Source organism: Bubalus kerabau, chromosome 5, assembly GCF_029407905.1.
Source record: "Bubalus kerabau isolate K-KA32 ecotype Philippines breed swamp buffalo chromosome 5, PCC_UOA_SB_1v2, whole genome shotgun sequence".
Taxonomy (NCBI): domain Eukaryota; kingdom Metazoa; phylum Chordata; class Mammalia; order Artiodactyla; family Bovidae; genus Bubalus; species Bubalus kerabau.
The window spans coordinates 104,096,504-104,340,296 of record NC_073628.1 but is presented as its reverse complement, the minus strand read 5'-3'; the positions used below and the strand labels follow the sequence as shown (position 1 = coordinate 104,340,296).

At 59.5% G+C, this 243,793-nt stretch overlaps 5 protein-coding genes and 1 long non-coding RNA gene across 13 annotated transcripts; 3 read left to right on the top strand and 3 right to left on the bottom strand.

Moving 5' to 3' along the window:
- The first annotated feature begins 2,948 nt into the window (after positions 1–2,948).
- Positions 2,949–27,067, top strand: ARHGEF16 (Rho guanine nucleotide exchange factor 16). Of its 2 annotated transcripts, XM_055583613.1 has the most exons (15): positions 2,956–3,360; positions 11,316–11,919; positions 13,713–13,758; positions 14,730–14,899; positions 16,482–16,538; positions 16,941–17,101; positions 19,556–19,708; positions 19,854–19,983; positions 20,756–20,830; positions 21,159–21,251; positions 23,156–23,307; positions 23,489–23,677; positions 24,575–24,648; positions 25,177–25,278; positions 26,388–27,067. In XM_055583613.1, the coding sequence occupies exons 2-15, from the start codon at positions 11,335–11,337 to the stop codon at positions 26,525–26,527; spliced, it is 2,127 nt and encodes a 708-aa protein (XP_055439588.1). In that variant the 5' UTR covers positions 2,956–3,360; positions 11,316–11,334; the 3' UTR covers positions 26,528–27,067. The 2 variants fall into 2 exon arrangements, with proteins under 2 accessions (XP_055439587.1, XP_055439588.1); XM_055583612.1 differs by lacking the exons at positions 25,177–25,278; positions 26,388–27,067 and having other exon boundaries at positions 2,949–3,360; positions 24,575–25,106.
- A 2,190-nt stretch (positions 27,068–29,257) lies between these two features.
- MEGF6 (multiple EGF like domains 6) lies at positions 29,258–72,210 on the bottom strand. Of its 3 annotated transcripts, XM_055582475.1 has the most exons (35): positions 71,950–72,210; positions 66,248–66,370; positions 56,451–56,576; positions 55,418–55,540; positions 53,664–53,786; positions 53,189–53,326; positions 52,358–52,477; positions 51,876–51,998; positions 51,173–51,343; positions 50,708–50,839; positions 49,858–49,986; positions 47,526–47,654; positions 46,707–46,841; positions 46,413–46,547; positions 43,551–43,676; positions 42,890–43,021; positions 42,668–42,796; positions 42,445–42,576; positions 41,795–41,923; positions 41,569–41,697; positions 41,267–41,395; positions 40,749–40,877; positions 40,367–40,495; positions 40,027–40,155; positions 39,779–39,907; positions 39,496–39,627; positions 39,262–39,390; positions 38,575–38,703; positions 37,369–37,497; positions 37,000–37,128; positions 36,644–36,772; positions 36,425–36,553; positions 35,689–35,817; positions 34,115–34,162; positions 29,258–33,830 (listed from the first exon to the last, which is right to left on the bottom strand). In XM_055582475.1, exons 1-35 carry the CDS (start codon positions 72,116–72,118, stop codon positions 33,697–33,699), a joined length of 4,515 nt encoding a protein of 1,504 aa, XP_055438450.1. In that variant the 5' UTR covers positions 72,119–72,210; the 3' UTR covers positions 29,258–33,696. The 3 variants fall into 3 exon arrangements, with proteins under 3 accessions (XP_055438450.1, XP_055438451.1, XP_055438452.1); XM_055582476.1 differs by lacking the exon at positions 66,248–66,370; XM_055582477.1 differs by lacking the exons at positions 29,258–33,830; positions 34,115–34,162; positions 35,689–35,817; positions 36,425–36,553; positions 36,644–36,772 and having other exon boundaries at positions 37,078–37,155.
- A 21,262-nt stretch (positions 72,211–93,472) lies between these two features.
- On the bottom strand, positions 93,473–127,921 carry LOC129653131 (uncharacterized). The gene is made up of 5 exons (XR_008714962.1): positions 127,809–127,921; positions 123,558–123,667; positions 113,446–113,641; positions 111,867–111,971; positions 93,473–93,607 (listed from the first exon to the last, which is right to left on the bottom strand). It is a non-coding gene; the product is annotated as an uncharacterized LOC129653131 (long non-coding RNA).
- Positions 127,922–145,886: 17,965 nt separating this feature from the next.
- On the top strand, positions 145,887–149,774 carry TPRG1L (tumor protein p63 regulated 1 like). Of its 3 annotated transcripts, XR_008714961.1 has the most exons (6): positions 145,887–146,212; positions 146,338–146,429; positions 146,507–146,683; positions 147,547–147,700; positions 148,336–149,471; positions 149,562–149,774. XR_008714961.1 is itself a non-coding variant. In XM_055582473.1 (5 exons), exons 1-5 carry the CDS (start codon positions 146,003–146,005, stop codon positions 148,528–148,530), a joined length of 828 nt encoding a protein of 275 aa, XP_055438448.1. In that variant the 5' UTR covers positions 145,887–146,002; the 3' UTR covers positions 148,531–149,774. The 3 variants fall into 3 exon arrangements, 2 of the variants coding, with proteins under 2 accessions (XP_055438448.1, XP_055438449.1); XM_055582473.1 differs by having other exon boundaries at positions 148,336–149,774; XM_055582474.1 differs by having other exon boundaries at positions 145,888–146,074; positions 148,336–149,774.
- A 625-nt stretch (positions 149,775–150,399) lies between these two features.
- On the bottom strand, positions 150,400–162,733 carry WRAP73 (WD repeat containing, antisense to TP73). 3 transcript variants are annotated; one of them, XM_055582470.1, is made up of 12 exons: positions 162,566–162,733; positions 158,685–158,837; positions 158,079–158,195; positions 155,926–155,998; positions 154,585–154,688; positions 153,837–153,923; positions 153,397–153,531; positions 153,232–153,321; positions 152,190–152,289; positions 151,408–151,533; positions 150,875–151,066; positions 150,400–150,730 (listed from the first exon to the last, which is right to left on the bottom strand). In XM_055582470.1, the coding sequence occupies exons 1-12, from the start codon at positions 162,632–162,634 to the stop codon at positions 150,588–150,590; spliced, it is 1,389 nt and encodes a 462-aa protein (XP_055438445.1). In that variant the 5' UTR covers positions 162,635–162,733; the 3' UTR covers positions 150,400–150,587. The 3 variants fall into 3 exon arrangements, with proteins under 3 accessions (XP_055438445.1, XP_055438446.1, XP_055438447.1); XM_055582471.1 differs by having other exon boundaries at positions 153,244–153,321; positions 162,566–162,732; XM_055582472.1 differs by lacking the exon at positions 153,837–153,923.
- Positions 162,734–164,998: 2,265 nt separating this feature from the next.
- TP73 (tumor protein p73) lies at positions 164,999–239,090 on the top strand. The gene is made up of 14 exons (XM_055582469.1): positions 164,999–165,248; positions 190,958–191,054; positions 191,400–191,520; positions 217,843–218,085; positions 231,342–231,528; positions 231,794–231,909; positions 233,275–233,384; positions 233,710–233,852; positions 234,191–234,279; positions 235,061–235,185; positions 235,612–235,763; positions 236,019–236,157; positions 236,525–236,618; positions 238,069–239,090. The coding sequence occupies exons 2-14, from the start codon at positions 190,987–190,989 to the stop codon at positions 238,405–238,407; spliced, it is 1,926 nt and encodes a 641-aa protein (XP_055438444.1). The 5' UTR covers positions 164,999–165,248; positions 190,958–190,986; the 3' UTR covers positions 238,408–239,090.
- Positions 239,091–243,793: the final 4,703 nt, after the last annotated feature.

The following is a 243,793-nucleotide window of genomic DNA, read 5'->3' as shown; positions in this document are numbered from 1 at the left end:
CACCTTAGGGAGTTTCTGTAAGAATTCCAGAAGGTGATGCAGGAAGCCTGGTACACAGTAGGTATTTAATAGGAGGTAACAACCATTTGCCCAGTTGTTAGCTGGGCCACAAGATGGAGTGACTGTGTGCTCTCTGAACTGAGCCTCCTGCTCAGCAAGGCCACCCCCATGGGCCAGAGAGGCAGCCAGGCCCCACCCAGCAGCCTGGCCCCCACGCCACCCCTGTGTCCATCTGTGGACCCCACCCAGCCTGGGCCTCCAGTCACCCAACACAGAAGAGCCTCTGTCTTCAGGCCCACTCACAGCTGCCCCATCACCCAAGGTCAACAAGACCTTTCCCAGCTGCCCGCGGGTTGGACCAGGCACCCAAGGGGAGGGACCCTGCAGTGAGTGGTGGGTCAGCTGGATGCCAGGCCCAGAGAAGAAAGGAGACCTGCTGTACCCTATCCTCCAACCCCCACCTTCCCTGAGGTTAGGGAGGTAGGGGGAGAGCGGGCACTGCCCTTTTTGCCCTTAGCACCCATGATGGTCAAACCAAAAGGCCTCCTGGGGGACTGCTGGCCTCAGGACACTGCCTCTCTGGGCTGCGGCCCTGCAACTGAGCCAAAAGTTTGGAAGACTTGAGCAAGACCTCTTGGAGCACAGGATACCCTGGAGCCACAGGAAAGGGGCTCCGTCAGGCAGCAGGTGTCAACTTTTTTGTAGGAAATCCCGAAAGCCATGGGGTTGATGATCCCAGATGTTCGGGAAACCCCTCATTTTGTGAGTGCTGGGCAAGCCGGGCATGCAGCTGACCCACATCTTACCTTCCAGGGGTGACCATCAGTGTGCAGGTTCCACCCCCAGGACACTGGCATGGAGCTAAGGCCCTGAGCCTGTGACAGCCAGTGGTGTCCCCTCTAAGGTTCTCACAGGGGACAGGGAGGGAGAAGACCCCGGGGCCACACAAGAGCCACCTTCACAAGGCCTCTTCCTCTCAATTCTCAAGGCTTAAAATGTCCCCAGGCTGGTGAGGCCCATACATGTGGGGTGAGCTCCGTCTAATCCGTGCTGCCCCATCTCCTCCTGGCCTGCTGAACGGTGCCCCAAGGCCAGGCACAGAGGCACCCCGACACACAGGAGCGGGGTGCAGGCTGCCCTCTCTGTGTAGACCACCCCCCATCCCGTGAAGCCTGCATTCCAGTGGGAAGACAGAAACAGGTCAGCCAAGTAGGATGCTTGTCAGAGGCAGAGACGAGATGGGAGAGGCCGGTCATCTTCCTGGGCCACCACAATGAATGACCACAAAACAACGGAGACACGTCCTCTCCCAGCTCTGAGCGGGATGTCTGAGATCAAAGTGAGGGCAGTCTCTAGCGGGGGATCCTTCCCGCCTCTTCCACCTTCTCAGCATCCTTGACCCACAGACACATGACTCCAATCTATGTCTTCATCCACACCGGACCCCTCCCTTCTGTCTGGGTGTCCAGCTCTCCTCTTCTTATCGGATTTGGGGCCTAATCAGGTAGGTTCCTGTCTCAATTACACCTTCAAAGACCCATTTTTCAAATAGGGGTACATCAATGCTGCATTCAGCTCTCAGGGTGGGGAACAGCTGGCCTGGAAGCCCGGGGTGGGAAGGAAGCCTGGGCGCTGCTGAAAGGACCACCCCGGCCCCGCACACCCTGGGTGTGACCCGGCCCCGTACACCCTGGGTCCCAGCCACAGGGTGGGAGAGTTCCAGAGACTCACCCCCACCGGCAGATGAGCGGAGGAAGAGGGCTGTGCAGTCAGCCCCAGGTCCTTCTCCCCACGCCTGTCACAGGACCCTCAGCTGTTCCCTTCCAGCTATCAGCCCTGGGCCTGGATTCCAGGTTATTTCATGTGCCAGCATCTAATCTCTGCTTTACAGCTGAGACAGCAAAGGCCCAGACAGGCCAAACCATGTGCTCCTGGTCCCCGGGCCCCAACCACACGCTCAGCCAGCCAGAGGCCAGCCTCAGGTGGGAGGATGAACCACGAAATGACCAAGCTGGATTCTGAAAGACGGTTTTAAAGGAAAGCATCGCGTAGGGGTCAGGAACCCTCCCAGCCTGTGTCTCCCCATCCTCCAAGACGCTCCACAACTCCCCCAACCGCTCACTCCTGCCTTCTGGGCCTTGTGGTGTAGTACCCAAAATGACCTCTGGAGGGAAGCACGTGCCCAACTTTCCCAAGAGCTGCCTGGAAGCAGTCTGTCCACCCAGGTGGTCGCAGGGCGAAGGACTCTGCCCACAGGGGTCAGCCATTAGCCCTCACCCAACACACACAGATAGGAGGAAGCCACAGGCAGTCTCTGAGTATGCTGAGAGCGGGCTCTGCTATTGCCGCCCTGGGTTGGTGTGAAGCTGGGGTTTTGGGGTGGTGGGTGACACAGGGCAGGTAGAATGGAGTGGGGGAGGTGCAGGCCCTGCCTGGCAGACCAGTAGGTCAGTCCAAGCTCTGTCCCGGCACACCTGTCCCAGCCCCCCACACCTCCTGCAGCACCAGGAAGCCGGATTCCTGAAACTCCATCTAAGGGACTGTTGCAGCCTCTGCCCACCTAAACAAGGCCTGGAAAGGTCGGGCTTGGAACCCAGACTGAGCTTCGTGCAGGCTAACAAGGCCTGACTTTCCAGGCTTCAGCGATCTGATCTGTCAGGTGGGGATGATGCCAATGAATGCCGTGAAGGCGAAGGGAATGCTCTGAACGCTCCAGGGCCGCCCTCTGGCCGCCATTCTGCAAAGAATCCAGAAGGTGGGGTCATTTCTTCAGGGGAGGCCTTGCAAACCTTAGATTTCCCCACAGAGCTGGTCGGGTTCCAGGAGGGCTTCCTGGAGGAGGGGGCAGCCCAGCCGGAAATTCAGAGTCGCACTGGGGGAAGCCGCGTAGCCCTGGCCGCACCCAGGCAGGCGAAGCCCAGCACGAGGGAGTGGGCGTGGGGGCGCGGCGTTGGGGGCGGTCCCGGAGCGGCGCTGGCCTCTGGCAGGAGACTCCAGACTGGACTCAGAGGCGCGAGCCGCTCGGCTGCGAGTCACGTGGGCTCCCGCCGGCAAGGCGGGGACAGCGACGCAGGCAGCGCGGCCAGGTACCTGGGGCGCACCCTGCCGGCCCCTCCCACCGCCGGCACTCGGTGCCGGAGCCGCCGGGCGCGCGCCCCGCCCCACCTGGCCACCCACCTGGCGGGGCCGGAGCGCCGCCGCCTCCCGCTGGGCCGCACAGGAAGTGTGGGGGCGGGGACGGGGAGGGACCGAGCGGCCAGACAGAGCGCCGGGCCGGGAACTGTTGCCCGCTGGGGCGCGGAGCCTGGAGGCTGTACCGGCTGACGCGCTCGTAGCTCCGTCCTCCGCCCCGCAGCGCAGGTAAGCCTGCGGGACAGATGAGAGGGGGAAACGAGTGAGCCTGGGGGACAGGCGAGCCGGGGAAGGGACGGGTGAGCGAGGTGGAGGCAGGGGGTGAGCCTTTGGGAGGGGGCTGGCCCCTTTCCTCACCTTCGCTTTTCCAGAAAGCCCCGCCCCGGGGGCCGCGACACTTTGCGGCTCCCTCCCTCCGCAGTGGCTGCCCAGCGAAGGCAGCGGGAGGGGACAAAGCCTGGCTGGACCTAGAGCTCCTGACCCCACTCCCGGGCTTCAAGCGTCCCAGCTGCCCGCTGCCTTTTCTCCTCTAAGCCTTAGGGGACACTCCTCGCCGTGGAGGGGAACTCTGCAGCCCACTGGGGCATCAGGGCTGAGAGATCCGTAGGAAGACCCTGGGACCTTTGAAAGCAGGTGGAGGGAGGGAGCAAACGACCCTCCCAACAACTCTGGAGAATCTGTTGCCCAAACCCACTTTGGTACCAAGTGTAGCAGCCCCAAGAATGAGGACTCCTCCTCACCCTGGTGGGCAGACGGAGGGGATCTGCTCATTCTTGGCTAAGGAGGGTGAGCTTAGGCTCCTGAAGCTGTGGGTCCGACTGATCCCAAGACCCCTGTCCTAGCTGCCCAACCTCCATTTCTGCATCCCGGAAACAAGAATCTGTTTTGAGATTCAGCTGAACCTCAGCTCAACAGGGGCCACTTTGGTGGTGGGAGTAACTCCGCATCCGACCTGGGGGTGAACAGTCTGCACGTCTTGGTGTGGGGCCTCAGAGGGTGCTTGTCAGGCCAACCTGTCTACCCTGCAGCCCCATTGACTAGTGCTTGGACGTGAGGGCTCCAGGTCCAAATCCTAGCTCTGGGTCTCCTAAGTTACTTAAGCCCTCTGGCCTCAGTTTACTGTCTGTGAAAGGGGAGCAGTTAGGTGCTGACTCAGCCGAAGCTGGCTCCTCTTTTGGTCGCTGCCCTGACAATGCCCACAGGCTGTAGAAGCCGGCATCACATCTTGAGCACTACCCTGGGCTTGAGGGCTTCCCCGGGTCCTCCCTGGCACTTGCAGGGGGGAATGGCAAGCTGGCAGAGGCCCCTCCCCCATCCCCTCTTACCTGGGCACCTAGAAGAGAGGAACCTGTGGGAGAAGGGAGCATGCCAGTTCCCCAAGGGCTCTGATTCCCCGCGGGCTCAGGGAGAGGGGGGATTGTCTCTGACCCTGCACGGAGATTCTCTTCACCTACACGGGAGGAAACCAGGTGCAGAGGTGAGGTGGCATGACATGGCTTGCCCCTGAGACGCCTGTCTGTGCGTGACCTGTTGGGCATGGCACTCACCATGTCCGGGTCCCGGAATTTTAGTTTCAGTTTCTGAAAGGATCTCAGCTGCTTGTCTCCTTTGCCTGTGGCAGTTGTCTTGCCCAAAGCCACTGACCACCTGTATCAGCGTCTTTATTTCCAGGGAGAGTCGCTGCTCACCCAGGCATCCCATTGGGGCAGCGAGGATCTAGGTCAGGACGGGGCCTGGCTCCTTGCCCAGCTCTCCGCTAACTGGCAGCCTGACCCCAGCAGGTCACATTCCCTCTGCACCTGGTTTCCTTGCCTGGCAGAGCAGGGAAATATCCGCCTTCCAGAAGATCAGTGAGGGGCAAGACACAGGGGGCGTGGAGTATTTGGAGGACGCCTGAGGTCACCTGTCCAGGCTGTCTGTCCAAGTCAGGGCTCTGATTTCTTATCCGGGGCAGCTCGGGAAACAGCGTCTGTGCCAGCCAAGCCTGGCACAGGGACCGGGTTTTCGGGGTGGCTGTGTTGAGAGACAGGATGGGAGCCATTGGCCAACCGAGCCAGGAGTGTGGTTTCCGTGATGCCTGTGGTGCCCCAGAGGTGTCAGGGGTGCACGAGGCTCACCACCCACCTCCCGCTGCCAGGCCAAGGGCAGCCAGAAGGGTCTCCCAGCCCCCATGGAGGCGGGTGAATCTCCAGTTAGCTGAGACAAGGTTTCTCCGCCTCATCACTGCGGACAGTTTTTCCAGATGATTCCTTGTCGTGGGTGGTCCTGTGCCCTGTAGGGTGTTGAGCAGCATCCCTGGGGCTCTACCTGCAAGAGCCCCCAGCTGTTCCAGCCACCTTTCAGACAGACCTGTGTGCTGTGTGGTTTATGAAGCCCAGTCCTGCCCCGGATTCCGTGTGACTCCCGGTCTCCAGCCTGGCCAGGCAGAATTACCTGAGCACGAGGCCATCATGGTGGGTCAAGTTTGCCTGAGCAAAGACGGGGTCATGTGAACGGTGCCGGGGAGGCTGAGCCCCGCCCCCCCGCCAGGCAGGGTCTCATCAGCCAGACCTAGAGGAAGAGATGCCCCATGGATGGAGGTGCCGTGGTGGCCTCACCTGAGGAGTGGCAGGTCCCATAGTCGGTGCTGTGTGGATCCTGGTGACTGTGAGAGCTCGGTGATCAGAGCCCCAGGCCAGGCAGGAAGGCTGTGCTTCTTCAGGGCAGCCCACAGAACGGTGCTGAGCCTCCTGGGGTCCAGGAAGCCCATCTTTCGGGAAGAACACAGGCTCAGGGGTGCTGGGCTGCAAGGGCCCCTGGGCCAGGCCAGCCTGAAAGGCAGAGTCAGGTCAGGGCCAAGTGTAGCTTAGGACTGGACAGGCTGAGTCAGGTCACCTGCAGCTGCCGGGGACGTCCCCACCTCCATCTTCAGCACCCCAGCCCCCTCCTCCTGACCGAGCCCCACGTGCCCCTTACCCAGCTCTGCATGTGCACTGGGGACACAGGGAGGCTGTGAAATAAAAGTACTAGTCGCCTAGTCATGCCCAACTCTTTGCAATCACATGGATTGTAGCCTGCCAGGCTCCTTTGTCCATGGGATGCCCCAGGCAAGAATACTAGAGTGGGTTGCCATTTCCTTCTCCAGGGGATCTTCCCAACCGAGGTTTCGAACCCAGGTCTCCTGCATCACAGGCAGATTCTTTACAGTCTGAGCCACCAGGGAAGGCTCTTACCCACCCACCCCTGCACGTGCACCGGGGACACTCAGAGGCTGCTTAGTGGCACAGGGGGAAGCTAATGCTGTGGTTCCCAGGACCCAACTGTGGGGGCCTCCCCAAGCCCCCTCTGAGTTGAAGCCAGCAGGGCATCACCCGGGAGGGGGCACAGGTGGGTCTGGAGCCTCTGATGGTGCTGCCCTGGCGGATTCTGCTTTCTTGAAGCAAAGTACCAAGCGGGCTAGTTCTCCGTCCAGCTCACCAGGGCCTCTTCGGGGAGACGGGGTCCCAGGAGAGGAACAGGAGAGGTGCCCACGACACTAGCATTCACGTGTCAGCTTGGGAATTGAGCCCAGCTGTTTGTGGGGACGTGGACAGGAAGTCATCCCTGCTCCTGAAGGATGCACAGGCTCCATGGGGGAACAGAGGGACAGATGGATCACACACAGCCCCCGCCGCCATGGACACCGGTTGGGGAGCTTTCCAGGGATGCCTTTGCTGGGGAGCAGACTTGCCTCTGTGGCTCAAGTGGTCGCTGCAGGGTGTCTGGCCCCTCTCAGCGACATTGTTGCCCAGAGAACATGGCTGGCATTGAGTCTGTGCTCTGGGCCCTCCCCTGTGCTGGCTGCAGGACACCAGGCAAAGGCCAGTATCCAGTGAGAGTGATGAAAGAGAGGCTCTTAGAGCCAGTTGGTTGGAGGAGAAATCCCGAGACACAAACCCAGTAGGGAATCCCAAAGAGCCTGCCAGGCAGAAGCGTGTGCTTGAGTATATGTGCTCATGGGTGTGTGCCCACAGGGCACACAGGTCTCCCACCAGCACTTGCCTGTCTCTTAAATAGAAGCCAATGGGGATGTTGAAACAGCATATGGAATCCTTGAAATGAGAATAGGCTTCTCTGCATCAAGAGCAGGAAAGAACTCTTGGTGGGACCATGAAAAAAAACATTTGGTGGAAGGCAGGAATCTCCTGCAAAAGAGGATGAAAGGCAAAGGAGAGACCAGGTCTGAAATGAGGAGGAGGTCTCAGCAACAGCTATTCCAGAAAGAGACCAAAGCATCAGAGTTGGGAGAAATGATTAAAAAAAAAAAAAACAAACAGCACCAGAAAACGTGCGGACCTAAAAGAACACGTGAGCCCGTGGCTCAGCGAGTGAACGCGTATCGATGGCTGCGTCCGTCCTGCGAGCAGTAAAGCAAGGGCCCCACACCATCAGTGACCAGGGCCGGGGAGCCTCTGGTCATGACGAGGAGGTGAAGTCAGACCAGTGTCAGTGTCTCACTGGCAGTGGAAGCTGGAGGCCAAGGGGAGAAGGCTTCTCTATTCCTGAATAAAATCATCTCCAGTGGGACTCTCCAGGCACAAAGACGACATTTTCAAAGGTCTACTCCCATGACCCTGCCTTGGGAAGGTGCCAGGGGGTGGGCCATAGCTCAGTGAGGAGGGAAGGAGGAATGGGGAGGACCAGGCTGCAGGGTAGGGGCCAGAGTGCCCAGCTCCTGCCCTAAAAGCAGGCAGAGGTCAGCCTAGCAAGGGTGATCTGATGCCTGGATCCCGTGAGCACAGCATCCAGATGCCTGGGGCAGGGGCACTGGAGTGCATGGAGAAAATTAACAGGAGGAAAACCAGCCAGTAAACAAGAGGGAATTATTAATGGGAGGGAGGCTGGGCAGGCCAGGCTAAGACAAACACCCACAGGGTATGGCCGAGCTGGGGCTGGAGCTTCATCCGCTGGGCTGGAAACAGTGGGTGATGCCCAGAGGTAGGAGATGGAGAAACAGCAACTGAGCCTTATTTGAAATTGGGAGAAAACTGAGAAGCTGGGAATGGTGCTTTGTGGCAGGCAGGGTGGGGGTGGGGCATGAGGAGAGGATGCCTGTCTAGGATGATCAGCCTCTCAGTGCTGTTGGACTTTTGAACCTACACCCAGGTATCTCTGATCAGCTAAACCCAGGGAGGAAGAAGACGGGCCCTGCGACAGCTGCAGCCCCAGGAGCCAGCTCCAGCCGGGCCCAGGCTCTGGGGCTTGTGCAGAGCGGGATTGCAGCCCACACGCCTGGCACAGTGCCCCCCTCCTTCAGGCCTGGGTTCCGGGCTGGTGGCACCCCAGGCCTGTGGGTGCGGCCGCCGTGATTAGAACCCAGGTCACGCCCAGCAGGGGCTGGCCTGACCGGCTCCATCTGGTACCTTCCAGCTCCAGAAGAGACTTTGTCCTCTCCTGGGAGAGGCCGTGCCACTGGCCAGGTCTGGGCCAGGGCTTCAAGGAGGGGTCAGGCTTGGAGCCCGAGATGGGGAGGAGTGGGGGAAGAAGGAAGAATGGGGGCCAGGGCGGGGGGTCCATGGGCACCACAGTGTTGGTGCAGGCCTCTCAGTGCCCGCTGCGAGTTTTTATAACAGTGTAGCTGCCCTGCAGTAAATACACCGTGGCTAGAAAAAAGGACTCAGGGCGTCTCCTGGATACCCACTCGGGTGCATCTGCTTCGTGTATGTGTGTGTACACACGCTCGTATGCGTGTGTGCTCAGTCGTGTCCGACTCAAGGACTGTAGCCTGCCTGGCTCCTCTGTCCATGGAATTTTCTAGGCAAGAATACTGGCGTGTGTTGCCATTTCCTAGTCTAACCTGCTTCGTGTGCATAGATGGAAACCTGCATTTCTCAACCAGTCCTGGGTACCGTGCAGCCAAGTTAACAGGGGAGGCTGACCGGGGGAGGTATGGACCCGCCCACGGCTGCCAGTGCCCAGGGAGGCCTAGGGTGGCTGCCCTCCTCAGCCTGGTGACTCAGAATGTCCCCAGGAATGCGTGGGCCGTCGCCCTGCTGTGGGGGTGGCCAAGGCTCCAGGGCCAGCCCTTCCCTGCAGGCCCGGAAGTCTGAGCCACACACGCCTTCCTGGGATGATGTTAGTGGAGAACCTGTGAGCTGGGGCAGAGAGAGGGGCAAGAGCCGGGCCTCCAAGGGACGGGGTCCAGTTGTTCCAGCTGCCCCTGTAGGTGGGAGAGGGCAGGAGCTGCTGGGTGAACCCCAGGGTCAGTGTCCTCCCCAGACCCGCAGGGAAAGTGGCAAGGGACACCGTGGCGAAGCTCTGAGCCGAGGCCACCCACCAGCAGGGCCATCTGGGCCGGCGACCTGGATCCTTAGTTCTCCATCTGAAACACAGGCTCCCACCCTTGACTGCCCTTTGTAACTTTAACGTTCAGAAGTTCTACATACATTAATATGAGAAGCGGATGAATTGTGGCTATCTTTGTTTCCCTTAAAAGTAAACAGGAAAGAATGAAAGGAGCACGTTCCTCCGTGTGAGGTTGTAAACCACAAGCTGATCCTCTTGAGGCTCATAGATGACCTTCTCTTCAGCACTAGTGATCCCCCCAGCTGTTCGGTGGCCGGGCCCCCATTCAAGCGCTACATGTACACGCTCCCCGCCCCTCCCAGCAACCTCAGGAAGCAGGGGTGGGGTGATTACTATTGGGCCCACTTTACAGATTTTGAAACCGAGGCACAGGGATCCGCAGGGGGAGGTGACAGTGGCAATGGGAGAGAAGATCCTCAGGATGGATTGGTCAGTGGCCCGAGGCTGGTGCCCAAGAGGCCCAGGGTGTGGCAGATGGCGTGACCCAGCCACGCTGGCTAAGTGATGTGCTCCCAGCCAGGATGAGCCAGTCGGTGCTGCAGCAACAAGTAGCTCCATCAAGTGCTTAGATACGCGGGGTCCGGGGGCCCTGCTCACCCCAGGCCCGTGGGCTCCATCCCCGCACACGTGCCCGCCGTCCTTGCTGCAGGGGAAGGCATGGTGGGAATCCTGCGGCGGTTTCTGAAGTTTTCTGCCAGGAGGGACATACATCCTTCGGCTTAGGCCTGGCCATGCTGGGAGGAGGGAAGCCAGTGTACTGGTGGACAGACAGTACAGAGGGCTGCCTGTTGGGGAGGGGGCGGGCCGCCAGGCCAGCCGAGGGCTGGAGGATGTGGGAGGGCTGGAGGATGTGGGTGGGTGGGGACGGAGAGGATGAAAGGGCCAAGGTGGGGCAGGCTGCTGGGAGGGACGGGCTAGACCATCCGAGGGGATGCGGGCAGAGCCAGCTGTCCTCGGATGCATCCAACACAGGCCACAGCGATGCCCACGGAGCAGCAGTGTGTGCTGGGGCTGAGGGCTCAGGGTCAGAGCTCTGCAAATGTCCCCTCCCTTCTGGGTTCCCGTGTACATGATGACCGTGCCTGGCAAGACTGGAGATGGATTGTCGGCCCGGTTCTAAGTTCAGAAGCCTGGGAAAGGGTGAGCGTGTCTCGGAGCCCAGGGAAACGTGTAGGTGACGGCCACGGTGGCTTCGCTGTGTGTGGGGCGGAGAGTCAGGGCAGTCAGACAGGCCTGAGTTCAGATCCTGGATCCGTCACTTCCTGCCCTGTGTCCCGGGTGGGACTGGCCCCGGCCTCTCTGCCCAGTGAGAATGGAGACGTGGTGCCCCTTGGGCTGGATGAGACCTCACACCTACACCAGCCCCTCAGCCCGGCCTTGAGTACCCCAGGGGATGTAGCCATGCTGTCTGATGCAGGCCTCGGGAAAGCCCAGCAGGCAACACTGTTCATCCTTCTCTTGTTGACCGTGGGAAATGGTGCCCGGAGGCCAAGTGGCTCTTCCAATCCGAGTCTTTGGGGTCCCAGGCCACAGACCTGCACTGCCACGAGCTTACGCCCCACAGGGGGAGCACAGAGGCCCCACCAGGCCACCCTCTGCGGTCTGTCTACCTGGTCCCCAAAGCGCAGAGAGCCTGTCGTCCACCTGGGTCCCTGCAGGTCTGTGCTGTCCCGAGCTTCCCCAGGTGCCTCTGGCCAGCTGTGTACTGACTTCCCTGGGGACTCCTGGAGACTGTGGACCATGTGACAGCCAGCTCGGCTTCAGGTGGCAAGACCAGCCTTTGAGCACTGGATCCTGGTTGACTGTACCCTGGGCTCCGGCTGGATCGGGGCTGCCCTCACCTCCATCCTTTCCCCCAGGGTCCTGCGGCCACTCAGCATGTCCCAGCGGTACTCAGACAGCTCCGTGGAGGAGAAGCTCCTGGAATACTGCTTCCACTCAGAGCTGCGGCTAGATGCCAAGGGGAACCCAGCATCTGGGCTCCCAGTGGTCCGCAGCTCCCTGCACAGCAGGAGCAATGCCGCCTTCCAGCCCGACACCCCGGCGCCCCCAGAGCCGGCCCCTGAGTCCCAGGAGCCCAGGACCGTCATCCTGAGCACGCAGAGCCCAGCAGCCCTGAAGATGGGCACACAGCAGCTTATCCCTCGGAGCCTGGCTGTGTCCAGCAAGGCTAAGACTCCGGCGCGCCACCAGAGCTTCGGGGCAGCCATGCTCAGCAAGGAGGCTGCCCGGCGGAACCCCCAGCTCCTCTCAGCCCCCAGCTTCTCCCTGGATGACATGGACTTGGACATGGGTCCCGGGGGAATGCTGAAACGAAACCTGAGGAACCAGTCCTACCGGGCAGCCATGAAGGGTCTGGGGACTCCATGCGGCGAAGGGGGCCCCGTCCAGCTCACCCCCAAGCTCCAGGCTCTGGCTGAGGAGCCTAGCCAGTCTCCTGCTCGGCCTGCAGCCAAAAATAAGGTAGGAGGCCCGTCTCTCTGGTCAGTGGTGGTTGGGGGGAGGTGGGAGGGGGTCTGATCACACCTTCACATCATCATGCAGGTGCCCACTTGCACAGGCTCCTGGGGGGATTCATTCCTGTTAGCCTGATAGCCACTCTATGAACAGAGCATGTATGTCCCCATTTTATAGATGAGGAAGCAGAGGCTTAGCTCAGGAAGTTGAAGTCATCCCTTCTCTCAGCCACAGCGGGGAGCACTGAATGGGGAGGGCCCTCTGAGCCCCAGGAGGGAGCCAGCCTGTCTGGAGGATGGGTTTCAGTGGTGGCTTTGCTGCATCAGCTGGCCTGAGATCTGTCTGCCCAGGGCTTCCCATCGGGGATTCGGGGGAGCTGCTGACAGGTCCAAAGTTGGACGCTGCCCTGCATGCTGTCCCTTGCTGCCCTGCCCAACAGCCAGCTCAGGGCTCCCCATGCCCAGGTTACCTCCTGGCTACCTCCTCCACCATGGACTCCTGTCCAGACTATGAACACTGGCCCTGATCTGGGAGAAGCCCAGACAATCTGTCAGAACGCTGGTGACCCTGCAGGCAGAGAGGGGAGGACCTGAGCCCTTGTCCTCAGGCTAGAGACACCCCTGGCCTGGTGGGGGAGGCACCCCTGTCATCCCTGCATGAGAGCCTGGACTGCGATTCTCCATACCCGCCTAGGGCCAGGCCTGCGGGGTCTTCCTCATTCATGCTGGCTTCATGCCTCCAGCCGACACTTCCTGAGCCCTCAGCCACTGGGTCGACAGGCCCTGGGAGAGCTCCCGGGATGGTGGGGCACAGTGTTATAGGGGCATCCTAGCACAGAGCAGAGGGGTCCCCAGGAGCTCAGGGCCCAGTGGGGAGAGGGGTCCAGAAGAAAAAGGATTAAAGCAGAACCATAGACACAGGGTGGGGGCAGGTAGAGGAGGGGCCAAGGCAACAGCAGGCACCCAGACCTGGAGGCGGAAGGCATGGGGGTGCCAGGTGGGGGTGGGGTGCAGGGTAGCGGGACAGCAGCCAAGTGTGGCTGGGAACACCACGGCCCTGACCAGCGTGGAGTTTCAGGCCCCAACTTGTTTCAAGAAACCAGCTGCCTCTTTCCTGGAATCCAGGGACCTGCGAGGTCAGGGGAAAAGGATCCTGGACAAGGAGGCGGGCTCAGAGCAGCAGCTGGAGGGTCCAAGCTGTGTGGCCCCAAGACCCCTGCCCACCCCCAGTCATCCCTGCAGACCCATGCCCCATCATCTGCAGGGACCCCAGCCTTTGCTGGGACTGGATGCTCACATGCCAGCCCTGCTCCTCCTGCCTCCCGAGGTCCCAGATCCGTGGGGCACGCGTGCAGCCCCAGCTCCCCACCCAGCGCCCCTCACAGTCATCTCCTAGCCACAGCTGTACTGCCCAGCCTCCCTCCAGGCCTGGTCATGACGCCCCATTTTCCTGGTCATCCCCCATGTCTACATGCCTCCACCTCCAGGCAGCCCTCCTGGACCTGCCCTGCCCACTCTGAGCCCCTGTCCCATACTGTCCTGCCTGCCCAGCCCTCGGTAACCTGCCCTGCCCACTCTGAGCCCCTGTCCCATACTGTTCTGCCTGCCCTGGCCGCTGCTTGGTGGCCCCGCATCCCTTGTGGAGCCGACGTTTATTGAGCATCTTCTGCATGCCCAGCAGAGCACCTCCCATTGGGGGTGGTGTCATGCTTGGAGCGTGCAGTGGTCTCTGGGGGAGGGAAAGCTGTGACCCCCACCCACCCCTCCTTCCACTGACCACCTGTGTGTCTCTCTGCACAGAAGACGCTGGGGCGGAAACGTGCACACAAGGGCTCCTTCAAAGACGGTGAGTGCGGCCACGAGGCCCCCTTGGACAGCACTGCAGCCGGACTGGGCCGGGGGCTGGTCTCACTGGGGCGTCCAGGGAGGTGGTGAAAGTGTTGGGTGGGATCCCTCCAGGGCCTGGTGGTCCTTCTGGCCCTGCAGCTCTGATAAGCCTAGAAAGTTCCCTTGGACCCTGCCATGTCAGGGGTGGGGCAAGGGCAGACAGAGGCCCCACGCTCACTCGCAGGAGCTGCCTGTCGAGCACACTGGGTGCACCAGGCCCTGCCAGTGAGACCAAGGCCTGGGCAGCAGTCACACCGTCCACAGGACCCCAGTGTTGGAGGCTTGGGGCCATGGGTGATGGCTGGGCATGGCAGGGCCCAGAGCAGTGCATTCACCCTGGGTGGGCTGCCTCCGGGACCCCCTGGGAGTTGGAAGGGTAGGTGCCCTCCCAGCCAGGACGTAGCCACTTGTGGGTATGAGAGCCTCCAGCTGGACAGGCCCCTCCTCAAGCCCTAGCCTCTGTGGACAGCACAGGCCTGGGCTTGGGAAGGCGTCAGGATCAGACCCCAGGAGAGCAGCAGCAATGCCCTAGGTCTCAGGGCCATATGGGAGGGAGAGGCTTGTCTCAGCCACTACGAGCCGGGCACCTGCCCGGTGGGGCTGCCCTGTACAGCCACTGTGGAGCACTCTCGGCCCCATCCAGTCCCATGCGCCCCCCCAACCCGGCCCCCCGGCCCAGGCCATGCAGTTTGGCCCCTGACCGCTCTGATTTGTCCGCTCAGCCCTGGTCCAAAGGTGTTTGGCACAGGGACACCCTGGGCTTCCAGCACCACCATGGGAGCCAGCCGGCCCAAGGGGAACCCGCTCTGAGGGGCCCTGCACCACCTGACGCTCTCAGGGCCTCCTCGGGGGGACTCGACCTGCAGGTCTCTGAGGGGATCAGACCGCTCAGAGCCCCCAGGCCTATAGATGATGCGCCTCTGTCCCCAGACCCCCGGTTGTACCAGGAAATCAGGGAGCGAGGCCTGAACACCAGCCACGAATCCGACGATGACTTGCTTGATGAGCCCCCCAGCCCCGAGGGAACCCGGAAAGTGGATGCCCCCATCGTGGTCAAGAGCTACCGGCCCCCCCAGATCACCTGGAGCCAGCTCCCAGAGGTAGGGGCTGCAATGGCAGGGAGAGGCCATGGGTGGTTCTCCCAGTGAGGGGGGAGCTGCCCAGAAGCACCGCATCTGTGCTCCCTTTTCAGGGTCATCTTGCTGGCGCCTCAGAGCTGGTCTGCCCCACGGGGCACCTTCAGGGGGCTACTGGGGGAGGTTAGGGGCAGATGTCATCTGTGTATGTGTGACAGGCATCCCACAGGTGAGCTTCATGCCCTCTGCTCCCTGCTCAGGCTGACCTGTAGGGAGCTGTGGGCACAGGGCACCCCTTCCCAGGGCGCTGACCCTGAAATGTGCCTGGAGGGGCCGAGTGAGGAGGCAGGAAGGGAGGGGAAAGGCCAGGCTGAAGCCACGTGCCACTACCAGGCCCCCCACCACCTTCCACATCTGAAATCGGGGTTGGTCCCCTCAAAGCAGGGCGGTGGGGTCTCGGTGGAGAGTGTAGCTGAGACAGAGGCCCCAGGCTCCAAGCGGAGAGTCAACTCTCGATCCCCAGGAAGGTGCAGCTGGCCTGGGGCACACAGGCTGCTGCCCCATCCCCTGGGAGCCAAGGAACGGAGCTGCAGGGCAGGCTGTAGGCGCAGTGGGCAGTGGGGTGAGGGCCCCTGGCTGTGGTACAAGTTTCCTCATCCACACCCCACAGGGCACGAGGCAGGCTGAGGCACCCCAACCACTTACCGAGCTCCACGACACTGCCTGCCGTGGGGTCACTGGCCAGGGAGGGCCCAGGAGGGGGTGGGGTGAGGGCAGACAGCTGAAAAGGGCTGGAAATGAATGTGTGTTCCCACCTGCCCGGGTCCAGCTGCCTGTGTGGATGTGACCTCCAGGGTCAGAGCTGGGTCAGGATGCTGCACCCTAGAAGGCCATCTGAGGTTCTGCTCTCAATCACCTGAGCTCGGGGCGTCTCAACCCAGCCTCTGGGCTGAGGAGGGAACTTGGGACTTACCTTCCCAGCCCAAGCGCTGCTGGCAGCCTCTTCCCAGGCTGGTGGGGAGGAGAGAAGGATCGGGTGGCTCTAGTCCTGTAGTGGGCTCTCCCAACGGTCTGCAGGGACACAGTGGGCATGCTGTGATCGAGCGGGCCACACTCTAGCCAGGGCAGCTACGGGCCAGGGGGCCTGACGGGTGGAGAACAGGGCAGTGCTCCTTGCTGGAACACTGTTAACCCTATCTCCCAGGTGGGGTGCTGACTCTCCTGGCCCAGGTGTGCCTGAGTCGTGGCCCTGCCCCCAGCACACCCCTCAGCTTTCCCAGGGCTCTTTGCCTCTCCACCACCACCACCTCCCACCTGCCACCCCAGGCAGCTCTGTAGGACAGAGCCCCCTCCCTACTTCCAGTGCCTGCTGGCCTTTCCCTCTGGACACCCATGCTCTCTCTTGGCTGCCCCTGGGCACTTCCCAGGGGAGGTTTCCACGAAGAGGAGAGATGTGGGTGACGGGACTGAGCAGGGACAGGCCAGCCCAGCAGTCCCACTGTGCCGAGCCATGAAGGGCGGCTCTGCCATCCACGCTGGCTCTGGTCCGACGAGAGGATGAGCATCTGGGAGGTACATCCCGTGATTCAAGCCTTGCTGTCTGCAGGTGGTGGAGTCGGGCATCCTGGACCAGCTTCCGGCCGAGGAGCGCAAGAGGCAGGAGGTACGGGGTGGGCAGGGGCACCTGCTTCTGACAGCCCAGGCGGAAGCAGGGACAGCAGCCATGGTGATGTCACCTGCTCACTCATTGCCCGCCTCCTGGTACCAATGATGGCTGATGCCCTGGGCATGGTGAGGGTTGGGAGTGACTACCATTACCCACTTTCCACACAAAGGTGGGAGTCCACCCAGGAGAGCGGCTCAGCACCTGCCCCCGCCCCGACAGCTGTGCTGGCAGCCCCACCCAGGTCCTGTGCAGGGGCCCAAGTCCTGCGCCCTCATCATATCCCCACAGCCTGAGTGCTTGTCAGCAACACACCCTGGGCCAGGCCCCCTGTGTGGTGGGGTGGCTCCGGGCAGGGCCAGGGGGCACGGATGCCCCACGTCCGCTCTGCTCTCACCCCAGGCCATCTTCGAGATCCTTACGTCCGAGTTCTCGTACCAGCACAGCCTCGGCATCCTGGTGGCCGAGTTCCTGCAGTCCCGGGAGCTGCGGGCGACCATGACCCAGATGGAGCACCACCACCTCTTCTCCAACATCACAGACGTCCTGAGTGCCAGCCAGAGGTGAGGCCCGGCCCGGCACCCCGGCAGCGGCCCAGGCTCTCAGGAGGGTGGGAAGGCCAGGACTCCGAGTGACCCTGGTCTGCAGTGTGGATGGACCTACCATCTGGTCTGGAGCTACCTTGCAGGGGCAGGAAGCACAAGAACCTCAAGGGCCCTGCGGCCACCAGGAGCTGGCCCCAGGGCACACAGACGTAGAGGGCCAATGACGAGGCATGAGGTGCCTGCAGAGTGGAGCAGGCCAGGGCAGCTTTGAGTTGCAGCCCCGGGTCATATTCCACAAGGAGGCGTCTGGGCCCGGCCCAGGGCTCTGGTTGCAGGGCCGGGAGGTGGAGGAGGGGCCGGCTGTGCAGCTGCAGGCCTGCCTGGGCCTGTGTGTATGTGCGTGTGTGGCAGCAAGTCTGTGTGTCTGTGTGTGTTTACTTCTGTGGAGGGTGAGGTCCAGTCAGCACCCATGTGGTCCAGCCCCACACTGCCCTGCATCCTAGGCAACCCCATCACACCCTCTGTAGTCTCCCTGAGCTCAGCGTCCTCTCCCTAACCTAAGGGGTGGGTCCCACACCTGCCCCCTTGCAGACAGGGGCGAAGTGTGGGAAATGATCAGGTGCTGGACCCACCTCACTGAGCACCCCAGTCTGCTGCCCCAGGGCCCCCATGGAATCTAGGGCCGTCTCATCCCTGGGATGGCACTTCCGCAGGACTCCAGTGACCGGCCATGGGAAGTCTGAAGCCCCTGACTCAGTGGGGGCTTGGCGTGGGCTGCCCCCTTCTGCAGCTCTGACCTTTGTCCTGTGTTCCTGAGCATGGCAGGGCTGAACACATGGACCCTGCTCTCTCTGCCCTCCACAGACCCCAGGCTCCATCCCTGCCCCCTAGTGGGGTGTCCCGGCCTCCCTGACCCCCTGACCTGGCCCTGGTAGCTCTTAGCTACCAGTGGCCTCCCCAGAAACTGGCTGTTTGGGGTCAGCTGCTAAGGCCCAGCTCTCCCAGACTTTTCTCGGTGTCACCTGTGAGAGGTGCTGACCAGTGTGGGCTGCCTGCGCACACACATGTGTGTGTGGTCCTGCATCCAGGCAGCCAGGCCTCCCTCTCGGGGCAGGATCTAGGGGTGGGGGTCCCCATCTGCCCCAAGCGGGGATTCTCAGAATGCTCCCACTTACAGGAAGGGCAGCCCCTTCATGAGCAGAGGAGCAGGCTGGGGCCCAGTGAGTGGGGGCCTGAGGACCCCTGCCCACCTCCAAGCCAGGCCTCATTCCCCCTCCCTGAGACCCTCACCAGGCTTACCAAGGATAATAAGAGTCCAGGGCCCCAGGGCAGGGGGCCACAGATTGGTGCGGTTTCCTATCCTTCTCTGGGGTGGACAGACCTGTCACAGGTCCTGGGTGGGGCTGCTGGGGGCTCCTTGGTGTCCTCAGCTCCTTGGGGGCTCCTGAGCCCTCCTCCCTACCCTCTCCCTGCTTCCCCCACTCACCCCAGAAGGATGGTAAGGACCCTGCTGGACTGGTTGCCTGGGCCTGGTGGCTCCCCACAGGGGTGTGGGCCAGCCAGCGTCCCCGTGTAGGGCAGGTCTTGGCTCAGGACTCGGCTCTCTGCCCTCAAAGGTCAGCTGGCTGTCTTATCTCCCAGACGCCGCCCCAGCTGGTCCCGGCAGCCGTGCTCAGCAGGCTCTAGGAGTCAATTGTGGGTAGAGAAGCTCATAGCTTGGAGCCTGGGGTTGGTCCGAGCAACTGGCATGGGAAGGGGCCTTGGAACAAAGAGCTTTGCTCAGGGGCAGAGCTCTTGGGGGTGGGAGGCCCCTAGCTGCCTTGGCCAGGATCTGGTCGTGTGATGAGGCCTTGGGGTCCAGTACCTTCTGGCTGTGCAGAGTGCACCCAAGGCTCCAGCCAGCGGCTGACACCCCCAGTGACCCAACGCGGGTCCAGCCAGACCCAGCCACGAGGCAATGGCTGCCTGTGGGAGCGAAACCCTAGGCAGCCCTGGGTCAGCACCAGCCAAACTCATTTATCTTCACCTCCCTCCCCAAGTCCTGGGTTACGGATGAGCCTCAGCAGGGACCCCAGCAGGAATTGGGGGTTTGCAATCACCTGCAAGGAGCAGAACCCCTGCCCCAGCCCTGAGCTGGGCAGAGGGGGCCAGGCCTCCAGGCAGATGTGGGCAGTTCTGACCCAAGTCCCAGGGAATCAAGTCAAAGCAACAATTCTTGATCATACCTGTCTGCATCCCATGATGCCAATTAGAATCTGTGCCAGAATCTCGCAGGGAGTGGCCTTGGATTTGGCCATGGGTATATGCCCAGTTATTTCAGGTTTCAGGAGCAGATCTGGGGTTTTCCCAGGAGCGCCTTGGGCAGCCAGCCCACCCGGAGCGCACTGCGGTGCCCCTGTGTGCATGTGTGTGCTCGCGCGCATGGCCGTGGACAGACCAGCAGCTCCTGGCCCCCCACCCCCACCCCCGCAGATTCTTCGAGGACCTGGAGCGGCGGCACAAGGCACAGGTGTGCGTGGAGGACATCAGCGACATCCTGGAGGAGCACGCGGAGCATCACTTCCACCCCTACATTTCCTACTGCTCCAACGAGGTCTACCAGCAGCGTGCCCTGCAGCGGCTGACGTGAGCCGGCCCCGGGTCCACAGGGTGGGAGGGGGCCCCGGGAGGAGCAGGCCCCTTGCCTCCAGCTTCTGCGACTTCCCTCCGATTCCCGTTTCTGGACCAGCCACGCCACCCACTGCAGCTGAGACCCCGTTATCTGTTGCAGAAACAGCAACGCCACCTTCCGGGAGGCCCTGCGGGCAATTGAGCAGCGGCCAGCATGTGGGGGTCTGCCAATGATTTCCTTCCTGATCCTGCCCATGCAGAGGGTCACCCGGCTGCCCCTCCTGACCGACGTGAGTGCACAGCCCTGGCCCCAGCCTGGCATCCCTCCTCCTGACCTCGCTGAGTGTCTGTTACATATGATTATGAAGACGATTATAAGATGACTTTAACTGCCACGGTGACCATGGCTGCCCACAGAGCTCTCTCTGCTGGGAGCTGCTCCAGCACTTGGCGGGTTTTGGTCACTTCCTTGGTGGGTCACGGGGTGCCTTCACGTCCTGAGTTTGATTTGGTGTCCCCCAGACCCCTGTTGAGCGTCAGTCCAGGGTTGTGGCTGCCTCCTACCCAGAGCCCCTCGGTCAGTTGTCTTGTGTGGACCTGGGGTGACCCAGACACCGTCACCATCCCCAGGGGCTCCCTGGAGTGGCTCATGCTCTGAGATGCCAGCTCATGGGACAGAGGGGTTCGTGGGGGTGAAAGCTACACAGGCATACCCAGGTACACAGGTGTACACTCACGGCAGGCGCAATGTGCATGCACACGTGCACACAAGAGCCCAGCTGAACTCTGAGAGGCAGCCTGAGGCCCGTGCTCCGTGGGTCAGCGTCCCAGGCAGACGGGATATCAGACCCTCCGGGGCCCTCTGGGACATGGAGAAATAGAGGCTTCAGGCCCTCCCTGCTGGATGAGGACAGCCAAGGACTGAAGGGGTGGGGCCTGGCAGCAGCCCTCTGAGTGTCCCCAAGGTCTGGCACCGGTAGGGGAGCCCCTGCCCCAGGGAGGCCGCTGAGCCAGGGTACAGGAGGCTGCTCGTGGCTTCTCATGGATGGTGTCTTCCTGCAGACACTCTGTCTCAAGACGCAGGGCCACCCTGAGAGGTACAAGGCAGCCAGCCGTGCGCTCAAGGCCATCAGCAAGGTGAGGAGGGCCCAGGGGTGGGGATGGGGGGTGGTATATGAGGTGGGGGCCCAGCCCAGCCTGATGGCAGAGACCCTGAGGGTGGGGCAGGGAGGGTTTCCAGGTGGTCCCTCCCAAGCTTCTTGAGTGCTGGTGGGGGAAACTGAGGCCCAGAGAGAGTGGAGCTTACACAGTCAGTGGGCCTGGGCAGGACGGGGACTAGGGCAGCCATGAGGGCCAGCACCGTGGGCAGCCAGGCCAGGCTGGATGGGGGTGGGAGTGGGGTGCCAGGCCATGGCAGCCCATGGCAGCGGCCCGCGGCAGCCGCTCTCCCCTGCACACCCTGCAGCTGGTGAAGCAGTGCAACGAGGGCGCCCACAAGATGGAGCGCACGGAGCAGATGTACACGCTGCACACACAGCTGGACTTCAGCAAGGTCAAGGTAGGTGCGCCCAGTCCCGCCCCGGCCCAGGCCCTGCTCTGAGGTCAGGGGTCACCGTCCCCAGCCTGCAGGCTGGAGACAGGCTTCTGGGGGTGACCCCCACCCCTACTGTGAGGCCTAGGACTGAGCTCTGCCTCTGCCTCTCCAGCCCCTTCCCCACCTGAGAGCAGCCCCCTTGGCCACAGGGTCCAGCTCCAACTCTCCTGCCTGAGGCTGGCTGGGCAGGCGGGTCTCTCTCCAGCCTGTGCCCCCACCCCCAGGGCTGCAGGAGCAGAGGGCAGACCCAGCGGCTGAGTCGGGGGAGCTGGCAGGCCCAGTTGCAGGGCTCACCCTGGGCCAGGGCTCCTTGTCAGCTGCGCTGGAAGCCAGGGCTGGATGACCTCAGAGCCGCTCAGGCTTCCCTGTCCCTGGTGGGTCTGGAGGTCTGGTGGTGGAGATCTCAGCAGCCTACAGTGCCTCCCAAGCAGGCAGAGCTCAGACCTCTGCCCCCACAGCTCCCCCACCAGCCCACAGACTAGCCTGTCCTTGTGTGGTCCAGGGGCTGCCCTAACTGCTGCCTATGGCAGTGGGAACTGCTGGCTGGAATCATGGCCTGAAGGCAGCCTCTGCCTGCCACCGCCCCCCCCACCACCTTACCCCCACCCCCACCCCCCCTCCCCCGGCATACTGACCTTGCTGCTCTACCCCAGCCTGTCTGTCCGCAGCAGAGCCCTGCGGGCAAGGTGGGGTGGGCAGAAGACTCAGAGGGAGCCTGGGGCAGCTCTGTGGGTGGGGCCTTGGCTTATCATCAAGCAGACTGAGCTGCTGACCTCCAGTCTGCAGAGGCAGCCAGGTAGGCTGGAGCCGGATGGGAACCCACCATGGGCAGGCAGGAGGACTGCGGAGCCATGGAGGGGGAACACGGAGGCTCAGACAAGGGCAGCAGACTCCTTGAGGGTGGGTTAGGGTGGGCTTCACAGAGGAGGCATTTGAACCTTTGGCTGAGGTCCTGATTCTCTCCACGGCCGGGCAGCAGAGATCATGTTTGAAGTGAATATGTTCCCGACCAGAGCAAAGGCCCAGACTCAGGCCAGGCTGACCCCTGAGCGGGGCTCTTACCCTCTACCACCATCTCTCAAAACTGGAGGGCTTGGGGGCAGGGGAGCCACGAGCCCAGGTTGGGGCGAGGGGGCTCAGAGCCCCTGGAGGGGTGGGGTGTGGGGTGGGGCATGTCTGGGTAGCAGAGGCTGGTGGGCATGCCCCCCTCACATGTCCCCCTTAGCCCAGCCTGTTCTCTAGGCCATGGAGGGGGAGGAACTTCATTTACAGGAAAGGCCCCTGGACACCAGATGTGGTCCTGCACATCAGGGGCTCCTTGCAGTCTGCATAGGTGCGGCCAAGCCTCCTGGTTCAGGGGGGCCTCCGGCAGGTGCCCAGTGGGCCCCTAGGCCTGGCTGGAGGCACGGCAGGCCTATCCTGGGTTGCTGGGTAGGATCTGGATCCTGGCCTGGCACAGAGCTGCTGCCCCATGGGGCTCCTGTCCGCAGACTGAATGGCCCTTTGTTTGAGGCCTAGATATTTGCTCTCCCTTCCTCAATCCAGCCCCAGGGAGGCCTGGTCACACTGTTCTCAGAGGCAGGGCTTTGTCCCCTCAGCTGCATATCCCTGCCCCCCAGGACTCATCCCAGGAGCCCCTGTGAGACTCGCCCCAATTCTGCATTGCCCCCTAGTCCCTTCCTGCCCCCCAGGACTCACCCCATCTCTGCCCTGCCCCCAGTCCTTTCCTGCCCTGCCTCAGGACTCACTTCAACTCCGCTCTGCCCCCTAGTCCCTCCCTGCCCCCCCAGGACTCACCCCATCTCTGCCCCGTCCCCAGTCCCTCCCTGCCCCCCCAGGACTCACCCCATCTCCACTCTGGCCCCCAGTCCCTCCCGCTGATCTCTGCCTCCCGATGGCTGCTGAAGCGCGGGGAGCTCTTCGTGGTGGAGGAAACCGGGCTGTTCCGGAAACTCGCCAGCCGGCCCACATGCTACCTGTTCCTATTCAATGACGTCCTGGTGGTCACCAAGAGGAAGAGGTGGGCCCCACCCCTGGGTGCCAGGCTGCATGGTCCTGGGATGGGGAGCAGTTAGCAGCTGTGGCCTTGGAGCCAGGGAGGTGGGCTGGGGCCAGCCCTTGGGAGCATCCTTCCAACTGCCTGGCCCTCAGGCTGCCCACAGACCCTTGCAGCATCTGGCCAGCTACCTGTCTCCCTACAGTGAGGATAGCTTCGTGGTCCAAGACTATGCCCAGGTGGACCACATCCAAGTCCAGAAGATGGAGCCCTCGGAGGCCTCTCTGCCGGGGGGCGGCAACCGCAGCTCCTCTGTTCCGCACCCCTTCCAGCTGATCCTCCTGCACAATAGCGAGGGCCGCCAGGAGAAGATCCTGCTGTCCTGCGACTCAGCGTAAGACGGGAGGGCTTCCTGGAGGCGGGGGTGGCCCTGAGCGCTCCGTGGGGATGGAATACCTGATCCAGGGCTCCCGGGTGCTGCACTGTGCCAGGGGCAGCCCAGTTTTCATGTAGTTCACTCTCCTGGGGTTGGGGAGGAGATGCCAGGTGCAAAATGTACGAGTGAACAGTCCTTTGTGTCCAAGGGGGTGAGGACTAAGGGGAAACAGGGAAGGTGGGGTGCCCGGTGGGGGCCCTGGGGAAGGAGCTCCAGCAGACCCAGGAGCACAGCAGGGCTGCAGCAAGGGTGGGGGCCGTGGGGGGCAATGAGGTCAGAACAGTGTGGGGACCAGCGCACAGAGAGGTACCGGCCATGTCTCCACACCTCCACCAGCAGGGCCCCTTCCCAGGAGGGAAGCCGAGGCTCTATTTCCAACAGCAGACTGATGGGGTGGCAGGGCGTTCCAGACTAGTGCCAGGAAACAGGGTAGCCTGGGTTGTGGGGGTGCATCCGCTGCCCAAGTCTGTGGCCATAGGCAACTGAGCTGGAGTGGACTGGCCCGTAAAGCTGTTTCCCAGCCCCGGCCCTGCCTGGCCCCAAGTCAGCCTGCCCGGGGGAGGCCTGCATGCCGCTCCTTCCTGAGTCTGACTTCCTGCAGCTTGGCCCCACCCCAGCGCAGTGGGTCAGACTGACCAGGGGGGCCACCCACTTACACCTCCCACTCAGGATTGGTTCACCAAAGGGCGCCCGGGCAGCATAAACCTTCATCCCACTGCCTTCACCCCTCGAAGGCTGTGGGGGCTCAGGGACCCCCATCTTCCCACCATGTCACACTGGCTGGAGGGCGTGAAACAGAGGTGATCAGCTGGTGGAATCGGCCTCGGGCCTCACTCATGGGCCCTCTCCCCCCAGGAGTGACCGTGCGCGGTGGATCACGGCGCTCACGCAACGGGAGAGGCAGGCGCGGGGACCCCCAAACAAAGGAGGTGAGAGCCTGCCCCTGCAACCAGCAGGGCTCACAGCCCCTTCCCTGCCCAGGGGCAGGGGTCAGCCTGCAGTGAAGAGGTGCTGTCCAGCCCCCAGTCCACCCCGCAGCCTGCCCCAGGGTGATCTGCCAGGTAGGGGCCCTACTCCAGGTACATGTGTGTCCATCTGGGCACACAGACCCAGCACTGGCTCAGGACCTCATTCTCCCGGCTGCCAAGTGACCAGGGAAACGGAGGCCACGGAGCTGGAGTGGACTGGCCCATAGAGCTGTTTCACAGCCCCGGCCCTGCCTGGCCCCTGAGAAGCCTGGAGTGCCCTCTGCTGGTGATGAAAGCAAGAGCAGCAGGTCCCGCAGCCTCAGGAGGGGTCCTGGCTTTAGCGGAGGAAAGCTGCCCGGTGACCATGCGCTGGGACACCTGGGGGCCCCCGGGCTCCACCGAGACCAGGCCACAGGGGGTGCGTTGGTACAGGAACCCTGCCCACCCCCTCCCTGGAACAGTCCTGCCGCTGATGCCTGCCTTCCCCAGACCTACTCCAGGTGGAGATCACTAAGGCCTACCTGGCCAAGCAGGTGGACGAGATCACACTGCAGCAGGCGGACGTGGTCTTGATCCTGGAGCAGGAAGATGGTGAGCACAGGGTGATGGGCCTAGGGGGTCTTGGGGGGGTACACGGGGTGGGGGAGATGGGCCTGGGGGGTGCACAGGGGGGTGATGGACCTACGGGGGGGTGCATGGGGGGTGATGGATCTGGGGGGTGCACGGGGGGGGGCGATGGATCTGGGGGGGTTCATGGCAGGGGGTGATGGGTCTGGGGGGTGCACGGGGGGGGCAATGGACCTGGGGGATGCATGGGGGATGATGGGCCTGGGAGGGTGCACAGAGGGGGGAGATGGACCTTGGGGGTGCACGGTGTGGGGGAGATGGGCCTGGGGGTGCACGGGGGGACAGTGGGCCTGGGGGGATGCATGGGGGGCAATGGGCCTGGGGCTGTACATGGGGCAGGAGAGCAATGGGCCTGAGGGGGTGCATGAGGGGCAATGCAATGGGCCTGGGGGGGTGCATGGGGGGCGATGGGCCTGGGGGCTTTACATGGGGAGGGGGAGCAATGGGCCTGAGGGCGTTCATGGGGGGCAGTGCAATGGGCCTGGGGGGGTGCATGGGGTGTGATGGGCCTGGGGCCTGTACACGGGGTGGGTGATGAGCCTGGAGGGTGCACGGGTCGGAGACAGTGGGCCTGGGGTTTGCATGGGGCGGGCAGAGAGGAGGGGCCGGCAGGCTGGTGCTGAGTGCAAGTCTGAGAACCCTGCCCACAGTCCAGAGCACACTGGTGTGGGCAGCTGCCCCAAGACCCCTAGAGAAGCAAGCACTTCATGGGCTCACACTGGGCCCAGGGACCCCTTCAACAGCCTCCCTCAAGGATGTCTTCACATGAACCAGACTCGGGCTCGGAAGTGGGTTCCTGGTCACTCTGTGTTCTAAGCAGGAGATTAGCCCCTGCGAGCAGCTGCTCAGGACGGGCCAGGTTAGTTGGAGCGAGCTCAGCCCCTGAGGCCAGTGTTGGGGCCGAGCACCTGCTGGAAGACCAGCTGTCTGCGTGACCTTGAGCAAGGCCACTGATTTGGGGCAGGGTCAGCTCCAAGGGATGCCTGACCCTGGCATCTTCTGGGACGGTAGCTCTGAGGGCTGAGGACCCGACTTAGGGGCCCCGCCCTCACCTGCCTGGTGTCTGGATCCAGGATGGCTCTATGGCGAGAGGCTGCGGGATGGAGAGACGGGCTGGTTCCCCGAGGACTTCGCCCGGAGCATCACCAGCCGTGTGGCCGTGGAGGGCAATGTGCGCAGGATGGAGCGGCTGCGTGTGGAGACGGACGTGTAGCTGGGTCTGCCGGCACCTCGCCAGGCCGGGCTGCGGCCGTGCAGCGTCAGTCCACACTCCATCAAGCGGCCCCGCCTGTTCCTGGGGAGTGCAGTGGGCTGGCCCCTGGGGCCTGAAAGGCCCAAGGCCCTGTAGGCTGCAGCATGGGCTCTGGACACTTCCAAGGAGGATGGTCACACGTCCTCGGGGGAGCTTCCTCCAGGCGAGCTCAGGAGCCATGCCAGCCCTGGCCCCAGACTGTGTCCCCGGGAGGAGCCCTGCCTGACCTGCTCACTGGCCTCACCCTCCCCCAGCTCCTGGCTGCCCCGTCCTGTCCCCCATGCACCCAGGGGGCAGTGAGGCAGTGGGTGTGTGATCAAGGCAGATGGCCCTGAGAAGAGTGGGAATCACCTGGAGGGATCTCCCTCCCATACCTGTCCTGCTCCAGCCCAAGCGCCCGGGGCTGCCCCGTGTTCCCAGAGGTGGGCCAACTGGAGGAGGTGACTCTGCGGTGCCAGCACTGAAGTTGTGACTTTGAGGCATTAAAGTATTTCTTTAACATCTGGATTTGCACATTTGTGAGCCCCAGCAAAGGCTACAGCAGTCCCTGCAAAATTCCCATGGGCCGGAACCAGGCCCCCTGTGTGTGGTCACCTGTGCTGGGCCCCGGGAGCTTGTCTGGGACCACATTCATGGTCACCCTGTGCCAGTCCTTGGCCCTGCCCATCTGTCCACCTGGAGTGTCGTAGGCAGGGCCATTCCCATGAAGCCCCTTGAAGCTGAGCCTATTCAGTGGGTCTGGGGACTCGGGGACATAGCAGAACCTGTGGCAGAGCCCCACTAGGGTGTCCCCCCATCCCTCACCTCCCTTAATGGCCCCACTTCCCAGCCAGTCTGCTCGCCAAGGACCCCCTGGTACTTGTAGGTGGGTAGAGGTGTGCTGGCGTGGCCTCAGGGCAGGGGAAGAAGTGTCCTGCTTCCCAGGAGAGGGTGATGGCCAGCTGGTGGCAGGGTGCTGCTGGGCTAGGTGCGAGAAGGATAGGTCCACTCTCCTGGGAAGCCCCCTGCCAGCCCTCCCAGTTCCCAGCCCATGCCCAGTGCCTCTCTGGGTCCTGGCAGTGCTGTCTTTGGGGTGGGGGCTCCCAGTGTTCTGACGATCTACCAGAGCCCTGCTGGGGCCCTGTTGTCCTTATGAGAGCTGGGGTGTGGATCCCTGCCGTGACCAGAAGAGGGTGACTGGGGGAGACCCGCCCTCTGTCCCTTCCATCCATCCCTGGGGCTGGCTGCAGGAGGAAGGCTGGCTGCAGGAGGAAGGCTGGCAGTGGCCTGAGCAGGGTGGAGCTCATCCAGGCCCCGCCCACTGAACCTCGTGGTGGGGGTGTTCCACACCAGGAGGGAGGGGCAGCTCCTTCCTTTAACCTCCAAGGTGACCTACACGGCCTGCGGCCTCCGGCAGCTGGAAGGGGCAGCTGGAAGGGCCGTCCTGAGCAGGGCATCTGCAGGATGGTGCGGGGCCAGGCTCAGTGTGAGAGGCATGATCATGGGGTGAGGGGTCACCAGAAATCAGGCCCAGCTCCTCCCCCTTGGACAGGTGGGAATCTAGGGGCTCCATTTTCCTACCTGTGAGCTAACTCCCTACTGTTTTCTTGAAGCTGCTGGGGGGGCAATCTGGTGACCAGGGTGAAGAGCAAGGGTGTGTGTGTGTGCACACGCACGTGTGCACCCTTGGCAGAAGTGGGTGGACAGCGCCGCTGTGTAAGCCCTGCAGCACCCCTGCCCCTTCTCTTCCCAACTCAGGTGGGCAGGCCAGCCCCCGCCCATCCTCTTCCAGGCATGTTTTTGGTACGATGGAAAAGCTCTGAGGCACGTCCTCGGTCACCGACCTGGGGCCTGCAACCTCAGCTGGTTTTCTTCTGTGAAGTGGATGCAGGTCCTGACATGGGACCCCTGTCTGTGCCACACACCCCACCCACTCCCACAGTTGCCACCCATCCTCCCAGTCACTGGAACCCAGTGGACTTGAAGGCTGACCCCGAGATCTTCTGAAGCTGTGAAGGGCTTCACATCTCTTCACCAGATAAATTCTGGTATTTCTGGGGCCTGTTGCCAAGTCAAGTGGAATATTATGTTGTATTCTGTTTACTAGTGGCATTGAAGAACTATATATTTTTACAGCTTTTTTGTGTCTCCTATAGGCTATGGTTTTTCCTGTGGTCATGTATGGATATGAGAGTTGGACTGTGAAGAAGGATGAGCGCCGAAGAATTGATGCTTTTGAACTGTGGTGTTGGAGAAGACTCTTGAGAGTCCCTTGGACTGCAAGGAGATCCAACCAGTCCATTCTGAAGGAGATCAGCCCTGGGATTTCTTTGGAAGGAATGATGCTAAAGCTGAAACTCCAGTCCTTTGGCCACCTCATGCGAAGAGTTGACTCATTGGAAAAGACTCTGATGCTGGGAGAGATTGGGGGCAAGAGAAGGGGACGACAGAGGATGAGATGGCTGGATGGCATCACTGACTCGATGGACGTGAGTCTGAGTGAACTCTGGGAGTTGGTGATGGACAGGGAGGCCTGGCGTGCTGCGATTCATGGGGTCGCAAAGAGTCGGACACGACTGAGCGAATGATCTGATCTGATCATCTCTATGATTTCACAGCCCACTTTGCCAAAGTCTTAAATCCTGCTCATCTGCCTCCTGCTCTCCCCCTTTCCCCACAGGCCCAACACCTCTTACTTTTTTGTCTAAGCCAGGGCCGTGTCCTGGGGTCTCCCAGGCTCTGCTGGAGTCAGGAGGAGTGAGTGATGATCTGATTCTCCACCTTTGAGGGAATATCTTCATTCTTCCCACAAGGGTTATTGGGCCTGACCCAAGTCCTGTTTGAGTGGCCCAGCATGACTCAAGCCAAGCCTCCGCCCCCAGTCCTGGGAAGGAAACAGGCTGTCACTTCAGGGCTGTGGAGACCAGTAATGGGGGAGGGGAGGCAGGAGCCCAGAGAGGGGACAAGGAGCCCCAGGCGGCCTCCTGGGAATCCATCGCCTGCGCAGCTGGACTCGAAGAAGATTCTTGGCACGAAGCCATCATCGAGAAAGCGCCTCTGTATCTGTTTTCTAGGAACTTTCATCAGAAAGCTGCGGAGGGATGGGATGGGGAGGGAGGCGGGAGGGGTGTTCAGGATGGGGGACACACGTGCACCCATGGCTGATTCATGTCAATGTATGGGAAAAAACACTACAATATTGTAAAGTAATTAGCCTCCAATTAAACTAATTAATTTTTTTCAAAAAAGAAAGGGGTGCCAAGCTCTATCAAATGCTGTTTCTGCTTCTATCCAGACTCATGACTCATCTCACCCAAACACCTGGGCACATTTTCTGATGTTAAAGTCCTTGTGTGGCTTTTTTCTATTTGCTCTAGATAAATGCATGTATTTATTTTGGCTGTGCTCTGCGGCACATGGGATGTCAGTTCCCCGACTGGGGTCCCCTGCCGTGGGAGCACGGAGTCCTAACCCCTGGGCCACCAGGGCAGTCCCCACCTTGTGTTTCCATCAAGTCCCAGTCCCTTTGGATCAAGTGGATGTTATTCTTTTAATATTTTTGAGTAGCTAGTGTTTTACTTAGCCTTTCTGCATACACGTCTGTACATTTCTTTTCTTGTACTGCCCTCAGCTGTTGAAGAAGCCGGTTGGGACTGGCCTCCTGAAATGAGTTGAGTTTCCTCTACTTAGTATTTCTGGGACAACTCAATCAGACAAGTTCCTGTCTCAGGGGTCCGGCCCAGCCCCTCCACCAACTTATGATCCAGCCCTCCTGGGGCGGTGACGGCACCTAGTTGTCCATAATATTCCCTTTTATATCTGACTCTGTGTGTCTGTAGTTAACTTTCCCACCCTCTGTATTTTTTTCTTGCTTAATGTTTTAAAAAAATTATCAACCATGTTAAATTTTCTTCTTTATTACTGTTCAAAGAAGAAATTTTTGTTAAATGTTCCATTATTTTCTGTTGGTTGAGTATGAAGTTTATAGACCTAAATATAGATGTGTATATGTACAAATATAAATAAATGAATATAGGCATATATATATATATCATGTGTATAAAGGTAATTAAAATGTTATCATTGCTGTGTCTTGCTTTTATATTGGCTTTTGTATTAATAAATAGCACATTGAAAATCACCAGTTTAATTATTTCCATCTGGTAAACCCACCACTGCTTTGTGAGTCTCTGAGCCTCTGTGTTTCACGCATGCATATGAAGATATTTACATACAGTCACATACTATGCTTTGCACACACAGTTCTAAAATATCAAAACTCATCGTCCAGCTTTTGGTTTCCTTTGGATGTTTATATTTCTGTCCTTCCAGGTACGTGTTTTATCAATAAAATGTTGAAGAATGTTTAATGCAGTCTTGGGGCCTGATTTTGACCATCTGTAACCATTTTAATTAGGCTTTCACCTACTTTCTTATTCTGCTTGACTCTTCCTCCTTCCCTGCCTTCCATTAGAGAGATGACATTTCCTCCAGTTTAAAAGTTAAACCTCCTATTAGTACTTCTGTGGAAGTCACAGTATCTTATCGAGTCCAGTCTACATGAGGGTTTGGCTGCCTCTGACCAGAGAAAAAGCTGGCTTAAAACTCAACATTCAGAAAACTAATATCATGGCATCTGGTCCCAACACTTCATGGCAAATAGATGGGGAAAAAATGAAAACAGTGGCAGACTTTATTTTCTTGGGTTCCAACATCACTGTGGATGGTGACTGCAGGCATGAAATTAAAAAACACTTGCTCCTTGGAAGAAAAGCTATGACAAACCTAGACAGCATATTAAAAAGCAAAGGCATCACTTTCCTGACAAAGGTCCATCTAGTCAAAGCTATGGTTTTTCCAGTAGTCATGTATAGATGTGAGAATTGCATCATAAGAAGGCTGAGTGCCAAAGAACTGATACTTTCAAGCTATAATGCTGGAGAAGACGCTTAAGAGTCCCTTGGACAGCAAGATAAACTAGTCAATCCTAAAGGAAATCAACCCCAAATATTCACGGGAAGGACTGATGCTGAAGCTGAAGCACCAATACTTTGGCCACCAGATGCGAAGAGACAACTCATTGGAAAAGACCCTGATCCTGGGAAAGATTGAAGACAAAAGGAGAAGGGGGTAGCAGAGGATGAAATGGTTGGATAGCATCACCAACTCAATGGACATGAATTTGAGCAAACTCCTGGAAATAGTGAAGGACAGGGAAAGAAGCATGGCATGCTGCAGTCCATGGGGTGGCAAAGAATCAGACACAACTTAGCGAGTGAACAACAACAAGACCAGAGTCTCTCCCTTCCTCTGCTCCACCTCACCTGGCTTCCTGGTGCCTGTTTTCACTCTCTTCATCTCTAGGTAGGGGGCCGGTTGCAAAAAGCGTTGGACACAATTTAGCGACTAAACAACAAATCACTAGGTCATATGAGAAACATAATGATTATCTCATGCTTTTCATTCTTAATGGAAAACTTCCTCTGAATGTAATTTCAAGTGTGGTTCTCACATGGTGCCCACTGAGGCTGTGGACACCCAGGAATAATGTCCACTTTTCTCCTCAAGGACAGTTTAGCAGGACACACGATTGAAGGCCATGAAATTCAAGTTTGAGAGTCTTGTCTTCGACAGCCTGAAACTGACATCACCGCCTTCTCGCTTCAGGGTTTCCGCTGGAGTATCTGCTGTCACTCCGACTCCTGTTTGCTTTTTCTGGGCATTTTAGAGTCTCTCTTTGTTACTAGTATTCTTTAAAGTCCTTAGACAATGGCTTTAAAATGTTTTAAATTTTATTTCCAGTATGAGCACTTTCGATCTGAGATCATCCAACTTGGACCTGAGAGCTTGGTGCTTTGTGTGAATGGTTTTTCCCTTCTTTTTGTAGGGCCTCAGAAGTGCTAACACTTCCCTCATCCTTTTCCACTAATCTTTTGTTTGTATCTTTTCTCTCTCTGCCTCCCTGATGCCTCCTGGGAGGGTCCTGAGCTGTAAAACCTGGTATTTGGCTAGATTCCTGCCACCCTCCCCACCCCCTACCCCTCAGCAACTCCAGCCTCCACACGCTCCACGCCCAGTCCTGACGATGGTTCTTCTTGACCTGCATCCCATTATCCCTGCACGGTCCCTGACACTTTCTGGGATATGGATTCTATTTATATACCTCAAAGTCTTAAAACAGTGGCCCATTAACTCAGTTTCATCTGCTACTGCTTGTCCACTCGCTGTCCATCTAAGGGGACAGGGTTTACGAGAACCCACCCTGCTTTGCCCCATCAGATTCTTTGCGCCTGGAGCAATCAGCTACCTGGGCTCATGCTGGAGGGGAGAGGGGGCTCCAGCTCAGACCTAAGTGTCCCGTGTGACAATCTGGGTCCAACCATCTCCCCTGGTTCTACCCTGAAGACAGGGCAGGGGGAGGAGTGGGGGACACCCAAGCTGCCCTTAGCAGCACCCTGCTCTCCTCCCCTGGGGACCACACGTCCCATACACAGGCTGTTGCCAGCACTTGGAGGGTTTCTGGGGTCCATGCCCTCAAGAGCACTGGGAACCAGGATAAACCCTGACTGCTTGTGTGGCACCCAGGGAGGCCCAGGGGCCTCACGGGCCTCTCTGGTCAGGTCATTCATGCCAGTGGTCCCCGGAGGCCACCACATGGAGCCTGTACAAAGCAGCAAGCACACAGGCCTCGAAGAAGTAGCTGCTCCTTTCTTAACTTACTGGGTTTCACAGGGTACCGAAGCCCCACCCAGAGGCCTGAGTCAAGGCCTCCCAGGTGGGGCAGCAGGCAGGCAGTCCTCCAGTGCCCATGGTCTGGCTGCCTATAAGTACCTTTCATAAATATGGCCCGGCCTAGCACCAGCATCTGTTTCCAGGTAAACAGACTGAACTGCAGCAGTCCAAGGCCTAGCACCAGAAGAACTTGCTCCAAGGAAGGGCCCCATGCCCGCACCTGCTCCCGCATCTGCCTGCAGTCTCACCCCGGGGGCATGGCAAGTGGGGCTTCCTCCACACTATGATCCTCAGCGCAGGCCAGGCAGGGCCTCCACCCTCGTGGTGAGAGGATCCTTGCGGAGCGGAAGGCTGCACCACTGTCCACAGGCCTCGGAGACCAGGGTGGGGCCGGAGTCCTGGGCCCCGCACGTCCCTCCTCAGTGGACACCAAAGCCCCCAGGTCCCCTCAGTGGCCCCTGGGAGCCAAGCCTCAGAGGGGGCTGCCCCTGAGCTAGTGCTTCTCTAGGCTGCTGCTGAACCCGGGTCTGGTGGGAAGCTGGTTGTAGGGCCGCTGCAGGGGAAGGAAAGAAGCAGGTCAGCCCTGGGGTGGGCAGAAATTCTCCAAGGCCTTTGAGTCCTGGGCTCAGGCTTCCTGCCGCCCCTTCTGTCCTTCCAGCTCCAGCCTTGACTCAGCTCTGAGGTCTAGGTTTTAGAACCTCCGCCACCCTGGGGGCCCAGATTACATGCAAGTGCTGGATCCCCCTCCCTCCTCTGGCCTTAGTCTGCAGGTAAGGGGCTGTAACACCAGCAAGGGCCACCCTCCTGGCAACACAGGGATGCCCCCGGCCCGCCTACCTGGGCCCAGGGCTGGAGACAGGCTCTCCGGGAGCTGGGAGGGTCCACCTGCAGGCAGACAGACACGCTGGTGCCCCTCCCTTGGGTGGGCAGCAGTCATGGAGCAGCGAGGCTGCAGGGACCCCCACTCTCCCTGCACAGCATCCCCCCACCAATGTACAGGGTGGGGAGGCAGGACTTAGGACTGGATGAAGAGGGGCTTCACTGCAGGCCCTGTGGGGTCCACTCCAGGGCAGGAGCAGTGAGGCCCTTCCTGTCCTCCTTCCCAGCAGGGCTCAGGCAGGGGCAGCCCCAGTTCCTGACGCCCCCCCCCACCCCCACCCCAGGGTAAACGGCAAGGCCGCCTAGAATGCCTCTGGTGAAGTACCAAATTTAACCACCAGGTGCCGCTGTGGGCATCATTCGTCCCAGCACCAGCCCAAGTTTCTGTCTCCACCTGCTCAACCCCCTCCTCTTGGGGAGGTGGGATCCCTCCCCTAAAGGCGCTTAGGGACCAGGGCTGCCTTGGGGAGGCTCAACAAGATGCACTCACAATATCAAGACCATGTCTGGGGTCCCCAGGTCAAGGATCCCAGCCTGAAATCTCCACTCGCAGCCTTGCTTCCCCCATCACCCCATCTCAAGGCCTGCCTGGCACAGGCCCCAAGCCGGTCTCCGGTCTCCCCTGGCAGACACAATGCTTCCCAGGAACAGGCTGGGCCTGGGCGAGGTGACCAGGGCACACCAGAGGGGCACAGGTGGCCAGAGGAGCAGGGGCACCCCAAGCTCTGCCTGCAGAAAGCAGGCTCCCCCAGTGCTTCGGGGGCTGAGGGGTCACGGTGCCATCACCACCCCAGACCCTGCCCGTGGGTGTGCACAGGCACACGTATGCATGTGAGCACAGGCAAGCAGTGAAGTGCAAGCAGTGAAGTGCCCATGTGCACAGAAGCACACACACACACACACACACACACGTTGGGAGACACAGGTGCCAGCATGAAGACAGGAGCACGTGCTGCGTGCTCGGTCACTAAATCATGTCTGACTCTTCATGACCCCAGGGACTTCAGCTCGCCAGGATCCTCTGTCCATGGGATTCTCCAGGCAGGAATACTGGAGTGTGTTGCCATGTCGTCCTCCAGGGGATCTTCCCAACCCAGGGACTGAACCTGCTTTTTTTATGTCTCCTGCATTGGCAGATGGGTTCTTCACCACTAGCGCCAGCTGGGAAGACTGGAGCACACACCTGTGCCACTGCACACACGCACCCTTGGATAGGTACACTGTCATGCCCTGGTTCTCACATGCAGGGTGAGGAAGGGGTGGCGGGGGGCTGTGTGAGCGCCCACCCACACTGGATCACCCAGCCCTGCCCAAGGGGTCTCCACCCTTTGCAGTTTGAGCCCATGCCTGCCGCTCTTGGGTTGGCTGTACGCTGAGTCCCACCCACGGTCCAGGGGCTGGAAGGTCCACACTTTGTCCAGCAGAGGCCAGGCAGACACCACGGGCATCGCGCTCAGATGGTGACATTCGTGCCACTCGCCTGACCCCATGAGCACCCTGTCCCCCTCTTGCCCCCCTAGAGCCCGACTCACCCTGCCGGCACGTGGGCCCTGTGTAGCCGTCCACGCAGAGGCACTGCCCGCTGACAGGGTCGCAGTCGGCTCCACCCCCACAGGAGCAATGCAGGGCACAGCCCGGCCCGAAGAAGCCCCTCCTGCAGCCTGTGGGTGGGGTGGGGGTGGTGGGAGGGACAGGCCTGAATGCCACTCCAGTCCACCCGGGGCTGGGACCGCAGGCCTCAGGATACCCCCAGGGAGCATGCAAGAGCAAAGACCTCAAGCCTTAGATTTGTCCTGTGTGAGCCCTCACGTGGGAAAGTGCTGGGCGCCGGGCACTGGCCCAGAATCTCTTCCCCATGTTCCCACCAGCCCCCAGGCCAGCGAAGGGGAGCTGGCGGTCAGGGAGGCTCCCTAGGGGCAAGACGGCCAAGAGCCCTGAGGACACACAGAGCCCGCGCAGGCCAGCTGGCCCATCTGGGAAGTTTCCTTCCCACCTCACCAGGGGCCCATCCCCAGGACCAAGGCCCCCCACCCCAGGGAGAGGCCCCCTCAGGGACTCAGGGGAAAGCCGTAAAGCAGGATGGGCCTCGATAACCCCGAGCAGGAACCCTGGTGCTGGGCCCCTGTGAGCCACTGCGCCAGCAGAGGGACGGGGCAGGAGGACGCAGTGCCCAGGCCAGGACGTGACACAGGTGGGCTCCAGAAACACAGTCGATTCCACCAACAGAGACCCACACCCCTGCCCCCACCAAGCGGTACCCCGACTCACCCAGGTCACAGGTGGTCCCCGTGCGCCCAGGGGGGCACAGGCAGTGGCCGGTGACGGGGTCACAGGGCACCCCAAGCTCGCAGTCACACTGCTGGCCGCAGCCCTCTCCGAACGAGCCCAGCTCACACCCTGGAAGGGGCACTGGCTCAGCATCCTCTGTCCTGAGCCCAGGGCGGGGGGACCGACCGGGTGGGAGTGAGTGGGGGTGCAGACACTTACCCCGCTCGCAGAACTGGCCATGGAGGCCAGCAGGGCAGAGGCACTGGCCGCCGACGGGGTCGCAGGGGGCGCCATGCTGACACTGGCATGTCTGCTGGCAGCCAGCCCCATGGAAGCCGGGGGGACAGGCTGAGGGAGACCCGGGTCGGAGCCCCTGACTCAGTTTGCCCAGAGAGAGCAAAGGATGGGCTCGGGGCTGGCACCCGCTTCCTCCCACCCAGGTCCAGTGCCTGCCCCTTGTGGCCCTCTGCCCCGAGGCTGGGTCAGGCCTCGTCGCATCGGGCCGCCACAAGGAGTGACGCGGAAAGCAGAGGAGTGCGCGCCCGGGGGTGCGGTGGCCCGACCCTACAACTCACGGTGCTCGCAGGCCTGGCCGTAGAAGCCGGGGCCGCAGCGGCAGGCCCCCGACGTGGGCTCACAGGCCCCGTGGTTGTGGCAGGAGCACTCGAGGCTGCAGGCGGCACCGTAGCGCCCGGCGGGGCAGGCTGGGGAGGGGCCGGGGGGTCAGCCTCCTGCCGCGGGACAGCAGGGGCACTGGCCTCACCCAGGTGGCCCCGGGAGCCACTCCCGGCCCTCCGGCACCCGGCTGCCTCCCCACAATCGCCCCTAAGCTATGGCCCTCCTCCCCCAGCCAGCCCCTGCCACACCGGGCACGGCCTCACCCGCTACGGGCGGCGACTCTCCAGCTCACACACACCGCCGCCCCCAGGCTGGCCCGGACTCACCCAGCTCGCAGTGTGGCCCCGTCCAGCCCAGGCCACAGGAACAGCTGCCGTTGGTGGCGTGACACAGGCCCCCATTCCTGCAGGAGCACGCATGCTCACAGTTCACACCAAACTGATTCTGGGGGCAGCCTAGGGACGAAGTGGGTGTGCTCAGAGCTCTGGTCCAGAGCCAGACACGCTCCAGGACACTCCCACGTGATCCGACAGTCATTCAACAAACACTTCCTCCTCCCCCCGCCCCCAAGGCATACATGTGCCAGGAAGCAGCACCAACCACATCCTGCCAGTTCATCCATCTTCCTCAGAGGCCAGAACTGAGCCAGCGCTGAGAGTTACACAGGAGGAAAGGGACCAGGGCCCTCCAGGGGATGGGAGTGCCTGTCCAGCAGGCGGGAGGGGTCAGGGAAGTCTTCCTGGGGAGGAGGCACCCTCCAGGTTCGGAGGAGGCTGGGTAGCCCCACACTCCAGGTGGTGCTTTCAGACTCTGACCCCTAGCTGCTGTTCTCCCCTGGAGGTGAGGAGTGGCCTGGCTGGAGTCACGACTCAGGACCTGGGGGAGTGTGACCGGCCCCTTGAAGAGGACCAGAGGGTGCAGAGGGCTCAGACCTACCAGCGTGTGAGGTCAGACCAAGCAGTGTGGGCAAGGCCTGAGGACCTGCTTACCATCATGAGCACAAACCCCACGACCGTCCCAGGGGCCACTCCGGTTGCCCCACCATCACCTGTGCTCCCGGCCTCCATCTCTGTGGGTTCCCAGCTGCTGGGCCCAGGAGGAAGGGCCAGCAGGACCCCGTTCCAGGAGGACATCAGCCAAGAGGCTGGCTCCATCCTCAAGACGGAGCAGTCGTCTGACCCCTCCTGCTGGGCGGTGGGGGCTGGCTCTGGGAAAGAAGTTATTCATCCCCCACTGGCCACAGGGAACTGGAGAGGTCAACTGATGGCCTGAGTCCTGGGGTCACAGGTCAAGGCAAGATATGGGGTGCTATTGGATGATCCGAGTGGGCATTGCGGTCAACATGAGTAAGCCCTCACTTATATCCTCAGGGCACCTTGGGGATTAACAGAAGGGACCCCGCTCTCCCATGACCCGTATTTATCACTCTATCACCACCTTCACTTCTATCTTCGCTCTATCACCAATGGCCCCCACGGCTAATGTAGCGATGAATGCGAAGTGCCTGAGGCAGCAGGCAAGTGGGTTCTCACCGTGCTCGCAGTGGATGCCGGTCCTCCCAGGCGGACAGGAGCAGCTGCCGGTCACGGGGTCACAGGCCGCCCCCTGCCCACACCCGCACACGTGGGCACAGCCAGGGCCAAAGCGGCCGTGTGGACAGGCTGCCGGGAGGAAAGGCGAGGGTGGCCACTCCTGGCTCGATCTCCCTGCCTCTGCTCTGTCAACCCGGATGGGACGGGACTGGGCCAGGGCAGGCTGGGTGGGGAGACTCCCGCCCTGTCTGCCCAGACAGGGCAGGGCCACCTGCCGCTGAGCCCCCGCCTGCCCTGGAGTCTCTCTCGGCTGCAGGCTCTACGGGGGGCCGGGCCCACACTACAGTGAGTGACTCACGATGCCCCCACCCACCTCCACCAGCTCCAGCCCCAGATGGTCGGAAAGTCCCCACGTGACTCAGGGAGAGGCCCTTCTCTCGGCAGGACACCAGCTGGCTTCTGCAGGGCTCCTGGTGGACACAGCCCGGGTCGGGGGCACAGCACCCAGCCAGGCAGAGCAGGCCGAGGAGACGTTTTGGCCACATCGATCCCCCAGCTTAGCCTGGTCTGCAGCCAGTCCCAGCGAGGGACCCAAGGAGTGGCACGGTCAGGGGCTGTCTGCCCTGCAGGCCGGATGGTGTGGCCCTGCCTGTCGAGGTGCAGGGAGAAGACACCCCAGCCACTCACCGAGGCTGCAGTCAGTCCCAAGGAATCCAGCGGGGCAGCGGCAGGTCCCAGTGACCACGTCACAAGAGCCCCCGTTGAGACACCCACACAGCAGCTCACAGCCAGGCCCAAACCGCCCTGGTGGGCACCCTGCGGAGGGAGGGGCCAGCTGCCAGGGGTGGGGGGCTCCTGAAGCCCCTCCCCCTTCCCCACCATCACTCCAGTGGGCCGGCGGGCGGCCAAGGCAGCACTCACGTTGCTGGCAGCCGGCGCCGTGGTAGCCAGGGGCACACGCGCAGGTCCCCGAGGCTGGGTGGCAGGCCTGGTTCTCGCCGGGGCAGTGGCACTGCTGCCCACAGCGCTCCCCAAAGGTGCCAGGTGGGCAGGCTGGGGGAGGCGGCAGGGGTCAGTCCTGGCCCGGCCCGGAGAAGGCACCCTCCCTCACACTGGGCCCCTCTTGGGGGCAGAGCTCTGGGGCCCAGTCCAGGAGCGCATGTGGCCTGAACTGCCCCCAGGCCTGCCCACATCCGGCACCCACCTTGCTCACAGCTGGGCCCCGTGAGGCCCGGGGGACAGTGACACTCCCCGGTGACGTGGTGGCAGGCGGCGCCCGGGGGGCACTGGCAGCGCTGGGCACAGGCCTCTCCAAACCAGCCGGGTGGGCAGGCTGCAGGGAGGCGCGGGTGGAGGTGGTGGGGAGCCCTGGGGTTGGGGGGCGGGGGCCCGAGGGGTCACCATGTGGAGGACCCGCCCCCACCCTGGGCACCAGCAGAGCTGAGGGCTCACCGCTCTCACACCGCGAGCCCCTCCACCCCGGGGGACAGAGGCAGGCCCCGGTGACGGCGTGGCAGGCGGCCCCCCACCGGCAGGCGCAGCGCTCCTCGCAGCGGACCCCGAAGGTGCCCTCGGGACAGGCTGTGGAGAAAGGGGCAGGTGGGCTGAGTCCGGCTCGGGGCGGCTCCCCGGACAGAGGCAGTAGGCCTGGGGAGCTCGGACCGCAGCCCTGCCCTCTCCTACCCACTGCCCACCCTGCTGAAGCCCCACACTCTGGCACGATGGAGGCCACCCCAGAGGGGCCCGAGGGGCCTCCTGGCCTCCCCCATGGGTCCCCAAGCCACCCACTCACAGCTCTGGCACTTGTCCCCGGTCCAGCCGGCTGGGCAGAGGCAGTGGACAGTGTGCGGATCACAGAGGCCACCGTTGAGGCACCCGCAGCTGTGCGGGCAGCCAGCTTCAAAGACCCCCGGGAGGCACTCTGCAGAGACGGGACAGGTGATGCCTGGGGGCCCAGGACACCTGCCCTGCCCATGCTTCCTGCACCCTGAGCCTCGGATCCTGGGTCCTTGGGAAGGATAGGCGCCCGGGGGTGGTGACACCACAGGGCACACCCAGGGCCCTGCCCCTCAACACCAGGCAGCCGTCTTGGACCTCAGAGGGAGGGGACCAGGGCAGTGGCCTTGGGTACCCCCAGACCCCCAGGGCCTCTCCTCCACCAGCCTGACACTCACCCTTCTCACAGGCCAGGCCGGCCCAGCCCTCTGGGCAGGTGCAGTGTCCTGAGACAGGGTCGCAGCTGCCCCCATTCCGGCACAGGCAGGAGTGCTGACAGTCCTCACCATAGAGGCCCTCTGGGCAGGCTGAGGCCAGAAAGGAGCAACCTGTGGTTTCCCCGCCAGCCAGGCCAGAGGCCTGAACCCCTGGAAGGCCAGCCCACCGGACCTGCAGGCTCGTCCCAAAGCCCGACACCGAACTTTAGGGGCGGGAACTGGGGCCGTCTCTAGGACGAGCTGCCCAGGGCTCCCCAGGCCCGCCGGCCAGTCTCTGGGGGCTCAGCGCTGAAGGGTGTGGTCCCTTAGGAGTCCTAAGGCCTCCCTCCCTCCTCAGGTGCCCCATAGCAGGGAGACGGACTCCCACCCTCCCTGCCCAGAGAGGTTTAGATCCCCCTCAAGTCCCACCCATGTCACCCTGCACGGCCCAGGGAGGGACAAGTATGACAGCTGGCTCCAGACTCCCGATCAGGGCTTACCCTGCAGGCAGGTGGGCCCCGTCCAGCCAGGGCCACAGCGGCACTGCCCGTGGACAGGGTCACAGGAGGCCCCATTAAAGCAGGAGCAGGCCTGGCTGCAATTGTGGCCGAACATGTGGGCTGGGCAGGCTGCAGGAGAGAGGGGGTCAGGGGCCGGGGGTGATGGACCCCAGGAGGGGCTGCAGCAGATGGCCCCAGGCTGCTGAGGTCTAGCGCCCCTCCTGCTGACCTGGGTGGCCACACACAAAGACGGACCCTAACCCTAAGGGGCAGCGCCCAGGGCTGACGGGGGCCTCACGCACTCTGGGCACAGCGGGGGCCCTGGCGGCCGGCAGGACAGAGGCAGGAGCCGCTCACGGGATCACAGGGGGCTCCGGCGCTGCAGCCGCAGGCATGGCCGCAGTCCACTCCAAAGAAGCCGGCTGGGCAGGCTGCGGGCGGGGCGGTGACAGGAGGCCGCCGGGCTCACGAGACCCGCCGCACGCCGGCCACCCCTCCCACACCCCTCCGGCCCGCGCCCTGGCTCACCTCGCTCACAGAAGGTGCCCCTCCAGCCGGCTGGGCAGGTGCAGGCCCCGCTGACATGGTCACAGGCCGCCCCGTGCTCGCACTGGCACCGCCGCCCACAGCCCGGCCCGAAGTAGCCCTGGGGACACCCTGAGACACCGGACTCTCAGCTGGGGGTACAGTGAGCCTGCCCCAGTCCTGCCCAGGGCCTGGGCCGTGGGGCAGGGGAAGCCCCTCCCTTACTCAAGGCCTCTGCATCCCTCCCAGCTAGGAACCAAGCCCCCAGCTCACCCAGGCCCACTGGCCCGGGCCGGGTGGGGGTCGACACTGAAGCGCAGAGCCCTTGGTCCTTAGCAGACACTCTCCTCCCCTCCCACAGGTGGCAGGTGCCCCCTGGGGTGCCACTGACCCATCTCTCGCTGCCTTTGCTCCACGTGGGCCACCTCTTGAGCCCAGGCAGGTAGGAGGGTGGTGGGTGGCGGGGGAGCCAGATGGGGGAGGTTGGGGGTAGGCTTAGACGAGGAGACTTGGTGCTTGTCTGGGGACAGGGAGCAGGGCTGGGTCCCCCTGACACTTGTACGTGTGTGTGTACGTATGTGTGCACGTGTGTGTGTGTGTACGCACATGAGCACGCATGTGCACATGCGTGTGCGGGCCAGGCGGGGACTCACGCTGCTCACACCGCGGGCCCACGGAGCCGGCTTCACACACACACAGGCCGCTGACGGCGTCGCAGCCCCCGTGGCCTGCACTGCAGTTGCAGGCGAAGCTGCAGTCGGGGCCCCAGTGGCCGGGGTCACAGGCTGCAACAGAGCAGCAAAGGCTGGGCACCCTACGCAGGTGACCACAGTCGGATCAGGGGTGGGGAGGGATGCTTGGACACCAGGCCGCTACCTCTCTGGCAGCTGAGGCCGGTCCACCCAGGGGCGCAGCTGCACCGGCCGGTCACTGGGTGGCAGAGCCCATCGTTGGCACAGGAGCACCGCGTCTGGCAGCCAGGTCCAAACCAGCCAGCAGGGCAGGCTGTGGGCAGAGACAGGCTGAGCGTAGCTGGGGCCGGACATGGGGCCGGCTGGGATTGCGGGCAGGGCTGAGGTGGGGGCAGCGGGCACTCACCATCCTGACAGTGGCTGCCCATGAAGCCGGGGCGGCACAGGCAGGTTCCAGTCTCCGGCACACAGGTGGCACCGTGCTCACATGGCGGGCAGATCTCCTGGCAGCCAAGCCCCCAGCGGCCCTCAGGACAATCTAGCACCCCCCCACACACACACACACAGAGGTAGTCAGTCTCTCCAGGCCTTGCTGGGCCCACTGGGGAGCAGGGATATCTCTTCCCAACTGAGTCATCCCAGAGGAGGGAGGGGGCAGGTCATGGGAACCCCTAGTCCACTCACAGGCTGTAGACTTGGGGCATTCACCCCAGGGGGAGACCCCCTGCCCCAGGACGCTCAACAAGCAAAAGGGGGGCCCCAGAAGAACCGGGAGACCCACATGCAATGAACAGGAGCTTAGAGGACCCACCACAGGCTGGGGAGGGCGGGGGGCTGCTGGCCAAGCTGTCCCCGTGGCTGACAGTTCCCAGTGTCCCCTCTGCAGGCTCGGCCACGGGGCAGCCACAGATGCCCACATCCAGACCCAAGGCTGGTGGTGTGAGCTCTCGTAGCTGCTGTGGACGGGCCTGGGGTCTGCAGGGCTCCAGGGTTGGGGTCTGCAAACGCGGCCAGGCATTGTGTAGCAGAGGGAGCTGAGGTGACCCTGGGCCATGGCTGCCACTCACCTGCCCCACAGTCGTCCCCGGTCCTCCCCGGCGGGCACAGGCATTGCCCTGTGACCCGGTCGCAGGGGGCGCCCCCACAGGAGCAGGAGCCTGAGCAGTTCTGGCCGAACGTCCCGGCTGGGCACTCTAGGGGCGGGGAGCGGAGAGCCTCAGGGCCCCACTCAGAGTGGCCCTCCTCCCCTGACCTCCACCCCACCCCGCACCTGTCCCTCCACCTGTTCCCCCACCTGCCACCCTTGGCACCTGTCACACTCTCACCTGCCCCCCACACCTGCCCCCCCACCTGCCTCCCTGGAACCTGTCCCCCCTCATCTGCCCCCCACACCTTCCCTCCTCACCTGTCCCTCCACCTGCCCCCCTCACCTGCCTCCCACACCTGCTCCCTCACCTGCACCCCACCTGCCCCCTGCACCTGCCCTCCTCTCCTCCCCCCTGCACCTGCACCCCCACCTGCCCCCTGCACCTGCCCTCCCCTCCTCCCCCCTGCACCTGCCCCCTCACCTGCACCCACACCTGCCCCCTGCACCTGCCCTCCTCTCCTCCACCCTGCACCTGCCCCCCTCACCTGCATCCCCAACTGCCCCCTGCTCCTGCCCCCCTCACCTGCCCCACAGGGTTGCTGGACACAGCCCGGGTCCCCAGGGTGATGAGGGCAGTCACAGGAGTGAACAGGAGATGGGGACATGGGGCAGGGAAAGGCTCATGTAGGAGAGCCGTGGTGAGGGGTGGCCTGGAGGCCGCAGATGGCAGGGCCTATGGGGGATGAGTCAGGACCCTGGAGAGCGGTGGCAGGCCTGCTCCGTCTGCCTTCCTCCCACTGTGGTCCACCATGGGGACCCCATGTGGTCACCACGTGTTCAGGAGTGAGAAAAGCCTGGGGAGGAGGGGCCAGCCGCTCCGGGCCCAAAGCAGAGCTTCAGAAAAGAACACTGGGATCATGGAGCCTGACCCCACCCATGTGGGCTGCAGTGGTGGGTCCAGTGGCCTGGCAGGGCCCCCTGTCCCCCCCATACCTGCTTGACTAGGGCGGTAACCCAGATGATGAGAAGGCCCTGCTGGCCCCAGCACCATGTGGCCGCTGCGATGCTGCTATAAGGAAAGTTCTAGGCCCTGGAAGGCCAGCCAGGCACCTGGAGTGGGCAGGCTGGGGTCCACACTCCACACCAAAGAATCAGAAAACCCCTCTCTCCTACCACAACACTCAGTGGGACTGAGAATTGAGGATGCGCCCTGCCTGGGTGGGGGATGTCAGCAGGAATGGCGTGGGGTCCCAGGCCTGGGGTCTCTCCGGCCCCGGGAGGCTCTGGACAAAGGACACACCCCTTGAACCCTTGCCCTGAGGGCCCACACCTACAGGCACCTGCTCGCCCACAGGACCCCAGGTGGCACACACACTGGGCGCACATGCAGGCACCCAGGCAGCGTGGACAGGGGCAGGGAGGCCCAGCAGGGCACATGGAGCTGTCCCGCCATCTGGGGGGTCCCCGCTCCACTGATGGGCAGACGTGTTTGGGGTACTGATGCTTTCCAGACCTGACAACGGCAGGGAGCCCATCACTGCCGTAAAGATGTGTGCCATGTCCCGCCACCCATCCCTGGAGCCCTGGATACTTTTGAAGAAAAAAGGGAAAGGAAGACAAAGAAGACCAGCAGGGAAGGATGGGGGTTAAGGCCCTTCAAGTCTCAGCACTCAGGCCTCCTTGGAGGGCACTGCTGGACAGCGGCCGCCGGCAGGAGTGGAGGAAGGGGAGGGCGCAGAGAGAAGTCAGGGGAGTCACGGAGCCTGAGCCCACACCAGGTAGGCGAGGTCCACCGGCTCCCACGCTGGTTCACAGATGGGATGACGTGCCTGGCTCCTGAAGGCCCTCGAGACCACAGAGGCCCCCCCGAGTGTAGGTTGGGCTTGTGGGGATACTTGGTTTCCAAGCTGGGTTCTAAGCCATACACACAGCCCTCCTGCACCAAGGGAATCTGAGAGCCCAGATCGTCCTGGGGGTCTCCAGGACCACCACTGAGAGGGAGGGTCCGGGCCTGGGTGTAGAGGGAGACTGACTCCTCGGGTTGGGGTGGGCAGTGGCCCCCAGGCCCTCCTTGTCCCTGAGGGGGACTCGGACCACTGCCTCCAGTGGGAGTCACGCCAGTCACACTGCAGGCCCCCTCTCCACTCCCACCTGCCTTGGCTGACGGGTGAGGACAGTGTACCCTGCGCTGAGGGAGGTCCCGACCTGCCCACACTCCGTTGGCAGCCACGGCAGTGCTGATGTTCACAATCAAGGGCTCCCCCATATAAACGAGGACCTCCTGCCTCCAGCCTCTCCCTGCTTGGCACCCATTCACACTGTCCTAGCCTCGGCATCCACACGGAGGGCCTACAGTCATCACCCACACCCCACGCTGGCACCTCCAGCCCAGGCCTCTCGAGACACCACCCCTGGGAGCAACTGCCTCTGTCCTGCCTGCTCAGACCCACCAGGGAGGAGCCCCCGGCTGTCTTCCAGCACAAAGCGCACTCAGTCTGTCCCATGATGGAGGGAGTGAACGAGCAAGGGAGGGGATGATCTGGGAGTGGTACCAACCCTGCCAGCAGCCCTGCACATCCACACGCACACACACACACACACACACAGTGTACATGCGTGTATACACACACACACACATGCGCTCCTGCCCTCTTGGGTGCACAGGGACAGGCAGACCTGTGGCTGAGTCACCACTGCATGACCAGGGTGGGGACACAGCAGTCAAGGTGCTGCCAGAGCCAGGCTTTAGGGCTGACGCGGTACCCAGCTCCAGCACTTCTGGTGCCTGGCGCCCTGCACGGCCAGATACCCTGCACCCTACCTGGGCACTGGGGCCACTCACCTTGGCCGCAGTCCTCCCCGTGGTAGCCAGCGGGACACTGCTTCCCACACTCGCCGCTGACAGGGTCGCAGGCCACGCCCGGGGGGCAGGTGCACGCCTGCCGGCACCCTGGCCCAAAGAAGCCCCGCTGGCACTCTGCAGGGGGAGAGGGGAGAGGCATCTGCAAGGTTCCAAGGGCCCTGGAGCCTGTCCCTCTCCCCTGGGGCCTGTCCCTCTCCCGTGGGACCTGCCCGCCCTCCCCTGGCCTGTCCGCCTCCCCTGGGGCCCTCCTCCTCCCCCCAGCCCTGTACTCACCGTCCTGGCACCACTCGCCCCTGAAGCCCGCCTTGCAGGCACAGCTGCCATCCCTCTTATCGCACGCACGCGTATTCTGCTGCTCACACTTGCACTCCTCCGAGCAGCCTGGCCCAAAGGCCCACGGCGGGCAGGCTGCACCCCAGAATGCAGTGTGAGGGGGGCCTGCCCACTGCCAGCGCCCACTCCAGCCAAGATCTCTGGCCCCGTCCACCTAGTTGTATCTGGGACCCCACACAGAGTCGCTGGTGCCCAGAGAACCAGGCACACTGCCCACTTTGCAGACGAGAAACAGGCTCATAGAGAGGCACTTCCCAGCCAGGGAATACCTGGGACCCTCACTGCCTCCCTCTGAACAATCCTCCTACAAGAGCTGCTGGGGTGAGGCCCGCTGGCTTTTCTCGAGCAGCCCACCGCCTCTCCCTGCACCATCCTGGGTGTCTGCGGACCCAGGGAAGGGGGGCGTGACCCCAATGGGGGCTCAGGACTTGCTCCCAGGAAGTTCCAAAAGCCAAGACAAGCTCTGTGCCCTGGAGCTTCCGAGGGTGGGGGGACCTGCCCCCACCCAGGCCTGCAAGCCACCCACCAGCCTGACTGGGGCGAGGGCCGCCCACCCAGATGCTCTGGCAGCCAGCACAGTCCAAATGACTTTGAGTCTGCAGGCCCCTTACCCCAGCTGGGGACCTCATTGAGCCCCCGTGTCCTTATCTGTGAAGACTGATGGTTGAACACAAGCTGGACCCAGGCAGGAAGAACCCAGCCCACTGTGTGGCCCCGCCCCCCCTCAGATCCAAGCACCCAGTGGTCAGTGGGACTCACCCAGGTGGCAGAAGCGGCCGTAGAGCCCCGGGTCACAGAGGCAGGCCCCATAGAGGCGGTGGCAGCGGCCCTGGTTGGCACAGTGGCACTTCTTACGGCAGTGCTTGCCATAGAAGCCTTTGGGGCAGCCTGGGGGAACGGGGGCCTCTTGATTGCCCACCCAGACATGGCCTCCCACCCAAGGAAATGCTCCGAGAGGGGACATTAGCACCCAATACAGGAGCCTGGAGAGGCCTGGGCCACCAGAGTACAGCCATAGGGCTTCAGGGCCACCAGAAGCCCAAGGACCCTGTGCCCAGACAGAGAGGGTCCCTGGGGGCTGGCGAGGGCATCCAAGGGCAGGGCAGGATGAGGTGAGCCCCATGAATGTGGCCATCTGCCCCTGCGGGCCTGTGCCCCCAGGGTCTGTGGCCCCGGACGGTGGCCAGACCGGAGGCCATCACATCTTCACCACATGCAGGAGTGAGTCCGAGAGCCCACGCTCTCCATCTGACTGGCACTGACAGCATCCTGATGCCTGTCCCTCAGTGGTCATCGAGCCTGGCCTCCGGAACTCAGAGAGGGAAGGACACAGGCCCAAGTTCAAGGGGCCCAGGGCCAGGGTGGGGTTGTGGCCCTCCTCCCCAAATGCTTCACTCTGACTCAGCTCTGCCCCTGACCCGCCTTCTGAAGGGCTTCAGGGGACTGCATGGTGACCCCAAGGAAAGTCCACATCCTGACATCAAGATCTCCTGGTGGGACCGTCCTGGACTGTCCCAGCGAGCCTAACCCAACAAGTGTCCCTAGAAGGGAAAGGAGAGGGAGGCTAGACACAAAAAGAGGAGGCCATGGGGAGACGGAGGCAGAGGCTAGAGGGACAGTCATGAGCCCGGGGCACCTGGAGTCTAGGAAACTCGTAGGGGGCCCCTGAGAGCTGGGACGAACCTTCTCCAGCTCACCTGCACAGGTGCACTTTACTCACAGGACCCCGACTGAGACCTAGTCTCTGGGAAGCCACACCATGTCACCAAGGGAAGTATTGAGATGCAGGCCCTTTATCTGCCAGGAGTCCCATGGGTCCATCGAGGACCCATCACATATACATGAATTTAAAAGACGCTTGCTCCTTGGAAGGAAAGGTATGACCAACCTAGATGCACATTATTAAAAAGCAGAGACATCAATTTGCTGACAAAGGTCCATATAGTCAAAGCTATGGTTTTTCCAGTAGTCATGTATGGATGTGAGATTTGGACCATAAAGAAGGCTGAACACCAAAGAACTGATGCTTTCAAACTGTGGAGTTGGAGAAGACTCTTGAGAATCCCTTGGACAGCAAGGAGATCAAACCAGTCAATCCTAAGCGAAATCAACCCTGAATATTCACTGGAAGCACTGATGCTGAAGCTGAAGCTCCAATCCTTTTGCCACCTGAAGCGAGGAGCCAACTCATTGGAAAAGATTCTCATGATGGGGAAGATTGAGAGCAGGAGGAGAAAGGGCGCAGAGGATGAGATGGTTGGATGGCATCACCGACTCGACAGACACGAGTCTGAGCAAACTCTGGGAGCTAGTGAAGGACAGAGGCGCCTGGTGTGCTGCAGTCCACAGGGTCACAAGTCGGACACAACTTAGCAACTGAACAACACACACACAGCTTCCAATAGGCAGGGTGCTTTCAGCTCTCACTCAGAGTAGGGATGGCAGATCGCAGGAAAAGAAACAGGGATGCGACCGAGCTGAGAAGGTGACCGGAGGGAGGAAGCAGAAAGACCTGCCCTGCCACCGCACACAGGCCGCCTGGGCACTGGGAACGGTCCACCAATTGTTGCCATCGCTGCTAATACAGGAAGTCCTTGATATACTAGCTATATTTGCCAGCAAAAGTAGCAGAAATGTAAAGGTCTGTAGATTTTAAAATGAAGCATCAGGCACCTGGGAAATTTCTGTGGACTCCAGTTCCTCCAAAAATGTTGCAACTTCAGAGTTGGAAAGGATGTTAGTGTCATCCCAAGAAGCCACAGCCCAGGCATGCTCCCTTCTGCAAACTCCACCCAGCCATCACATAGCTCTCCTTGAATGCATCCAGGAACAGGGAGTTCACTACTTCTCAGGGGACCCAGTTACAAAAGTGCTATTCTTCCCACAAGTCCCCACCGCCTGCATTAGTCAGGCCCTGTGAAGAATAGCCAATAATAACCCAGTGCTTCTTGCACTAAAGGGCTTCCTCTATGCCATACCGTCACTTTCCCCACCCCTGCAGGAGAAAGGGAACTAGGAGCCAAGAGGTGGTGCCTGCCCCTCACCTCCACCCCAAGGATGAACCCAGAGGTCAAGGAGGGGCTGCACCCACCGTCCTCACAGTGGGCTCCGCTGACGCCTGGGGGGCAGCGGCAGGCCCCCGTCACAGGGTCACAGGTCCCGCCGTTCTGACAGCTGCAAGAGAAGCTGCAGTTCTTCCCGAAGGTGTCCGGAGGACAAGCTGCAAGGGGGACAGAGGAGCTCAGGGTCGTCGGCCCGCAAAAGGACCCTGCACTCAGAAACCCCTCCAGAGATACAGACACCCTCCTGGGGGTCGAGCCTCCAGTTCAGAAGGAACTTCCCAGAGCAGCACCCAAGGACACTTGTGCCCCGGGACCCCGCCCACATGTATGGCAGACATCACTCATCAATCCTGCATCCTCTCCCTCTGAACTCCAACAGGTCCACCTTCTCAACCAACACTTTCAGTCACTATGGCCTCTGAGACTAGAGGGCCGCTGGGCAGGGAGTGGACATGCCCTGGACAGAGGGTGGGAGAGAGCAGTGTTCAAATGTGCTTCAGCTGCCCACTTGCTGTGTGGCCTGCGGAAGTCACCTGTCCCCCCAGAGACTCTAGCATGACTGGCCTGCCCACCCACTGCTCTTCATCAGACCCCTTTTTGTCTCAGTTAGTTGCTGGCTTGCTTGTGGCTGGACCCTCATCGACTGTGACATCTCTGAGGGGCAGACACCAAGCTCTGTGAGCCCCCAGGGTCTCACAGCACCTAGAAGAGGACCTGGCATGGAGAAGGCAGCTGGGAGACCCTGAAGGAATGAGTGAATGGAAGGACCCGGGAAGCCCCTGCCCAGGATGGTAGGAGGAGTGGACTGCCCGTGCCATGCAGGTCCTAGGGCTCCTGGGCCCTGTCCCCCATGCAGCCCCGCCCCCATAGCAGCCTCACTCTCGTTGCAGACGAGCCCAGTCCAGCCGTCGGGGCAGTCACAGCTGTCCAGGCTGGGGAGGCAGGTTCCCCCATTCCTGCAGTCATCACAGGTCAAGCTGCAGTCTGAGCCAAAGGTGTTGTCCAGGCAGACTGGGGGATGGATTGAGAGAGGAGCCTCAGAGCCTGGCCCCTGGCCCTGGACCCTACCCAGAGAAGGGGACACAGGGCATCCTCGGGCCAAGCAGGCCCCACGCGGGTGAATGGAGACAAGGGAGCCACACAGGAGCCAGAAAGGGCCTTAAGTGGGCAGCCAGGCTCAGCCCTGGACACACTGGGCAGACTGAGCAAGTCTCTTGGCCTCCTGAGCCTTGGTCAAACGAGGCGCTCACAGGAAGACTTCCTCATGCCCAGGACCGGAGGCTGGGCAGCAGCCGGGCCCAGGGGGTGCTGGCACGGAAGCCCGGGGACGGGCCCGTCTCTCACCATACTTTTCCTGCACTGTGTGTTCGCCCCGTGCCTCGGCCTCTTCCTCCTCAGCCCCGACGTAGTCGTCTTGGAAGAGGTGGGGCAGCTCGTCCTGGAGCACCGCGACGTGCAGAGGGGGGCGCCCGAGGGGCAGGTGGCCATCCAGGACCAGCTCGGGCAGCTCCAGGGCTGGGCAGAGCACGAAGGCCCCTGAGCCCCTGCCGCTCACCTGTCCTCCTCAGGATTGACTCCCCTGCCCCTTGGTGCCACCCCAGGACCCCCACCTACAGACTCCACCGTGCCCCTCCTCACCCTGGTCACCAGGAGTGAGCCTACTTCTCAGGACGGAGGAGGATCCAGGTCCTGAGGACCTGACTCTCGCCACGTCCACCCCAGCTGTCCCGGCTCCCGCACTAGCCCGAGGGACCCTGAGTGTGGAGAGGGCGCGGGGACAGGAGAGCTCTCTGCTCTGGACGTGGTCCTCAGTCCCTGAATGAAGTCCCTCCTCTCATCTGGGAGGGGCTGAAGCTGGACCACTGGGACCCCTGAGTAACACCTTGCCTGGGGGCCCCTGTCTGTCCAGCCCCTCCCACCCACCCATCCCTAGCCCATCCCAGAGTGGGAGGCTGGTCTGAGGTGAGGTCCATCCAGCTGGGAAGCAGGGAGTGGGGCTCCGGTGCTGCAGGAAGACGGGGTCCCATGGGGCCAGGCGGAGACTCACAGGTGCAACCCCTGCGGTCCTCATCCAGCTGGTAGCCGGCCTCACAGGAGCACTGGAAGGAGCCGGCCAGGTTGGCGCAGTGGTGCTCGCAGCCACCACGGCTGGAGGCGCACTCGTCCACATCTGCGGGCAAACCCAGGGACACTGGCGCCCGTCCTCCAGGGGTCGGGGCCTTGGGGCGGTCCTCCCACCCCACCCCTCCCCATGGGATGGGGACCTGCTGGGTGACACCCACGCCACAGCCAACCTCCTGGCCTCCTGCTCGAGAAAGGGCAGGCCGGGGGCAGTTGGGGGTGCACGCCCAGCCCAGAGAGAAAGACAGTGACCACACAGGGGAGGAAACAGGAAGGCCTCCACAAGCCTGCAGACGGCAGGCATTAAACCAACACCCAGAGACAGAGTGCTGGGCGGGGGCCAGAGCCCACCCCGTGTCATCCTTAGGACGGCCCTCTCCCCAGCCACCCCAGCCGCCCGCCACTCACCCTCACACCGGCAGCCGTCCGCACTGAGCCGGTAGCCAGCATAGCAGCTGCACTCGTAGCCACCGGGGCTGTTGGTGCAAACCTGCTGGCAGCAGGGGGAGGCGGCACAGTCGTCGACGTCTGCAGGGCACACACCACAACCCAGCTGGCACCAGTGCCACCCACGTGCACTCCTTCCACAGCACGGTAGTGTGCACACACCTGCACACAGCCACACGCACACCTCACAAACACACCTACACACCACGTGCACACCTGCACACAACTACCTGCATACAACCACACGCACACGTGTGCACAAAAACCTGCACACAACCACAGGCACACTGACGCACAACTACCTGCAGGCAACCACATGCACACACACACTTGCACATGATTGTATCACACCTGCATGTGAGTTGCACATACTCGCCCACAATCACATAGGCACCCAGGTACGTCCCCGGCCCTGCACACACGACACACCAGGACGCAGGTGGCAGCCCAGGGCCACCCCGCCTGCTGTGGGAACAGGGTAGGGAGTGGCAGGTGCTAGGAAGTGCCCGCTGATGCAGAGGGGATGCTCACATGCCACAGCACGTGGGTGTTGACCCAGCGGCTGAGCAGAGCTGCAGGTGGACATGGGGCGGTGGGTGCTCGGCGGGGTTGCGATGCTGCCTCTCACCAGGCCCCCTTGTACCACCCCCACCCCTTCCCGGGGCTGAGGGAACAGGACTGGGGGCAACAGGAGGGAGGTTCCCATTCACGGCATCAAACCCGGGCACTGCCCCAGGGCAGCAGCGAGCCTCTGGCTTGGGGGACGGCAGTCGGGAAGGAGGTGGCTCGCACCAATACACGTCCTCTGGTCCTCGTCCAGCTCGTAGCCATGGGGGCAGGTGCAGACGGGGCCCGCGCTGCTGTGGCTGCAGCCGTGGGAGCAGCCGCCGTTGTCTGCCTCACAGCTGTTCACAATCTCCATCTCGATCCCTGCGGCCAGAGCCACCGGGGACGTGGGATCAGTGCTGGGGGGACGCCCCGAGGTGGCACAATCCTCCCGCCCTAGCTGCTGCCAGTCCACTGGGAAACAGGCTGCACGGAGCTCCTGGGCCCGGTGGACCCTGGAACCCTGTCCTCCTGGGGTCCCTCTGTCCTCCCCCATCCTCCCAGGGCCCACAGTCAGCCCCCAGGCCCAACGCCGCCCTCGACTGACAAGGAAGTTCTGCCCCTCAGCCAAAGCGAGCCGACAGTTGTGGGGGCCTGGGGAGCCATGTGGCATCTCCACGCCCGGTTGTGCTGTCGCCCACTGTCCACTCTGTCCACTCACGGTAGCACTGCCGGCCATCAGCACCCAGCTCGTAGCCCGCATTGCACACACACTTGAAGGAGCCGTGCGTGTTGAGGCAGCCATGTGCACACTGGGCCAGGCCCGTGGCACATTCATCCACATCTGATGGGAGACATTGGGGGTGAAGGGCACTTTGGGCCACTGGCCGGGGAGGCTCAGCCCCCAGAGGTGGTCTTCACCAAGGGGTCAGGGCCCAGGCACCCCGTGCCAGGAGAGGCCCCCGGTGCCCTCTCCTGCTTCCCTCTGAGCACCTTTGCTTTCATCAACACACTCCAGGTGCAGAGCTGTGATCCGTCCCAGGGCAAGGAGGGCACGGCTGGAAGTCTGGGTTCAGGCCCCACCAGCAGCAGAGGGCGCTGTTCCGCCTCTCTGAGCCCACGGTCCCTGAGATGTGTGTGTGTCTGCTCTTGCCAAGCACCCCCCATCCAGGCCAGGCACAGAAGGGGCCTTAAGCCACCAGCCTCCGGGGGCCAGTGGAAAGCGCACTCTGTCATCCACGGTCAAGCTACAGCTTCTTCCCTGTGGCCACGTGGCACTGGCCTCGGGACCTAGCATCCCTGATGACTGCCTCAGTCCTGCTGCCTGAGAGTCCCTGGAATGAAGCTGACCCTCAGCCTCATTTCCCACTGGGTTCTCTGAAGCCACTGCATTCGGAATGCGAGGACATGTCCATCACATTGGCAGTGAGACCTAGAACACTTTCCTGATAGTGACATGGAACAAGCTTCTACACCCACAGACCTGTCTCTCTGATGGCCGTAGGGCAGGACTCCTGGGGAAATGACCACTGCATGCCCTGGAGGCACCACATCACTTCAGAGACTCACCCCAAGAGTTAGGGGGACAGGCCCAGGCTGCTCATCCAGAACCACATGTAACAGGGAGGAGCAGGGACACCCAAGTCCTGAGGTGGGGCAACCAACACTGCACAGTGGACGCCCGTGCAGCCATGAGGTTGGAGCATGTTCTAAGAAGCTGTGCCCACCACGCTCTGGGGTGATGCTGTATGCCCACCACACTCATGCTCTATGCACCCATTAACCAACAAGCCTAGAGCCATGAGGTCAGAGCATGTTCTAAGAAGCTGTGCCCACCACTCTCTGGGGTGATGCTCTATGCACCCATTAACCAACGAGCCTAGAGTCAACCTGGAAACTGGCTCGGGGATGTCACTCGGGTCACAGTGATGACCCTTTCTCTAATAAGCAGGTTGTTGTTTAGTCGCTAAGTAATGTCTGACTCTTGCGACCCCATGGACTGTAGCCCTCCAGGCTCCTCTGTCCATGGGATTCTCCAGGCAAGAATACTGGAGTGGACTGAATTTCCTTCTCCAGGGGATCTTCCCAACTCAGTGATCAAACCTGCATCTTCTGCTTGGCAGGTGAGTTCTTCACCACTGAGCCACCAGGGAAGCCCTAACAAGCAGGTACTGGTTAGCTAACACCTAAGAGAGAAATTTAAAACTAATAAGGCACCCTGAGAACTGTCTTCCTGCAGACACGAGACTCTACTTGGGAGCAGTTCCTTGAGCTCCCGCCCCTCCTCTCCATCTCCCACCCTCCACCCCGCCACCGGCAACCCCAGTCCTAGACATGACCCTGCATCATCCCAGGTCAGCCGAGAGTGACAACACGGGAACTGGCCCCGCACACACAGGCCCTTGAGGGGGATGCAGGGAGCTGACCCCGGCACGGCTGACCTGGACTGGCCCTAGCACAGGGAGGGCTTCTTACCTTCGCAGGCCTTGCGGTCCACTGCCAGCTGGTAGCCCGCATGGCACTCGCAGTGGGCAAGGCCCCGGAGTGCCCGGCACCTGTGCATGCAGCCGCCATTCCTGTCTGCGCATGGGTTTTTCCCTGCGGTCACGGCCAGGAGGAACGGGGGCAGAGGGCAGGCGTGGAGGATCCAGCAGGTTTGGGGTCCCCACCCCAGGGCCTCTGGTGAGCCCCCACCTAGAGATCTCACCCCTCCTGCTCTGTCCTGACAGGCTGGGACATGGACTAGGGGTCAGGGGAGCCCCAGGCACTCCCAGACAACTCCAGAGAAGACAGAGGGCAGTGGACGCATGGCCAGCTCCCCCACCTCTCTTCTTGTCGGAGCCCCAGCCCTGTGAACTCATGCCACCCTGCCCCACAGCTGGCCCACACTCAGTCCTGACCCCCAGGGACCTGGAAGGCCAGGTAGGGTGGGAAGGACTCCCTCAGCACCAGCCCTGCACCCATCCCTTCCCACTTCTCAGGGGTCTCCTGGGCCTGCTCCACCTTCTCCATCAGCAGAGGCCCCCTTCCGTGACCCACAGCCCTGGGATCCCAGGGCAAGGAGCCATACAGGGCCTGGCCAGTCTCCTCTGCCTGAGGGCCAGGGCTGGGGCCTGCATGCCCACGCCAAGGCCAGGGCAGGCCTCAGAACTGAGACAACACAGGATGCCCTTCCTCTTCATGCCGGTACCCCCATCCTAAGCTTCCTGCCCCCAAAGATGTGAGATCCCAGAGCACAGCCTGACGGGCTTCCTCCCCAGGGCCCAGGGGGGCTGGATGATGCCCCATCACTCTCCACAGCCAAGGAGCCCCCGGTGTGATCACAGGTCAACCAAAGGCGACGACATAGATCGGACCCCTCAGACCCTCCTGCAATACCAGTGGCCAAGCAGGGAGGGACTTGGCTGCATGATCCCTGGGGAAGGTCTGAAGGAGCATGGAGAACGGGCAGGGGGTCCCGGTGGAAGGCCCAGCCCTGATCCCCTGCCTTCACCCCTGGGACACTCACGGACGCAGCGCCTGCCATCCTCCTGGAGCTGGAACTCGGGCCGGCATTGGCAGCGGTGCTGGGTCACTGTGAGCTGGACGCAGTTGTGCTGGCAGCCACCATTGCCCACGGTGCAGGAGTTGATGGCTGGGGACCCGAGAGGAGTCAGGTTACCCCAGGAGGACGGCCCAGCCGAAGGGCTCCACCCCAGGTAGGCTCAGAGCACCTCCTGCAGGAAGCTTCTGGCACCTCCGAGCCCCTCCGTCCTTCCTGTCCGCGTCCCAGAAGCAGGGGCTTTGAGAGGGCAACACAGCTCCCGTCCAGGTCGCAGGCCTGGCTTTGTTTCTCGGCCCACACATGGGACACACAGGGCCATGATCCGAATCTGGGTCCTCTGGTCCAGCCTGCCCCAGGACTGGATGTAAGGAGGCACTGCATAGCACCCCAATGTAAGCCCAGCCCCCGCCCCGCAACCCCGGGCACAGAGCACAAAACACCAGGCCCTACTGAGGGTCAGAGCATCCAGGGCTCAGGGTCCAGCAGGCTGGGAGCCTCCCTGGAGGAGCAGGAGGCCAGCAGGGGCTGGGGAAGACCCGGACACTCCACTGTTGGTCATCAGGCCAGGGCAGAGGGGCAGGCATGGGCCTCCGTGAACAGCCATCATGACCTACGGGCCTAGCCACCAGCTCGTCGGACCACTGCAGCACCCGCCCACCCCAGGTGGGGCCTCACCTGCACCTGACCTCACCCAGACCCCACTCCTCTCACCAGCTGTGGGGACAGCACTTGGTGAGGCCAGAGCCAGGGACCCCCATCCCAGTCCTAGGATGCCAGGGGTCCAGGTGTTCCCGCTCAGGCCCACCTAGAGCAAGGCTCTTATGGGTCAGGCTAGCCAAGTGGATGCCTATGTCCTGTGTGGATGTGTTGAGGCTGTGCCCAGGAAGAGGGCACTGGGCGAGACTAGGCATCCAGGGAGGACACCTGGCCTCTGGTAGCTCCACCAAGTCGCTGGTAGAGGCCTTGTGGTTAGGGAGGGACAGGTCCCCAGCTCTGCAGTGAAGCTTCAAGAATGCACCGCAGCGAGGCGCAGATCACTGCCCAGCGGGCCTGGGCCAGAGCAAGCCCGAGTGCTGGTACTAAACACAGCGACCGCCGGGGGGCAGGGACTCATCCCCAGACTCCACCTGTGCTGTCATCACAGACTTCAGGGGGCTTCAGGGCCTGAGTCTGGAGAGGCCATTCACTGTCAGTGGGTCTGGGGGCCACGAGCGATCCACCCCACCACTGAGGCCTCTGGAGCCAGGAGCAGCCATGTCTGCACGCAGAGCAAGCGAACAGCCTCAAGGCTCAGAGTGGCCAGGCCCACAGTGTCTGCCAAGAACAAGGCTTCCTTCAAAGCAAGTATGCCCCCCAAAAGCCAAAACCCAGCGCTCGCCATCCTGCTGGTTCCCCACGAGGAGTGTGTGGGGGAGGAACTAGAGCTGAGGGTACCCCCAGGGCCGAGCCAGCCCTGCTCTTGGGGTGGAGTGAACACCCAGGGCGCAGTGCGGGCTGTCTCCCGGCCACATCTGCCTCTGCCACGTGTCAAGGGGGAGCAGCAGAGACCCGAGATCCAGTTCGGACAGAGGCAAGCAGGATGGCCATGTCTCCGGTCGCAGACAGCCTCTAGGCCCCCTCTGCAGCCACCCACTCCCAATTCTGCGCTGACCCCTAAAGCCCCACATTCCTCCCCCAAGACAGCTCTGCTTAACCCACTGCCATCAACTCCAGAGGCTTCCAAGTATGGCCTGAGCCAGCCCATTCCTGGGGCCCTGTCTGTGTTTACAGCACCAACTGCATCACTGCTCAGAGCTCATAACAAGAACCAGAAGCCCCTCTTGGCAGCGCCGGGCAGGCACACACAGAGAGGGCCAGGGGAACGGCTGGGCAGACACTGCGGCTGCAAGGACGTCCCACAGAGCTATGGCAGGACCCCCGAGACGGGTCCAGGGGCGACCTGGTACTGGGCCCACAGGAGCCCACCGGGGGAGAAATTCCACGGAGGTGTCCAGCTCCCCATGCAGCCTTGAGCCTCCCCAATACCAGCCCGAGTCTCTTGCTCTGCTGCACAAGTCCTAAAGTTCCAGATGCCCCCAAGCTGTGCTACACACGAGGAAGCCAAGTCCCATATCATCATCTCACACATCCTGTGCCCAGGATGCCTGGAAAGCTGAGCAAGGTAGTTTTTCTCAGGCGCTGGGCTGTACAGCTCAGGGGAGGGCCAGCCTCTGCATGCCCAGTACCTAGAGCTGGGGATAAAGCTTCCAGGCCCTCAGGTCACTGTGAGTCATAGCCATGGAGTCCACATACCATTGCCCCATGCCTGAATGGACCAGGCTCAGAGCTGAAGCTGCGAGCTTCAGGAGCGAGGGGGTTCCACAGCCCCTAAGGGGACCAATGTTTGTGTACCCCTGCAATTCACATGTGCACTTCTAAAATTCAACCATCAATGTGCCCATATGTGGAAGTGAAATAATGAATTGTGGTGCTGGAGAAGACTCTTAAAAGTCTTGGACTGCAAGGAGATCAAACCAGTCAATCCTAAAGGAAATCAACTCTACTTTGGCAACAAAGGTCCGTCTAGTCAAGGCTATGGTTTTTCCTGTGGTCATGTATGGATGTGAGAGTTAGACTGTGAAGAAGGCTGAGAGCCAAAGAATTGATGCTTTTGAACTGTGGTGTTGGAGAAGACTCTTGAGAGTCCCCTGGACTGCAAGGAGATCCAACCAGTCCATTCTGAAGGAGATCAGCCCTGGGATTTCTTTGGAAGGAATGATGCTAAAGCTGAAACTCCAGTACTTTGGCCACCTCATGCGAAGAGTTGACTCATTGGAAAAGACTCTGATGCTGGGAGGGATTGGGGGCAGGAGGAGAAGGGGATGACAGAGGATGAGATGGCTGGACGGCATCACTGACTCGATGGATGTGAGTCTGGGTGAACTCTGGGAGTTGGTGATGGACAGGGAGGCGTGGCGTGCTGCAATTCATGGGGTCACCAAGAGTCGGACATGACTGAGCGACTGAACTGAACTGAACTGAACTGAATGCTGAAGCTGAAGCTCCAATACTTTGACCACCTGATGAGAAGAGACAACTCATTGGAAAAGACCTTGATGCTGGGAAAGACTGAGGGCAGGAGAAGCAGGTGGCAAAGGATGAGATGGTTGGATGGCATCAGTGACTCAATGGACACAAATCTGAGCAAACTCAGGGAGACAGTGAAGGACAGGGAAGCCTGGCATGCTGCAGTCCATTGGTCGGACATGACTCAGTGACTGGACAACAACAATTCAGGTTAAATGAGGTCATAAGGGTGGGGCCCTGATCCAACAGAATTTGTGTCTTTAAAGAAAAGATATAAGGACTTCCCTGGTGGTCCAGTGATTAAGACTCCAGGCATCCAATTCAGGGGACATGGGTTTGATCCTGATCGGGGAACTAAGATCCCACATGCCTTGCAGCACGAAAAATTAAACTAAAAATATTGTTTGGCTTCTCTGGTGGCTCATACAGTAAAGAATCTCCCTGCAATGCAGGAGACCTAAGTTTGATCCCAAGATTGGGAAAATTCCCTGGAGTAGAAAATGGCAAACCACCCCAGTATTGTTGCAGCCAAAAAAATAAAAGTATTTGTTAACAATAAAGACCTCCCTTTCTCTAATATGGGAAGGAGCTTAAAAAAAAAAAAAAAACAGAAAAGACATAAAGTCTCTCTCTGTCTCTGTCCCCATGGCCACACGAGGAGACAGCAGGAAGAATGTTCTCATCAGGGACTGGATTGGCTGGGACCATGAGTGAGAACTGTCAGCCTGCAGAACAGTGAGAAGATAAACTTCTCTGTCTAAGCCGCCCAGTCGGTGCGTTGGTTAGGGCAGCCTGAGCCGACTACTGTACCTTCACTTCCCAGTTTGCAAGCACCAGAACCAGGGGACTCGCAGGTTCTAACAGAAACGAAAGTGAAAGCGTTAGTCATTCAGTCGCATCTGACTCTTTTGTGACCCCATGGACTGTAGCCCACCAGGCTCCTCCATCCATCGGATTCTCCAGTCAAGAATGCCTCCAAGGGATTTTTGAGACCAAGGGATCAAACCCATGTCTCCACCAGGGAAGCCCCGGGTTCTAATAGTGCAGGCTACAACTCCGTCTTTCGCCGGCAGGGGTCGCTCCAGCCCAGAGCCAGGTGTGAGGGAACTGGATCTTCTAGATGTCCTACAGGGAGGAGGATCTGCTCCATCCATGCTGGTTGACTAGCCACTGCTGGAGATGCAGGTGGTACCACCTGGAGCCCAGCATTAGGTGTGTGTGAGTGCCATGGAGGTGCAGGTAGGGCTCTGCACAGTTGACCTGCAAGGCAGCTCCGCTGGCGAGGCCCTGGCCTGGGACACCAGCACGGTGGCCCGCCCGAGCTGGTCATTCAAGGTGCTGTGCCTGGCAGGCTGCTGGCGTTAGGACAAGCCTGTTGGCAGCGTGTTGAGCCCACCAGCCCACTCTGCTCCAGCCTCCAACCCCAGCCAGTGGATCAAAAGCAGGCTGGATGGCAGCTTCGTGGGTTTGTAATGACTGCCCTCAGACTGGCTTGGCTTCCAGGTCCCAAGAGCCTCACACCACGTGTGGTCAGCAGCCACGTACAGCCCATACTTCTAGGAAGCCCTCTGTTGGCCACAGGGCTGGGATGGCGGGACTGGAAAGGGGTGGTCCGCTGGCTCAGCCAGTGGGGGAGACTCATGTGGGCTTGGCCTGCCGGGTACTCCTTGGCAGCTCACGGTTTGCCTACAGCCTGGCCTTATGCATCCTGCCCCATCCCCGACCCTCTGCTGGGGCCTCCATACTGCCCAGGGTGGCACAGTTCCCCTGCAGCATGGATTCAGCCGCTCCCACCCACAGGCCACGCTCCCTCCCACCCACCGGCACCCACATCACAGACCGCACCACGCAGCACCCACACTCTCCAGGCTCGGCCAGAGAAAGCAGCAAAGCTTGGACCCAGGCCCTGCGGCTGCCCTGCCCAGTGCCTGCCCACCTCAGGACATGCACTCGCAGGTGAGGACCCGGGCTCTGCAGCCCCTGGTACACATTCCAAGGTCATCCGCATTCTCACACCTCTCCCCACTCCCACGCTGTGCTCCCTGCTAGGTTCTGCCCTCATAAACTCTCTGACTCTAACCCCCCACCTCCTGAGGCCCCAGTCTGCCCCTGCTTCCCCACAGGGTCTCTGCATCCAGCCCAAGGGTCTGTGGCCACTGCCCCAGCTTCCCCAGGTCAGGGTGCAACCCTCCCGTCCTCCCTGGGCACTGGCAGCCTGCCGATACAGGGTCTGGTCTCGGGCACAGCGGTGACCTCCCAGGATGGCCTCGGGCAGGGTGGCCCTTCCTGCTCCCTGTTCAGACTCAGCGGCCCCTTGGGGCTGGGAAGGCACTTTCAGAAACTGCAGCCTGGTTCAGGCCTGGAGGTGACTTGAAAACGTGGCCAAAACTGTGTCTGTGGTTTGCAGGGATGAGCTCTGCCAAAGAGCCTAGCAATCTCCACCCCTCTGCTGCCTGTGGCTTTGCCAACGAAGCCTTCAGGGGCCCTGGCGGCCTCCCCGCCAAGGAGTTGGGGGACAGCAGGCTGTGGGGCCTGTGCAGACACCTTGCTATCCCCTCGCCGGGGAGACCCAGGCCTGGGGAAGCGTCTGCCCTGAGGCCACTTGGCACACCTGAGAGAGAACCCCAAAGGCAGGTGGGGTGCAGGAAGAGCTTCCCGTACTGTGGGCACTGTGTGTGCACTCAGTTGCTCAGTCGTATCCGACTCTTTGCAGCCCCTTGGACTGTAGCCTTTCAGGGCCTCTGTCCATGGGACTCTCCAAACAAGAATGCTGAGGTGGGTTCCCTTTTCCTCCTCCAGGGGCTCTTGCAGTGGGGCTCATCTGACTCCAGACCACCAAGGGTGCAGGCTGACAGCAGAATCCTCCCCACAGTGTCCATCCAAAAGACTCAACAGGCCTGAGGCCAAGGGGAGGAGGAGGGGACCTGCCTCTCCCCAGGGGCTGGCCCTGGGGTGTCACAGGGGCCCCTCTGCTCGTTGACAGTGACATCATGGCCCCTCGGACGGGGTGTGCTGCTCACCATGGGGGACATTCAAGGCCAGGATCCAGGAGGGACCTCTGGGCAGGAGTCACCCTAGCCCAGAGGAGGAGGGTTTCCCAAAGACCGGGAGTGGGTCTCCGTGGGTCTGCCTGGGTGCACTGCATGGCACAGAAAAGAACAGGCACCCCCAGGCTCTCCGCCCAGCACAGCTCTCTGCAGCTCCGTTTCCCACAGTCTGGGGAAGGACAGGGCCCAGCTCCTCATCCCTGAGGGTGAGAAGCAGGCTGGACCAGCCCTCGGCCTCTCTGCCCACCTCTTCCCACCCCAGAGCCTGCTGGGGCGGGGGTGGGGACAAACCCAGGGGGCTCCCTGGAGGTGGAGCACCCAGGACACCAGGCTGCTTCTGCTTCTTTCTCTTGGGGCCAGGCTGGACAAGAGCAGCCAAGGTCAGACGTGAGGCACTCAGGGGCTTTGAGGCTGACAGTAAGATCCTTCCTGCAAATCTTCACTTTAAAAATGGAAACTTTTTCCTCGTTATTTGCAAAGGGCCTTTTACAAGGGAGGGGCGCAGGAAGACTGTGCTTTCTGTCTTCTCCCTGCCTCTAAAGCACCTTGAAAGAGTGTTTCAAGTTTCCCCTTGTCTGTTTCAAGCCCCCCCCCCCCCACCTCCTTAAGCAAAACCACCTTTGAAGACTTCCCAGATCCCTGGGTGCCATGATGCGGCACCAACCTGAGAGCTCCCAGCACGCAGGGCCCCACCGTGTATGGAGGAAGAGCTGTCACATCCCTGTGGGCACCTTCTTTACTCTCACCCTCTAGCATTTCCATAACCCTCATTCCAAGCTGCTGAAGGGAGGGGTGCCCAGACCTGTCCCCTGCCTCCCCTGCCAGTCCCAGGAGAGCTCAGAGCACCCCTCTCCTTGCCCAGAGGATCCCAGCAGGCCCCAGGGAGGGGGTCCAGGGCAGCTGTGCTCCAGCTGTGCAGCCCGCCTGCAGCTGGCCTGCGTGGGGGAGGGGACAACTGGGGAGGGGCCCAGTCCTACGCTGATCTTCCCATCAATGTCTGCTGAGACCCTAGGGTGGGCTGGACCCAGAGGGTGCCCCCATTGTGAACCTCAGACAAGGCCACCAGCTCCTCCCCACACCCTGCGGTCTGGGAGTCCTGGAGGAGAAACGGGGAGGGCCCACACCTCTCACAAAGCAGCAGGGACTTCCAGCAGCCTGGCAGGGGCCAGGCAGTGCCCTTCACCAGGCCCCACCTGGAGCCCCTCATCTGGTGCTCGGCCGCCCTACCCATCCCAGGGCCGTAGGTCAGGTGCTCTGCTGCTGGGGAGGGTCCCTCCACAACCCAAAGGGGTCCTTCAGGGAGAAGGGAGGGTGCCCCTAGAGCAACTGCTTCCTGCTCTGCCTGGGAGAAAGTCCCCAGGAGACCCCTATCTGCTCTGGAAACTTTTCAGCAAAGCCCGGGATCCCCACAAGGAAGGCAGCCCCCAACAGACCGGGCTGACAAACCCACATCACTCCCAGGAGACCTGGGGGTTGGCCTGCAGGTGTCAGCTCCCAGGAATTTCAGATACTTGGAATCTGCCCACAGGTGTGCGTGAGAGTGAGTGAGTGTGTGCAGGGGACGCAGCGTGTATTTCCCGCTGGGACTGGAAGTCGCGGAATGTGGGTGTTTCACCTGCCCCCTTTGATGGGAGCAGACAGGAGGTGGGTGGCCAGGAGGTGAGCACAAGCACCCAAGAGAGCTGCAGACCCCCTGAGGTCCTGGGGACCATACAGTCTGGGGGTACAGAGTTGACGGTGGTAGGCAGAGGGGGTGGTAAGGTCCCAGCAGCCTCATACCAGGCTGTGCAGACCACACTGGGGGTCCTGGCATCAGATCTTTAGAAGACTCTGTGTTGTTACTGCTTTTCAGTCTCTCAATCGTGTCTGACTCTTTGCAACCCCAGCAACTGCAGCACACCAGGCTTCCCCGTCCTTCACCCTCTCCTGGAGTTTGTTCAAACTCATGTCCTTTGAGTCGATGATGTAAGCAAATGCCACAGATGGAGACTTCGGGAGCCTCGAGCCCAGGCGTCTCCCAGGGAAGGGCTCCAGCATGGTGATGGGCTGGGCTGGGCTGGGCTAGGCTTTCCTCCTGGGCTGCCCGAAGGAGGCTATCCCCCTCCAGAAGCGGGGTATTCCTCCTGGGCTGCCCGAAGCCAGCAGCTCAAGGCACTGTTAGAGATTGCCACAATCCTCCCAAAGCCCTGACAGGCACCCTCCTCTTTGCGTGCTGTTTACCCATTCTGGCAGCTCAGTGAAGACCACTATCTGGTGGACTAGGGGAATCCAGGGAGACAGGAGGGTGTCCTAGCCAAGCCCACCCTGGACCAGCCCCCAGGGATGCCCTTCTCTGAGAAGAACCTGCCCCAGAGGAAGGGAGAATACAGGGGACCCGGGGACCAGCAGCCAGGCTGCACCCCATTGCATTTGTCCTGAAGCACATCACAACATTCCTGCATCTGTTTCCACTTTCCAGCTCTGAAACTTTACAGGGCAGCGGCCTCGCTCCCTGAGCGGCGGCCCGGACATGTGAGCGTGTCTGCTGGGGAGGGCCCCCCAGGGCTGGCGGGCCGCCCTGCCACATAGCAGCGAGGCGTGCAGGAGGGAGGCTGCTCAGAGCCTGCCTGGGCCCACTCCGGGTCTCCAGGGTGGAAAGAAGGGGCTCCCTGCCACAGCCAGGGAAGGTGACCACCAGCCCAGCCCCCAGAGAACAACCCCCACGCAGCCTGCCAGACAAAGCGGCCAGCAGGGAGGGGCAGCCATGCCTGCGACACCTGTGTCCAGAGCAGCCGGGATCGGGGGGGTGGGTGAGGGCAGTGGATGGCCACCATTCACTGCCAGATTCCTGGACTCCAGCCCTCTACCCTCTGCCCAGTGGGCACCCACGCGCCCCTTCTCTCCCTGGAGGCAACTGTGCTGGTAGGGGCAACTGTTACTGGCCCCAGGCACCCCCATCAAGCCCATTCCCCACAGTAAAAAGACCCCACAGAGGAAGTGAGGGCTAATACCCTGCCTCTTGGTTACCACATCCCTGCCTGTCACACCCCCACCCCCAGGCTCTCCAAGACAGATGGGGGCCCTGAGCCAGGAAACCCAGCTCTGCAGACCAAGAGCAACCCTGCACTGCCCCTGCCCCAGGCAGGGCACCCCCCACCACCACCCGGCAGGCACCAAGTCTCCCCATTTGGGGCAGCACAGCCAGACCTGTGTCCCTGGAGACGGACGTCCGCAGCCTCTGCGGCAGAGGGCCCTGGAGGGGATGGTGGCCCAGGGCTCCTCCCCACTGTGGGAGTCCCCTGGGAAGTGGGCTTGGCATCCCGGCCGGACTCAGCTGTGACCACTGAGGGTGCTCAGCCCAGGTCACAGTGCCCAGGGGCCCAGGGGCCAGCCTCAGCGTAGAGCCCCGGGCCCAGGACACGTTCTTTCACCACCTGAGCGCTGGTGACCTCACGGGAGTGGTGCTGGCAAGGGCCCATGATGGGTGGCGAGGGCCCCTTGGCACCCACGCTCGGCAGGACAGAGGCCACTGTAACGTGGCTGCACTGAGCAGGCAGGCTCCCTGGGGCCCATCAGTGCAGGAGTGCAGGGACCCCCTAAACCTGGGCACACCCAGAAGGGTGGGGTGACGGCTGAGGTTAGGAGCGCTGGGCCCAGGAGACTGCTTACCCAGGCAGGTCCTGCCGTCCGCATGGAGACGGAAGCCGGGCTTGCACTCGCAGAAGTAGGAACCTGGGGTGTTCATACACCGGTGCTGGCAGCCGCCGTTATGCACCTGGCACTCGTCCACATCTGGGGGAGGGGGAGGACACGGGGCTGGGGTTAACAGAACCCACACGGTGGCCTTGCGCTGCGCTGGCCCCAGGGAGCAGGTCCGGCCCCCTTCTCTCAGGACACCGCCCCTGCCCGGGTGTCGGGACCCCTCCTTCTCAGGCCACACTGTCCACCACAGTCCCGAGTCCCTCACCCACGCTTGCTGGAGCAGAGCGGAGAGAAGGCAGGCCAGTGTCCAACACCTGGGGCCCACCTGGGAGGAAGAGCCACCTCTAATTCCGCTTAATAACCCGCCGGGTCCACGCTACACATTGTGACTGCACCCTCCAGCTCTCACCCATCATCCCCGTGAAAACACCCACCTTTGAGGCGCCCCTCCTAAAGCCTCAGCCACCCGAGCACACCTCTGCAGGGTGTCAAAGGCACAGGGGCAGGGCTTCTCCTGGGGAGTCCCCAGAGCCTGCCCACCAGGTCATGCCTCCCATGGACAGAAACCCTGACTCCATCCATGCGCATGTCCCTCCAGGAACAGAGACGACCCTAGGAGGCCTGGCCTCTGCTCCATGCACAAGCCACAACCACCCCAGGAAGAACCCCAGGGTGTCCCTCAAGCCCCAGGGCTGTTCAGAGAGGAGATGAGACCAAGAGAACTCCTCCTTGGAAATATGGTGACCTGGGGAGCCCTCCTTGGAATGATACCAGAATGATCAGCAGGTGGAAGATTGAAGGTAAAGTGTTTTCAGCCCCCAGTGGAGCCCCAAGGAGTCTCAGGGGCCAGAGGACCCAGAGCACAGTGGGAGGTCTCAGGACCCAGGGTCCTCCAGTGGGGGAGTCAGCTGAGTGGTGATGGGAGTGGGGACCGTGGGCTGACCCACACCCGCTGGGCAAGGCAGGGTGGGCAGCCGCCACCCAAGGGGTTCAGAAAGGAGACCTCATCCCCTCTGAGCTCAGATTCCTCTCTCTGCGACCCCTTCAAGGTCCCCGAAAAGTAAAGCGACTGGCGAACAGCACTGCGCATAAGGTAAGGGCTCAGCAAAGCCTGGGGGAAGAGGCGCCCCACGTGCGCTGTCCGAGAGGGCGGGTGGACTGACTGTGTCTCAGTGTGTCTCAGTGGCCTCACCGGGCAGGACAGAAGGACAGAGGGGCTGTCATTTCCAGACATGGGCCCAGCGGCAGGTGCGCAGCAGACCGACCAACAGGGACCCTGGCTTCCCAAACCACCTCTCAGCTGGTCACCTCAGATGCTGGCCTTGGGGAGTGGCTGAACCATAGTGGCACTGTACTCTCGAGCCCTCAGGCACCTGGCTAGCGGGGGAGAGCCCACACAAGGGGCCCTGTCCTCGAGGGGATGTGCAGGGAGCCAGCAGCCCGGGGCCCACAAAGACACCAAACTGATGGGCAGTCTGGGACAGCAGGTGGGGGAGGTGGGGCAGGTAAGCCCGTCATCAGCAGGGCTCCTTCAGGGGCAGCGCTGACGGCCGGGCCCCCCACCCACATGATCACACTCTCAACGCCCTCCTGTGGCAAGGACAGACATTTAGACTTGAGAGGTGTCCCCAGGCTCCTGCCTAAATCCTGCCAGACCAGCCCCTTGGCACCCGGGAGCCCTTCCCGCCTCCAAAGCTGTCCTGCCCGCGACAGTGACCGTGATCAGCGGCACAGGCAGGGGGCCATGAGGCCCGGCCAGGCTTCCCAGTGCCCATGGTTTGCTGTCAGCCTGTCCAGATTACCTGGGCCCAGCGGCACAGCTCAAGGCCTCCCCCTCCACCTCCCGGCTTACGGGTAGGCGGGCACTCCTGCTGGGGTCCCTCCAGCTCTGAGATCGAGGCCCCTCTATTGAAACAGCTTACTCAGATAGCAAGGCAGGACCGAGTGACCGAAACCTAGCTGGCCCCACTCCCAGGCGGGCCACGTGGTGGGAGGTCAGGGCTGCCCTCAGCCACCGCCCATGACCTGGAGCCGCCGACCCAGTGACGACCTTGTGACGGCGACTGCAGTCATGCTGTGACCCGAGGAGCCCAGGCTCAGTTCTTAAGGAGGGTGTGGTCAGCTGAATAACGGGCCCCCCAACCCCGCAAAGCGGATAAGAGCATCGTAATCCTGGAGCCTTACACAACAAAAAGGACTTTGCAGGTGAGATGAGAGATTATCCTGGAGCTTCCAGGCGAGTCCAAAGTCATCACACAGGCCTTACAAGTAAGAGAGGGAGGAGGGCTCCATACAGTGGAATCCTACTCAGCCAAAAATAAATAAATAAATAAAAGGAAACAATGCCATTCGCAGCAACGTGGATGGACCTAGAAGTGATCATACTAAGTGAAGTAAGTCAGATAGAGAAAGACAAATAACATCTGATATCACTTATACGTGGAATCTGAAAAAAAAAAACCGTCTGAACTTCTTTACAAAACAGAAACAGACTCACAGACACAAAAACAAACTCATGGAGACCAAATGGGAAAGGGTGGGAGAGATAAACTAGGAGTTTGGAATTAACATACACATTCGCGCACAGAAAACAGATACCAAGGACCCTTTGTATAGCACGGGGAACAATACTCAATATCTCGTAACAACCTATAGTAGAAAAGAATCTCAAAAAGAGTACATATGTGTATACGTGTTCAGTAGCTAAATTGTGTCCAACTCTTTGTAACCTCATGGACTGCAGCCCGTCAGGCTCCTCTGTCCATGGGATTTTTCAGGCAAAGAATACTGGAGTGGGGTGCCATGTCCTACTCCAGAGGATTTTTTCCACCCAAGGATTGAACCCACATCTCCTGTGTCTACTGCATTAGCAGGCAGATTCTTTACCAGTGAGCCACTGGGAAGCCACGTGTGTGTGTGTGTGTGTGTGTGTGTGTGTGTGTGTGTGTAACCAAACCCCTGGTGAAAGGAATGGCAATCTACTCCAGTATTCTAGCCTGGGAAATCCCATGGACAGAAGAGCCAGGCAGGCTATAGTCCAGGGAGTCGCAAAGAGTCAGACACGACTGAGCACACGCATTACTTTGCTGTACACCTGAACATTGTAAATCAACTATACTTCCATAAAAAAAATAAATATCTAAAACAAGAACAAAAAAAGATGCTGCGCTGCTGGCTTTGAAGGCGGAGGAGGGGCCACAGCCAAGGAGTCCAGGTGCCTCTAGAACCTGGACATGTGGGAAAGCAAATGCTCCCCCAGAGCCTCCAGGAGGGACCAGCCCTGCCAGTGCCTTCATGTTAGCCCTTCTCAGACTTCCAACCTCAGAAGTGTAAGGTACCAGAGACCTGGGTGGTTTTCAGCCATCAGCTTGGGATAACATGTCCCACAAGCCACAATAACTGAACACAGAGGGAATAACCATCTAGCAGCCTCTCCAGTGTCACAGAGGCTCAGACAACCCGACCTGGAAATCCAGGTTCCCAAAAGACCACTCTGGCCAGCCCGGCCTCCTGACGCCGGAGGAGAGAGCCGCTGTGGTCTTGGCGGGGATGGGGGGAGGGAAGGGGGCTGGGGGCACTCCCCTGGGTCCCACGCTGCAGGCTGCCCTCATCTCCATGCCACACACTGCCTCCACCTGGTGACCCCGGCTGAGCACTGGCCCCGTGGACCCTGAAACTACCACAAGTCACCTGTTCTCCTGAGAGACATGGGCCTTGCTCAGTCGTCCTCCGGGCCAGTCTGTGCTGCTCTCCACGCCAGAGGGCACACGGACAGCCCACCCAGACAGCATGGAGGGGGCCCAGTCCCCACGGCAGTGTAGCACCCCCAGCTGAAAAGGAGCTTGGAGGCTTCCTCCTCTGCCATCCTCCCCTCAGAGCATCAGGGGATGAAGTCTGCTCCTTCCAGACAAGCAGGCAGAGCCGCTCCCACCCGCAACAAGGGCTCCAAAGCCTCAGGACAGCCCCAGGCTGCAGCCATCTGGTCGCTGGGAGCAGGCAGGTTGGGGTTCAGCAGGACAGTCTCTGGGGTCTCACTGCTCCCCTCAACTGAGACGTGTGAGTAGGGAAGCGGCAGCCTGGGGATGGGTCACACGCTGGCACTCGGGGACACTTCCCTGTACAGACACGGGGCCGTTCCCCTGAGAGCCTATGGGACTTGCTGGGCGATGGTGCCTCTGAGGGCCCATCGCCACACTGATGGGAACCCAGGAGCACACAGCCCCTGCAGAAACCACCCCAGATGAGCCCGTTCTGAAAGCTCAGCCACACTTACAGGAAAACCTGAGCCCCTGGGATCCCACCAGAAAGGTCCGCTCAGCACAGACCAACTTTGTTATCCTGCTTCCCCCAAACATGACGCAGGGTCCTCGCCCCGGACAGTCCATCCCATCACCCACAGGCCCTCTCTTGGCCCCCTTCACATGCCCATCAGTTCTCAGAACAGAGGGGGCACACCTGACTCCCTAAGCCCAGCCCTGCCCGCCCCTGCTCAGCCCCAGGCCCTTGGATGCTACGGGCCCTCAGCATTTAGTGCCACCGGTGGTGGAACGACAGTGCCGGCCTCACCGAGTCACCCAGGGGGAGGGCTGCTTACCCTGTGGGGATGGGGTCTAGCCCCAGAGGGCAAGTGACAAAGCCAGGGGAGACAGCGGACCTTGTCACAGCCCAGCCCTGCTGCTCAGAGATCTGTGTGTCCTCTGGTGGAGAGCAGCAGGGACTGGCCCGGAGGACAGCTGAGCACAGAGATCAGATGCCCTGCACAGAGCCACACTCAGGGGCCTGGGAGGCCGTGGAGGGGAGCTCAATCCTGGCCATGCTTTAACAGCCCTGCTCTGGACCTGCCTGCTCCTGCCGGACAGACAGCTGCAGCCCAGGGGCAGTACCGCGGGCAGCAACTGCACCAGGGGCTTCAGGGTCCTTGGTGCGGGGAGACGCAGCCTTGCCCCACGCCGGGTGTCCAAGTATCACAGGCGATGACTCATGGCACGCCACACCCCTCGTCACATTCCTGAGGTTGCCAGACTCCAAACTCCAAACTCCATAGAACCCACGATGCTCAGGAGCTTCCTGCAGGAGGCTGGCCCAGCATGGGTACCAGCGTGGGAGAGGCAGGACGGACCCGGGACAGGGCTGCTGGGGTCCTCCCAGCTGACCCTGCCGCTCACTGGGCTGACCACAGTCCCCAGTCTTTGGGGGGGGGCGGTGACAGGACAGCACCTGCCACATCCACACACAGCCCCCAAGGGGCCAAGGCTCTGGGGACCCTGGAAAGGGAAACTCTACTCCAAGACCCCAAGGGCCTCTCTCTTGGGCCTGCCCCACCCCTCCTGTTTAACCCCCAGAGCTGCTGGTGCTGCAGGGGAAGTGCAGCCCTGGTGCCCACCAGCAAACACAGTTGCTGTAAGTTTCTCCTCCCTCTGGTCGAGGGGCTGAAATGCTGTCAGCAGCCCACGCAGCCAGGCCAGAGACGGGTCAGGAATGTCCGACGACTCAGGGCACACGGGACCTGTCCCAGAGGCAGCGGCTGCCTCCGCATCTGCCCAAACCCCGCTCCCTCCAACCATGGCATCAGCCTCCCGCGGTGCAAACTGTGAAGGAGGAAACAAAGGCAGCGCACGCGGGACGGAGCGCATCCAGCCCGCCCCCCGCGCAGAGCCCGCCGCTCCCACCTGGCCTCGGGTCGCCGGAGCTCACGGGGTAGCCGGCTTGGCCCAGGTGGCACGGGTAGCAGCCCCTCCACAGGTAGCGGTAGTGCATGCCCGTAACGCGCGCCAGGCTCCCCAGCAGCCCGAGGTACCAGAGAGCCGCCAGCCCGCCGCGCCTCCACGGCGCCTCCATGGCCCATCCGCTCCCTCCTGGCTCCGGGCAGCGCGCACCCGGGTCTCCCCGCTCCGCTCCGCTCGCCGCCGCTGGAGCGGCTCTGGTGGGGCGCGCCCCGCCTCTCGCCTTTCTGTTCTCCGCTTTCCCTCCGCCCCCCGCAGGTAAGGGCCAAATCCCCGCCGCAGTCACGCCCCGCCCCGCCCGGCCCCGCCCCCGACTCTCAGAAAGAGCACGGGCCCCCCTGCGCGCCGCCCGCCCACCCGCTCCGCACATTCCTACGCGCGCGCTCACGCAGCCGGCACACACCCAGACCCACAAGAGCAAGCACCTCCACGCAGACACGTGCACAAGCAGACCCACGTGTGCAAGACGTACACAAGACACCCAGAGTCCTGCACGGACCTGCATGGGCACATCGATATACACGGGCGCTGGCACAGGCGGGATCCCTGAGCCAACAAGTTAAAGAAAACACGCAATACAGAGGTGGATGGAGGCCACCCTGGCAAGGCCCCAGGGCTCCGCAGAGGCAGCTCGACGGAGGTTGCGGAGAGTGGGGAACCGGCGCACTTCGAGGCCACACCGCGGTAGTGGATGTCTTGGGGGTGAAGTCCTCCCCAGGCCCCCAGCCCGGTGTCCCTCATCTCTCCACTGGTCCAGGGCCAGTACCTGCGGGAGCCTGGTAAGGCACCACTGCACCTCTATAGCAGATGGGGGAGGGTCCGAGCCTGCAGGGACAGTGAGCCCCAGGGGTGAGGCTGCCGAATCATGGACATTCCTCCAACCCCAGACTGCTGGGTACAGCCGGTGGTCCCAGATGTGTCAGGCAGCCCTCCTCAGAGGTGGTGGGGTCACACTGGCTGTGCACTCGAGAGACCTGTGCATTCAGGCCTGACGAAGGCTGGGCCCCCAGCCCCCCATCTCGTGTAGGCTTATGTTGATCCCCAATGGCTCACCCATGGCACCCTGCCTGACCCAGCCCTATCCAGAAACTCCTGGCTGTCATTCTTCACAGCCCACCTGTGGGCAGGGTTCAAAGGGGGCAGCCTCAAGCTTGTGGAGAAAGGCACTGTCTCGCCTTGTCCGGTCCTGTCTGCAGCCCAGAAGCCAACTCATACCACTGTCTGCCCCCACCACCCGCCTGCCAGGTGCCAGGCAGTGCAGAACAGGCCTGCCTGCCTGTCTGCCCCAGCCTTGGGGCTAAGCTTCTCCCCACCTCCCCCGGGGTAGCACCGCAGCCTGTGGGTCCCAGCCTGTCAATGTAGGGAGCCCCCACATATCTCCCAGGTGGATACTTGAACAGTGTCCCATGGCCATTTGAACAGTGCTTCCCACAATGCGCCAACTCTGTTTATCACTGCAACGTGTATCTCATTCGCTCCCAACAACATTAACAAAAACCTGAGGGTCCCTGTGCAGCCACCAGTCAGGCTGCAGGGAGCAGGGGGGTGCTGGACACAGGTGCGGGGCCTCAGACACTCTGCTCCAGATACTGCCAAGCATCACGCTGCTCAGCCTGGCAGGGGGTCTGGCATGCAGGCCTGGTCACTGAACTCCTTTTTTAATTATAAAGCATTTGTGGTTGGGCTGGATCTTCATTGCAGTGCGAGGGCGTCTCCCTGCAGTGTCTTCTCTTGTTGCAGAGCGCAGGCTCTAGGCACGCGGGCTTCAGTAGCTGTGGCATCCAGGCTTAGTTGCTCCGCAGCATGCCACCGACTCGTGACTTCCAGCGGAGCTCTTTCCTGTCTCATGGTGCCCTTTTGAAGCAGGTCTGTGCCTCCCAGACGCACCTATAACTAAACCTTCATTCTGCCCAGGAGGGAATCCTCCAGCCAGGTGCCCACCTAGGCCCTGCCCTTTGCACACAGGGTCCCAGACGTTCTTGTACAGTCTTTATCCAGGGGATAAATGACCTACCCAGGGTCACACAGGACAAAGGGGACCACCGACAGGGATCAGGTCTGACCTAAATCCTGCCTTCATTGGGCACCCTCCTCCAGGTTCCTGGAGACATGGCCTCTGCAGGTACCCAGAGGCTCTGTCGGGGGTGCCCAGTGGGTTCTGAGTGGGGGGGTGGGCAAAAGCCCAGCAGGAGGCAGTGCACCTGTGCTTCTCCTGCTCTCTCTCTGCCCCCACCACAGGGCCCCGGACTGTCGGCCAGAACCCAGTGCTGGGCTCCCTCAACCCAGGCCACCAAAGGGCTCTCCACGTGGACCCTGGGCACAGCACTTCCAGGAGGCGCTGGCTCCAGGCCCTGGCTCTTCCATCCCTCATGGGTGGCCTGGCCTTCCCAGCACCCCAGCTTCCACAGCAGCCAAGATGCCCACTCTTCCTCCGACCCGCAAACAGCGAGCTCCTACGCATCTGTTGAGTGCCAATCCCAAGGGCCCTTCTCTGCAAAGTTCCCCAGCCCGCTCCCCCCAGAGCCACGACTGCCAACTCTGCTTCCCCTGAAGCTGGCCTGTCCCTCCTTCCCTTCAACCCTCACTCCCTTGCTCCTTTCCCTCAGCGAGGACCTGAGTGCCCGCTCTGGGCAGAACCCAGTTCTAGGAGGCAGAGCTGTCTCCCCCGCAGCCCAGCTGAGCCCGAGACAACTCGTGACATGATGAGCTCAGGCAGCACCTCCCTAAGGACCCGGGGTGGGGGTTCCATGGCTCTGGGCCTCCATCCCCACTAGGCTGGGCACAGCGTGATGGCAGCCAGCCACCGCAGCCCAGGCAGGGCCCACTGGCCTCCCTGGGGCCACCAAGCACACCCAGGCGCACGGCTGTGGTCTGGAAGCTGTTTGGGAAATGCTTTCCCGATGCGGAGACTGGGCTGGTGTCTCTGCCCAGTGGAATGTCTATGTGTCAGCAGAAGGAGCGGACCACCCCCCGCCAACCCATCAGGCCGGCTCCAGCTTTCCTCTCCAAGCTAGGCAGCCACCGAGCTCCTCTGCCAGGACCCAGGCTGGAGAGAGGGCCCCATGCTGCCCCTGCAAAGCTACAGCTCCCCCTTAGTGCTGGGCCCGTCCCACCCTAGACCCCTGAACTGGGGCTTCAGGGCCAGGATTGCCATGTTCCTGGGGTCAGCAGGAAGCAGAACAAGGCGCATTTCCTCCCCACACTTGTGGTATCTGTCCCTTGGTGCTATGGACACTTCCTCCAGGAAGCCCTCCAGGAGGCCTCTCGAGGTCCCAGGTCGCCCTGTGGCATTCTGCCAACCTGCTGAAAGGGAGGTCATCTTGGCCTCTGGTTGTAGAGCAGGTGCTGGGGGAGCCTGGCTGGGCTTCGGAGCACTCGATGCCTGCAGGGGTTGAGGGGTGGCCTTGTGTCTCCCACCCAAGTTCCTAGGGACACAGGACAAGGAGGCCCTCCAGTGGGACACGAAGAGACCAAGCCCCACCCCAGGCCAGGAGGGAGTCCCTGACCCTTCCTGTCTGGCTGGGGGGTGGGGAGAAACTGAACTTCTCAGGAGGAACTAAATCCTCTAGAGGCAGGTGGGGTTGTGTGTGTGACAGAGAGGAGAGACTCTCAGAGAGGCCCCAGAGGTCACCGCCCTGACGCCAAGGTGCCCTTCTTCGAGGGTGACAGTCCACGGGCACAGTGGATGCTGGATGGGGTAGCTGTCACTGGCCACCCACTGACCACCTACATCGCCCTCTGTACCAGGCACTTTACGGGCTTGGCACCAGACTGTGCCTTCTCACAGGTAGACAGGCAGACCCAGAATGAAGCCACACAAGCTGGTGGGGAGTAGGGGAACTACAGGTCAGGGCCCTGCCTCCACCAGCACCTCCTGCTGAAGTCAAGTCTCACGTGACAGACTGCGAGGCTGGGGGCGCTGGGCAGAGGCTGGGTTGGAGGACCCTGATGGCCAAGAAAGCAGTGTGGGAGCCATCAGGGGGCTGTGAGGGGCACGGGGGCCATGAAAGGGACTGGCCGGTGATCAGATGGCCCCCTGAGAGGACCCCAGCTGCAGGGGAGAGGGCCAGGAAGGTGCTGGAAGGAGGCCTCCCTTTCAGGTTTCTTCAATCTGCCTTTGGGGACTCAAGGCCTCTCAGCCCAAAAGTCCCCCTCTCCACCTCCCGGTTCCCCAAGGGGACAAATGTCCTGCCTGGTTGCTTCCAACCTAGATGGCCAGAGCCCAGCGCAGCCCAGGAGGGAAGTTTTTAGCTGGGGTCCACTGTGGCCCCACGCAGGCCCAGGAGAACCACCCCCAGAATGTCCCTCCCATCCCTGTCCCAGGGCTGCCCCTGCAGTGTTATTTTGGGAGCGGAGGCCGGGCCTGGCCTCCAAGAGTCGTCCGGGCGTCAGCCTCATGGTAAACTCATTACCCACCCTGGGCCCTCACTGAGCCAAAGGAAGGAAAATGGAAACCACGGTTGTTTCCGAGAGCCCAGCTGCCGCTCCTGGCTGCATCTGCCCTGGGCTGGGGCCAGGCGCCCTCTACACACACACACGCACGCACGCACGCACGCACGCCCCGGGAGAGCCCAGGACAGAGCAGTCACTGCCACACATACCCTCCTCCAGAGACAAGATGGCTGAGGGCGAGGGCAGACCCTGCCCTGTGCCAGGGAACCAAGGCCTGGTTACCCCACTGAGGCACCCACAGTGGGCCAGACACGAGCCTCACTGGAGGCCCCCGCATATGTGTGCATGTGTGTGCACGCATGACGAGGCCCTCTCTGTGGCTCTCTGCTGCCTCCACACAGTGGCCTGAGCCCTGTGAAGGTCAGGGTAAGGGCAGGTCTGACCCTGGGGGCACCTGAGCCCTGCAACACTGACAGCCCCACCACGGGCACAGCCCCTGAGGCCTGACTCTCATGGGGGACACTGAGCTGCCCGGGAGCAATGACGACAGCCCCGGGGCTCAGACTGTACTCGGCGGAAGAGAGTCCCTGAAAGCAGTGACGAGGCTTCCTGGAGGAGGTGGCCTTCGGACACGTGCAGGGCGGGACGTAAAGATGGTTTTTTGGAGGGCTTTGGGGGCAGGTGCAGGGCTGCTGGTTCAGAGGCAGGAAAGGCCCAAGAGGGTGAGTGCCAGATAAGGGGTCCGGCCAAAGCTGTGGGCCTGGGCCTGGCCTACAGCGAGCACCCAGGAGGTCTGAACACACCAGCAAATGGATGGCCCACTTCCGGCCCCCACGGTCACTCCTCCACTGCCCCTGTCCCATCCAAAAGCCAAACCTATTCACAGAACACCAGGGTTGTGGAGGCAGCAGCCAGGTCCGGCCAGGTACCCAGGTTAGCCAGCACTCGCCACCTCCCAAGGTGCCCAGGCTGCAGCCGCCACGGCTGCCACAGCTGCTCCTGCCTCTGAGGCCCCGACAGCACCCCCGAGTCCCCGGGGCCACTGCTGCACAAACAGAGGTCCAAGCCAGCCGCCGTCCACATCAAGTGCAGAGTGCACTTTCTAACCCACGGGACCAGACCTCCCATCCCCACTCTGAGCACCCACGCCCACGCCCCACACAAAACCTTTACACCAGGGTTGAACCATCCCCTCACGTCTCATCATTACAAGCATCTCGCAGGATCTTTTTTACTGTTTCCTCACCAGACAGAAGGAACACCCTCCCCTCTGCGTTCTGGGGCAGGTTCCCCGCCTGGCCCCACCCAGAGCTGCTCTGGCCAGACCCCGGGGAGCGATGGGATTTGACCATGGGATTTGGGGGGTTGGATGAGGATTCTGTGGGGTCAGGAGTCCAGCTGCCCAGCGGGGTGTGGAGCAGAGAGGAGATGAGAAGATGGAGGTGGAGGCCTAGACCAGGTCAACAACCTCGCAGAGTTGGGGTGGGGAAGCTGGAAAAGATAAAGGGTGTGGCCAGGAAGGTCCAGCCTCATTACCGCTGAGAGAGACAGAGACAGGCAGCCAAGAGACACAGACAGCAAGAGAATCTAATTAGAAGGCCAGACGCCGAGGGAAGAGGGCTTGTTGGGACCAGTGGTGATGGACGAGAACTTTCCCACCCACCAGACAGAGGCAGGGCAGGGGCCCGCCTTCCCCGGAGCCAGGCAATGAGGGCCTGAACCACCCCTCCCCATTCATCCTGCCTGCCCCGCTCCAGCCCAGCCATGAGGGGCTGCTTCCACTCTCAAGAGTCACAGAGATGGCGAAGTACCTGCTTTCCTGAGGCTGCAGGCCCCCTGTGAGCTCCGAGTCCCCTGAATTGCCCCCATTTCTCAGCGGCAGCCCCTGGACCACTGGGAGCAGAGCTGGGACCCCTGGGATACAGGGAGACAGGGGCTGCTGGAGCCTCCGTTTCCCTAGCCCAGGGGCCCCCCAATCCGGCTAACTCCTCTGCTGGGGCCCCTCCAGCCCATCTTCTCTGCTGGTCCTCCTCATGGCAGCCGCCCCAGCCAAAGGGTCCTGGGCACTGTGGGGTTCACTCTTAGGATGTGTCTGCCTCCTCCCACTGAGCCCCAAGTCTGAGGACTGTGGCCTCTGGGGGTCACACCTGTTCTAGGTCACAGCCCAGGGAGAGAATCGGCTTTTCTGCTCCCATGTCCAGTCCTGCAGGCAGCCATGGCCACCCAGATGTTGACCACGCAGATGCCTGCAGACTGCCCATCCTGGGGCCTCCGCCTGGGCTTCGGGGATCCAGGCAGGCCCCAGGGGGTGGGCCTCTCTCCTGTCACCGGCTGGCTCTGACGGCTGATGTTGAGGGCTGTTGTCTCCTGCCTTGGCCTTAACCAGAGACATACCTGCCAGAATCAGCTCATGAGAGGGATGAGTGAGCCAGAGTTGGGAAAAGACAGCTTTCAACCTCTCACCACCTCTGACAGCGGAGGCCCTGGGACAGCTGCCTCTTCGGAAACGCTGCCATCCTGCCTGGAGGGACCGCGGCTGGGGCCAGGCTCCTCACTCGTGTCCAGAGCACAGCCAGCCAGACAGCCTGGCCTGGAAAGGCCCAGATCCCAGGCCTCGCAGGAATAAGGCCAGGGCTTTGCACGCTGAAGGCTCAAGTTGACTCACGCTGGGCTGCTCGGCCCACATGAGTGCCATGAGCCGGCGTCCCACCTCGGTCTCGTCTGGAAGGGGCAGGTCACTCAGTAGGTATTTGTGGATGCCCACTCTGCACTGGACGCTGCTAGTGCAGGCCATGTGGAATGGGCAGGCAGCCCCTCCAGTTCCTCCAGCTCCCGAGAGGCTGGCAGCCACCCCTAGACGGGGCCTGAGCACTGGCTTCGGTGGGACCTGGGGCCAGGGAAGCCCATGATGTCACTCTGGGCTTCATCTGCTGCACCCAGCTGTGTGACCTGAATGCACTCTTACCCCCTCTGAGCCTCTTGCTCCTCTGCACAAAATGAGGACCACTGGACGCTGTGAGCGCTGAGCAGACCAGGGAACACAGGGCGCTGTGAGCACTGAGCAGATGGGGACCACAGGGTGCTGTGAGCACTGAGCAGATGGGGACCACGGGGCCATGTGAGCCCTGAGCAGACTGGGGACCACAGGGCCTGTGAGCACTGAGCAGACGGGGACCACGGGGCACTGTGAGTGCTGAGCAGATGGGGACCAACGGGGCCATGTGAGCACTGGGCAGACCCGGGACCACGGGGCCATGTGAACACTGAGCAGACTGGTGTGTGGGGCTACAACCAGAACCTGGCGTGGAGTGCAGGTTGGGCAGGCCAGGCACCTCTTCACATCCCCACAAGAGTCTTGCCGCCCTCCCCACTCTCCTGACTCAAGCAGCTGGGTCCCCAGGAAGTGAAAAGTCCTCCTAGCACTAAAGGCTCTGAAACCCCCTGTGAGGAGGCATTGCCATCTAGGGTTGCCACAGCAGGAGATTCAGAGAAAGCCCCCACAAAGGGCCAAGGGAAGTGCAGGTGGACTCCGCCCAGGGCACCAGTATGAGAGTCCGTAGCAGCTCCCCTTGCCCCCACCCCATGGCCTCAGGACAGTACAGCTGGCTCAGGTCAGCCCACGGCCCTCCCAGCCCAGGCCCAGAGCCCCAGGGGCTTCCTAATCAGGACACGTCACTTCCCACATTCCTGACTCTCCCTGGGGACAGACAGGACCTGGCAGCAGCCAGCCGGAGCGAGTGTGAGAGAGGATCCCCGGCGGGTCGGACGAGGCTCAACTGCATTCCCACCCGGACCCAGGCTGGACGAGCCCGTGGCAACAGCCGAGTCAGACAGGGTGAGGAGCGCAGCCCGCACCGTCCTGAGTGCAAGGCCTTGAAGCAGACCCTTTACCTCTTGAGAAGGGTCAGTCCCATGGTGGGGACCACGCGGATGCCAAAGCCTGGGCTGGGGGGCTGGAGTACAGGGCACTTCTACTTTCTCAAAGCCTTGACCCCTCCATGAGCTTCTCACAGACACCCCATTAGAGACCCTAACTCTGCACTGGACGCCCCATAGCCAAGGAGTAGCGGGGATTGGGGACATGCTGGGCCCCCAGGCCAGAGCCAACCATTTTCATGTTGGACTGAGGACTCCTGCTCAGCCCCCCACCCCTACCCCCACCCTACCCGGAGAATCACCTGCTGCCAGTTTCCCAGCCCTTCCTGACCTCCTGGAGGGAGGGAGCAGCGGAGGGGTGGGAACCATGGAACTGGCTCAGGAAGAATTCCACCCCCAGCACCGAGAGAAGGCTGGCCCTCAGGCCTGGACCTGGGAAGCGCCCCCCCAACCCCTGGAGTCTATCCCAGGGAGACACCCTGATTTTCTCCAACAGACAAGATTAATTTCCCCCTCACAATGGAACCGAAAACCCCTCCCCACAGCAAGGTCCCTGAGACCTTCAGGCCACACCACCCAGCCTGATGGAAGGACCCACCTCACTGAGGGACTCAGCATCCACCCAGCCAGCATGGCCGGAGGGAGTGAGGAGGGGGAAGGTGCCTTGGGGAGGGCAAGGACCTGCCAGGGTCCCTTGGGGGTTCCGATTCCCATCATGGCCCTAGATGTGGGTCCTGGTCCCCTCCCAGATCTCCAGGCTAGTCCCTGCAGACCTTGCTCAAGAGGAGGCAGTGAGGCTGGGGTGAAGGGCTCATGGCCTCAGGCCAGGGTGAGGAGGGTTCGGCTCAGGTTGCGGCCCCCCTTATCTCCCTGCCTCGTGCCCCCCAGCAGTCCCTGAGGTGTAGGGAGCCTGCTGCCGGCGCTGAGTCCTCTCAGGGGTCCTAGGAGCCAAGGGTGTCAGCACCACTTTCCAGAGGAACAGGCTGAAGTTGAGAGTGCCCCAAGGTGCTGAGCTGAGGCTGACACCGGAGTCTGGCCCTGGAGGGGGCCTCCCCAGAGGGGCCGACATGGAAAGCCTGGTGGTGCTGGTAGGAGCTCAGGGCCCCGGCAGCTGGGACGGGAGCTGGACAGTGGGGTCCACGTTTCTCCCCAAGACCCACCTCCTCCATAAAGCACAGGTTTGAGCACACCTGCCCGTGGGTCTGGGGGGAGGGTGGGCACCGGTCAGAGGCCGCACCCTACGAGGACACTGCAGGAGCAGCAATGGGCTACAGCCTCACCTGGCAATGCGCCCTTCCCAGCACCTGTGCCCCGCCAGGAGAAGGGAGCAGGGCTCCTGCCATCGATGCCCCCCCAGAACACGACAGACACACTGGCCTGGCGCTGCCCCCCGGGCAGGGGCCAAGGCCACCCCCGGGGCAGGGCCTGTGCCAGCACTTGGTGTTTCATGGCGTCAATCAATCACTGGGGCGGTTTCCAGGCTCACCCCACCGGCAACTCGGCGCGCAGCCCTGTGTGTGAGCAGCCAGGGCTGGCCTGTCCTCCACAGTAACATCTTGATTTCCTGTCCGCTCTGCTCACATTCGGCCGGCTGGCCGCCCCCAGAGGCCCGCTCACTGGCCGGAGCTGAGATTTCAGGGGCGGCGGGGGCTGGCTGAGGGACAGAGAAAACAGCAGGCGCTTGGCTCTCGGCAGAGCGCTCTCAGCCACGCGGTGACTCGGAGCCTCAGCCATCCCAAACACGCGAGCCGGTCAGCGAGCTCCCGGGGGGCCGGGGAGGGGCCGGGAAGGAGGAAAGGGTGGGCACGCCAGGGTGAGGGCAGCCCCCTGACTGGCCCCCTCCTGGTCCTCTCAGTATCCCCGCCTTCAGCCAACTGTCAGGTGGCGACCACCTCGCCCACCTGTTCTCGAGACCTTCTAAATCAAGGAGTTCCAGGGAAGGCATCGTGACTGGGCCTGCTGACCCTGAGCTGGGCTCCAGCCAGTGGCCAAGCTGTGCACGTGTGTTCCAGGACTGCTCCTGGCCACTGGGCCCCAGGTCAGCACGGAGCGGCCTGGAGCACATGTCAGAAGACGCCCAGCCCTGGGGCAGCCCCAACATGCCCCTCAGGCCCTGGCCTGGAGCTTCCTGGGCACTGACAAAGGGCTGGGTTGCACACCCGCAGACTCTGGGGACTGAGGGCCAGAAGGGTCAGGGACGGGAAACCCATGGGCCAGTCCAGCCCTATCTGTAGGCCACAGAGTGGAAATGCTCAGAGAGGCTGCGAGGTGGCAGAGCACCAGCGGCAGTGGTGGGCAGGAGCAGAGCCCTCACCCTGGGGCACCTGCAGTGGGTGGAAGGTCAGGAGACCCCGTGCAGGAGCACATGTTGGGGGGCTGCTCTGTCTTGTGTGCCGGCATCCCTGGGGCTCATGGAGACCAGGAGGCTGGGAGTGGGTGAAGGGGGCTGAGGCTCCTGGAGAGACTGCCCCGGGCCTGGCAGGTTTTAGGCCCCTGATGCCTTCCCGACATCAGGGCAGCCACCCCCACTTCAGGGGGCACTGGCAGGAGAGTGGACACGGGGCCAGGAAGGGGCACTCCTTCCCACCCCCAACTCCACCTGCACTCAGTGTGCCCTGGGGTGGGACTGGGGCCGGGGAGGGTCCTGCCAGCCCAGCGGGGCTCCGTTCACAGAAGAGGAAACCGGGACACAGGTGGGTGACATGGTCTGGTTCTGTCTGGTACTGGTTCTGTCTGTGACAGGTCTGTGCTCCTGTCACCCAACAAGCACAAAGTCCCCGGGTCCTGGGCTGTGAGTGACAGGTCAGCCACCTCTCTGCTGCCTCCACCCTTCTCCCCTCCAGTGAAGACATGCTGGAAACCAGAACAGTTTGCAGAACACCCCAGCCAGGGCAGACTCCCCCTGGCTCCCAGATCCCCAGTCCAGTGGGCTGTGATCCTGCCACCACCCCTACCCTGAGGGATGGCTCACAGCTGGTCTCTGGCAGAACAAAAGACAGCGTTCTGGTCGGGAAAAGAAGTTCGGAGAGATGGGGGATGACAGCGGCTGCCTGACATGATTCAGGGGAGGGAACACAGATGCCCGCCAGCCCCTACCCTGTATGGACTCAGGGGTCAAGCTGCCAACCGGGTCCTGGGGTCAGGGGCCTGGTGGGGGAGCACAGGTGTGGGAGCGTGGGGGACAAGGAGGGACAGCATGTCCTCCACCCCATCCCTTGCCTTCTCCCAGCCTCAATGCTAAGCTAATCTGTTCCTCTCTCTCTCCCCAAATCCAGGAAATTTCCTTCTGTCTGTTCTTGGTTTTGCTGACAGCCTGCCAGCGATGGCAGAGCTGTGACAGGCCCAGAGCTGGTGACCACTTCCAGACTGGGCTCAGCAAGCCCTTGCAGGGGTAGGGTGCCCCCCAGCGTCCCCATGCCGCCCAGGCACACAGCCTGCCCTCTGACCCTCTCGGGGGCCATGCAGCTATACTCGGGCCTGAGAACTGCCCACCCACCCTCCCCAGCTGCATCTCCGACCCACCACCTGCCTCTCCCCACCCGCGAGCAGAGCAATCTCCCTCCCCAACCTGGCACCCAGAGTGCCCTCCACCCACATCAGGCTCTCTGACCCACCGAGGCTCGTTTTGGGGGAAACGTGGGTTCCTGAAAGGTGCAGGGAGCAGTCGGGCAGGGAGGACCCCAGGGAGCCGGGCGCCACTCCAGGACCCTCAGCAGAGCAGCCCAGGGGTGGGGAGGAGGCAGCCTGGGAGCAGCCAGGGCAGGGATGCTGAGGCCACGCCCGGGCGGGGGCGCGGGACCGGGCCGGGGACCTACCTCGGCAGGTCTTGCCGTCTCCCTGCAGCTGGCGGCCGGGCGGGCAGCGGCAGTAGAAGCCCCCCACGGTGTTGCGACACTCGCCCTCACAGCCCGCGTTGCCAGCGGCACACTCGTTCACGTCTGCGAGGGGGAGATGCGGGTGAGCCCAGCACAGGGGCAGGAGGAAGCTCAGGACCCCACGACACAGGAGGACGAGGCCCGGCAGAGACGGGCAAACCTCACCCCTCCAGACAGGCCTCACGAGAGAGGGACCCGCCGAGTCAATCCAGCAGCTGGGGGGCCTCCCCGCCAACCAGGTCCCTCCCCGCGCCCAGCACCGGTGGTCCTGTGGTATCCCGGTGTGACCTGGCAGGAATGTCCCTTGGGGACAGCTCGGCACAGGATGGGCCCTGCTCCCTAAGGAGCCATCCTCGCTTGCCTGCGTCCCCCCGTGAATGGCCCCTGTGTTCTGTCCAGCTGTGGGTTTGCCAGAGAAACCAGGCCTCCCCCAGCATGGACGCCAGGAAGAGGCCCCCACTCTCACCCCACAGCTGCTTGAGACCTGGCAGTGGGCTTCATGCACCCCTGTCCTGGCCTAGGTCTCGCCCACTCTGGTCTGCTGGGACCCTGTGGCATGTGAGTCAGGCCTGGGGAGTTGGGGGACACCACTGGGCTCTGGCATGGAGGGCAGAACAGGCAGGAGACCCCACCGACGAGGCCACGCTGCCCACAGCTCCCCTGTCCTCTGCTCAGCCTTTGTGGGCGCAGAACAGTAGCACCCCCCCTGCCACAAGGAATGTGGCCGGGGGTGCCCAGGATGCCCACGAGGGGCTGGTGGCACCATGGCCCCACAGACCCAGCCGGGGCCCAGGGGACTCGGGTGCCTCGTTTTCCAGAACACCTCTTGGGCATGGGGTGACAAAGGGCTCAGGCCCTTCTGCCTGCCCCCAGCCCCCTGCTGTGCGGCAAGCCCAAGGTCTGAGGGGGCCCAGCTCTGTCCTCCCAGTATCCCAGTGTCAAAGGCAGGGGGACCCCCAATCTCATGGGGAATGTGACCCAGAGGCAAGCGGAGACCTCCCAGGAGCCACAAGCCACGGATGGCCAGGTGCCAGGACAGCCCACCAAGCGCAGTTGCTGGAAATGCCACCCCCGCCTGGAGGCTCAAGGCTCAGACCAGCCTGGGCTGCAGTCCCCAAGCCCAAGCCACCAACGTCTTCAGCTCCCCTCTCCACTGGCATGTCCTTGGGAGGGTCCCTGGGAGATCCCGAGCCGAGTTCAGGCTGCAGGGGCGGCCAAGGTCCCATGGGAAAGGCGGCACCGGAAAGTCACCCTGAGCCCCAGCCTGCGGGGTTAACACTGGGAATTTTCTGGGAATTCCTGGAGAGTTACGCAGGGCCAGTCCACGCTCAGCCCAGCCTGGGGGTCAGAGCTTGGGTGCCCAGGGTCTCTGCACCACACTAGCCTGGGGAGATGGCACAGCGGCCAGGCCCTCCGGTGGGCAGCAGCCAGGTGCAAGACTCCCCCCAACCCAGGGCCCACCCTGATACTCGGGCTGTGTGGCTGGGCAGCTAGCAAGGCAGGAGGCCAGCCAGGCGGGGCTGCAAACAGAGGGCAGACGCCCTCTGGCAGCTGCTGACATGGCAGGGTCCCCAGGGCCTGGGCACCGCCGCCAGGGTGGGGTCAGCCTTATAGCTGCCTTCCTGCGCCCTGCCCCAACCCTGTGGATGCTGGTGACCGGGCCAACGTGACCTGGAGCCTCCAGGACTCCCACACCCACGGAAAGGGCCTGTGTGCTGACGCTCAGGGTCTGGAACTCACAATGGTACCTGCTGTGTCCCTCCATCTGCATCTGGATGCCATCCTACAGGTGCCCAACCATGTCTGCATGGCCCTTACTGCCCCCTGCCCCCAGCATCTCCCTGCCAAGCACCTCAGCTCAGCTGAGCATCCACCTCCACCGCCTCACCGAGCTGAGCCCCTTGTGTCTCTGCACTGGGAAGGCTGCTCAGCCCCTGAATCTGCTTGCAGCTGGACCGTGCCGGCCTCAGTGTGGGGGCTGGGCCCCCTAGAGTCGGGGTTCCAGGGCCCAGCCAAGGCTGGCAGGAAGGGGGCCACAGGATGCCTTGTGACTACCGCGCAGGCATCACCCCAGGGCCCCGGGGAGAAGCAGAGCAAGCAGGGGCTGGCCCTCCCTGTGCCCGGTCCCCAGGCAATGGCAATGCGGACTGAGAGGGAGCTGACCCTGCCCAGGGCCAGGGAGGGGCTGGGCAGGTTCAGCAGGCTCCCCTCTGCTAAGCACCTGCCCTGTACACGGCTGGAACTGGGGAGAGGGGGAGATACAGAGGTAAGGGACCCACCAGTCAGGGCAGGGGAGAGCTTGGAGGACCACCCAGACTGCACATCAGGTTCAAGTCCCTGCTGGGGTGGTGGGGGTGGGGGAGAGGAATGGGGACTTGTTTGACACCCCCAGCAGCTACAGGCCATGCTTTTAGTTCACAGCATCCATGGACCAGCACCGCTGTACCCTCAGCCCCTCGGGACCCATGCCTCAAGGGCATGGTGCCTTGACCTTGTTGGCTCCTTGCTATAACTCCAGCATCTAGCCCACACAGCAGTGGAATGAACTTGTAAAGATAGGTGCCCCCCACCTCCTGTGCCTCCTGGGTACCTGGGGGGAAGGGGTTGCTTTGTTGTTCAGCCACTAAGTCACGTCCAATTCTGCCATCCCATGGACTGCAGCATGCCAGGCTTCCCTGTCCTTCACTATCTCCCAGAGTTTGCTGAAACTCATGTCCACTGAATCGGTGATGCCATCCAAAGATCTCACCCTCTGTTACTCTCTTCTCCTCCTGCCCTCAATCTTTTCCAGCATTAGGGTCTTTTCCAATTAGTTGGCTCCTTGCTTCAGGTGGCCAAAGTATTGGAGCTTCAGCTTCAGCATCAGTCCTTCCAATGAATATTCATGGTTGATTTCTTTTAGGATAGACTGGTTTGAACTCTGTGCTGTCCAAGGGACTCTCAAGTCTTCTCCAGCACCACAGTTTGAAAGCATCGATTCTTCGGTGCTCAGCCTTCTTTGTTGTTCGACTTTCACATTCATACGTGGCTACCGGAAAAACCATACCTTTGACTAGACGAACCTTTGTCAGCAAAGTGATGTCTCTGCTTTTTAATATGATGTTTTGATTTGTAATAGCTTTTCTTCAAGGAGCAAGCGTCTTTTAATTTCATGGATGCAGTCACTGTCCACAGTGATTTTGGAGCCCAAGAAAATAAACTCTGTCATTGTTTCTACTTTTTCCCCATCTATTTGCCATGCAGTGATGAGTCTGGATGTCAGCATCTTAGTTTTTTGAATGCTGAGGGGTTTTTTTCACTTTTTAAAATAAATTTATTTTTAATTGAAGGATGTTGAGTTTTAAGCCAGCTTTTTCACTCTCCTCTTTTACTCTCAAGAGGCTCTTTGGTTCCTCTTCACTTTCTGCCATTAGAGTGGTATCATCTGCATATCTGAGGTTGTTGATATTTCTACCGGCAATCTTGATTCCAGCTTGTGAGTCGTCCAGCCTGGTATTTCGCACGAGGTACTCTGCATATAAGTTAAATAACCAGAGTAACAATATATAGTCTTGATGTACTCCTTACTCAATTTTGAACCAGTCCATTGTTCTATGTCCAGTTCTAACTATCTCTTCTTTACCCACATACAGGTTTCTCAGGAGACAGGTAAGGTGGTCTGGTATCCCCATCTCTTTAAGAATTTTCCATTGTTTGTTGTGATCCGCACGGTCAAAGGCATTAGTGTAGTCAATGAAGGAGAAGCATATTTTTTTCCTGAAATTCCCTTGCTTTTTCTATGATCCAACAGATGTTGGCAATTTGATCTCTGGTTCCTCTGCCTTTTCTAAATCCAGCTTGTACATCTAGAAGTTCTTGATTCACGTACTGCTCAAGCCTAGCTTGAAGGATTTTGAGCATTACTTTGCTAGCATGTGAAATGAGCACAATTGTACGGTAGTTTGAACATTTTGGGGGGCTTCCCTGGTGGCTCAGACGGTAACAAATCTGCCTGCAGTGCAGGAGACCTGGGTTTGATCCCTGGGTTGGGAAGATCCCCTGAAGGAGGGCATGGCAACCCACTCCAGTATTCTTGCCTGGAGAATCCCTGTGGACAGAGGAGCCTGATGGGCTGCAGTCCATGGGGCTGGAAAGAGTTGGACATGACTAGCACATTCATACTTTGAATATTCTTTGAGTGAGAATTCCTAAATCCTGTGTGAATCAGTATGGATGATTCAGAAACCAAAATAAATAGCAGATCTTTCAGGTTGGGGGCAGTCCAGGGTTGTGGGGGCAGCTGTGGGTCCTGTGGGTACCCCAGGACAGTCAGTAGCCCTGCCAAGGGAGGGCCAGCAATGACCCCCACACCGGCCAGTCTCCAGGTTGGGGTGGGGAACTTCAGCAGGCCAGCAGCTGGGCCTCAGCTGAAACCCTGGGGAGGCAAGCAGCAGAGGGGGCCGGGAAGGAGAGACAGAGAGGCACCCCACCCCACCTTTCCTTCCTGACCCCAAGACTGGGGCGCGTGGGGTTCCAGGCCTCGGTGTGGAGGCTGGGGCTGCCTGGGATTTCTGGGAGCTGACCCTGGGGAGTCCTGGCCCAGGTCAGCTGCAGCACAATCCTCCTGCTTCCAGAATGATCTATCAGCTTGCAGGGCATTGTTGTTGTTGTTCAGTCACTAACTCATGTCCGACTCTACCACCCCATGGACTGCAGCACGCCATGGTTCCTTATCCTTCACTATCTCCCAAAGTGTGCTCAAACTCATGTCATCCAACCATCTCATCCTCTGTAGCCCCCTTCTCTTCCTGCCTTCAATCTTTCCCAGCATCAGGGTCTTTTCCAATGAGTTAGTTCTTCGCATCAGGTGACCAAAGAATTGGAGTTTCAGCTTCAATATCAGTCCTTCCAATTAATATTAAAGACTCATTTCCTTTAGGATTGAACTGGCTTGACCTCCTTGCTGTCCAAGGGACTCTCTAGAGTCTTCTCCAACACCACTGTTGTGAAACAGATTCCAACAGCTACTCCCTGCAGCCCCCACCCTCCCTGAAAGTGACTCAGCTGGCCAGCCCATCCCAGCTCCCAGCTGTCAAACACAGACTGGAATGGTACAGGGGTGATGACAGAGCCCAGAAAACCACCAGGGACCGACCACCCTTCTTGCTCACAAAGCCAGTCTGGGGGTGGGGTGTGCCCTGAAAGCCCAGTGGCCTGGTCACCTGATAGGCTGATGCTCCAGCTTGTCGAAGGGGTGGATTGAGCCCAGGCAAGTCAGGAGGTCGAAGGTCAAGCCCTGGCCTGGAGCTGTGGCCAGGGCCCATCTGGTCACTGGCAGAGGGCGTTCTGCTCCAGGAAGTGTCAGTAAGTGCTTAGGAGGCAGGCGCCCTGAAACCCTGGCTTCTTAGATGATCAGCCCAGGAGCACCCCCAACCCAAGGGAGGGGGTGTGGGGTCCAGGGAGACTGAGTTTCCTCCCATTTCTGGAGCAAGGCAGCAGCTCAGAGAGGCCTCTGGCCCCCACACCAGGCCTCTGGTGAGCGTGGGGTGTGGACGCTGACACCCAAAGCTGGCTCTCGATTCTTCTCACCTCCCCGTCCACAGGGCAATGCAGGAGGCAGCAGCACAGCACTGTGAGTGTGCTCGATGACACTGACCTGCATGCTGCAAAGGGGTCGATCTTGTGTTACACAGATTTCACCCCAAAAAACGCTCCTCGAACCGGCCCCCACGCCGCACACACATCTCCAGGGATTTGCTACAGCAGGAACGGGGGCCCAGGCCCCAGGCCCTGGACAGCGCTGGCCCCAGCACAGGGCCCTCCCTCCGGCAGCAGCAACTCTACAAAGCCCCTAAGTCGCAGCAGCCACCCAGGCTGGACGAGGGCTCGGAAGCTATTGACCTTTCAGCAGACCTGGTGACCAAGGGATGCAGATTGAGGAGCACAGGCCCCAATCTCCCAGGGGAACGAGAGCCCCCCCAACTCCGAGAGAGATGCCCTCCACACACCCTCGCCCATCCGCCAGCAGCCTGAGTGCAGGACTGGGGCTCTCCAGGTGGGGCAAAGTAAAGATGAAGTGAACTCAAACAGCCACCTGGCAGTCTCTTTCCCAGGAGCCAGGAACCCAGGAGGGAACGTGGTCCCTTCTGGGACAAACCTGGCCTGGTCTGAGGCCGATGGTGGGCCTGGGAGCCCCTCAGGTGTGAAGCAGGTCAGACAAGGCATGTGGTTCCAGGGCAGGGCATGGCCAAGGGACCCCCACCCAACCTGTGAGGATAAGGAAGTTTCACCCCGAGAAGAGAGGCCAAGACCACACAAGGGGAGGCCGCCCAGCCCACCAGGCGGGGACCTGGCCAGGCCTTGGCTCGCCGGCTCTGTGTGACAGTCGGCCCTCACCCCCACTGCCCACCCAGGCTGCAGGCTACCTGTCGGAGCCAGGATTTACAAGGCCTTGCCTGCCGAGGAGGCCAAAAAAATCCTCCCTGCCTACAGCCAGGTGTCACCAGACAGGCCAGGGCTGCTCCCAAAATCTCAGTTGGGACGAGTGATGAGAACCAGCTGGGCCAGAGTCGGCAACGTGGGGCTACAGGAACAGAGACAGAGGAGCTGGAGGTGGGGGTGGGGGGCAGCCCTGAGCTCCAAGGGGCCTGGAAAGGCAACTCCCCAGGCAGGGGTAGGCGGCTCCTTACCTTCCCGGCCCCCCTGAAGGAAGAGGAGTGTCCAGGGCATCCCCGCGACCAGCACAGATGGGCCGGCATGGGGAGCCCCCTCCTAGGGCAGGATGCACTGCCCGGACCCACCAAGTCTCTCTCCCTAAGGATGCTACCCCCCACCCCATGTCCCAGCAGCCCCTCCCCACAGGGGGCAGGGGACAAGTGGGGCTCCCTGAGCGAGCCTGCTCTGAGGCTGACATGTCTGCTCAGCACCCCGGTCTGCGCAGGTCTGGGCCTGCCTTGGAGCATGTGCACCCTGCCCCAGCACAGAGACCCTCTTCCCAGGCACCTACTCTGTATCGTGGGCAGGGGTTCTGGCTCCTGAGACAGGTGAGGCAAGACCCCTGTGGGGCTCTGAGCCAGCCTTGGGGGGCAGATGCCACAGGGGATACACGGAGCAGTGATGAACACAAGGCTGGGCTCGGCCCTCACCACCGGCCTGTGGGGGAGAAGGTGGCTCCCAGTGGTGCCAGGCTGGGAAAGCCAGGAGGGCCAAGGAGGAGGGATCCACCATGGGCTGGGGGCAGCGCTGCAGGCCGGGCCTTCGCTCTGACCCAGGGGAAGGGGAAATTCACCAGGAGCCAGGCCAGAGCCCCGGGGTGTCGGGCCACCGTCAGAGGTGCTGGCAGAGTGTCTTGGCTGCCGCGACAAAGGACCACAGAGCTTGTGGCTTAAACAACAGACATGTGTCCTCGCTTGGCTCTGGGGCCACAAGTCTGACATCAGTGTCACTGGAGCTAAAACAGGTGTCACTGGGCCCACCCTGCCTCATGAGGCCTGAGGGGTGGGTGTCCCCTTGCCTCTTCCACCAGCCAGGGTTCCGCGGGTCAGAGCCGCATCGCTCCCACACCCAGATCCAGGCCTGGACAGCAGTGCAGGAAGGGGGCCTCCCTCCACCCTCCGACCCTCTCAGTCAGAAGCTGGGTGGGCGGCACCCAGAACAGGCCGGGGATCCCCAGGACATGGTGGGGGTCTGGGCTGGCTTGGCATCTCAGCCACTGGGTGAACACGACCCACCACAAAACTCTTCTGGGCCCTGGAGTCCTCATTCCTAAAACGGGAGGACTCAAGGCCAGGGGATCCAGGGGACCCCTTTGGAGAGGACTGAGCCTCATCAGCATTTTAAATTCCATTTGGGTCAGAAATGAAAGTTCGAAGTTGCATAGTCCCAGGGCCTTGTCTGAGACCCAGGCCCGCGACAACGGAGGCTGGACTCCTGCTCGTTCTAATGGCCCCTGGGCCCTTTACAAAAATGCAGAGGCCTCAGAGGGCTGCACAGAATCCCCTCCACTTCCTCCCGCCTCCCCCAGCTCAGCACAGCTGGGCCAGGCACCCGCCTCGGCTTGTCCCAGAAGCTCCCTAACCACATTCCCTCCTGGGCTCCTGGCTCCTGGGGGAGAGACTGCCAGGTGGGGTGGGGATTCCAGCCCGCTGCCAAAACCAGAACTGCCCCTTCCCCTGGCAGAGGAAACAGTTACCACGGAGGACCTGCTTGGCACCCTTCTAACACCGTTAATGTGCAAACTGCCTGAAACAAGACCCCACCTCAAAAAGCTGTCCCGCCACTGCCCTGGGCCTCCCACTCAGAAGGACAGGACCCCAGCGGTCCAGGGAACCAGCTGGAAGTGGTCTGTGGCCAGCGGAGCCAGGTTGCCTCAGCCTGTCACAGAGGGAGCAGCCTCCCTGGTCTGGGCACCAATTTTGGCCGTGCCAACGGGCCATCCTATGAGTCCATGTTCAGTCCCCCACCCTACCAAGAGTTCCCAGTATGGGGAGCAAGGCCAGATGGCCCATTACCCTGGTCCAAAGAGGACCCCATTCCCTACCAGGAGCAACCGGGGGCAGAAAATGTCACACATGCTTTACAAGGTTGCCATGGTAACTGGGAGATCCAAAGCTGTCTCACGGGATTAAACTCACACAGTTACCTCCTCTCGGAGCAAGAGTGAGTGGGGTGGGAGAAATTCCCGCAAAGACAAGACGCCCGCTGCCTCCATCCGACACTCACACCAGGCTCCCCGGCGCTGCCCTCTCCGCAGCTCGGGGCCCGTCAGGAAGGCAGCACGTCATCCCAGCATGGATCAGCCTGCAGCCCCACAGAGGATGCTTGAGAGGACCACCTACTGCACAGGAACCTTCCCAGACCCAGACGGTCCAGAGCGGCGGCCCGTGAGAGCAGGGGAGATCCCAGTAACGATGACCCGAGGAAAGTCCACATAAACCATGCAGATGCTCCCGGGTGTGAAAACATTACAGAAGGCCCCCGGCCTGCTGCAGGTGGCTGGCAAGGCTGCCATTGTTCTTTTCTGTTTAATCTTTAGTTACTCCAGCCAATAAAATCAGGGCCCCCAAGGTGTCCACGCCCCATGTCCGGATCCCCAGAGGGCAAAGTGGAATGACGGGTGCCAATCAGCCTATCTTACAGTGGGGGAGTGTCTGCAGGATGCGGGCGGGTCCAGTGGCATCCCAGGGTCAGCATGAGTGGACGAGCAAGGCCAGAGCAAGAGTCTGGAGAGAGCTGAGGCCGTGGGAAGCAGGGGCAGGCGGGTGCCTCGTTGCTGGCCTTGAACGTGAAGGAAGGGGCCACGAGCTAAGGAACTCAGGTGCCCTCAGAGCCTCCAGGACGAACCCGCCCTGCCCAGCACTGAACTTTAGTTCAGGGACTTGTGAGCTCAGAAGAGTGAGATGATACACGTGTGTCTTACTCCCCTAAGTCTGGGCTGTCAGTCACTGCAGCAGATGAAAACTAAGTCATCGGGCACGCATCACCTTTAAAATGGAAAAAAATGAAAACCATTTTGTTAGAGAAAGTGCTTCATGCTGCTCTAGGCTGTAGCTTGCCCTTGGCCCGGGGAGGGGGCATCTCGCCCAGTTGGGCCATCCCGGGAGGTGCCCCCCAAACTGAGAGAAGCCACTCTTTAAGCAAATCCACCGCCGGGCCAGGGCCCACCTGGCCGGGTGGTTATCTCTCTCGTGTAGCTCGGAAGTCCGCCAGCCGGGGCAGCCAGAACATTCCAGTGCAATTCCCATCAGCCCCCACCCCAGCTCAGCACTCGCCAGAGGGCTGACAGGCCCCCTCATCACTCACTCCCCTCCCACAAGCATCTGCCAACGGCCAACCCTACAGGAGGACACAGCATCTCTGCTTGCAGGGCCCCGCCAGCCAGGCGGAAAGACTTCCAGGACTCAAGGAGATGGGACCTAAGCGAGCAAGCAGAAGGGAGCACAGACAGGAAAGCCTGGGAGGCTTTCTGGAAGCAGTGTCCCCAGGGCCAATGCTACTCAGGCTCCGAGGAACCGCTGGGTCTCCCCAAGGGGCACTGCTGGGGCAGATGCAGAAGACACAGAAGCCACGTACCCCCCGCTCCAGGGATAATCCCTGAGCACCAAGGCCTGTCTGCCGGCTCGTGGAGAGTCTGTCATCTAAGGAGTTCCATGGGGTCCTCTCCTGCACAGGACGGACGCTCTGCGAGGTGACTGTCCTCACCACCACCACCACCACCACGCTGCTCTGCTGCCGCTGGAGGTCCAGGATTTATTGTCTGGCTTGGCTAAAGCGAGGCTTTCTCATCTGGACGCTGTGCACGGTCTGAAGGACACACAGGTCCTGCCCACCCTCACCTGGACAGCAACCAAGCTGGTCCAGGGCCCCTCCCTGGTGGTGGCTCAGCCTTGGGGCGGGAAGCAGTGCCCTGCAACCCCCTCTCCTCCCTCTCTGTCTCTCTGGACCTGTTGCAGGGAGGAAGCCCGCGTGACTGTAAACTAAAGTACCTTCTTCAGCTCAGGGAGAGATAGTCTGTCCCTGCCCATCTGTGAGCAGAAGAGGTTAACACACCCCTTCTAGGGCTGGCCATTCCCTCGGAGATGTTTTGCAACACTGAAGACCCTTTCACTTTACTTCCCCACTGCATCTCCCTCTGTTCTGCCTTTTGACTTTAGTTCCTCATTGCTTTTTTCTCTCTGATCTATAAAAGAACCTGGCATCCAGACCCCAGTAAGATGGTTATTTTGAGGTGCTAGCCTGGCATCTCTCCCCAATTAAAGTCTCTTCTTTGCCTCAACATCTCACCTCTTGGATTCACTGGCCTATCGTTCAGCGAGCAGGGTGAGCTTGGACTCAGTAACAGACATCGCCACCCTCGCATGACTCACTGGAAAAGACCCTGATGCTGGGAAAGATTGAGAGCCAGAGGAGAAGGGGCAACAGAGAATGAGGCAACTAGATGGCATCACGGACTCAATGGACATGAGTTTGAGCAAACTCTGGGAGATAGTGAAGGACAGAGGAGCCTGGCGTGCTACAGTCCATGAGGTTGCAAAGAGTCAGATACAACTTAGCAACTGAACAAAAATTGGTAATAAACACACACATGACTCCTCAGTCTCCTTTCTCACTTCCTTCTAAAGCTGAACACCTTAGAAAACCTCTCTGTGCCTCTCACCCCATCACTGCTGCACCTGGAAGGTCTGCAATGAAACCAACTCCGTCCAAACCCAGTGCCTGGGAGCCAGCAGGTGAAGAAGGAACTCTGTGGGCTTCACACATGACCATGATGGGGACGGTCAGCAGGCCCAGCTACTTGCTCCCTAAAGGAACCTCGGTCTTGACCATCACTGTAAGGCCACTGCATTCCAGTAGGAGGTTTCTTCTAGTTTGATGGAGAAACTGGCCTTGCGACAGAAAGGGTCCCTCTTGCTCAGAGGCTTTAGATGGACAACACTGGGACCCTGGACGCTTGATCCCTCAGTTCAGCTTCCAGATGCCTGTAACAATAACACTTACAAACCAGTGGCTCTTAAGGAAAGAGGGGACCAGACAGGGAACCAGAAACCGTGGAGCCCGTCCTCAGGGGACAAAGTAAGTGAGGCTTCTGAAGGTGCGCTAAGCAATATGCCAAGAAAACCCAGATAAAGTGCAGAAAGAAATTGAGGCGCCAGCCCCACCCAGGAGAGGGGGGGCATTCTCAGGACGGGGTCAGGCAAGGCCAGTCCCCAAGGTCCAGAAAGCTGGGCTCTTTCTTCATCTTTTGTTTGGAGTTAATAGATTTTATTTCTTAGAGCAGTTTCACGTTTTTGGAAAAACTGAGCAGAAAGCACAGAGCGTTCTCTGTAATCTCGTCTCCCCGGTGCACACGACTTTATCGCTAACATCCCACGTTTGTGTCTACATTTGTTGCAGTACATGGATCCGTACCGAGATGTCATTATTAACTAACGCTGGCAGTTTGCACGAGCAGCACTCTTGCTGCTGGACGTCCTGTGGGTTTGACAGATGCATGGGGTCATGGATCCACTATGACAGCAAAGAATGGAGGAGCTTTACTGTCCTGAACGCCCTCTGTGCTCCACCTGGCCTTCCCCTCCCCCAGATCCTGGCAGCCACCCGTCTTTGTGCTGCCTCCATGGTTTTGCCTTTTCCCAAATGTCGCTGGCTGGAAGCACACAGCACGTATCCTCTTCGGACGCACTTTCTTCGCTTCAGAGCATGCGTCTGAGAACACTGAGCTGCTCACAAGTTTTTCCCAGGGGAGAGCTCCCCGAAAGTCAAGGATTCCTTCCCAGGGCCAGTCAACCCCCTCCCCATCTGTGATTTCCAGGGCAACCATGGAAACCAAGATTGGGTCGCCCAGAAACAGTCACAGGCCTCACCTGCTCTGGGGTTCAGGGTCAGCAGGTGGTCCCCTCTGGGAGAAGGTCACAGGGGCAGGTCGAGAGTGGGTGGTTGGCTTGGGCTGCCCACCACTGGGCTCCCCTCCCCCAGGCCTCTCCTGTTCTCTGCGAGGCAGGCTCAGCTCTTGGCTGCTCAGTGAGCCCCCAGTGCAGAGGTGGCTCAGAGTCAGGTGAGGCTGCCAGTTCTCACAAAGTACTTGCCTCTAGTGGGCAGGGGGTGCAGAGCAGACCCCACCCAGCAGGAGAGATGGCCTTCAGAATTGAAGACCGCTTCCTTGCCACTGGCTCCATGGAGGACGAAGGAACTTCAGGCTTTGGGGAGCTCTGGGGAACCCAGTGAAGGGAGGGGGCACAAGGGCTAAGGGGGGACTCCCACCACCGGTCCAGCCAGCCCCCCAGGCCCAAGATGGGGTTGGGGGCAGGTATCATGGGAGGTCAGGTGGAAGGTGCTCGAACAGGACCCTCACAGGCAGTCGGCACGGAGTTATCATCATTAAGGCCCTTAAGGACGTGGAGCAGCCCCGGCAGGACCAGCAGGGCTCCGTCACCCCCTGCCCTCAGCCCAGGCCCCAGGGCCCGACTTCGGACAGTTTCTCTGTTTACTCTGAAAGTTATCGGGTCTGGTCTGTTTATACAAATCAGCCTCCAAAAATGTGGGAACGGGGATATTTTTTCCATTTGTTTCCCAGAAAACAAGACAAAATGTAAAAGGCCCAGAAGGGAGCCAAGAACATTCCTTGGTTCCCCAATGTCCAGGTCTCCACTCCCCCTCCACAGCCGAGTTCCTGGGCCATTTCATGCTCTGGTGGAAGGGATGGGGCTGCAGCCGGAGGCCGGCCTCTGCCTCTGCTTCTGAGCTGCCCCACGGCAGGGGGCGAGGCTGGGGAGGGTGGTATGCGCTGAGCCTGGCACACTCTCAGCACGTGCCCTCCGCAAGTGTGTGTGCAGGAGTGGGTGCATGCATGTGCACATGTGGGTGTGTGCCTGTGTTCATGCATTGGGTGCATCTGCGTCTCTCTCTCTGTACCAAGAACTCTGATTCCTGAGCTTGTGTGAGGTCCCCCAGAGCCCCTCTAGTCCCGAGCCCAGTGGCCTGCACAGCATGGTCCTGACCATGGAGGGAGGGCCCTGACACTGGACACCTTCTGCTCTGGACGACAGAGTGCAGTGCCCTCTCTTTGCCTCTTTCTAAGTCAAGATCAGGAAGAACTGTGGTGGGGGCAGGCGGTGGGGACTGGCATTTCTCTATCATTTCCTGAAGCAGAGCTCAGAACCCTGCTGGGAACCGGGCTGGGGCCCTAGCGGAAGCCCAGTCACCCTGGGGCCAGAGTGCTCGGCTGGGCTCCAAACCCTGGTGTGAAATCCAGGGCCTGGACACTCTTAAGCCTCTGGCCAGCCAAGCCCCTGCCCTGCTGGGAGCCCCTCCACCAGACCTGCCCCTGTCCAGACAGGAGGCTGGCTCCCAAGGAGGGAGCTAGCCCCTCCTGGGCCTCATTCTCCAGCGGGCCGCTCGCTTTCCCCAAGAGCTCCGGGTCCTGGCCAGGAAGGCTCCCCAGAGGGGTCCCCTGCAGGACCTGGTGTTAAGCCCCACACTTGGTTCCAGCAGATCCCAGAGCTATGGGCTCAAACAGATGGACACATGGAGGGTTTGGGGATTTCCTGCAGGGTGGCTGCCCCGCCCCAACCCTGGGCCAGGTCCAGCTTACACGTCCCCTTCACAGCCTCCATCACACCTCTGGCAGTGGGATTTCTGACCCCCATGACCTGAAGGTCCCTGAGATCAGGCCATGTCGGCTCAGCAGCCATGGCATGGCCAACCCCCAGCTGTGCCTGGCACGTGATAAAAGTCAACAAATAAATTTGGAAGAATGCTTGCTGAGCGAAGGAACATTCAACAGTGATGATTACTTCGTCTGAGATCTGGATTTGAACGGAAGTTCTGTTTTCTGCAAAGAGCCCTCCTGCAGCTTCCAGACAGCCCCGAGGAGGAGAAGTGAGCTGATGCTTTGAGTGTTAGAATCCACGGGGCCCGAGCGGGCCAGCGAGTCCAGCCTCCACCCTGCAGATCGGCACACAGACTGGAGAGTGGCTGGCGCATCCGGCAGCCCGAGCCCTGCAGTGCCCTCCACGTCTGAGAAGGGAAGGCTGTGGCCTCTCCCAGGCACACATCCAGATGCCTGCTCCTCCCCAGGGCCTGGGGCAAAACCCCTTGTCCAGAGGACCCCTCCTGGCACAGAGGCCTAAGTAGAAGCCCCACGTTCCCACCAACTGCTCCCACCCTGGTCTCCAAGAGTTCAGAAATCGCTGCTCTCCACCCCATCTCCTGGACCAGACCTCAGGAGCCCCCTCTTTCTTTCACATGGAGCCTCTCCTCGCCTGGACACACAGGGACCTCCTCTCCCTCTGCACTGACTCCTCAGTCTCTCTGCCCTGGCCCGGGGTCACCCTGGCCACCAGCCTGGCCCCAGCACGAGCCACCATGGCTGCCTGACTTCCGGCCTCAGCACTCGGGAGCCTGCTCCCCCGTCCCGGGGCAAAGCTCTCAGCATCCTGACGGAAGCGCACGCACCACAAATGTGCAGCAAGCAAGGTCGCTGAGGGATGCCCGGTCATGCCCCAGCAGGCCTCGGTGACCCAGCCACCAGGGTTGCACTGGCCCCCGTGCACAGCTGAGTCCCTGGCATGGGGCCTGGACACAGCGGGTTCAATGACTGCTGGGGCGGATGGATGAATCAATGAATGAACCAGTGAGTGCATGACTGAGTGCAGGCCGTGCACCCAGACCGCCCCTCCACACTCGTGCCCCTGGACTCCTCGCCAAGGTCTCAGCCTCTCTCTCCCAGCTGTGTCCCTCGGCAGCCGTCACAGGTGACACCAGCATCCCCTGTGGGGATGGCAAAGGGAGTGGAGGAGCTGGCGCCCACCGTTGACCGCAAATTCCAGGCAGCCCCCTGCGCCTGTGCTGGCATGTCACTGCCACCAGGGGGCGCCAGTGCACCACCCCGAGGGGAGAGCAGGTGGGCCCCTCCTCCCTGCACCACCCCCAAGCTGGGGCAGAAGCCCTTCCAGGAGGCTCTGGGGTCCCTCACGCCTGGGCTGTTCTTTCTGGGCCTACCTGTAGCCACGGAGGCCTTGGGAGGGCAGGCAGGGCTGAGAGTCCCTGGGGGCAGCTGGCAGCCCCGGGTTGAAAGTCTGGGGGTCCACAGTGGGGGGAGAAGAGGCCCTGTGTGCTTGGGTGCCCACATTCCCAGCCAGTCCCTGGGATTCCCCCCAACTCCTCTAGGGGCTCCAAGAGCCGGGACCACCCTCAGAAGCCGGCGCCAGCTGGGAGCCAAGGCCAGTGCCTAACAGAGAAAGGTCAGGGATGCAAGGCCTGGCCCCTGTGCACGACACCTGCCTCGCACGGGGTGAAGCCCAGGTGGACACCACTCGGCGCACAGGGCCAGCTGCCCACTCTCTCATCCCACTGGGCATGTGCCCCTTGGCACACGGGTGGCATCTTCCTGGCCAGAGTCTGATCTCACCCACCCACCTTGGGTCCTCCATCACTTTCCAGTTGCCCACCCCAGTGGGTCCAGAGGAAGAGAACAAGGTGTTGGCAGGTATGCAGTGGACCTAGCCACAGATCCCCATGTTAGTTATCCACCCATCCATCCATCCATCATCCGTCCACTGGATGGATCCATCCATCCATTCAAACAGTGCAGAGGGCCCAGCAGGGACCACCTGCCCTCCCTGAGCACACACAGAGAGGGCCCCTGGGCAGAGGCGCCCCCTCTCTGTGCAACATTTAGTTTGTAAAAGGAGGGGCTTGGACTGGGCAGCATCCATTGGCCACTTCTGACCTGGGGCCTAGGTTCTCAGGCTGGAGCAGCCACCCGGAAGAAGTAGCAACCCACAGCATCAGGGGAAATCAAGTCCCCACTCCCTGGGGAAATGCCCTGCTCAGGAGTCATGCAAGGCAGCTGTCTAAGGCATGGGGCCCAGCTCTCTGTTCCATTTCGGGAGCCCTGGCCTTGGAAATGGCACAAGTTAGGCCCCTCCACACCTGCTGCTGGGAGCCAGGTGGGATGACTTTGTCTGTGAGGTGCAGCCCTTCCAACACTCCCCTCATCCCCACCTCACTGGGGGTCTGAGATGAGGAGCAATGGGCACCCATGCCATTCCTGAGGACATTCGGCCCCCACCCCAATGCCATCTGCCTGCCTTTGTCCACCCTCACCAGGAGCACATGTCTGTGACCTCTGGGGCCAGGGGAGCAGGCGTGTCTGTCACCTCTGGGGCCAGGGGAGGGCCAGCCTCCAGGCACTCCAGCAGTCCCAGGCTCCCAGGTCACAGGACACACCACCCAGGACCCTCCAAGCCAGAGCCCAGAGGCTCCCCATCTGGCCACAGTGTGTAGGAATGAGCCCCCCTACTTTCCAGGTGTCACAGCAGGTGCTTAACCACATGATGGCCAGCATTTCCCAGGCCTCCCAGGATGGCCCTCCTAGTCCCTAGGGACGTCATCGCACCCACGGGGACAGAGAGACACAGTGAAGACCACTCACCCCACCACTCAGGCTCTGTACCCTGCTGGCTGCCTGAGCCAGACACACCGTCCCACAGCCCACCAGGAAGACTGGGATGTGACGGACTGGGGCCCAAGTTCAGGTCCTCCAACCTGAAGGCCCAGGCACTCGGGGCTCTTCCTGACGGCTCTGTGTCTGTGAATCTAATAAGTACATCCTGGGGCTGGTGAGTTGGGGTGGGGCGTCCCCACCACGAGCCACAGAAAGAGTCAGAAGCCCTGACACCTTCCCTCTCCCGTGGGAACCCAGATGCTCAGCCAACATGGTATGCGCTCCTGGAGGCAGGAGGGCCGGGGGGCTGTGAGCAGAGCAGCCAGCACAGTCTGCAACCCTGCTGCGTCCACACCTGCCCCCTCTGCAGCTCAGCCAGGCAACAAGCAGGCCGCCCGGCTCAGCCTGAGCCAAGTCTCTCAGATGCAAGACGGAGCAGGAGGGCGGGCCCTTGGAAACCCTACTAGCAGAGTGGGACACGAGGGCAGACCAGCTCTGGCTGGGGTAGGGAGCTAGTTGGGTTGGAGTTTATTTATTTTTAATTATTATTATTATTATTTACTTTACAATATTGTATTGATTTTGCCATACATCAACATGCATCCACCACGGGTGTACATGCGTTCCCCATCCTGAACCCCCCTCCCCGGGTTGGAGTTTAGCTGAGAAAGTGTGAGCACCCACGGAGCTACATGCACCTGGGCACCCAGTCCTGGAGCTCTCATGGTGTCTAGAGGGTGATGACCATGCACACAGTTCCCCCACCCTGGGGTCAGGCAGGGTGAGCCCTGAATGCCCAGCCACCCTCCCAACTGGGGTGCAGGAGGAAGGCCCTGGTACAGGCTGGAGGCCTGCACTGGGCACTGGCAGCCTCGTCGGTGCCACCTCTTCCATAGGCACCTCCACCCGCCCGTGGTCCCTCAGCTCCCAGGGGGCACCCAGAGAGGCCCAGCCACAGGGAGAGCAGCTCAATCACCCTGCGAGGTGGAGGTCAGTCCTGAATCCAGCCCAGAGCTGGCCTGCCCTCGTGTCCAGCCTGCCTGCCCTCAGCCTGGAGGACGGCCCATGGGAGGGGTTGATCCAGAGGTGTGGGAGCAAGCACTTAGGCTGTAAGGTGACGTGGTCCTCGGGGGTGAGCGTGCCCCACGGGAGGGAGCAGGAAGAAGGGGCCACGCGGGAGTGCAAGGGGAGCAGACAGCTGGGACTGGGAGCTGGGGTTCTGATGCTGAACCTCCCCTACGGCCCCTCAACAAACGCAGTAACCAGTGACACCCAGAGGGAGTCCCGAGGGAGGCCTGAGCTCCCAGACCTGCTGCCCTGACCTCCAGGCGGGCAGACCCAAAGTCCAGGCACTGGAACCAGTCCCCAGGAATGGCACAAAGGCCCAGGGGATTCGAGAGTGTCATGGGACACAGGCGGGCCCCTGAGGCCCTGCCAGCACTGACAATGCCGTCTGCCCCACACTCCTCCCCAGACGCAGCTGGAGCGCAAACGTCCAGGGGCCGTGTGGCCGCACCCTTTGTGTGGGATGGCTGCCGTCAGGGACGCGCATGGACACGCTGGCCGGAGAGGAGCTCAGCCTTTCCCGGTGAATGGTCCGGTGGTCCTGGCCGAGTGTGCTGCCAACACGCCCTCCCTTTCCCTGAGCAGGAAGGGCACTGCCAGCCCTTTGGACAGGAGCCCACGGATGACAAAGGCAAAGCCAGGACATTGGCAAGCCCAGTTCATGCTGTCTGAGAGCATTCCGAAATGACGTGTGGGACCGAACTGTCCGGGTCTCCTCACCTCCAGGTTCACATACTGTGGTCTGCACACGCCATCATGCACTGTGGTTTCCTGGGGAGGGGGGAGGGTCCCCAGTCAGGGTTGGGGGGATCACACCTGTGCATGGGTGTGTGGGTCACCTGCCCCACGTCCTGCTCCAGGAACGGCTGGTGCCCACTTCTGGCCTCGCAGTCCTGTGGGACCTCAACAGCAGCAGGACAGGCAGCAGCCTGGGGCTCGGTGGGGGTGAGACCTCCTCGGTGCTGAGACCCCTGATTCCAGGGCGGGCTAGCCTCCGCGGATGGCTAACCTCGCCCTGACCCTGAATGGTGGGTGACGCCTCCCTGTGCCGCTCCTGGTTCCCAGCACAGCAGATGTTGGCTGGGAGATCGACCTGGACAGCAGCTCCTCCGCACCAGCCGCGGCTGGAGACCAGTCTAGCAGGCTGTCGGCGCCCTTGGCCGCCACCTCCTCCTCCTGCGGTTACTGCCCGTAATCAGCTGGCCAGGCTCCGTGTGATGCTGCCCAGGCCTCAGTCCGACCGGGGCTCAGAGGCCAGGCCCTGCTCTGGAATGCGGGGGGCCGCCAGAACCCGAGCCAGATTGCAGGATGCCAGCTCCTGCGCTCACAGACCCCTCATTAATTATCCTGCCAGGACACGGAGGCAGGCACGGCCCCAGGAATCCTGGAAGTGGGCAGTCGGGGTCTTTCCTGGACTTTGCACCACAGGACTCAATGGACATGAATTTGAGCAAACTCAGGGAGACAGTGAAGGACAGGGGAGCCTGGTGTGCTGCAGTCCATGGGGTCGCAAAGAGTCAGACACAAATTAGCAACTGAACGACAACAACTACAACCCTGGCGGCCAGCGCTCAGCAGGCGGCGCCGCAGGTAGAGTGGACACAGGGATGAGACGTCCGTCCAGGAGCCCAGCAAGCATCGGGGGCTCTCGGCTCTCCAGGGCCCGCTGCCTTAGAGCCCCCTGCACGAAGTCTCAGGGCACCATCGGACTGGGGGACAGGGGCGTGGTCACCCGAGCTGAGGGGTCCAACTGCTGGGGGAGGCAGCACCAGCCCCAAAACGGGCTCCTGAGCACCGGATGGACCCAGGCAGAAATTCTCCAGGAATTGAGACTAACAGCTCTGCTCTGCAGCTGCTACATTTTATTGACTTATTTAAGGTGCCAGGGCTCCAGGGTGAGCAGTGAGTGCCAACCACAGAAGCTCCCACTGTGGGGGGAGGAGCAAGCTTCTGGGTAATGAGAAGGGGGCCCGACACAGTAGGGGGCGTGAACCGTGGTCCTGGATACCCCAGGGGGTCCTTGGAAGGCGCCCCTTCAGCCAGAGCAGGACGGTGTGTCCACACGGGCCTGGAAGGTGGGCTCAGGCTTCATGCGTGAGTTCCCTTCCACACACGATTCTCAGGGAGCAGTGACCCATGGCCTGCCTGTGACAGCCTCTCCCTAGTGCCCAGGCCAAGAGCCCCCAAGTAAAGGGACCCCCATACACCACACTCCCCTCCTGGGGCCCCTCCAGCCCCCTCCACTGCCCCTGTGCCCAACCCCTGATGCACGCTGCCCTGATGCCCAGCCTTCAGCCCCTCCTGGCATGGGTGTCCCCACCTAGCCCAGCACACAGGGCCATGAGGCCTCAGCAGGGGAGGTGGGGGCAGGCCCTGGTCTTATCGAGCTCCCGCCCCTCAGCTGGGCTCCTCTGCTCCCCTCCCTTGCAGAGAAAGCCTGAGCCAGTGTGGGTGCAGGAGGACCAGCAAGAGGCGTCTGAGCAGAGAGGGGTCTCTGGGCCCCCACCCCTGCCCCACCCGGCATGGCCCAGCCATTCCTGTGTCCAGAATAGAAAGTGCCAAGCCACCCACCACAGCCAGCCAGTGGCTAGAAAATCAGACACCGCAGCCCCTTGGCAAGTGGGCAGCTGCCCGGCTTTACCAGCCCAGCAGACTACCAGAAAAGGTCAGCCAGAAGCCTGGGCACAGCCCCTCAACCCCAAACACACCCAGGGCTCCTGCACCCCAATTCTTGTCAGTCCCAAGGCAGCAACAGTCGGGGACCCACAGTGGGCACGCAGGCTGCACAGATGCCCCACAAACTCCCCAGGCTCCCTCACCCCAGCGGGACCTCCACGCGCAACCCACCCTGCCCTGCTGGGACCGAGAAGCCATCTGTCCACCCTGAGCACATCACTGACCCTGGCAACTCAGGAACTGCCAGGCTTCAGTGGTCTCATCTGTAAAATGGGACAAGCCCCCAGCCCACCCCAGGGAACGCCAAGGAAGGCCCTTGCAGCCCAGAGGGCATTTCACTGGGAGGGTCTGGGACAGTTCCCAGGAGCATGGACAAGCTCTGTGGCCGAAGCCAGGGAAAGGCAGAGGGCAGGTTCCCACGGTCCCTTCAGGAGCCCACCCAAGAGGATGGGTGGGGCTCCAGCCTGGGGCAGCCCTGGGCAAGCAAGGCTGGGAGGGCTTGTCCTTCTCTGCAGACCCAGCCTCCATCCTGCCCAGATGGTAGGTCCTGCGTGGGCAAGGGCACTTGTGCCATCCACTTACAAACACCCAGGGGGAAGGCATGGGGCGGGTGGGGGCGAGCTCACAGGCCCCTGGGGCCCCAGAAGGCCTGCCTCTTGGTGGATCCTGCTGTAATTATGTCATTAGAAGACCACCCCATCTCAGAGGCCAGCCCTGGGAGAGGCCCACAGCCCCACTGTGTGCAGAGCAGGCCTGGAGAACAGTCATCGCAAAGACAGAGGCGCCTTTGTGGGTGGTTGAGGGGGGGCAGGGGATGAACCTGGTAATTAAAGGATTCGCGGAGCGAACACGAAGCCCCTTCCCAGAGTCAGACACTTTGAAAGGAGCTGGGAGTCTGCCTGTGGGGGTCCCCGGACTGTCCTGAAGCAGGCGGTCTGTAGACCCGCTGCCCTGCAGAGACACAGACCCCCGAGTACAGGGCAGCAGCCACACCTGTCCTAGCTGACGGTCAGGCCAGCAGGGCCAGAGGGCATGGCCACAGCCACCCACCCCCTCCATTCATCCCAACGGCCACCAGCAGACGCCCAGCGCCAGCTCCCACAGGGAGTGGAAAAATCTCCCTGGAGATTTCGGGAACTGTCCTCAAAGGAGGGGTTCAGTGTAGCTAAATCGGGCGTGTGTGAGAGCCAAAGGCCACAGTGCCCACCAGGGTGGGGGCAAGGGGAGGGCAGAGCAGGGCAAGGGGCCTGGGGGAGCTGGCATCTCTGCACACCCGTCAGGCAGAGGAGAGCCAGGTCCCAGGCCTGGTCCCGGCCAGTGGCCAAGAGCAGCCCTTGGCAGTGTCTGGACCTCGGGCCAGGGGTCAGTCTCCCACCCTCGGATACAGTGGGCACCACTGAAGGGCAGCCCGGGGGCGGCTTCCTCTCCATTCATCAATTATCCCAGTTTAGAAACAAAGTCATCCTTGAGCCAAGGCCAGGGGCTCAGGACCCGTGGGCCTGCCTCTCACCCCCACGCCCTCAGGGGGAGCCGCCTGCTCCCAAGGCCTCCTGGCAGAGACCAGGGCCTCCCCCTCAAGAACCCAAAGCCACTCGGGGCCACTCCCTGGACCCCACCCGCCCACCCCCTGCTCCTGTGGGGATCGGGCTCCTTCCTTCAAAGGAGGAGGCCTGGGCCTGAGGCTCCAGGCAGGACCACGGACGCCTCTCCCTGCAGAGAGGGGGTGGGGGAGGGGCAGGCCAGCCTAGGTCCCCAGGGCTGCCCCTCCCCAGGTTCCAGGTCATTCCAGACGGCTCAGAGGGGAACCCTACGTCTCTGATTCTGTCCCCACCAGTTCCTCTGGGCCAAACCGACTACCTCCCTCCACTCTGCTCCTCTGCCCCTGCCTTGCTCCCACCTGGAAAGGCCACCCAGGTCCACCTGCACCTCCAAGCCTAACCCACAGGCCCACCTCCTTCAGGAAGCCCTCCAGACCACTCATCCTGCTGCACATTAGCACTGGTGCCCTGAGAGCTCCGTGGACCCAGGAGCAAGTCCTAGAGCTGCCTGAGAGACAGACTCAATCTGACCATTTGACAGGTGAGGAAACGGAGGCCCAGAGGGACCAGGGCCTAAGCTTCTTGAACTAAGAAGTACCTAGAGGTTACCCGGGTCTTGGACCTCAGAGTCCGCTCTCCTTCTCTGAGATCAGTAGAGACCAGGTCACAAGAAATGACCAGCGGCTATTTATGATACTGCTGCTGCTGCTGCTAAGTCGCTTCAGTCGTGTCCGACTCTGTGCGACCCCATAGACCTACCAGGCTCCCCCGTCCCTGGGATTCTGCAGGCAAGAACACTGGAGTGGGTTGCCATTTCCTTCTCCAATGCATGAAAGTGAAAAGTGAAAGGGAAGTCGCTCAGTCGTGTCCGACTCTTAGCGACCCCATGGACTGTAGCCTACCAGGCTCCTCCATCCATGGGATTCTCTAGGCAAGAGTACTGGAGTGGGATGCCATTGCCTTCTCCGATTTATGATACTAGAGAAAGATAAATTAAGACAAACCTAGACAGTGTATTAAAAAGCAGAGACATCACTTTGTAGACAAAGCTCCGTCTAGTCAAAGCTATGGTTTCTCCTGTAGTCATGTACAGATGTGAGACCTGGACCATAAAGAAGGTCAAGAGCAGAAGAATTGATGCGTTCAAATCTGAAGACTCTTGAGAGTCCCTTGGACAAGAAGGAGATGAAGCCAGTCCATCCTAAAGGAAATCAGCCCTGAATATTCATTGGAAGGACTGATGCTGAAGCTGAAACTCCAGTATTTTAGCCACCTGATTCGAAGAGCCGACTTGTTGGAAAAGACCCTGATGCTGGGAAAGATTGAAGGCAAGAGGAGAAGGGGATGAAAAAGGACGAGATGGTTGGATGCCGTCGCTGACTTAATGAACATGAATTTGAGCAAGCTCTAGGAGATAGTGAAGGACAGAGGAATCTGGCCTGCTACAGTCCAGGGGGTCGCAAAGAGTTGGACACAACTTAGTGACAGAGCAACGTTCCAAAGTGTGGTCTTTTTGCCTGTTTTTCCTGAAAGAGTCAAGGCCAGTTGGCTATGACAAGATCATCCCCAGCAGATCTGGGGGATGGGCGGGAGGGGCCTCTGCCATCATTCACTCCAAGCCGCACCCAGCTGTACTCTGGGTGCAGAGGGAGGACAAAGCTGTATTTTCAGAGGGTGGAAACTGTTCCTAGTCTCGCTGATGGAACAGATGCTATAATAGGATCATTGGAGCCCACTTAGGGTCGGGGAACCCGAAGGTGCCGGTCCTCAGGGCAAGGAGGCCGGTGGTCCTGGGGGGTGTCCTGACCTCAGGCTATCCCAAAGGAGAGGCCACATGGGCACCACTCGCCCACAGAAGCTCAGGCATCCGGTGTGCAGGGACCCCAGGACAAGGGACCATCACCACCCTATCCCCACCCCCATCATCCCTTAGGTCCCTCGATGGCCAGACCTCTGGGGAGAAAACGTCACCACCACCCTGCCAGGGCACTCTGCCCCTCCCCTGCACTGATGCCTGGGACCTGCACAAACATCCCCCTGTTCCATCCCCACCAAACAGAGAGGGGAGCTGGAGTCTGGTGCGTTACCCTGAGGCCCACAGGCACATCAGGATGACGAAATGCCCAGCCTGGACAGACAGCCGCCCTTGGGCAGACTGCACCAGGGGCCTGTGCTGCCCCAGCCTCCACCCCCAGCTCCAGGCCCTGCCAGCACAGGCTCCCTTTGTGCTCCTGAGGCTCCTGCAGAAAGTCTTCCAAGGAGCGGAGGGGGCGGCAGGCAGAGGTGGGCAGGCAGGCCCAAGGTGAGGGGAGGGGTACCAGGCGGGGGAAGGGCTCTTCCTCTCCCCCTGCTCCCCACCATCAGCAGAGTTCCTTTCTCCCTCCCCTACTCTTTTGTTCAAATGAAAGTATTTGGGAAACCAGAAAAAAAAATATGGCTTTTATTTTTGAAACTGGAATCAATTATATTTGGGGGGGCGGTGAGTAACATGCCCAACAGTGCCAGGTCTCAGGTCTGCCGGCTCCAAACTCAGCATGGATGGACGGGAAGGGGACGGAGCGGCCCTGCAGGGGGCACAGGCCTCACAGCAGGTCTGCACACACCCAGCCCTGCACACCAACCCTGCTCAAAGGCCCTGCATACCAGTCCTGCACACCCAGCCCAGTCCTGCACACCCAGCTCTGCACACCCACCTTGCACCAGGTCTGCACACCAGCCCTGTACACCCAACCCAGTTTTGCACACACAGCTCTGCACACCAACCCTGCACACCAGCTCTGTACAGCCAACTCAGTCCTGCACACCCAGCTCTGCACACCCAGCTCTGCACACCCACCCTGCACACCAGCTCTGCCCACCCAGCCCTGCACTCCAGCCCTGTACACCCAGCCCAGTCCTGCACACCCAGCTCTGCACACTCACCCTGCACCAGGTCTGCACACCAGCCCTGTACACCCAACCCAATTTTGCACACACAGCTCTGCACACCAACCCTGCACACCAGCTCTGTACAGCCAACCCAGTCCTGCACACCAGCTCTGCCCACCCAGCCCTGCACACTCAGCCCTGTACACCAAACCCTGAACACCAGGTCTGCACACCAGACCTCATCCCTGCTCTGCACACCAGACATTTCTTCCAGGAGATGGTATCCTAAGAGGAGGCCTAGGGGCCACCCTACAGCTTTGTTACTACAACTGGCCATTCTCCCAGGAAGGCCCCCGACCCTGGAGGGCCACGGGCTGTCACAGGCCAGCCCCCTCACCTCTCCCCATGCAGACGCTCCGGCCTGGGAGGTGAGCAGGGAGGGGACGTGGGGATCTGGCCCTCTCCTCCCAATCAGATGTCAACAAGGCTCTGCCCCCACCAAGGGCCAGCACCGTGACCAGAGATGGCATGGCCGGAAGGTTCAAGGTGCTCACTGGGCTGGACCAGGCCCCAGCCCCAGCTCTGCTGAGCGGCCAGCAGCAGCCAGACCTCCCTAACACCAGATTCCTCTTCCACGAAGCAGACTAGGCTAGGGCTCAAGGGAGTGACGCAGGCAGAGTGTGGGAAGGGACAGGAAGGTGCCCCCACCCCGAGAGGCCACCCGTAAGTGACCACGGGAGCAGGGCTGCTCTGGAGGCAAAGCCAAGCCTGGAGCCCAGACTCCAAGAGACCAGGGAGTGTGTGAGCCTGTGATCACGGGCCCCTCCCCACCAGGAGCACCAAGTGTGGGTCTCCAAGTCCAGCAGCTGGTATTGCCCTAGGGGGCCCCCGGCTGGCTGCAGAGCACCTGCTGGATGACGAGCCCCACACCCACCTCACCCCTGCAAGCCATGCACCCTCTGGTACCCAGGAGGCCGAGTGTCAGGTCTCACAGGAAGGGGGTGCTGCTCAGGACAAAAGGAGCACCTGTCAGTGATGTTTAGGGCTGGGCTTCGGAAAGAGCGTCAGGGCAGGAGTGGTGGGAGGACTAGTGGCCCTAGAAAGCATGGCGGAAGGGGAGGGGCCTAGAGAAAGCCTGGCCCGAGGGCAGGGGGCAGGTGTCCTGGCTGCTTCCTGAGGACGAGGCCAAGGACAGGCCACACTGCACAGTTACCTCCTCACCGCCCTCCCTGGGCAGCAGGGACTGCGGGACTGCTGACTGTCAAGGCACAGCCCAGTCCCAGGGACCACCCCACAGCAGCTCGAGGCCGGATGTCCCTCTCGCCCTGACCACACAGCCCAGCATCTTCACACCCACCCGCGGCTATCAGAAATACCCTGAGAAGAGGTGACGCATGGCAGCTAGGCCCCTGCACCCCAGCCTGGACCCCACCCTGCACTGGTGTGGGGTGGAGTCACCTCTGTCCAGCCCACAGAGGTGCTTAGGCTCTAAATCCACGTGGAGGCCTGACTGAAGCTTGGAGCCCTGATGGTCCAGGGTACGCAGCCGGGACCCCAGCGCCTGGAAGGGAGACAGTGGTCCTCACACCGTGGCCGGACAGCAGCACTCCAGCACCCAGAGCCCAGGAAGCAGGACCTTCCGCCTCACAGAGGGCATTCAATGAGCAGTCAGAGCCTGCCGACTCTTTCCAATGATGCCAGCACCCCGGGCACCATTGCCAGGCTCAGAACTCGACCAGCACCTCCCCAGGACCCCTGCTTTCAGCCCCCGCTTTGGGGGCACACACATGTGAATGCACAGGGAACAGCAAGAGCACGGGGGTCCCCCCTACAAATGGGGGCCCCAGTCCCCCACAATTTCCTGGTTTCCCTCCGGTTGCCTGCTGGCATCCAGAGCCTTAAAGCATGCACAGGATGTACGCCCCAGCATCTATGGGGAAGAGGCCCCCAGCTGCTCAGCAGAAGCAAGTTCAAAGCAGCGGAAATCATCTCAAGCGTTTCGACGGCGGCCGCAGCTCCATGCCCTGTTCCAGCAGGACCCGCGAGCTACACGGTCGGGTAAGTAACTCAAACAAAGCAGAAGACCACCAGGGAGGCTCACGCCAAGAAATTAGGAGGAGGTCTGCAGGTTCTTTGGACGACTTTTCATGTACTTATCTGTATTTCTTTATAAAGTTTCTATTGCCCTTGCCCCTCGCCCCAGCACCTGCTTTTAAGCTCATCCACACCCACAGTGTCCCCACAGGACACTGCCGGGGGGTGGATTGTCAGCGGGTCAGGATCCAGTCTGCAGGCGTGAAGGTAGGGCACCATGTCCCCCAACTTCTGACACGAAGGACACGAGAGCCCCTGGCAGGTGAGGGTACAGCTCAGGGGCCCCTGGGACGAGCCGCTTCCCAGCTGACCCAGGGACCCTGGTTCATGCCTGTTTGTCTCCATGCCCACTGTCCCCATCCACAGAGGGCGTTATTGGATGTGGTGGACTCTGATGATGGTGCAGAAGCATCCATGAGAAAGGGGGTTGCAGCATTGCCCCTCCTTTCAACACCCTCAGGGGACTGCAGGGAGTGGGGTCAGGGCACCGGAGACCCCCACCCCCAACCATCAGACACTCCCTGGCATGGAGTACCTGGAGGGTGCACCACTCACCATGCTGACAGCGAGGACCCTGGAAGCCAGGGGGACAGCGGCATGGCTGGGCTGAGCCGGACACGCAGTGGCCGCCGTTAAAGCAGAGGCCGGAGCTGCACACGGCTGTGGAGAGAGGGAGAAGGCGTGTGAGGAGGGGCAGGGGCGTGGAGGCACCCCCAGTCCACTGCCAGGACACAAGGTCCCTAAGTCTCCCCAAAAGGTGAGGCCTCAGGCCTGGACAGGACCCAGACTCTGGACAGACAGGACAGCTCCCCACACTCCCACTCCAGCCCTGGAACCATGTGGGGGCCCTGGGGAAGGGTTCCACAGCCAGGCAGGTCACTGGCCCCACTCTGCTGTCCTGGGTCACACACCGCTCCCCCTCCACCAGGGCTTGAGCCATCCCCGCCAGGTCTGGGTTCAGTGAAGCCCCTCTGGGTGAAGCAAAAAAAACCCCACTCACTTCAGTGGGACATGGAGTTCCAGGGCACTTTCTTGGGGAGGCCGGGGGGGAGGGGGTCGTGGGAGGAGGGTGGGTAGTGAGGGGCTAAGGGGGAGCAGCCCACAGTTGAAGGAGGCTGAGAGATTGGCTGAGGCCCCCTCCCTGCAAAATCTCATTGGTGGAAATGCCCAGACTGGTCCCACCCCGGAGGAGGGGCAATGCTGGCCCAGGCCTTGGGAGAGCAAGAAGAGGGTCCAGGGAAAAGGTCAGGGCTGAGAGCAGCCGGCCTCCCCTGCCTTCTCCAGAGGAGACTCCCTGCTCCCAGACCCTCTCCCCACACCCAAGCCCCAGCTGGACCCAACCGGTCACCCTGGGGGCAGCTGTGTTTACACCTAAACCCACAGCCTGGGGGTAGCCTAGGGTTACTGAGCCGCCCCCTCCAGTGCCAGGCCACTGCATGGAGGAGGCAGCGGCTGGCCCAAGAGGCAGGGGCCCTAGATGGAAGGGCAGGTCCAGTCCCAGCCCCATCACAGAAAGGACCCCACCCCAGGCTGGACCGGGTGCTTCCAGGGGCTTCAGCATGAGTTTTCTTGTCTCTGCAGCCACCCCCGGCCCACATCCACACAGGAGAGGGCAAGGCCAGGGCAGGTGGGCTCTGCTCCCATCCCCACAACCCCAACAGCCAGGCCCTGAGTCCAAAGACATTGGGGTGCTTGCTGGGTGAGTGGACACTCTGAACAGTGGCCTGGACACTCCCCAGGCACCCCAGAGCCCAGCGTGACCCACGGGTCCAGCAGAGAGAGAAGCTGGAGGGCAGGAGACCTGGAGGGTAGGGACGCCGGCTGGGTACATGAGTCTGAGCATCCCCCTGGACCAGGCGCTGCCCTTGATGAGGAGACTGGGGCTCAGAGACATGCAGCACGTGGCCCCAGGTCATGCAGCTGCTGAGCAGGGACTAGTCCACGAGGGACCATCCCAGGACAGATGAGCCCAGGGCTTTCTGACTTAGAGTCAGGAGGACTGGCTGAGGGAGACACAGGTCTTTTCAGGGAGCCTATTCTTCCTCCTCTGTTCCATATCCGGGCCTCTGTCCCAGCCCTGGAGGGATCCCTCCTTTCGAGCCACCCTGCCGGGGTCCCAGCTGGCTCTACTCACACCTGGCAAACTCCCTGAGATTTCTGAAAGGCGATGGGAGTGGGGGGCTGGGGGACAAGGCAGTGCCACAGGGGAGCAGGAGGAATCACGTGACCCTGGAACCTGCACAGGTAAGTCCGGGCGTGGGGCCAACCCAGGCCATGTGGCACCAGAGTTCCCACTGCTGAGGGCCCCAAACCTGTGGACTTGGGCGACTCTGTGGAGGAAGGGAAGCCAGTTGTGTTTACTTTTCACATCTTAAAGAAGTTTTCACCGTCCTGAAGACCTTCAGCCTCAAACCACCACGATGGGCCACCCCTCCAATCGTGGGGGAACCAAGTATCCAGGTTGGAGCTCGCCCCGGGACTCTGCCCACCCCCAGGAGCCTCTGCAGGTTCTGCCAGGTCCATGCCAGCCTGGGGGCCCCTGTGGACAGCACCTTGCCTGTGCCCCCCTCCATGGTCAGTTCCGGAGCTCAGGGGGAGACAGCACCCCACTCCCTGCTCCCACACCCCTCTCTTGACCTGGTACACAGCATCACAGCCACCAAGGGCTCAGGCCAGAAACGGGGAGCTGGCCTCACTCTCGCCCCGGGTCCCATCCAAAGCCAGCCCATCGGCTCCACCTCCAATACACCTGGAGTCCACACTTGTCTCTGTGGTCAGGCTGGAAGAAGCCACCTCTAGTATCCCCTTGGAGTCCTCTCAGCTGGTCCCACTCACCCCTGTCCTTTCTCAATGGCTCAGCCATCATGTTCCTTCATGGCAACAATCAGATCACAGGCCCCTGGCTGAAAACCCTTCTGTGGCTTTCCCATCGACCTGGCACAGAGCCCCCCAGCCACCCGTCAGACCCCGAGAGCTGTGTGCCTGGACAACAGGTCCCTTCTGCAGGGAGCCTTCCCAAAGAAAGAAAGAAAAGAAAGTGAAGTCGCTCAGTTGTGTCTGACTCTTTGAGACCCCATGGACTGCAGCCCACCAGACTCCTCTGTCCCTGGAATATTCCAGGCAAAAATACTGGAGTAGGTTGCCATTTCCTTCTCCAGGGGATCTTCCAGACCCAGGGATCGAACCTGGGCCTCCCGCCTTGCAGGCAGATGCTTTAATGTCTGAGCCACCAGGGAAGCCCCAAGCCTTCCCAAGCCACCAGGCAAATCAGCGCCCACAGCGCCCTGCAGTTTGCAAGGCTGTACCTCCCAGTGTACCAGCGCTTAAGAAAGGCGACAGCTAAGCTCCCACCCAGGCCTGGGCTCCCTGGGAGCAGGGCACAAGCCCGCCTCCAGCACCATCGCCTTCCTTGGTGCCACCAACACACCCTCACTTAGAAGGTGCTCCATAAACTTTGTTGAATGAAGAGGAAAGAGACAAAAAAATGTCAGGCCAAGTGAGATGTGAGAGTTATTTGCGGGAAGGCCCTCAGGGGAAGGCAGGCGCTAAGGATCCAGAAGGGATGTCTAGGGCAGCGCATCCTCAGACAGAAAAAAGAAAAGGCTTCACAACAAAGGTGCTCAAAGCTAAAAACAAAGGTGCTCAAAGCACCCAAACTGAGAAGGGTGCTCCTAGTGGACCCAGGCTCATAGGATGCTGGAAAGACAGGGTTACCACAGAGAGAAGCCTGGGACCGGGGGTTCTGGGTGGCATGGGGTGGCGTTGGGCACCCAGAGCAAAGGGACAGGGCAGCATGGTGGAGCACCTGTGGGTCCCCATCCCTCCACCGGGTGGGTGGTGGTCAGGGATACCTCCAGGAGCCCCCCACTTCTCCCGCTGTCACTCAACACCCCCCCAAGAGAACCCCCCATAGGTGAGGAAGACCACAGGCAACACTCACAGCTGTGGAAATGGAGCTCAGGAGCCACAGACCAAGGCTTCGTATCAGGACGTTTGCTTTCCTCTACAAGAAAGAGGAGCCATGTGTGTGAAGAGCAGGCAGGTAGGAAAACAGACCCATGGGACACGTGGAAAAGAAAAATGTAAAAGCTCCATGTGGTGGCTCGTACATGCTCACTCGTGTCTGACTCATTGCGACCCCATGGACTGTAGCCCACCAGGCTCCTCTGTCTAGGGGATTCTCCAGGCAGGAATACTGGAGTGGGTTGTCACTTCCTTCTCCAGGGGATCTTCCCAACTTCAGGATCAAACCCAGGTCTCCTGCTTCGGCAGACGGATTCATTACCTGGGAAGCCCATCAGTGGCTCAGATAGATTCATCTATTTGACTAGTGTTTGCTGAGCATCTACTACACAAAGGAAACTATTATTACTACAGACACGTGGGATACCTTAGTGAACAATTTGATGACTCTTGCTCTCACAGAGCTCAAATGCTAGCAGGCAGGGTGCATGTGTGCATGCTAAATCACTTCAGTCATATCCAACTCTTTGTGACCCTGTGGCCTGTAGCCCACCAGGCTCCTCTGTCCATGGGGTTCTCCAGGCAAGAATACTGGAGTGGGTTGCCATGTCCCCCTCCAGGGGATCTTCCTGACCCAGGGATCAAACCTGGGTCTCCTGCATTGCAAGCGGATTCGTTACTGCTGAGCCACCAGGGAGCCATGCACAGGTGTTAAATGAAAGAAGGATGGATGCTTTGGAAATGGTTTATAGATTGTTAAGTGCCAAATCTGCCTTATACTTAACATGGTTATTTAAGTCACTAAGTCGTGTTCAACTCTTTGTGACCCCATGGATTGTAGCCCGCCAGGCTCCTCTGTCTCTGGAACTCTCCAGGCAAGAATACTGGAGTGGGTTGCCATTTCCTCCTCCAGGGGATCGTTCCAACCCAGAGATCAAATCCACATCTCCTGCTTGGCAGGTGGATTCTTTACCATTGCGCCTGCCACCTGGAAAGCCCATACTTTCTAATGAATTTCATCAGCACCTACTGAGTGCCAAGGTGACAGCAGGGGGTCAGCTTGGGGACCTACCCTCGTCACTGTCAGCATGGCTGAACCCATAGGACCCTCAGGGGCCCTGGAGGAACTGTCAGAACCCACAAGTGTGAGAAACTCAAGAGCAGGTGGAGGTGAGCCGGGGGTGGGGGAGCACTGTGCCCACAGGGTCTGCAGTTGTCAGGCGGCCGCGTCTTCCAAGGCTGAAGGACGCTGTCCTTCTTCCTTGGACCCCCGCTGCCCCCCCCCACCCTGCCCAGATGCCTTCACAGGGCAAGGCAGCTTGGGCTCTGAAGACCTACATTTAAGTCCCAGCCCTGATACCCATCTGTTGGTTGGAAATGTGGGCTAAGCTCCCTGAATGTGTCAAAGGCAATATCTTCATGGACCCTTCCCACTGTCAGAGTGCTGCCCCCGCACAATCACCTGGAGCTGAAGATGCACACGGCCCCGCAGCAGCTCGGGTCCAGGGCCACCATCTGAACAGAGAGGAGGAACCACCCCCACCAGGTTACAGACGGGGAGCCACGGCCAGAGATGTTGACCAGGCCTTTGCCTTGGGGTGAAGCTGGGGTGGACTCGCCCACATTCCTAACACCAAAGGCTGGGAGGATCCTTAGGGTGTCCAGTTCCGAGGGGGATCCTGGCCAAGTCTGGGAACGGGAGGACAGATTTGGGGAGCACAGTCTGCAGGGAAGGGCACCACATCCAGGCATCATCTGTGGCATCCTGACGCCAGCCCCTTCCTCTCAATGGGACAGGCAGGGACACCCAGGCCCAGCCAGACTTCAACTCCACTGGCCGTGGCGGCCCCAGCCTCGCTGTCCCAGGATGGGCTGACCCTGGAAATGGGACTTGGCTGTTCTCTGAGGGCTTGATTTCTGCAAGTTCAGCCCCCGGACCATCATCCTGGACCTAGGCTTGGCTGAGGCTGAGCCTCCTTCCCTCTGCCCTCAGAGGGGCTAGTGGAAATCTGAGTGACCACAGGCAGGACAGGGTGACCCAACTGACACCTTTGTCTGGCCTGCCAAGCCACCCGCCCACATGCCGAGGTCACCAGAGGCAGGTCTGGAAGCCAGCCCTGCAAGTGAGGGCTCGCCTGCATCCCAGAGACCCTGCAGGGAGGCCTGGCTCAGCTCAAGGTCACGGGCAGGCAGGGTGGCTCCCGTCTTATCGCCCAGGCTGCAGGGCAGCGTTTCCTCAGCTTTACCCCAGCCGCTGATTAAGAGCTGCCCGTGTGCAGTCGGGCAGGCGTGGGAACCAGCACCCACCTCAAGTTGGCAGTGGTTCAGGAAGGGAGGCCACTTCCCTGGGAGCCCAGGGGAGAGCCGGCCTGAGCCCTCCTGCCTTGTCCCTCTGACCCTGCTCCTGCCAGCCTTCCACCCGACACTGGCCGAGGGCTCGGGGCCCAGATCCCATGCCCCACCTGACCTCTCCCACCAGGACCCTTGCTGCAGGGAGGGAGTCACCTCAGCTCCGTGCTGAGCACTCAGGCTTCAAGTGCCTGAGGAAGGGGCACGCCCTCCAGGCTGGCTCCTCAGTGTCCTGTGCCTAGATCAACAGTCCCCCACACGGGGGAGGGGGGGATACCAGAAGACAGGCAGGCAGACTCCCTCTACCCAGGGTCAGGCCCAGCTCCCAGAGCCCCCACATGAAGCCAAGCCTGGCACAAACTAGCCACAATGACTTTGGGACATTGTGTCCGGTCAACAGGAGTGAGAGGCTGAGGCACCCTGATGACAGCGAAGCCCACTGCCCCCTCCAGGCCCACCCTGGGCTGCAGGAGCCCTCAGGGCACCCCTGGCGGGGGCAGCCTCCTTCCTTGCCCCCACCATGCCCACCTTTCCGAAGGCAGTCGGTGGGGAGGGGCCGTGCACCCAGAACCTTCCAGAAACTGAACTTGGTCCCAGCTCCCCTGGGCGCAGGGAGCACTCTGGGCCCCTGGTGACAGACAGGGGCACCTCTGTGTCTCATCACCAGTGCTCCCCACCGCATCATGCCCCCGTGAGAGCATGCGTGTAGGTGTCTGGGCACCCACGGAAGTGTGAGTTCATGCACGTGACTGTGCACACACACGTGTGATCATGAGCATGGGAGCACACCTGAGTGAACAGATGTGATTGCCCATGTGAGTAGGTCACACACGTGTGAGTAAACCTAGGCACAACGTGTGTACACATGTGTGTATGTGAGGCTGCGTGGTGAGCTCCTCTGGGTGGGAGGAGTGCAGGCCCAAATGCGAGTGTGTGTGTAAATGTGTGTTGGGCACAGGGCCGGGCCAGTTAGGGTGTGATGCATGGTTTGGAGAGACCTGGGGGGGGGTGGGGGTGGGGACACAGCAGGACAACACGCCCTGCCCCCAGTACCTTGGTCCACACTAGGGACAGGAGACCCGGGGCACCAGCTCTGTAAGTTCCCCCACTGGGCGTGGGGTGGGCACAGGGCTGCCATGCTGCAGCCAGAGTGGGAAAGGACAAGTGAAGGCCAGAGACCAGAAGCTGAGGAAGCCCCCACCTCAGGGGTGGGGGCGTACTCAGGGCCGCCTTCCTGCATCTCCTTCCCTACAGCCCCAACCAGCCAGGGACCACAGAGGAGGCCGGAGGGAAGACAGGCCTGCCTGGCAGTTCGAGAGCTGGACACAGGGGTGCCAAGCCACGCTTTGCCCTGTGGCCCTGGCTGAAGGAGCTGAGGCCACAGGCACAGATCCAGACCCAGGGCTGGGCTCCCAGGGCGGGGACAACAGCTCAGCCCTGCCCAGTTCCCACCACCTCGAACCTGTCCTTCCCTCTGCGGTGGGGCTCTTCCCTGGGCACCAGTAAGGCCCAGACTCACATCACACAGGCCACCACCGCCCTGGACACAGAGGCCTCCTGGACGCCCACTAAGTTAGCACCTCCCATCCGTGGGCCCTTTCTCGCCTCATTTTTCTCTGGAGCATCCCCACTCGCCGGCATGGAAACTTCCTTTCTTCCTTCCTCTCCCTCCGCACAGGATGCAAGTTCCAGGAGAACAGGGCCAGAAGCCGCCTCTGCTCGCGGCCCCTCCCACACCGAGACCAGCGCCAGGCACCCTGTCAGCCTCTACAGATGCTTGTCGGGAACAGATCACTAGCATACTTCCCAGTACGTGCTTTAGGAACACTGTTGTATTACTTCGACTTTTGGCTTTTTTTTTCTTCTTCCTTTTAAAAGAAAGAATCCATTCGGAAAACACTACACAGCCTGTGTAAGCAAACTGCAGTGTACACTACTGTATTAAAGGCTCTGACAAGTCCTGCAAAGACAACCCACTTAACTACTTGACACAGAGCTTCCTGGACCACAGTATCCCTCTCCCAGAGCTCCTGGCATCCACAGAGCTGGTACAGTCTCTGGCCCCTCCTCGGGCCCTGCTTCTCCGTCCTCCAGCCTCTGATGGACTGAGCCCAGCCCACATGGAGAGAGCTCGAGACGGAGCCATGGGTGGTCTTCCTGGCATGGTCTTCTCGGCACCCATTCCATTTCAGGGTCCGCACACAGGGGTCTGAGGGGTTGAACTGCTCCAGGCCAGGAACCTCTTCTGGGCACCCAATAAGGGTGGCCAGGACCCAGGGTGACCATAGTGGACACGTGGGGAGGGGCCAGCAAAATCTGTCATCTGATTGGGATGGGGGTGCAGTTCAGAGGCCACTGAACAAAAGGAACTGCACCCCAGCAGCAGAGCCCATCTGCCCCCCAGGGCACACATGCTTGGGGCCCACAGATTGGGAAGGCCCTGGCCATCGGGCAGCCCCCTGCTGGCACTTTTCCTTTTCAGTCACCTCCAGGTCACATCTGCTGCCGTGTGGGTCTTGGAGAAATCCCACCCAACATTAGAAGCTTCCTGCTGTCCTCCGGCATGAACACCATGAGGACCTGAGCTGGTCACACACATGGCCGAGTTTCCAGGTAATATCCGTGGCTGGTAGTGGGGGCGGGGCCAGCAGAAGTCAGCGTCACAGGGCCCTGCTGCAACCTGCCCACTTCTCAGGGCCCCAGAGAGCCCTAGACTGGATACAAGGAAAGGTGCTGAGGAGGCTAGACTGGGGAGACGGTCGGAAAAGAATGGGGCAGATAGATGGGGAGAAAGGGGGAGGGTGGGGGCAAAGCCGGAGGAGTGGACCCCAGGGGCCCATCTGCACGCATGGAAGGCCCTTTGCCCCATCACTGGCCCCTCCACTCACAGGACCATGGAGGCGACACTGACCCCATCTGCAGGCCTGACGCCTGCTGACGTGTGGTCAAGAGGGGACCGAAGGCAGCCACCTACTCTCACCTGACCCCCGAGGCAGGGCTTCCCCGGGGCTGGGGGCTCTGGCACCTGTAGAGACCCTGGGTCCCCCAACCCCAAGATGGGTGCCTGATTCGACTGTGCACCTGCCCCAGGTCCCCCCATGAGAGTCCCGGGTCTGAAATGCACAAAGGACATGGGGAAGGCTCTGGCCCCATGAAGCTGGGAAACCAGCCCTGAGCAGCTACAGGCAGAGGGACCCCAGGGGCTCAGCTACAGCGTGGGGCAGCTAAGAAAGGCCCTGGCCACCCACCTCTCCCCCTTCCTCCTCCTCCCCCCCAAAACTCCTCTTGCTCTGGCTCCAGTCACTCCACACAACACCAGTGCCCATCTGGCTGGCCTGGTCTGCCCATCCTCACACATCAGGGTCACTTCAGCATCTGCCAACAGCAGCTGGCCTCGCCACAGACCTGAGTCCCCCACGGGCCTGAGACCCCCCACAGACCTGAGGCCCCCATGGGCATGTATTGTCCGTAACCTTAACCCAGTCCCCCTGAACTTTCAGTGCTCCAGATCAGCTGAGCATAAACCGAATGAATGAATGGATGAAAAAATGAATGAGTGTACCAATGAGCTGGTGCTGGGGGCAGGATCCCAGCTCTCTCCCTGCTCCTTCACATGCTGGCCACCCAGATGCCAGGGGGACAAGTGAGTGTCCCAAGAGGTCAGATCACAGGGCTCTTCACAGATAATTAAAGCAAACAGATACAAGCCAGGTACATAAATAAATAAATCCCACCCTAAAAATGAATTTTTAAAAATCAACCAAGAAAGCGAGAGCTTCAAGTTCAAGATACACGTGGGGGCCCTGTCCTGTGTCTGCCAGCTGACGTGACAACTTGGACCTCCAGGGCCTAACCCAGCCACCGAGATGCGTCCCACCTCCCCACCACCTCAGCCCCGGCCCCAGCCAGAGGCACGGCCCAGGCTGCCCTGGGAGGGTCCCCGCTGAGACCCCTCCCTGCACTGAGAAGTCCCAAAGGTGGGCCCCTTAGTCCTGGGCTGGTTCAGCAACCCCTGATCCCCAAGTCGTGTGGCTGCATCTTCCTCTTGCCACCCAGCCAGCCAGGGCAGGGCCACCTCGAGCATCCTGGCTGCGGGCACAGGCAGAACTACAGGCCAGGCCCGCCAGGCTGGAGCTGAGACTAGCAGCTCCTGATGCTGTGGACCCAGCCCAATGCTGACCCCCCGTTCCTGAACAGCCAGCACTGGACCATCTCCGCAGCGGGCCTCCAGGGGTCTGGATGGCCCTTGGGCCCTCCCACTCCCCCCACCCAATCCTGGGATGGTCACTCCAAGACACAGGTGACACTGAGGGTCACTGGGCTCCAGATCAGGAGTGCACAGTGGATGACAATTGCGGGACACTGCTGTGCAAACCTTCCCCTGCCCCTCCCCTGCCCCCTCCCCTGCCCCTCCCCTGCCCCTTCCCCTGCCCCTCCCCTGCCCCTTCCCCTGCCCCTCCCCTGCCCCTCCCCTGCCCCTTCCCCTGCCCCCTCCCCTGCCCCTTCCCCTGCCCCTCCCCTGCCCCTCCCCTGCCCAGAAGTCTTCACCCCAGGCCGGCCATGCAGTGATGCACCCATGTCCCTTTCCATAAACCCAGGGGACACAGACCTAGACCCCACTTCCTCTTCCACACAGGTCACCATTGTGATCAGACAGCTACGGAGAAGAGGGCCGTCAGAGCTGGATGCTCCCCACGCTCCAGGGGCTGCTGGCTGGCACCACCTGCTCCTGTATCATCCCCCCAAGGCGCGTCTGGTCCTCTCCCCCCGCCCCTTCCTGCAGAGAATTACTCATTTCCTCTCCTGGACAAACATCACCACATCCTCTACTTTCCCCCTTTCCTGCTGGAGTCCACAGAGCGCGTCTGTGGCCCCTGTTTATGGAACCCACCCCCCCAGGGGCCAGAGGACAGGCAGGGACACGACCCGGGAAGTCCGGTTTCCACTCCAGTCACAGAGCGGCGCACCTGAGGTTAATCCCCACACCGTGAGGAGCCACGAACCTGCCACCCTCTACGGTGCAGCCCAACCTCACCCTGTCTGGACGTCCCAGTGCTGTTTCAGGGGCTGCCCAACCTGTGGGCCAACCTCTCGGGAGGACGGCTGCCTTCTCCCACCCTGCCAGCTACACCGGTGGGCTCGCTTGTGCCCACACCCGCAGACCAGGAACCCTCCCCCAACACCTCCGGCAGCTGGACTCCAGCCCCATCCATTCCGTTTACAAAGCAGAGGTTCACAGCCGCCCACTAGGATCAGAACCCGATACCTGCCCCACCTCTGGGACCCTCAGTGGGGTCCCTTTGGGGGTTGCAGGCTGCCTGTGGTCCTGTGCAGACACCTAGGGGCTGCCCCTCCCCCTGCATCCATCAGGACCCTTTTCTCTGAGGGAGGCAGGATTGACATTCTGTCCAGCAGAGAGGAGACTGAGGCCCAGGGTGCCCACGGTGGGGTGGAGGGACAGGACGGAGTTCCTCGCCCAGGCCCCAGGCAGAGCAGCAAAAGGACCCAGAGAGCAGGGCGTGGGCTTGGGCACACGGGGCAGGTGGGCAAGGGGTTCACACTCTATAACACCAACCCCCAAACCAAGCTCAGGGGCGTCTGAGCCCACTGACACCCAGACATGGCCCTGGGGCCACCCTTGGCCCTCTCCCTGGTGCCACGCAGATGGCCCCCTGCCCTCCAGCTCTGCACCTCCACAAGTCCCAACTCTCTCTCTGCAGCTCCTGCAGCATCGGGCCAGAGAAGCATCGCTGGTCCTCCCCTTCCATCAGTTCGTGTGAACAGTCTCTGGGGAGTAGAGTGGCTGAACCAGTGGCTCTGAAGTCTCCCCCGCAGCCGTGAGATGCTCTATCGTGTGTGGCAGCGGGACCAACCCCCGGGAGACTGACTGAGGATGTAGCCTCCATGGGGGGACCGGGGGTTGGGGGCACTCACGGGAGAGGCAGCCCTGGCTCCCTGGCTGTTGGCTCCACCCTGGGCAGCACCGGAACACCGTCTGGGCCTCCGTGGAGTACACCTGCCTGTAGCCCGTGTAGTAGACGGTTCTAGAAGAGAAGGGAGAGGGGAGCGTTATTGCCGAAGGACCAGGCTCCAGGCATTTCTATCTGGTGCTTCTGGCTCCCACCACACCTCATCTCCCAGGCCAACTCCCCCACTGTCCCCAGTTCACAGCTGAGCAGGTCAGGGCACTGAGGTGGGCGGAAGGTCAGCATTCCAGAGGCCGTGTCATATAAATGAGGGGCACTGGGGGGACACAGCTATCCTGGAACCAGCAGCAGGGCAACATGCCACCCCTTCCCGCTCACCCCCATGGTGGTCCGGCTCTGAGCAACCTCGGGACAGGCATCGTGTCCAGCACACAGCTCTCATCCTGAGGCCAGTCTGCAAGGGTCTGAGGCTTAGACTCAGGGCCCAGCCCAGGAGCAAGAGTGGCCCCTGGGATGACCAAGTGGGCTGAGGTGCCCAGTGCTGGCAAGCCTTGCCCCAGGCTCCCAGCCCACCAGTGCACCAAGGAGCCGGGTGGCAGGCTGGTCCTGGGATGTCCCCGGGGACAGCCCCCTTCCCCACTAAGGGCTAAGCCAGGGAGACAGGCTGATAAGGGTCAAGCATCTGTGGGAGCAGCAGGACCCAAGTGTGCTCAGCACACGGCACTGAGGTTAGAAGGGACAGGTGGGAGGGCTTCCTGGAGGAGGGTGCTCAAGAGGCCAGGGTTCCCTGGGTCCAAGGCTGGTTCCTGCTCCAATGGGACTGCTATGGCCTCACAAAGGCTGAGCAGAGAGGGGCATAGTCCTGCTTCCAGGAGTTGGAAGCAGGCAGCCAATCCAGCCAGCCTGGGGCCTGGCACAGGGAGTGGCCACAGGAAGGTGCTGCCCACGTCAGAGAGAGACAAGCCCCACCCAAGGGGTAAGGGCCTCCCGTCTGTCCCTACCCCAGATCCACAGGCTGCCTCCGACACCTGTGCCTCCAGGTCCCTGGAAGCCCAGCCACTCAGGGCTACCTTTTACCAGTCCAGCCCAACCTCTGCCCTGTATCACCAGCCCCTACAGTGGGCAGGCTTGGGGGAGTAGTCCGAAAGGGTCCACCTCCCCCAGGCTGGGACTCCCCTGCAACCATGAACCCGGAGCAGAAGCTGGAGGGCGGGGTGGGGGTGCCCTGGTCCTACTCAGCCCATCAGACTGTCCCCCACCTGCAGCGCTCCTCCTTCCAGCCGCACCCCAACTCCTGCATCCCATCTGGAGACCTCTGTGTTTGTTGCTCCAGAGAGTGGGCTTTAACAACCCAAGCAAGGATCTGCCGCGCCCCACCCACCTGCCCAGGGAGCCACCCCAACTCCCCGCTTCAGCCCCCAGCCCAGACGACAGAGAGTGGAGTAGCAGGAGAGCAAAGGGACAACCCAAGCCCACCCTGCGTGAGCGACCTCCAGGCACAACACCCTGCCCCGCTGCCATCTGCAGGGCTGCTGCCCAGGGCCTGGCCTGGTTGGGTCCAGGGCCCTTGTGGCATCAGGAGGTGTGGGAGCTTAGGCTGCCAGCTCCAGAACAGGGAAACAACACCCCCCACCCCCCCTGGCTTGCTCTTCCTGGCCCCCAGGAGCTCCAGGAAGCTGAGGGGACCTGGACCCCTCAAACCAACCACGCTTCCCGGAAGCGTGAGCACGTGCACACGAGTGTGTACACGCATCTCAGGGGAGTCTGCAAAACGCCACTTTGGCAGGACATGAAACCACTTGCTTGGAGAGAGGCCTACCACGGCGCGGACAATGTCTGGCAAAGCAGACGGACCCTTCCGCCGTAAATATTTACCCGCTCCCTGGGCTACGTGCTGCTCCTCCCAGTGACCTGGCTGGTTGGCCACCCTCCCCGATGGCCCCTAAAGCCAGTGACCCTTGGAGACAGCGGGTCAGACTGCAGCCCTGCTGCAGCTCACATGGGACACCTCGTGTGGGACAGTCACATGGGCCCCCACCACGGCCAGGAGCCAGTTTTCACAAGGCCAGGGTGGACGGGGGACATGGCTACCAGGCTGATATCCACTCCTCACCTTGTGTGGTCCCTGAGAAGCCCAGGCCCCAGCACAGTGGGATAGGGGAGGGGCCTGGTGGGGGCTCATGTGTAAGCTTCATGCTCGAGCATCCTCTCCCTCCTCACCTGTTCCTTCGTGCCCATGGGGGGCACACAGCCCAAGCTCCCCCACCCTGGGGCAGTCTGTGTTGGGTTTGTTTGGGAAATGCTCACTGGGGGACATAAGCAAGAGCCCTCGTCCAGCCTCTCAGGTGTTGGCACAGCCTTGCCTGCTCTGGGCCAGGATGCAGACCCGTGCCACCCCACCCAGCCCCGCCAGGGCAATGCAGCAAGCCCACCAGCCCAGGAATCAGATACAGATGTCACTGTGGCTGCAGGAGAAACAGCAGCCACCACGGAGCTGTCACATGTGTGGCCTGGCCCGTGGCTGATCAAGGAGGGCTGGACACTGGTCTGGCAGAGCAGGAAGGAGGGCTGGGAGCTCAACACCATAAAGCTGGAGCCTCTGTGGGGTCTTACAGGAGTGGGCCAGCCACAGGAGCCTTCTTAACACTGGCCATAGCCTCCACGGCCACGGAAGGGCCAGCTGGATGACGCATTTGGGAAACCTTCCACAGCCGGCATGGAGGCCTCGGCCATGAGCATCGTGAGAGGGGACAAGACATATTAACAAAGCAGGGAGCCCTCCAGAGTCAAAATGAGGCTGGGACGCCCACATGCCTTCAGCACCGACCCCAGGAAACTCTATAGGACACTGACCGCCATGGGCACCGAGGTGGGAAGGTGGCTGTGCTCACCTGGAGCGAGACAGCCCAACAGAGGAACCTGTGCCCCTGCTCCAGCCCAGAGCCAGGCAGACGGGACAGCAGCCGCCACGGAGCCGGGGCCCACACTGCTCCCTCGGAACCTGGAGGTGGCCCTGCTGGGTTTCGGGGGGTAGGGTCCCAGATACCGGGCTGAGCAGTGCAAGGAAAGGATCCAGAGCCCTGCCTGAGCCTTCCCAGGAAACTGGGACCCAGAACATGGACCCTCGACACGGGCTGCACACGGCCAGGCAGCACGGCTCCCCAGCAGATGGACGTTCCCCAGCAGTGCCCAGGTGCCCTGCCAGGAAGCTGAGGCACCAGTCACCTTGAAAACGCTGCACCCGCCCTGCCCAGGACAGCCTGGAGAAATGGCCAGTCACAGGAGCCTCTCCAGCAGGGCCACCCACCCACCCTCCAGCCCAGGGACCACAGGGCTTCTGGCTGCTTCCAAAGTACCTCCCTTTCCCTGAAAGCTATGGGGGGGTGGGGATGCAGCTGATGTGACCTCATTCCTGTTTTACAAACACACCTACACCCACACACACGTGGGGCCAGGACAGACAAAGAGATGCCTCCACCTGCCCCGTCCTCCCAGCTCAACTTCCACAACCCACACTCTCCAGATGCTGTGAAGGCCCCAGGAGGGAGATGAACCCCTCAGCCCCCAGCTGAGAACCACGGTGAGAACTGCACAGGTGTGATGGGACAGCAAACATTTAAAACAAAGGTCACGGCCCCTGCTCCCTGGGGCAGACCCAGCAGGTTCACATCCTGAAGACCTAGCCGAGAGGCTGGACGGCACACCTCCTCGGCACACCCCCTCAGAAAAGGGAGGGACGGAAGGCCCTCCTCACCCCGCCCCACCCAGCTCTGCAATCAGGCAGATTCCAGAACCTGCCAGAAGAGGAGAGGCAGGCAAAGGCACTCCCTCCGCTTGATTTTGAAATAAAATCTTGAGCAATAGAGGTTTCACATGGGCTCGCCGCCGGCAGGTGGGACCTCAGCAGGCTGAGCACCCCACTCTCACCCTCCTGCATGGATAGCCAGCACCTCTCCCTGCAGGGTCCCCTCCTCCTCCTCCTCACAGGCCCCCTCACCACGGGGTCTGCCCCCACCCACCAGGCCCCAGGTGGCCGCTGAGCAGGGGTGTACAGTCTGGGAATAGCCTCCATGGTAGCCATACCCCAAGGCAGTGTCAGGGGCCTTGACCTCAGATGTGGGGCACTGCAGGGGGGGCTATGCCCTGAGACCAGGACAGCCCCATCCCAGCCACACTGTCCCCTCCCTGCACTCCATGCAGCAGCGGGAGTGAGCTGAGTCCCCACCCCCACACGGGGCCTTGGGACCTCTGCACATACCTGCGCTCGTGGCTGACACACCAGGCCTGCCGCCCACAACCCGGCCTCCACACGGGCACTGTGCGGCTGAAGGCCCGCACGCAGGGCTGGCGGCGGCCCACCAGGGTCAGCTCCTGCTCCGCACACACGTGGGGCCTGGGACAGAGACAGACAGTCAGCACCCCCATCACCAACTCCAACCCCCCTGCATGCTTGCTCTCGGGGGTCCAGCTGTCCAGACTTGAGGCCAGGCCCCGGGTGAAGGCACCCAGCCCAGTGCCCACCCCGGGCCTGCACAGGCCGGGCCTTGAGAGCACAGATATTCAGGAGAAAAATGATGCACAGGGCCGCCTCTGAACCTCCCCCTCAAACTTCAGCCACGTGGGCTGAGGGATGCTGACCAGCAGGATGACCACGACGAGGCGGCACGGCAGCCCTTCGGCCACATCTGCTCTGGTCACTCTCCCGTCTGCTGCCCCCTGTCCCCGCCCCCTGAGGCCCCTGCGTGACTCTGGTCCCCTAGGCTGGCAGGCAGGCCGCCTGGCTACTGCGTGCTGAAAACTGCGTGCTGAAAACCGTTCAAGGGAGGAGGGGCGAGCCTGGAACGACTTTCTCCTCTGGGAAGTTTCCGGCACCTCAGAAGCACAAGCGGAGCTGGCTTTTCCATTTGGAAAGAAGGAGGAAATGGTGGGGGAGGGCGGAGGGGGAAACAAAGAGGCAGGTGGGAGGAGGCACAGAAAAGACTCCCGAGGTTGGGAGCAGGGCAGGGAGCAGGGCAGGGCGGGCAGGAGTCCCTGCTCAGGCCCTCTGCTCCTGAAACGAACCCACTGCCCATCTGGGGGGCGGGAGGTGCTTCCTCAACTGCAAAGTGAGCAGAGCTTTGTAAGAGGCAGTGCTCATGCCAGCATGGGCCATCTGGTATCCGGGGCAGAGCAGGGCTCCTGGAGCTGCAGGTAAGGGTAGGCGTGAGACACGTCCCTCCAGGGTGGGCAGTTCCTGCACCCCAAGAACTAGACACCAGGGTGAAGAGGTGAGGACGAAACCAGGGCAAGGGAGCCAGCCATGCACATGCAGCTGGGGAAGCCTGACTGCACACACCCCTGGGTCTAGGAGGGGGCTGGGTTGCTGAGAAGTGTCTCTGTCCTGTCTGTTTTTACAGGCTCCATTTTTTAGTGGCCTCCTGGCTTGGGTGCAGTATGCACGAGGGGACGCTCGGCGCTCTGAGGTTGGACGAGCCCAGGTCCAGCCTTGAGGTCCCAAGGACGCTGTGACCCGGGCAGACCACCCTCAGACACCCAGGTCCTCCCACTGGACAAATGGACAAATGATCGCAACGTCAAGCTCACGCCCGGCACCAAACACACAGCCTGGCCTGGCATAAGGCAGCTGGTGAGGGGAGTGCCCCTTCCCTGCCTTCTCCCTCCACCCAGCACAGCCTCTGCCCCCAGGAGAGGCGGACAGGCAGGGCCCAGTGACTGGGAGCTGCTCACAGGCCACTGAAAGTACAGTTCAGCTTTCAAGCTCCCTGACCAGTGAGCAGGGGTCTTTGAATGGCCAAAGGAAGCCTCAGCGAATAGGGACCATGCAGTGCTCAGGGCCAGTGGGTTCAGGAGTTGCTTGTAAGAGGGGACTTGAGCTTGGAGGGCCTGTTCCTCTCCAGGTGGGAGGGGTCAGTCTAATAAGCTGATTCTGGAGTACTGGACATTTTCCTAGCACAGCTGCCCGGAGGACTCCAGCCCCAGGGAAGCAGGGCTGTGAGAAGATGCCTCTGAGCCTTGCAGCCTCGGGCTGAGGTAGGTCAGAGCTTCCTGTGCTCAGACACTGCTCCCACAGCTCTGTCTTGACCAGCCCAGCACACTGTCAGCAGTCAGCCCAGGCCCTGGAGAGAAAGGCCAGCATCTTTCCGTAGCAGAAGAGGTTCACTTCGGAGATGTAATTAAGTAAATAAATAAGCATTGTCTCATTTGGAATCTGGACCCATCAGCCAGCAAGAGCCAAAGGACCAGCCACATCACCCCTGCAGGTCCCCAGGGTCTCAGAACCACCAGTCAGTGGGAACCCCCCTTAGAGCATCCTCCCACCTCACCTTCCCACAGGCCCATCATAGGATTGTTGAGCCAGCTAGGGAGGGTGAAGCTGTCCGTGAAGGGAAGTGACACAGGGGTCAGGACCTTCTGGGGCCCTCACTGCTCTCCAGGCCCCCCTTTTGGGGTGCAGGCAGCAAGGAGCCAATTCTGGGGCCTCCAAGAGCCTACTGGCTCCTGCCTCCTTTCTGGGCAGAATGAGCTGCAGGATGGGCCCATTCACAAGGTTTCTCAGAAGTCTAGCAAAAAAGCACCCCCAATCATTCCGCCAGCCAGCACGCCCGCTGTGGTGCCACTGAGGGTCTGGGAAGGTGGCAGGTGCTTACAGACATGACTGGGAAGGTCTGCTCCCAGGCAGCAAGGAAGTCAACATGACAGGGGGCATCTGAGAGTGGAGGGACTGTGCCCCAGGACAAGAAACATGGGCACAGGCCCCAGAGGGCAGCCACCCCCCCACACACAGGTGGGAGGCTCCCCAGGAGGAGGACTGATGGGTGGGGCCTTGAAGGGTCTGAAGAGTGGAGGTGAGGGGCGGGGAGGAGGCTTTGGGAAAAGTGGGCAGAGGAAGTCTGAACTCTCCTGCAGTCCTCTTCCCGCTGGGAGAAAGCCCTCCCAGGGCTGGGTGAGCCCTGGCTGAATGGGTATACCTCAAAGGACAGGCTCACTCCCCGGGGCCGGGGAAGGGCAGCCAGTGGTCCCCACCAGCCCACAGGGGCAGAAGCCCCTCTTAAGAGCAGAGTCCTCTGTTCAGCATCCACCCTGACCAGCACCCAGGGATTCTGGGGAGCCTGGGCCGACCATGTGAAAAGCAGGCAGGCTGAGAGGCCACCGCTTCCCCTGGACAAACTAAACTCCCTGGGGTCACAGCAAAGAGGGATGTCAGGGGAGAAGTCACGTGGAGAGTCGGGGCTCAGGCCCCAGATCTGCTCCTTTAAAAGGCCACAGAGAAATCTTTCTTGGAGTAAAGCAAGACCCCGGGGGCCTGGGGGCATGGGCCCCCTCCCCAGCTCTGCCTGGAAGCCTGTCCTTTCCGTCGGGACAGCCAGGTGCACCCAGCCCTCAGGGCGGGCGGAGCCTGGCACAGGAAGCCCCCGCCGAGGCCCCTGGCAGTCCTCCTGCAGCCCCTCAGCAGCCTTTCCAAGCTCCGAGGGCCCCAGGCCCAATACCCTGCGGAGAGCGCGGGGCGCCAGCAGGCCCTCCCCCCACCCTCCTCCTCCAGACCGGCTCACTTCGCACCAGTTTTCCTCTGAGGCCAACACAAGGATCGATTTGCTGTTTAAAAGAGACCGCTAAAACGGCCCGCTGAGGAATCATCTTTCAAAATTAAATTCATCTCGGCTGGCTCCCTGACCCTCTCTTCCTGCCCATTCTGTAACTGAATTCCTTCTCCTGTCTCCCAGCCCCAAAGCCCGCGTATTTAACACAGAAACCAAGCCCAAGCGGCCCCCTGTCTGGGCACAGGACCCTGGTCCCAGGAGACAGGCTCTGGAAGGAAGTGGGCACGCGCTGCTTCCTCTCAGCCTTCTCCAAGCTGCCCGGCCAGACCTGCCCAGACTCCCTCACCTCGCAGGGCGCCAATTCCTCCCAACGTGCAAACCCGCGGTCCGAGTTCAGGCAGACGAGGAAGGGGAAGGGAAGAGGCCGGGTGGCCCTGCCACAGAGGCTCCCCCAGACCCAACCCCCAACCCTGTCTCTTAACCTCCCCCTCCCCAGTTAAGGCAAAGAGCCCATAGTTCTTAGGGACCCGGGGGAAAAGCCGCCCAAGACTCGGGGTCTCCGGACGTCCCTCCAACCTCCCGCGCCCGCCCCGGCTACTCACATGCCCGGTTGCAGGCGGAGCAGGGCGCCGGCGCCCGTGGGTACTGCGGGGAGCAGCAGCACCAGGGCCAGGGCCACGGCGCGCCCCGCCGCCCCCGCCTCCGGAAGGAAAGGCATAGTGCCCGCGGCGTCGCGCCGGGTCCCTCCTACGGTCCGGCGCTCACAGGCGGCCCAGGCGGGCGCTCGGAGCCGCCTCCTCCACGTGCACCATGGCCCGGGGGACCCGGCGGGCGCAGCCACAGGTGCCGCGCCCGGTCCCGCCGAGCGCGAGGTCGCCGCGGGTGGGCAGGGCCCCGGTTTCGAGCCCGCGCTGGAGGGTAACGCGGAGTCCTGTGCGCCTGAATGCATCCAGCCAGACACCCGCCCCGGCGCGGGGAGCCCAGTGCACTCCAAGCCCCGCGAGGGAGAAGCGGCCCACCTCCGCCACGCCCCCTGCTCCGACCCCAGCCCCGACTCCGCCCACCGCCCAGACGTACCCGATCCCTCCTACCCCGGCCTCGCCCCGCCCCCGGCACACCCCCGGGCGCGGACCCCGGCCCACACCCCGTCCCCGCCCAGACGCTCCGCCCCAGCCCCGCCTTCCTCGGCCCACAGCCCCGCCCACAACCCGCCTAGGTCCTCGCCCCCACCCCCCCCTCCCCCCCCGCTGCCCACTCGCGCTTCCCCCTCCTCTCCGGCTGAAAGTCCCAGGTTCCGTGCGACTCGGGAGGCCAAGGGGTGGAGCAGCAGAGATCTCGCCCCTCACCCCTGGAAAGGCAGTCCTCCAGGACGCTGGGCCCCAGCCCCTCGTTATCCTGGGGGAGTGGATCTCTGTCGGGCCAGTCCCGCCGCCACCCTGCTGCACGAATGGGGAAACTAAGGTCAGAACGGAAGCAGCCAGCACCCCCAAGTCGCCCCTAATAAACTGCAGATCCTGGAACTAGACAGGGCGAGCTGTCTCTGGGACCTTCACTAAACCTGTGCAGCTAAGAAAACCACTGGATCTCGGAGAGTAGAGAGAAGTCCGGCCAGTCCAGCGGCCCCTCAAGGTGTCTGGGTCAACACGACCAGACGGTGATTTATCTCCTTCTGGACACTGGACGCCCAAGATCAAGATGCTGACTCTCTGGGTTCCTGGGGAGGCCCTCTTCCTGACCTGCAGAGACTGCCTCCTGGTGTGAGCTCACCTGGGGGGCAAAGGGGTGAGAGAGACAGCAGCTCTGGTGTCTGCTTCTTAGACAAAGCCAGACACCTGGGACCAGGGCCCCACCCCATAACCTCATTTAACTATAGTCACCCTCCTTGGGCTTCCCTGGTGGCTCAGCTCGTAAAGAATCCTCCTGCAATGCGGAAGACCTGGGTTCCATCCCTGGGTTGGGAAGACCCCCTGAAGGGAAAGGCTACCTACTCTAATATTCTGGCCTGGAGAGTTCCATGGACTATATAGTCAATGGAGTCTCAAAGAGTCGGACACAACTGAGGGACCTTCACTTTCACCTCCTTAAAGGCTAGGCTCCATATACATTCACATTGAGGAGTAGGGCTTCAACCTGTGGATAAGCAGAGACATTACTTTGCCTAGAGAGGTCCATGTGGTCAAAGCTATGGTTTTTCCAGTAGTCATGTATCGATGTGAGAGCTGGACCATAAAGAAGGATGAGCGCTGAAAAATTGATGCTTTTGAACTGTGGTGTTAGAGAAGACTCTTGAGAGTCCCTTGGACTGCAAGGAGATCAAACCGGTCAATCAATGGTAAAGGAAATCAACCCTGAATATTCATTGGAAGGGCTGATGATGAGGCTGAAGCTCCAATACTTTGGCCACCTGATGGGAAGAGCAGACTCATTTGAAAAGACCCTGATGCCGGGAAACATTGAGGGCAGGAGAAGAAGCGGACGAAAAAGGATGAGATGGGTGGATGGCATCACCAACTTGATGGACATTAGTTTGAGCAAGCTCCAGGAGATGGTGAAGGACAGGGAAGCCTGGCGTGCTGCAGTCCATGGGGTCAGAAAGAGTCGGACATGATTGAGCGACTGAACAAAAAAACAGTTCAGTCCACAGCAGGGTGATTTCACCATCTTCTGAAACCCCAAACACAGGTCAGCACCCCTGCTCGGTGATGCCCCAGACATGGTCCTGTGTGCCCTCTGCTCAACCTCACCCCCGGCCCCCCACTGGCATCCCAGTGGCAGGACTGGTCCACCCTAGGGCCCATGCTCCTTCTGGGCTCCCTGACACCTGGTATCTTACGAGCCTGCCCTAAGAGAGCCCTCGAGTTCCCGAGTGAATGTGAGGCCCTGCCTGGGGTTCGAGTCCCTCCACCAGAGAGTTTCCTCGTGGCCCACCTGCTGTCTACCTTCAAAGACCTGACCCCCTCTCCCCTCCAGAGCTGTACTTGGCATGAAACAGCTGGATAAGTGTGCACTGAATGAGTGAGTGAGCAGCTTCAACTGTTCACCAGCTCCTCGAGGGACCCCATCCCAGCGCCCTCAACATAGGCTGAGGGGGCTGCATCCTTTCAGAACCTTCTCCAGCTCCTCAGAGGAGGGAGGAAAGAATGTGGGTGGGTCCTGTGGGTTAAAATGGAGGCTGCTGATGGGAGGGTCCCCAAGTGTGAAGGGCCCTAAAACAAATAAGATGGGCCCTTCTGTAAGAAAAGAATGGAACTGAATTAAATAGTACATATGTGTTCATTGTTGTTGTTCAGTTACTAAGTCATGTTCAACTCTTGTGCCTCGTGGGCTGTAGCCCGCCAGGCTCCTCCGTCCATGGGATTCCCCAGGCAAGAATCCTGGAGTGGGTTGCCATTTCCTTCTCCAGGGTATCTTCCTGACCCAGGGATCAAAGTCGTGTTTCCTGCATTGGTGTGCAGATTCCTTACCACTGAAGCCCACATATGTGTTTCGTACACTTTTATAAATGGACTTAACTCAAACAACTTTTTTAGTAATCCATCTAATTAGAATGCAATAAATATTCCCTAAGAATTTTCCATCTTTGTCCATTTTCATGACAGTTTATGGGACATTGCAAACATTTTCCTGGTCTGTAGTTTCAGTCTTGGGGTAGTTGGTGATGCTTCCAGACAATGTAGGTTTCTGAGTGTGTGTCCCCAAGCCTACAGTCTGCCCTGCTATCTCCCCAGTGCCTATCTCTAGGCACTGAGTTGGGGAAGATCAGGAATACAGTTTTCTTTCTGTATGTCACCTTGGCATGCAAAAAGGCTTTCTTATCTCTCCTTGTTATTTTCTGGAATTCTGCGTTCAGTTGAGTACATCTTTCCCTTTCTCCTTTGTCTTTCACATCCCTTTTTTTCTCAGCTATTTGTAAGGCTTCCTCAGACAACCACTTTGCCTTTTTGCATTTCTTTTTCTTGGGGATGGTTTTAGTCATTGCCTCCTGTACAATGGTACAAACCTCTGACCATAGTTCTTCAGGCACTCAACCTACAAAATCTAATCCTTTGAATCTATTTATCACCTCCACTGTATAATCATAAGGGATTTGATTTAGCTCATACCTGAATGGTCTAATGATTTTCCCTACTTTTTCAGTTTAAGCCTGATTTGTGCAATAAGGAGCTCATAATCTGAGCCACAGTCAGCTCCTGGTCTTGTTTTTGCTGACTGTATAGAGCTTCTCCATCTTCGGCTACAAAGAATACAATCAATTTAATTTCGTTAGAGGTCAATTGGTGATGGTCATGTGTAGAGTGGTCTCTTGTGTGGTCAGAAGAAGGTGTTTGCTGACCCTCTGTTGACCAGCCTGTTCTCTTAACAAAACTCTGTTAGACTTTGCCCTGCTTCAATTTGTACTCCAAGGCCAAATATGTCTGTTATTCCAGGTATCTCTTGACTTCCTACTTTTGGATTCCAGTCCCCTATGATGAAAAGGACATCTTTTTTTGGTGTTAGTTCTACAAGGTCATGTAGGCCTTCATAGAACCAATCAACTTCAGGTTCTTTGGCATTAGTGGTTGGGGCATAGACTTGGAGGCAGTCTTGGTTTGCCTTGGAAACAAACTGAGATCATTCTGTCATTTTGAGATTACACTCAAGTACTGCATTTCAGACTCTCTTGTTGATTATGAGGGCTACTCCATTTCTTCAAAAGGATTCTTGCCCACAGTAGTAGATATAATGGTCATCAGAATTAAATTCACCCATTCCCGTCCATTCTGGTTCACTGATTCCTAAGATGTCGGTGTTCACTCTTGCCATCTCCTGCTGGACTACTCCAATTTACCTTGATTCATGGCCCTAACATTCCAGGTTCCTGTGCAATATTGTTCTCTACAGCATCAGACTTTACTTTCACCACAAGACACATCCGCAGCTAAGCGTCGTTTCTGCTTTGGCCCAGCCGCTTCATTCTTCCTGGAGCTATTAGTAATTATCCTCCAATCTCCCCAGCAGCATATTGGACACCTTCCAATGTGGGAGGTTCATCTTCCAGGGTCACACCTTTGTGCCTTTTCACACTGTCCACAGGGTTCTCACGGCAAGAGCACTGGCGTGGTTTGCCATACCCTCCTGCAGTGAGCGCGTCCTGCAGACGGCCCTGCACAGCACGGCTCAGAGACTCACTGAGGCACACAAGCTGCTTCGCCATGACAAGGGTGAAATCCATGAAGGGGCCCGCTTCACCCTTATTTACCTGCAAATTATGCTGGGAATTTTCACCCATCTTTCTTCCAAATAAACTTTGGAGTCCCTTATCCAGCACTTTCAAAGTTGCTTCGGACTTTTCATTAGAATTTTGTTAAACATACTCATTAATTCCAGAAGATCTGGCGTCCTCATAGTGATCCAACTCAGAGAAAGTCAAGAAGCGTGGGGGGGCAGATTTACTCTGACAGTGGAGGCGATGTGCATTCCCCACCAGTCCACTGAAGCCCTCCGGTCCCCACGCCTCACCCATGTGGCCTCCATAGGCTAAGGCTTTACTCTTTTTGTGCTGGAGCTGGGGTTCGGGGGATGGAATTCTGCTCAGTCCAATTTCCCATCTCCAAGGCCACTAGACCAACTATAGCCAAACCTCCCAACTCCAGCCTGGGATCACTAGCTCAGTTTACAAGGTGCAGACGGGAAGCTGGTAGTCAGGATCCTGAGTGTTTGCAGGGACACAGGCCCAGAACGTGAGCCTTTTATGAAGAGCACTTTTAAAAGACACTGCTTGTTGATGTTTTGGTCCCATTCTTTGCTGGAAATGATAAAAATAGCCTTTGGCCCAAGGGAAATAAGGTGGGGCGGAGGAAGAGGCGTGCTCCCAGCCTGGCTGGCCCCTCACACAGCCACCTGCTCCCTCCCCCACACCCAGAGCTGCAGCCCCTCACCTCCTCGGTGGCACCCAGTCCCAGGAAATTGGAAGACAGGGTCCTGCAGAGATGGCCTAACACAGCCTCTGCGGCTCCCTGAGCTGGACTTGTTGGCAATCCAAGAGAAGAATCCAGTATTCTGTCTGAATTTTTACAGACGCCTCTCCTTGACAGGAGAGTAAGCAAATTACTTAGTGCCAAAGGCATTTTCAGGTTCCAGAAGAGAGGGCCTGGTATAAGCAGTGTCCACAGGGGGTTGGGCGCCTGCGATAGTATGTGTGTATGTGTAGGGGGAAGACCACCATTTCCCACTGGGAGGGGACCTCAAATCCAGTATCACCCCTCTCTGGACCAGATGACGAGTTAAGCAGGGCATCCAAAACCCTACGCCAAACGCCTCTCCAGCCAGATGGATGCTCTCAGGCTCTGCTTCCAGAGTCCAGTTCTAAACTTCCTCTTTCACCCCCAAGAGAGACTGACACCAAAGAGGCCACCCACGCAAACACAGTCAGGCTGTGCGATGGGGCCGGAGAGGGTGGGTGGGCCAGGATTCTGGAGCAGACGCCAGGGTCGGGGCCCCTCTACTGTGCAGCCCTGGGTGCGGCCCAGTGCCTCTCTCTGCCTCCATCCACGTGGTGGGCCAGCAACGGCAGAGTATTGGCCCGGAATCCGGTTCCTGCTCGGCCACTGATCTGATGGCCTATTGGCTGGACAGCAAGTTGACTACTGCTCAGTGGACAGACAGGCTTGGCCTGCCCCCTTCACCCTTCCCTCCCTTTACCTGGGGTGAGGGAAGGGGCATCAAGAAGGGGGTTACAGACCACTGCCAACCTTGCGAGCAGAAAACCACCCACTCATGCACCAGTGGCGGATTGAGCTGTATCCCCTGAAAAGTCATCTTTCTAAGCCCTGGCCCCCAGGACCGGCAAATGTGACCAGACATGGGAAAAGGGTCTCTGTAGATATAAGTTAGGGATATCAGAAAGAAACTGCCCTGGACTTACCCTCAGCCCAACGACAGGTGTCCTTGTAAGAGAAAAAGGGAACTTCCCTGGTGGTCCGGGGCACAGGTTTGACCCCAGGTCAGGGAACCAAGATTCCACATACCGCACAGTCAGAAATGAATAAATAACAAATAAATACAAGTCCAATCTGAGGTTCCTTAAGGAAGCTTGCAGAAAGAAGATACTTAGAGAGAAGGAGGAGACCTGAGACACAAGGAGACATCGGGGCGGCATTGTGGCCACATGCAGGCAGGATGGGAGGGGCACACCCACAAGCCCAGGGATGCAGGAGACTGCAGCCACCACCAGAAGCTGGGAGAGGAGCACAGAGAAGACACTCCCTGCAGCCTCCAGAGGGACCAGCCTGGCCGCTTCTCCTTCTCAGGCTCCAGCCTCCGGACTGTGAGAGAGCAGCTTTCCTTCATTTTGACACCCAGATTGTGGTTGTTTCTCACAGCAGCTATAGGGCACACGTACAGCCGTGACAAGGCGGCCCAGCACCTGCCCTGGGAGCCCACAGAGGAGGTGGCAGAGCATGGGGCATGCCGGGGGCCCTTCCTGCCCGCCTACTCAGAAACACATGTCCTTGGGGCAGGCAAAGGCTCCTCCTGACACCGAGTCTGGGAGACACGCTCCCCACGGTACAGCCCTGGCATTTCTCGGGAACAGTCAATACGTGTCCCCCTTCCTGTCACCCCTTGACTCCCATGCTGACCAGAACCAGGGCAGATGCCCCAGTCCCAGGCAATGACCTTTCCAAGACCTCCTGGCCCCCAACCCTATCCCAGTATCACCCAGTGACCCTCCTGAACCCACTCGCCCGAGGGCAGCACATCCATTGGCCAGACCTTCCCTGGGTTCCATCTTCACACCTCAGCTCCCGCCAGATGTGCACAGGGCACTAGGGGCTCCTGGGCGTGGTGAGGTGGGCAGCAGGGTGTGGGCAGAGGGAGCCAGTCCTCTCCATCAGAGTGCAGGACGTGATGAAAGTTACCATGAAGATGACTCAGCCTTTAGACACTGCAGGAGTACTGTGTCCATGTCTTCCTGTCTCCCCATGTCCTGCTCATATGCCTTAAAGTCAGGATGTTTGGAAGCCTGCCCCCTCCTTGCCCAAGGCCAGGGCTTCCCCCAACCCTGTCTGCTGGACTGGGTGTTTGTTTGTTGAAAGAAATCTACTAAAGATCAAGAGCAGTCTCCCCAGTGCACCTCACGGCAGCTCTCAGGTGGGTCTCCAGGGCCAGGGCAGCCAGCAAGCACTGTCCAGCCTCTGACCAGCCCTGAGTCCACAGCCTGGTTCCCCAGGAGAGACAGGCCTCGCCCAGAGGGCAGCTGTCTCTGGAAGGTGAGTGTGGCCCACAGAGTAGTCCCTGGGCTCTGACTTACCTCTGACGCAGAGCCCCAGAACCCCTGGAACCCTGGCAGCTCTGAGGTCCTGCCCCTGCAGTTCCCACAGGGGTGCTCCTGACCTCCCTTTCCATCAGAAGCAGATGTCAAAGGTGAGATCCTTGGATTTGGTAAAAAACCAAACGAACAAACACTAAGCCACAACATCTGGAGTTAAGATGAGAATCCACACTTCCAGCTGAGACTTGGCGGCCTTCCACTCACCTGGGGAAGAGATGACCATCATCTATTTGCTAACGGACACCCAGGCGCAGGTCGCTGCTCCGAAGGCCCCGTGTGGGCGATCCTGCCACCTGCTGGTAGGAGCGGGAACAGCCTTTCAATGGTCCCGAGAGAGACAGCGCAAACCCAGGGGAACGCAACTCGGGAGGGGCAGCCACAGCCAGACCCGGCAGGAGTTCCCTCCCCCCAACGACCACTGTGCGCAGGTGGACAGCGCTGAGCACCAGCTGAGCTCCCTCGCTGTTAGCACGTGCCCACCCCTCTCACAGGGAGAACTGCGTCACCTCCCCAGTCACACTCGAGTCCTAACCGCTGCCACTCGGTATCCGTGGCCGTGTTTGGGGGTGGAGTCTTTCAGTATCCGTGGCCGTGTTTGGGGGTGGAGTCTTTCAGTATCCGTGGCCATGTTTCGCGGTCTTTGCAGGTGTCATCAGGTTAAGATGAGGTCACCTGGGCGGGCCTGAGTCCAACATGGAAGAGGGGAGAGAGTTATCAGGAGGAGGAGAGGGTATCAGGGTGACCTGGCCACCTGCTCAGGATCTCTGGCAGCCACCAGGGGCTGGAAAGGGCAGCAGAGAGTTTCCCCTACAGGTTTCAGGGGGATCATGGCCCTGCAGACACCTGACCTTGGATTTCCGGCCTCAGACTGTTGTTGAAACACCCCCGTCTGTGGTACTTTGGGATGATGGCCCCATGAGGTCAGCACAACAGTTGGTGCCAGGTGTCCAACGGATGCTCAGTGACCAACCCAGCCATCTCTCGAGTTTATAGATGTTCAAGTTACCTGCCCCACCCCCTCCACATCCACTAAAGGCTCAGACACCCGGTCAGCATCTTCACTGTCATGCCTACTCCTGCCAGCATCCTGGGAACTCAGGGCCCACCCTCTGTCTGGTCCTGGCCCCTGCTCACCCATCACTGGGCACCCAGTCCCAAGACCAAGACTCAGTGCTTGTTCCGCTGCAGAGTGCTGTCTCTGTGGCACTTCCAACTCCAGCACCCACTGCAGCCTCTGGCGTCCAGACGTCAGACCCTGTTCCCCATCCCTCCACACTGCTTTCAAAACCAGCCACACGCCAGGGCAGCGAGAGCCCGAAGGAAGAGGCAGACGCTCCAGATGGGCTGGGGGCAGGTTGACAAACAGGGAACTTGCTCCTGAGGCTTGTCTTGGGCACTGCAGGTCCAGTGGGTCTCCACACCCACCTGCCAGATCATAAAAGTTCACGCAGAGGCCTTCATGGGGCTCAGTCACGTGACTGTGGTCTCACGGGCACCTCACTGTCCTATGGCTGCTTCTGAATATCTTAAGGACAGATGTTCAAGGAGCTTCCTGATGAAGGAAATCCTCACATGCCAAGGTCTGGGGAAGTCATTCTGGCTCATACAGGAGCTAGCCTGAATCTGATGCCAACTAGAACAGCCTGTTTGTGGCAGGTCATATGTCTGCTTTAATTATTTTTTATAATTTTATTTTTGACTGTGCTGGGTCTTCCCTGCTACCTCAGCTTTTCTCCAGTTGCAACGAGCGGGGGCTACTCTCTAGCTGCGGTGTGCAGGCTTCTCATTGCAGTGGCTTCTCTTGTTGCAGAGTGCAGGCTCTAAAGAGTGCGGGCTTCAGTAGTTGCGGTTCCCAGGCTCCAGAGCACGGGCTTGGTTGCTCCACGGCACATGGGGCCTTCCTGGACCAGGTATCAAACCCGATTCCCCTGCATTGGCAGGTGGGTTCTTTACCACTGAGCCACCAGGGAATTCCCATCTGCTTTAATCCCTGGTGGCTCAGACGGTAAAGCGTCTATCTACAATGTGGGAGACCCGGGTTCAATCCCTGGGTTGGGAAGATCCCCTGGAGAAGGAAATGGCAATCCTCTCCAGTACTATTGCCTGGAAAATCCCATGGACAGAGGAGCCTGGTAGGCTACAATCCATGGGGTCGCAAAGAATCGGACACGACTGAGCGACTCCACTTTCACTTTAATTATTAAAGGAAACAGTGACCAGAAGTAAAGACTACCTATGTTAAAAATGAAGATTAAACACCTCCCCTTGTGGGACACCAATGCTGGTTACTCCCTCCACAATAAGACTCCCTTTCCAGTTGCCAAGGCCACACTGAAGCCCCGTGTACGTGCCAGTCTGTTTTTTGAAACCTTGAAGAAATGTCTCCCTGACTCCTTTGATGTTCTCTGTTCTGACAAGACAGAAAACTGTGCTGAAAATTCTGCTTCTCTGGAGCAGTTCCTCTGAGTGATCTGACAGGCAGTCTTCTGGGCTACAGTTTGGCTCTTTTCTGTTCCTATATTAGATAGCTCAATGATTATTTTCGTCAACACTCCGATTGCCTGGGTCCAGCTTGAGAGTCAACAGTGGTCCCATTCTCTCAATGACCTCCTCCCGGTCACCAGTGCCTATTAGATCTGCTGATGCTTCCGTCAGACCAGAACTAGACTCAAGGTCCCCACCATTGACCTTGCTGGGAAACTCTCCTACACATCCTGCAGGGGGCGCCAGGAGCAAATGCCAGGCCCTGACCACCCCGCCTGGGGCCGCTGGTCACAGAGCAGCCCTGAGGGGCAAGGATCAGGCTTGCTCACAGGCCCCAGTTCTCTGCAGTGACACGGCCCCATGGCAGCATCCCGTGGGAGCTGGGACTCGGGACGCATGCAACATGCTGATGCTCTGGACGTTGCTTCCCTGTGGATAACAGTCCATCATCTCTGATCCGGGGGTCACCTGTCTTCCACAGTATCCCTGAAATCTTGGCGGCTTAGCCTGTCAGCTGACAACTGGGGTGCCATCCCTGACCCCTCAGGGGCCTTGGCGAATACTCACTTATAGGAGCTCGTCCTCCCTTTTCCCCTTGTCTTCGGCCACAGCTGCCCAGCAAACTCAAGTCCAGCTACTGGCTTCTCCCACTCCCACCAGCTGCTGTGTGGAAGGCTCCACTGAGAACCTGCCTGAGGACTCCCGGCAGGCAGCCTGGTGGTCCCCACACCCACCTGAAACAACTCCTTGCTCGCCACTGAAGAAAGCAGATGTCCCAGAACCGCTCCATGCCGCTCCCCCACTGCATCCGCACCCCACCACTTGTACACCCTGAGCTCTCTCCATCTATCCCTGAGCAGGCAGAGCCCTCCTGCTCTAGGTAGACCCAAACCCCTGGGCTCTAGGTTCTGCCCACCAGCCTCCTCGAGAGCTGGGTCCATTCACACTGGCCTTTGTCCCGTTTCTTCGGCCCCTGTCCTGTCCTTGACTCCACCGACACTCACGAAGCACCTGAGCCAGGGATGTTCATGTGTCTTTCTCGGCACCTGTGAGCTCGTTTGAGCCTCATGACAAACTGGGAGCCAGGTTTCATTATTCCTGCTCTCCAGACAAGGAAAGGGAGGCAGGAAGGTTAAGTACTGAGTTCAAGGTCACCACAGCTACGTGTGGATGAGCGGGCTGGGCCCTGTGGGGCTGGCTGTCCCACAGAAATGACCAGGCCTCTTCCATCCCCACACTGCTGCCACCTGCCAGCATCACTGCTGTCCCCTCTTAATTCCTCCTCCCCACCTTCAGCCTCATCCTTTAAACCATGGCTCCTTCTCATCCCTCCTTCCTTGGCTGAGTTGACCCTGATCAAGGTCGTTGTAAAGTCATGCCATCAGTGCTCGATCGTGTCTCCCTGGTCATCGTGTCCTAGGGTGGGTGAGCACACATGGACTCCTAGTGAATCCAGTGGAGGACGGGTTTCCTCTGCCTGTTCTCACGGGCCACCAGAGGGGGGCAGGGGTGGGGGCGGGGACACAGGCCCTGCACTCCAGGGCTCTGCGTGACCTTCGCAAAGTGACAGCCTCTCTGGGACTGTTTTCTCCTTGGTTGAATGGGACGTGGATGTGTGGGCGGAGCAAAGACGATATCTGCAGCACACGAGGCCCCGAGTAGCAGCTCAGAGAACAGCATGAACATGCTTAACACTGAGCTGGCTCCAGGTCTGGCGGGGCACTGAGTCCCAGGTCCTCACTCACAGACTTCTTCCAACAGCCATAGGAAGCAGGAACTGTCATTATCTCCGCTCCGTAAAAAAAAAATGGAGACTGAGGCAGACAGGGCTTGAGGGTCCCAGTTCAGTGGACAGAAGCAGGGCAGCCGGGATTCAAGTCCCTATCAGGCCACTCGCCCAGCTGCCATTGCTGAGCCCCTGTACTGAGGGGACTCAGGAGAGGGGCCAGCAGGTCTCCTAAGCCCAACCGCTCAGGCTGACCCTCTGGGGCCTGATTCAGGCCCACCCTGCAGGGACCAGCAGAGCAGACTCAGCTGGAGGCTCTGGGTGCCAGAGAAAGCGGCTACCTCCCATTGGGTGTGACATGGCCCCTGGTACCCCAGGGGCAGCAGTGGCTGTCCCTGCACCATCTCAGCAGGCTGGTGGGGCTAGAAGCCCTTTCCTGTCTCTGTACACTCAGCCCTCTCTGAGCCCTTGGTCTTCCCAGGAAGTGAAGTACCAAAGCTGTTAATATTTCAGCATCTGTGATATTTTCATCCCTCCTGTTTCTGTGGATGACTATGTCCAGGTGGAGTGGTGAGGGGCTGCCAAGGACCTGCTGTATGCACAGCTCGGTGACCCCCCTTAACCTCCAGAGACGCCCTGGAAAGGAAGGCCAGCCACCCTGGAATCCTTCACAGCCCAGGAGCGCATCTGAGTCTGCAGAGCCAGGAGGGCCATGACTGACCAGCCTAGCTATGCTAGCTATGCAGCCCCAGGCACCGGAGCGGCATTCTCCAGACCTGCTTCTCCAACTGCAGCACGTGTACAAGAGAGGGGTTACCTCCCCCGGCTCTTGTGAAATTCAAAGGATTGTGAATTTGGGGGTTATAAACCCCAAAGCGCAGTCATATGCCAAAAGCTGGTTTCTTGAAATTTCCTAATAGGGTATGCGCATGTGCACGTGAGCACACACACACATACATACACACAGGATGACCTAACAAACACAAGTGAATTATACACAGGACACACACGCAGTAGGTGACTGTATGACACAGCAAAGAACTAGCAGTGAGTGTAGTTAATGGCAGTGCCTCCTTGGGAGGGGGCGCTAAACCCCAATATCAGAGGATGGACACAGCAGGACTGAGGCAAGAAGCCTTTTGGGGTAGGGGGAGTAGCTGGAGCTGTGACTACAGGCAGTGGAAGGACAAAATGACCAACCAGGTCAGGATCACAGGTGCTGACATTTAGGAGCAGCTGTAAACTCTCGCGGCTGCAGCCCTTGGGTTTCTAAGACAACGGGACAAGGTGGACGGAGATGAGGTTGCCTTGGGGCCTGTAGGCGCCAAGACCAGGGAGCTGAGGTCCCCGGCAGGGACTGCGGAGGCCCAGGATGCCGCTAGCCGCAGGCAAGCTCACTCAGGGCAAGAACACATCTAACTCTCGGGAGGACAAGCGCAGAGCGACACAATGAACCCTGGTTCGGCCCTCAATGGAGTGATGACGCCCGGTGCCTCCACCGTGTTCCCTTCCGTGGTGCAGGGTCGGAGCTCTGCTTCCCACGCAGCGGGGAGCATGTCTGCATTTAACACAGAGCTGGGGGCCATGTCCACGCTGCTGCATCCCTGAACCCCGCGGTCAGAAAGGAGGAGGCGCTCAGGAAGGGGCTCTGCCCCGCCGGCCTCCTCTCCTCCAGTCCCCGAAGCCCGCGCTTCTCCTGCTGTGCAATGCGGACCCCTGGGAGGGGCAGAGCTAATCCAGGGGATGGTCACCCCGGGCGGGGGGGCGTCCAGGCGGCAGTCACCCCGGGCAGGAGGTGTGACCAGGGAAGCGGTCTCCCCCTTCAGGGGTCCGCATCCAGGGGGCGGTCGTCCAGGGCGTTAGGCGAGTCCAGAGAAGTTATCAGCTCTAGCGGGGGGCGCATCCAGGGCCCGGTCACTCTAGGCAAGGACAGGAGTCCCTCCCCGGAGATCCGCTGCACTTCAGCCGAACATGAATAGAGAAGCGTTGACCGGGTGCGGTAAGCACCTGACTACCCTCTCCCCGCCGGCCCTCCGCGTCGTCTTGGCAACCGGCCTAGGTCCCGCCCTTCCCCGGTAGCGTAAACAGGAAGTGAGCGTGAGCGCGGCGTGCGCTTCCGGCGCAGTGGGGGGCGGGAGCGATTGTGAACGGCGGCGAGCAGGACCAATCGTGGAAGAAACTTGAGGGAAGAGCCAATCGTCAGGACCGGAGCGGGCGGGAGGGGACTCGAGACTGAGGCGGGACTGGCGAGGCGGAGCCAATCGCGGCGTGCTGCGGTGCGGGGTGGGCCCTGGGGCGGGGCAGAGGGTCCGGCGGAGGTGGAAGTGGAGGCGGCGGCTGCTACTGCGGCCGCGTCGGGTCCGGTCCGGGGTCGCTCGGCTGCGGGCGCGGTGATGCTGCAGCTGCGGGACTCGGTGGACTCGGCGGGGACGAGCCCCACGGCGCTGCTGGCCGCCGGCGAGGAGGTCGGGCCGGGTAGTGGCGGCGGCGGCGGTGGCGGGGGGCGTCCGGGGGTGGGCACGCCGCTGCGACAGACGCTGTGGCCGCTCAGCGTCCACGACCCCACGCGCCGCGCCCGCGTCAAGGAGTATTTCGTGTTCCGGGTGAGGCTGGAGGTGGGGGCGGGGGCGGGAGAGGGCGTGGGCCTGTGGGGCCGGGGGCGGGGCGGGGCGGGCGAGCGGGCGGGACCTGTGGCGACCTCCGCCCCCGCTCCGCCCGCTCTGCGCAGCCCGGCACCATCGAGCAGGCGGTGGAGGAGATCCGCGTAGTGGTCCGGCCCGTGGAGGACGGAGACATCCAGGGGGTGTGGCTGCTGACCGAGTAAGGGGGCGCGCCCTGGGGAGGGGCCCGGGCACTTGTGCGCTCCGCAGCGCCGAGGTGACCGCTGCCGCCCGTAGGGTTGATCACTGGAACAACGAAAAGGAGCGGCTGGTGCTCATCACCGACCAGGCGCTCCTCATCTGCAAATACGACTTCATCAGCCTGCAGTGCCAGCAGGTGGTCAGGGTGGCCTTAAACGCGGTGGACACCATCTCCTACGGAGAATTCCAGTTTCCCCCAAAATCGCTCAACAAGTAAGTCTTTTCAACATAGAGCCCCTCACCAAGGCCTCCTCAACAGCCCTTCCAAAACCAGCCCCCCGTGGACGTCTTGCTTTAATATCAGTAGAGTTTAGGATAGACCCGGGTGACTTCTGCCCAGCAGGGTGCATTAAAAGGCATTCTGGCACAAGAGACAGCTATTAGGCTGGTGGTAAATGAATTCAGGGTACGGTTAGCATAGGCCCGACACAGGTATTTTTCAGACAAGAGTGAACTCAGCACTTTATCCCTGCCAAGAAAGGATTGGCAGCTGTCATGTCAAACCCTGTTGTGGTTAATTTTTAAAAGAAAAAGGTAGCACATCGCTTTGGTTTACAGATACTATTGAAGATTAAATTTGGAAATGTTTAATGGCCAGCTTTCAAGAGCTGATCTTCATCGGTTAGGGAGCTTTCTGAAATATGAGACACCTAGGCATGAGTATACTCAGTTGAATTAAACAGTAAATTTTAGGGTTTTGATGTGGAGATTTGGGTAGGAAATTCAGGAAGATAAGTTCAAAATTCTAAACAACAATAAAATATTCTGGGAAAAAGGATTTGAAGTTGGAAAAGTATTATTTGTTTAGTTAGAGCACTACATGTTAAACTTTATTAACCGTGTAGAAATTAGCCTAACTGAGTACTAGTTTGTCGTGTCTTAAAGTGCTAAAAGCTGTCATTATTAGACATGACATTCCTGTCCAGACCCGCGGGTCCTTGGCTGTTGTGAAATGGCCATAATCAGTCTCATCTTCACCGGTGGGACCGCTTTTTGTTCCCACACCCAGCACCAAGCAGGTGCTCTGGGGCACGGGCCTGCCTGTGAAGTCTGGTCCCTGTCTTCTGACCCTGCAGGCGAGAAGGCTTTGGGATTCGCATCCAGTGGGACAAGCAGAGCCGCCCGTCCTTCATCAGCAGATGGAACCCGTGGTCCACCAGCGTGCCATACACCACATTCATAGAACACCCGATGGCCGGTGTGGACGAGAAGACAGCCTCTCTGTGCCAAGTAAGGACACGGACGGCAGCAGCAGCGCTGCCCAGCGGGGACAGGCACCTTCCAGGCCTGCACTTTTCAGTACAGTGGCCACGTGGGGCTGCTGAGCACTTGAATGGTGGCTAAACTGAGAAAATAAACTTTTCAATTTTTAAAAGCTCTAGTTATGTTTAGATAGCCCTGTGTGGTAAGTGGGGACTGGTCAGTGTGGTGCTGTGACGTGGCCCCGGTGGCTGTGGTCATTTTGGAGAAGGGCCCAGAAGGGCTTCGGGGTGTGGCAGCCGACCCTGGCCCCTGCTAGAGCTGGGCAAGCTGTGCGCTCAGCAGGAGAGGAAGCCTGGGGGTGATGGGCATGGGGTCTGGGACTGGGGACAGGCCCCCCACTTCCAGCCACGTGCCTTGGCTTGCTGCCTGCCTGGTGGGTGGTGGGGAGGACCAGGTGGGTCCCCGTGGCAAAACGCCTTCGAGCGGAAGAGGGAGGTCTGTGAGGACTAGCTGTCGTCTGTCATGGGTGAGCCCAGAGGTGAGAGACACACCCAGGAGGTGAGCCCATGGGCCGCTGGGTGTGGCTGGGAAGGCCTCTTGTCCAGGGGTGGGGGACCTCGTGCAGATCGTCTGCTCAGACTCCATGTTTTCTCTCTTTGCAGTTGGATGGTTTCAAGGCTCTGTTAATCCAAGCTGTCAAGAAAGCCCAGAAGGAGAGTCCTTTGCCAGGCCAGGAGGGTGGAGTGCTGGTCCTGGAGTGTCCACTCCTCATTGAGACCTACGTGGGGCTTATGTCCTTCATCAATAACGAGGCCAAGCTGGGCTACTCCATGACCAGAGGCAAGATCGGCTTCTAGATCCTGCACGTGGGGCTCTTGCCAGGAGAGGCGGCCAGCAGGACTCTGGGAGTGACAGACCTTGGCCCAGCTCCACTTCTGCCGGCAGGGTCAAGGCCGCCTACCTTCAGAGACCTGGGCACCACGAGTGCAATCAGGTGGACCGAATACTGGAGCTGGCTACTGGACAGACGGTCACGTGAGCGCCAGACACAGCAGAGGGAACCTGTCAGCATCCTGGCCAGGATCTCAGTCTTCAAGTCCCCTGTGTCTCCATTCGGCTCCCCGTGGTCCCTCCCCGCAAGCCCTGGAGCATGTTAACAATAAATGTCACGTGATTAGCTGTGTTGTTCGCTCCATCCAGGGATGTGCCTGGGACCCAGTGCCCGTTGTTGAAAGTGTGTGTACAGTTGGTGTCCAGTTTTGCATTTTGAGATTTAATCCATCTTCTTAAAGCTAATATGGAAGAAGCCAGCAGACCACCAGCTCAGCAAAAGTTGGCCTGCCTTGTCAGCTCCTGAATGGACTGTTCCTGTTGTGGAAATGCGTGCTTGACCTAAAGTCACACTTCTCCTAAAATTTATCTATGCTGCTAAGTTGCTTCAGTCATGTCCGACTCTGTGCGACCCCACAGACGCCAGCCCACCAGGCTCCCCCGTCCCTGGGATTCTCCAGGCAAGAACACTGGAATGGTTTGCCATTTCCTTCTCCAATGCAGGAAAGTGAAAAGTGCAAGTGAAGTTGCTCAGTCATGTCCGACCCTCAGCAACCCCATGGACTGCAGCCTTCCAGGCTCCTCCATCCATGGGATTTTCCAGGCAAGAGTACTAGAGTGGGGTGCCATTGCCTTCTCCAAAATTTATCTATATTGTGTGAATAATACTGATGGCATCTTTCTCAGGCCCACCCAAAAACTTCCCAGAAAATTATTTTAAGACAACTCATTTGAGAAAGTCACATTGGTAAGTTCTTTGCACACGATGCTGACATCTCTGTTAGGTTTGTCCTGTCATGGCATATTTTAAAAAGGAATTGCTTAATTTGCCTTTAAGGAAGCGCTTTCAGAAAGGAACCATGTTAGTCTCCTGAAGCAGCCTGCCCCACCTCAGTTCCTGCTGCTCCGTGCAGATCCCAGTCTGTGGGCAGTCATCGGTCACCGCCCCCGTCCATCCACAGTGGTCTGACTGCTGGGCCCCAAGTTCCTTCCTCCTCACTGCCCAGGCTGGCAGAGCTCTAGTCGGCATGGATGTGATGATCCTGATGCAGGGGCCACAACTCTGCCTGGGTCTTGATCTTTTGCTTTTGGTCTTCTAGTAAAGACATTTATAATCCAGTGAGTGTTGTTCCTTTTTTAAAGTAGGTGCAACAGCCAAGAAAGGGTCTTGTTTGGTGAGAGCATCTTAGAGCCAAGATGTTCTCCGCACTGGATTTGACCCCGGCCATGGGCACTGCAGGGATTTGCACAGCCTACTCCTTTCACAGCCACAGGGGTGGTGCCCACCGTCCAGCCTCTGCCCAGGGTGAAGAACTCTTATTCCTCCAGTGTCCTTAGCCCTGGCTGACTGCCTGAAGCATCTGGATCATTCCAGGCAGACACTCCCTGCAGAGACCTGACCTTAACTGGGCTGCCCTGGGACCCACAGCCCTGACCTCCAATTCTGCTCCAGCACAGGCCCACGTAACACACAGGCCATGCTTCAGAGTGTTCAGGGACGGAACAGAGGCTCTCTGCAGAACGGGTCCTGTGTCGAGGGTGGGGTGGGATGGGATGGGATGGGGGACTGGCCACTTGGGGTGAAGTTACTTCCCCTAAGACAAGTGAACCCCAAATTTAAAACTGACCTGGAAGACTTTCCTGTGACTTAAACCTTTAAAAGTAAGCATTAGCCATTTTATAAATGAACAAGTATTTATTTTAAATAACAAAAATTACAGTTTATTCCATACATATTTACAAAAACAACTTGCTACAGCAAAATGAAAGCAAATCCTTTCCTCTAGAAGGAAAATTTGCCCAAGATGCTCTGCTTCTGTCCCATGGCCAATGTGTGCCACCTGGGCCTGACCATGCCCGGGTCCTACGTGCAGTTGACCTGCTGTCCAAAGGCCATACGCATGCCCTCCTCCATCTCCAGGAAGCACAGGCAGAAGTGGTCCTTGCTAAGGAGGGCTAGCGAGTCCCCGCTCGGATGCCAGCACAGGGAGAGCACCTGGAAGTCACCTGGAGAAGACAGGTGGCCAGAGGTTAGGGGAGACCCGGGTCCCAGGGTGACCCAGCTGGAATCCCAAAGTGCAGCAGCGGACCCCAAGGTTCACGGGCAGGTGCCTCCCCAGAGCATCTGCTTGTGTCCCTGCCCATGCTCACCTTCCCCGGGCACCTGCACCGACACGCAGCCTGCCGGCGACCACAGGTACACCTTGCTGCCCCCCGTGCAGATGGCCAGCCGGGGCTGCTGTGGGCCCCACTGGAAGGCGCGCACAGTGCAAAGCTGCTCCAGCACCGCCAGCGGTCTCAGCTTCCGGATGTCCCAGATCCACACGGCATTGGGGACGCTGTCTGAGGAGGAAGGGGCACCCAGGCTCACGTTCACCCCTCGCTGCTCTGCTCCAGCCCCCAGCATTTCACCATTGAGGATGCCCACCTTCCCCAGGGGCAGGAAGGGGAAGGGGGGCGTATCCTGTGGGCCTGGAGCCCTGCTCTTTCCCAGACACAGAGCAGAGAGCGTGGAGGCTTGGGCTTGAGTGGCTGCTGGTCTGATGGGGCGATGGGCCCCAGACATTATTGCTGCAGGATGTCCACCCCGCCAGCAGCAGCAGAATGGGAAGAAGCAAGCGCGGGAGGTCCGGGCCCTGGAGGAGGCCGACGGGGACAGCACACACACGGGACAGGCCACTGACCATTCCTCGTGGCCAGGAAGTAGTTGTCAGGACTGAAGGCCAGCGCCCCGATGCCGATCCTGGGGTTGGCTCTGTCAGCAGCCGGCTTTAGGGTCTGTAAGGAGACCGGCATCGAGGCAATCTCGTCTGGGTGGGAAAAGAAAGCGCCCTGAGCCTCCCCGTGGGCGAGCGGCCTGGGTCTGCGGTGCTGCCCGCAACGGGGGAGGAGCTAAGCGTAACTATCCGTGGGGAGAGGAGGACACATGACAGCAGGGGCAGGCAGGGTCTGACAGAAGGCAGGGCTGTGAGGGCACCTGGCCCGCCCGCCCACGCAAGGCTGTGGTCCCAGAGCTGTGACGGGCCAGGCAACACCGCAGGGCCTGGTGGTCGGCCCAGGCCCAGTGGCTCTTCTGGTGCCCCAATTACTCCCACTTTATGGATGATGAAACTGAACCAGAAGTGACCTCTGCAGCGCAGATGCAGCTGCAGCTCCTCCCTGAGCCCTCTGATGGCCTCCCACTCACCCAAGAAAAGGTCAGCATTCATTAAAAAAAAAGTCGCTCTCAGGACCAGCCAACAATCAGGAGACCCACGGCATGTATTCAGTCCACGGAGCCAGAGCCCAGGCAGCCTGCTGGCTCTCAGCTGAGGACTGTGTCCACCAGGTATCGCCAGAGAGGAAAAGGATTGAAAGGAAAAAAGGGAGTATCTGGAGTCTCCCTGGACCGAGAGGGCTTTTTCTCATAATGAAAAGAAAGGAAAGGGAGAAAGACAAGGGCGGCACAACCAGCCGAGCCACTCACATTTGCTCTCTGAGGACGTCAGGGGCCCTGCCGCTGCTCGGGGCGGAGGGAAGGCCAGGTGGCCCAGTGGCGGACTCTTCTCAGCCTCCTTGTACACCACCTGGAAGAGAGGTGGCCTGGGCAGCACATGTGGCCGTGGTCCCTCACTGTGCCCTCCTGGACCTTCTCCACGAGGTCCCGCCTGCAGCCAGCATTTCAGTGGAGACAGGTGACAGATGGGCCAGGGTGGGGGCACGTGTCACCAAAGGCTGGATGGGAAGGACAAACGGCTGTGGGGTGAAGGACCCGAGGCGAACCCTGTGAGGCCTCAGGTCAGTCCCACTCCCGCACCTCCAGAGGGTCCTCCAGTCACCGCCCTTGTTGGGACGTCCGCCCACTCACAGGCTCCCCAGAAACCCACCCAGACCCTAGGGCTGTATAGTGGCCCACCCACTGCTTCCTCCTCACCCCACACCTGTCTTACTTGGGTCCCTCACCTGCGGGCAACTCATCAGGGTGTCTGCCCCCATCCCTGCCCCGAGGCCGGGGTGTCTGCCCTCATTCCCACTGTCCCACCCCACCCCCCGCCCCGAGAAAGGCTGTCTGTCTGGGTCCCTACGGTCTCCCGCACCTTGTCAGGGGCCTGCCGAATAAACAGAGCTCGATCCCTCCTCAGGGCCTCTACACTGCTGTTCTGTTCACACTGCCTGAATCGCTCTTCTCCAGATCCTGCACCACTTCCTCCCAAGGTCTGCCCCGGGGCCCCTTGGCAGGCAGCCTTCCTGCCCTCCCAGGGAAGGCTCCACGGGGAAGAAGCCGCCTGCTGATCTCTGCCTGGCACAGAGCAGGAGCTGGTCCCAGAGTCGTGGGGATGGGGGTGGAGGAGGCTGGGAAGGACACCACTTGGGACCCTTTGGGAACATGGCAGGAGAAACAAGGGCCACGGGAGCGTCTGCATTTAGAATGTTTCAGCGTCAGAAGGTCATGTGACAGGAGCCCCTGCAGCACTTGCACTGATAGTGTCAAGTTAAAGAGCAGCTTTCTATCCCGTCCTCAAACACACCTGCAGACTTACTATTTTGGGATTATTAACAGTTGCAGGATGCCCAAACTCCGTGATCATTTTCCAAGTCACATGGTTAAGAATCCGCACCTGGGGAGAACCACATGGTCAGAGCCTTCGGGGCGCTGGCTGTGCATGGGCTTTGCCCCACAGGCCCCCTCCCACCTTTCCATCATAGCTCCCGATCGCCAGGAACTGACTGCTGGGGCTCCAGGCCACGGACTTGATGCCCAGGGACCACTCGTAAGCACAGAAGGCGGACAGCAGCCGGCCATCCAGGGAGTAGAGCAGGACCTTGTACTGCAAAGACAGTGACAGCATTACTGAACCTGTGGCGTGCGAGACGGCCACCCCGGGGAGTGAGACTTGGGCGAGGACCCTGCCCTCCTCCACAGTGGTGGGAAGTGGAGACGGGGACGGTACTGGAGGAGCAGAGAGAACGTTGTGGAAAAGGGGAAGCTGGGTCTGAAATCTAAAGACTTGTAATAAAAGCTCCTCAGCTCAACATCTGAAAAAGGCAGAGTTCACGCTTGAGGCGTTCAGAGAGCGTGAGAAACACAGACAGCAGTGCTACAAGCAGAGAGCGTCCCGAGCGGGCTCCCTACCTCCAGGCAGGAGTCCCAGACGGCCAGCACGCAGCCGTTGGGGGCCCACTCGATCCCTGCCAGGTCCTGAGTGTCCGTGTCAAAGTGCTTCCCAGGCGGGCGAGGGGGGAACAGATGACATTGAGAACATCTTCTTCAACAAATACACGAACATCTATCTCACACCTGATGCGTTAACACAGTATTTAATCTCCTCACCTAGCCATGGGCAGCAACACCTACAACTGTGTCCTCCTGCCATGACAGGCCGAGCAACATGCATCTGCGACGTGGCTCAGGCCTCCGTGCGGCTGAGTCTCACCCCTTTAAGATCAGCTCAGGGGAGACCCTCCCAGGATATCGCTGCCCTGGTCAAGGAGGCCGCCAATCAACAGCATCCGGGATCCAGCCCCGCCCTGGGTGTCTGTGCCTGGCAGCCTCTGCCCATCCAGGCACGTGGTCAGTATTAACCTGCAGCTCACTCCTCCTCATGTGGGCACGTGGATGCTAATACCACTGAGCCACCAAGAAGCCTAGCGGCTCCCATCTGGGGGACTGTTAACTGCTAACACCCTGTGAGCCTATGCAGTCTCACCGGATCCTGTGAACACCTGCCCGTGTGCGTGCCATGGGGAAACAGGCAGCACCCACCTTTGAAAACATGGAGCTGCCTTTCTCACACCACCCAGAAGAGCTTCTGGGATCTTCAAGAACGTACTTCCGCCCCACCCCCGCCCCAGGGTCCTGGTGCTCCCGGTGTGTGCCTCACCCGTAGCAGCTGCCAGTCACTGCAGACGAAGATGCTCACGTAGTCCCTGCAGTCCCGCCTCTCTGCCAGCGCCAGGTAGCGGCCGTCCCTGGTGAAGGTTATTCCTGCCGAGAAGAGGGAAAGGTACTGGGATCGAGAAGCAGTAGTTTTCCCATTAGGAGGAGAGAGAGAAGGCAGAGGTCTGAAGAGGGGAGGCAGCACACAGACCCCGAGTCTGCGGCAGAGTGTGGGCACATGAGGCAGGGTCCCCATACCCTCGATCAGGCTTCTGACATACAGAGAACCTGTGAGACACACAGGGCGCCCTGAGCCCTGATGAGCCTCTAAATGTTACAGGGAAGTGTGGAGCCCTACGGGATGCTGTATTCTCAGGAAATCAACTGCAAGAAGCTCAGCTGGGTCAACACAGGCTCGTCACCACAGCTCCTATTTTTACTTTTGAATTTAAATTTGGAAGAAGTCAATTTACGGTGAGAATCTGGCTGAAATGTCAGACTGTCCCTTCCAGGTCCACATGGGTGAACTGAGTCCTCAGCCACACTTCACACCTCAAGAGAACACCTAGGTGACAGAGCTGCTGTTTCACCAAGAAGCATGTGTGTCATCTGGAGAGACACTAACATACAAACTATGAAAACAAAAAATAAATGAACAATCGCATTTCACTCACATGTGAGCTTCAAGCCGCTGATGGCAAGAGAAAGAACAGAAAAACCTCTCAAATCATGTGATGCTTCCTTCTGTTTATTAATTAGAAGACAATCAAGTAATTTCATGATTCGGGAGGGGGGCATCGACAAGCTCACAGGTTCAGTTAAACGCGTGTGGGGGGTTAACTGAGGGCACCGTGGACACACGCCCTTCGTCCCTCCTCTGAGACGCACAGATGGGATAGGTCACTGTCGCCCTCTACAGAGCTCAGAGTTAAGTCAACAGAGGATTCATTTCAAAATCCACTGTGTGCGGTGGGGTCCCAGGACTGACGCGAACAAGAAAGGATCTGACACCCAGCTCTGTGACAGACATACAGGATTTGCGTGTAAACCCTTCTTTGACATCTGTTAAACAACATTCTCCTTAGTCGTTGTGATCACAGAACAGGGAAGCCCTGCTCTTCTGGAGACACAGCTGGCGGAAGGCTTACAGAGAAGTACTAGGAGATCCAGGATGTACTGTAAGTCACTCAGCAGGAGGGGTGGGTATAGAGAAAAAAGATTGGCTATGAGCTGAAATACAGTTGAGGCTACTTTTGTCTGTGTTTGAAATTTTCCAGGATAAAAAGGTCTCCAAACCCCCAAACAACTACAGAGAAATGGCCTCTGAGTAGCTCTGATGACTCACCCTGCTGACAAGCCTTAGGGTATTTGATGTAGGACACGGACTTTGTGCACAAGGACCACACAGTTATCCGCAGCTGCCGGGGAAGGGGGAGGAAGAGAAAGGAAAGAGTGTAACTTAGCATTCTCGGAAAGAGTTGTGAGTCACTTAGGTCCAGATTGCCTGCACCTAAGCAATGGTACCCCACTCCAGTACTCTTGCCTGGAAAATCCCATGGACGGAGGAGCCTGGTAGGCTGCAGTCCATGGGGTCGCTAAGAGTCAGACACGACTAAGCGACTTCACTTTCACTTTTCACTTTCATGCATTGGAGAAGGAAATGGCAACCCACTCCAGTGTTCTTGCCTGGAGAATCCCAGGGACGGGGGAGCCTGGTGGGCTGCTGTCTATGGGTCGCACAGGGTCGGACACGACTGAAGTGACTTAGCAGAAACAAGAGATTTACTGAAGTAAAAGTACCAGGAGTCCCAGGGTGTTTTCTGCCTGAAGAAATGTGTCAAACTCACATCTACAATTGCCAATTTTTTTTTTTCTGGTGGTGCTATGTGGCTTGCAGGATCTTTGTTCCCCAACCAGGGATCAAACCCAGGACATGGAGGTGAAAGTGCTGAGTCCTAATCATTGGACTAGCAGAGAACTCCCACAATTGTTAAATTTAACGGTCTTAGTGTTTGGTTTTCATTTTGTGACAATATTATCTAAGTGACACAAAATTAAATATAAGTGCATTTTAGTTCAAAGTACAGTCAGCACCCCTTTCTGCCTGATAAATTAAGCTTTATTGCAGGCACAGCCACAGAAGGCAATGGCACCCCACTCCAGTACTCTTGCCTGGAAAATCCCATGGACGGAGGAGCCTGGTAGGCTGCAGTCCATAGGGTCGCTATGAGTCGGGCATGACTGAGCAACTTCACTTTCACTTTTCACTTTCCTGCATTGGAGAAGGAAATGGCAACCCACTCCAGTGTTCTTGCCTGGAGAATCCCAGGGATGGGGGAGCCTGGTGGGCTGCTGTCTATGGGGTCGCACAGAGTCAGACACGACTGAAGCGACTTAGCAGCAGCAGCAGAGGGCACAGCAGCCCATGGAGGGTCCAGTATTTCTGGGGGATTCAGCATCCAGGGGTCCAAGAAGGCATGCCCTGGGATAACAGGCCGGGGGGTGCTACAGTCAAAGTTTTCATATAGTAGCAAACCTAAAAATGTTTCTCAGAGAAACACATCTAGGAGAGAAAGCCACACAAGATGCCCCCCAGTCTCTCAAAGCAGTGAAGGAGGGAGTGGCTCTGCCTTGCCAGGTAGCTGGGCCTGGGGTCGGCAGTGACAGGGAGTGGCCCGACTGTCCGAGTGGAGGCTCTGCAGAGGATTTCTGGGGGACCCACTGTAGGCACGTCACACGCAGGAGCTGGAAGAAGCTGTGCCAATGAAGGACCAGCACACCCAAACCCCCATAGTCCCCTGACATGATGTGTTTGGGAGGCATATGCACACCACCCAAGCGGTCTCTGATTTACGGTTGGATTTCAAAGGTTCTTCTTCCCACTCAGAGCTCCTGCCCAGGGTCCTGCATCCCAAAGGAGCCCAAGGCTTGAAGAGCAAATGAATGAGGAGGTTAGAGACACACAGATCAGATGTCTCCAGGGAAAGATGTAAATTCGTGCATTGTTGTTGTTTAGTCACTAAGTTGTTTCCAACTCTGCGACCCCACAGTCTGCAGCACACCAGGCTTCCCTGTCGTTCACTATCTCCCCGAGTTTGCCCAAACTCTTGTCCATTGACTCAGTGATGCCATCCAATCATCTCATCCTGTCACTCCCTTCTCCTCTTGCCCTCAATCTTTCCCAGCATCAGGGTCTTTTCCAACGAGTCGGCTCTTTGCATCACTGAAATTCTTTTCTATTGTTGAATCAAAGGACCTGTCTAAACCCTTAAAGATACAATTTGAGATGTTCTTTTTAAAAACCTTTTTTCATTAAAACTGGGCAAAAAGATTACATTAACAACACTCATGGGCTTATAATGCTCATTTATGACATAACCATTTATGACATACATCCTCCCCACTAGACCACTCCCTCCAATCCTCCCAAGTGATCAGGACAAGGGGTGAGGGGTGACTGTCCTGTGGCTGAGGCAGGTGTCTGGGGTGCCCACTCACGTGGAATTCCGTCGTGTTGAGGATGTGGCGCCCATCGGGGCTCCAGCAGGAGGCCACCAGCCCCGCCGAGCCCTCATCTATCTTGCAGTGCCACTCTGGCTGCTCCAAGGACCACACCTGGACTCACAAAAGAGATGAATCCGTTTGCTACTTAGGCTTAAGAACAACTGGTGAGCTGCATGGAGGCAAAGATAGCCCAACTCTCAGAATCCTGCAGTGTGAAGGACAGGTCCTGGGTTACACCACACTTCTCAGTGATGTCACGGAGTTGTGGTTTGAAGGCTTTATTCCCTTTGCTGTCTGAGACCTCACTTAGTTAGGTGTGGGGTCTATAGCAAGACACATCTCAGCACTCCCTAAACACAGGAACCAGCTGGGCTGCTTGCTGAACACTTCCTGTTACAGAATGAACTAGGTTACAGATTAAGGACATTTACATGCTTTCTTGTTTTTAAAAGTACTTAAACTATTAGAGCACTATTATAATGTTAAAAGAAAACGGGCTTTGACCTGTGCAGCCCCTTCCTCCGTACCAGTAGGGCACAGAACAAGGCCCTGGGTGGGGGCTGTGTTTAGGGGGAGGGGGGGAAATCCATCCAGAGGTACCTGCACGAGCCCCCGCTTGTACAGGGCACACAGGATGAAGAGTGAGTCAGCCGACCACTCGAGGTGCTGGATCTGGTCCAGGCATGTGTATAGCTGGAGGATCTGCAGGGTGTTCGCATCCCTGACCACCAACCGGTACTGGACGCAGGAAGCCTGGAGGGGGAGAGGAGAGGTCATGGCGGGGTGGGCTCCGGAGGAGGGCACTCTTGGGACGGCAGCGTACCCTCTGGTCAGGATGGTTGCCTCCTCTCCCTGCACACACGCTTTCCATCTAGATGGTCTTGTGTTTGCCATGTGGACAGCGTATTCCAAACAAAGATGAGTTAGCAGAAAGATGAAGCGTAAATGTAAAACCAGGTGCCCGGCTGTTCAGCCCCAGGAGGAAGTATTACTGTAGACCTCTACCGGCATCGTTTCTGCGCCTGTCTTCACTGCGTGACAAATGCTAAAGCAGGACACGGCACTGGCAAAAGGCCCTCCGAGAACAACCAGCTCCCCTCTGGTTCTACCACCTGCAAACAAGCTGTGTGTGAGGTGCGAGCAGGGGGCTCCGGGCTGCGGTGAGAACGATCCAGGAACACAGCTCCCTTTGGTTCAGTGTCTAACCTGGACCCAAACCAACAGAAAGTCAACATACAGGTCTGAAATTCTGCAAGTGTAAGGACACGTCATAAATGTCCATCTACCTGTGATGAGAGAACAGATAATACACACTGGTGTCTGCTCACAGGTCCTGACGCAGGCTCCTGATGAAACCCTCGGAAACTGCTGGGGGGGCGGGAGCATCTCTTATTCTACTGAGGCAACTCTGGGTGGGCTCCTGGGGGGACTGTCACCAGAGAGACCAAGCCAAGACTAGAGGCTTGGAATTCTCAGCCCTGCTCTCCTCTTCTCTTCAGCAAAAAGGGCTCAAGATGGAGTGAATGATCACCCAGGTCTATGTGGTGAAGCCTCCAAAAAATCCCAAAGATGCAGGGTCCAGAGCTTCCAGGTGGGCAAACACATCCACATCCTGGGTGGGTCAGTGAGTGAAAGTCACTCAGTTGTGTCTGACTCTGCGACCCCATGGACTATACAGCCCATGGAATTCTCCAGGCCAGAATACTGGAGTGGGTAGCCTTTCCCTTATCCAGGGGATCTTCGCAACCCAGAGATCAAACTCAGGTCTCCCACATTGCAGGAGAATTCTTTACCAGCTCCAAGGGGACAGAACTCCTGTACTCGAGACCCCCAGATCTCACCCTCTTTATCTTTTCATATGCCTGCTCACCTGTTCCTTTATCACACCCCTTAATAATATGGTAAATCGGTTTTTCTGAGCGCTATGAGTCACTCCAGCAAACTAACGGAACCCAAACAAGAGGTCATGGAGCCTATATCCAGTTGGTCAGGAGCAAAGGTGACCACCTGGACTTTCAATTGCAGTCTGCAAGGTGGGGGGCAGTCTTGTGGGGCTGAGCCCTTCACCTGTGGGCTCTGCACTCTCTCCAGGTGGACAGTGTCAAAACAGAGTCAAACTGTAGGACACCCAGCTGGTGTTGGGGAGAACTGCTTGGTGTGGGGAAAACCCCACATAGTAGGTGACCAGACGTTTCATAAGTGTTGAGTATGGCAGTCGTTTGAGAGGAAAAGGGACTGACAGAGGGAGGGCTGGGGGGTTTCTTACACACCTATTAACTTATTCCTAAACCTGAGTTTGGAAACATTTAACTCTTAATATAGTGTTCTTAAAAATACAGTTACTTTATGTCCATATTTGTTAATAATATCCAAATCCAAGCAAATGACTTCTATGACCGATCATACTTAACTATTAACCAGAGAGTGCATCATCATTCAAAAATCGAGAACTGACTTCTGAATGTTAATTGCCTCATGTTGGTACTTATCAAGGTCAAACTGGATTGTTAGGTTTTTGTTTTATGAACTTTCATTTTTAAAAAGCCAGTGAGTCCCACCTGGGGAAAAAAGAGTGCGAGATGGACTGCTGATTAGAACAAATATCCTGCTTTTTTTTTGTCCCTGCTTATTTTTTCACTTTGTAGCTTTGAAAGCTGTGATCAGTTACCACAAACTCCTAGTGAAATGAAATGTCTATAGAAACACTTGGAAAAACTGTATCAAATCTGTTGCAAGATGTTAAAAATGGCAACATGGCCCTACTTTTCTCAGCATTTAGGATAGAGCTCTGAAGAACATGGTTCCAGTAACATTACTACCTAGGCTCACAATTTTAATCAGAATGTAAAAACTAAAAGGTACCAAAACTAAATGAGGAAATGTAATCTTTGTCTCTATAATTCACTGGAAGTTTCATGTCAGTGAGTGAAAGTCACTCAGTTGTGTACAGACTCTTTGCAATCCCATGGCTATACAGTCCATGGAACTCTCCAGGCCAGAATATTGGGAGTGGGTGGCCTTTCCCTTATCCAGGGCATCTTCCCAACCCAGGGATCGAACCCAGGTCTCCCACATTGCAGGTGGATTCTTTACCAGCTGAGCCACTAGGGAAGTTTCATAAATGACCAAAAAGCAAATTTATTGGGGAGTATTCTGAAAAGTATACCAAGGTTTTCGGGGTGCCATTTAAGCTAAAGATATTTTGTATTTTGTAGCTGAATACCATACTATGTGATTCAGAATAAAACCACCATAAAGAAGGTAAACATGTAATTTGAGGTATTAATACATCCATCCTCAAGGATAAATGGAATGTTGACAAAGCTCAGACTGAAAAGACAACACAGGATGCATCAGTTAATAGTTAATGAAACTAAGTACAGTTTTTAAAAAGCATTTTTTTCCCTTAATGTCTTTCCAATGCCAATTATCACCCACCCACCACATTTCCCCCCAAGATTCTGAGAATGGACACTGATCATACTTGTATATTTCAAAACTTATATTTCATGTATGAGAGCTCAGTGATGTGAGAACCATTCTGCCATCCTCGGAATGAGCAACTCAGATACCAGGAGTATAGACCACTCTCTTTATCTGAGCACAGAATGCTAGTTACCTAAGTCATTCATCTGGCATGTGGTAGAGACCCTCGAAGGGGGCTGGAAAAGGTGACAACAGTTAGCTGCAGCACTGAACTGTTTTATAGCCAACAGGACTATATACCTGCCTTTTGTTACAAACAAACAACAACTTATAGTCAAAGCTATGGTTTTTCCAGTAGTCGTGTATGGATGTGAGAGTTGGACCATAAAGAAGGCTGAGCGCCAAAGAATTGCTGCTTTTGAGCTATGATGTTGGAAAAGACTCTTAAGAGTTCCTTGGACAGCAAGGAAATCAGGGCAGTCAATCCTAAAGGAAATCAACCCTAAAAACTCATTGGAAAGACTTATTTTGAAGCTGAAACTCCAATACTTTGGCCACCCGATTCCAAGAGCCAACTCTAGAAAAAAAAACCCTGAAGCTGGGAAAGGCTGAGAGCAGGAGGAGAAGCGGATGACAGAGGATGAGATGGTTCTATGGCATCACTGACTCAAGGGCGCAAACTCCAGGATATAGTGAAGAATAGGGAAGCCTGGCGTGCTGCAGCCCATGGGGTCACAAAGAGTCGGACACGACTGAGAGACTGAAGAACAACAGTCCACGTTTACTGTGTCCTGAAGTGTTAAAACAGTGTTGCTTTTACCTGCTTTTAACAGATGGAAACCGAGGTGCAGGCAGCTTCCCGGGTTCCCAGAACGCAGCAAGTGTCCAGGTACCCTGCTCGGAACCACTGCCCAGGTCACCTGCTCGAAGCCCACACCTGCTACCTCCTTCCGGGCCCCAGGTAGGCCCCACCCCCTTGGTTCCTCGCCGCCCCGTGCGGACACGCGCATCCTCGCGGAAGCCGCGCCTTCGGCCCAGGCCCGGCGGCCGCTCACCAGGTACTTGCCGTCCGGGGAGAACTTGCAGAGCAGGCTAGAGAGCTTGAACACCTCGGAGAAGTTCATGGCGGCCGCTGCACCCGGGGGACCGCCAAGCCCCGCCGCCCCGGCCAGTCGCAACCGCCCCTCAGCGACCGGAAGTGACGGAAGGGCGGGAAGCGTGCCGCAGCCAGTCAGGACCCCGGGTGGCGCGCGGCATTGTGGGGCTTGTAGTTCGCTACCCCGCCCAACGCGCGCAACCGCGCTTTAAAGGAGACAAGGTGTTTGGTCTCACCCGGGATTTCCGCCGGCGCTCGCGTGTGGGAAGTCCCCTTCAACTAGGGTTGCCACATAAAATGCAGAAAGTGCACTACAGCTGAATTTAGATAAACAACGAATCATTTTCCAGGATAAATATGTTCCCCAATACTACATGACACATATGCTTAAAAACTATCCGCTTGTCTGAAGTTAAAACGTGTCGTCCTATGTATCTGTGTATTTGTATTCATGTATTTGTATACATACAAGAATATGAAATGTGGTGCATAGTACGTATATTACATTCTATATATACATAGAGTATGAATAAATATTCGTTTTTCTTCGTTTGTCTTTTGGCTAAGTCCAGCAACATGCTTCCAGCGAGGCCCTCACTTGGCGATTAGGAACTTCTCTGATCCAAGAGAGAACGAATTTGGCGCTCGCACCGCGCAGAAAGCTCCTGGATCTTGCGCGCCCGCTTGTCCATCACACGCGCGCACCTGAGCTCGGACCCGCGAGGAGAACAACACCCAGGCCGGGACCAGAGCCCCGCCGCAGCCCGCACGGCACGGACTGGAGCGAGCTCCTGCGCTGGCGCTGGCTCTGCTGGCCTCGCTCGCCGCCCCGCGCGGGCCTGTCCTCTTGCCCACTAGGGACTCCTGGTCCTCTTCGCCCTCGCGACCCTGCCAGGCCCAGCCAGCGCCTCTAGATCGCGCGGACCGGGACACCCGCCCCGGCTCTTGCGTCCTGAGATCCGAGACCCGGCCCGGGTCCTACTCGCATCCGCGCGAATCCGGCCTGGTCCTGTGCCCTGGGGAAGCCCCCTCCAAGCTTCCCAGAACAAACGGGTAGGGGATGCGTGTAGGCGTCCTGCTCGGCGGTGCCAGCCGTTTTTGTCCCCTGACAGATCAAACCCTGTGTGTGATTCGTCTTTGGGTACCCCAACCCCCATACCACGCACCTTGCAAGCAGTAGGTGATCAGTAAAGGTGTGTGGGAGTCAGCCAGATGGGCCAGGTGCTGACCCGTGCACTAGCCCTGGCTGCGCGCAGTTCCAGGGTAACTGCCGCGCGGGTTCCCGTGGCCTTGAGGCGGGTAATGTTGAGCACCAGAAGGCAGCGCACAGCAGGTACCCGCTGCCTTGAGTAGTTCAAAACTCGCCAGCCTGTTGGTTTCTTCAGCCAAGGCCCTAGGACTAGGTGGAAGCCCTGAAGACCCCGTCTGCCCTGCGAGGGCGACCGGTCTATGGAGCCCCAGGTGTGGGCGCCCTAGGAAAGTCTTGGTCTGAAGCGGGTCTCTGCGCGTAGAAATTAATTTCCAGTGCACTACCCACGTGTCGCCGTGGACACCCGCGCATACCTGCGCAGCGCGGAACGAAACCCAGCCCCTGGCGCGCGAATCGGTGGCCGGGGGAGGGAGCAAGGTGCCGGCTTCGAAACGGGAGTGTCTGTGTTCGGAATTACTCCCCGGGTGCTGTGGGCACAATCTTCCGCTGGGCCGAAAGAGACGCGTCTAGAGGGTATTCCAGCAGATCCACAATGCGGACAGGGGCGGGAGCGGGGCTGCGACTTCAGCTGGGTGAGCGATGTAGGTGGCGAGCCCCCCAGGGCGGAGGAGCCCGGCTCGTACCACCCGGAAGCGAGCGGCTTCACTTAATCCCGGGTCCTGGGGTTGCCACTTTCATCTCCCCACCCCCCGCCCCCGCTGCAGGCCACAGCCAGTGCGCGCACTCCGCAGACCTGGGTGGCCGCGCTCCTACGATGCCCAGCCCTTCCCCTGCCCCGTGGATCCTCTGCTCCCGGCGCTGAGGGGTCCCGCGCCCGTGGGGGCGGAGGACCGGGACCCGGAAGATGCGGCGTCCCGGGGACAGGAAGGCGTCGGGCCGGGGGGTCAGCACCTCTGCCCGCCACGTGCGCGCTCCTAAGCCGGCCGAGAGCCACTGTCCCGTTTTCGCAGCATCAGGGCCCCGGGGCCCGGCCCGCGTCCAGCCCGAGGTAGGCGGCCCCGCCGGGGCCGGGAGGGGCGACGCGCGCCAAAGGACGGCGGGAAGGAGGCGGGGCAGAGTGCGCCCCTGGACCCCGACTCGGACGCGGCCAGCTGGGGGGGCGGAGCGCCGGATGGCAACCTTGGCCCTAGCCTGGCGCTGTTGCCCCTTGCTCCTCCTGCCAACGGCTGAGTGGCCCGCGCTGCCTTCCCGCCGGCCGGCTGCGGAAGGCGCTAACGCTGGCGGCTACCCCTCCCCGCGGCGCCTCCCCTCCCCGCGCCCATATAACCCGCCTCGGCGGCCGGAGCCCGCCCTGCCTCCGCGCCCGCGCCCGCCAGGCCGCACCCGCCTCTCGTCCCGCGCCCGCCCTGAGCCCACGAAGGGGTTACGCGGCGAAGCCCCGGCTAGCGCCAGGCGGCTCGGGCATCGATTCCCGGGGCTCCGACGGCACCAGGTAGGGAGCACGGGGACCTGGCGCAAGGGGCCTGGGCGTGTTTGGGCTCCGCCTGCGGGGCCTGAGTCCATAGCGGCGAGCGCATGGGCTCGCGGCTCCGAAGCTGGGAGTCGGTGAGAAGAGACCTTGTGCACGAACTCATGAGAGGCTGACCTGGCGTCTCCCTCGAGTATGACCAGCTACTGACACGGGGCGCGGTGGGGCTGCAGGGAGCCAGAGTCCAGCCGGGGAGATGTGGGGTCCTGCCCCCAGCGTGGCGGCCTTTGGGGCCAGGATCAGCCTGGCTGGGATTCCCAGAGGGCCTGCCTCGGGTTAACCCCTCTCCACCCTAGCTTCAAGGGGAGGTAGGGAGTGCGACCCCCAAGAGGCTGGCTGCGGAGGGGTGCGGGTGCCGGTAGCTGACAAGCCCCTCCCCGCCGGGCCCCAGTCCGTCTGTACTCTAGAGGGCTGTTAGCAATCTGGAGGCGTTAGCCACCCTACCCAGTATGGGCGAGTGAGACCCAGGTCTTCCCTGGACCAGGGGAACTGGGCATAGCCCCTAGGTTGGTCCCAGGGGTGGATTACCAAGGGGCCAGGTTCCAGAGTGGCATCACTAGGTGGCCCTGAGTTGGCTGGGGTACCCACCTGTTTTCCGAATCTGTTCCAAACAAGGAAAAGAGGGGTCAGAATTAGGCCCTGGGCCGGCCTGGCCAGAGACCACACGTCTTTCCAGGACCCCTTCTCTCCTAGTCCTCCTTGCTTTGCAGTCGCCATCCTTTTAGGCCTTAGACTGGGGTGGGAGGTGGGGGCTGGGGGGCTATTATCACCTTCTCGTTGTTGTTCAGTCACTCAGACTCTGAGACCCCATGGGCTACAGCTTGTATTTTCCTTTGGTCCCTAAGCGGCTTTGCACAAAGTATGCACGTGTCTGCATAAGTAAATGGGTGGTGGGTAAACCACCATCAACCAGCAAGGGGCCGGGGAAACAGCACACCGTTCACTTCTGACCAGAGGTCATTTGGTTCAAGTATACTGTAGCCTGTTTATTGAACGCTGTACATTTGGGAGCCTTTTGTTTGTTTGTTTTGCTATCATTGTTACTGTTTGTTTCACCTTAATATATTATTAGCTTTTGGGCGAAAATGCACTGTTCCCTGGAAGTCTAGCACTCATCTTTTGACTTACTCAATAAGTTAAAGAAGAATTGTATCGAGAACGAAAAGTCAAAGTGTTTAACATTTTGCAACATATGAATGTATGGATCATGCATGTGATTTTTAAAAATAAGATAAAAAGTTGGGCTGGTACCGGAAGCTGCCAGGGTGTCAGTGGGGTGCCACCAAGAGAATGGCCACAGAAAGCTTAGCCCCATTTCAAAGTCCTACTGAGGTTCTGGGGGACAGGGTGGTGGTGTTTAGTCTCCAAGTTGTGTCCGACTCTTTGTGAGCCCATGCACTGCAGCACTCCAGGTTTCCCTGTCCTTTACTATCCACCAGAATTTGCTGGGAAAACAGGAGAACAGGGTAGCTGTCTACAAATTCAGCCTCCAAGGACAGCCCCACGGAAGGGCCAGCCTGGTGCAATGATTAATCCTGTAGGTGTGGAGGTTAGAACATTGGGGTTCAAATCCCCTCTCCGCCACTTACTTGTCATGGACCTCCAGTGACCCAGCCACTTGGAGCCTCAGTTCACCCGTCTATAAAGAAAGGCAATAATGGCCTCTGTCCCAGAGGGTTGGAGGAACAGTAACCAAGATGCCATATCTAAGTGCTTAGAATGACGCCTGCTACACACAAGTGGGCCCCAAAGTGCTGGCTGTTGATGCTGCTCCAGAGGCCCTTGGTAGGGTAGGGGACATAGTTCTCTGGTAGCCAACAGGTCTCCCCTTGGGAGTGGGGAATGGAATGGCTGGCAGTGGGGCAGGAATCTGCCTGTGGTTTGGATGGAGGCTGCCAGTCTCTGTCGGGGGTACTGGAGCAAGGATTCCTCCCTGAGTAGTTATTTGTAGAGAACTTGGGAACCGGACCTGGGGAAGGTCCTGCCTGTGGCCAAGGATGGCATTCACCCGAAGATTCTGACACCTTAAAGGGAAATCCTCGGTGGGTGAAAGGAAGCTTCATGTTCATCCAGCCAGGAGACTGCTTCTGGACAACAAATTCAAGGGGAGTTTGTCCTCTAAAGGCTTATATAAAAGACATCGAGGACACACACAATGAACTTCGGGTTTGCAAAAAAAAAGAAAAAAACCCAGAAACTTTCTTCAACTGTGCATTTCTTCTACCCAGCCCCCATAAAAGGGAAGGGCATGCTTTTATTTTCCAATTTGGACATTTCCATGGGAGTGCTGAGTCAATGTTTAAAACTACTCATTTTCTGATGATTTAGCTTTATACAGCAAAAATGAAAAAAAAAAAAACAAACTGAGAGGAGTGTTTGAGCAAGTCCTAGTTCCCTTGGCCCCTGACCATGCTTCTGTCTGGATACTGAAAGCTTTACTATTATGAGAACTGTGCCCCCAGAACACTGTGTGCCAGTTTACCCCTGCAAGCTGCTGTAAAGTGTTTCTGTGCCCTGCCCAGTTGTCTGGAACTGCTGCTGCTAAGTCGATTCAGTCGTGTCTGACTCTGTGCGACCCCATAGACGGCAGCCCACCAGGCTCCCCCGTCCCTGGGATTCTCCAGGCAAGAACACTGGAGTGGGCTGCCATTTCCTTCTCCAATGCATCAAAGTGAAAAATGAAAGTGAAGTTGCTCTATCATGTCTGACTCTTCACTGCCCCATGGACTGTAGCCTACCAGGCTCCTCTGTCCATGGGATTTCCAGGCAAGAGTACTGGAGTGGGTTGCCATTGCCTTCTCCGTGTCTGGAACTAGCAGCATCCATTTGTGTGTAGCCAAAATATACAAGCCACCTGATGCAAAGAACTGACTCATTTGAAAAGACCCTGATGCTGGGAAAGATTGAAGACAGGAGGAGAAGGGGACGACAGAGGATGAGATAGATGGATGGCATCACTGACTCAATGGACATGAGTTTGAGTAAACTCTGGGAGTTGGTGATGGACAGGGAGGCCTGGCGTGCTGCAGTCCATGGGGTCGCAAAGAGTCGGACATGACACGACTAAGCGACTGAATTGAACTGCAAATACACAATATCTTTTTTTTCTTTAAGTTTGCCTTCTTAAGTAGATTACATAGGACTCCTGGAAAACCCTTTCTGAGTGTGTTATGCAGAGGAAAATTGATTTTTTTCTATACAAGAAAAGCCTCTACTCATCGGGGCTGTAGTTAAAGACACTTTTACAGCAGCAGGCTCTGAGAGTCTGCACGAGTGGGCAGGCATTGACTTTTCATCTGCATCCCCTGCTTCGTGTCTGCTCTCAGGCTGGTATTCCTTTGCAAACCAGACATTCGCTCCTCAAAAGTATTTTCTTTTCCTAGAGATCCTCCCTCAAATCAGAGACCCAAAGAAAGCAAAAATTCCTAAGGGAATCACTGATATTTTCATTGTGTGTGGCAGCTGCTGTGGAAATCTCAAAATTTCGTTTGTTCTTGTCACTGAGTTGAAATAGTCGTCAGACCTGCTACCTGAAGCCCCATAATCACCATATCACGAATTGGCTTTTATCTTATTTTGGCCAAGCCATGCAGCTTGTGGAATCTTGATTTCCCTGACCAGGGATTGAATCCATGTTGTCAGTGAAAGTGCGGGTTCTTAACCACTGGTCAGCCGGGGAATGTCCCTAATTTTGCTTTTAAATATCATCCTAACTGTGTTAGTGTCCTGGGGCACTAACCAAGAACGAGGGGGCTGAAAACAAACGAAAAGGACTTACTCTTTCATGGGCTGGAGTTCAAAAGTCCAAAACGCAGGTGTGGGCAGAGCTGGTTTCCTCTGGAGGCTCTGAGGGAGAGCGCGTCTGTGTCTTACCCCTCGCCCCGAATCTTCCTGGACTTCTACACACATCACCCCAATCCCTGCCTCCGGGTTCACACGGCCTCTCCTCTGTGTCTCCCGGTTTTTGTCCCTTATAAGGACCCTTGTCGTTGGATTTAGAACCACAGCAATCCGGGAGATCCCATCCTGAGATCTTTATCTTACACATCTACAAAGGGGAGGGGGGTGCCATTCAACCCACTAGAATAATTGTAATTCAATGTAGCTAGTTTCGTTGGTAATTTTTTGTTTGCGCATTCTGCACACGCGACCTCTGGAACCCCCAGGGCCCAGGGGTCCAACCTGGGCCACCGCAGTGGAAGCACTGATTTCTAACCACTGGGCCACCAGTGAACTCCCTGAAATATGTTTCTAAGAAGTGTTCCAGGGGCCAGGACGTAAAAGGTGAAGAAACTTCTTCTAACCCACACCCCTCTGTGCTGAAAGAGGAACCAGACACCCCTCCCCCCAGTCTGTTCCAGGGCAGCCTAGGTTGCAGGGAGCCACTCCTCCAGCCTCTGGGGGGAGTTCTTCCCACCACCATCCCGTCCACCCCACCCAAGGCTACGTGGGCCGTCACAGCCCCCAGAGGTGGGAGAGAGAACAGACACACAAAGCAGCTTTGGGCCACCGGCGCCAAAGAGGGGCTTAGAGGTGGGCAGGCATCAACCTGGGGGAGTCCGGGGAGGAGGGGCGGCACCTCCGAGGGAATTGGACCAGGAGAGAGGCCAGGCAGCAGGGAGGGCCCTGCGGGGCTTGAAGAGAGGAGATGGGGCCTCCCCGATTTCAGGCAGCTCTAGAGGGTCTGTAGCAGCGACACTCTGGCCCTTGGGTTTAGAATCTGGTCCCCCAAAGAGTGAGCCCCAGAGGGACCTGGGAGCCAGCGGGGCGGGGGCACCAGAGTGAGGACCGCGCTCCAGCCCCGCCCAGTGTTTCTGCCCTCCCATCTGTGTTTTGGGGCAAGGGTGAGTTATAACCCTGACAGTAGACATTCATAGCGCCCCCCACCCCGCCCCGTGTACGTGCCTCTGGGCGTTTACCACACTTGTAGGTGGGCACCGAAGCCAGAAACCTCAGACCAAGTGATTAAATCAGATGCAGGTGTTGTCTGGCCACCCATGCCTGGCACACCATGGGCAGAGGGTACAACAGGCAGGGCCCTGGGCTGGTAGTCCAGACAGTAGTCCAGAGCAGACCTGGCTCCTCCATGACCTTGGGCTAGTCCCCAGGCTCTTCATCTTTGGGCGGGGGACACCCACCTGCCTCCTCATTGTTGGAGCCGGAGCCAGGGTTCCCTTGAGTGGCCCATGGAATACATCTGAGAGCCCCAGAGGGCAGACTCAAGGTGCCCAGGGAAGACTGGTTCAGCCCCTTCCATGCCCCACCAGACAAGTCTGCCTCCCACCAGCCAGGGTTCGGGGGCCTGGGCATCAGGGCTGGGCTGGGTGCCCAGGGGTCCCTCCTCTGTGGTCCTTCTCAGGGTGGCTGCATGTAGAAGGGACCAGTCCCTGGTGTGTCTCTGCCCAGTGCCAGCTGGCAAAGCATTCCCTGAGGCCTTGGGTGCCTGTGAGGAGGGACAGGGGCTCTAATTGCTCACCTGCCGCTCCAAGGTGCCAGGCCCGGGAGAGGGGCATCTGGGGAAGCCTCTGGCTAATTGGGCGGGCGGCTTCTCCTGGGGCAGGGATGGACTGGGTCCTTCAGAGCAGGCAGCGAAGATGCCTCTCCCCCTCCCCCCTGACTTCCTGGGCTCTTTTCTCCGTCGGGGCTGAGCCGTGAGAAAGACGCAAGGGCCTCTCTTGTCAGCCTTGGGCCTCCAAGCTTGCTTGCGTGGTGCCCACCTGCCAGACAGAGGCCACTTCTGTGTCTATCCAGCATACACGCCAGGCTCTGGGGGACGGGCCAGAGTGGGGACCAGGAGGGCAGCCTGGGGCCCAGTGTGGGTCCTGCCATCCTGCACAGTGATGGAGGGTGGCTTTTGGGAGGGGTGCGGCTTGAGGAGTCTCTGCAGCTGTTGGGGCTACAGGAGGGGAGGCTATGCTTCCCTGTGCTTTGTGTGTGTGCGCGCGCATGAGCGCACGCGCTGAGTTTCTCAGTTGTATCCCGCAATTTTTGACCCTGTGGACTGTAGCTCACCAGGCTCCTCTGTCCAGGGAATTCTCCACGCAAGAATACTGGAGTGGGTTGCCATTTCTGTCTCCAGGGGATCTTCCCGACCCAGGGATCAAACCTCATCTCTGCCAGGCAGGACACAAATAAACAGATCAAATCACCCTCTCCACACTGGGCGGTCCTGCATTTAGGGTCCTCAATCATTTGCATTATGTGCAATGCAAATTTAGCACAATTCCCCAAAAGACAGTGGGAGGGCAGGTCATTATTAGTATGCAGATCAAAAGGGGATCCCCTCGGTGTTTTCTGTGACCTACAAAACCCAGTCATTAGCGGCCCCTCTGCTTTTACTCACCTCCGTTTCCCACACCCCTCCCCGCTTCCCCTGACTCAACCAACAAAACCCCGGTAATTAGGAGACACTCTGTCTTTTTTTTTTTTTTTCACGGAGCCAGACAAGCTGCCACTTGCTCCCGGCTTCTTAGCTTCTGATCAGGGGTGCTCCTTGCCTAATTACTTGGCAGTAATGAGCAAGGAGGACGCAGGTTGTCAAAGTCCCCCCAGCTTTTAGAAGGAAGCTGCAAATTAAAAATGAGGTATTGGTAAACAAGATGCTAATTGGATTAATGTGAAAGTAATGAATTCTGATAAAAAGTGGTCCAAATAGACAGTTGGAAGATTGAGGTCACTGTGATGTCAAGAGCACTGCCTGGCTGTCATCTGGTCCGTGTGATGTTTGAAAGAATTAGGATACTAGGAAGTGTCTGCTCTCGCGGTGGAGTGTGCAGATGAAGGAAAGTGGAAGAAAGAGCCCCGTGTGAGCAGAGCGTGGGGAAGCCGCGAGCCATCCCAGGCTGTCTTTTCGGAGTCTGGAGGAGTCTCTGGCCAGACAGGGTCATGTAAAGTGGTCAACAGAACCTCAAGTTGCTGACTTTCTCTTTTCTTTCCTCTGCTGTCTCTAAGCCTTGGTCCTTTTTGTTTCTCTCCTCCTGATAAATCTGCTAGATGTGTCAGCTGCTGGGCTCCCGGACTGGAGCCAGGACTGGGACGAACGGGGTTGGGAGAGACCGGCTTGGCCCTGCCTGAACCTTTTTGAATCTTTTGAAATTTTTGCTACTTAGTAGTGTTTCACTGACAAAAAAAAAAAAAAAAAAAATCCACGGAGGTAAAAAGTGACGAAAGTCATGGTGAGGGTGACCGAACTTGGAATCAGCTAGCCCAGATCTGCTGTGTGAAGATTGACTTTGGTTGATGAGTGGAAAAATACCTTCCCCATATAAGGAGAGAAAATGGGGCTTCCCAGGTGTTGCTAGTGGTAAAGAACCTGCCTGCCAGTGTATGCTAGACAGACGCAGGTTCGATCTCTGCTGGGTCGAGAAGATCCCCTGGAGGAGGAAATGGCAACCTACTCCAGTATTCTTGCCTGGAGAATCCCATGGACAGAGGAGCCGGGCGGGCTACAGTCCATGGGGTTACAAAGAATCAGATATGATTAAGTGACTAACACAAGGAGAGAACGTGAGGATGTGGCCAGTTCAGCCCTTGTGGTCCCAGGGAGGGACCCTTTCCTGACCCCTTATCTGGGCACCGCTGGGTATAGCCGGGCCTTGGGGATAACCAAGCCATTGTGATGGCCCTAACTTTATGGTCCAAACTAATCCTGAGCCCTGATATTTCAGAATTCAGATTACTTTTTTTCATTTTGCCTTCTCAGTTGGTAAAGAATCCACCAACAACGCAGGAGACCTGTGTTCAATCTCTGGTTGGGACGATCCCCTGGAGAAGGGAAAGGCTACCCACTCCAGAATTCTGGCCTGGAGAATTCCATGGACTGTATAGTCCATGGGGACGAAAAGAGCTGGACATGACTGAGCAACTTTCACTGTTTCATTTTAGAAAAGTAGCATAGTGTCTGAATCGTCTGTTTTATGATACCACCAAGAGGTCCGATAGGAGCACCCACGTTTCTGCAATGACACACATGGATGTTTACCCTAAACATCAACAAAGACCATGGAGGGTCTCATGTCTGTCCACTCAGTGGCGTCAGCCCCAGACGTAAGGAAAGGCTTTCAGTTTTCTGAGTTTTTTGGATCTCAAAGTTCAGAAAAGGGATGTGGAGTGGCTTAAATCAGTATTCCACAGAGTGTCTAACTCTTTATCCATCCATCCACCCATCACTTGTCATTCATTCCTGAGCACCCACAGTTTACCACGTTCCGTTCCGAGGGCTAAAAGCCCACAGCCTTGCCTCCCAGTGATATCAACCTAAAACCAAAATGACCACTCCTCAGAGACCAGGCACCAGAAGGGGAAGCAGGGTGCTGACTGCAAATATGCAGGGGCTTGCCAGAGCCCAAGCTTCCCCCTGCTGAGGGTCCTGGGCGCAAGCGGTGACTCAGAGCTTCCTTTGTTTAAAGACGTGGGTGGGGAGAGGTCTTGACCACCAGGGTCAGGATGGGCTGTGCCCAGAACTGAGACAGAGGCCCTCTGGGCAGCTTTGGGGCACCTGCTCCTCCAAGCTGTCTCACCAGCATTTGGAAACTAACACGGTGCTGGGGTGGGGGGAGGGGTGGGGGAGGAGTTGAGAGAAGGTTTCAGAACACACAACAGGTGGGTCAGGAGTTTGGTTCAACTCCTGGAGTCTCCTGAATCTGATGGTGGTGTTTCAGTCCCGAAGAACAAGCACATCCCAGGAAACATGGCACATGCTTTGCCCAGGACGCGTCTGAAGTAGGTGGTTTAGTCAGAGGTTCATCTGTTGGTTTTTAGGCCCAGCTCTGCTGTGTGATGTGCCTTAGTCTCACTGTGCCTCCATATCCTCACCTGCAGAATGGAGACAGTAGGTGTTCTCCAGGGCTGCTGCTGCTGCTGCTAAGTCGCTTCAGTCGTGTCCGACTCTGTGCGACCCCATAGATGGCAGCCCACCAGGCTCCCCCGTCCCTGGGATTCTCCAGGCAAGAACACTGGAGTGGGTTGCCATTTCCTTCTCCAATGCATGAAAGTGAAAAGTGAAAGTGAAGCTGCTCAGTTGTGTCCAACTCTTCGCGACCCCATGGACTGCAGCCTACCAGGCTCTGCCGTCCATGGGATTTTCCAGGCAAGAGTACTGGAGTGGGGTGCCATCGCCTTCTCCGCTCCAGGGCTGACATGATGACTAAATGATCCCTGTTTGTAAAGTGCCTGTTCCGGTGCCCCATGCCCAGGGAGTCACATGTCGGGTGCGACACTGAGGGTTCACGGGGATCTGGCTACTGTCTGTTGACTTTCTGACACACTTCTGGGAAGGCACCCTGAATGAGTAGGGGCTCATGGGAAACGCTGAGAACTGGAGGAAGGCTCCTCTAACGGTGGGAGGTGGGATGGTGGGGGGTGGCCTTGAACATGCCTCTGCTGCCTCCTCCCCAACCACACAGTTGCTGCCCCAGGAGGAAGCAGGGGTTTCTCTTTCTTTCTTTCTCTGTTTCTTTCTTTCTCTCTCTCTGCACTAGGTCTTAGATTCGGCATGTAGGATCTAGTTCCCTGACCAGAGATTGAACCCAGGACCCCTACATTGGAAAAGACTCTGATGCTGGGAAAGATTGAAGGCAGGAGGAGATGGGGATGACAGAGGATGAGATCGTTGGACAGCTTCACCAACTCAGTGGATATGAGTTTTGAGCAAACTCATAGGAGTTGCTGAAGGTGAAGGGAGATGGTGAAGGACAGGGAAGCCTGGCGTGCTGCAGTCTACTGAGCAACTGAACAACAACAACCCCTGTACTGGGAGCTCAGAATCTTTGCCACTGGACCCCCAGGGAAGTCCAGAGGTTTCTGTCTAAAGACGCAGGGCTGTTTTAGCTGACCCCCATACAGGGCCCCCAAAATGTATCTTGGAATAAAGGGCATTTACGGAAGGCAGAAGAATGTCCCCCAAAAGCATCCATGTCCTGGTCCCTAGAAACTGTGACTTATTTCACAGGAAAAGGGACATGATTAAATCAAGGGCTAGAGGTGGGCAGTATCTACCCCTGGGGTATCTGGGGTATCTGTGTCATCACAAAGGTCCCTCTAAGGGGGAGGCAGGCGGGTCAAAGCAAGATGGAGGAAGAGGGTGGAGGGAGGAATTTCAGGATGGAGGAGGGGAGGGGCCAGGAGCCAAGGGATGTAGGCAGCTTCTAGAAGCTGAAGAAAGAAAGGAACAGACATTGTCCTGGAGCCTCCACAAGAAACACCTTGATTTCAGGCTCACAAGACTCTTCCTGATGCCCAGGACTGTGAGGGAATAACAGAGGGCCTCAGGTCATCAGTTCTGGCTGCAATAGGGAAGTGAGGCAAGCTCACCCTGCAAGGGCCCTGCCCTCTGCTCCCCTCTCCATGGAGATAACCAGAGGCCTTGCCCCGACTTCACACCTGGGCCTCCCAGGCTGACCTTGGCTCCGGCCTCAGCAAGGAGGGCTTTTCTGATCGTGTCTCCTGAGGGGAGAAGAGGCCCAGAATGCTCGTTGAGTGCTCCACCCAGAGCTGGCGGGTGTCAACTGCTCTTTAGCCAGAGGTCCAACTGTGACCACCACTCAATAGTCAGCCAGCTATCCTTTGTCTCTGACTTCCTTGTTTCTGCTGAGGAAGAGCAGGGTTTGTCACCCAAGAGCCTGGGGCTGTGGATCCACCATCCCAATTCTGGGGGTGGGGCCCAAGCCTTCTGGAACTCAGGACTCTCCTGTCTCCATAGGGGAGGAGAGGAGGCAGTCAGGAGGTCACCCCACAGGAGACCAGGGTGGTGAGATCACCCATTTCTCTTAAGAATGGGCAGCAGGGGTCCTTCCTGGAATTGCATGGCTTCCCTGAGGACATGCCCACTGCAGCCATCAGCTGGCTGAAGGTGGCCTGGCAGAGCCCAGAATGAGGGCATGGGGAGCCCTCAGCATCCCTCTGGCTTCTTTGCCTCTTTTACAAGGACTAGGAAACACCTGCCTCCCACCTCCACTCACTGTTGTTTTGTAGTATGTGTGCATGTGTCTGTGTATGAACATGTGTGTCTGTGTTTGTGTGCATGTGTCTCTGTGCATGTGCCTGAGCACATGTGTGTGCGTGCACACATGTATGCATGTGTGTACACGTGTACACGTGTCTATGCGTGCATGTGTGTCGGTGCATGTGTCTCTGTGTGCAAGTGTGCACAAGTGTGTGTGTGTCCATGCGTGCATGTGTATCTGTATGTGTGCATGTGTCTGTGTGTGACGTCCCCGAAGGGCGAGGACTTTGACTCCCAGGATGGTATTGTCTTTAGTCAGCAGCCGGGGGCTGCTATTCTGTAAAGCATCTCTCACCCCAGGGATTCCTCCTCAGACTTACTGCCATGCTAATGTCTGTCCCTGCGGCCCTGGCAAATGGGGAGATCTCTGCAATGACGTTTCCTAAGCTTGTGTTTTGTGAAACTGTATCAGTCTCCTAGGCTGCTGAAAACAAATTGCTACAAATTCAGCCACTTAAAACAACATGCATCTGTTTTCCTACAAGTTCTGGAGGTTAGATGGCTGAGGTCAGTCTTACTGGCCTAAAGTCCAGGCACTGGCAGGGCTGATTTCTTCTGCCGGCTCCAGGGGAAAACCTGTTTCTTGCCTTTCAGGGCTTCTAGAGGTGCCTACGCTCCCTGGGGCGCGGCTCCAGCCTCCCTCTGCAAAGCCACGTCCAGGCACCTTCCCTCCACCCCAACCTCCTGCCTCCCTGTGAGGACCATTGTTGTTACACTGGGTCCACCCAGATAACCTAGGGCTGCCACCTCCAGGTCCTTAATCCCACTTGCAATGTCCCTCTGGCCATGTCTACCAGGAGCTGGGCTGGGCTTTCTGTGCTGCTGCCCGCACTGGGGGAGGGAAGGGACACTATGTGGACACAGATTAATGTCCCAAATCTGTGTTCTCCTCAAAGTCCTTCTGTGTCCTCTTCAAAGTTCTTTGGACCAGCAGTTAAAAATTGGGCCTGGAAATTCAGAATGTGGTACTGTGGCCACATATTACATTGAATTATCTGAATTTATTCTGTGTGTGTGTGTGCATGTGCCTGCACGTGCATATGTGTGTTGGTAGGACAGAAAGAGCTGAATATCAGCACTTTTGAAATAGGTGTTGAAATAGGTGGATCCTTATCTGTTAGAAGCACCTGCTGCTGTATTAAGGGCTTCCCTGGTAGCTCATATGATAAACAGTCTACTTGCAATGCAGGCGACCCAGGTTCAATCCCTGGGTCAGGAAGATCCTCTGGAGAAGGAAATGGCAACTCATTCCAGTATTCTTGCCTGGAAAATCCCATGGAAGTGTTGTAGGAAGTGGGGAGGCCCCCCTTCAGGGCCCCAAGAGCGGGCTCTTGTCTAACACTCAGAAAAGAATTGTCCGAGGAGACACGTGCTGACAAAGCAAGAGATTTTATTGGGAAAGGGCACCCGGGTGGAGAGCAGTAGGGTAAGGGAACCCAGGAGAACAGCTCTGCCACGTGGCTCGAAGTCTTGGGTTTTATGGTGATGGGATTAGCTTCTGGGTGGTCTTTGGCCAGTCATTCTAATTCTGTCTTTCCCGGTGGCGCACGCATCCCTCAGCCAAGATAGATGCTAGTGAGAGGGATTCTGGGAGGTGGACGGACACGCGGTGTCTCCTTTAGACCTTTCCCGAACTCTTCCGGTTGGTGGTGGCTTATCAGTTCCGTATTCCTTACCAGGATCTGCTGTCATGTGAAAGGTTACTAGAGAGCCTGGCCAGGGTGGGCGGTTTCAGTCAGTGTGCTTCCCCTAACATAAGGAGGAACCTGGCGGGCTGCAGTCCATGGGGTCGCAAAGAGTAGGACACAACTGAGTGACCGACAGGTGAAACAATATAATTTGTAGAATAGGCTATGGCTGAGGGCGGACCGATGTTGAGACCGGGGGACAGATCCATGGGTTCACTGTGCCACTCTCTCTACTTCTGAGTGTGTTTGGAAATTTCGACCAAGAGGAGTAGAATAAAAACCCACAAGCAGAAACACAAACGGAGTCAGTGGCTCCGATCCTGTTCCCCCGCCCCTAGTTCTGCTTCCCGCCAGGTGGGGCTGTTGTTGGGTCCCTTGCAGAGGGCAATGAGTCCACTAGAGCAGGGGGCACATGCTGGCCACAGGCCCCAGGGCTCCAGGCCATGCTCCGCCCCGTCTGCCCCAAGGCTCCAGGCGGCCACGCTGCTTCCTCGGCTCCAATGTCATCGCCTAGGCGACCAGGACGCTGCCGCCACCGCCGGCCTGCCCAGCCACGAGCTGTGGGCCTTCCTGCTGCCTCCCCTCTGCACGGACCCTCCAGGGCCCAGGCTCCGCCAAGGTAGGCTTGGCTCAGGCTGGCCCTCCTTGTTCAGTTACCGGTTGGGGCTCTTTGGGGCCACGCCAGGGTACAGAAGCCCCTCCTCACTAGCTCCCCACCTGGTGCTTGGGAACTGGGTACCCTGGGGGCGGGGGTGGCAGACGGGCCAGTGCGAGGAGGCCATGCCTGTGGTTCCCCTGATGGGGCTCAGCCACTGTTGTGTGGCACTGCCGTCTGCCCCCAGGGGGGTGGCAGGGCAATTTGCATGGCCCCGGCAGTTGGGGGAGGGACAGAAGTCACTCTAGTGCCACCGCCTCCACCCCTTGGGTCCACCAGGAACTCTCTCCATGTTCTGCCACGGAGGCCTGGAGTAGCTTGCCCAGTCCCAGCCCCAGCCACATGGCCAGGCTTGTCCCGCTGGGGGCCACCATTCCTCAGCCCCATAGGGCCAGGCCAGTGCCGGTTTTCCCTGGTCTCCCCCACCCACCCCGGCTGCCTCGCAGGCATCACCAAGACCCAGGCAGCAGGATAGCTTCCTGTGCTGCCTGCCGGGCACTGTGGTACCACCTGCGCTTCAGGGATGCCTCTGAAGTTGCACTCTTGAGTGGAGGGGCTGGGGTGGGGGATTCACCACGATGAAAGCAGAGCATGTGTGTGTGCAGGTGTGTATACACGTGTGCATGTGCATTGGTGGCGGTGGCCCAGTGGTGAAGAATCTGCCTGCAATGCAGGAAACACACGTTCAATCTCTGGGTTGGAAAGATTCCTTGGAGGAGGAAATGGCAGCCCACTCCGGTATTCTTGCCTGGACAATTCCATGGATAGAGGAGCCTGGTGGGCTACAATCCATGGGGTCGCAAAGAGTCGGACACAACTGAGCGGCTAAACACACCAAACACAGACATGTGTGTTGATGGTGCTGGTGGGGTGTATAGGCCCCAGTGGCTGGCTCTCCACCCCACGTGCTGCCATCAGGAAGCAGATTCTGAAGCCTGAGTGGAACGAGGAGTGAGGGCTTAACTGCAAGACAGCCAATAGCAGATTTACAAATGGCTCAGTGGTCAGACAGGAGCACTGAGTGTGCACCCTGAGATGCCCCAGGAATCCTGCTAGACACCCCTGTGTAGGTCAGCCCTGCATGGTGGGTGTGATGTCCCCATTCTACAGATGAAAAGACAGGGCCCCAAACTACACGCAACTGGTAGGTGGTTGAAGGCGCCCGAGTGCAGCTGGTTGAGGGGCTGAACTCAGAAGTGAATTAGCCCATTGTGGATCAGTGTGGAAGGGGGTCCCAGGACAGGATACGTGTCCTCACCCCTTCTGCACCCTCCTGCATTCCTGTGGTCCATATCCCCACCTCGCTGGACTCAGCCAATCCCTGCCTCTCTGACCACCAGCCTCTAGGTTCACCAAACCCACGATGTGCCCCCGGGTGGCCTTCCCCACCAGAATCCCCCTTCATCCCTCTGAGAGCCAAACCCCCTCCTTGTTCTCTGAGTCCCACAGCTGCAGGTCGACAACCCTCCCTGTAACCAAGGCCTCTGGGCCCCCTGTCCCCTCTCCAGCCCGCCTGGAAACTCCTGCCTCCCCTGACGTGATGGGTCATTAGGGCCTGTCCTTGGCCGAGCTCCACCTGGCTGGTGCCCCTTCTCCACCCTCAGTCAGCTGGTGAGACCAAAAATGACAACGCACAGGGACCTTCATCTCCCCTTGGGCTGACCCCAGGCCTGTCCGTGCCCCTTCTGCGCACCCTTCACACTGTGGGGGGAAGGCTGGTTCTCTTGTCTGCCCCTCAAGAGAGCAGGTCCCCTGGAGGGTGGGGCTGCCTGGTGGGAAGGGATTGGATGGATCCTAACCAGAGTTGGGCTCAAACCCAGCTTCTGAGTGAGTGGCCCTGGGCAAGCGGTCTGCTCTCTGTGCTTCTGTAGGAACATCTGGAAAGTGGGGTGCAGCAGTGCCTTGATCTTGTGAAGACTGAGATCAAGAAATGCAGAGGCTTCTAGGCTGGGGTTGGCACTGAGGGAGGGCACATCATTATCAGACAGAGACCCCCAGGGCCAGGGGGTGGGTTGGGGGCACCTTGGAGATGTGGGGGCAGGGAGGCAGGTGGGACAGAAGGGCTGATGATGAGTGTTTCTGGAGTGAGTGAGGCATGGAGGGACCAGTGTTGTGACACCTTGGATGACGTTATGTCAGATGTCAGCTAACTTCAGAGACAGAAAGCAGAATTCATGAGTCAATTGGAGCTCTCGAACTAGATCAGAGCCTCGATGGCTGGGGGCGGCGGGGTGGGTGGAGAGCTGAGTGGGGATGGGTAGAGGTAGAAATTAGTGGGGATGGTAGAAATTAGTACATCCTGAGCCCATAGCGAGGAGCCCAGGGTGAGAGTCAAGGAGTCTGTGCAGGGGGGAGCACAGATGATGTTTCCCTTCAAGGAGTGTGGAGGTGTCCAGAGGAGGGTGGTCAGGTGGTTTGGGAATGACCACGTGGGGCAGAATTGAAGAGCATGAATGCTCGCTCGGGGAAGAGAAGATTCTGGAGGACAGAAGCTGGCACACTGGCGTGTAGAGGTGGGACCCCGGGAGGGGTGGCTTGGAGGAGAAAGACAGAAACAGCAGGAGTGCCTGGCAGACTGGAAGGTGAGAGCATTGCCGAAAGTGGGGTCTGGCTGCTCGTCACTCAAAAACCAAAAGGAGGCAAGCCTGGTGCAAAGGAAAGTCTGCTTTTTTTCCGGAGGCTGGCAGCAGAGTTGAGGGGGTGGTGGGCAGACTCCCGTCCAAAGGCTGACTCCCTCCCACTGAGTATCGGGGCAAGAGCTATTATAGGTGGAGGGAGGGGGCAACATGAGGAACAGCAGTCAGCTCTGACAGTGATCTTCAAATTGATCACACAGTGGTGATCAATGACATCAGTGTCATTTTGATTAAGTACAGTTAGTCTTCAGTTCCAGGGTCAGTTTGTTTCCATTTCTTGAGGCCAGTTCTGTTTTTTTTTGTTTTGGTATACATCTTAGTTTCCCCTAGGGATCCAGCCCGCACCCCCTGCAATAAAAGTGCAGAGTCCTAACCACTGGACCGCTGGGGAATTCCCTGAGGCCAGTTCTCAGAAGAGTGGCAGCTTATGTCATGGCTACAGTCTGGTCTTCGTGTTGTTGACTTCTTCCACCTGGTGGGGGTACAGAGGTGGGGTGCATGAGCCTACATCCGGCCACTGGGGGGCCATCAGATGAGGCAGGAGCAGGGAGCCTGGCTAAAAGGCTGCTGCGCTTATGGGGCAGTGATGAGGGGATCTGGGCTGGGGTGGCCCCATCAGGGGGAGCGCTGGATTCCAGATCCATGTGAAGGCACGGTTGGAGGTGGGCAGTGGTTTGGAGGGCCCAGGATGCGCCCAGCTGCCGTCCACTCCCAGCCACCTCGGCTCTCATGTGGGCCACGCCACGACCGAGAGCTCAGACACCTGCTCTGCTTGAAGCATCTCATCCGTCCTCTCCAGCCTCGTGAGGCTCCCAGCCCTGCAGCCACCCCGCCTCCTGGATCCCCTCCCTGTCCTCTCTTCTATCTGAACCTTCCTCACCGACACTCTTGCTTCTGCTCCCACTCTTCTCTCCCAGCCCCCCGACAGGTGGCTGGATGCTGCCATGGAAGCCCCCTTGGCGGTGGTGCAGTTAGGCTTGGGGCACCATTCCAGCTGCCCTTGACCTGTCCCTTCTTAGACCCAGGACCCCCCCACCAGTGTGAGGTCATTCCCTCTGCCCCCTGCACTGTGCCTTCTTAGAGAAAACTTCTCCCCACCAGTGCCTGTGCCTCTGACACCCCACCACCCCCACCTACAAACTTGCCTGCCCCCGTTCTCCAGGCTGGGCAGGAACCGAGACTTCTCCATTGGTCCTCTGCCCCTGGGGTCCAGCCTTTGAAGCCCAAGCTGGAATCCATTGCTTGCCTCCAGCGGGTGGGTTGTCCGTTACCCTGGGATGGCACATCAGCTTTCTGCTGCCCTGGGGTGCTGGGTCCCATCCATTGCTCTGCAAGTGCCTTGTTTTTAGAGAGACAAGTGAAGAGAGGGCCCTGTAAGCGAACCAGGGACAGGTCAGCGGCCAGACCTGGCCTCTGCCTGGGACCAGAGAAGGTTTTTTCCTCCCCGTCTGCTGCTACTCTAATCCTCAGGACCCGCTGGTCCATTACAGCTCGCTCCGGGATCTCGAGCTCTTCATCCGTGCCTGTATCAGAGCCCTGCTGAGTACTCAGGCTCTTCCTACGCAGCACAGGAAGCAGGCTCAGAATGGGCAAGACACCTGTCTGGGGTCACACAGCTGCCGAGCAGAGCGGCAGAGGGGGGCTAAGTGGACAGAGGAGGCCGGGGGCCAGGAGTGTGGTAGGCAGTGTAGAGCTACAGAGCAGAAAGCCAGGGGACAGGGACTGTGTGTCCTGGTCTGACCTGCACATGCTGGGATGGGAGGAAAACCATGGGCAGGTCAGTGGAGGGTGGGGGCGGGGGGGAGGCCCGGATGTGGGTAGGGCCTCGGCATGAGGGTGAAGAAAGAGGGGTGGGCGAGGGACTTCCCAGTAGCGTGCTGGTGGGGCTGTGTGGGTGGGAATGCAGGCTGGGGAGGGAGTTGGGCCTCCTTTGCTCCCCTCCTAGAGAGGCCAGGCTGAGGGCAAAGTCAAGAGCCAGCTGACTGGGTTGGAGCTGTGACCAGCTGTGTGCCCTTGGGTGAGTGACCTGACCTCTCTGCACGTTTCCACGTCAGTGCACGGGCCTGCTGGGACATGGCGGGGCTCAGCCATCCTCTGGCGTTTCTTTCTTTGTTTGGCTGCAAGAGTTTGTCCACCAGGAAGCTGGTCATGGCAGCCTCTCTGGTGGAGCGGGGGTGGGGTGCCCCTGGGTCCCCGACACTCAGCTTGGCCGAGCACCTCTCCCAGCAGAGGTCTGGGTGACGCCAGAGCCGCGCAGCCCTGGAGGATCTGGTCGGCCATTTCCTTCCAGAAGTGCGTGAGGCTCACGTGGTCAGAGGGCTGCTGCCCAGCTCCCGGCCTCACGTGGGTACTAAGCCAACCGTTAGATTCAAACAGAAACTGCTGGGCAACCTCAGGGTGCTCCAGGCTGGCCCAGGTGCGGAGGGAGGCCATCCTGCCCCTGGCACCAGCAAAAGTAAGAGGCCCGCGGGATGAGAGGCGGCGGGGCTGGGGGATTCCCGGGCCGCTCCCAGGCTCGGCCTCCCCCGCCTGCCTGGGGCCCCAGCCCAGGAGGGAGAGAGGGCGGCTTAATCGGGCAGCTCCAGCTGTTTTCATATTTCACAAGCGCACCCTGCCCCAGGGTGGGGAGGCTAAATTTGTCTCATCAGCAGCACTGGGCTCCCCCCGAGCGGAGCCAAGAGGGAGCAGGGAGCCACCCCAGGGTGATGGAGCCGTGGCAATGCCCTCCTCCCTGGCCCTGCAGGCCCCATCTTTCTCCACAGGAGGCCCAGGTGCCACCCTGGCCAGCCCCGGCCGAGGGTCCTGTCTTGTCCTGACCGCACCCCACCCCCTGCTGGGCCAGCGGGGACAGAGGCTATCCAGCCTCCTGTGGCCACGTGGCCCGGTGCGGGCGGGAGGGGCAGGTGAAGATGGCCGCTGCCCATGCTCCCTGAGGGCGACACGCTTCCGGCCACCATTCCAGGTGGGACCCCTGTCCTGGCCCCACAGGCCAAGGGCAGCCCGTTCCGGGGTGGGTGGCTGGGTCTACAGGAGCCCCTCAGCTCCGAGGGCCCAGGAGGCTGGGCACTGGGTGTCCTTCAGGAATTCTGTTGGGCTGCTGCCCAGGGACAGCGCCATGTCACCGCAGGGCCTCCTGTGTGATGGCTGCCTGACCCCTCTGCCCGGGTAGGGGGACTTGTGGGCGCTGGGATGTTCTGGGGTTCCCTCAAGACAAGCCACAGGGTATTGGAAGGGGCTGGGAAGGCCCCTGGGATCCCTCCTGTGATGGTGTAGGTTTATCTGCCCCTTAGATTTCAGTCCGTCTACGTTTATGGAAATAACCAGGGAAAGAGCCACAAGAAGAACCAGTGTGTGACTGAGGACAACCGGGATGGATTGTTTTGGGGAGGGGACAGGGTAGGGTTCTTTGGGTCTTTTCTCTCTAAAGTGACTGGGCCGCACCCATTCCCTGAACGCTGTGGGGGAGGGCATGTGCTCCAGTTGTCCCTCCCTGTGCCCAGGCCAAGTGTCCACACCCACCATAGGCGGGTGGGGGCCCCCTCTATGAATGGGGTGTCCCTTCCAAAGGGTCACAGGGGCCCCAGTTTATGGGCCTTGGTTCTGGAGCCCTGGGCAGGGACGGGTAGAGGGAGAGGAGAGGAGAAGCCCAAGGCCTTGAAGTCCTGCCGACCAGCGAGGCTGCTGTCTGGGCCGCACAGGGCTGTGTGTGCTCTGCCACCAGCCGGGTGATGGGGGCAGGATAAGGCGCATTCTGATCCGGAGTCAGGGAAGTCAGCAGCTTCTTGGAGGAGGCGAGGCAAGGCCTGGCCTGGCAGGACGAGGGTTGGGTAGGGAGTGGACAGGGGACCAGAGCTGAACGTGGAGGCAGCCCTGGCTGGGGTGCATGGGGACGGGGCTGGGAGCCCAGGGCAGGCTGTCACTCTCACTGGGATCTTGGAGGATGAGGTCAGAGGGTTGAGCTCCTGAAGGAAGAGTTAGCCCCCTAGGGCCTCCAGCTTCCACCAGCCTGGGACAGGCTGTGTGCCTGGGGCAAAGCCCTCAGGTGTTTTTGGGTGGGGAACAGGGTGGGGTTCTTTGGGTCTTTCCCACCTGGGCTGCAGCTGGGACCCTTGGTAGCTTGGGGCACGTTTTTTGGGCCTCTGAGACCTGCCCGGGGGTGGCGGTGTGGGAGCCTGCTGGCCCCGGCAGCAGCTGGCTGGCTTCTCCCCTGCAGCACTGGGCCTCTGGGCTGGAACCTTTTCTGCTGGGGGGCACTGCAGGATGTGGGGCCACGTCCCCTCCCCCAGGTGGCTCTCAGAGACCTTGGGGAGTCCCCAGATGAAGTTGTTAGGACGTGGGGCTGTGTCTCCACTCAAGCCTGGGTTGAGGTCTTTGGGCCACCAGCCCCCACCCCTCAGAATCACAAATATTCGCTGGAAATTCCTTGAGGTGAAGTGGTTTTGGGGGCCACAGCCCACAGTCGGGGGTGTCTGAGCATCGGGCCAGCTGCCGTGAGAACGGGCTACACTCTGCCCTTTTCACGCTGCCGTGACTGCAGCTTCCCCTGGCCGGGTGCTCAGGGATTCCTTGAGTCCAGCCCCTACCCACGCCGTTCCCCACCCTCTCACGTCCATGTCTCCAACCTTGAGCAGGACTGGACTCCTCTCGTTGTGACAGGATGCACTTCCTTTCCAGAGAAACTTCAACTTGATGGCAAAGCAGAGCTGCACAGCATGCTTTTGTGCCCTGTGGCATCATTGCTACCACCTGGGGGATATCATCGGAAGTTGGTCTCTCCCCCCTACATGCGATTTTTAACATAATTTGCATCATTTGCAAAAGCAGTTTCCATTGTGAGCACATTTCCAGATTTGCAGAGTGTGTCGGGGAAATTGGATTTAATTTGCAGGAAGTGGTTTTAGAATTGCTTTCTTTCTCTCATGCCTGCGAACCTTGGCCACCTTGGCCGAAATGCTGCTAGTGGGTAAAGGGAAGAGATCATCCCTGCCCAGGGGAGAGGGTGCGGTGCCCATTGAGCCCAGGGGGTTCTGGCAGGGTAGGCAGATGGCCTGAGGCCAGGCATCAGTGTTGCCTCTTCCTCACGCCCCAGCTCCTGCCTGGGTGGCGGGTGGTCCCCAACACCTGTAGATACTAGGTCGGCAGCTCCGTCACATGTAGCCCAGTGCAGCCAGCTCTTCTGAGTTTTCCAGGGATGTTGGAGATATGGGTGCTGCGTGACTTCCTGGGTAGAGTACCCCCGGATCCTCTGAGTCAGGCAGGGCAGGTTTCTGGACCCATTTTGCAGGTGGAGAATCAGCGTGGGAGTCACCCTCAGAGATTGGCGTGGCAGTCACCCTCAGAGACTGGCGCCATCTTCGGGTTGGCAACCAAAGGGGTCCCCCCAGTGGGCCAGGTGGGCCTATGTGATGCTTTCCCTTTCGGCAGAGGGGTCTATCCCAGAATCTCTGTGAGTCCCAGGGTGCTGGCTAAAAGTGGACATGGAGCCCTGCGTTTGGGGTGTATTGGGGGCAGATGCAGCAGGATCTGCTGAAGACAGTGGAGTTTGGTGAGCCTGAACCTCCTCTTCCTTCAGTAAGGCTGAACTGTCTAATCTGCAGTCCTGGTGATGAGGGCTGGGGTGGGACCCCTGCAGCCTCCTGCTTCCCCAGAGGGCTGGGCACCTGCAGGTCTATCCTGAGCCAGAGCTGGCCTGCGTGATGGTGCAGGCGCCTCTGACACCAGCAGCTTGGGGTGAAGCAGGGGGTGTAGTTAGGAAAGATGCTGGTTGTGTTGCCCAGGGTGGGGACTCTCTGTCCCACCTCCTGGCTGTTCTTGGAGGGAAGCAGGTGTATAAGCATGGGGAGGGGGCTTCGGGGAGATTCCCAGTGCTGATGTACTGCCCCAGGTGCTGGGCAGCGGGAGTTGCTGAGAACCAGGACTAGGCTCCGGGAGAGAAACTGTCTTAATTTTCATGTAACTGGCAGAGTGACATATTCCTGACATTCTTGGTGGTGCCGTTTTCCCCCCAACATACTACCCCAGGCTCCTTCTCTGAAGTTCAGCATTTCTTTATTGAAGTGAAACTCACACAACATAAAACTAACCCCTTTGCAGCAAGCCTTCCAGTGGTGTTTGGCTCGTTCACAGGGCTGAGCAACCGTCACTCGGTCTATTTCCAGCAGTCACCCCACCCCCCACCCCATCCCACTCCAAACCCGCCCTCAGTCCTTGCAAACCACCAAGCTGCCTTCCGCCTCTGGGGATTCACCTTCCTAGATGTTTCATAAGACTCATGACCGCTCACTCAGTGTGAGGTTCTGAGGGCATAGTGATGTAGCTAGTGTGAGAGATCATCCCTTTCATAGAGTGAAACTGCAGCGTGTGGACCTACCAGGGCTTCCCAGGTCGTGCTAGTGGTAAAGAACCCGCCTGCCAATGCGGGAGACGTAAGAGACTCAGGTTCAGTCCCTGGGTCGGGAAGACCCCTGGAGAAGGAAATGGCAACCCACTCCAGTTTTCTTGCCTGATGAATCCCACAGACAGAGGAGCCTGGCGGGCTATGGTCCATGGGGTTGCACAGAGTTGGACATGACTGAAGTGACTTAGCACACACACAGGTGGACCTACCAGGACTGTTTATTCATTCATCTGCTGATGCTCCTTGGGGCTATTTCCACATTTCCCCTGTTGTGGGTGCTGTGACCAGAGATAGGATCTTGCTGTCCACTTGCTGTGTGACGTTAGTCAAGGCATTGTCATCTCTGGGCTTAGTTGGGCCATTGGCAAAATAGAGGGGGTGGGACCAAATGTCCTGGGCCAGTTGAGTCTTGAGCTGGCACAGCCTGCCCACACCAAGAGGCCACCCTGACTGATCTCTGCTCACCCAGAAAGGACCACCCATGGTGAGTGGGTGAGGGTGGGTTTCCACCCAGTTTCAGCTTGGCGGCCTGTTCCACACCTGCTCCAGACAGCGCATTCTGCTTCCTACCAACTCTACCCTGTTCTAAGTTACCTCATGGCCAACTCCAGGCCTTACTGGAGCTGCACTGGCTTTTGGACAGCTTAGCCCAGGATGGGAGTGACCTCCCCAGCACAGGAAGCATGCCAGTGAGCGCTGGCCAGCCCCTTGTAAAAACTCTGTGGATCGTGTGCTAAAGGTTTGAGGTGGAGTGGGCAGGAGGCATGACTAAGTTACTTTCTAGCTCTGAGAAGGCCACTTGTTATCCCTGCACTTTCAGCTGTGCTGTGTGACCTTGGCAGGTCATATAACCTCTCTGAGCCCCATCTTCTGAGAGGGAGTGGAACCGTCTCCGAGCCTGCTGGGGAGTTGATTTGTGGCTGGCACTTTCCAAGCCACTTGTTCCGGCCGCCTTCACTTGGCCACACCTTAACCTCCCCCGCCCAGCCCCTCCCAGCTCGTGCCACTGCCCCAGGGATGGTGGCCTGGCACGTGGCAGCCCCAGGAACATGCCACAGGCCTCAATCAGGGCCCACTGCCTGGGGACAGACAAAGCAACAGATTGCGGGCCCCACCCTTCCTCCCCCGACGGCTGTGGGCAGGTCCAGGCCTGCCCGCTTGGGCACTGCCAGGAGATGGCCGAGCTGACTCCTGTGGCCCCTTGCCAAGGACCTGGAGGCCAGCCCAGGGGAGACGTCGCCTGGGCCTCGGTGGGGGTAGTGGGCAGAGTGGGCTCTGGTTTCCCTGCCCCTCCCTCCCTGAAGAACAGGGATCCCAGATGTGCCTGGCGTGGCCACTGCCGTGGTGACAGGGCTGCTTTGGGTGTGACTGGGGCATGGGGACTCAGGAGGGGTGGTGGTGGGGACAAAGGCCAGCAGACAGGGGGCTGGGGCCCTGAGCCCTTGGCATCTCCTGTGAAGGGAGGCCATTCATGCCGTGACCCCCCCTCCAGTGACAGAGCAGATTCTCCACCTCGGCCTTGGTGGCTGCCTCACCGGGTTGGCATTGCTGTTGCGTCCAGGCTGCCAGCAAGGATCCCACCGCAGAGGTGAAAGACTGCCCAGCCCTGCAGCAGTTGGGCACAGCCAGGCTCCTACCCGGGCCTTGGCTCCAGCCTCGGGTGGGCCCTGCACCTACCCTTTCTTGAGGGGGACACAGGATCTGAGCTGTCACTGGCTGCTGGGGCATCAGGAGCCCTGAAACCTGGCTTGAGTCTCCCCCACAGGCTAAACCTAGAGACACAGTTCATCATAATAATGACCACTCGTGTTCCAGTGTAACTATGACCCAGACACAGCAGAGACTTTATCTTCATGTTTTGTTTTTATTTTTTAATTTAGTTTTTATTGAAGTATATTTGATCTATACTTCCCTGGTAGCTCAGAGGGTAAAGAACCCACCTGCAATGCTGGCGACCTGGCTTCGATCCCTGGGTTGGGAAGATCCCCTTGAGGAGGGCCACTCCGGTTTTCTTGCCTGGAGAATCCCCATGGACAGAGGAGCCTGGTGGGCTACGGTGCATGGGGTCGCAAAGAGTTGGTCATGACTGAGTGATTAAGCACACAGCACGTAGTTGATCTACAATATTGAGTTAATTCCTGGTGTACAGCAGAGTGACTCAGTTATACACATATATACATTCTTTTTAATATTATTTTCTGCTACAGTTTGGAGAAGACAATGGCACCCCACTCCAGTACTCTTGCCTGGGAAATCCCATGGTTGGAGGAGCCTGATAGGCTCCAGTCCATGGGGTCGCTAAGAGTCGGATGCAACTGAGCGACTTCACATTCACTTTTCACTTTTCACTTTCATGCATTGGAGAAGGAAATGGCAACCCACTCCAGTGTTCTTGCCTGGAAAATCCCAGGGACAGGGGAGCCTGATGGGCTGCTGTCTATGGGGTCACACAGAGTCGGACACAACTGAAGCCACTTAGGAGCAGCAGCAGGAGCTGCTGCTACCGTTTATCACAGAATATTAGTATAGTTCCCTGTGCTGTACAGTAGGACTTTGTTGTCCATCTATTTTAGATACAACGGTTTACATCTACTAACCCTAAACTCCCCGTCCCTCTCCACCTTGGTAGTCACATGTCTGCTCTCTACGTGTGTGAGTCCGTTTCTTCTCTCCTCTTTCATTCTTTATTATTATTTTTTATCTGGCTGGGCTGGGTCTCTGTTGCACTGTGGGGCTTCTCTAGATTTTCAGCGTGCAGGCTGAGTAGTTGCAGTGTGTGGACTTAGCTGTGGCCTGTGGGACTTTTGTTTCCCGACCGGGGACTGAACCAGGCCTCCTGCACTGGGATCTCGGAGTCTTAACCACCAAGAAAGTCCCCCATGAGTCTGTTTTGTAGACAAGTTTATAACTTATACACATAACTGATACCCTATGGTATTTGTCTTTCTCTTTCTGACTCACTTCACTTAGTACAATCATCTGGCTGAGACTTGAAATCAGTGCTCCCAAGGGGCCCTGCAGCAGCCCCATGAGGGGGCGCTGCCATCATCCCCGCTTCACAGTTGATGGCTCTGAGAAGGTCTGAGGCTAGGCTGCCCCCACCCCTGGGTCTTGATTTCCACCCCCAGAAAGGGTAGGATGAAAGGAGCGGTGGGTGGGGGCCTGCGCCCGGCCAGGACCCAAGGGTGTCCCCGAGTGGTCGCCATTGGCCCCCCTGCCACTTGTGCTTGAGGACGCTGGCCAGAGGGCTTGGAGGCGCCCTCCCAACCCACCCTCTTGTTCTTTCCTCTCGCAGAGTGAGCTGCCCTCTGCCTGTGCTGGAAGATGTCCCAGTCCACCCAGCCCGCTGCCGCCGATGAGGGGGCCACGTTCCAGCACCTATGGAGTTCTCTGTGAGTGTCGGACCCTGGGCAGGGCGGAGAGGGCTGGGTAGGAGCTGCTGCCCTGGGCTTCCTCCTGGGGTCGCAGGCTCCACAGTCTGGGCTTCTTCCTCTGACCAGCCGTCCAGAGGGCTCGGGGCAGGGAGAGGTCCAGGGGACAGAGCCTGTGGGTGGCCACCTCCCTGGCACTCACACCAGCCCTGGAGAGGCTGGTGGGGCAAGGAAGCTGGGGGTTCTGAGAGCTGAGGTTAGGGGAAGGAGCAGAGGGGCAAGGGGAGGTGTGGGCTGTCCTCACGCTCTGGGTCTGGGCGGTCTGGGCTCACCGCTCCGCTGCCCGCTCTGTCTTCCTCTGTCTAGGGAGCCTGACAGCACCTACTTTGACCTTCCCCAGCCGGGCCAGGGGAATGAGGAAGTGGCGGGTGGTGCGGAGGCCGGCATGGATGTCTTCCACCTGCCGGGCATGACCACGTCTGTCATGGTGAGTGGGGCTTCCCTCTGCGGGGCACTCAGGGTGGGGGCGGTGAGTGTGAACTGTCTCGGGAGCCTGCAGAACCAGGAGGCAGGCTCGCAGGTACATAGTTTCCTCTGTGTGCGTGTTAGCACATTTTAGATCACGAAGTAGAAACTGGATCAGCTCCTGTAACTGTCAGTCCAGGGGTACGAAGCTTTTCAGGCCTGGCTGGATCCAGGTGTAGCGAGACCTTCGGGTATGGCTGGATCTAGGTGTATGAATGAATTCAGGCATGGCTGGATCCAGGTGTAGAGAGACCTTCAGGCATGGCTGGACCTAGGTGTACAAATGAATTCAGGCATGGCTGGATCCAGGTGCTCAAACAGCTGCCTCTTGTTCTCTTGCTTTGCCTCCCCCATGGTAGATTTGTTCTTAGGCAGCGTCTCCTCTTATGGTAGAGGCTCCAACAGCAGCACCCTCCCTGTGGGGAAGGACCTTCTTTGCCCAGAATCCAGCGCGCCCATCTCTGAATATGTCATGTGTCTATTCCTGAGCCGTCTCTGTGTCATTGATGACCTGGGTGCCCTGAAGCAGGGTCAGGATGGAGTGGAGTATTGTGGGCTCCCCCACCACAGGCGCTAACTTATGGGAAAGAGGCCCCCGAAAGGGATGGAGCTGCTGTTTCCAGAGGAGGGAGGCGGGAGGGGGGGTTGCAGGAGCACCCAAGGCCCCGAAACCTGCCTGTCTTGCTACATCTCAGGCCCTGCCGCGCTAGGTGGCCCTCTTGGCTGGAGGCAGGGCTGTGGTAGCTGGCCATACTCCTGCCAGGCACTGGGGTTCCAGGAGGTGGGGGGCAGGCAGGACACAAGAAGGGTGTGTAAGGACCCCCAGCCCTGGGGAAGCCTGGCAATGCCCCAGAACCCCCCCACAGTCACCTCCTCTGCATAGTGTCTGCTGGACCTGGGGCTGCTGAGTTCTGTCTGTGGGCTCGCTGCCCAGGGCTCCCTCGGGTGGGCACCTGTCTCAGGAGCTTTGCTAAGAGCATGAGGGAAGCACCTGGCTTGGATCTCAGGTGGCCTCGGACCACAGTGGATGGAAGCAGGGTTCTGGTTGCTGGCCAGAGACTGAGGTCGGGCTGTGGCAGTGAGAGTGCTGAATCCTAACCACTAGACCAGCAGGGACCAGTGGCCAGTGATGAGGCCCTGGCCCGTCAGGTGTGTGGAAATGAATTCCCACAAAGACGGAAAGTAGTGAAAGCAGAAAAGTGCTTACTAGGAGGAAAAGGGTACACGTGAATAGACACAAGGGAGAGTGCTGTGCCCTCATGGAGGTTTGAACCACTTTTATGGGGTGTTTCTTGCGGGTTTCCTGTGGCCAGTCATCATGCTTTACCTGGTCCTGAGTCCATGATTGGGTTATCTCAGGGTCCCCCACGTGTCTGGGGGCTCAGAAGGTCAGGAATCTGCCCATAATGTGGGAGACCCAGGTTCGATCCCTGGGTCAGGAAGATCCCCTGGAGGAGGGCATGGCAACCCACTCCAATATGTCTGCCTGGAGAATCCCACAAACAGAGGAGCCTGGCAGGTTACGGTCCATGGGGTTGCAAAGAATCGGACATGACTGAGAGACTTTCACTTTCACTTCCTCCCATGTGTGTGTGCACATCTTTTAGCCAAGATGGATTCTATCGAAGAGGCCTGTGGGGGGGTTGACATCACTCACTGTGGGGTGACACCCCTTCCCTTTTTGATCTCCAGGGAGCCTTTCTTAGCGTATGTAGTTGGGAACATCTCCTTGACCTCGAGAAAGAGGACTACGTTGTTTTCCGTGTCTTATCTGGGCAGGGCTCAGCTCTGCTCTCTCCTGCTATCTGTCCCCTGGGGACGAAGCCCAGCTGCTCAGCCTCTGTGCTCAGCTCTGCTCTCTGGGGGCTCCATGGACGGCCACCGGCCTCACACAGAGCAGCAATGAGGGCCTTGGGGCACCAGTAGCAGGCCCAGGGCCAGGGCACATGAGGGAGGTGGGGCCAGGAACTCTGGAGGCAGAGCCTGCCTCCTCCCCAGAGACCCCTCCAGGAGTTGGAGCTCTTATCCCAGCACACACGCCTTTGAGAATAGTGGGGGTGGGGGGCTCCAGTCAGGGGACTGAGCCAGGGTGAAAGGGCAGCAGGGGAGGAAGGGTCCCTGTGTTCTTTGTTGTTGTCCGTCTCTGATGCTGAGCTGGCCCAGGGCCCGCTGGCCTGAGTGGGACAGGGGAAGGTACCTGCTCAGATAGTGGCAGCCAGGACGGGTTGGGGGTTTAGGGGGCAGCGAGACCCTGTGACATCGTTGCCTCTGAGGAGCCCCTCAGGCTGGACTGGAGGAATCTGCCTGCCCAGCCCAGCCTCCTGTCTCTACCCAGGAGACTGTTGGGGCAGACACAGCTGTTGTATTCCCATTTTACAGGTGAGGAAACTAAGGCAGATGCTGGGAAAGGGTAGGCCTGTGCTGGGCCAGGTAGTGCCATCTTGTCTGTTCAGACCCTTCCCAGTCGGCCAACACCCCCAGGGGCCAAGGGTCCTGACCTCTCTCTTCCAGGTCCGCCCCTCCTGGACATCTGCATCCTCCATAAATGGGTGGGTCTCAGCCTGTCAGTAGTGATGCTCTGGGTTATAATGCTCACCTGAACCCTACTACCTGCCTTGCAGGGGGTAAGGGGGAGTGGAAAAAGAGAAGACTGGTGGCTTTGCCTGTACTGGGGCCCAGGATGGGGTGCCTAGGGATTGGGTCTCCACTCTTTGCTGGTGAATTTATTATTATTTTATTGGAATGATCTTTTATTATATTTGGCTGCATCAGGTCTTACTTGTGGCACACGGGATCTCTGTGAAGGTGCATGGACTCCCCAGGTGTGGTGCATGGAGTCAGTAGTTGTGGCCTGTGGGCCCAGTAGTTGTGGCCTGAAGGCTCAGTAGCTGTGGCCCGTGGGCTCAGTAGCTATGGCGCTTGGGCTCAGTAGCTGTGGCCTGAAGGCTCAGTAGCTGTGGCCCGTGGGCTCAGTAGCTGTGGCCTGAAGGCTCAGTAGCTGTGGCCTGTGGGCTCAGTAGCTATGGCACGTGGGCTCAGTAGCTATGGCACGTGGGCTCAGTAGCTGTGCGCAGGCTCAGTAGTTGGGGCGCATGGGCTTAGTTGCCCCACGGCATGTGGAATTCTAGTTCCCTGACTAGGGATTGAACCTATGTTCCCTGTGTTGCACCCCAGATTCTTAACCACTGCATCACCAGGGAAGTCCCTTTCCTGGTGAATTTAAAATCCAACAGTGGAATTAAAGCACGGCAGGGAGATGTGGGGTCATTCCAAAACCCATTGTCTGGTCACCCAGGGCTTTCTGAGAGGGGGCTGTCAGGGGTGGGGTGGCTGGGCTCTTGACCCAGTTGTATAGCTGGTGAGGTGTTTGTTGTTGGAGATTCATGTCTTTGAAGTGGGTGCCTCAGCCACCCAAAGCCGTGTTAGGGCTTACATCACAATCAAAAAGCAGACACCCACCCTCTACACACCTTACGGAGCAACAGGAGCTGCCACTGAACTCTAGGGTGGGAGGACCCCTGAACACGGTCTCCTAAGAGGTCTAGCTCCAGAATTCCATGAGCCCCTCCTCCTAGCTGCCCAGCTCATGCCCTTGAGGGTCAGCGGGCCTGGAAGACCCTGACGACCCAGCATCAGGAAAGGCCAGTTCTAGGGTCCTGTGGGGGTGGGACACCTCTCTCCAGGGAGGATGTCTGATGCTGGCAGGTCTGGGCTGGCTGGAGAGGACTTCCCTCACAGCCATGGGGTAATGAGGATGGGATCCCCCATCTCTGCCAGCAAGAGGACTGAGTCTGGTAGGTACTAACAGGCCTCTTAGTAAAAGTCCTGCGGGTTCCCAGAGGGCATCTGGGGATACTTGGAACCATGCTGGCCCTGGCTGGGGGCAGGGGTGGGTGAGGGAAGCCAGGCCCCTTTTGAGTGCCTCATCCTGACCCCCGGTGGCCATCCTGAGAGCAGAGACTGGTCTAGGGGCCGGCTTGCAGCCCAGCCTCACCCTCATGCAGCCTGACATCACTCAGAGGCAAAGATGGGGCTCAGAGATGCAGCTGGACAGCTGACTGCAGAGCCCACTACCAGGCTGCATTGTGGAAGGGCCGATGCCCGAGTTTTCTGGGGGCCTGGAGGGGCCCACAGAGCCCAGGGTGCTGGCAGGGAGCCCCGCAGAGCTGAACTGGGCGCTGTTAAAGTCCAACCTGGAAACCGATCCCTCTGGCCAGAACGCAGCCCCTAGGACAGAGTGCTGCTGAGGGTGGGGACCTGCTGATGCAGGGGTGGGCGGTGTCCTGAGTGCCTCCTCCACCCCCACCCATCTGCATGTCCACACCCTCCATCAGGGAAAGCCTGGGGCTAGGGCAGTGAGTTTAGCCCCCAACTCCAAGTTGGTGACAGGTCAGATGCTCCCCAGGCCAGGCCTCAGGTCACAAGAGAGCAGCGGCTGCACAGTCAAAAGCTTTCATCTCTGCCCATCCTGCAGTTGTGACTCAGGCTCCGTGTAAAAGCTTGTGCACTTGAGCACATGCACATGTGCATGCGCGCGCGCACACACACACACACACACACACACACACAGGCCCCCAAGCACTCCCTCTGGCCTCTGGTCTCTGTGACAGTGGGCACCAGCACCCCATCCCCAGGCTCTGGGGCCACCCCCTTCTCTGGGTTGTGGGGCTTGTCCATCAAAAGATGAGGCTTAGGCAGTCCTGGCGTTGGGGGTCCCGGGTCCCAGGGTGGTACCTACTGTGGTGGGGGGCCCTGGCTCTCCACCCGCCTTGGCTGCCCTGGTGAACAGGCTGACTCCTTCCTGCTGGACTAGAGGTTCCTGAGCAGCACCCCGGCTCTATCAGGAGACGGACCACAGGGACCCACGGGTGCCCCACCCACTGCGTCAGTGGCCAGTGTTGACAAGCGGGGTGGGCAGGGCTTCACCTGAGGAGCCAGTCTGTCCCAGGATCGACTCCCCCACGTCTCTGAGCCTTGGTGCCCTCACTTGTGGAGCTGGGGTGACGGGCTGCCTGGGGCCCCAGCAGAGGCTCCCCCAGCCCTGTGGGGCCTCCAACCACCCTCCTGCCACGCTGGGCAGCTGAAGAAGCTGAGTCAGGCAGTTAAAGGGGAAGGGCCCCGGTGGGAGCAGTGGGCCCCTAGCCTTGGAGGAGCCCCAGAGCACAGATTCCTGGTGGACACCCTGAGGTTGCTTCAGGAAGGGTCCAGGCACCATGGGGCCGAGATATGCAGAGGTTGGGGTCTCGGAGGTCCCATACCACCCCCACATCTTCTTTGCTTGGAGTTATTTGACCCTTTGGGTCTCAGTTTACTTGTCTGTAAAATGGGTCAATGCAGATCTAAACCATCAGGGTTTTAAGGATGACTGCTGGTGCCCAGCCTGTAAGAGGGTGTGACAGACTTCAGATGTGTTGGCAACACCAGGGATGAAGCCCGAGTTTGAGAAAGCCATTCTGTCTGGAACCTGGAACAGTGGAGCCAGGGAGGGCCCAGGAGCAGCTGCCCCCAGCCCCAGAGCCTGCGGTGCCTAGGAAGGACCGGTGCCCCAGGCCCACCTTGGGGGCCCTTTGGTGGGGCTCTTGCCCTGGGCAGTGGCCTCCAATTCTAGTCCGTGCAGAACCTGAGTGACTCACCCGAGACATAGGGCTCCACCTTCTCCAAGAGGAGAGAGGGGAGCACCTGGCCTCCTATGGGCTTGAGAGGAGGGCGGCACAGAGGGCATGAGCAGCGAGGTGGCCCCTGGGCCCTGGGCAGGTGCTGTGATGAGGGGAAGCTTGTAGGGTCTCCTCTGGTCCTGGAGGCCCACCCCCAGTCTGTGAGGAGCACGGACAGGATGAAGCCCCCCGTGGTGCATGCCCGTAGGGCCCAGAGCAGGCAGCGGCCATATGCATCCTGTGCCTCGTGTGAGCCTGGGCTTTGGGTGGTCCTGGCCTTCTGATTCTCGGTGTCCCTCAGGACAAAACAGGGGCAGCGCTCTGACCAGCTGTGAAGATGCACGGAAGGGGAGCTCAGCTGATGCTGAGGCTGGCCCTGACCACCCCTCCCCCGTCTCCCCCACCCATCCTCCCAGCATCTGGGAGCCTCCTGGGCTAGCTGCCCACGCCTGCCCACTGCCTGCAGCCCTTCCTGCCTCTCCTGGTGCCTTTGTCTGGTGACAGCTGTCGTGGACCGTGGAGGGGGTGACAATTTGGGGGCTGATCCACCACGGAGCCCTGTCGCTCCTCCTCAGGTGCCCAGCAGGCTGTGCAAGGGAGACGCCAGGGTTAAAACCTGCAGACTCTTGGGGGCTTGAGACCCCAGCACTCACCCAGGACAGGCCTTCCTGGCCTGGGGAGGGGGCCCAGGAGGAGGAGGGGTGTGTGCAGTCCCTGGAGCAGGAACTGTCAGGAGCGGGAACTGAGCTGGTCCCCAGAAGGGGTCAGGTGGGTGGAGGGAGGGCCTCATGTCGGGAGGAAGGGCCAGGAGCTCCGGGGCAGGGAGCCCTCACCAGCCCTTCCTTAGACTTCAGTAAGAAGACCCTCTGAGTGCACAGCCAGCCGCCAGGTCACTGCCTCCTGGGGTGGGAGGGCGTGGGGGACAGAGCCACCTGCCTGTGGGTGGTCCGGAGGGACTGAGAGGAGTGGGACCCTGAGCTGTGCCCTTCTGGTGACTCACCCCTTCCTGCACAGGTGCGCCAAGCAAGAAAATACCCCCATCCTGCTGCTGTAAGTGTGAGGAAGTGGTTGGTGGGGCAGAACCCCCAGTGAGTTAAATTCAGAAGAGCAGGTGCCGAGGGCCCTGGGGGTGACCTGGGAGGCCAGAGTTGGCATCTGAGGACAGAGCTAGAAGGAGTTCCTGGGGGCAAAGGCCCAGGTCCCCCGGTCATATCCCCAGATGGTCAGGACTTTGGATACATGCACAGGAAGTGGGTGATGCTTTGGGGCAGGTGAGGAGCCTGGCACTTTGAGAGCTGAAAATGCTCTCATTCATCCTGGGACTCCCAGTCCTGCCTGGGCTCAGGCCACGGGACAGTGCTGGTTCTCGGGCCCCAGGTGTCCCCGCAGTATGGGTAGGGTGTGGCCCCTCTGCCTTCAGGGCTGCCACCAGGGCTCAAGAGAGACCTTCAGACCCGACCCTACCTTGCTCTGGGCAGCCTTTGGTCCAAAGTACACGGTGGCCAGCTCCTCCTAGGGCCTGCCTGTATCCTGAAGGTCTGAGTGAGGCTGAGGCCGCCCTTCAGCCATCCTAGTGGCCCAAGGTCCTTCGGGGCCCTGGCCTTTCTCTCCCCGAGGTCTTCAGCCACCTGCTCATTCCTCTGGTGTATTAGTCAGCTGTGCTGTGTAGCCAGTCCCCACCTACAGAGGGGCTTAAAGCGACACACATCTATTGTCCCACAGGTTCTGTGGGTAGGGAGTCCTGCATGTCCCCCCACTGGGCCCCCTGCTCAGGGCCCCACCAGCTGCACTCCAAGCATCAGCCAGGACCACCATCGTGTCTGGGGCTGGGACCTCCTCCGGGCTCTGGTTGTTGGCAGAATTCAGGTTTAAGTTCTTGTTGGCTGTTGACCCAGGGCTGCTGTTCTCAGCTCCCAGAGATCAACTGCCGCCCCCCTCCCCGCCGCGGTCCCTCCCATCCTTGGCTCCTGAAGCCATCAGGACGACCGCTCCCTAATTAGGTCAGGCCCACCTGGAGAGCTCCACTTTTGATCAAAAATTTCCCAGTGTCTCACAATACCCTGTGGGGATGGGGGCTCAACCCCAGCACCCTCCCCCTACTACCTGTCTCTGTGTCCCTCCATCCAGCCACCTGCCAAGTCCCCGATCCTCTTGGGGGCAAGCCTGAGTGCACCCACAGGAACCTCACTGACTGATAGCTGCCCCCAGTCCCTGGCCTTCGTGCCTGCAGGCATCCTGGCCAGAACTTACAGCCTGGGCCCCGCTGCAGCCCCACTTCCTGAACACCAGTCTATACCTCAAAACCTCGATTTTCCTCGATTGTCTCATTATGAGTGATGGATGCCTATGTGTTAAGAGTAACAGCCACACCCACCCAGAGTCCTGGGGTTCAGGCCAAGCGTGCTGAGCCGTGTTTCTGGCTAAAGCCACCAAGGCCCACAAGAGCCTGAGCCAGGGGCTCCCAGCCCAGACCTCGGGGGCGGCACTGGCTACACGTCCTCTGCCTGGGCTCCCCTTCCCCTCCTGCAGAGGACCCGGGGGGCTGGACATGCTGATGGGCTCCTTGGGCTGAGCCTCCCTCTGTGTAGCCCCTACCACTCCCAGTTCCCCAGCATGTAGCTAGAACAGGCCAGGAGGGGGTTTTAAGCTCCCCTTGCAGGGGGAAGCAGCTGGGTTTGGGGGACTTGGAAGCTTCACATCTTTCACATGGTTTGGGCTCAACTGACCTTCTAGGAAGGATCCTGGCCCCTATGCCAGGGGCAGCTTTGTGCCAAAGACGGTTACATTAGAATGCATGGTTTCTTCAGAAGGGAGAGGTGGTGATCACCGCAGAGCCCCCGGGTAGGCAGGTCCCCGTCTCCGAGCCCCTGGCAGTGCCGAGGGCAGTGCCATCCAGTCCTGTGGTGGGCAGGGCTCCAGCGCTCCTCCTTCTGGACCACGTCCCTCTGATTCCGGGGCCTCGGCAGCAGCAGGGGCATGGCCAGAGGCAGCCTGGGCAGGGTCTATGGTGCAGGCTGGGCTGCATTGGACCACACCCTGCTGCACTTTCTGTTGCCAGGCTCCCTGTGGGGTCCCAGGGGAGCGCAGTCGCCCGTGTAAGTCTCATCTCCGCTCAGCCCTTTGGGGCGGCCCCAGGGGACCACCATGTTCCCTGAGCAAAAGTAAAACTCACTGCGCCCCAGGCGCTGGGGTCAAGGCACCATCTCTTCCCTTTGGAGTGGCCTGGCCTTGCCTCTCGAGGTCTCGGGGGCCCAGACTGGCCCCCCAGTGCTCTGGAATGGAGGCCTGTGGCCCCCACGGCCTCCCGCGGGCAGCATCTCAGAAGGAGCTGAGTGCAGCCTCATTGTGGAGCCAGCCTGCAGCCCCGCATGCCGCCCCCTCCCTGTGCAGCCTCCTTGGTGCGGTCCACCCAGCAGTGGGCAAGCTGAGGCCTGCCCTAGACTTTGATGAATAGTCATGAGGAATAAAGGGGTGGGCCGCCCGTTTTGTTGTTAGAAGCAGCTAGTTGGCAGCACTGGGGAGATGGAGACAGCCAAAGTGCCCCCGGCCAGCCCACATGCTCCAGAGCATCCCTCGCTTCTGGTCCCCTAGCCAGCGAGCTCCTCCACCTGGTCCACCCTGCCGGGCGGCTGCACCCCTGCCCCCAGCCCCCCGGCCACCCATGCCCATGCCTCGTCCCGCGGCACGCCAGCTCCCCGGCGTGTGCAGAGCCCCGTGCGCCCACCATGCTGTTCGTCAGTGACCCCATGCAGCACTTCGCCTCGGTAAGTGCACCTCCTGGGTCCTTTGGGTGGACTGGGGTGCCTGTGTCTGTCCTTCTTGGGGGACTTTGGTGGGGCTTTCACCTGGTGGAAGGGTCACTGGGCATTCTCTTGCCTGTCCCCCTCGTCCCCCTGGTCGGGCACTTGCTGCCAGATGGGGTGCCGCCATCCAGGGGGAGCAGAGACAGGAGGGAGGTGCCGGCCCATCCTGGAGATGCCCTAGGGACAAGTGCCCGCTAGTGGGGCAGAACCAGTAGCCAGGAAGAGGAGGGTGGGTGGGTGTCTGGTCAGCTAGTGGCCCAGCCACGAGATGTGGGGTTTGCCATGCTCCCAGCTTTGGACTGTTCGAACTCGGGGTCCGCCGCCCCGCCTGCCCAGCCCTGCCTCCAGCTGCAGGAGCTCAGCGTACCCTGGAGGTTGTCTTTGCTCCCGGGACTCGGGCTGTTAGGCTGCCACCACCTGCTCCCAGGTCAAGAGCATCCTCACCTGGGACGCTGCTCTATTGGCTGCGGTGACGGGGTGTTTTCTGGCAGCTGAGTTTGCAGGTCAGGGGCTGGCCACAAGCTGGCCTTGAGGCCATCCTATCGCCCTTCACGAGGGCCGTTGGCCGGCAGAGAGAAGGACGGGTCTGCAGCTTGTGCCTGGCCCCTGTGTCCTGAGCCCTGGGGACTGGGGCTCATTTCCAGACGTGCTGGGTCCCCGGGGCCAGTAGGCACCAGGCTGCTAATTGAGCAGGTGGAGGTGGGGCGCAGCGGCTCCCTCAGGCCTTTCTCCTGCTGGGGAGGTGGATGCAGTGGGGTCCGTGGGTACTGTGTGCCCTGTGGGAGACCCAGCAGTGGGCAGAGGGGTGGGGAACAGCTGGACAGAGTCCAGGTGTCCCCAAGCTCTGTGAGCGGAGGACAAGCGCCGTGTGCAGAGCCACAAAGACCTGCAGGTTCTCAGTCATGTGTGTGCGTGCAAGTGTTTGTGTGCGTGTGTCTGGGCGTGTGTGTGCAAGTGTTTGTGTGCGTGTGTCTGGGCGTGTGTGTGCAAGTGTTTGTGTGCGTGTGTCTGGGCATGTGTGTGTGCGCAAGTGTTTGTGTGTGTGTCTGGGCGTGTGTGTGCACGCAAATGTTTGTGTGTGTGTGTCTGGGCATGTGTGTGCAAGTGTTTGTGTGCGTGTGTCTGGGCATGTGTGTGTGCGCAAGTGTTTGTGTGTGTGTCTGGGCGTGTGGGTGCGCGCAAGTGTTTGTGTGCGTGTGTCTGGGCGTGTGGGTGGCAGTGGGTGTATTTGCTATTCGCACTGTGTGTTGGGACAGGTGTATGTGTTTGTGCCTGCAGGTAGGTGTCCCCAGGAGACCATGGCAAGAGTGATGTCATGGGTGTGGCCCAGGAGGGGTGGAGGGTATGTGACCTCTCTATACAGCCTGACCGGGCGCTGACACCATGCTCCCACATCTGGAAGCTCCCTGGTGTCTCCACACCTTTGGTGGGAAGTTTTTATCTGAAACCTGGCCCTGAGAAAGGGCAAAACCCCATGTGGCCACAGTTAGAGTCCTATCTCTGCTCACTTCACCCACCAGCCCCTGTCATTGGGCTCAGACAGTGGGTTCCTGGGGAGCAGCCCCATACCCCAGACTGTCCGTGCAGATGGTGAGTGAGCTGGGAGGGGCAGTCTCCTGCCGCCCAGGGTCTGTTGTCACACACAGAACTTAAGGTAGAGCCTGGAGTCCCAGGCCCTGGAAGCCAGTGTCCCTGCCCGGCCGGCTGGGGAGCCCCTCGGACACAGAGGACTCTGGTACAGCCTGTCCTCTTGCATGAAGTGGGTGTCACCGTGTAAGTTAGCTGAGGCTGCAGCTCATTGCCTTTTGAGAAGGCGGAGGCATGGTGATGCGGGGCACAGACCCTGGATCTGGGCCATGGAGCGCCGCCTCCCTGCAGGAGCTGTAGGTGGTGGGGAGGGACCCCCTGGCATCCTCCCTGCTGCTGCTGCCCTGCCCTGGGGACCAGCAACGCCAACCCTGTCATTGCCTGGCCTCCTTGCAGACAGAGGGTAGCCGTGGGCCATCTGTTCGTTCATTAGGTCAACAGGTGCCCAGAGCAGCTCTGATGGCAGGTGGGGGCCTCCAGAGCCCCTTCTGGGGCCAGGGAGCTGGGCTGGGTGGTTCTGATTTGTAAAAGTGCCTCCGCTTCCGTCCCGGGGGAGGTTACCTCCGATCTACTCACTGTATGCAGAGGGGAAGTGGTATGAACACTCGGGGTTGAACTGGAGGTCATGTGGTCGCCCCTGTGGTTATCAGGAGCCCACTGGCCAGGAAGGAAGCATGGAGCTGTTGGGGCCCCCACTTGGTCTCCTGGGGGACCCGCCTTTCTGAGCTCTGGTTCTGATGCGGCTGCCTGCAGCCCTGTGCCAGTGGGTGACCCAGGAGGGCACATGTCTGACTCCCTGCTCCCTCCTACCTCCCATGGGTCAGGCAGGGCTGGACAGCCCCCTGCCATGGCCCATTTACTGGGGTCCTTCAGCTGATGCCGGGGTGGGGTTGGTACGGGTCAGAGCAGCCTTTCCCTCCTCCAGGGACCAGTAGCTCACAGAGCAGGAAGGAGCCGAGGGCCCGTGGGGGCTGCCTCAATGGGATGAGCTCTGTTACCACCCGGACGGTCCCATAGTCCTTCGGGTGGGTGTCCAGGGGCCCCACCCAGCTGCCTCCCAGGCCCCCGTTTCACTGTGTATCAATTTAGACCCTCACAGCATGAGACGGGCATGTTGGACACCACTGGCTCCCCTGTGCCTGCCTCTGTTGATGGACCCAGGTCCACCTGGTCTGCAGGTTATGGAAGGCCGGCTCATGGGTGACTGGGCCACTGTCCTGGGGGCCAGGCCCAGGATAGGGGTTGTAGGTGTGTGCTGTGTGCTGGGCAGCATGGGAGGGCACAGTGCCTGGATCTCTCATATATCCAGGAGCAGGGTCGTCCCCACCCCCCAGACAAGACAGCTTCTACAGGAAGGGCAGCCTTGGACAGGAGGGCTCAGGAGGGAAAGGCCAGTTAGGGCGTTAAGAAATATTTGCTGAGAGCCTACTGCCTCCCCGGTCACACGGGGCACACCAGAGGAGGACGGGATCCCTCCTGAGTTCTAGAAGCAGCCTGATCTGCAGTGCTGAGAGCAGACCACAGGAGGGCAGGGCGAGGCTGGGAGCCACGGGAGACAGATGGAGAGCAACGCAGGAGCCTTGGACCCGGAGGGAGCAGGGGAAGAGCTGAGAGCCCTGGGGTCCTGGACAGGGCTGCTGATGGGCTGGAGGTTTGGACCTAAGTGACTGGGTGAAGGGAGTCGGCATTTATGCAGCTGGGAAGCTGAAGAAGTGAGATTTGGGGTGAAAGTAAGCATTCTGCTTTGGCTGTGTTGTGTGAGACGCGTCTTGGCCACTGCACAGGTGAACAAGAGGAGAAACAGGAGTAGAGTTCCTGAAGCCTCGGGAGGAAGTGGGAGGGGATGTCCGGTGGGGCTGAGGGCCGAGCAGTGCCACCCCGATGCCTGGGACCTGAGACACAGAGCAAGGAGGAGATGGGGAGGTGGCAGGAGGCGGCCAGCTGAGGGGGGCTTTGGAGATGACCTTCGGAATGAGGGCAGGAGAGGCACTGAGAAAAAGGTCCAGGCTTCTTGAATCTTGTGGACGGGAGGACAGTGCAGAGTCTGAGTCTCGGACTGAAAGAGCCGCTTGGACACCTGGGGCAGGTGTCCTGAGTGCTGGAGGGTCTGGGCAGAGATGCCCCTGGGGAGCCCAGGGCGTCAGGGAGGGCGGGGCTGCGCGCTGGAGACAAGCCGGCCGCTCCCCTGAACCTCCCCAAACTGGAGCTGAGCAGAGGGAGAGACTGCCACGAGACAAAAGGGGCAGCCTGGGAAGGGAGGGGGGTGGGGAAGGCTGCTGAGAGGGCAGGGTGGCCAGGACAGAAGAGGGAGGGGCCTCAGTGGATGGGAGCGGACGGGTCTGAACTGGGGGGTGCGGGCTCTGGGCTAGGCTCCCTAGCTCGTGCTGTGAGGCTGCAAGGCCTTGGGGCTGGGGGGAGGACTGACCGTTCCGGAAGATGTCAGAGCCTGATTTGGGGGACAGAGGGGTCATCCCATCAGCTGGGCTCACCAGCCCAGGCTCCTGCTCCTTTGCCAGGTTCCACGTCTGTCCCCAAAGCACCCATGCTTTCGGCATCCCAACCATCCCCACAGTGACTGTCCCTCTCAGTTGGTGGAAAACCCACCCTTCCTCCCTTCTCTCAGCAACACCTGGGAGCTCTTCCTGGGCCCCTTTCTGCTGCACCCGCTCTCATCAGGAACCAGTCAGCCTGACCCTGACTGTGCCAGCTTCACGCAGCACATCATGGAGCAGCGTCCCTCCCCCTCTCAGTCCCCCTCAGGCCCCCGTAGGGAGAGCTCTGCTCCTCTAACCAGTGTCCTGCCCTCGGCCCTGCAGCTCCCTGGCCTGAAGGCCCTCCCCCTCCCCAATGTCTGAGTCTAGACGTCCTGGTACCCAGTACCAGGGTAGCCGGTGGCATCTTCCACCTCCTGCCTACAGTACCCCACTGGCCAGGGTCCCCCTCAGCCCCACATCCTGGGGCACCTCTGGGCTGCTTTTGTTTTTGTCTTCCTTTGTCTTCAGCCTGTAGTGAAGCCTCACTTGCCGGTTCTCTCGTTCGTTCCTATTCGTTCCTCTACTATTCTCCACTCTTCGAGTTAAGCTCCGGAGGGTGCAGCCTGCCCTGTCTTGGTGCCCGCCCACTGCTGTCTCCCAGTGCCTGGGAGATGAGGGTTGAAGGGCTGAGCTGCCTCCCACACCAGGGGAAGCTGGACCAGGCCTCAGGGCTGGGGGCGGGGCTGGGGTCGGCCTGCAGGACTTCCTGGGTAGGTGCAGGCAGCCCCTCCCCAGCGCCCCAGGCGGCTCCCCTCCCACCACCGCCTCCCTGCCCCTTCACTGCGCTTGTCACAGTCTCTCCACTGAGGAGTGCGTCCGCCCTGATGATGGCCCCTCCGTGTCTTCCTGCTTAGCATCTTCAGGATGGACAGACAGACCAAAGGATGAATGGACGATACATGGGTCGGGCTCTGGGGCTGCAGGCAGTGGGGAAGGGGGCTGACCGCCCCCCACCCAGTGGTGCTGAGGGGGAAGGCGAGCCAACACCCCACTGTACCCCGGCTGGCTGTGCCTATGAGGGATCACCAAGCTCCCCACTTTCCTCGAGAATCTCTTTCTTCCAGGCACCCTGGGAGGTGTGGGACGTGGACTGGGCCCCTTTTCCAGTGGTTAAAAAAAAGACTCTGCATCGGTGGGTCACCTGCCTGTTCACGGGGCAGCTCCTCAGAGCCCAGCAGGGGCGTAGGCGGAGACCCCCGACCCGCGCGGGACCCTGCGGATGCGCTTGGGTCCAGACTGGGCCCTCACTGTCTCAGCAGCGCCATCTGCAGGCGGAGGCTCCGGCCGCCGGTCCTGCAGACACACGTCTCCCTCAGCGGCAGCGCAGCCGGAGCTTCTGGGGGCACGTTCCCCTGGTGCGATGTGTGGAAAGTTCCACACGGCCCTGGCGAGGATTGGGCAAGGCCCCGAGAGAGGAGAGCGTGTGTGCATATTTTCTGGAGGAGCGGGAGCCTTTCCCCCCAGGCACAAGTCGAATCTTGTTGGCATTTCCATCCGTTTAATCACAGACTCCGGGAGACGCTGTGGGAAATAGCAGCAAGCTGGAGGTCCCGCTCTGAGTGGGACGGGTTATCTCCAAGTGAAGCCCAGACTGCCCGTCAGTCACTTTCCTCTGGGCGAGGTGTGCCCAAGCCCAGACATGCCTGCCAGGGAAGATCGGGAGTTGGAAGTTTCATGCTCTAGATTTTGAAAGTCTGGTCTTGGTATCCTCCTCTGGGGAGCGGGGGATAGAGGTCAGAACAGACGGAGCATGCCAGAGGAGGGGGCGCCTGGCTGACCCTCCCCAGGCAGAGCCTCTGAGATCTGACCCCAGGTCCTCAAACCTGGGGTGACTCGAACCTTCCTCCAGTGCGGGGAGCAAGATGAAGGGGGTCACTAGGGTGGAGGCCTGGGTTAAGAGGTACCATACCTGGGATGAGATTGACAGGCTGGGGTTCGCACTGTAGGAGGTGACATCTGAGCCCAAGGGAAATCGGGAGGGGCCACAGGGCAGGGGGCCCAGCACCTTGCACCCAGGCCCCATCCGATCTGGATGCACGCTGTGGTCCCATGAGGAAGACACAGATAATGCTACTGTGAGTCCCCTACATGCGAACCTTTGAGTTGCGAACTTTCAAAGATGCAGTCATTCACGTGTCTGGCGTCCACTGTCACGTGTGTGCATCCTCTCCAAGTGGTTGAGCTTTCGTGTCTTTACTGTATCAAGTATGGTGGTGCAGTGGCTTCATTTCGAGCCCAGGAGGTCCAGAAGCAAGTGCAAAAAGAGTGGTGGTGTAGCTGGTACCGCTAAGAAGACTCAGAGCGCGGGAAATGGCAGGCGGATTTTCTTTTTCAGTGCATGTAAAAATTATTTTATTTATTTTTGGCTGTCATGGGTCTTCGTTGCTGCGTGTGGGTTTTCTCTGGTTGTGGCGAGCGGAGGCTCCTCTCTAGTTGTGGTGCGAGGGCTTCTCTTGTTGCGGCTCGAAGGCCCCAGAGCGCCGGCTCAGTGGTTGGTGACCCTTAGGCTTAGTTGCCCCAGGACACATGGGGTCTTATTTCCTGGACCAGGGATCGAGCCTGTGTCCTCTGCGAGGGCAGGCAGGCAGATCTGTACTGGCAGGGGAATTCTCAACCGCTGGACCACCGGGGAAGTCCCGGGGGTTTTCTTTGTTTGAGGAGACACTCTTCCTTTCTGAGGAACAAGACTGGAATGTAGAACGGTGCACAAAGGTTGCAGCAGCCCAACCGTTCAGAGTGCAGTCCAGTGCTGCCGTGTCATCTGAGACGAGAGGAAAAGAGCTGCTCCCCAGTCATCCCTGGATCATTTTTTCAGGAGGGTAGATAGAATTGAATCCAGCAAGGAACCAGAACCCGTGCCTCCACGGCAGGCGTGAGTGACATTGCAGCTTGCCCTCCGTCTTGTATTGCTGACAACCCTTCTGCTCTACCATCTCCCACCTCCTCTCCCTCCTCCAGTCAATGACTCTTGCCTGTTAGCTCGATGCCAGTCCCTGTGTGCCAGCTGTTGTACTGTATTTTCCAAGGTACTGTGAGATTAAAATGTTTTCTTTAATTTTTGTGGTTTTTTTTTATACATTATTTGTGTGAAAAGTATTTTAAACATATTACAGTACAGTAGTATATATAGCTGATTGTGTTAGCTGGGTACTTAGGCTAACTTTTCTGGACTTATGAACAAATTGAACTTAACGAATGAGCTCCAGAACGGAACTTGTACATATGTAGGGGACTTACTATATTTACCTGATTTCCGAAGAGAAGTCCCCCGCCAGACCATGCAGACGGGTGTGGTAGGATGATGTGGCTCCCATGGCAGGAGGTTGCCCCACCTGGAAAGGAAAGGATGGGTCTGTGGCCCATGCCTTTTGGGCTCAGCTGTGGCCCTTTGCCTGGAGGGACCAGCCAGGCCAGGCTGCTGGAGAAGGCTTTCTGGGGAGGTGGGCCTAGAGCAGGGCCTGGAGGGAGTAAGGAAGAAGCAAGAGGGGACAGAGAGCCCCTGCTGTGAGCTGGAGGGCTCAGGGCTTCCCTGGGGTGAAAGGCTGAAGTGTTCTCTGGGGGAGAACAGCCAGCCAGTGGGGAAGCCTTGAACAGCTGGAATGCTGGTGTGCAGACGAGGGCAGCCTAGAGCCTGTTCCCTTGGGGTTGTGAAGACTGTCTACAGACCCTGGTGCAGTGCTAGATGCAGGGTGGGACCTGCAGGCTTTGGGGGACTTGGGTGCAGCAGACAGGCAGGTGGAGGCAGCATGAGTGAGTCTGCTGGGACCCAGCAAGGTTTAGAGGGAGGGAGGGAGAGAGGGAGGGAAAGAAGAAAGGAGAGAGGGATGGAGGGAGGGAAGTAACGAGGGGAGGAGGGTAAGGAGACTGGGAAGTGATGGAGGGAAGTGAAGAGGAGGGAGAGGGAGGGAAGGATGGAAATCAGGAGGGAGTGAGGGAAGGAAGCCGAGGAAGTTGTGAAGCCTTGGGCTGTTGGGTCGCCGCCTTGCACATCTGGGAAGGACACGGGATTGTGCTGGGACCTGCGTTTAGGCTTCCTGGGTTTTTGGGAAACATCTTATCTGCCCATTGTCAGGAGTCTGGGAGAAAGGATGGGGGACATGGATAGGGCCGACTTGGGCAGCCAGACCTCCCTGCTGGTTCTCGAGGGTCCCGCACATGATCCCTGTGAACCTAGCTCAGGTCAAAAACCAAGAAGAGCTTAGGGGGTGTTGGGGAGGGTGGCCAGGCCAGCTGTTGCCTGCTTGCTCTCCACACAGAGCAGTCCTACGCCTGGCCCGACCTGAATCCAGGGAGACCCGTTTTCAGCTTCTAAAACAAACTGAGGGTCAAGGGTGTGAGACCTTTGCAGTGGTTTCTACAAAGGTGCAGAGGCTTACAGCCAAAGGAAAAGGGACAGCCCCACCTCCCAATTAAAAAAAGATAAACTGATCCTTTAGTTCCTTTCAGTCTGCTGGGAACTTAAATGCCTCTGCCTCTCCCTCTCCCGGAAGGAGCAGGGACAGGGACAAACGGCAGCCCAGAAAAGCGTCTTCCCAGGATGCTGCTAGCTTCTCTAGAATCCTGCATTTCCACCCCAACCCACTCCCCGGGGAGCAAACCTGCGCCCACACGGGTGCCCTGGGACATAGCCAGCAGGCGTTCCGCTGCTTGGCCACTGTCACCAGGGCTCGTGACCTCTTGAGAACACAGTGGCCGAGCCGTGCAGCCAGGCCACCTGGAAGAGGCAGGGCTGGGATGGGCCAGTGGGGTCTGGAAGCCCTGGGATGGACAGGGGCCCCCAGCGCTCCCTGGAGGCAGGAGGTAGGACCTGGGCGCTGCCCCATGTGGTGGAATTTCAACCCTGCCTGTGGGGGAGGGACCAGCTCTTTGTCAAACTGTTCTACCCTCTGCCAGAAGGGGGGCCGTTTTAAAGAGCCAAATATGTGGCAGACCCTCACCCTCCCCCACTCCCTCCTTGAGCAGGCTTGGCTCCTGCGGGGACAGTAGCTCCAGGTCAGCAAGTGCTCCTTGCCACTTTTCCCTCCCAGATACCCCACATACTGGCTGTACTCAAGGCTCTGATAAGGTCTGCACTTGGGCCACGGCACACACTTCAGGGCCATGAACTGGGTGCTGGCCAGCTGCTTCTGTGGCTGCAGGTGTGCAGGAAACTCAGCCGGCTTTTAACATAGAAATAGGAAGTAGAGCAGGAGGAGGGCATCCGATGGGTGGCCCACTGTGGTGGAGGAGCCCTGTGCTAAGGTCAGGGCTCCCATGCCGCAGGGAAGTTTCTCTCTCCCCACCCTGCTCCCTGGACAGTGGGATCCCGCAATGATGTGTCTCGTCCTGGGTCCCTGTTCACACTGGTCCCCACCATACAGACTCTTTGGCACTTTCTGAGTTGTCCTGTCTTTTTTGTCCCTTGCTGAGTCCCTTCTGATCTTTTCTGGGACAGACCCTCAGGGCCTTGGGAGGGCACCCTGAGTGATAGTCTTCTCCTCACCGGACCTTAAATGAATAGGAGAAACCTTAAAAGGACCTTAAATGAATAGGAGAAACCTTAAAAGCATGAAACTTCCGTTTCTGCCGGAAATGCGGGAGAATGCAGGATGGATGAGCTGGCCTTCCTGTGGCTTGGAAAAGGAGGAACTGGAAATGACGCTGTCCACACGGTAGCTCTCAGGACTGTGGCCTTCGTGCCCACCTGGGGCAAGTGAGGGAGAGAGAGCTGGTAGGAACAACAGCAGATGCTTCCGTGCACGCTGGGTGCTAGGCACCCTTCTCAGCTTTTTAGTGTATTAACTGCTTGACCCTCAGAAGCCATTGGTGAAAGGTGGGCATGGATGCAGACCCACACAGATGTTCATCACTGTGTCAGTTACTCTACTCAGAGAAGCAGCAGAGGAAGCCCTGGAAAACAGAAACGGGGGGAGAGAGCCTGGGAGGCTTCGGGGAAGAGGTGAGGCTTGAGAGCTGGTACGGTAGAGGAGACAGTTGGCATTGGGGGTGAGTGGGAGTGGGAGACAGCACAAGCAAAGGCCCTGGGGCACCACCTGTAGGGTCACTAGGAGGCTGGAAATGGGCTCCCTCAGAGCTCTTGTCACCGCCCAGAGGTGCAGGTGTGTCGTTGCAGCTGAGACAGATGCTCCCTGAATCAGTGTTTGAGCTCCGTGTTTCCCAGTTCCCTCTGCTCAGCCTCCAGAGTTGTTTTAAATTTTACTGACAAGTTTTTCTGTTGCCATGCTCACTAAAAAAATGTTTTACTCCAGAGATCAGTGCTTGTCGTCCCTGATTGTAAATCTGTGCTGGATCCCTGAGCGTGTGGTCTGTTAGTGTCTGATCTTAGCATCCTGGAGCCTTGCTGAAGATGGTCATGGACACAGAGAGGCATGAGATTAGGAGGGATGGGGACACAGGCTGTAAAAGGCAGTTTATTTTCCAGGGACACCCCCCAAAATCATTTGAGATGGTTTACAAATGCTAAATAGATAAACACGTGAAATGGGATACTTATAAACCTACAGAACACAGCTCACAGTGGAAGGATGGACCCAGTGGTGCCTCGGTTCTGGAGAAGGCTGGTTAGGATGGCGATTGGTGGGGGACAGAGGAGGACACAGCGGGGGAAGCCTCCCTGCCCTCCCTGCGAGGCAGCCCAGCCCCAGGGCAGGCAGAGGCACTTTTGGCACAGGGGGCCACTCCCACCAGGGTCTCCCAGGAGGGCTGCCCTGGGCTGAAGCTGCCTTTGGCCCCAAAGTGCGCCTAGCACTCAGGTACAATGGACATGTGTGATTTTGGGGGTCTACTTGTGAGTTCCAGGATCTGGTTCGTTCAACCCAGAGCTTCTGAGCATCTAGTCTGGGGCTAATCTGTGCCTGGGAAAACCCGCAGCCAATCAGCAGGGACTGAAGGGAGGCCCCTGAGGCTGGGGGCTGGGTACAGGGGGTGGGGTGGGGCAGGAGCTGGGACGGGATGCCACCCAGGGGCAGTCCCCTTTGGACCTCTCCCCACTGCTTTTTGGGGAACCCCATCCTTTCCCTGGGACTCCCGAGGCCAAGTAGGGTGTCCATCCAGGGGGCGGGGCCGCCTCGGTGCCTGCTCTCCCTCCCCATCTAACCTCCTCCCTCTGCTGACTCGCCTGAAGTGGGACCCTTGCCCCAACCCTGTGTGTGCTGAGCACGAGCAAGCACACGCCTTCCCCAACGCGGGACCCGAGGTCCCACACAGAGCAAAAATGGGGCCACCCTAGATTCCTCCCGGAGAAACACTGACCCCAGGAGCAACCCCGGCTGCCCTTTGGGGACTGGGACATAAACCTAGGCGCTCTAAATCCAGAAGCCCTGCCCATGTGGATTTGCAGCCCGTAGGCACCCGGAGGGCAGATGGACAGGACCGTCTGGGAGGGGCTGCGTGGTCCTGGCGGGAGAGGTCCCTGGGGTATTGTTCTGCTCAGCCAGAGGCATCGAGGGTTGGAGTGGGCTGGCTCGGCCAACCCCCTCTCAGTGCTCCCACCCCACCCACCCGCTCACTGGGCATTGAGGCCACAGAGGCAGGCCGGGTGCTTCCTCAGATGCAGGAGTAGAGGCCACCCGCCGGCTCCTGACTCCCGCTCACGGCCCTCTTTGGGTCGGGCCCAGAGCCTTGCACGCGCATGTAGGCACTTGTGGGCCGCCGCGGGCCGGGCGTGTCCCGATCAGCCCACTCTCTTGGGAGTTCTTATTGAAAGCAAAACAAACCAAAAAAGTCCTGGTTTTGCCCAAGTTCCTCGCTGCTGCCAAGTGGGTCTCTTCTCAGCTTCCGGGGAGCGGGGGAGGGGGACCTCTGGTTCTGGAGAACCCCCGTCCCCCACAGGCTCCAGTGGGTGCACCACCCTGGACCTCAGGCACTACGCTGGCCTCCCCTCCCTCCCCGCAGGTCCAGGCTCCTGTTTAGCAGCTGGGTCTGGAGGGCGGGGGTCCCCAGCAAGGCTCCTGTCAGGAGGAAGGAAATTCGAAGTTTCCTGTGGGCAGGAAAGAAAGGGCCCTTCAGGGCGGAGGTGCCTCGCTTCTAATCTTTGGGTTCCCAGCTGTGCTCAAAGCCGCAGGGAAAAGCCGCAGGGACAGCCGGCTCAAGGGTATGGGCATGGTGTCCCTAGGGAAGCACGAGGGAGGAAGGATCAGCCCCAGTGTCCCCAGGGACAGCGTCTGCCCCTGTGAGCCGGACCCAGCACAAGGCCACTGTCCTCGGGCTCCCGGGCGGGTGGGGGGGCTTCCCAGGACCCCAGACCACAGGAAGCCCCTGAACCTGGGTTGGAGCAAGAAGAGGACTTGCAGAGGGGGCAGGACCCTCTCTGGACTCGGTGGTCCCACATCTTATTACAGTCTCCTGCACAGGGGCCAGCCTGCTGGAAGTCATCCCCCTCCCTGCTTTGTGGCTGCTGGGCGTGTAGATCCTATCAGCCCGGCTCCTTTTGGTTCAATGACTAATTCCCTGGCACCCACCTCAGATCTGAAAAGAATGTGGACAAGTTAAAATCTGAACACGTTGTCGTGGGGCAGCCTCCCGCCTCTCCTGAACTGGGAGGCAAGGGCTGTTTGCCCCGCTGGCCTGGGCCATCTTCCTGTTGGGGATGGAGCAGGGGGGACAGACCTGAGACCCCTGGTTTGGGCCACCTTGCTCAGGACACGGGATGCTTCTGCGAGAAGACCCTCCAGAGGGGCCATGCTCACCGCCTAGAAAAGAAAAACAATGAGGGCAGGCTGGGACTCCTCCCCCTAGGACCCACAGGGCTCTCAGCCTCCTGTGACAGGGGAACAGGCTCACATCCCATGCTCATTCCTAGGCATCCAGATGGTGGGAAGGGCATCCTGCTGCCCCCTACTCCTCCATCCATCCCTCCAACTATCCATCCATCCATCCCTCTGCTCCTCCCCCATCCCTCCCTTCCTCTGTCCATCCATCCACACATCCATCCGCCCCTCCATCCATCTATCCCTCCCTCCATTCTTCCCTCCCTCCATCCATCCATCCACCCACCCATCCCTCCTTTCACCATTCGTCCCTCCATTCTTCCATCCATTCATCCACCTATCCCTTCATCCCTGTACCTGCTCACTCTCTTGTCCAGCAACCCTCTTTTTTGAGGGGAGGAACCCTCTTGAGTAACCACACCATAACGAGAAATGCACTACACCCCTAAAGGGCATGCTGATAATTAATAGTAATAATAGTAATAACAATAATTTCAGCTACAAGTCCCTCATAATTAATAGTAATAACAATAATTCCAGCTGTAAGTCCCTCATCGGCTACTGATTGAGGATCCTGTGCCTAATGTCCAGGAGAAACGGAATGCAAACCGCATATATAATGTTGCATTTTCTGGTAACCACATTAAAAATGGTGAAAAGAAACAATGGAAATAATTCAAGAATTTATTTTACTTATCCCAAACTATGCTCATTTCAGCATGCCATCGATATAAAACTGTGAACAAGATATTTTATCTTATTCTTTTCGTTGGCACTAAGTCCTTGGAGTCGGTTCTCTATGCTCACAGCACAGCTCAGTTCACACCGGCTGCATTTCCTGTGTCCATGTGGGGATACATTGATGCTCGTGGGACAAGGTCTGTCCTTGTGGGGTCTGAAGTCCAGTGGGGAGGCATAAACCAGGGGGGCACAGAGCAGAGCTCTCCTGGAACAGGGGGGTGTGAGAGTACTTGGGACCCCCAGATGGGCCCTCGGGAGTGGGTGGCTGTCAATCCCCCCATCCCCAGAACAACCTGGGCTCAGGAGAGGTGAGGACCCGCAGGGTCCCTTGTTTTGTTTTCAATAACTTTACTGAGTTACATTTTACTTACCACACAGCTCAGCTGTGTTCAGTTCAGTGTTTGCAGGATGCAGTTTGAAGTATGCCGTTCAGTGTTTTTTAAATGTATTCACAAAACAGACTCACAGACATAGAGAACAGACTTAGAGTTCCCAAGTAGGTGGTGGGTAAAGGATGGAAGGATTGAGATTTTGGGGTTAGCAGATGCAAGCTATTACGTATAGAATGGATAAACAACAAGACCCTACTGTGTGGCTGCTGCTGCTAAGTCGCATCAGTCGTGTCTGACTCTGTGCGACCCCGTAGACAGCAGCCCACCAGGCTCTCCCGTCCCTGGAATTCTCCAGGCAAGAACACCGGAGTGGGTTGCCATTTCCTTCTCCAATGCATGAAAGTGAAAAGTGAAAGTGAAGTCGCTCAGTCGTGTCCGACTCTTAGCGACCCCATGGACTGCAGCCTACCAGGCTCCTCCGTCCATGGGATTTTCCAGGCAAGAGTACTGGAGTGGAGTGCCATTGCCTTCTCCCTACTATATGGCACAGGGAACCATATTCAACATCCTGTGATAAACCAGAATGGAAAAAAATACGAAAAAGATGTATAGATGTGTATAACTGAGTCACTTTATTGTACAGCAGAAATTAACACATCAGATATCAACTATACTTCAGTTTAAAAATGCACAGATACGTGGACCCATCACCACAGTCCATTTTAGAACATTTCCATAGTCTCAGAAGGGAACCTGCACCTGAGCCGTCACCCTGCAGCACCCCCAGCCCTGGCCGCCCCCTGCCTGTGTCTCTCTCCCGGGTCTGCCGCCCCTCGACCGTCATGTCAATAGAGAGAAGACATCTGAGGTTTTGTGTCTGCACCTTTGCATGGTGTGTTTCTCCTCTGGGTTGTGGCATCAGTAGCTCATTTCTTTCTGACGGTGGAGGAATAATATTCCATCACACGGACTCTGCAGTTTGTTCATCCACCTGCAAGGTGGGCAGTGGGCACTGGGCCCCCTTCGTCTTACAGGCGAGGCACAGAGGGTAGGAAGGCTGTGGCGGGGGTGGTGCAGCGCTGACCAGGGAAGGAGGCTCAACGGGACAGTGAAGTGGGGTCTGCCCTGCAGGGCTCCCTGTCCCGCTGGTTTACCGGGAGTAGGGAATGGCCCTGGAGGTTCAAACAGAAAAGGGATCCGCTTAAGGGATCTGTCCAATGGCAGTTTCAGCCAGGGCATCATGCCTGTGCCCTGATAGCCTCACCCAGTCTGGCCGTCCCTGATGGGGAGGGCACAGGTGGGCCTGGGGGCTCTGCCTCACTGCCAGACGATCTGCACTGGGTAGCAGTCTGCCACTGGGGCTGGGGCACCCACCTCGGGGAGGCACAGTGGGCAGGAGGATTGGGGAGCAGTGGCTTTGCTAAGAACCAGCCACCTGCTGTCCGTCACCGGTCACCTCCCGGCTCCATCATCACCAGGGCCAGCCGAGCTTCCTCCAGGCTGGGCAGATCTCAGGGGAAGAGTCACCTCTCCAGGCTGGGAGGGGCCCAGGGGAATGCGTGCCTGGGGAGGAATACTAAGCAGGAGGGGACTCTGGGTCATGGAGCCCCAGCCTCCTGAAGTGCAGAGGGGTGCTGAGCATGGGTTGCCCCCCTGGGCGGAGTTTCTCCTGACCATCCATGGGAGGAACCTGCTCTTTTATTTTTCACTATGGAGAAGAGGACAGAGCAGGAGGGCTCCTCTCCCGCTGTCTGGTCCTGCCCCCCTCCTCCCACTGTCCCGTCCTCCCCACCACCTCTGGTCCTCCCCCCCACCCCTAACCCTCGGGGACTCCAGGCTCTCTGCCCGCCAGACGAAAGTCCCCCAGTTCACAGTCCCCAGGTTATCACCTGCTCTCCAGCCTCAGTCTCCTCATCCGCAAGTAGGGGCGGCAACGCCCACCCCAGGTGGTGAGGAGGAACAGCTCCGGAGCGCAGCTGGCACAGAGAAGGAGCAGTTTAGCGTTCGCGGTTAGAGCCGGTCTGGTCCCTGTCGGCTACTGTGTCACCCTCTTAACCACCTCCTGCTTGAAGGCTCCCCCCGATCGGGAGGGGGTCTTCTGTGCCAGCCCTCCTGGGGGGCTCTGCCCTGCCTTGCCCTCAAGGCACTGAAGCATGGGTTGGCACCCCCTCCCTTTGTTGGGGTCTCCCTTAAGCTCCTGGCAGGGACTGATGGTCAGGACCCCCGCAGAGGGTGACCCAGGGGACACGCCCACACGGTGAGGCTGAGTTCCTGTTCCTTCTGTGAGCAGAGGGTGTGGAAGATGCTAGCAGAGGGGACTGCGGGGGTGGGGGTGGGGCGGCATTCAGATGCTGATGGATGGAGGCAGCCTGTAGGGGCCCTTCGAAAGTGACTCTTGGCTCAGCCACCATCCAGCCCCCAGCCCTACAGGGCTGGATCCCCAGAGCCTCTTGGGCAGCCCCTGCATTGGACAGAGCCTGGTGTGTGCCCCCTGCACCCTGGGGCACCCTCTTTCTGCCTGGTTCCCTGGGGCAAGGTCTCCCTGCTTTGAACTGAAGGGGGAAAGGGGTTGGGGTGGCAAGAAATGAGGATGCTGAGCCAGGTGCTGCCCCCAGAGAGAGCAGCCAGGGCATCAGCCCTGGGAGCCACCCCCACAGGCAGCTCCCTCCAGGTGCGCTCAGCAGAGCCCCAGGAGCCCTGGCACCCGGGAGGCTGATGGAGAGAGGAGGGCGAGGTGAATATGTCAGTTTATCCCAACACAAGTAGTGACCTGTCAGGGGTGGGGGGGGGTACCGAGGAAATATTTGGGATGACTGAGCCGCTGGCCCTTTAAGGCTCCTGTAACAGGACACCTCCCCGGACGGGATGGCTTCCACTCTCCAGCCTGACTGTGTGTCTCCCCCTCCCTCCTCCCCTTCCCGCCAGTCCCAGTTCAATTTGCTGAGCAGCACCATGGACCAGATGAGCAGCCGCGCGGCCTCAGCCAGCCCCTACACCCCGGAGCACGCCGCCAGCGTGCCCACCCACTCGCCCTACGCGCAGCCCAGCTCCACCTTCGACACCATGTCACCCGCGCCCGTCATCCCCTCCAACACTGACTACCCTGGCCCCCACCACTTCGAGGTGACCTTCCAGCAGTCGAGCACAGCCAAGTCGGCCACCTGGACGGTGAGTGGCGCCCAGGACGGGGAGGGGGTGACCACATACACCCGTGTCGGCTCAGGGTTCCCCACCTGGCCAGGAGGAGCATCAGGCAGGAGGCGGGTCTCAGGGCTGGGCAGTCTGGGCGTGCCCAGCCCTCGGACGGGCGGCCAGAGTGGGCCAGCCTCCCACAGGGCCGCCCACAGCACCCCAGAGGGGATGGACATGTCCCTCGTCCCCGATGAGGACAGAGGCAGACTGTTCTCATCAAGACTGCCTGGCCAGCATCCCTGAGCTTGGGTGGGGGCTCTGGTTTGAATTCTGTCCTGCGTGGACAGGAGGCTCCTACCTCAGACACCTGAAGCCATCTGAGCTCGGTCCCTGGGTCCACAGAGGCCACCTCCTCCAGGCAGTGCAAGGCTGGCGAGAAGCCTCTGTCGTAGGCATGTTTAGGCATTGCCCACTCCGTCTCTGGGTTGTCATCTCCAAGCGTGGGTGTGAGACAGGAGGTCGAGATGGAGCCCCAAGGCTGCGGACCCCAGGCCCTGCCGCCACGCCCTTGGGCACATCTGCATGTTCCTACCCACCACCATCGAGATTTTGCCAACTTTGAGACCATCCCACACGCCCATGGTTGCTGCTCCCCAGAATTGCTATTGTGAATTGCTATTGCCCTAAGCTCTTTGAGTTTATGTTAACCCTTGAAACTGCCTACAATCCAGAAGGTAGAATCTGTTACTGACCCATTTATAGTCCAGGACTGGGCTTCCCAGGTGGCGCTAGTGGTAAAGAACCCACCTGTCAGTGCAGGAAACCCGAGATGTAAGTTCGATCCCTGGGTTGAGAAGATCCCATGGAGGAGGGCATGGCAACCCACTCCAGTATTCTTGCCTGGAGAATCCCATGGACAGAGAAGCCTGGTGGGCAAAGAGTCAAACTCGACTGAAGCGAATTAGCACGTATGCAGGATAGTCTAGACCGCCTTCTCAGAGTTATGCAGAGGCTGGCGGGGTGGGGTGGGGTGGTTGTGCTGGCATGGGAACCGCACTGTCCCTACTGTTGGCTTAGAGGGAAACAGGCTGCCTGATGTCCTCGCTGGGCCAGAGTAAAGGCTATAGAGATTCCGAGACCCCTGGATACACTAGCAGCTCACCTCTGAGCATTGGGTACACAGGGCATGGGGCAGGAAAGGACGCCCCAAGGACCTGCCAGTCTCCTGCCTGCCCCCAGGAAGGGAAAGTGAGCCTGGCTCTGGTTCATGCTCTGTGGACCCCTGGCAGGTCCTGGCCATGGGGCCACATCACCTTCTCCAGGAACAGCATCTCTGTGCTCACTCATAGCTCCTGGCAAAGGACCCTGGAGCAGAGGAAGCTGGGCTGTGTCCGGGGGCTGGTTCTGGCCCCCATGGGAGTGCTGAGAAGGTGACACTAAGGTTCTGCCACTTTAAGAACTGGTTCCCACTGTCCCCAGTGCCCACTGGCCAGACTGTGGTTTTCCCATACTCTGGGGAACCAGAGATGGGGCGGAGCAAAAGGCAGCCTGCGCGGCCCCCTACAGCCATTTCTGAGTTCTTGCTTGAGCAGTGGGCTCCCCCAGATGCTGACCGATTGCTGAGTCAAGGCTCAGACTGACTCCAGGGCTTGCAGTGGCCAAGGGAGCACCTGGTCCCATTGGTGCCCAGATGGCCTCATCTGCAAATGTTCATTCCTTTGCTCTATTGGTGAAGGAGATAAGGCTTAAATGGGATGGTGCCTGTGCTGCAAGGGGCTTAGTGCTGGCATGTCTTTATTATTTCCTTAGATGATGGGGGTGCCACGGAGCCTGGTCCTCCTGGACAAAGTTGTTTACCCAAAGCTGAACCTGCCAGGGATTCCTTATGGCCCGTGGGGTCCTGCTCCCCACACCCCTGCTGTGAGGTCTGGCCCTCGAGACATCACTGCACTTGCACAGCTCAAGCAACAGGAGGCTCACTACCGCTCTTATTCCAAGTTCCCACTTGCTTCTTAAGCCCTTTCTCTCTCTTCTAAGCAGAAGGATCCCAGTCCCTTCTTCACTGACATTCTGTCATCAGGGCCCAAGTTGCTGGTTCTTAGGAGTCCTGGTGGGCAGCTTGTGGGGGTCCTGGCTCCCTTCCTTTCCACTGTTTGAGGATGCTGGTGGAATTTCTGTCGCATCTTGGGGGCTTGGAGCGCCTGGAATGGTCTGAGCTGGTCCTCGGGGAGGGATGGGAGCTGCCCTTTGATGCCTGGTTGCCTCTACCATCCCCTGCCAGGTGTGTGACCTTAGGGTTGGAGGGGCTCATGACTTGGTCACAGTTGTGCTGGCCCTAAGTGGTCGCATGGGTGGTCTGTCCAGGGGGCAGAGGAAGCCTCACTTGCCCCAGCGGCTCTGCCTCCAACCTCCAGCCCCTCTCACCCCCCAGAGCACAAGCAGTGGATACCTCCCTCCCTCCCTTCCTCCCCGCACCTCCCACCCCGCACCATGGCTCATGGAGCTGAGTGGAGGAAGACGGTGCTCACAGATCCCCCTCTCCGGCCCTTCTCCACGCCAGTGTAGAGATGGGACAAACACTGTAATGAGATTTTTGGCACCTCGGTTCTGGGAGCGGACCCCGTCCCCACAGGCTCTCCTCCTTGCCCAGGGAGGGGGCAGATGGGCGGCCAGCTCCTGGTGAGGATGGAGACTACCGGGCATCCTCCCTGCTCACGGCTGCGGGGCCCTGGCTGTGCAGGCGCTGCCCAGACTTGCCGCTCAGGCTTGCCATCCTGGCCTCCGCTGTGCCACCCGCTGCCCCCTACGCCAGCCTGCTGGTAACTGATAGATAATTCATATTTTTCTCAAGTGCAGTTCCAGATTGACTGCTGCCTTCACTCCTCTCCCTGCTCAGGAAAAACACCCTCACCAGTCCCCACACGGCTGCAGCTGTTAATGGGGTCTTTGGCTTCTGTTTGGCCAATGCCCCCTGCGAGTCCCACAGCCCTGGATGGATCTGCTCTGACCTGTGTGCCTTAGACTTCACGTCTCATACCCACACTGAGGGCTCAGAAGGGCCTGGAGCCCTCAGCTCATAGGATATGTGCACATATGCGTGCATGCTGCACTCAGATATGCACGCACAAACACGAACACATGTGCAGACACGCTCACATAGCACACATATGCAGACATGCACAGATGTGTGAACACACATGCAGACATGCACAGACGTGTGAACACATGTAGACACGCACAGATGTGTGAACACATGCAGACACGCACACATAACACACACATGCACACCACAGCACATGTGTGCACATGCGTGCGTGTAGATACTGTCCGCACATGGGAGCACCTGTGCAGACATGCATACATGTTCTTAAACACGCACACGCATGCCGGCGCCTCCTGGTTGCTGCCCAGGGTTCTGACAGCCCCTCCCCTCCTCCAGGAACCGGGAGCAGTGGGTGGCAGGTAACTGAGCAGCCAGAGGAGGGGCCTGGGCTCTTCCTGAGACTGTGAACAAGGGGCAGGGCCCAGGCCAGGTGGGCGTGTGGCTGGCCAGGGCACTATCACAGGAGGTTCTGTAACCCCCGCCAGTGTTCGCTGCCTGTGAGCATCCCGGCTGGGGCTTGTCCATTTTGGGGGCCTTCTGCGCTTTGGAGAGAGACAGGCATCATGAGAGCTCACGGGTGTGAGTGAGGCTGGCGCCCTTGGGCACTGATGCTCTTTGGGCTGGTAGGTGGGTGGATCCAGGCTGGGGATGGAGGTGCCAGGTTCCCAGTTCCCTGTTCCACATGCTCCCCAGGGCGTGGTGGGTCACCCTCTGTTGACCTCCGGATGGCCACTCCCACCACGGGAGCCCCCCTACATTGTTAGTGTGGGGACAGCTGGTAACAAGAGTCCCAGGGAGCACAGAGCAGCAGCAGCCCCTGTGAGGGCGTCTGGATGCTATAGAGCCCAGCCCGGCCTCCCCCTCTGCTTCCAGGCTGAGCCTGGGAGCCAGGGAAGGGCTGTCCTTGGTGTTCTGGAGGTTTGAGGAGGGGGTTCCAAGGGCAGAAGGGCGACTTGCTGTGGTCAGAGCGCTGGCCCAGCTGGGCGTCTGTGGTCACCTTGGGCAGACTGGGTGGCACTGCTGACGGCCCACAGGGCAGGCTGCTGTGAGGCGAGATGGTGTGGGTACGCGGGAGTGTGAGGGCACAGCTGGCCCCTGGGGGACCTATGGACAGCCCGCCAGCCTGGACAAAGCCCCTCAGTGACCTCCAGCTTCCCTCAGACTCAGTGGGGAATGTGTCCATCTGTCTGTCTTGGGGGTTTAGCTGGCCCACGAAGGCCAAGTGATGCCCCTCCTAGAAGCACACGGTGGGGGACCAGGAAACACAAAGGCACTTCATGGGATTCCTGGGTAGAACAGGGCTGAGTCAACACTAATGGATTTGGGAGAAAACTTTCCAGCCCCTCGGAGGTTTGCAAGCAGGAAAGTAACAGTGGAGGTGTCCCAACATGATCGCGGTATCAATTGCGTTATCCTAAAAGTTTATGGAATGCATAAGTGGAATTAATACCTTTTACTGGCACCAGGAGCAATTATACGTATTTGAAACTGAAGGAAGAGTCCTAACAATGTACACTGTGGAGATGAAACGCGGGTTATTTAGGGGAATCGGGTGCACCACACTCAGGGAGGGTCTTCAGCAAACCTCACCCTGTGTCAAGCTTGGGGGCAGGGCTTCTTGTGGCCGGACTTGGGGCATCAGTGCCTGGCTCGCGGCCCGAGGTAGGGGTCACCTCTTCTCCTTCTGGCCCCTCAAGCAGCCAGGGAGCCCTGCGCCTGGAGGTCACAGAGCTCAGCTTGGGGGCCCCTGAGAGGAGCCCTGAGTCCCTGCTGCTGAGGGGTGCTCCCAGGGCAGCTGCCACCTCCCACCCCAAGGTTCTTGTAGAGGAACCCCTGGGTTTGGGGGTCCATCTCAGAAGTGTGGGGCTGTGGAAGGGACACAATGCGATCCATGTCATTTCTCATCTCCTGGGACTTTTTCTGAGTTGGACACAGCTCTGTGAATTTTGGGGTGACCGGTTTGTGGATCGACAGTGCCCCTGCAGGGTCCCCCTGTGGGCAGGCCCCAACCAGGAGCACCCTGGTACATGCTGTAGGCTCTCAGGGTCTTCCCACTTTACTGATAAGGCTTAGGTGGCCAGGTCCCTGCTCAAGGTCACCCATCAGCACAGGGAGAGAGGGGTTGGAACCCCAGCAGCCTGATCCCTGGCTGCATTACTTAGCTTGTAGGTACAGCCTGTGTACCTCTGTGGGGCACAGCTAAGGAGTAGCCTTCTCCCAGCTCCGAGGGCTGGGTCTGCAGACACCCCCAGGACCCAGGGGGCCAGTGGTAAGGGGAGCTGACCCCTCAGAGGTCCAGGGCCTGCCAATGGCTACGGCAGGAAGCACCCAGGCCCCCAGCAAGCCTGTGATCACTGTCAGTGCGTGAGTGACAGCTGCCCCTGGGCGGGTGGAGTCTGCCTGACCACATTCTCTGTCTGCTTCTTATTGACCGATGAAAACTCCTCAAGAGCATTCTATAATTAGAATGATCGGGTCTGACCAGGCTCAAAAGTAAAAGTAGCCACAGGCCAGGAGAGCCTGGGGGTCAGGGGAGCTGGGCAGGGGACCCGCCCCTCTTCCTCTCTTGCCACACCTCAGCCAGGCCCACCATCCTCAGCTCACTCTCAGGCTCCCTTAGCCCCCTTTCTGGATGGGAAAGTGAGGCCAGAAGGGGAGACCCCACCTCAGTTTCTCCTAGAACTGCTGCTGCAGCAGCAGGGGGCTGAGTGCCCTGGACCTCGGCCATGGGGAACTCGGGATGAAGGTCACAGCTGAGCAGTGAGTGGGGGCTTTGCGTCCAAGCCAAGTGGGTCCCTGTGGTTGGTTGTCAGGGAAATCTGCTTTGGGGTTTTCTCAGATCCCGAACTTGGAAACCAAGCTCAAGTTCATGGATCCCTCAGAATTTCTAGGGCAGGAAAGCCCCCGTGAAAGGTACACAGGGTTGGGTGAAGTAGATGATCAGAGGCTGTTGGGAAAACCACTCAGTGGCCTGGAGGCAGAGTCCTCAGGATCACAGACCTACCAGGGCGAGGCCCCCTTCCTCTGTGGGGTCCTGGTGTTGGGGAGGGGAGTAGCCAGAACCTCTAGCGCCCAGGGAGGATGAGCCCAGGTGGTGCTATGTAACGGGAGCGCCTCATGCTGTGCTGCACGGGACCGGACGTTCAGAAGTAGGCACTCCCTGCCTCGGACCCTTCACTGGCTAGTTACAAGTTCCAGCGAAAACTTCGATTGCAGCCATCTGTACTAAAAGCTGAGAAATGGCCACCCACCGTGCCCAGGGCATGCAGGTCCCGGGGCTTCTCTCCTGCTGGCCGGGAGTGGGGTTTATTTAGTGAAGAAAAGCTCTCACTGCTTCCTGACTGGAGGGTGTGGCTTTAACTGTGGTTCCCCACTGGGGGCTTACCTGTGGCAGCCATGGCAGGAAGGTCAGAGGCAGGAGGGTGCTTCCTTAGGGCTCCTGCTGGGACCAATGTGACAGCCCTCCAGGAGGCCACCTTGAGCATCTGCCACTGCCATAGCCACTGCCCAGCCTCCCCTCCCTGCATCCCCTCAGCCTCCTGCAGCTGGTTCAGCTCTGGCCCTGATGCCCCCAGGCCATCCAGAAGCTGCAGGGAGCTGGGGGAAGGACTGCCCGCACTGCACAGCCCAGTATCCAGAATGGCATGCCCACAGGCAGAGGCTCTGGGACTGTCCTGTGAGTGGAAGCTGGCCTCTGACCCTTGCCTTCACCATGCCGACAAGGCCACGACAACTCAAAAAGGCACAAGGGGGTAGGGTGAGCACAGTGGGGGCCTCCTCCCCCGGCCGTCCCGGGGGCCCTCCCAGCACTGGATCAGAGCTGGGCTAGTACGCAGCCTCCCCATGCTGCCTCATGTCGGGCAGTTCCGAGGCCTGGCCATGGCCCTGCTAGCTGGGTTCTGGCCAGAGCGCTCTCTCCATGAGGCCGGCCTGGGGGATACCCACTGCAGGCAGGGACACTGGACTTCAAAGGAGGCCGGCACAGACAGGCTTGCAAAGTCAGAAGCCAAGTTTGTGGGCAGAGGAACTGAGTTTGGACCCAGCAGAACCAAAGTTTGGTGCTTTGGATGGTGACGCTGTTTGTGCCCTGGGAGTAGGGGGTGGGGGCACGTCCTTCTCCTCCTCGGGGTCCGGGTTGGCCACATGTTGTGTCTGGGTCACTGAACACGGACCAGATGGAGCCCAGGGTCCCCACCCGCCCCTGAGGGTGTCACTGGGGCCACGGGCATGGCCAGCCTCTGGGCAGCTTCCTCTTCCTGGAGGGACCAGAGTGAGCAAGGAGACAACAGGAGCCCCCAAGCACTGTTCACGGGGGAGCTGGTGACTCGACAAGGCCCTTCAGGGTCAGAACTGAGGCTCATCACACAGCATCTCGACAGAAAAGTGGGGGCCGGAGCATCCAGGCCAGCTGCCTCCCCCCAGCTAGCTGCTCCCCAGCAATCCCCACCTGGAGACCCCTCACTGCACCAGGAGGCTGTCTTATGCTCCTTCTGCGGTCGAGGGAGACGCCCCCCTCCCCAGCAGGACAGGGCAGGTCAGGCTCCCGCCTGTTGGTTCCCTTGTCCTGAGAGGCTGGAGCTCAGCCCAGCTGGGATGAAGGGTGTCACAGCTGGTCCTGTGTCCTTGTCCACCTGCCTCTTTGAGCTACGTGATCTTCACGGCCCCAAGTCAAGCCCAGTGGTGACAAGGGATCTGGAGATGGAGCTCAAGGGCCCAAGGCTGCGCCACCCCAGCTTTTGGAAGCAGAGCTCTGCGTTGCTAAAACAGGGTGAGAGGGTGACCTCGAGGGGGAGGTTGTGTGCGAGTGGACCCAGCACAGAGAAGGTGTCAGTAAACGGTGGCCATGCAGGTGGCCCCGGGAGCCCTGTTGAGAGTGTGGGGTAACTGCGCCCATTCACGGGCCTCCTGGCCTCGACACCAGTGGACATGGCCTCCCCAGACCCACCTGGTCTGTCCCCTCCATCTGGCCAGGCTTTGGGTGGGCCCTTGGCTCCTGCCCTGCTGGCCACCCTGCACAGCAGGCCCAGTGCCCACTGGAGCCTCTCTCTTGGGTCAGCTCAGCGCACTCCTGCTTTCCACCTTGCCCCTGATCTTAGCCCAGGACAGAAGCCACTTCCCCTGGCAGCCCACAGCCTTGAGTGGGATAAGGAGTGCTGGTTTGGGGGTGCAGCTGAAGGGGGCACACTCACTGAGGCTGTGGGGGGCCTGCAGCCTTTCTCTCTCTCCGGGGGACAGCTTCTAGAACACAGCCTCCAGGGCCTCCCCAAGATGGTAGTCAGGGTCTCTCAGCACCAGCACAGCCTGTTTCCACCTCCCGGTCCGCTGGGCTCCTGGCAAGGGGAGCCTGGGCCATCCAGGTTCACGGAGGTGTCAGCAGAAACATCTTCCACACCACCCCATCCCAAGCTAGGAGCTGTTGAGGAATCATAGAGGCCTTCTCTGCCGGCCAGGCACCGGCTGCTGCCCTGGGCGTCCCAAGTTCCCTGGATCTTCCAGCTACCAGGCCTGCATCCAGGGTGGAGTGTTGGCCATGGGTTTCCTTGTGTGTGGGTTTCCAGGGAAGACCTTCACTGCCTTCTGAGCGTGGGTGCCCTGAAGCAGGCTGCAGTGATGGTCATAGGTGTCCCCGCATCCCCCAGGCTGGTCACCTCGCTGACGTCTGTCAGAGCTCCCCGTGTCCTCAGTCCCTCTTGGCTGAGTGAAGACGGGATTGTGGGAGTGGATCTGTGCCAGTGAGGGGGGTGGCCAGAAGTAGGGGACACTGTCCCTGTGGTTTGTGTCACCCTGGGAGGCCTCCTCCCCTGGGGGGAGAAAGGAGGCTGAACCGGGGGTTCCTATGAGCTTTGGAAGCTTCCTGGAACCCCACAAGCTTCTTGCCAAGCGCTCTGCTGATCTACTCGGGAGCTTTTCTAGGGTGAGTGAGGGTCTGTGGTCTTGAGGAGGTCCTCAAAGGGTCCGTAGCCCAAGACCAGAGAGAAACGTGGGTGTGAGCACCAGCGCATGCATGCACACACATACAGAAAGCAGATAAAAGTGGTCTATAAAAAAATCATTAAAAAAAATAAAGCCCCCACTGAGGGCCCCGTCTCCCAGAATCTGTTGTAACAGATTCACCCAAGCTGGTTAACGGTATTTGCGGTTTGCAAGACGCTACACGTCCCTGGAAAATGACAGACAAGTTATTATCACCTCTCCACTCTGCTCCTGCCCAAACCTGCCCATGCCGGGCACCCAGCTGCCGGGGAGCGGGCGCGAGGAAATTAACAGCCACCACGCCGCGCCTGCCACCCGCCGCCCTCTCCCTCATCACCCCCGCACCAGCCCTGCCAGGCCTGCGGCTTCCAGCCAGGCCAGGGCCCATCGTGAGCTGGGCGGGGGACGGGGAGGCGTGGATCTGAGGGGAAGAGCTGGAGGGGGCGGGATGGGCACACACCAGCGTTTGGGCGAACCATTTCCTGCAAACACGAAGGAACACACGCATCCCCGAACAGGCAAGTCCTGACGGCTCCGTGTCAACAGCTGAAGATAAATAAGATTTTATCAGCTCGGAATCTGTTGAAACACATCCATCTAGCGGTCCTAGGGAAGGAGAGGCAGGCGGGAGGGAGAGAGGAACTGTCTCCACGTGATCTTTCTTACAGAACCGAGGAGGACCCAGGAGCCCTCCTTCTCCCTGCCCCGTGCCCAGGATGGCCTGAGGCCCCGGAGCTCTGGGAGGAGGGGGAGGAGTTGGAGGAGGGGTGGGGGGCTCCTTCATTCCCTCCAGGCCCCACTCTGCACCCAACCACTGGTTTGCCCCCACCCCTCCGGCCTGCCCCCTCCCGTCCCAGGCTTCCCTCCTGCCTTGCAGGCCAGCGACCACAGGTGTCACCACTGATGCTACCAGGGTGCGGAGACCTCAGGTCTCGCTCCCTGACGCTACCGGACTCTGGCCAGGCTGGACATCTGTGGACCCACCCCCTGCTGGAGTGGGGGCCTGACCTGTGTGTGTGCCCGAAGGCCACAAGAGCAGCCAGTAGGGAGGGCAGCACTGGGTTGGGGGCACCCCTATGGGGAGCGGTGGAGAGCCAGTGACTGGCCTTGCTAGGACCACAGAGGGAAGAGTGTCCTCTGCACCCTCACCGCTGGCCCGTGAGGCACCCCAGGCGGCGGTGTGCTCCCAGCTGAGTCGGCTTTTGGCTTTCACCGGTGCGGTCGGGCTGCTGCTGCCCGGCGGTACCAGGGACAGCTCCCGGCAGCTCCTCCCAGAGGGTGGGGCGTCCTCAGCTCTGGCAGAGGTGGCCAGTGGGGCTGGGGCAGGCAGCCCAGGGGGAAAGGCTGCGTGGGTGGGGCGGGGGTTCTGAAGCCAGGGGATGATCAGGGAGCCTGGGGGCTTGGAGTGGGGGGGGGGGGCAGCAGCTTTGTACCTCCCCAGGCTGCGCCTGGAGCCTGGCTCCACCCTGTTGTCTCCATTCCCTCCTCAGTGGGGCTGCCAGGAATGCCTGGTCTTGGTAGACCTTACCCATCTGTGGGAGCACAAGTCAGAGGGCGAATGGGACTCCCGGAGGGGGACCTGCACAGCTGACGGTCACACCACAGAAAGGTCTGTCCAGTGGTTAAGGCGTCCCAGCTGTCCAGCCCAGAGCTGAAACTGGGACACAGTGGCCAGACCTCAGGCAGTCTCCCCTTGCAGACCACCCCCAGTAGTCCAGGCCAACTCTCTGCAGTCCTCCGCATGCCCCTCCCAGTCCTGGGTCACCTTATTCCCTGAGCCTTCCGAAGGCAGGTGGGTCGCCTGCAGGGGAGGAAGCCCCCTCTGGGATCCAACAGCCACAGCAGGAGGCCATGAGGCTGCGTGGCCTTTGGGCATGAGCCGTGAGCCTCAGCTAAGTCTAGAGTTTTCTGGGGGTGGAGGGCCTCTCGGTTCATTTCCTTAGTGAGCCAGGAGCTGGGCAAACACTAGGCATTCAACAAAGGCTCGCCGAGTGGATGGCTCCCGGCGTCCCAGCTTCTTACTCCATTACTGCTTGTATTCAGGTCCCTGCAATCCAACTGAGGCCTCCCATTCCCTGTGGGGCCCTCCTCCACCAGGAAGACCCCCTGGGTAGCCCTCTGGAGCTCCTCCATGATGACCAGGTAGTTTCATCCCGAGACTAAGCGCACACTTGTCTCACGTCAGGGACGGACACTGAAGCCTTGTATGTGGGTGGACAAGAGAGCTGGGCCCTCGGCTGGCACCTGGAGTTTGCTTTGGGCTGGGCTAGTGCTGCCTGGGCACAGATCTCGAGACAGGGCACTCAGCTGATCTCCCAAACTGGTGAAGAGGCAGCATTTATCCTGATGGGGACACAGGAGGTCACCTCCCTGGGATGCAAGCTGCCCCCTGCCTTGTGGCCTCTGAGCCTGCTGTCTAGCAGCTGAGGGCCCACCTGCATCCATAGCGGGTGTGCCTGCCTGCAGCAGTGGGGTTGCGGCACAAGTGGACAGAGCACCTGGGAGGGGACAAGCCCTGTGGGCATCCGATCCCTTCCGTGACAGGGGTACAAGGGTGCTCATCCTGCAACCAACGCTGAGGGAGTTGGGCAGGGTCCCCATCCCCCAGGATGCCACTAGGGAGACCCTCCCACTTGTTCCCCAAGCCCCCCAGACCCACTGCAGGGACAGGGCAGCGTTTCTGGCTGGGTTTCAGTTCATCAGAGGAAGGACAGCTGTGCTGCTCAGGGCCGAGGGTGCTGAGGGGCAGGGACCCCTTCCCCCTGGGCTCAGGGTGAGCTCCATCTCCCTTGCTCTTCCTGGACTTGGAGTGGCTGAGGTTAGGGGGCCCTGAGGGTCCATTGTGTCCCTTGGTGGCCAGAGAGGCAGTGCAAGTGGCCAGGGTGGCCTTCATCTATGGGTCATGGTGTCAGGCACCAGCTTCCTTGGCAAAGGTGGGCTCAGACCTGCTCATCCTCTGGACTGCAGCAGCCCTGTCTCCAGCCTGACCCCACACACCATGGTGTGGTGTGCTGGGGGCTTCCCAGAGTCTTCTGGCTGGGATAACTCCAAGTCCCCCGGGCTTGTGGGGGGACCCAGGGATGTGGCATGGGGACAGGAAGCATCCTGTGACTCTAAGAGCTTGATGTTCCCCACTGTCCCTGTGGATGGATAGGGCCATGAGGAGCCCCTGATGGGCCCCCAGGAGCCAGTCACTGGAGAACAGCCAGCTTAGAAATGAGTGGACACCCCTGTTTCCAAGGGGCCCTTCCATCAAGGTCACTTTGGACTCATGAGATCCAGCCTGGGTCCTCAGGTGGGCCACCTGGACCCCTGGGCACTGGCCCTGGGGGTCCCTGCAGGTGGTGTGGGCATCATCCCATCCTCCCTGGGTCAGGGGCTTCTGTTAGGCATCCTGGGGCTCCGTGGTCAAAGCCCCCCACTTGCAGTGGCCAGAACCCAACTGCAGGGCTGGCCCCTCCGAGGATGGTCCGGGGAGTCCCTGTGCCTGCCTCCTCTGCACAAATGCCAGAAGACCTGACTCCAGACTTTTAAACCCGACACAGGATGCTGCACCTCACCCCTCAAACCACTACGGCCTGGAGGCTTAAGGTCCACAGGCTTGAGGCACCAGACCTGGCTCCCAGCCCCGCTCTCCAGCAGCTCCTTCTCACTTTCCTGTCCTTCACTATCTCCCAGAGTTTGTTCAAACTCACGTCCATTGAGTCGGTGATGCTATCTAACCACCTCATCCTCCGCCACCTCCTTCTCCTTTTGCCTTCAATCTTTCCCAGCATCAGGGTCTTTTCCAGTGAGTCATCTCTTCACATCAGGTGGCCAAATTATTGGAGCTTCAGCTTCAGCATTAGTCCTTCCAATGAACATTCAGAGTTGATTTCCTTTAGGATTGACTGGTTTGATCCTGCAGTCCAAGGGACTCTCGAGAGTCTTTTCCAGCACCACAATTTGAAAGCATCAATTCTTCAGCACTCAGCCTTCTTTATGGTCCAATTCTCATCCTCCTTCTCCAACTAGTGAGATCCAGGCAGAAAGCGCCTCCTCCCGGCAGCACAGGGCACTCGGCACCTGCTGAGTGGGGCTGGGGAGAAGCTGGGAGGGAAAGATAGCCAGAAGTGTCCAGCGAGGGCAGTCATCCCAGGGCGTGGGGCGGGGAGTCCTGGCGGGGCGCAGCAGGAGGAGGTGTGACCAGCCTCACCGCGACCCCCATCCCCTGCAGTACTCCCCGCTGCTGAAGAAGCTCTACTGCCAAATCGCCAAGACGTGCCCCATCCAGATCAAGGTGTCCGCTCCGCCGCCCCCAGGCACCGCCATCCGCGCCATGCCCGTCTATAAGAAGGCGGAGCACGTGACCGAGGTTGTGAAGCGCTGCCCCAACCACGAGCTCGGGCGGGACTTCAATGAAGGTGAGTGTCCCCGCCCTCTCCTCTGCCCCTCTGCACCCTGGAGGGAAGGGGAGGGCTGGCCCGGCCTCCTACCTGGAGGCAGCAGGTCCAATGGGAGGGCGCGTGGAGCAGGGTAGGGCTGTTGAGTCAGATGCCCCGGGCATCTGTGAGAGCTGCCTGCCGCCTGCGTCCCCCTGGGAGGCCCCGAGGCAGCTACGTTGTGCTCGGCAAACGGGTGCAGCCCCTGGCTGGCACGGTCTCTGAAGCGGCTCACTTCTCTCGGCAGGACAGTCCGCTCCCGCCAGCCACCTCATCCGCGTGGAGGGCAACAACCTCTCGCAGTACGTCGACGACCCAGTCACCGGCCGGCAGAGCGTCATGGTGCCCTATGAGCCCCCGCAGGTAAGGAGCCAGGCAGGGGCGGGGCACAGGCCCCGCAAGTCACTTCCCTAGTGTCCAGAGTTAAGTCCAGCTGTGGGGCTCCTCCCTCGTCTTCTCATCTGTCTGTCCATCAGTCCCTCCTAGCCTGACCCCCGGCTTGGGGGCAGCCCCTCCAGCCTTCTCTGGGCATCTGCACCCCCAGCTCTACAGCATGGGGTGGGCCCGGCGACCCCTGAGCCTCAACCCAGCCCTTCGTCCCCCTTCCTGGTTCTGGGCTCTGGGGAGGGAGGGACTCAGGTCAGGGGGAGTCAGCCGGGTGGAATGGGTTGTGGGGGGGGGGGCCCGAGGAGAAGAGGACAGACCTGCAGTCGGCAGCATGGCACTACTTCACCCCAACCCTGGATCCGAGACCCCTCCCCCAGTGCTGTAGCCAGTCCTCTAGGCATTCCCACTCCAGGCCTCATTCCTGCACCTAGTTCCCCAGAAGCCCCCGTGCTTCCCTACGGAACAGCCCTTATGTCAGTGGGACCAGGGCCCTGGGAGGGGTTTCCACCCCGGCTTCCCTCCCCCAGCCCTCAGCCTCCAGCCAGGCTATCACCTCTAGGACTGGCCAGGAAAGCAGGTCTCTCCCGCCCCCTGGTGGCGGCCACGTGCTAGGAGTTCTGTGAAAGGCCAGGTTTCCTAAGCCATCCTCCAGACCCAGGGAGACCGCGACAACTGCACATTTTGTGGTCCTAGGATGCCCCCGGGGTCACGAGTCCTAGGTCCATAAACTTCCAGGAACCAGTGTATGTGGAGCCCACTCGGACAGCTCTGGTCCCTCCCTCCGCCAGAGCAGTGCCCAGAAGAGCCCACACTGCAAAACACACACCTGTGCCCACAGGGGCCTGTGCTCATACCCAGCTGCCAGGGCAACCTACATCACACAAGTGGATGCATGCATGGGGAATGGATGGATGTGTGGATGGATACACGCCTGGGTGCACGGATGATGGACAGATGGGTGGATGGATGGAAGGATGGGTGGATGAAGGTAGATGGATGATGGATGGATAGGGGCTGAGGGATGGATAGATAGATGTATGGATGGATACATGCATGGATGATAGACAGATGGTGAATAGATAAATAGATGGATGATGAATGATCCATAGGAGGATAGGTGGATGGAAGTAGATGGATAGATGGATGGTGAATGGTGGAAAGATGGGTGGATGGAGGCAGATGGATGGTGAATGCGTGGATAGATGGCAGAGGACCAGAGGGCCCAGCAGCCTCTTGCCCACCGGAGATGTGAGGGATGGGTGCTTGGAAGCGCAGGAGCCCCACACCTGTGGGTTGAGGCCACCTGCGGACACCACAGCCTCCCCGCCTCCCTGTGTGCAGGTGGGGACAGAGTTCACCACCATCCTGTACAACTTCATGTGCAACAGCAGCTGTGTTGGGGGCATGAACCGGCGGCCCATCCTCATCATCATCACCCTGGAGACGCGGGAGTGAGTCCGCTGGAGGTGGGAGTAGCGGGGTGGGAGGGCAGGGATTTGGGCCAGTGCTGCTGGGGGTCTTGCTGGGGAGACAGCCATGACCTAGGAGGGGTGCTGGCCCTGGAGGCAACTTTGGGGAGGGCCCCTGCAGGCCATGTGCTGGGAGGGGCTGCGGGGGCAGGCACCACCCTGGGAGGGAGGCAGGAGACCTGGTGTCCTGGAGCAGCTGTGCTCTCAGCCCTGAGCCCTGGGCCCATCAAGGCCAGTCCTGTGGGGTTCGAGGAGGGTGGGGAAGGTGGGCCCCTAGAGCTCATGGCTCTGGCTGTGCCCTGGACAGCGGACAGGTGCTGGGCCGCCGGTCCTTTGAGGGCCGCATCTGTGCCTGTCCTGGCCGGGACCGCAAAGCAGATGAAGACCACTACCGTGAGCAGCAGGCCCTCAACGAGAGTGCTGCCAAGAGCGGGGCTGCCAGCAAGCGCGGTGAGCGGGGCGGGGGCAAGGGCGGAGGGCAACTCTGGACTGTCAGAGCCAGGCCACCCTCGGGATGAGCTGGACCGGTCCGGAGACTTTCAGGAAGCATGCAAGCCTGTGTCCAGGGGACAGAGTGAGCCCCGCCCATGTGGCTGCCCCCCAGTCCACTCTGTCCAGCATGGGTGGCCGCTCCAGTTTGTTCATCCAAGTGGGTGACTGGTCTCCGGGCCTGTCCACGAGGGACACCTCAGGGAGGGTGGTGGGGTGGGGTGAGGGGGTTAGCTTGGCTCACCTGCGTGTGCCCCGCCTCCTCCCTGCCTGCTCACAAAGCCCCCAACCCCTGTCAGCCTTCAAGCAGAGCCCCCCTACCATTCCTGCCCTGGGCACCAACGTGAAGAAGAGGCGGCATGGTGACGATGACGTGTACTACATTCACGTGAGTCCCACGGCTGCGGGGCCCAGGCTGGGGCACGGCGGTGCTAGGGGGAGACCCAGGGACCCGGGGGTGGCAGGTGCCATTCAGCATGCCCTGACAGCTGAGACCCCAAGCTCTGTGGATCCCAGAAAGGAGAACCAGAGCCCAGAGAGCTGGACTAGCCACAAGGGGAGCAGGTCCACTGATGGAGCTCCCAGAGCAGGAGGGCTCGTTACAGATACAGTGGTACAGTGTGCAGGGCAATGCAGTCCTCCACCCAAGGGAGCATGTGGGAGGAATCCCACAGCCTGGTGGGCCCCAGTGCATCACCGAGCCGGGAGTATAGGTTGCCCTGTGATGCGGCCACCCCGGCTCAGATAAACCCCCACCTGCTTTGCTAGGACTGGTCTTTATGACATGAGCTTGTTGTTTGTCCTTCAAGGACTTGTCTTGAGTCCTTCAAGAATGAGTTCCTTGTTCTAGAAGCCCCATGTTTGTCCAGGCCCCCCCCAACCCCAGTACTCCAGGTCTGCAGAGCTCTGAAAAGAGGGAGGGGGCAGTGTGGCAAAGACTCAGGGGTAGTAAGGGGTGAGTGTGGTTTGCATGGACAGGAGCCAGCCCACCAGCTTCACTCAGACCTACTTCTGGAGAGGAGAGCAGGACCAGGGGACCCCATGGCTGCAGGGGCTGGGGAGCCCTGAGAAAGAAAAAGCACTCCCCTGCGCCAGGAGGTGGGGGGTTCTGGGGCCAGGTGGTGTCTACATATCCTGGGCAGGCAGAGGGTCCACTTGTCTGTGCTCAGGTGCGGGGCCGGGAGAACTTTGAGATCCTGATGAAGGTCAAGGAGAGCCTGGAGCTGATGGAGCTGGTGCCCCAGCAGCTGGTGGACTCCTACCGGCAGCAGCAGCAGCAGCTCCTGCAGAGGCCGTGAGTGCAGCCCCTCCACCTCCGCCCCCAACCCCAGTCCTCCCGGTCTTACCCACCTGTCTGATGTGGGGAAAGATGGGGCTGGATGACCCAGTAGGAAAAACACAGCAGCACCAGGCAGTACCCCTCCTCCAGGAAGGCTCCCTGAACTGCAGCATCTCAGCCTGAGATCTCAGAAGTCTGCTGAGTGGAGGCCAGGAAGGGGTGGTCGGGGTGACAGTGACCCACCAAGAACAGGTCTGGTTCCAGGGTCAAGAATGGCGCCCCTCTGGCTCCTACCCATTGCCCAGGTCCTGCCTTTGAGTGAGTGTGGCCACTGTCAGGCAGGGAGGCTGGGCTGGAAGTGGGTACTCTGACCCCAGTGTAGGCGGGGTCTCCAGGCCCCTGCAGCAGGGGGCTTCACTCAGAGTTGCTGTCCCTTCTGAGCAGGAGCCACCTTCAGCCTCCATCCTATGGGCCTGTCCTCTCGCCCATGAGCAAAGCGCATGGGGCCGTCAACAAGCTGCCCTCAGTCAACCAGCTGGTGGGCCAGCCTCCCCCGCATGGCTCAGCGGCTGGGCCCAACCTGGGACCCATGGGTGAGTGGCTCGGACAGGGTGGCTGGGGTGGGGAGTGGGGGAGCCTGGCTCCAGACCCTCCTGCCCAGCTCAGGACCAGTCGGGGCTCTTGATGGCTGGACCCTCCAGCAGTTCTGGCCGGAGAGCAGGAGGCATGGTCCCCTCTGTCCACTCCAGGTCTTAGTGGGGGCTGAGCCTTACAAGCCTCCTTCACACAGCCTGGGACACCTGGCCTGGCCTGCCTGCCTCTGACTGTCCCACCTGCTTTCTGCCCAGGCCCCGGGATACTCAACAACCATGGTCACACCCTGCCGGCCAACGGGGAGATGAATGGTGGCCCCAGCTCCCAGTCCATGGTCTCGGGGTCCCACTGTACCCCGCCACCCTCCTACCATGCTGACTCCAGCCTGCTCAGGTACGTGGGCTGCTGCTGGGTGCTGCCATGAACCCAGTAACCTCAGCCCTGGTGGCTCCCGGCCGCCTGGCCCCAAGCCCAAGGTAGGGCTCTGTGCCTGCTGCCCCTTGCAGCTGGTGCCGTCCCTGCTCCACTGTCTGGAGAGCAGATAGAGGGAGGGGGATAGTGAGCCTCCAGCAGGTGCTCGGAAGGCGGACACAGAAAGCCAGGGGCTCCCTGGAGGCTGCACCCAGGTGAGCGTGGGCCGGAAGCTGTGGCCACATTGGGCCGGGTGGGGAGACCTGGGGGTGGCTGGTTCCCACTCAGACAGGCCATACAGCCAGGTTTTTACAAGTTAACGCTGCTCTGTTTCCCCAATTCTCTGCAGTTTTCTAACGGGATTGGGGTGTCCAAACTGCATCGAGTATTTCACCTCCCAGGGCTTACAGAATATTTACCACCTGCAGAACCTGACGATAGAGGTAACTGCCTGCTGGGGCAGGCATGGAGAACCCACCCCCAGACCAGCCTGGGCCCTGTCTGCAGGCCAGAGAACTTTCTCCCCTTGCGGTGCAGTCCCTCCATTTCCCGTCTTCCCGTGTAAGGGGGGCTGGGGAGTTTGGAAAACCCTTCTTCCTGCAAGTAGCCAAGTCTACTTGCTTACACCCAGCATCACGTGGCTGGACAGGACTTGCCCCGAGTCGCTCATCTGGACTTGAGTCTCTATCCTGTGGCCTTTGATCTGGGGGGCGGGCTGTCTCCAAGTCATGATGAATTCCAGAAGGGGAAGTCCAGAAGGGACCTGGTGCTGGTTTAGCTCAGCACTGTTTACACGGTGGGGGGTGGGGGAGGACTGAGGCCCAAACTGCTTGCCATGCACCCACAGCAACTGAATGTCCAGTCCAGGGTGTGCAGGGCTAGAAGTGCCCCACCCTTGGCATCCTGACCCCTGACCCACAGCCAGGGCTGGTCTTTGGGTTAAACCAGAGTCCCAGCAACAAGCACTCATAGGGCTTCCCAGGTGACTCTAGTGGTAAGGAATCCATCTGCCAATGCAGGAGATGTAAGAGACACGGGGTCAGTTCCCGGGTCAGGAAGATCCCCTGGAGGAGGGAATGGCAACCCACTCCAGTATTCTTGCCTGGAGAATCCCATGGACAGAGGAGCCTGGAGGGCTACGGTCCATGGGGTCGCAAAGAGTCAGACACGACTGAAGCGACAGCACAGTGTACAGCCTGGAGACGTCTTGAGTGTAATGACTGTTGGCTGGAGGCCGGGAGACACAGCTGTCGGCCGGCTGGATCCCAGGGCTCCAACTCAGTGGCCTGGAGCCTCCGTTGGACCTGCTCCACAGTCGACCCTGGGACAGAGGCCTCCTCCCCAGCCAAGGGATGCGGATTTGCCAGAGGGAGCGGGGCCAGTGGCTCAGAGGGCAGCCTTGTCCTCTGTCCACTACCCTCTCTGACCTGTCTCTGGCGGCCCCACTGGACTAGCTCAGGGCCTGTTAACCCTGCCTCACCAGTTGATGCGTTGCTTGGTGGGGTGGGGGTGGGGTGACAGGAACCTGAGGCTTTGCTTTGTCCTGAAGTGGGGGACCCGGCCCTGAGGCTGGGAGGCAGGGGTCCTCCAGCACCCAGTGTCGGGGGGCTCCATCTGTTACTCTGACTGTGATCAGAGTAACCAGGCCCTACTCAGCCCGCATGACCTCAGTGCCCCACTCCCACCCATGTCATTTCTTGTCTCTCCTGTCCTGTCGAGGGCAGAATTGGGTGTGGCCAGACCACCAGGCACAGGGGCATCCAGCACTGTCTACTTCTGTGCCCGCCCCCCGCCGTGAGGGCTCCTCCCCTCCCTCCTGGTCCCCCAGTGGCTGTGCAGGGCAGGTGATGTCCCTGGTAGGGGGAGGGCGGAGCCTGACAGCTGCTCCTGCAGGACCTGGGGGCCCTGAAGATCCCCGACCAGTACCGCATGACCATCTGGAGGGGCCTCCAGGACCTGAAGCAGAGCCACGACTACAGCGCCCAGCAGCTGATCCGTTCCAGCAGCAACGCGGCCACCATCGCCATCGGGGGCTCCGGGGAACTTCAGCGCCAGCGGGTCATGGAGGCCGTGCACTTCCGCGTGCGCCACACCATCACCATCCCCAACCGCGGGGGCCCCGCCGGGGGCGCGGGGCCCGACGAGTGGGCCGATTTCGGCTTCGATCTCCCGGACTGTAAGTCCCGCAAACAGTCCATCAAAGAGGAGTTCACGGAGAGCGAGGCCAACTGAGTGGGGAGGACACGGCTGGACCCCCTGCCCCCGTGCTACCTACGCTGAGAGCGGAGAGGGCGGAGTCTCGGCGAAGAGGGCGGAGTCTCCGGGCTGGCGGCCCAGGAAGCCTCGCTGGATGGCTGCTTCCTCCCAGTCACCAACTGGCCTGGGAAGCAGGATCCCTGGGCTGCGCCGGTGAAGTGGGGAGGACCCCAGAGCTGTATTGAGGTTGCGCATCCAGGGTCCGTCCTCTGGGGGGCTCACCTTCCCTGCCTCTCCTTCCTGGGGGGCTCAGCTGACAACTGCCAAAAAGTGTTTTTCAATGTCTCTGGCTCTGGGTAGGGATGAGGGGCTCGGTGCTTGTCCCTAACACGTTTGTTCTCCAGTCCGGTCTCCAGATTACATCTCTGCCCGAGGCTGGTCCCTCTGCTGGTCTTGAGGGTCGGTCTGCCCCTTGCACCCTTGTCCACTGGTGTAAAGCCCACTGCAGCCACTTCCCATTTCCTGCTCCAAACAAAATCCCAAGTTTCACTGGAATTAGGAAGACTGGTCCCTCCTGGGAGGCAAGGAAACTTCTGGTGGATGGCCTGCAGCCAGGCCCCATGCCAACACCTCTGGCCACAGTGCCCTTCCTACAGTGGCCCCCTGAGCACGGACACAGGTTCCTCAGACCCCTGGGAATTGTGAACATTTGATAAAATGATGCCCTTTTTCTACATGTGGGTGAGCCTTTTCTTTTTTTTTAACTTTCGTCTGAATGTGTTTGTAAACAAAATGGGCTAAGAAAGGGGCCAGTTGGGTGGAATCCACAGCAGGGAGGGGTCAGTCACTTGCTCCCCCATTCCGGGATGGGAGAACAGAGCCAGCTGCAGCCGCAGCCCCACTCTGCTCCTTGGGAAGCTGTGTTCTGTGTGGGAGGGGCCCTCCTGTCTTCACAGTGCTGAGGCCAGTGGAGGGGGTCCTGGCCTCTGTGGGCAGCTAGAGGAGTCAGTGGGCTGGGAGAGACAGTGTCTGTACCCCCCAGGGCAATGGGGCCGGTTCTGTCTGCAGGGAGCATTCTGAGCCAGAAGCAGGACCACAGGGGTCGTGGGCGAGGGGATGAGGCAGGAGGGATGCAGGGAAGCTTGACTCCTGTGTAAGCTGAGACATCACCTGGTATTTTCCTAACACCTGTCTGTCCCTCACTCTGCATGGTTACCTGTGGTTAGCCGGTTATCATCTGAGCCCTTCTGTCTCTAAGTCATGGGGAAGTGCAAGGCTCCCAGACCACGGGCTGATGTGGACAGAGCCCTAACTGCTCTTTGGGTTCTTTCCCTTGCCATAGTCCCCACCCTGCCCCCAGCCCTGGGAAGTCAGGAAGCAGCAGACTGTGATCACTCAGGTCCACTCTGAAGCCAGGCTCTCAGTCCTGGGGGTTCAAGTGCCAGTTCCTGTGTTCAGTTCCCAGGCTCTTCAGAGGAGGGCACTGGGTGGAGGTAAGGGGCACCAGGGGGTGGGGTGGGAGGGGTGGGGTGTCTCCTGTACTCAGTGGCTCGGAGCCCAGTCTGGAATGGAGCCCCAGAGCCAGCTCCACCCATGACTGGCCAGCAGTGGCCCTCCAGACCAGGGCTTTATCCTGGACATGGAGTTTGCACACTGCCTGGTTCTGCTTATTTAAAAAGCATTGTGTGAATGCAGGTGCCAGAGTCTAGGGTGACACCCCCCTCCCCCGACACCATAAGCTCCCTGTGAAGCTCCTTGAGGTGGGAGGGGGAGTCATCAGCACTTGGAGGCCCTGCCCACAGCCAGGCCTGAGAGCCTGGGGACAGGAGCCAGCTCGGGTCCTGGGGGCCTACAGCCCCCCTGGCACACACCCTGGTGGCATCATCACAGCGGCCATAGGATCAGGGCTGCTGGGCTGGTGGGGGCGGGGGGAGGGGTGTGGGCATCGGTTTCCCTTCTCACCCTCACAGGGCCTGGGTAAGTACACTGTTCATGCAGTTCAGATGAGGGGATTGAGCCACAGACTTTGGGTCTGAGCCCAGGGTCACAGCCGGCTGCTGTGGGGTAGGGCATGTGCTCCAGCGCACATGCTGGGCCCCCCAATCATGGCCCATCAGGAGCCACAGGCCTTTCCTCCAGGTCCTGGGGGTCCATGAACCCAGCTGAGAAGTAGCTGAGCTCCTGGAGCTCCCGTGGCTGTCCCTCAGGCTCATTCCATTGGCCGGTGGGGAGGCCCTCGGGTGCTCCTGAAACTGGGAGGCTGCAACATGCAGGCAGAGGGCAGGCAGACCCCCAATATGGAGGCAGAGGAGGCACATTCCTGTGGAGGGCCAAGCACAGGCTCCCCGCTCCCATGCCACAGGTGGTGAGCTCCAGTGGTCCTGGACCTTTGTTCCTGGCACTGATGGAGGAGCAACCTTGAGAACCGGTTCAGTGGGGATTCCATCATGGTCACAGGAACACACACAGGAGCGATGGCCCTTACAGGCCCTTAAAAATCAAGAGAAGACAAACCTGTGAGCTGTGAAGTTTCCCAACCGGGAAGAGGAGGGCAGGAAGCTGGCCAGGCCCAGCACAGCTGCTCAGTCTCCACCAGCCCTTCCTGGCTGCTGGGGGGTGGTCACCCACCCAGGTCTGGGTGGCACCTTTAGTGGCTTTCGTCCAGGGATATGCAGGGACCGGGGACATGGTCTCACTGTCCCTTAGGACATGCCAGCCTTGCAGACACAAACGCTTGCTTCTGTTTTATTGGCTAAAGCACTTTAAGGTTTAAAAAAAACACACCACTCCCGTCGGTAATGTAAGGCAATGCTTCTTCCAGCAGCATTGATGGATCTATTCTGACCGTATTATTACCCTCTCTTGGGAATGTAATCTCGGGAAAACGTGTTTTTTTAGCTGTGTTTTGATGGGATTTTTTGGTTTTGTTACATAATAAAGCCTGGGTTCCAATGACTGACGCTTATGACTGAATCGGATTCAAAGACAAGAGCACAAGTGACAAACCACCAGGCGGGCTTCCCATCTGAGTTTGTCCGGTGTTTTCAGTGTGTGACACACCCGGGAGCCCTCCTCCCCTGCACCTCAGAGTCGAGTGCTCCGTGGGGATATGCAGGGACTTGAGTCCAAGGATGACCTGAGGGGTAACACCGGGTTCTGTCCCAGTGCTGCTGGTTCGGCTCACAGGACTGGCTGCGGCCCGGCCACTGCAGGCCTCCTGGGAGCAGGGTCCAGAGTCCCTCTTAGGAAGGTCTCCCCCGTGTCAAGTGTAGACAGCCCTCCCTCTGTTTCGAGTTGAGGTTCACGTTTCTCTGCAAAACTCAGGAGCTCGTCCAGTCAGCCAGGCTCAGTCTCCAGGGCTCGGGGCTTTATTCTGTCCCTCAGGTCTCGGGACTGGGGTCCTGTCATGGCAAAAGGACAGCACTCAAAACCCGTTCAACCTTGAGACAGGCTCGGGGCTTTCTAGACACGTGGCTGAAACCAAGGGGAACAAGGTGAGGCGGAGCCCCGCCCACCACCCGGGCCCGCCCTCACCCCGCCTTCCTGGGCGGGGCTCTTGGCGTGCCCTCCTCCACACACCTCTCAGAACTAGGTGAGATAGAACCCCACCCACTTCCTCGCCCCGCCTTCCTGGGCGGGGCTCTTGGCATCCCCGACTCCTCCAGAACTGCCATCCTCCATGTCAAAGCGAAGTGGCCCCACCCCATCGCGGTGACAGGAATCCGCATCACAGACGCCAACACCTCAGGAAAGGATGGGAACAAGGACTTAATTAGAAACAGGCTGCGACAGACAAAGTCGCGACAGGGACTTGCATCACGCACTTGGAAGGATGAACACGGTAATGCTCACGTGTTCAGCACAAGATGATTTTAGTATCTAGGTTTAAAAACTCTTCACAAGTGGAGCACAAGGAATAACACACGATTATTTGCAAATATACAAAAACATATCCAATAGGCTGGCATGTAATTTTAGAAAGAGAGCCTGGGCTCAGAGCAGATCTGCCGCGTTGCAAGGCACAGTGCTCCGGGGACAACCGCCCCACTCCACCCCCCCACCCAGCAGCTGCCGGAGAGCACAGGAGGCCACGGCCCCCTCGGGAGGAACAGCATCAGCTCCTCTTCCCACATACACCCAAAGAAAAGGGCTATCTTCAGGCAAAATTTTTTAAATGATTCATTAATATCAGTATGGTACGTGTGCTTCCCAGGTGGTGCTAGTGGTAAAGAACCTGCCTGCCAATGCAGGAGACATAAGAGATGCTTTCCTGAGCCACCAGGGAAGCCCAATCAGCCCCAGAAATGGCTCCTAAGTGCAGGACGGCCCCAGGCAGGAGTTCTCCAGGGATTTAGACTCACAGCTCTACTCAGCAGCTGCTATGTTTTATTGACTCAGGTGATAAAGAATCCATCTTCAATGTAGGAGACCTGGGTTCAGTCCCTGGGTTGGAAAGATCCACTGGAGAAGGGAATGGCAATCCACTGCAGTATTCTTGCCTGGAAAAGCCCATGGACAGAGGAGCCTTGCAATCTACAGTCCATGAGGTCGCAAAGAGTGGGACACAACTGAATGACTAAGCACATGCTTTCTTCAAGGACATGTGAAATTCGCTCGATCCCAGGAACTTGGAAGTAACTGTCCTATTAGATGCTTCAAAGCTAAAACAGTGTTTATGGCACTTCAGGCAATGGGGTATATTCACATAACCCTAAAGGGACACCTGCAGCATGGTACCTAAAACACAAGGCTAATGATTATTCAAAACAAACAACTTTGAAACTAATTCTAGCATTGGCAATGTGAATTCCACTTTGAAAATGACACGCCTACTGCACCACCCATAACTTAATATTCTTGTTGAAATCAGCAGAGTCCCAAGACTTCCCTGGTGGTCCAGCGGCTAAGATTTCGTGCTCCCAAGGCAGTGGGCTTGGTCAGGGAACTAAGATCCCTCATGCTGCAGCTGAGAGTTCTCATGCCCCAACTAAAGATCCTGAATGCCACATGAAGCTCTAAGATGCCACATGCCACAACTAAGACACAGCGCTGCCAAATATTTAATATTTTTTAAAAAGTCAGCACATCCCAGGCTCCTCCTGAGAATGTCACCGACCTTGAAGTTTCCTGAGAAAGTGTCTGTAGAGCTCTTGGCATGCCTCCAGGTAGCCCTCAACCTGGGCCTGGGAGTCCAGGGAGAGGGGAGAGGCTGGCTGGAGATGTCCAGGGAGACCTGATTATATGCCTGTAAAGGTGCCCCTAGCTGTGCATTTGAAAAGTGGTCAAGGGGGACTTGAAAGGGCAACTGGTTAGAGATGCACTGTCCAGGTGGTGACAGCTTGTACAGGGCAGGGCAGGGCACAGGAGGGGGGACATATGACACTGACCTTCCAGGCCTGTTTCCACTCTATACTACAATGTG

Excerpts from the sequence above, each read along its gene's own strand:
- MEGF6 (XM_055582475.1), bottom strand. The coding sequence starts at position 72,118 with ATGGAGGCGCCGTGGAGGCGCGGCGGGCTGGCGGCTCTCTGGTACCTC. Across the intron at positions 40,496-40,748 it reads CGGCCTGGCCTGTGAGAAGG|AGTGCCTCCCGGGGGTCTTT; the intron begins GTGAGTGTCAGG and ends CCGTCTCTGCAG. Across the intron at positions 39,908-40,026 it reads GGGCTCGCGGTGTGAGAGCG|CCTGCCCACCCGGCTGGTTT; the intron begins GTGAGCCCTCAG and ends GCCTCCCTGCAG.
- ARHGEF16 (XM_055583612.1), top strand. The coding sequence starts at position 11,335 with ATGTCCCAGCGGTACTCAGACAGCTCCGTGGAGGAGAAGCTCCTGGAA. Across the intron at positions 14,900-16,481 it reads CCTGGAGCCAGCTCCCAGAG|GTGGTGGAGTCGGGCATCCT; the intron begins GTAGGGGCTGCA and ends TGCTGTCTGCAG. Across the intron at positions 20,831-21,158 it reads CGCTCAAGGCCATCAGCAAG|CTGGTGAAGCAGTGCAACGA; the intron begins GTGAGGAGGGCC and ends CACACCCTGCAG.
- TPRG1L (XM_055582473.1), top strand. The coding sequence starts at position 146,003 with ATGCTGCAGCTGCGGGACTCGGTGGACTCGGCGGGGACGAGCCCCACG. Across the intron at positions 146,213-146,337 it reads AGGAGTATTTCGTGTTCCGG|CCCGGCACCATCGAGCAGGC; the intron begins GTGAGGCTGGAG and ends CGCTCTGCGCAG. Across the intron at positions 146,430-146,506 it reads GGGGTGTGGCTGCTGACCGA|GGTTGATCACTGGAACAACG; the intron begins GTAAGGGGGCGC and ends TGCCGCCCGTAG.
- TP73 (XM_055582469.1), top strand. The coding sequence starts at position 190,987 with ATGTCCCAGTCCACCCAGCCCGCTGCCGCCGATGAGGGGGCCACGTTC. Across the intron at positions 191,055-191,399 it reads CAGCACCTATGGAGTTCTCT|GGAGCCTGACAGCACCTACT; the intron begins GTGAGTGTCGGA and ends TCCTCTGTCTAG. Across the intron at positions 234,280-235,060 it reads ATGACGTGTACTACATTCAC|GTGCGGGGCCGGGAGAACTT; the intron begins GTGAGTCCCACG and ends GTCTGTGCTCAG.
- WRAP73 (XM_055582470.1), bottom strand. The coding sequence starts at position 162,634 with ATGAACTTCTCCGAGGTGTTCAAGCTCTCTAGCCTGCTCTGCAAGTTC. Across the intron at positions 158,196-158,684 it reads ACAAGCGGGGGCTCGTGCAG|GTGTGGTCCTTGGAGCAGCC; the intron begins GTACCTCTGGAT and ends TTGTGAGTCCAG. Across the intron at positions 153,322-153,396 it reads TCGGGAGCTATGATGGAAAG|GTGCGGATTCTTAACCATGT; the intron begins GTGGGAGGGGGC and ends GGTTCTCCCCAG.